The 288358-nt window shown below is 39.0% G+C and overlaps 12 protein-coding genes and 3 long non-coding RNA genes across 38 annotated transcripts; 7 read left to right on the plus strand and 8 right to left on the minus strand.

Annotated features, from left to right (window-relative positions):
* The first annotated feature begins 1358 nt into the window (after window positions 1-1358).
* Window positions 1359-3216, plus strand: LOC103457666 (uncharacterized). The gene is made up of 2 exons (XR_532461.2): window positions 1359-1505; window positions 2871-3216. It is a non-coding gene; the product is annotated as an uncharacterized LOC103457666 (long non-coding RNA).
* An 844-nt stretch (window positions 3217-4060) lies between these two features.
* Window positions 4061-21947, minus strand: LOC145549670 (uncharacterized). The gene is made up of 2 exons (XR_014085509.1): window positions 14403-21947; window positions 4061-4495 (listed from the first exon to the last, which is right to left on the minus strand). It is a non-coding gene; the product is annotated as an uncharacterized LOC145549670 (long non-coding RNA).
* A 1753-nt stretch (window positions 21948-23700) lies between these two features.
* On the minus strand, window positions 23701-28093 carry aldh8a1 (aldehyde dehydrogenase 8 family, member A1). Its single transcript, XM_008397964.3, has 7 exons — window positions 27621-28093; window positions 26495-26642; window positions 25685-25840; window positions 25449-25598; window positions 25101-25357; window positions 24508-24669; window positions 23701-24422 (listed from the first exon to the last, which is right to left on the minus strand). Exons 1-7 carry the CDS (start codon window positions 27765-27767, stop codon window positions 23970-23972), a joined length of 1473 nt encoding a protein of 490 aa, XP_008396186.1. The 5' UTR covers window positions 27768-28093; the 3' UTR covers window positions 23701-23969.
* A 979-nt stretch (window positions 28094-29072) lies between these two features.
* hbs1l (HBS1-like translational GTPase) lies at window positions 29073-54239 on the minus strand. 2 transcript variants are annotated; one of them, XM_017302295.2, is made up of 18 exons: window positions 54071-54226; window positions 53397-53462; window positions 51998-52129; window positions 51629-51880; window positions 39453-39561; window positions 38405-38655; window positions 37631-37796; window positions 36253-36370; window positions 33686-33832; window positions 33082-33156; window positions 32839-32956; window positions 32164-32232; window positions 31953-32057; window positions 31595-31685; window positions 31322-31430; window positions 31027-31127; window positions 30233-30377; window positions 29073-30107 (listed from the first exon to the last, which is right to left on the minus strand). In XM_017302295.2, the coding sequence occupies exons 1-18, from the start codon at window positions 54111-54113 to the stop codon at window positions 30096-30098; spliced, it is 2109 nt and encodes a 702-aa protein (XP_017157784.1). In that variant the 5' UTR covers window positions 54114-54226; the 3' UTR covers window positions 29073-30095. The 2 variants fall into 2 exon arrangements, with proteins under 2 accessions (XP_017157784.1, XP_008396188.1); XM_008397966.2 differs by lacking the exons at window positions 29073-30107; window positions 30233-30377; window positions 31027-31127; ... (9 more) ...; window positions 38405-38655; window positions 39453-39561 and adding an exon at window positions 47681-50040 and having other exon boundaries at window positions 54071-54239.
* Window positions 54240-59850: 5611 nt separating this feature from the next.
* On the plus strand, window positions 59851-69854 carry myb (MYB proto-oncogene, transcription factor). Of its 5 annotated transcripts, none has more exons than XM_081602440.1 (15): window positions 59851-60273; window positions 62090-62207; window positions 62297-62368; window positions 62815-62907; window positions 63493-63713; window positions 64156-64375; window positions 64495-64563; window positions 65481-65585; window positions 65955-66191; window positions 66683-66798; window positions 66885-66987; window positions 67092-67187; window positions 67467-67577; window positions 67681-67764; window positions 68510-69854. In XM_081602440.1, exons 1-15 carry the CDS (start codon window positions 60251-60253, stop codon window positions 68627-68629), a joined length of 1788 nt encoding a protein of 595 aa, XP_081458566.1. In that variant the 5' UTR covers window positions 59851-60250; the 3' UTR covers window positions 68630-69854. The 5 variants fall into 5 exon arrangements, with proteins under 5 accessions (XP_081458566.1, XP_081458567.1, XP_008396190.1 ...); XM_081602441.1 differs by having other exon boundaries at window positions 67467-67565; window positions 68507-69854; XM_008397968.3 differs by having other exon boundaries at window positions 59852-60273; window positions 67467-67565; window positions 68504-69854.
* A 41213-nt stretch (window positions 69855-111067) lies between these two features.
* On the minus strand, window positions 111068-133437 carry LOC103457671 (3',5'-cyclic-AMP phosphodiesterase 7B). Of its 3 annotated transcripts, XM_008397971.3 has the most exons (13): window positions 133111-133437; window positions 129181-129241; window positions 120900-120989; window positions 120534-120697; window positions 120363-120426; window positions 120090-120185; window positions 119342-119442; window positions 118344-118475; window positions 118154-118245; window positions 117515-117659; window positions 117219-117315; window positions 116972-117052; window positions 111068-116902 (listed from the first exon to the last, which is right to left on the minus strand). In XM_008397971.3, the coding sequence occupies exons 1-13, from the start codon at window positions 133129-133131 to the stop codon at window positions 116685-116687; spliced, it is 1362 nt and encodes a 453-aa protein (XP_008396193.1). In that variant the 5' UTR covers window positions 133132-133437; the 3' UTR covers window positions 111068-116684. The 3 variants fall into 3 exon arrangements, with proteins under 3 accessions (XP_008396193.1, XP_008396192.1, XP_008396191.1); XM_008397970.3 differs by lacking the exon at window positions 129181-129241; XM_008397969.3 differs by lacking the exons at window positions 129181-129241; window positions 133111-133437 and adding an exon at window positions 124318-125250.
* A 3264-nt stretch (window positions 133438-136701) lies between these two features.
* On the minus strand, window positions 136702-142529 carry mtfr2 (mitochondrial fission regulator 2). Of its 2 annotated transcripts, XM_008397975.3 has the most exons (8): window positions 142380-142527; window positions 141319-141492; window positions 141083-141187; window positions 140600-140724; window positions 139393-139607; window positions 138610-138925; window positions 137411-137594; window positions 136702-137323 (listed from the first exon to the last, which is right to left on the minus strand). In XM_008397975.3, exons 2-8 carry the CDS (start codon window positions 141388-141390, stop codon window positions 137270-137272), a joined length of 1071 nt encoding a protein of 356 aa, XP_008396197.1. In that variant the 5' UTR covers window positions 141391-141492; window positions 142380-142527; the 3' UTR covers window positions 136702-137269. The 2 variants fall into 2 exon arrangements, with proteins under 2 accessions (XP_008396197.1, XP_008396200.1); XM_008397978.3 differs by lacking the exons at window positions 136702-137323; window positions 137411-137594 and adding an exon at window positions 138407-138470 and having other exon boundaries at window positions 142380-142529.
* Window positions 142530-142563: 34 nt separating this feature from the next.
* armc1l (armadillo repeat containing 1, like) lies at window positions 142564-144920 on the plus strand. Of its 2 annotated transcripts, none has more exons than XM_008397972.2 (7): window positions 142564-142682; window positions 143066-143244; window positions 143516-143607; window positions 143730-143913; window positions 143992-144108; window positions 144221-144295; window positions 144369-144920. In XM_008397972.2, exons 2-7 carry the CDS (start codon window positions 143092-143094, stop codon window positions 144561-144563), a joined length of 816 nt encoding a protein of 271 aa, XP_008396194.1. In that variant the 5' UTR covers window positions 142564-142682; window positions 143066-143091; the 3' UTR covers window positions 144564-144920. The 2 variants fall into 2 exon arrangements, with proteins under 2 accessions (XP_008396194.1, XP_008396196.1); XM_008397974.3 differs by lacking the exon at window positions 142564-142682 and adding an exon at window positions 142710-142793.
* Window positions 144921-146291: 1371 nt separating this feature from the next.
* On the minus strand, window positions 146292-168545 carry map7b (microtubule-associated protein 7b). Of its 11 annotated transcripts, none has more exons than XM_008397984.3 (20): window positions 168377-168545; window positions 156440-156586; window positions 156245-156322; window positions 155626-155789; window positions 154716-154833; window positions 154349-154450; window positions 153936-154046; window positions 153252-153347; window positions 151088-151207; window positions 149458-149630; window positions 148759-148898; window positions 148409-148653; window positions 148181-148331; window positions 147926-148094; window positions 147452-147556; window positions 147319-147369; window positions 147213-147237; window positions 147000-147117; window positions 146732-146919; window positions 146292-146514 (listed from the first exon to the last, which is right to left on the minus strand). In XM_008397984.3, the coding sequence occupies exons 1-20, from the start codon at window positions 168531-168533 to the stop codon at window positions 146504-146506; spliced, it is 2469 nt and encodes an 822-aa protein (XP_008396206.2). In that variant the 5' UTR covers window positions 168534-168545; the 3' UTR covers window positions 146292-146503. The 11 variants fall into 11 exon arrangements, with proteins under 11 accessions (XP_008396206.2, XP_008396207.2, XP_008396208.2 ...); XM_008397985.3 differs by lacking the exon at window positions 168377-168545 and adding an exon at window positions 163739-163916 and having other exon boundaries at window positions 149458-149606; XM_008397986.3 differs by lacking the exon at window positions 168377-168545 and adding an exon at window positions 163739-163916 and having other exon boundaries at window positions 148451-148653.
* A 5829-nt stretch (window positions 168546-174374) lies between these two features.
* On the minus strand, window positions 174375-193931 carry ppp1r14c (protein phosphatase 1, regulatory (inhibitor) subunit 14C). Its single transcript, XM_008397981.3, has 4 exons — window positions 193695-193931; window positions 180011-180094; window positions 178894-178926; window positions 174375-177393 (listed from the first exon to the last, which is right to left on the minus strand). Exons 1-4 carry the CDS (start codon window positions 193929-193931, stop codon window positions 177319-177321), a joined length of 429 nt encoding a protein of 142 aa, XP_008396203.1. The 3' UTR covers window positions 174375-177318.
* Window positions 193932-194042: 111 nt separating this feature from the next.
* iyd (iodotyrosine deiodinase) lies at window positions 194043-197543 on the plus strand. 3 transcript variants are annotated; one of them, XM_008397979.3, is made up of 6 exons: window positions 194043-194402; window positions 195671-196007; window positions 196184-196381; window positions 196516-196675; window positions 196773-196929; window positions 197088-197543. In XM_008397979.3, exons 2-6 carry the CDS (start codon window positions 195815-195817, stop codon window positions 197268-197270), a joined length of 891 nt encoding a protein of 296 aa, XP_008396201.1. In that variant the 5' UTR covers window positions 194043-194402; window positions 195671-195814; the 3' UTR covers window positions 197271-197543. The 3 variants fall into 3 exon arrangements, with proteins under 3 accessions (XP_008396201.1, XP_008396202.1, XP_017157733.1); XM_008397980.3 differs by lacking the exon at window positions 195671-196007; XM_017302244.2 differs by lacking the exon at window positions 194043-194402 and having other exon boundaries at window positions 194409-196007.
* A 1535-nt stretch (window positions 197544-199078) lies between these two features.
* On the plus strand, window positions 199079-212516 carry sec63 (SEC63 homolog, protein translocation regulator). Of its 2 annotated transcripts, none has more exons than XM_008397993.3 (20): window positions 199079-199383; window positions 200023-200122; window positions 202550-202664; window positions 202814-202926; window positions 203030-203091; window positions 203823-203881; window positions 203986-204036; window positions 204133-204241; window positions 204388-204482; window positions 205244-205376; window positions 205743-205835; window positions 205936-206081; window positions 206380-206527; window positions 206666-206748; window positions 206880-206954; window positions 207052-207210; window positions 207302-207484; window positions 207567-207767; window positions 210271-210375; window positions 211442-212516. In XM_008397993.3, the coding sequence occupies exons 1-20, from the start codon at window positions 199260-199262 to the stop codon at window positions 211577-211579; spliced, it is 2292 nt and encodes a 763-aa protein (XP_008396215.1). In that variant the 5' UTR covers window positions 199079-199259; the 3' UTR covers window positions 211580-212516. The 2 variants fall into 2 exon arrangements, with proteins under 2 accessions (XP_008396215.1, XP_008396216.1); XM_008397994.3 differs by having other exon boundaries at window positions 206880-206948.
* A 779-nt stretch (window positions 212517-213295) lies between these two features.
* LOC145549690 (uncharacterized) lies at window positions 213296-229097 on the minus strand. The gene is made up of 3 exons (XR_014085537.1): window positions 229008-229097; window positions 223020-224234; window positions 213296-217387 (listed from the first exon to the last, which is right to left on the minus strand). It is a non-coding gene; the product is annotated as an uncharacterized LOC145549690 (long non-coding RNA).
* Window positions 214791-228278, plus strand: scml4 (Scm polycomb group protein like 4). 2 transcript variants are annotated; one of them, XM_008397998.3, is made up of 7 exons: window positions 214791-214918; window positions 217166-217454; window positions 220564-220766; window positions 223028-223157; window positions 225218-225427; window positions 226047-226192; window positions 227170-228278. In XM_008397998.3, exons 2-7 carry the CDS (start codon window positions 217205-217207, stop codon window positions 227290-227292), a joined length of 1062 nt encoding a protein of 353 aa, XP_008396220.1. In that variant the 5' UTR covers window positions 214791-214918; window positions 217166-217204; the 3' UTR covers window positions 227293-228278. The 2 variants fall into 2 exon arrangements, with proteins under 2 accessions (XP_008396220.1, XP_008396218.2); XM_008397996.3 differs by having other exon boundaries at window positions 225221-225427.
* Window positions 229019-229575, plus strand: LOC103457679 (mitoregulin). The gene is made up of 2 exons (XM_081602294.1): window positions 229019-229247; window positions 229356-229575. Exon 1 carries the CDS (start codon window positions 229074-229076, stop codon window positions 229242-229244), a length of 171 nt encoding a protein of 56 aa, XP_081458420.1. The 5' UTR covers window positions 229019-229073; the 3' UTR covers window positions 229245-229247; window positions 229356-229575.
* Window positions 229576-288358: the final 58783 nt, after the last annotated feature.

Here is a 288358-nt window from a genome sequence, read left to right on the forward strand (position 1 = left end):
ATGTGTAAAGATAAATATAAAATGTTACACATAGAAAGTCAATAAACTAGAATCGAAAGGCAATTTATTTCACTTAATTATATTCATTTAGTGAATAAAGTAAAATGCAAATCAGAACATCTCACAAACTATATAAATATCAGTCAGCAACATGACTTAGGAATTTGATTGGACCCTTTTGGGCAAAACAGATACTGTAAGAACCACCCAGAGATCATTTTTATGGATTAAAGACTCAAACTGTGCTGGGTGTGATACTAAAAATCCACGCTTAGCTGCGAACAGCTAAAGTAGCATAGCCGACATAAACACTAGCTCCCGCTAACAGAAACGGAGGCCAGAGCATCAAAATACCAGACATATAAAATGTAATCTGAAATAATTTATAATTACTCCATGTCTCATTATAATCGGAGAGCAAGTCCTGCAGGTTTAGCTTCTACTTACTTCAGATTGTGACTAGATTAAAACAATACTATAAAAAAGAGCCTGCCAAAATGTCTATAACAATTTAAAAAAATAACTGACCATGTATTATCAGTAGTTTTTCCCAGTGTTAGCAAAATGCCTTATTAGGTTTAAGGGGTAACTATTTTTTAAGTAAAAGGTAAGTTGCTTTAGATCTCCATTTTTCCCTTGAGAAATGGGGGGGAAAAAACTTGTGTATGTGTGTTTTACAAAGTTTTACCGAAATATTTAACTGAGACACAAAAGCATAGATAGATGATATCTGCATTGTAAATTGGCATGATGCTAAAATCTGATATTTGTCTGTTAATGTGAAGTCATGATTAAAAACTGCACCTCTTGATTGAGTTCATTACATTTTTTTTACCTATTAGATGTTGTAAGCAGTCTTCTGAATCTAATCGAATCTCAAACAAACTAATGTGTTGCTAAGTAATGTAAATACACATAAGGTGTGCTGCTGGCCTCTCTGAAGAGGAAAAAGCAACTGAGAACAGAAAAGCAACCTTGCCCAAATTCAGGAAATTGCTTCTCGTTGATCCACAATGTCAGGGAGCAGTGTTCAGTTATCCACCAAGTGTAAGTGAGTAGGGATTATCCCTAATACCTTGAATTTGTCCTGCCTATTAATGTAATCTGCAGTTATAAAGTCTTTCTCCATCACTGCAATGGAGTAGTCAATGAAATACTGTTATTTACATTCTTTGAACTGAGCCATTGTTTGTCATGTTTCACTTATTGGTCATGTATTATAGTTTCATTGGTAGATCAAATCACTGCAGCCTGATATTTTATTGGGGAATCAAATAAAAAAAAAAATAAAAAAAAAACTTTCTGCAAAATTCACCAGCTGCACAATTCTGGTTAGTGTAAAATAAGTAGTATTTCAAAAGAGCAGAAGAAATCTTATGTTTTTTGAACAATAACAATTTTTGTTGCTAATCTGTTGCTAAGAGATGAGTGTGTTTACTGGTAACCAAGTGCCATGAAGCAAACTTGCAAAATATACCAACGGTAAATGTCTTGTATCTAATCAGGTAAGCATTATTTCGAAAGAGCTTATGTTTTATGAACTATATAACCTCTTATTAATTTGGTGTTAAGAGATAAGCGGGCTTTTTCTGGTAACGAACTGCCATAAAGTATAAAGAGATTTTTACTTTTGTGTTGAATGTTTACCACTAATGACAAAAAAATTAATAATTTTCTACAAAATTCACCAACTGCACAATTCTTGTTAGTGTAAAATAAGTAGTATTTCAAAAGAGCAGGAGAAATGTTGTGTTTTTTGAACAATAAGAATTTTTGTTGCTAATCTGTTGCTAAGAGAGGAACGCGATTTCTGGTAACCAAGTTCTACAAAGTAAACAACTGATTTTCACTTTTGCAAAATTTACCAACTGTAAATTTCTTGTGTCTATAAGTAGGTAAGTAGTATTTTGAAAGAGCTTATGCTTTATAAATTATATAACTTATTATTAATTTGGTGTGAAGAGATAAGCGTTTTCTACTGGTAACGAACTGCCACGAAGAATAAATCAAGATTTTTAATTTTGTGTCAAATGTGTGTTTTGATAGTATATTTACCACGAATGACAAAAAAAAAAAAAAACTTTTCTGCAAAATTTACCAGCTGCATAATTCTTGTTGGTGTAAAATAAGTAGTATTTCAAAAGAGCAGAAGAAATCTTATATTTTTTGAACAATAACAATTTTTGTTGCTAATCTGTTGCTAAGAGATGAGTGTGTTTACTGGTAACCAAGTGCCACTAAGTAAACAGAAAGCAGTGCACAAACATGATCACAAACATTGCTAATGTAACTACTGCTCACATTAACGGTAGCCTTTTTCCTAAAATAAGCTTTTTAGCTATTTTGTTTATTTATTAGCTATCTTTAGTACACTGAATGGAGGAAGTCCTTGTAAGACAACAAGCTGATTTTAGCCCACATGCCACTGGCTGCATTTAGGCTAATATTACCATTTTGACTACCAGTAATTTCAGCTTATACACTAATTTTCACATACTGAATGGAGTAAATTCATGTTAGTCAACATGCTTGTGACTCTCCAAATGTTATTGAGTACATTGTAGTTTACTTTAGCATTGAGGCAAATTTTTAGCATCAGATTGCTGGGTTCCAACCGACAGACACACTTTGGCTGGCCCCGTTTAAATTTCTTCAGAAATTTTGTAGTTATAACTAGCTGTACTTGACATATACTGTTACAGAAACTCACAGTTTCAATGTTGGGGTCACATTGTATTTGGGAAATGTTTGCTAGTTGTGCGCATAAGAAAAAAATAATGTAGTTTACTGCAAGGTGAAACACTAGTTAAAATCAAACCTACTCAGAGTAAGTATACATATATAATAATTCCCTTCTCACCCTTCCGCAGATGGACTCCTTCATCCTCTGAGCTCGGGTCTTCTACCAGACGCCTGGGAGCTTCAGGGCTCTGCGGAGTATCTTGGTTGTGCCTAGAAATGCACATTTCTGGACTGAGAGGTCTGATGCTGTTCCTGGAATCTGTTTTAGCCACTGCTCCAGTTTGAGGGTGAGGGCCCCTGCGCACCTCGGCCCTGTAGACGCAGGGTGAATCCTAGCAACCTGCAGCCTCTCTTTGTCGGGAGTACCGGACCCCAGCTGATGGTGTGGACCCGCTGATTTTTGCCAGGATCGGTTTGGTAAATGCCAGGTCGCTGACAAATAAAACTTGTCATTAGAGATTTCTTTTCTCTCAAGCATTGGATGTTTTATTTATAACAGAATCATGAACAAGTGGTTTGGGTGACTCCAGCATTATTAATGAACTTGTACCACGGAACTGTGGCTAATTTAATGCCCCAAGGATGTCGGGCTCCGGTGGAGGTATAGTGACTGTTTTTAAAAGTGGTTATACTTGTAAACAGTTCCCTCTGGCCTTGTTTAGTAGCTTTGAGATTAGCCTATTTGAACTCGGCAGCCCTCACACTGTGCTGTGTGCGGCAGTCTATCAGCCAACAAAGTACAACAAAAACTTTATAAATGACTTTTCTGATTTTTTGGCTGATATCATGCCAAGGTATGACCGAGTTCTCATTGTTGATGATTTTTATATTAGTGTCTGTTGTCCTACTTCACCTATGGCTCAGTCATTTCTTAATGTTATCGATTCAGCCACTTAAGTTATTTGTCGGTGGTACATCCCATGTACCACCGACAAATAACTTCCCATGATGGTACCTCATGCACTTCATTCTCTGTTCCCTTTTGTCTGAGACATTCGCTGAGCACATCGTCCGTTGAGGCTTTGTCCTTGATGTATTTATGGATCTTGGATGTTTCGTCCTGGACAGTGGCTCTCACACTCACTTGTCCTCTGCCTCCTTCCTTGCAGCTCGAGTACAGTCTCAGGGTGCTGGATTTTCGGTGGAACCCTCCATGCATGGTTAGAAGCTTCCAAGTCTTAACATCTGTGGGGTTTATCTCCTCCTTTGGCCAGCTAATTATTTATTTATTTATTTATTTATTTATTTATTTATTTATTTATTTATTTATTGTCACGCCCAGCTCAAAGGCGATGACAAAAATGGGAGACAGACAAGCGGATTTATATAAACAATTTATTTTATGAAAAATTATGCTCTGGGAGATCACCACAGCCAGCCAGAGAGAAGTGTGGGCCAATGCTGCTCATTCCGGCCTGGTCCGGAGGGCAATCAAGCAGACCAGTTACTGGCTAGATATCAGTATTTATCAGCTGCCGGTGTGTTCAATTAACAGCCCATCTACTTGCTTCCTGAAAAGAAAAAAGAAAAAGACGTAGTGGACTAGAGACACCGACTGAACAGGAGGGGATCATCACATTCCCCCCCATAAAAATGGAGTCCCTACAGGAACTCCAAAAAGACACAGCAATTTAAGTGAACAACTAGGTGACATTTACAATACTAACAGACTTTGCAGTCTTACCAAATTCACCAATTCAATCCCCACCTCAACAGTTCAGCCACCCTAGCCACTGGAGAAGCCTATAAGAAACTTGGAGAGAAGGGGAATGAAAATTAAATACATTAGATCTAAACACATGGTGCCCTTGATAAAGCATCTGCTACAATAATATCCAAGCCCCTAATATGGCGTATATTCAGGCAATAGGGCTGTAAAAACAACATCCATCGCATCAATCTGCGATTTGGACACTGCAATGAATGCAAAAATGTTAGGGGGTTGTGATCAGTATGGACCACCAGAGGAACACTGCCAGAATCCAGATATATTTCAAAATGCTGCAAAGCCCAAATTAGTGCCAATGTCTCTTTTTCAATGACAGAATAGTTCACCTGGAAATGGGTGAATTTTTTAGAGTAGAAACTCACAAGTCGATCAACCCCATCATCATCTTGCTGAAATAAGACAGCACCTGCACTACATCACTTGCATCCACATGCAGGTCAAAAGGATGATTCAGTTGTGGAGCTGCAAGAACAGGGGAGGAACAGAGGACAGATTTGACATCATGAAAAGCTTTCTGACAAGAAGCTGACCAGGTGTACTTCACTTTATCCTTCAGTAAATCTGTCAATGGGGAAACCACAGTAAAAAAGTTCTTACAAAAACTGCGGTAGTACCCAACAAGGCCCAGGAACTGCTGGAGTTATTTTTTTGTTGTTGGTACGGGATACTGCAAAATTGCAGTTACTTTGGCTTCCACTGGATGCACCATCCCTTGCCCCACCACCTTACCCAGATAGGTAACAGTGGCCTTAGCAAACTCACACTTGGACAAGTTAATGGTCAGGTGTGCTTCAGCCAGTCGTTCAAACAACTTACATATATGAGCCAGATGTTCCTTCCACGTATCACTAAAGACCACCACATCATCCAAATATACGGCACACCCTTCCAACCCAGACACCACCATGTTCATGAGACGCTGAAAGGTTGCCGGTGCATTTCGCAATCCGAAACTCATTACAGAGTAGGAGAACAGACCAAAGGGAGTTATAAAGGCAGAAATCTCTAGCTCTCTCAGACAATGGCACTTGCCAGTAACCCTTCAATAAGTCAAATTTGCTGACAAACTGAGCTGAACCCACCTGATCAACAGTGTTCCATGCGTGGCATAGGATAAGCATCAGATTTTGTAACCATGTTCACTTTCCGGTAATCAAACACCGCCCAGGAGCAAACAGACAACACTCTGGAGAAGATAAACGCCACCCTGGAGCAGATAAACGACACCCTGGAACAGAAAAACACCACCCTGGAGCAGAAAAAGACCACTCTGGGGCATAAAAACAGGTTGATGCTTAGAAACATCAACCTGGAGCAGAGTATCACCGAAGTGGAGCAGAAATACAAGGTCCCGGAGAAGGAAAAGATCGCCCTGGAGCAGAGAAACACCGCCCTGAAGCAGACAAACATCGCCCAGGAGCAGATAGGCAATGCTCTGGGGAAGGTAAACGCCAACCTGGTCCAGACAAACGACGCTCTGGAGCAGAAACTCACTGAAGTGGAGCAGAAATACATGGCCCTGGAGCAGAGAAACGCTACCCTGGGGCAGAGAAACGCCGTCCTGGAGAAGAGATACGCTGCCCTGAAGCAGAGAAATGCCGTCCTGGAGCAGAGAAATGCCCCCCTGGAGCAGAGAAACACCGTCCTGGAGCAGATAGACGCTGCCCTGAAGAAGGAAAAGACCGAACTGGAGCAGAATTACACCAAACTGGAGGAGGATTACGAAGATCTGCTGGAGAAAACCAATGAGCTGCTAGAGAAACACAACATCCTCAGACAGAAAAACAACATCTTGGAGGAGGAAAACGATGCCCTGAAGGTCAATCGCATCGTTCTCCAGCAGGGAAGCCTCACCTTGCAGCAGCAAAACACTGCCTTGGAGCAGCAAAACACTGCATTGGAGCATATAATGACTGAACTGCAGCTTGAAATGGAACAACTGAACAATAGGCTGAGGGACATAGAGGAGCAGCAGAACCAGCAGCCATCTGAAGAAGAAACCCACGAAGACATCCAGTCGGTTACAGACCAGCCACAGGAGCAGCCATCTGTATTCAGACGAGTGGTCAGGGGCTTCACTAATAAACTTGTGAAAATGTATAAAACAGGCACACTGAGGTATTGGGTTAAACTTTAGTACTTCTAAATAAAGAAGTGTCATGAGAGCCCAAGCTTCATGCTTGATTGCCGGTGGCAGAAAAGCTTGAGGCCCGCAGGACTGCGGTGCTATGGGAACTTCACTCCATCGAACTCAGGTCATTGTGATGATTGAATGAATTATGTTTATGTCCACTAGGTGGAGAGCATGCATTTATGTGAATGCATAATTGTAAAGCATAGAACACAGAAGAAGACAGTTAAATTTTTTGATATTGAAAAAGCATATGACATGCTTTGGAAGGAGGGCTTACTAATTAAGATGGATAAAATGGGAATAAAAGGGAAAATGTTTAATTGGATTAAGGATTTTTTAAAAGAATAGAACGATAGAAGTAAGAGTTGGGGTAAATTGTTCAAATATTTATGCTATACAAAATGGAACTTCAGAAGGTAGTGTATGTAGTCCGTAGCTTTTTAATATAATTATTAATGATATTAGTAAAGCATTATATGCAGATGATGGGGCATTATGGGTGAGAGGAGGCAATATTAGTATTTTAAAAAATAGAATGCAATCAGCAATTAATAAGGTTGAAACAGGGTCACATGAATGGGGGTTTCATTTGTCTGTTGAGAAGACACAAGTAATATGTTTTTCAAAGAAAAGGGTTAATCGTCCATTAGATCTTAGGTTATATGGGCAAAATTTAAAGCAGGTAAATATTGTAAGGTATCTAGGTGTAAGGTTTGATGAAAAGCTTTCATTTAAGATGCATATACAGAAGATTATTGATAAATGTAAAAAAGGTATTAATATATTGAGATGGGGCTGCACAGTGGCGCAGTTGGTAGAGCTGTTGCCTTGCAGCAAGAAGGTTCTGGGTTCGATTCCCGGCCCCGGTCTTTCTGCATGGAGTTTGAATGTTCTCTCTGTGCATGCGTGGGTTTTCTCCGGGTACTCCGGTTTCCTCCCACAGTCCAAAAACATGACCGCCCAGGTTGAGAACCGCTAATTTAGGGCCTTCATATTCTCTTTACTGAATTTGTTTATATTATGCCTCAGATTGTTTTTTTTTTTGTGTTTTGGGAGCTTGTGTGATGTGAGGGGTTAGCTACATTTGCAGGTGCAGGTCAAGTACAAGTTCAATTCATATATCAATCCAGTTTATTTGATGTGTGTGTGCATGTGCGTGTGTGTGCTGTGTCCTGCCTTTTTCGTCCCTATCTGTCCACTGTTTACAGCCCTCTCTGTCTAAATTGTCCCTAGTTGTGAGTGTGTGTGTGCATGGTTGTGTGTCCTGTGGGTCTCTGTGTTGCTCTGCGATAGACTGGCGACCTGTCCAGGGTGACCCTGCCTCTCGCCCGAAACGTCAGCTGGAGATCGGCACCAGCAACCCTCCTGACCCCACTAAGGGGACAAGGGTGTAAAGAAAATGGATGGATGGATGTATTGAGATGTTTGTCAGGCAATGATTGGGGGCATCAAGTACATCTTTAAAGAGAATGAATTAGGTTTTAATTCGCTCTGAATTGGACTATGGAAGTATTGTTTACAAGTCAGCTGCAAATTCATTGTTAGTCGATTTAGATAGAATACAAACTAAAGCGCTCAGAATATGTTGTGGGGCTTTTAGAACATCTCCAATTCCTGCTCTTCAGGTTATTACTGGAGAAATGCCACTGGACTTAAGGCGGATGAAAATGTCAGCAAATTATTGGTTAAATTTACAAGGGCATGAGGAAAGTCACATTACTCAACAGGTATTTAGACAATGTTGGGAGTATGGTCATAACATAAGGAGTTTTGGATGGGATGAAAATATTCATGCACATCATTTGGGGATAAATTATATAGCATGCTGTAAAACTGGAAGTAAATCTAAAATTGCTCCATGGATATTTGAAATGCCAATAGTAAATTTAGAAACCAAAAAAATAGAACAGTCTTGTGGAGGTTTGTATCAAATTATTCAGCAGTATTTAGAAATAATGTATGAAAGTATGACACAAATGTATACAGATGCATCTAAAGAGGAAAATGGTAAAACAGGAGTAGCAGTATATATTCCTAAACAAAAAGTTTTTATACAAAGAAGAACAACAGATAATTTATCAATTTTTTCAGCAGAAATGTTGGCAATTATTTTGGCATTGCAATGGGTGGTGGAGGTAAAGCCCAGAAAGGTATCTGTTCAGATTCAATGTCTTGCCTAACTAGTATTATCAGTGGAAAATCTGAAAGCCGTCAAGATCTTTTAGATCAGTGTTTCTCAACCTTTTTTGGCCCAGCCATACCAGTTTATTCCTCTGTATTTACTTTAGTTTCTTAGTTTATTCTTGCATTTTGTTCTTCATTCATTTCCATTTAGTTTCATTTGATTAGTATTATCCTCTCTTGGTTTATTGCTATGTCCACTTTAGTTTTTTCCTGTTGCTAGATTTATTTTATCTTTTATTGACGCTCATCATCAGTAATCTCATCACCTGCTGCGCCGCCTAATCGTCATGTGTTTCACATGATGTGTTGATTTTTTCACTGTTCAGCGTCGGATTCTCTGTTTTTATACCATAATTCACATCTAGTTTGTCGCTCCGTTTTATGTCCCGCTTCTCCTGTTTCAGAGTTTTGCGCAATATCTGCGTCTTTTTTTTAAGCCCCTAAGGTGCAGGGCGGTCGGGAAGAGTATCGATAGGGAAAAGGCAGACTGATATAAACCTTTTAAAACAACGGAAACAATTTCTGCATTCTGATTATTGAAATTTAAAAGTGCTGTGTTGTTCTATCACCCCCGTTTCATACCGGACCATTTACAGCACCGGTGTTAACACTATAAAATGACGGTTTCACCCATGGAGGGATTTCTTGATTTCTTTATTTAAATGGGTTCATTTTTCAGAGGGATACACAGCAAGGGTATTGTGATTTTAGCTAACAGTAGCAGGAGAAGGGAGCTGCGCCAAGAAGCTAACAGAAGCTAACAAACACTGAATAGAAGAAGAGCTGCCATCGACACAAGCATGGTTTATTGTTGCACAATACAGTTTTACCAAGTTGCTCAAAGTCTAAACTGGCATTGTTGTGCATTTAAGGTGTAAAGTTTACCTTCGGCCAAACGCCCCCCAAAGGCATCCCAGCGCCCCCCTTTTGTAAAAATGTCCGCCAGCGCCCCCTGCCGTCCTCTGAACGCCCCCTGTGGGGCGGTACCATCCACGTTGAGAACCGCTAGTATAAGCAAACTGTCAGGACAGTGGGTTTTTGGGTTTGTTTTGCTTTATTTTGTTCATTAAAATAACATCCACATAAAGTACGTCTACTGCCTGCTGTGTTTGTGTCTGCTGTGTTTGTGTCCACCGCCACACCACATCATGTCAAACCAGATGAAAGAGCCCATCTTTAAACATTTAATGTGTAATTAAATAATAAAGTAATGCCTTGTCACAAGACAAGGCATTTATTTACAGGAGTGTTTGGTTCAGAAATTGACGGTCCCCTATGTGAACCTTAGAGCGCTTGAGGAGGGAGCGGTAGAGAACAGCTGGCTGAAATTAGCGTTCATAAATCGAATCAACCTTGAGCTAATAGCCCCATATTCCACGGATTGCAAATATCCAATATCCAACTTGAAAACAACTTTGCTGCGGTCGGTAACACAAAGAAAACACAGGTGTTCTGACTAGTTTGTTTTGGTCTGTGGCCAACAAAGATGGCGCCGAGCAACTGCGCGTGATGTAGGTTCCAAAGCTCTATTGCAAATGTCCTTTTATCCATACTGTATTCCTGCAGGGTATCTGATTACTGGTAAGGCATAGCTGTTTATCGCACGAATCTTGTTCTTGCCATTGAGCTGGCTTCTCAAGACTTGCCTTATTTGTTGGAGGTATTTGGCTGTGGCTCCTTTCTTTGTGACCTCATCAAGGTTGCTATTTGATTGTGGTATTCCCAGGTACTTGTAACTGTCCTCTATGTCTGCTATTGTTCCTTCTGGGAGTAAGACCCCTTCTTTGAGGATGACCTTCCTCTCTCTTTGTAACCATCCAACCACACTTCTCTGGATCAGTGAGTTGATATCTCGCTCGCTCTTGGCATACAGCTTGATGTCATCCATGTAGAGGAGGGTTAGGGTTACATGAATAGTGACCCCATTCTTGAGTTGGTATCTGTAGCCAGTCTTGTTGATGATTTGGCTGAGGGTGTTCAAATGCAGAACAGCAGTGGACACTTGTGCAAGTGGGTCAACCTTGCACAAGTGTCCATCAAATGTGGCATACCTTGATCAAAAACTCTGGAAAGAATCATAATTCTTTCCACGGGATGCTCTGTCCCCACTGCTGTTCTGCATAGGTCTGAACCCCCTCAGCCAAATCATCAACAAGAGCTGTTGGGTAAAACTAATCATTGTTTTATCATTTTATTTGAGTGTTTTATCTAAATGTGTTAAGTTACCTAACTGGTTCTGACCAGTTATTCTTTAAGGTTCTTTCTTTATCTATGGTGTAATTTCCCACTCAAGGGGTCCATCTGTTCTGTTATCTCAGCACTGTTCCACTGAAGGAGGACATAATAAAAGCCAATTTTCAAGCAGAGTTGAGCAGAGCTCACCAATCTTTGATCCCGGTGGGTTAGAGGTTGTGGATCTGTCCCTTTGCAAAGGAATGCATAAAAACCTCATTGGTTTTGTGTCTGGTTCTTTAAGGGTCTTGAGCTAATTTTAAAAACCCCAACAAGAGCCATCCTGTCCTTCCAAACAGACTCATATGGGATCCTCCTGGTCAGAGCCGTCACACACTCCTCGACACACAGCTAGTGCTGCATGGGGTGAGCCACTGGAAAATAGCAAAAAAAGACTTCACGGAGATGTGGCTCACTGTAGCCACCATCAAAGTCACCATATGGACCTCCAGAAACTTGCTGGTAAGCAGGCGTAGGCAGATGCCCCCGTGGCTGTGATCCGAATGGCAGCAGCAAGAAGAAAAACATACAGAGCTACAGGTGACGCGCCAAGGACACAGCCACAAAGAAGAATCACCTGCGCCTCTTTGGACGAAGGTGTCCCAGCAACGACAGCCTGGCTCTCCAGGTCAGGCAGGCGGGAAAGAGCAAACGGGGTCTGATCCCCCTCTGAGCATCATCGCTGTTTGGAAGAATGGGACAGCTCCGAACTTCAACAAGACTGGCTACGGATACCGACTCAAGAATGGGGCCACCATATGTCACCTCCTCTACATGGATGGCATTGACTTACTGATCCGCACCACCAGGATCTACAGCACTGACAATGGGATGTCATTTGGACTAGAGAAGTGTGGCAGATGGTTACAAAGAGAGGGAAGGACATAAAAACAGAAGGAGTCTCACTCCCACAAGGAGCAATAGTAGACATAGAGGACAGTTGCAAGTACCTGGGAATACCACAAGCAAATGGCAACCTTGATGAGGTCACAAGGAAAGGAGCCCCATTCTTGAATAAGGCAATTCCACAACGAATTGCCTTATTCGTTGTGGAAAGGAACCACAACGAATAAGGCAAGTCCTGAGAAGCCAGCTCTAAGGCAAGAACAAGATCCGTGCAACAAATAGCTACGCCTTACCAGTAATCTGGTACCCTGCAGGAATAATTAGCTGGCCAAAGGAGGAGATGAACACCATGGATATAAAGACACTCGGAAACTACTAACCATGCATGGTTAGTAGTCCCACCCCAAATCCAACACCCTGACTAAACACGACCCGCAAGGAAGGTAAATAAGGCAGGTGATTCATTGAGTTTTGGTTTTCTAAACTGAAGGAACCAAACCTTTAAAGAATCCTAAAGACCTTTATCTGAAATAAAGGCCCCTCTTAGAGGATTAAGAGGCAGAGTGACCACAAAGTTGATTTGTTGGATTCTGTAAAAACGTTTGTAGTCTAAAGAGGATAGGCCACCCAATTCAAGAAGAATGGATCTAAGTGGTTCCAGCACACAATCTCCTCCTCAGGGTGAATTGTTTGGAATAAATGCTGAACATAAATCTTTTGATAAATTACAGGCCTTAATATGTTTAATTTTTCTTTTGTGTGTTTGAATAAATAAAATAATTTATTTCTTAAAAGGATCAATCAATTAATTAATTTTATTTATAAGGGACCCTTTCATACTAAAAGCATCTCTAAGAGCTGGATGAACAATCAGCCCTCAAGTTTCTCTGACAAACTGATCCACAAACAGGAGCCATAATACTGGATAGATAATAAATGACTAAAACTATATGATCACATAAAAGGTTAAAATAAGATTCATAAATATAAATGTATATGTATAGAAAACTACAAGGAAAATGACAAAACAAACACTAATCAATTTCTATTTGCCTTTTCTCTTTCCCTCTGTCTGAGCCTCGCGCGGTACCTCTAACCTCAACTCCTCAAACCTGTCCTCCCATGGACCAGATGATGTCCCTTCTACAAAACCAGCCGATGAAAATGATCGAGAAGAACTGGAGGATCAAGAAGACTGAAAAGACCTCCATCACCTCCAGGGGACAACTGTCAGTCTCCTGTTGGGCATTTGGACTGAAAACTGTGTGAGACTGAGCTTTAACAACCTCCGCTGGTCTGCTGTCCAGTATCAGCGTAGAGGAAGAAAAGCTAAACATGCTTCGGAGCTGTGAGAGAAGACGACTCTGAACTGTTGACGCTTGTTTCATCTGTGAACAACATGGACATTTCCTGAGGGACAATCTGGACAACTCAAAGATCCAACGCCAAAACCAGTTGGACTGACAGGAAGCTGGAGGAAAGAGATGGGGGAGGATTTCGCTGCAGCAATGCCGAGACCGAGTGGGGGAGAGGGGCGAGAAGGAAGGAACAACCTGAATCCACATCAACCACTGTGAAGGACGACCTGTCTGTAATGTCCATCTAAATCACGACTTTAAATCTGAAACAACAGAGCAACAGAGTGAGCAGCAAAACTTCACTCTACCAAGTATCAAATATTTCAACTTTTGACACCAAAGAGGACAATGTCCAGAGCAACAGCTAGTTTAGATGTTTCTGAAAGACTCTCCACTCTAAGAACTATTGCTGGTCCACTGGCGAGTGACCGAAGAGGAGAGTGAAGATTTACACTTTTCTGACAGGATTTAACAAATCCTTCTGAGCAGGCAGATGATCAGTATTCCTTTTCCTGTATTTTAAGAATATGTAATGTCTTAAAATGTATGGGATAATTTTTCGCTTGTCACCATAAAAATTGTAGAAATGTCCTTTTATATAAGACTTATGTCTTAAAGCACAGGTGTCAAACTCCAGTCCTGGAGGGCCGCTGCCCTGCAACTTTTAGATCTGCCTCTGCTGCACCACACCTGAATAGAATAATTAGCAAGGCTCTGGAAAACGTATCTACACAAGAAGGAGGTAATTAAGCCATTTCATTCCGGTGTTTTGTACCTGTGGCACATATAAAAACTGCAGGACAGCGGCCCTTGAGGACTGGAGTTTGACACCCCTGTCTTAAAGCCTGGCAGAACTTTCCATCCAGAACTGCTTCATGATTGATTGTCCTCTGAGTTTTGCACAATTCATAAATAAACCTGATTGAGTGATTTTACCTGAACAGTGCTTGGTAATAGTTTTTTTTCCACAACAATGGACAAAAATATTAAAGGATCTCAAGTAAAAGGCGTGGCAATTTTAGCTAATGTTGGACCTATGAGCCCATGCTAATATTAGCATATTAGCCTGCAAAGACTTATGTGTCATCTTTTTAAAGAAAAATTAACCTGTAACCATATATGCGAGTAGTAAAGGCATACATGACACATGAAAATATACTCAAGACAAATAACTCACCTTTAAAGAAGCTCTGCTTCTTCCAATGTGCAAATCCACAAATGCTCTGGAAGCTTCCCTCACTTTCCTGCGCAGGCGCACTGCTGAGCTGAAGCATTCACTCCAGTAACAAAAATAGTCAAATCCAGTTTACTCAAAATAACGTAGTCTTGTACTTTTCTCAGGCCAAACATGTACATTACTCACATTACTTGAGTTGAATAAACAATTTAGTGAGACTTGAGTACAGCATACAAACCTAATTTACGTAAGAATAGGTATTGTCTTTTAGAGTGTTCTAGGCACAGCCAAGATACAGCGCAGAGCCCTCAAGGTCGCAGGCCTCTGGTAGAAAACCGAGTTCAGAGGAAGAGAGAGAGCATTAAAAGATTTTACGATGATGGTTCTGGAGGACCCAAAAGAAATGCAGAAGTAGAGCAAGTAAAAAAAAAATTAAACAATACAAAAATAAATGTACAAAAACCAATCCCAAATCCCAAAAATGTAAACTGACAATAATGAAACCAATTAAATCTAAAAATAAATCAGAAGCAGTATCAAGCAGCATAGAGCAGAACAGGCGGATGAACTAGTAATGAACAATGGAAACCGGTGACTTTATACTCTTATATTGAGGGGCTTATAGAATGACATTGAATGCAGATGTGTTAATCAGGGGGATTAGGAGAGCAAACTTGCAGACTATGGGAAAGGCGTGGAACAGAAGTTTTCATGCACCGTTTCGTGTACCAAATGTAAATGCTTGTTTATGTAACTTCAGACATCTGATCGCTGGGTATGTGTGGCATGGAATCAGCAGCCAAACTGAGCCATCTGGTCCTACAGACTGGAACTGACCAGTCAGCAGTTAGCAGGCAGTTCTCGACCTCCCAGCCCCGCTCCCCCCTTCTGCACACTCATATCCACCCACGCACTGACAGACAGGCCTCGGCTCTGTGCGGTCTCCGTGGAGCCCTGATGGCCTTTGTGAGGCTGCCATGCTGGAGGCGACAGGCCTAACGTTCTGTTCCACCCTGACATGCTGGCTTCATTATTTCTCCGTTCAGGGGAGGATTTGGCGTTATCTGTCCTCCTGTGCATAGAAAAAAAATGAGCACTATTCCAGTTAGACAACAATGGCATTAAGCATTTTTTTTTTCTTTTTTCTAAAAATTCTCTAAAATTAATAAGGAGTCATGTATACAGCTCTATGTCGCCATGACATCCAGTTTAAGGCTGGATGAGGACGATAGTCTTTTCTGTTTAGAGCTTGTTATTGTTGACCTACTTGATGTGAGTTTTTTTTTATACTTTTAAAAAAGTTAAAATTCACTTAATTTACATACAGTTGTTGCATCAAAAGTCACAAAAAATGTTTCTCATAATTTAGATGTTTGGAGCTAGCTTTTAATAAACCCCAACAAACTGAATAAGGTGAGATTATAAACAACTATCCTTTCTTTATTTCTTACATATTTCAACCAAGTAGAGTTAATGTTGCACATCATCACACCATTCAACACACCAATATTTAGGGCATTAGAATATAATGAAGAATGTTGTTTAGTAGACAAAAACGGTTTTTCTGCAACGTTTGAATGGTTAAAATGGATTAACCGATGCATATAAACAACGTACTCTAACATTAACAACACAAATGCATGGAGTTTTGCACTTAGTGCTCAAATGGTAAAGTTAAACAGGAACAAAAGTTGTATTTGCTGCTCTATCCGTAAAGCAATTTCATTTTGTTTCCTATTTTTACACCTTCTGTGTCCAATGTTTTGTTTTGTTTTTTCCCCATTACTTTTTGTAGTTTATTAGACCATAAATAACCTTCTAAAAACTCTTTCATTTATTTCTTTGCTGACCTAGTTTCATTTAATTATTTGCTCTGCAGTGGCTGACCCAAGCTTTCAACCTCCTCCCTTGGTTACACAACGCTATGTAAACCTCTCTTACAGCATAAGTTGTCATAATGTCAAATCTCCCAACATTGGAAATCAACGAAGAACTATTAGTAGTCAAAACCTCTAGATCAACAGTGGAGGGGAGCACAAAGCGGATTTTGATACATTTATAATATACAATTCACTCCTTAATCAATTGTGCAGCTTTTCAGAGTTAACACCTCGCTTTCATGCAAACTGCAGCTGCTTATCTAGCTTTTATTTATGGTGACAGTTTGAGATGTAGAGACCATATCTTCTGGGGTTGGTGTGAAGAGCTTCAAACACCAACACCAGAAAGATAACGGGGCAAGGAAATGTTTCGAGGATGCAGGAACTAATTATTCAGGCATGAAACACAGCTGCCTGGGGATCTGAAACGCATTGCTTAAGATGCCAAGTGTGAAATCCTTCTCCCATTAAAATGTCTCATGCTTCTTCAAGAATATTGCAATCGGTGAACCTCTTCTGCATCTGTCGTCAATCCAGCACAAATGCAAAACCCTTTCAAAGGGGTTATGACTTTACATTAATTTAAAATTGATTTGTAAGTACAAATTGTTTGAAAAAAAAATCAAACAAAAAAACATTTTTACAATCAGAAAAAACAGCTTTTATCCAGACGTTCATCCATTTTCCGTACTTGCCTAATCTTTAGAGTTTTGTGGCAGGATCAGTGGTCTCTAAAGGAGAAGCAAGCCTTGGGCATGTCACTAGACAGTTACAGTAAATGATCATTTTCAAACAAATGCTGTATTTGATCATCTATAATATGGTTTCCAACACTACAATAGCACAAATAGCATACTTAATAAGCATCTCAATGGCTTATATGTAAGAAGTATCACTCACATCCACCTATATCTGCCTTTAAACCCAGTTCACCTTGATATATACAGCAATACTGGCCATTTTTTGTTGTTTTTTTCAGATCCAGTTATTAATTGGTTGATCATTTATAATTCATATTTTCTTCCTTGTAGTTCTATGTCATTTTGATACTGCCAAAGCAAACACAATAAGATGCATGATTCATGTTTGTCCATATGCATACCTTGCATGTGTTTCTTCACATTTTTGCTCTTTCAGCTGTTAAAAAGTTTTTGTGTGAGAGTTTTGTTTTGTAGTATAACATTGTGTTACTCATGAAAAGTTATATATATATATATATGAATATATAAACGGATTTTGACACATTTATTTTCAGACTGCTGGGTACATTGCACCTTGAAGAGACTGACATCTAGATGAAAACATTTGGGCTACTGTAGCTAAGTAACTCTCTCCGCCCATACTCCTCTCTCTCCCACTGTCTCCTTGCACACTTGGGGTTTTATTGGCTGAGTTTGCTTAACCTGCCTGAACTGCGGTATTTTCTCAGGACTTAGCTTCATCTGGGGGGGGCTTATCTACAGCGAAATCCAGGCTGAAGCGCTGTGGAAAATTCCCCAAACCAAAACGTGACAGAGTTTTTAGAAATGGGAGCATGGTGAGAGAAGCAGTGGGCACTGCTAGTTCAACACATCACTGACGCAGAGTCCAGGAGAAAAGAAAGGGCCCCGAGAAAGCACTCGTGACGTCACGGCCGTGAAGTTTTAATACATCTTATTGTCCTCTAAAGGCCTCGGAGGTTTGTTTGAGAACATTAGAGATCAAAAAGAACTATGAAGAACTAAAACCACAACAAACGGGTCAGAGAGAAAGCTGTGGAGAAGTTTAACTAATGGTTTGCTTATGAAGCAAGATCGCGAGCTTTTAAAGAACTCGCAAAAGTCTTTTATAATCCATCATCCAAAAATGGAATGAGTAAGCAAACCAAACAAAACATGACCATGTTGTCCTAGTACTAACAGACAACTATGGATCACGAATCTGACTTTTGTGGAAGAGTGTCACAAAGAAAGCTATTGACCATTCGCAGTTTGTTGCAAGCTGTGTGAGAAATACATCAAGCATAAAAAAATTTTTTCTGATGAGATCAAAATTTACATGTTTGGTGTTAATGCAGCAAGCAACATGCAGCGAAAAGGCAACATTACCCTTTGAACATTCCAACCTCACTTTAAAAAAATAGTCATGGCTGCTTCATGCTGTGGGATATTTATTTATTTTTTTATCACTTAGAGCAGGGACGTTGGTCAGACTTGACAGGAAAAAGGGTTGATCCGATCACATGGGATCCCCTTTACTTACTTAACGGAACCTTTCTATCTATTTGGCTTTTCACAGTATTTTAGATAAACATTAACAAGCAAACCCAATGATTAAAACACTTTATTGACTTGCTGCTCTGAATTTTGCTCTACAAAGCCCCAAAAAACAGCAGTGACTTTGCAGAAAAAGGGGCCTTTCACATCCCCGCATGAATACAGCTTGTTTACATTGACTACTGGTCCAAATTTTCCTGTTTACCCACGGATATAAAGCGGAAAGATGCGCTATCGTTACTCTTCAGAGAGCGTGCTAATTAAGGGTACGTTTACACGCTCGGTTGGGCTGAAATCACGGCCTCGAAGTCACGTACAGCCGGGCGAGACCTCCTTCAGCGAGGCTTTTCCGTCTCACTTAAAAGGTCCGCGAGAGGGGAGATGTGAGATAAAACCAGAAAAGTCACAGAAATGGAGGAAACCAAAACAACACCGAGGGAATGTGGCCCTGTTCTGTACAGAAAGTGGGTCGGCACACAATAAAACACGTAGCTGACAAAGCTTCTCGGGTTGTATCGATTTTATAACATGCTGTGTTCTAAGAAGGCATATCACTGTGCGTGCGTGTGCAATCAAGCGGCGTGACACAGTACAATACCCATTCCCTAGCCAAAACACAGAGGGTGGGACGCACTCTGGGCTCCGTGGTGAACCTTGCAAAGAGCTCACCAGTGGACGTGATTTTACACACTAGCTTATCAGACGGGGCACTTCCCCTCGGGTGCCCTTTTTTCCTGAAGCAGGCACGTCTGATCTCTAGTGAGGCACAGTACAGTATGTCCCAGTCTGCTTGCAGAAGCAGCCACTGTCCGTCTCAGATGACATGATAGGATCAGATTTATAAAGAACTTACACGATAAAATAACAGGTGCTACAAAAGGGGAGTGCTTATAAAGGATGATGCTGCAAAACAGTCCATGCAGTTGCAGTATTCTTGCGATTTTAAATCTATGCTTTTTATTAAAAACTGCTTCCTTAGTGGATTTCAGAGGCTTACACAGACTTACTGAGAAGCCCTAGGTTAGTGTTTTATTGCATCAAATGCTGTTTTCTGTTAAAGTTTTAATCCAGAAGGTCTACTCTCACCCAATACTTTTTTACATTTAATCTGGAATGTCTTGCAGAAGTATTCAAACCCATGGAACTAATCTAACACTCTGTCACATTGCAATCACAAACGTCAATATTTGCCTTTTTTTTTTTTTTACTTTTAATTCACCAGGAAATCCCACTCAGCCTCTTCTACAAGGGAAACCTGGTCAAGGAATCTGCCAAGTATCAAGTAAATTCAGGGACATTCCTTCTTTGCTACCTGTTTTATAATAATCTTGAATAATTACTTATCGTATATTTTTTTTTAGTCTCCAGAAAATATACTCAAAGCCATAGGAACACTGAAGAACGACCTCTTGCATTTTTTTTCCCAATTGGTAATGTTTAGCAGTGACGTATGTATTGCATACACATTATGAAGCTTCCCGGAAATTCTGTGCGCTGCAAACATCCCAAATGCTGAGTGACACGTGCCGAGCCCAACAAGGCCGCTGTTAATGTTAATTCAATATTTGGAAGAAGGGCCCACATGGACTCAACGACTTTGTTCACCTTCCACCACTATACAATTCTAAAACAAAGTGCAAAAACTCACAACCTCTCCTTCTGGTCCCTGATTGGCCCGGTAAAATTTCAACCACAGAAATAAGAAAAACATTTTCAAAACCACATATCATGCCATTTCATATTTACTGTATGACATTTAGTTGGTTTGTCATTTAAAGTCCTACTAAAATATACTAAATTTTAGAGTTATGACAAAATGTGAACATGTTCAAGGCGTATGAATACTAATACTAAAAAAATCCCTTATATTACACATATAACTCAAACACAAGATAATGCAACTTTAGAGCAACCTTTTATATACACTTACCCTGCAGAGTGAAAAAATATAACTGTTAGAGTTGACTTGCTGAGTTAGAGTCTGACACTAACCGGTCCTGGCTGTTGTTTTTACACTGAAACCGAGGTCACGTCAGATGATATATTACCTCTACAAACAGGAACCTGCTGAGGAAAAGTAGGCAGGAGGGAAGATTTTATTACAAGAAGATTTACAGATTCCATTTAAAGTCAGAGTAGCATGAACCGGTCATGTTTAATTGGATTTTTGGAGTTGATAAGCAACTAGAGGGCCTCATTTCCAGCAGCAAACAGAAACTACCGAATGTCGTAGTTTAGTTTATGTTTTCTTAGCTCTTAAAGAATGAGCTGCACTTAGAACTAAAAGTTCTGAAACGTTGTTGTTGTTGTTGTTGTTTTTTCTCCAAACAATGGCCTAAATCTTACTTACTTACTGGTTTTGGAGCGCTTAGCATCACCTTAGTTCACTTATGATTTGGGCTGGCTCTGCAGGCCAGATGTATAACATTTAAAACTATGCTGAATATATAATTTAGCAGGAAACTTTCACCACTATACTTGATTCATCTCTGACAAACCGCAGTTTTTTTTTTTTTTTTTTGTAGATAGATTGTAAATTTCAGAAAGCCATTTATTAAGTTTATTTCTTATTAGCTGTTGTTCTACCCTTTGGTTCACCCTTCATGCGTCAGCATGTCTGACACGAGGATAAGTCAGTTTGAAACCGTTACTTGTAGGTACATACTGTAAAGTTTGGATGACGCACAAACCCCCACAGACTTTGGCCGTGTATGTCGTCACCTTTGAGAAACTTCCAAGTGGCTGCAACGGTGTGAGTCTTGTTTATTGTTGTCCCAAATTAAAATGTAACATTTCAGTTGGATTAAATAGAAGCTTTACACGTTGAGAATTGTGTTTTGGACACATTCTCTTTGTTTATTATATATCCTTACTGAACCTTTTGCTTGTTTCCATCGCCAGTTTCACACAGACCAGAAGGCTATGACGTTGTTTTTGTTTGTTTTTTTTATCCTCTTCATTGGGCGCTTAGATTTGATTGCTATAACTTCACATATTTCTGTATGTCCACTGCGAACTTTGCATAAACAAAATCAGCAATTTATGGGATCAAGCACTAGGCTTCACATATTTTAATCTGGGATTTTGCTATTTTTGTTGCTCTATAAAAAAGCTTTGAAATAATGAAATGAAACCACAACAGAATATCATGCCTTTCTCTGACGCAAACCTTTTTGTTAAATGTGTTGAACAGCAGCATATGAAAAGAGGTATAAAAAATAACAGCACTGACACTTTGTCGCTCATCTTCTCTGAGTGCTCTTCGGAGTTTTCGTTTTTGTTTCCTGCAAAGTGATGGAGCGTCAGTCTTTCACTTCTCTTAGATGCGCAGAAATGTGTCCTGAAACTCAGAATGTGAGAGTAAATTCTCTTTTCCCATTTGCATTTAACTGGTACACAGGCAGAAGTAAACAAGGAAGTTACGTCGAGCGAGAAAGCGGTTTCCAGCTACCAACAAAATAATCAATGTGAACTATGATCGCCATCATGTGGGGAAAACGTGGAACTACACCCTTTGGAGCCAACGACATTTTTAAATTTAACAGACAGTTGGTTTCTTTTGTTGATCTCTGTCGAAAACCAAGGATAATGCGCCCATTGTAGACAGAAATAAATTTTTAGCAACAAAAGATTTCCACAGAACTACTGAAAATCAGTAGATGATTGAATATTACAGCTCCTGTGTCTGGTCTTTCGTGAAATCCATTTCCTTTTTCTTAAGACGTGAATGTCAAATACTGTTCCTGATGTTGCTACAGGGTTAACATTTCATTTTGTCTTTGTGTTTTTACTTTCTTCATGTTTTAAGAGTTCACGGCACAATGCATCTCGGTCACTCAGGAGCAGAGACGCATAAACATGCACTAGATTATTCTACAATCAAGACTTATTGCTTCTATGATGATAAATGTAATTAAAAAGATTTTGTTGAGATTCTATTTTTGACACTTAAGAGAAACCTAATTCTAACTACCACGATATTTAAAGAATGATTTCAGCACGTGGGTCTGCTTTTGTGCATCAGAATGTAACAAAAAGCCAACAAAACATGTTAAGTTGCATCTGTTTCATAGCCCATTGTGAAAGGCATACTATTGTGCAAGTGTGTGCAAGGCAGCAGCGTGACTCAGCACAATACCCATTATCTAACCATAACACAAAGGGTGGAACACACACCGGCCTTTATGGTAAATCTTACACAGCTCACCACCTCGTGTAATTTTACACACTACGGATGTACCACACGCACACCCACGTGTGTGCCCTGTTTTTATGTATCTGGCACACTGGCCCAAGGAAGATCCAGTACAGCATGTTCCAATCTGTAAGCATAAAGTCTCATGTGACATTACAGGATCACATTTATCACCAAGCAATACAATGAGAAGGTTCCTGGGTTTAAATTTAGCTACAGAGGGCTGTATTATTTTTGGAGAATTGGGAGATCCATGCAACAATTTTACCAACTTTATTCCATCTTAAAAAATAAAATACAAAAATCACAGTGTGTCATCAGACAAACTCCAGCCATCAGCCATTTGAAAATTGCTGACCCAATTATATCTTTGCAAGACACAAACAAAACCAACTCATTTTTATTTTTTCTCCTCATACTATTTACCAAAAGATCCTGGTAGCTCAAAACTTTGCTCTTTTTTAAATCAGATCAAAGCATCTCTCACAGAGCTCTGGGTGATTTAAGCAAGGTTTAAAGGGCTTTTTTTTTCTTTTTTTTGGGACTTGTTAGTCCAGAAAATGAGAAAAATTATTGTTGTCATATGTTGAACACAACCAGTACTAAACTGAACATTCTGCAGCTATTTCAGTGCTGCTGTCTGCCTCTTGGCAGTGTCCATGCTCATTTTCAGTGTACGCAATATCATGGTTTCCTCTAATTAACTGCAGCTTTCACTGTTGCAGCGTATACAAAGAGAGGCAATTGGTACACTTGGTGACACATTTGACTGAAAAATGTTGCGCAAATAGAATCAGATTCAGAATCAACTTTAGTTGCCAAATACGCAAAAAAGGAACTGGCTCAAATATATGACTTTTGTAAAAACCCAAAAGTTTTTACAAAAACACATGCCTACTCTCTGAGATTGGGTAGCTCTCCCACACTTCTGAAAACACCCGGTCCAAAACTTACTTTAAAAAAAAGAGAGAGAGAAAAAATAATAATTAAAATTAAATAAATAAAAAAACTTCTACCTTTTAAAACAAAATTATTTATTTTCTTTTCATTAGACATTAACATGTTACAGTGTACATTTCTGTAGTTTCAACATAAGACCTCAATCTTCAACTGATTTGATCGGATTGAAGGTTCTAGAAAAGAAGCTCACAAAAGCTGATCTACACAAAGAAAAAGAATAAAATATCTCCCTGTTTCTACAAACCACATCTTATGCAAACACCCCATGTATTCTTACTTAGTGTTTGATGGTAATGCTTTTCACCTCTGTGAAGAAGTGATAGGAATCTTTCCCTCCCTCCCTGCCCACACCGGAGTGTTTCATTCCTCCAAATGGCAGATTCAGATCTCTCACCAACCAGCAGTTGGTCCACACTAACCCAGCTTGAAGCCTCTGGGCCAAACGGTGAACTCTTCCCACATCCCTGGACCACACAGTGGCTGACAGGCCATAGCGGACCCCGTTTCCCCTGGCAACAGCCTCATCCTCTGTGTCAAAGGGGCAAACGCAAGTGACGGGGCCGAAGATCTCCTCCTGCATGACCCGGGAGCTGTCAGGGATGCCAGAGATGACCGTAGGAGGCATAAAGTAGCCGGACTTGTTGACTTTGGGAAGGTCTAGGTGATTGACTCCTTCGCCACAGTGGATTACGGCTCCTTCTGATTTGGCAAGTGCCACAAAGCTCCGAACCTTGTGAGCAAAAGAGAAAAAAAAAATGTTTCATAATAAAGCACGCAGACAAAAAAAAAATACAGAAAAGAAATGAACAGCTCACCTTCTCTAGGTGCTCTTTGCTGATGAGAGCTCCGTTGTTGTTGCTTGGGTCAGATGGAGCGCCGGTCTTCCACTTCCTAGCTGCAGCTACAAATTTCTCCAGAAATTCAGAGTAAATGCTCCTCTCTACATAAATTCTACTAGTGCACAAGCAAATTTCTCCCTAGGATTAGAGAATGACAGAGAAAGTGAAGAATTTCATTTTTATCAACCCACAGTATTACTAAATGTGAGCTCTCAAGTTTGGACACTCGTACAGCAAAATAATTACAACCCGTTTTTGGTGTAAACTGCATTTGGTATGAGACAGTAACATTACAATCGGCCAGAGGGTATTTCAGAACAAGCGAGTTCTCGCCTTAAACCAACAGTGATGCAAGATTATTTTTACAGTAATGTTCAGGAATGACTGAAAGCATCAATTATTAGTTTTCCCGAAACAAATGAATTACACTGTTCTGGGATGTTTTCTGAATCCGTATTTTGAACTTGTATAAATCCTCCATACACTTCTAGGTTCAAAGTACATGGAGAACATCGCACAAACAAAAATATTTGAGTGTCTTAAGCCCGTCTTCGTCGTGATTGCCTCACCTGATTGGAGAAGCTGGAGCGAATGGTTGTCTCGACGCACTGCTCCAGGTCTGCGTCAGCGAAAATAATGGCTGGATTTTTGCCCCCCAACTCCAGGGAGATCTTTTTACAGTAGGGGGCGCTCCGCTCTGTGATGCGTTGAGCAGTTGCAGTGGAGCCGGTGAAGGAGATCAGCGGGACATCTGGGTGCCCAACAAGGGCGTCTCCTGCTCTCTGACCGGTGCCAAACACGACGTTGACCACACCTGGAGGGACGCCTGCAGAACAGAAAGCAGAAATAATAATAATAACAACAAAAAAAAAGTATTTTACATGAGAACATCTTAAGTTTATCACGTGCAGTCCTACCAGCTTCCTCCAACAGCTTGCACATCATCCACGCGGTCACAGAGGTCATCTCGCTCGGTTTGGCCACCACCGTGTTGCCCGTGGCGATTGCCGGTGCAATTTTCCACGTCAGGAGGTACAGAGGGAGGTTCCAGGGACTGATCAGGCCAGCTAAGCACACAACAATTACGATCTAATACACCCACGAGTCAAGCTAAAGCTCTGTGAGCTTTGAGGGAAACAAGCCAAACTCTCACCAACTCCAACTGGGCAGCGTATGGTGTAGTTCAGGCAGCCCATGTGGTCCATCTGGCTGCAGTCGGTGGTGTGGTGGAGCACAGACGATGCAAAGAAGCGAAAGTTGTACGCAGACCTGGGTATGTCCACAGTCCGAGCAAATGTCACAGTTTTACCTGCAGAGTTGAAGTAAAACTCATCACCAGTACTCGCTTCCGAACACAAATCGAATCCTGATAACCCAAATTGTGCGAGAAACATCACTATCAGTTTATCCAAAAAACTTAATGTCGCATGCTCAATATTGTATGCTATAATACAGCACTAGATGTTTGAAATAAGTTTCAAACATTCTGTTTACATACGTCATTATTAGTGTAATTTTATATGTTATTCTTGCATCTGGCTCAAGACAAGTATTTTGTCTTTGCTTTAGTTATCAATTATATATATTTTAACCTTTGGCCATACTGTGATCATGTAGTTAGGAGGTGAATGAACAATTTGAAAATAGGGGCTAATATATGCAGTCAATTGCACAAACCTCCTCCACCAGTTGCTCAATAAAGACACCCCAAGCATTATATTGTCAAACTTGCAATTACCATATGCTAAATTATGTAGCACAATCTCAATACATCTGATCTTTAACATGGTGCTGGCTACAGCTGCTCCTGGGAGGATTGGGAATGTGTTCTTGGAAATATGTCATCAATTTTCCTGGAGAGAATTTGATTATAATTAGTTTTAAACATTTAACATATAATGAAGGTTTTAAAATGGTATGACTTGATTCGTGTTGATAAAATGATGACACCACTATAAGTCACCTTGGTCCTTTGACTCGGCTTGAACGAGATCCTCCATGTTGGCTTCGATTAGATCGGCGAGCTTGTTGAGGACGTCTCCTCGCTGCTGTGGACTACGAGCTGACCAATGAGGGAAGGCTTCTTTAGCCGCTGCCACGGCCGCATCTACCTGCAGCCAAAAGACGGGCAGAGAAATGGTTAAAGATTAAAGGTTCCATTATCGGCTGCACATACAGTACAGCAGATTTTCTAGTAGGCTACTTGGTAAAATTAGAGATTGTTAGGATTTTTACTCATATTGCCTGACAAAACTAAAGTGAGTAAGTTAGTTTTTATGGTTCTGAAATCAGGGCTTTGTGTTCTTAAACTTGTTGTAGTTCATTTTGGAGTTTGTGTAGTTTAGTTTATTGTTCATTAAACCTCTTTGGTTTCTAAATGTATCTATAAAGATTTGATACAAAGACATTTTGGACGCTGCTTTCAAAGACTGAGTTGTGTGTGTGTGTGTGTGTGTGTGTGTGTGTGTGTGTGTGTGTGTGTGTGTGTGTGTGTGTGTGTGTGTGTGTTGAAGAGAGACCTAAGAAAACAACTTTCCTGTAGCTCCCTGCTATTGAGAGAGCCCTATTGGATTTTACAGACACTGCAAAAGCAAGTAAGAAAATACCTCAGTTGAATATTTTCTTACTCAAATATGAAAAGCTTTGTTTTCAAAACAGTCGACGAAGCAACAACGGAGAGCACCCTTCAACATTCCCACCCAGGGGGGCAGAAAAGTCAGCGTTTACTGACATGGGTGTTTAATGATTACTTTTGCGTCAACTCTGCAAAGAGCAAAGGTGCATCTTGCACCCTCGTTTTACAATGTCTGACATGTTTTACAGCCGATGTCTGAATTAATCTGCTCTTATGGTCAAAATGGTTCTGTTTAACAAGTTTCAGCTATCTTATTAAATATCATTAGCAACATTTACGATGAGGTCAAATTATTACAATTATAAATATACAAATGATGCTAAAAGAGGAATATTTTTACAGTTATTCATACATGTGGAAAAGAAAAAAAAATAATAGGATATTGCACCTGGAGAACGAAATGCATGTTAGACACACTAAAATACATCATGATCTTTATGTGACACTTTCCTACCTCTTCTTTGCCGCTGTCTGGTACTTTGCAGTAAACCTCACCGGTGGAAGGGTCATAGGAGTCGATGTGATTTCCACAGGACACAAACTTTCCCCCAATGTAGTTCTCCAGAACCAAATAAGAGCGCGGTTCCGAGCTTTTCGGCATGGTTGTCGTCAAAAGAATGCTTCCAAAAGTTAACTGCAAAAATGACAACAGGCTGCAACGGACTGGAGCCTCAGAGGCAAGTTTTACCTGAGCAGGGCATGTGCTGACCCTCCCACAGAGCAGCTTTATCTCTCGCCAGAGAGAGTCGTGTTCGCCAACATGACTAATGATTCTTCAAAGTCAAAACAATGGTGAGCGATTAACAACGAAGCTGCTAGCGCAATACGTAAAAAAATAGGAAAGCTACAGGTTTTTCCAAAACAGATCCATATGAATTAAGAGGCTACTGATGTCGCCTGAATAGAACAGAGTAGAAAACATAAACCCATTTTACAGACTGCCAAGATTCAACCAAATTCAAATTAATGGATGGGCAACTCAATAGAAAGCAATTCTAAACAATTTGGAGTTTTGTTGCAGAAAGAGAGTGACGTTTAACCAGCAGGATTCGAAAAAAATAATAATAATAATCTTAGTTGGCCTCACTGATCTTGACCTTGTGATAACAGAGGAAAACAGCCCCAAACTTTTAGATAATGTTTAGTGTCTGACTAGCAAAGCAAACACTAAACATTAGCTGCAGCCATTGGAGCTGCAGCTGAGAATATATAACAGGAAAAAACACTGAGAATTAAAAATAATTTTTCTGTCTTCTCCTCCAAACATTTAAAGAAAAAAAAAAGTGCTAGCAAATCATGTATGTATTAGGGCATCGTGGCTGCAAAGTGGCACAGTTGGTAGCACTGTTGGCTTGCAGCAAGAAGGTCCTGGGTTCAATTCCCAGCCCAGGTTCTTCCTATGCATGTGTAGGTACTCTGGCTTTCCTCCCACTGTCCAAAAGTAATGACCTTCAGGTTGATTGATGGATCTCTCTAAAGTCTCTGTAGGTGTGTTTCCGTAATTGTTTGTTCTGTTGCTCTATGATGGACTGACCTCTCACCTGTTTACTGCTGGAGATGGGTACCAGCAACCCCACCAGGGATAAGCATGTTAGATAATGGATGGATGAAATACTGCATCACAAGAAATGATACAAAGCACCATCATTTAAATACTACTCTAATTATAGTTTCTTTTATTATAAAGTCCTGGGTTTGGAGTTCTTGCAGCTGAAAGGCCCTGTGAAGACATTCTGGAAGCAATGTACAAAAAAAACAAACAAAAAAACTAATGGATAAGTGATTGACTCTTTAGACAATGTGTAGACCTTTTTTTTATATAATGAAACCAACTTAAATCTTAGTTTTTTATATCTGCATCTGCAGACCAACAGAGAAAAAAAAAACAAGTAGACAGGAATCAAAAAAATTAGACATGTTGAAATTTATTTTACCCTGGAAATACATAAGCCTGTTGAATTTTCTGGACGTTGTTGGTGGTAGCTCTGATGACTGGTTTCCAGTTCAGTGAAGGAAGGCAAGCGGCAAAACCCAGCATATTTCCAAGTGCTGAACATATTTATTCAAATAAGAGTCTGAAACTGACTTTTATGCCTTTTTTTTGTTTGTGACAGCAAAACCTCTGATGCCCTTATTCTGTTGCCATTTCATAGTAGGTTCAGTCTTTAAATCGAAACATTAACCACAAGCAGCTGATGCAGAGTTCATTTCACGTCGTTTCCGACTAAAATAATTTAACCTCCAAAGGTAAAAACGAAAACAAAAAGCCCTTTAAGTTGATGCCTTACTGTTCATTTAAATAAGCATTTGAATTATCGTGTGTCTTCTTCTTTTAGATAACCCTTTTTTCTTTAAATTAAAAACCATTCAAATGCTTGTTCGCCACCCGCACCCCCCTGAGCAAACTTGATATGCAAACAAATTTTTAGCATAAGAAACTGTTGTTTTTTTTGGGTTTTTTCCCCCATCATTTCCAAGATGATGTATTTTGAACCTTGACATTCATTTTTGAATAGAAAAACCTAAAAACAAACAAAAAAAAAAAAAACAGCTGCTGTAAACTGAATTATATTCAAATACGGAGATACTTTTGGACTTGTTCATGAAGCTGCATAAAGGAGAAGACCACATCAGTCAGGGTTAATAATCAGCTGCAGCTCCTTCAGTGTGAATACCTCAAGTCGAATTGGTCTGATTACTTATTACTGTATTAACTTTATTAGAAAGGTGCTTGCTGGGTGAAGTTAGTGTTGATCGCGATGGTCGGGGTCAAGCAGCCGCCGCAGCGATATATATGGGAGCACAGGATGGGTAAAAATGGTTCTCTGACTCAGAGAGTGGCATCTCTTGGAAGAACTGCTCAGTGTCTCTGTTTGCAGCAATGCTGTCGAGCACGATCTGAATGGCTCTTTGTTCGTGGAAACGACCTTCATTCTTTGATCTGTGGTGAAGAGAAAATCCCAACGGAACAGATGAGACTTTGTCTCAAAATGGAAATGATCTGTATGCAATCTGAGGTGTGCAAGACACAAATAAGTTTACGGCGCCAGAATAGCTCCATCTTACCTCTGTGACGACACCTGCAGCGATGGTGGAGCCGACGTATCTCAACATGAAGCGGCCCAGTTCTTTGTAGTCCTTGTACAGCTCCAATGACACCGGCCTCTGGGTCTGAATCTCCACAATCGCATTCATGCCCTTACTCAAACACCTGAGCGAGAAACACGAGCAGGAGACTTTCTAACCTGTTTGGACGTGTGTGTATTTAACATAAAGTTTGACAATATGGGGAAAAAAATAACCACATAACTAAAATTGAAGCCTTTGTTTATGTAAAACGTAATGAAAACTAAGGAGAAGCAAACATTTGTTGCCACTTAAAATGGCTAAAGATCACAACAGGCCTGTTGCAAAGAAGGCGACACCAGCAGATAGGGGCTGGAGTGTCGGATAGAATACACCTTTTTGATTCCCTCTTTTGTTTAATGAATAAAACTAGATTACATCTAATGAAACAAAATTCTTTTCCAGAGATATATGAAAAAAAACACTATTAAACATCAATATGGCAACATTTGTTTAGAAGAACTGAATAATTGATAGATGTCATATTTTTCTGACTATAAATCTAATTCAATGTTTTATACAAAACATAGAATTTACATAATTTAAGAACCAAAATAATATATACCGATGAATTATTTTAACCAATACAAATCAACCTTAACACACGCACTAACGCACACGATTATGTTGTGGTCTTAAATGTACGAGAAGCAGAATCAAAGTAACTCTCAGTGACTGAACTTTACATTAATAAATGTAAAAGAAATGCAGTGACACTCTTCCCAGAAACTCACTTTGGCTTCTTCTTTAGGACTTCACCACTGCTCTTGTGCAGAACGCTGATTAGTTTCTTAATAGTGGCCGGCTCGCTGACTGTCTGGTAATGCAACAGTACCTGTGCAAAAAACACAAAAACAAAACAAAACACAAAAACTCATTTTTAAGATGCTCGCACAAACTGTCATCAATGCCTTCCAGAGAGGAGAAGAACACAATGTCTCTATGAAAACAAAAAACAAAACAAAAAAAAAACCCATACACATTCATCGCCAGATTAAGAATAAGCTGTGAATGTTTTGTGACACTTACTGGAAAGCCTTGTGTGATGGGAACCTCGATATTGAAGAGCAGGATTCTGGCTCTGAATCGAGTACAGACTCGAATCGCCTCCTTGGGGTCACAGAACACACAGCCGACACTGTATGGAAGCAGAACAACAAGCAGGCATAATGCTTCGAGTTAAGAACATACATGTGGCTCTGTAAGGCACCACATACACCCAAAAAGTGATGCTCTGTAGGTGGATTAATCATAAAAATTAAACAACTTTTGTTTAATAAAAAAAATCTTCTGTAGGTTTACTTAATCTTGATGATGTCCATTCCAGTCACTGTGAGGCTGACGTGGTCTCCGGCTACGGCCCAGTCCAGCGCCTCATCGTGAAGAGTGATTCCTGCAGCACAAATACACAGAGCGCAAGTCAGTCGGTGGCCACAGGGTGGCAGTGTTTATCTTCAGAAACTCAGTCGCAAAACAGACAAATGAACAAAATCGAAGCTCAATAAGTCGTGTGAAATTAATTGAATTTCCTGCTTCCAAACAGAAATGTACTTCTAACGTATGAGAAATTTTAAAAAGGACTAACTGATACAGATTCTGAGGGAACACGTTTTGGTTAAATAAACAGAGTTCAAGAGGAAAAATATGACACGGTGCTTACCTTTAACTGTGCAGGTTTCATTGGGAGGCATTGCCAGTATTTTGTCTCCTGTCTGAATAAAACCAGCCTCAATCTTCCCTGTAACACAGAAGCCTGATCCCTGGTCTGCAAATAGATTCACACGTATAAGGACATGCATGTAAAAATATGAAAAGAAAGAGACATCTGCAACATTTTTAACACGCAAAAGTGATATTTTTAATTTTTTTACCTTTGAACACATCTGAGACGCATAGTCTGAAAGGTTTGTCTATTGACCGCTGAGGGGCTTTGAATGCATCTTGAGGGCAAAAACAGCAGACAGAAAAGGAGGAAGTCAAAACCATCAGTAGTAGGAAGAAGACTGGTAAATATTATGAGAAGTCTGATAACATATGGCACTGAATCATTTTCTGTGGTTCCAGACAGAGTCTGAATGGTCAGCACTTTGACGGACACAACTCAGTAAACAAGCACGCAAAACTCGAAAGAAACCAGACTTGATATATCACTAAATTTAGCAATGTGCTCGGACGAAACAGTAGGCTGGTTTCTGTTTACTCAGTTAAAAAAATAATCAAATTTGCTTGCAAATTTGTAGTTTGCGATGTTATTTGACAAAATAGAGATGTATTAAAACCCTTCTAGACCGGAACGTGTCTCTGACGACACGGCCAAATTTGCAGTACCGTAATTCTGCCACACGTAGAATTACAAGAAAATAACTTGCTGGATATTGAAAGTTCCAGTTGTTATGGATACATGGGTAAATATATCATCTCACAGGACATTTAAAGAACTACTTACAATTAAAATAAGGAAGAAATATATAGGTAGACATTTGAAACTTAGGCGTAAAAGGGTTTAAAGTGCCAAACTGCTTTATAAGCCATTGAGTGTGGATTACCAATCTGCTCCAGCAGGCTGTGTCCGCTGTACCAAGACTTCAGCTCTGATACTGTGCTTCTTGCAGTGAGATTTTCTCCTGAGAGGCCGCTGGTGGGGACGAAGAAAACATCGGACTCCTGGAGAAACACAGGTCCGGGATGAAACCAAACAAGGACCGAAAAGCACTTTTTTTCCCAGCTCATTGTTTATAGCAGCATTGGAGCAGTAACACCGGGTGACACAGGTTTGGTTCAAACCCCACCTTGAATCCCGCCTGCTTCAGAAAATGGCCAAGTTTTGAGCTGATTTCTTGGAAACGCTCCTGTTGCCAGTTTACCTAAATCAGAGACACACACAAAGGAAATAAAACAAGAAGAAAGTTTCCCTGTCAGCAAAGCGGTGAAATTGAAATTCGTCAGCAACATACCGGAGATTGTAGGAAACAAAAAAACACAAATGCAGTTTCATAATGCTGCTTTTGCATCGGATAGAAACACGTCAGTGTAAAACTGATTGTGCTGAAACTCAAAAAATATATTTTGTCAACTGCAATTGTAATACAAATGCCAAATTAGATCTTTTGCTACCTTGTGTTTTCTTCCTGCAGAAATAATAATAAAAAAGAATATACAGTAATTACTAGAAAGCCTAAAAATCTAAGTGAAAAAGCATTTTTTTGCTTTGTACAGCTATTGAAATTTCAGCATCCCAAACATCCATCTGTAAATATAAATCAATGTTAGCCTTACAAGAGCAGACGTCTCGCCAGTTTTCACAAACTGTAACATAAAAAAAAAACAAAAAAAAACATAGAACTATTCCATGAACTCGTTCAAATGTAGCTCCGTTAGAGCAGCAGATGTTACCTGGTCCATCTTGTTGACAGCTACGGCCAGCTGAGTGACACCCAGCGAACGCACCAGCAGGGCGTGCTCTCTGGTCTGACCGCCTGCTTCAAAGCCCGCCTCGAACTCTCCTCTGCTGGCGTCCACCACGAGCACCGCGACGTCGGCCTGGAGGAAGAGACGGCGACGGCCATGAGAAACATAAGAGGCTGCAAAACGTGACAGTGTTGCGTTTGGCTTTAACTCCTCAGAGGCCTTTACAAAACAGGTTAAATTACACACACAGGTGGATTCTACTCACTAACAATGTTACCTCTACTTGTTTGTAATTGATTTTTATTTGGGGGTGTCAGACTAAAGACGGCTGAACATAAATGCAGACCATACGTGCAGGCTTTGATTTGTAAGAAATTTGGAAAACCCATGTCTCCTTTTCGTTCCACTTCATAATTATGTGACACTGTGGTGGTATTTGATAAAAAAAAAAAAAATTTAAACTCATGTAAAACATCAAGGGATACAAATACTTTTTACTCTCTCTTAACAAAAAGACAGCACAGATGTGCAATATTAAGTTCAAACCAACAATAAATTCTAATATTTAATTGTAGTGTTTAAAAATGACAGTGGTGATTTTTGATTGTTCTCCAAATTCAATCACAGCCTATGGTTATCAGGATTATTTATCCACCAAATTAAAATAGCTGTGAGAATATGAATGTAAACAGGCATAAAGAACAATAACATCTGTTTGCAGGTGAAAATAATAATAATAATAAAAAACAATAACAACACCTCAAAATTGCATTTTATTATCTGTGCTCTCTATGATTTCCTTGGCATTTGTTTTGGAAGAAGTTCATGTTTTGGTGTCAGATGCCATATTTCGCAGCTGACTTTTTTTATTTCTTGATAACATGAAAAGTGTTGCACGTTTTGCTGCTACACCTCATTCTTTGTGGACGTAGCTTTCGCGCACTCATTTTTTGAGCCATGAGTTGCTGTGATGCATTGTGGGATATGTGCAGTGTGATTGGTGTGACTGCAATCTTAATAACTGGTGGGGGTCATTAAAAAAAAAAAGACTTGAAACTATCTAATGGGTCAGATCATCGTCAGCAGCAGCAGCTTTATTTATAAAGAGCTTTAATAACGGCTTCAGCTGAACAGAGCCAATAGCATGGGAGATCAATATGAGAAAAGGAAACATCAAATAAACCTGTACCAATAAAAGCTGAGTAAAATCAAGTTTCAGTTGGGTTAAAGGCTGATGAATAATATTAAGATGTAGCTTCAGCGTGACTCAGCGTGTAAAACTAAACCATTTCCTGGTACTGGCAAAAAAAACAATTAATATAAAAGCATAGTGAGGCTGCTGCAGAATTTTGGTAGCTGTGTATCAAAGTATTCTGGTGGTTAATGTCGAACAGCTAAAGTTTCCTTTAAACGAGGTCGTGAAGCAGGACGATAATCCCAAACTTGTACGCAAATCTAAACTGGAATGTCTGAAAAAAAAAATAAATGAACAAGGGCGATTACTCACAGTCTGACTTCTGATGTCAACCCAAATAAAATGCTGTGAACTGAAAAGTGTGTGCAAACAAGCTCCAAAAAGCACTCAATGAATAAAGGCCCCGCCGTAGAGAGGTAAAATCCCCAGATAATGTTGTGAAAGACTGATAAGATCTTGCAGAAGTTGATTAGTTCAATGTCATTCAGATGGTTTTATAAGCTACTGAATCATGCGGTCGTGTTTTCCACACACTATTTCTGCATGTAAACACATATCGCAGTTAAAATATATGTTCTCAAAGTAAATTCGTAAATTCAACCCCTATATTGGCTGCAAAAACTGACATTTACCCAAGAATTTATAAACAAACATATAGGACACAATAAACGTCTTCTGAGGCCCACATATCATGGACGTGATCATGACTAAGGAGTTTGTCTGAAACAGAAACCCCTTACTCACTACAGAAAGAGGCTAAACGTGAGGACAGTCATACAGAAAAAAGAGAAATTACACAAATTCTTCACGAAAAGAGACAGGAGACAAGCACACCCATGCCTGCAAAGACACCTGGTGACACAGCAGCAAAAACCGCAGAAATGATGCTGACGGGTGTGGCAAGATGTTGGTGAACGGAGCACATGGGAGGGGCAGAAAAGATTCAAATCAAGAGGCTTGTTGAGATATGAGAGGAGTCATAAAACAAATTCTCTTGTAAAAAAAATATCCCAGGTTATTTAGCTAACAGTTAGTATCCTAAGTAACCCATAAACACCTAAACATTCTAGTAAGACGTTCATGCACTAGAAGCAGACATTTATTGTAAAGACATATGTATAATAGTTGCTAATAATCCAAAATTCATTAAAAATGCTACTAGTGAAATTGACAGAATAATCAAAAAAGAGTAAACTGTTGTATATGCTATTCTTCTGAATGTCTGCTGTCACTATCACAAAAAAAAAAAAAAAAGATTCAATGTTTTTTTTCCCCAGTGTTCTCCAGTAACAGCAGTGAGTTAATGGCTTCATTTATATGTAGCGTGCAGGCTGCTTTGGAGTTTGGCCGGGTGTACCTGTGCAGCGCCTGTGATCATGTTGGGAATGAAGTCTTTGTGTCCCGGAGCGTCCATTAGAGTCACCACCTTAGAGTTTGTCTCAAACTTCGTCATGCCCACATCCATTGTCACCCCTCTGGAGTAAAACGGCAAAAAAAAAAAAACAATGCAGAGGCATTTCAACCATCTGTTCTTATCAGATTAAAAATAAATACATGTACATGCGTATCAGGTGTAAAAAGTGCATAAACAAGGAAATCCTGCTATCAGATTGCTGAGTCGTCCAAAAACCTTTTGATGCAGATTTAAAACTAGGCGTGGCTCTCCGATATTGTGCGTCTACTTCAGATGTTACTGGTGAGTACGGATGTATTCCCACCCATGTCACTTTCTGTTTCTGAAAATATTTCGCTTCTGTTTTGCTCTCATCATAAAAACAGAGACGCCGAGCGAGGACATGCAGCGGCTCACAAAAGTATTCACGCCCCTTGGACCTTTTCGCATTTTGTCAAGTCACAAATGCAAACTTTATTGTACTTTATTTGCATTTCACACGATAAACCTGGTTTTTAACACGTTTTAGAAATAAAAAATAAATTTAAAGCATGACGCGCAGTGGTATTCAAAGTACTCGGCTGCAGAGTCAAAACTTTTAAGAGCCAAATTTTCCTGCAGTTACTTTTGCAGGTTTCTTGGGGTGCACATCAATAGACTATTTGCTTGAGCTGGATGTTTATTTGCTGAATGGAGAGAAAGAGTAATGCATTCATCAACTGTCAAATCAGTCACAGGCTCTGAACTAGGTTCAGGTCAGGGGCATCTTTATGGTCACCTGTTTCCCATCCTCAAAGTCTTTTGCATCAACAAAAAAGCTTTTCTTACAATTACCCTAATATTTAGCTCTCTCCACAGATCTCTTGCAGTGTCACTCGAAAATATCGAAATTATTTCTAGACAAAGAAAGCATTGCTTCTCAGATTTTACAAGTAAGAAAATACGGAATCCCATGCATCTTTTTCTTCCACTTCACAATAATGTGCTGGTCTATCACACCAAATCCCAACTTTATGCAATCAGTTTTGTGACCAACGTGACAAAATGCAAAAACGTTCAGTGGGTATGAAATATTTTGCAAGACATTTTATTTTCATATATTAACTGTTATTACAACATGTTGTCTTTGTAATAATTGTTTTGCTGGGTCTGTTCGATGAACAGGGTGACCCTTTGTCTGCTGTGGATCAAAGAGAAGTTAGACGGCAATATTTTTTACAGCATTGAGTCATGCTGGGCCCTGTTCACGATCATCAAAACTATCTGTGTGCGTCTCAACTTTTTTTTTTTGCAGCTTTTACTCAGCTTTGTTGGGCCGTTTTAACAATCAAACGGTAGCTACCTGTCCCTCTCCTCGCCGGTTTCATCCAGAACCCAGGCGTAGGCAAAGGAGGCCTTTCCAGCCTTTCTCGACTCCTGTTCGTACTTGTGCATGGTGCGCTTGTTGACGTTCCCCAGCAGATAAAGCATGTGGCCCATCAGGGTGCTCTTACCTGCGTCCACATGACCTGCAGAGAAGAGAGACAACAGATGAGGCAAGGTAGTTCTGAAACAAAGCTGAAAATGCTGAGTGGATGCTGAGTGGATGCAGGGCGGTGAGGACAGATAAAGAAAGGAGGAAGAATGTGCTAATAATGATAAGCTAGGTAGCAGAAGGGAGAAGATAAAGCATGGCAAAGAGAAACCACAGGCGGGAGAAGGAAACAGAAGAGTTGTGCAAGTGGAGAGAGGCAGACAGAAATGGGAACAAGGATGGAGGGTGACAGGGGGAGGGGGGCCGTGGTAACACGAATGGTTTCATTCTCTATGGGAAACTAGAATCATCTGCACTTCTGAAACTACCAAGTCACTTTTTCTGGTGTAACTGAGAATGAAAAGATGATTGAGCAACTGTGCTGGTCTGAAGTCAACACATCCATGCACACCAAACATGGGCAAAACTAAAACAGCAACACTGATAATAAAGGTGCAACTAATCTTCCTCGACTTTATTGCTCAGCTTCTTGCACAAAAAACAACTACATCTGTACTAAAGGACTTTTTTTTTTTGTAACTCTTGTGTTTAAAGATATTCGCTCCCAAGTTACTTTTCCAAACAACTGTGCTTTCATCCTACCTATTACTACTAAATTTAACAGAGGTTTGCCCCCTTGTCTCCTCTCCAGCTCTGCCTTGATGTTGATCGCCTGCCGCGTCTTTCCGGAGGAGCGTCCTGGCGTAGCAGCGGCGGAGACTTCGTCTCCATTTGACGCTTTGGATGGAGTCTCGGGTCGTTTGGGTGTGACCTCGGGGACCAGAGTCGCCTTGGTGTTTTCGGGGCTGTCACCTCGCCGTGCTGGGCTGGCGACAACGCCGTTTTCCCCTGAGCTGAGGAGAACATTTCATGTTTTGTCAGTGTAAAACAATGAATAGTCTGATCTGAGTCACAAATATGAGATCACAGCATGTAAAAAAAGAATCTTGTTTAACAAGAATATCATTGAAAAGTTCATGTTTAGTAATTCAGTTCATAAGGTGAGACTCCAGGTATTACATAAAAGGTTTCACAGCAGTCTTGATAGTGTTGCAAAGCAAAGCTCATTCAAGAGTTTGAAGGACATTCACCAGGCAAGGACTTGTTGCTGAAGTTAGTCCTCCAAGAGCTGGATAGTCTTCATGTCCAACTAACTATCTAGGACATGAAAAAATTGTCACATCGCTTTCTAAAGCAAGAATCCAAGATGTGTGAGGTTCATATTATGGTTTGCCAAAGTCACTGATGATTTGGGGAGTGATGTCTTCACCTGGTGTTTGGTCTCCTGGTTTTTGTCAAGTCCAAAATCAGCTCAGCCATCTGCCATCTGGACATTTGTTTATAAAGATGCTGCTTCCTTTGCCAGCAAGACTTGGTATCCGTTCAAGAAGACACCAGGCCTATCCATTTAGGAAAGCTAAAGCCCAGCTATACCAAGCTGGGCTTCTATTACACCTTAACAGAGTGACAGGGTGATCACTTCTTTGCCACGTTGCATTAACGCAGGAATTCAAGCAAATTGAAGCCTAAACATGAACATAGTGAGCAATATGAGTTTTACATTTGGAATAGAATTACTGATCTTAACCTTTTGAGAGTAGTCTGCTTTACTAATTTATACCTGCTTGAGAGGGAAAAGGGTTTAGTATACCTGGGAACATCGAAGCCCATAGTCTGCTTCTTGCCAGAGACGGTCATTCTGGCCACTTTGGGAACCACTTCGGAGTCCAGTTTATCGGGAGCCGCATCTCTGCTTTTAGCTACGAGAGTAACGAGCAAACAGAAGCAACCATGATTTACCTGCAACAAAGAATACAACTGGGAGTAGACTGCAACTGAGAGCGAGCTGCAGTGCATGCTTCTCTCTGTTCACTTTGTCAGTTGAAATCAGTGAGGAATCCATTTGTATGGATTCAGAAAACTGCACACTAACATAACCTAGATAATTTAAGTCAGATGTAAAGCCCTGGGGCTGAGACTTGATAACGTTGATAACTGTACCGGTCACAGTTGCACATAGGCGTGTATGGTAGATATTTGAGAGAAGTGAGAGTGCACCTTGGAACCTGCTGTGCTGTGAATCTCCCGTCTATCAGATTGGAAGCTCATATTGTGCAGCAGAGAGACTCGTTGAGGTCATTGCTTTGTCATCCCAGTCCCGAATGGCCACCGGTCCCACTCATATCAACAGGTTTCTGATTCATTCAGACTGGGTTGCACAGCCAAGCCTACTGCACACTGTGTTCATGTGTGTGACATCCTGGCTCAGAAAGGGTTAATTTCAGAAGTGGCCGTTGCCTCCCGTCTCTACGTAAATAGATCAGCGTGACGCAGCATTTCACAGAATGAATCCTTCTGAAAAGGTGTCACCTCAGCAAGTGCAGAAACGGAGGTGAAAGCATTTTTTTTTTTTTTTACTCACTACTGATTAAAAGACAAATCTAGTCAGTTAGTTTCTATTTTAAAAAGCAGCCAGAAAATATATTTCTCCTTTCATATATTTTTTTCAGTAAAGCCATCAACGGTAAAGAAGCAGCCTTTAGCTGTGACTTGTTATCTTATTCATACTGTAGATTTAATTAAACACACACATCAGTAAAATACCCCTAGGGAAAATAAGAGGAGTGATTCAACAGAATATTAATGGACTTTCTCTAACCAAGCAGTCTCTGAATGACTTGTCCTGAATTAAAGAAAAAGTCCCTTTCTTTCTGAGAGATAGATATGCAACTCGCTGCACTCTGATGAGGACTTTTTTCCCCTTCATAAAGAAGGAGCACATCTATGGCCACAAACTGAACCTTATCAGTATGTAAAAGAAATCATTATTTTGAGCACAAAAGGCTTAAGATATTTTATTTTTAATTATTTTAAATAACACTTTAAGGGTGATGAATGTCACTACATCTCATGTTTCATCTCCCCTCGAATGTGTAACATGACACAGAAAAAAGTTCACTGGGGAATTTCACTACTTCCTGCAGCTGGGTTTTTTTTTCTTGTCCATACAAACTAAAACTTCAGATGTTTCCATAACCTCCAATAAAAAGAACAGTAGCGAGTCCACATGTTCAGTCCTGTGAAAGGTTTTTGTCTAATTTTAGATCAAACTAAGAAAAGGTTTAAGAAAAACTTAGAGTACACACAGCTTACTAAATACTGTAGCTGTATGTGTGGAGTTTGTTCCGAGTTAATCTGGGGTCTCCTGCATGTGTCATTGTTACGCTCTGAGTAAATTTGGTAGACTGGCCACTCCTGGGAAGGTTCTCCAGTCTTCCATGATTTCTACCTGTGACTTGGTGGGGTCCCAAAGCCTCAAAAATTGTTTCGTAACCCTCATCAGTGACTTTGATTCTCATACCTTAGTGATTTTCTTTAGCTAAAACCATAATGTACTGCCACATAGAATCTGTTGGCCCTCTTCTTTTTGTCAGTCAGATTTTATTTAAGAGACTCTAAGTGACATTAACATTTGTTTGGATTTTTTTGAAACATGCATGCATGACAAAATCTGTTAGACAGTAAATACATTTTTACAGCATTTTTACATTTGAAAAATATTGGAAACTATCTGAGGTACAAAGAATTATCAGCTAAAAACTTATTTTTGACAGAACTTAATTTAACATTCTTTCTTGTCCGTCTGATGCCATGCTATCTTCCCCAGTATCTTAAGAAATAAGAAACCTTCTCCATGACCAACGAACATTTTGATCTGTGAAAACGTGATAATGCTTTAGTAAACAATGAAGCACTAAGTTTTTTTTTGTTTGTTTTTTTTTCAGCAGCTTGCCTAAGGGCAACATTAACTGCTCAGTATCTTAAAAAGAAAAAACGCTCGTATACATATCCAACCTTTGACGCTTGGAGCAGGATCTCTTTTCACTGTTTGGACTGTGAAGTAGACATTTGGCATGCTCCCATCCAGGATTTCTTTAGAAAAGGGGACCCTTGCAGTGAGTCATCTGCACACTTGGCCTGAGGGCCAAACTTTAGCAGCATAAAAGGAGTCCGCCCAGGATATGCAAACACTGAGCATCCCTTCCCCCCTCAAATAAACACAAGAGTGCATATAAAAGTTACAAGAGGCAGAAGTAAATTGGTGAGAAAATGTGTAGACACGAAGCTACAGATGTAAAATATGTAAGGAGGGATATATATATATATATATATATATATATGGTGAAAGATATAAAAGTAAGAAATTAACAATATCCTACATTGTATGTTTATGTGCATGTAATACTAAAATCAACTCCATGATGTTCTTAAATTCAACATTTGAACATTTTAAATCTCTTAAGTTTGCTTTCAACTGTATTTTTGTCTTAATAGAAAGGTAGGAGAAAGGAGAATTCAAAAGATGGACTGGGCTTACCACTGGAGGCCGCTAAAGACTTTGTAAGACAGGAACTGATAAAATATGAGTCTTTTCAAAAGGGGAAAACATGTGGGGACAGAAAGGGGGAAAACACCCAAATCAATATGTGTACTGAAAACTTGATGTTTTCACTACATAAGAAAAGTTTATTTTCTTACTTTCCAACCTTTCAAATCACACTAAAACTTTATTGCTGTACAGCAGTTATGATTATCCACAATGTCTGTACTTTCGATCATTTTTATTTGCTTTTTTTCAAAGTCTGAAATGTATTTACACACACCAAGATCCCTATGCCTAACCACAGTTTGGAAAAGCCCAGATGATTACATCATAGTTTTATAAGCTTAATTAAAGAGATGCAGAAGCACAAGTATGGATGTGTTTTCAGGCAACACCCCAAGAATACCAGATCCTGGTGTGACATTATGAAAAATAAATAAATGAATCAGAAATATAAACCTCAACATCTTTAATTCATATCTGATACAATTTACCAGATACCTGAAGGTGCCACATTGATCTGTTCAAACAATTATAAACAAGCATAAACACCACTGGAATGTCCAGGCAGTATGCAGATCAGAGAAACACCGGTTCCATTCCCCAGAGATGAATGTGTTTCAATGCAAAATGTGGGCATCAATTACAGAACAAAAGACCATGTCAAGATACAGGCTGACCCTGGTAAAGGTCATCGTCCAGAGTAAAATGACCTATATGGACATGGGTTGAAAGGCAGCTCAAAGTTAATGAAGCTAGAACTCAAAAAGCAACATGAAATGACAGATTAGTTCTTGGAAGATGTCTGATAGGAACTAAGCTTTAAGAGTTTTACAATAACGATCTTTCTTTTCCCATTTGGAGGAAGAAGAGAAAACTTGCAACCATGAGAACACCAAAAACTAATGGCATCATAAGGAAAGAACATAATTTGGAAATATTGAAGCAATATCTAAACATACCAGCCAGAAGGTGTGGAAGCCTGGGTGCAAATTAGTCTTCCAAATGAACATTTAGCACACTATCACATTGTAAATGAAATGGATTAAGGACAACAAAGTCAATGATTGGGAGTGGCAATCACAAAGCCCTGATCTCAGTCCCTTATGTGGGCAGAGCTGAAAAGGCATGTGCCGGCAAGGCAGTCTATAAACCGGACTCAGTTGTGCAAGTTCTTTCTGTAGGAATGGGCAAAAATTCCAGCAAGATGTTGTGAGAAGCTTAAGATAGGACACTCAAAAAAAAAAACTTGACCAAAGTCAGAGCATATTAGGGGAATACTATCAAATACTCAAGGAATCCATGTAAACTTGGGCACCCTAAGAAATGTATTAAAAGTTCTCTAAAACTCTAAAATATGTACTTGAATCATCTTTGCCATTTAGCAAAATTACATATTTTTGATAATCTCGACGGGGGAAACAAAAAAGATTATATGCCTTTTTATAAAGTCCATGTAAATATCTGGTTTCAGCTGTACAGTAATGAAATTAATCTAATTCCTTGCTTGTTTTGTTGACATCGATGTACTTCTTGAAGCAAAGATATTAGAGAATCTGTGACATCGCCTGGGAATTCAATTTCATTCATACTGAAATACTGAAGGCATGAATGAAAATGATTGCTAAGGAAATGAGACTGGTACCTGAGGAAAAAAGCTTTGACAGGGCCTGTGTGACCCCTTTTCAAAATGAGTCACCCAAAAGACATAACCATCTGTGAACATGTCAGGGGTTATCTTAACATCCCCGGCTCCCACCTACTTGGCACACACTCATCTTTGAGTCATAGCAACTTCTTTAAAACTCACACCTACTGCTTTTAAATGTGTAAATAAAACTTAAATGAAAGTGCTGCTCCAAAACAGCGCTTTCATGTACAATGTCCCCCACCCCAACGTGTACAATGTCAAGGCACAGTTTTATTTATGTTTACAAATAACACAAAAGGCTTTGAACGGGATTCTAATCAGCTACTTTCTGCTATGACCTTTCAACTTTTAGACTACCACAAGTGGAGGCCTATCTCTTTCTGAAGATTTGCAAAAGAAGCTATTTTTTTCCACCTTGGTAAACTCTTTAGCAACGACATCCCAACACTCCCAACAGCATTAGAAAGAAAGAAAAAAAAAACACAAGCATTTATTTTCTGAGCTAGAGAACCAACACTGACCAACACATTTAATCCTTCTTCCATAAAATTTGATTCACGGACAGTTTAATTACAAAGATGACACTTTCCATATTTTCATCCTTCCAAACTCCTCTCTTAACATCTGTCTTACTCATAAGCTGAATTTAGAAGTTCTATTTTAAACAACCAGAAGAACTGATAAACTCTCTTTACCATTTTGATCAGAATTTCTGGTATCGAGTCTGAGTTTATAAACGGCACAAGAGTTCTCCGCTGTGTTCCAAGCGCGATTTATAAAAATTAAATGGCAATGTTAAAACACAGCACAGTAATAAATGTAGTATGTGCAGCCGCTTTTGCTATTGCATTGCTTATCCAACATTTTATTCATAAAAGGTCAGCGTTTTCATCGTAAATTAAGCAACCAATAGGAGAAACTAGTGACACACTATACTTGGAAATAACCCCAGCTGAAGGTGGAGTTCTACACTGGAAAGTCAGATGTTTCCAACCGAGTTCAACCCTTCTTATATCTGTTCCCACTTTTGTGACAAAGAGGACACAACACGACTCCAGAGATTTAAACAACAGGGCAAAAATATTGTAACAGAGCAGAAAAAAAAATCCGCTTTTAACGAGTCTTTGAAACTATTGCTTTGGCACCAATGCTTAGATCCAAGGCGAGCACTGACCCAGCATTGGCACCCTTCTTTCTAATTTATTTTCAGAAAACTCCTCAATAGGAAAGATACTTACTTACTTAGAATAATGCTGTTGAATTCATTTATCTTACGTACTCTCTGTATGACAATGAGAAGTTACAGAAAGTATTTAGTGCCAACAAATCTCTGTTGTTTAAGAGGTCGGCCGGCCTGACATTATTGATGCCAACTAAGGACAGCAAGACAAAATAAAAGAAGTAATTAGGTCTTAATTTTGCATAACTGAGTTGGTTAAGCTGCATTAAAATAGTTGGACAAATCTAACCACAATCTCATATTTTCCATATAGTTTGCGTCGCCATGCTCATTTTCCACTATGATGATTTAAACTGCTCCTTTCACAGTTCTCATATACTAGCATTTCATTTGTGATTTAGACCGTGGCATAAATTATGAATTGAGCTGGAAAGCTAAATACCCCTGCACATCCGCGAGATTTTTTTGATCTAAAAACAGCAACACACAAAAACATAAAAGGTGTCTTGCTAAAGCCTCTAACCTAGAACTACCAGCAGCATCAGTTGAACAGAGAAAGACATCTAATATTTTGTCAAACATGGCTGTGAAAGCTCCTACTGCATAAAATTACTCTTTACACAATAACCCTAGATTTTTTCCTGACAATATATAAGATTTTTGAAGACTATTGGTATTCAAGCATCTCTTTTTCCATGTAAGTCAAAGCCCATGTTTCCCTCTTAGTCAATTTGTCCTTTTGCATCATGCACCACAATAAAGTAGCAGCACTGCTGACATGTAAGCAAAAATGCACCTGCATTCCTTTGACCACTTGCTGAGAGTAAAAATGGTATTTTCCAGTGTTGGCACCACTTCACAAACAGTGTTTGTGCAACAGATACGCCTTGCAGAAATGCAGAGCCTGTAAAGACGCTAAATGATTTGATCTGCCATAGCCTTTGTCAAAGCTGTGAAAGTCGAGAGACATGATCAGATTTTCCTACGTAGGTGGTGTAAAAGAGACACGCACACACATAAAGCAGGCTGATCGGCTGCTGTGCGGAGCCGACGTGCACTCGGGGTGACATTTTCTCCAAGACTGCAGCTTCCTGCACAAACCCACACACCGACTTGCCTTCAGACTAAAGGACAGAGCACTTGCTGGACACACCCACTTATTAATGAGGTACTTGCTCATTTCTAGATTGCCGATGATAAAAATGGTAAAACAGACCCACCCTTACTCACTAAACAGACTTTATCTACCATCAAAATGACTTCTTTCCAAACCTTGACCCCACCACCTCCCTACCCCCTCACATGGTTACACTGTTCTTTGAAAAAAAACCTGTTTGACAAGTCATTTTTGCCCCCATAAACACTTGAATGTGTTTATTTTTTTCCTTGGCCTCACTAGTCTCAGTCTGACATCCTGAGGGTTGATTACACTCAGATTACTTCTCATTCTAAAAAAATAAAAAATTACATACGCTAAAGTACACCTGATCTTCTTTATCCAAATACAGTTTTCTTGGTGCAAGAAAAGTTTGACATTAGCCTCCATCTTCATAGCAGACCAAAGAATAAGGGAGATGGGAATAAAGTGGATAAAGTTGAAACGGTGTTAGATTCACAATCTGAAAAAGAAAAAGTATGGCACAACAGAAAACCTACAAAGTCATGACTATCCACCAAAACTGACCGGAAAGGCAAAGAATGTGTTTACTGGAGAAGAAGCTAAGAGGCCAATAATAACTACAAAGGAGCTTTGGAGAAATACTGCTTAGGTTGGAGAATCAGTTGAAACCACAATGGTTAGTCATGTTCTCCAGAAATCTTAACTATTATGGAAGAATATGTGCCAACGTGTTTGGCAAAAGGTGATCTCTTGAGTCGAGACAAAAATAAAAAAAAAACTTTTTTGTCTCTAAATGTCATGTATAGTATGCTTCACATAATTCTAAACACACCAACCCCACGGTGCTACGTGACAGTACCACTATGCTGCATGAATGCTTTCATTCAACAGAGACAGGAAAGTAGTCAGAGTTGATGGGAGGATGGATGAAGTTAAATACAGGCCAATCCTGGAAGAAAACCTACTAGAGTTGAGACGAGAGAGATTCAGCCTTCAGGTAGAGAATCCCGATTAAAAAAACAACAACAAAAAACAACCAGAGCTATATTATAATAGTTTAGATCAAAGCACATTCAGGTGTTGCAAAAGCCCAAAGTCTAGCCCTAAATCCAATTACAAATGTGTGGCAAATCATAGAAAATCTGGAGGGTTGAGTACAAATGCATGCCACACTTTGAAGCCTTTGTCTTTAAAAAAAAAACCAAAAAAACTTGCACTTAACAATATCTATCACTTTGTGTTGATTTGTCAAATTAAATTCCAACAGAATACACTGAAGTTTGTATTTGTGACAATATGCATTTCTGAAGAGAGAAAATGGTAGTAAAACTTCTGCAAACCCTCGTGTTGGTGCATTATGTTTATTTTAGTAGTCTTGTGTCTTGTTTCAACTGACCGGTACGGCGTGTTTCTATACACTATTTTGTTTATTTCCATTATAAATAGCTTTTTTTTGGTTATGTAGATAAAGATATGTTTTGGCATACTCCAAACTGCAAATACAGAAAGATGTGTGTTAGGCATGAACAAAACTACAAGACATGTCTAGGTAGGCATGTTTAGGCAACATGCAATTCTTGATCTTTATTTCAAAATTGGCATAGTTAATCAAGTGGTAAATGAGAGAACACCCAGTGCACATCACAGTAATTGTCTTTAAAAGGCATCAGTTTTGCTCGACAGTGTCTACATTCCAAATGAAATCCGTCTTTCAAACTAAACACTTAAAGGCATTCGCTTGTCTGTTCCAATATCTGTATGCACGTGTGCTTGAGTGTCTGCGTTCTTGTTTGCTCATGGGAAAATCTCCAGGTGTCCCCTAAACCAAAAAGTCAACCTCATGATCTCGAACGCAGGCAGTAGTAAACCAGCACAATGGTTAACTGATCCATATTCCAATCGCTGCAGCACACCTGCAAACAAAGCCAGCCCCTTCTTTCCCCTTTTCAGAGTTTACGCAGGCTAGAAAAAGGGTTTGTACTAGAAGAGAAAAGCTTTAGTTTTCACTTGCAAGGATTAAACGTTTTGCAGTCCTACAAAAATTAAAAAGCCATATGTCACCAAAAAAAGTATAAAAGTAAGATTTAGCTTTTAAATCACTGAAAAACAAAGGCTGCCATAGGAAAGTACTGAAAACGACTAAAGGTCTTTTAAAAGATGTGGCTACACAAACTTCATGCACAAAAAGCTGCCACCGTTTTCAAATTTAGTTAGCATTTCTGTTCTGTATGCTAATACTATAAAAAATTACATAGTACAATTTTAAGTTTCGTCTGTTCAAATTAAGTTTTTCATCCTTTTGGTCCCAAAGGTGAAACTCTAGCTGCTATGCTTATGCAACATTTTAAAAAAAGTTTGTGAGAGCTAAACTTTGTCTTTTGGTACTTTTTACCATAAAAAAAAAACAGTAATGTTCACCATTAAAAATAGGCTAATTTAGCACCGACTCAAGTCTTTCCATGAGTCTACCGTGTGAAAGCTTTGCTTTGATTAGCTCGAACAATATCGTCAGGTGAAGGAGAATCAAAACGGAAAGGTACAATAGGAAAAAGTGGGGGGCAATGCTCTTTGGACTTGTTTTGTGGTTTGAGAAGGAAGGACTGATAAGCACTTTTTGTCTTCTGGCCTTGTATTTTTCCTTTTATTAGCTTTCTCCTCGTCCTCCTTTGCCTGTAACTCTGAAACGACAAAGCGATCGCAAATACTGAAGGTTTTGCAAAAACAGACAAATCTTGCCCCAAGCCAAAAGTTGGAGTCGGAGACGACGGTGAGGAGAAGTCGCAGTCGAGGTGATGAGGGCTCATTCTGTTGGCCTGCTCCATGAGTCTGCTCAAATCGATAGCTTGACCTGGCTTAGATGGGCTGAAGACCTGCTGGGGTGGTTTGTGGTCAGGCTTGCGCTCAGTTCCACCCTCTTTAGTACTTTGTGCCAACACATCAGCCCTCTCTGGTTTTGCTGGTGACACAAGGGAGCTGAGGGTGCCTAGCGACCCATTTGAGGTGGTTGAGGTTTCGCCTTTATGTTCAGATAGTAAATGTGACGAAGAAAGCAGCTCCGAGAGGCCAGGTGCTTGTTTCAGTGCACTTGCTCGAGATTCAGTGCCGGCGGCCAGAAAGGAGGCAGAGGCACAGTTGGTTTCATGCTGCTGGGCTAGATCTGACAGTGTGACAGTACCACCCAGATGAAACGGGGAAGAGTTCGTGTTTGGTGATCTTCCAGTGCCTTGAGATTCAGAGTGAATCCCTCTTTTTTGATGCTGAAAAGCTAGGTCAGACAAGGAGGGTGCAGCATTCCCCTGGTTAGCAGGGGTGAGCAGTGAGCTTTGCAAAGTTGGACTGCGGTTCGAGTGTTCTTGGATTAAATCGGCCAAAGATGGGCCTCCTTTAGGGTCTACAACTGAGAGCGGACTGTAATTCCTGACAGAACTGAGGCTTCCGAACCCAGGAGGAGGAGCCAGAGTGGAGCTTGCTGTAGACACGTTTGGACTGTTTAGCGACAGATTACCGAGCGAGACAAAAAGGATGGAGGGAGTCGGTTTTTGTGGCGTTGAAGTTGTTTGTAAAGATGTCAGTGTTCCAAGTGAAAAGCCACTCCGACTAGACGCAGTTGTCATTTGGCAATTAGATGCTAATGGTAAAGTGCTCAAAGATGAAACAGCCAACCCTTGCCTTGTATCACTAACTCCTGTTTTACTCTTGTGCTCATGCTCAGACATGAGCTGAGCCAAACTGGTACCACAACTGATGCCTAAACGATCACTTTCAGGGTGAATGTTTTCCTTGACAGAGCTGCTGTTCGCCGGGTCAGGTTTATGTTGCAATAAGACGTTCTGCATATTGACTTCACTTGGTTGTGTAGCTTTGTGTGCCCTGGGTGTGTTGTCTGTGTGAAACAAGCAGGCTCCTTACCTTACAAAAGCCAAGTAGAGAAAGGACAAGAGGGATCACAACGCAGAAGGCATCGACGAGGAGGGAAACAAGAAGAAGGCAATTCGTTAATCAATTGCATGATTTAAATGCATCATCACCTGAGCCTATGCTGACAAGTTTCTAAAAACCACTAAACCAATGATTGTCTGAAAGCTTTTTCTATGCATCTGAATACATTTTAGCCTCTGAAATATCAAAACAAGAAACATATCAATTCACTTTTGTGTATTTAATAATATAATTGATAACAGAAACAGGAAAATTCTTTAGTTACACATAAAAATCTTAACATGCTGCAGCAACATATGAATTAGTAGAGACGTAAGAGATTGACTGGCGGTGAGAAACTGGTGATTTTCAGCTTTACTGCAGACACTCTAATATCTGGTCTCCAGTACAATATACTCATTTCAGAAAGTGAAACTCATATTTTATTCCACACAAAGAGAATATTTTCACGGTGTCCTCTGCTGAGGTTTTATATAAATGTTGATTTCATTTGCAAAAACTGTACCAAAAGCTCTCCTACAATGACCAAAGTGTTACTGTGCTTAACTGGCCAGCAAATCGGCCTGAGTGCAACCCAGTACAGAGTATTATCAAAAGGAAGATGAGAGACCAGACTCAATAATGCACATGACCTGAAGGCTGCCATCAAAGCAACCTGGGCTTCTTACACAGAACCACTGGTTGATTGCCCCCATGCAGTAATTCACCCAAAACCAAGTACTGAGTGCACAGAAATTAATATAATTTTAAGAAGCTGATGTTTTTGTTTAAAACATTATTTTTTATTGATATTATGTAATATTATACATTTCTTAGACACTGAATTTTGGGCTTTCATTATGTATAATGAACATCACTTTCTGAAAATAGTTTAACTTTTTCACAATATTCTAATTTTGGGAGCTGCATTATAATTAAGAGCTACCAGGTCACACTAAGCATAGTCCTTAGCCTGAAAGAAATAATAGTAGAAGTGAACACATTTTGCTATTTTCAGAAGACATGTGAAGAGAGATGAAACACATTAGCTATAAGCAGCTTTTTCCTGAGAAAACTATTTTTCACTGTATTTTCTCAGGAGGCTATTCAGACTGCAAAAAATCGACAGCCAACATAGACTGGTACTGATCATTTTGATTTTTTTTAACATTTTTAACAACTATTGGGTATGATGAATATGCCAAGGGACATAAATTCATATCCGACCTGAGGGATGTTTTCACAGATTAACAATGGGGTGACTTCAGAACACACCAAACAGGCCAATCAAGTTGCTCTGTTTTTATTCCTCTGAGCTCTCTAGTAACCGTCTTCCATCTAGCACACTGGATTTGGAAGCCCTGACAGCTTTTCAAAAATACCAGATTTATTGTAAGGATCTGCAATCCCTGTGGAACACTCACAGAAACCGATGTGGCTGCAGTTTGTAATGTTAAGCAACGAGTACTAATCACTAACATAAGATGCTAATTTATCAACTTCAAATAATTTTGTGTTCGTAACAGTCATATTTTGAACACAGAATTTCAGATTTTGATCCAGTACCGGCGTACCTTTCTCAGCGACGGCCTCCTGCTTGGTTCTCTGTGGAAGAGGCGTCTGCTCTTGTGCAACTCGGCCCACCGGCGTCATGTCTTCAGCTGCACTTCTGGTAACCGGTGCTGTTTTACTGTCTTCAGACAGCACTGCGTCCAGAGCCCTCTGTGGATCAAATCCGTGTTTCATGGCAGCCTGGGTCAGGACGGAGTCGGGCACTGCATCTCCCAGTACTGCTCGCATGTGGTCCAGACAGGAGAACAGCTTCGCTAAGAAACGAGGGAGACGAGACAAATGTAGAAAAAAATAACAGTATAAAGATTATGACAATATAATTCATTTATGTCAATAATAGTTGGCTACAGGTTATTTTTTTTTATGAATACCTTGATTAAGAGGGTCAAGGTTGAAGTCAACACAAGGGGACATGGGAACATCCTCATCTTCAAATTCTTCCTCCTCCAGAGGCTCCTCTTTAGGTGCTTGAAGCTCTCGGCGTGAATAGATGAACTGATTGGCTAAATAAACAGAATAAACAGAAATACCTTCACTTAAAGGCTGATATACCTTTTTTACGGTACACGACAATCAATCATCAATGATTCAATGGAAATCTCTCTCCACTGTTGGACATACTGTGAACTGGACTTGTTTTATAAAACGACTTTAGGTGACATTTTTATACTGAATATATATTAGCAATTCTTCAAATACAGTCAGAAAATTAAAACAGCTGTAAAATATGAAACAAACAATGCAAACAACGTCATTACTTTCTTTGCTTTGTATTTGAAACATCAAAATAAGAAACCTGAAAGTACAAGGTGCAAGTCAGAAAACAGTGAAACTTGGTAAAAGGATGTCAAAGAAAAAGTAGGATGATTGGAAAGTCCCTGCAATGAATCACAAACAGCTTAAATCCATCACTTTCATTAATGTAACTCTTTTTTTGTTTTTTGTTAGTAGAGCTGGGAAGCCAAGTGTGTTATTGCTGTAAGTAGGCTGATTGCAAGATGGCAACCCCAGCACCTGGTCCAGCTTAGGTGTTGAACTCCCAGAGCACAATGACAAAAATGAATATTCTGTGCCACGTTTCCATAAAACTGTTAACAATTCAACTGAAGTGTGTTCTACATTTTTCATATCTTCTACCACTAAACATTTGTTTTTAAAAAAAATCACTTGCAACTAAAGTATGATTGAAACTGAAGCAGAATTTAATACTTGAATTTCCAAAGTAACTTCAACTGAAATTCATTGGAAAATCAATGTGATGAGTAGTTTAAACAGTGACTGTTAGCACACTCAGTTGTGTTCTCTCACTTGCTCAATATGCAAAGATGTCTCAAACTCAAAACACCAAAGAAATGTCATTAATTATTATTATTATTATTATTATTATTATTATTATTATCATCATCATTATTATTACTAGTGTTTCAGCAGCTATAATAGACATTGATTATCTGTTTAAAATACAAGTGAAATTATCATGTTTCCATGTTTCATTTTAAATCTGTGTGTACATATCATGGTCCTTTGAAAATGTAGCATTTTTATACTCAAGTTTATCACACTAAGAGAATCGTACCAGTTTATGACAACTTTACAACTAGTAATCTTTAAAATATTTTACCAGAATAATAGATTTCTAAAAGTCTTCTCATCTTGAAAGTAACAAGCAGTTTTTGTTTTTCTACATAGCTCTTTGCTTCTACATGTGAATAGATGATGTGGCTTATACAAATATTGCGTATAAAATCCCCCTGATTATTTAAAACCAACCTGTTGCTGGTGAAATGCAGTAGTCATCCTCCACAGACTGTCCATACACGTCGTCATCTTCAAAGTCTAGACACATAAAAAAAAAATACAGTTAAAAATTGTTTTGTTTTTTTATCATTTTAATTTTGCTTCACAATATACTTGTTTATTGACAAAAGCTGTTGTCTTATCTGACAGCTGTCACTGCTTTGTCAGCAGTTCTTAAAAATCCTCAACATACTGTAGCCCAGGATTATGGATGTTTACTTTCATCAGCCATAATAGCCACATATTGGTTTCAGCCAACATACTCAGAAGATTTCTAACCTAAAAGACGAATCTACACAACAATAAATAAGTGAATCCAGGCGTCTTTTACAAAATATTCAATAGTTAGCAGCTGTTAGCAGCGTTTGCAGTGTTATCATTTGTTGAGTCCTCATGATTGCAGGTTTTATGATACCTTAGTTTTAAACCATCTTTATAATTTGGTGGAAAAGCATATTCTAAATGAGCTGCATTTCCTACCAGGTAACACGACAGCAACAATATTTTGGCAGCTGCATAAGCTAGTGTTAGCTGTTAGCAACGCAATTGTAAACAGTAAAGTTTAGCTTAGCGGCTAGCATGCTTAGCATGACGAGGCCCGGCATTTAGCTTAAAATATGAACCATTTCTGTGTGAAAGGTCTCTACCTTCATCGTAGTTGTAACCTCGAACATTTCTGTGGCGAGACATTTTGCCTGTGAGTCCCCCCTATCTGCCCCGGAGTGAAAGTTATTCAGCTCGAAGACATGTGCATCACCGCACCGACTGCCATTGGAGGTCCTTTCAGTGCAGCAAAATATATCGGTCTTAATTTGGCAACTTTAAAAGTAAAGAAATTATACATAAAACTCCTATTTATTTTACAACATTAACACATTTAAAGTTTTCTTATCAGGTAAAATAGCTTATTTTTATTTTAAAAAGTAAAATTTTATTTTTATTTTTTATTTTTTTCAATTACTGACGTAACTTCCTCTTACAGCGACGTGGCCTGGAATCAGTTTTAGTTGAACAGCTTCACAATAATCCATACAGTTTATGGCGTTTTTCATACTGATCTCCAGTCAGAATCTGTTTTGCAGAGCCTAAGTATAAACTAAGATAAATAAAGAAACATCAAATATATAGGAGAGGGATGTAATAATTCCAAATATACCATACATAAGTATGCAATATCCTTCATTTGTATGTACAAGAAATAAATAATAACTAAATAAATAAATACTATTTTAATTTTTGAAAACGGTTTCAACAATGCTCTGTTATATATCTACAGTACGGAATATTGTTATATAATCCAACATTTATTTACCCTTCTCTGCAGCTCTACTCTTGACTAATCTGGAGTATTCTTTGGTCACTATGATGGTGTTTAATAATGTTCTCCAACAAACATCTGAGGCCCTTCAAAGGTCATTGTCACAATACACTCATTTGCTAATTAATGATTCGTGAAGACATTGAAGACACTGGCTTTCCTTCAAGTGTAAGGAAGACTGTATACATGCAAAACCAACACTTTTCAGATTTTCCTTTATAGATCTCATTGAAATCAGCCTCTTTCATCCACTTCATGGTTATGCACTACTTTGTGCTAATCTCTATAACAATTCTTAAACTGTTATAGAGTTGAATTGAATTGTATAGTTGTAATGTGAGAAAGTTCTATCTGTATGAATGCTTTTGCAAGGTGCTAGAAACACTGCCAGTTCAAGAGGTCATGAGTGCTGAAACAAGTTGAGAAACACCACCTGCATGCAACACTCTTATTAAGCCACTACGATTTTGGGGTGTGAATGTCTCAACCATTTTGCCAAAGGTTATGCCCTCTGGTTAGAGACCAGCCCATCTGAGCTCACTCTACACCTTGTACACAAACAAGTCAGAGTGACATCATTTTTTTTCAGCTATCTTTGCACTAAAAGAAACATAAAGCCTGCTTACCACAAAAGGAAGAAAATGGGCTGATAGTATAGTAAGATAATTGCATGCACTTGTTTCACTACTATTCTAGCATTTTACAGTCACAATTTATTGGAACAGAGATGGATGTGTAATTAGAGAAATTAAAATGTATTTATCCGCAGTAGCTTACATGTGGTGATAAATCAAGTAGAAAACGTCATAGAATAACATGATATGATCAGTGCTGCAGGTGAGATATGCTCCTGCACATCTGCACTGTGACATGGAATATGAAGCTTGGCGTGTCTCCCTAAACTAAAAATAGAGCACAAAGAAAAGAAGGCAGGCTTTTAGTGAGATAACTGTGAATAACCTCACAATCTACAGCTTTTGTCTGAAAGGTTCGGATGGCAGCTTGACAAACGGCACATTTGACCGACTTAGTTCACCAGGAGGTAACTATTATAGGAGGATCATTCATACCAAGAGAGGCCGCTGGCTGAGGTGTTTACTATGTGTTGTGCACAGTTCACCTTTGGTTAAGAGAGCATGTGCGCGTGCGTGATCACCCTCTAGGTGGGTGGAGGTTTCCCCTCTCAAAATTCCACTTCCTGCTCTTTTGAAGATGCACATCTACATGTGAAAATAAACAACTGCTCTTGCATATATGGAGCACATGCATACAATTAAATCAGACACCAGCCTTGCTCACTTTACAGGGTCACACAGGTGACACGACGGGGAGAAGTCTTCCTTGTGCATAAGCAAAATGTTTCTGGGGCATTTCAAAACACCAACTGCATGAGAGAGAACTTCATAGGATATGGAACATATTTCCATATATATAAAAAAATGTAAACACTGAATTTATAGAGCTGTTTGTAGCTTTAATCTCAAGTTGTGTTGTAAAAATCACAATTGAGCAAACAAAACCCAACAAAAAGCACAAGGCAGGATGAAAAATATGTCCATTTTATTTAAATGCTTTCGGGATTACTTTGAAGTCTCTTATGGGACGATAAATGAAAACATGCAATGATTTTGTACGCCGTGCGCTGCAACGAGGCAGAGGTGTGATTTTTCACACCTACGTTCATCTGAACATTTGTTTCCCTTTGAACAGTTCTGAAACGGTATCTGGTCAAATCTGTGCTGCAGACGTGGCCACAGAGTTCAGGGAAAGCCTTATCAATGAATCAGTGGTAGGAGAAGAAGAATTCCTGAAAAAAAACAATAATGCGATGATGAATTGGATTAAACAGATGGAACAACAGCTTGCTAGAAGAATGAGCGGATCAGTGGCATATTCCAGTGTATTGTTTCACTTGTAGAAACGTTTCTAAGCTGGCTGTTTAAGTGGCACACCAACAATTTTATTTTCCCATGAATTTTAGAGGTATTTTTTTAGGGGTACAATTATTATCAACAGAATCAAGTGAAAGCAGAAGAAAATGCAAATCCGTCCACAACAGCATGTAAATTTGATCATGCATTAATCCTGTTGCACTAGCAGAAAACAAAGCTACTGTGCATGCAGTGGGTGAGGGGTAAAGTCTGTCTAAAGAGCTAGCACTGGATATGAGATAATGTTTTACATAATTTGCAAGGGGCAGCAGGCATTATGGGAAGTCTTTGACAGGAACTCACCCAAAGGAAAATGCAAAACAAGCTCTACTGGTAGTCAGGTTCTGACAACTATTCATTGAAGGAAAAAAATATGAGGCACTCAAGGTTGCAAGTAATAAAATTAAATGCATAATCATGTACTTTGAAAAGAATCCTCATAAGCTTTCAACTTTTCCATGTTTTGTGAAGACTTCACCAAAAAGGTGAGGAATAAAATTGTGTAGAAGTTTAAAGCGTTAGTTGTAAAACAATACTGCAAAATTAAAAGGAGCTCTGGGTATACGGCCACACATTGAAAGAAGATGAAACTTTTGCAAATCTACCAGGAGATAGCTGCCCACCTAAACCGACTGGCCAGCCAAGTGGAGTAAATTAGAAAACTAGCCAGCCATAGTATCTCAGAAAAACCTGCAGAGAGTAACAACTCAGGTAGGACACTCTATATAGAAATCTTGGTCATGGACTCCACAGCGGCTGATGTTTTTGAAAGAGTTGCAAGAAGAAAGCCAAGTAGTATTCACAGTTTGCTACGGGCCATTTATGGAACATGGCAAACATATGAAAGAAGGTGATTTTATGGGTAAAGATCTAAATTCTACTTTTTGATCTGCATGAAAAATGCTTGCGCTTGATATCTTCCTGAACACACCATCATCATTGTAAAACATGGTGGTGGTAGCATAATGCTTTGGGGTTGCATTTTTTTTTACTATAAGCACAGAGAGGAAGCAGGTTTATGTGGGATAAATACAACAAAATTCGCACAGCTGTTTTCAGGTTTTTTTTGGGACAAAATTTGAAAACAGTGGACTTCTCTCCTTTCATTTCCTGTTTTTGAACTGGCTTGCTTGTCTGTCATCTAAAATCCTGACACAGTACATTATAGTTTTTGTGGCAATAACAACAAAATGTGGAAAACATTTGGAGGTTATGATCACTTTTGGAAGGCACTGTAAACAATTAAAGTTATGATATTTGTATGCGTTATGTTTTTGCAAAAAGCTATTTGGCCTAATAATAGTGGGGATGATGTTAGCTGCTGAGAACTAATAAACATCTAATCTATTAGTAGTCTTTCATTAACACTTATCAGACAGAAAGTTGATCTTTTTAACCTCACAACGACGCACAATCACATCTACCAGCTGTTTGACTTGGAACGAGCCTTCTTTCAGTGCCCTATTTCACGTACACATACAGGTAAGCATATGGCATAAACGCAACCAACAAGGAGTATGTTTTGCTGTCCCAGCTCTGGATTTCAAAGCTAGATGGGATGATATCTCCGGAGGCAAGGAGTTGTCATTAAAATCATTCAAATGAGCCAACCTGTGCACACAAGGCTTTGCAAAGTGGTCAGCCATTATAATGCCTGCCATCAACCTGTCCAATCGCGCCTATGCAAATGTCCCAGGCTGAAACTTCAATGGGTCTGAGGGCTTCCTGTTTGACCTACTACGAGCAATTTGCATAGCCTCGTTCTCTTGTCTCAATTTGGTTTCAGATAACTATGTGCAGTTTGAAAATATTACCCTCGAGGGAAAGGTAGTATTATGTGAATATGGGGGTTTGTTCAAATTTATAGAGATAGTCACGTGAGTCAATTAAAAACAGGATTAAAAGTTGGTAAAAGTGGGATTTAACTAATTTTGACCTTACATGCTGAACCACTTTATCAGACCCACTTTATTTTATATGTGGGGAATTTTGCATTGCGATCTCACATACCTACTAATAAGGAATTTGAATGCAATAGAAATACCACCTCCTCGAGGCACAGGTGGTAATGCATGCACACACAGGTGTGCATAGGAATTGAAACCTAGAAGTGATTGCATCTAGGCAACAGTGATGCATTACATCATGGATCTGTGATGATAATCATTGGAAATAAAAATCTGAGCCAAACCTTTAGAGAGCAACTGTGGATTAGTAAGCACATTTTATGTCTTTAATTTGTAAGTAATAACTTGGCGTAATAATTTGACTGAGTTTATTACAAGTACAGTGTTTGTTGTTGTGCGTAAAAGTGAGACTTTCTATCCATGGCAACATGTACAAGTGCATGTGTGTACCCCATTGTCAGCCCCCTATTATAATAGTTTATCCTGGGACAATAGACTGTTCTGGGGTGATGGTAATTACAAGTGACCAGGACAATACGGTCGCGTATGGAGGAACTAATACAATGAGAAGACACATTTATACAAATAAAGCATTAAGCCCCCTCCTTCCTGCAATGAATGCTTGAGTAAGGACAGTTTTGGCACATGGAGAATTCAAAAACAACACAAAAATAATCAGAACAAAAAACGAGCCTTGCTCTGGAAAAAAAGAGAGAGAGGAAAAAAATACAAGTTATGCAAGATCATTATTTTCTTACTCATCCTCTTGAGAATAGCTGCAGAAAAACAGGCTGAACTTGCTCCGTTTTGTTATATGGGTCATATGCAATATTTGAGAAAGAAGAACTCAAAAAGAAACTGTAGGAATAGCTCAGGGAACATGAAAGCACCAGAGCTATGAATTACACGAGCAATAAATTTCCACAAATAGTTTTAGTGCTACTGGATTTCTTTAACTTTGTTTGTGTAGGCGGGTTTTGTCGCGGCATGATAAGACAAGGTTTTGTTGCGAGTTTTATCACAGGAAAACATCTGCAACAACACCAGCGGGGGCACTCCGCTGAGCAGGTGGCTGAACGCTGGAAATACTCTCAACTTAATTTTCCTGGAGTGCAAACCTATTCTTGTTGGTCCAAAGACTTCTTTTCCCCTCTTTTTTTCTTTTTTTTTTTTACGGGAAAAGAAGAAGCAAGTAAATTCGCACAAAAAAAGTTTAGCGCTGATGATAAGACAGAGAGCGCCTGAAACAAGGCTGTAGCGTAATGAGCACTTCAGTAACACTTTGTAAATATGAAAATATCTACTTTTCGTGCATTAAAACTACAAGTTAAAACACAAAATGTAACTGCGAAGATATATATAATTTTTATTAGAGCCAAATAAACATTTTAAAACAATAAAATTGTATGTCTTATGCGTATTTAAAGTCAGTCGGAAAATAGTCTGACTGCAAGTGAAGTGTACATCATTGTGAACATGCGCAGTGGAGCGAAAGCGCCGAGGAGCGCCAAATTGACCGGGATGAGAAAGGGAGGGGAGGAGCCCCCCTGCGAGTCCGCAGCAGTTTAAATTAATGTCAGCCTGCCTGATCGCAGTGAGAACAAACACGGGGTAGATAGCGAAAGTACACGCTCGGCGCAACCTGCTGCAAGCCCCTGGCTACACTTTACCATGACTCGGCGGCCGAAAAACAGGTAAAAAGCAGATAAACTATTACGAACTCTCGCTTCTACTCACAATTTTCCTTGTTATGTGCAAGTTGTTCTCCTCCATTTATTGCTGTTATTTCTGTGTGAAACCAGAGCGTTTAAAGCGGCATCTTTTCTACAGCGCTCACATGGCTTTTTTTTTTTTAAAGCTAAATTATCTGCTTTTTGTGCGACTTATGTGTGAAAGCCTCTGTGTTTTCTTGGCATTTGTTGATGGTGAGGTTGTCGCGCTCGCGCCAATGACAGGTGGTGGTCATCTGGCATGTGCGCTCCTCACTGCTGTCAGTGACACACACACACGCTCGCGAGTTAACGCCACGCTGTGAGCGAGATGGTGCGTGGACACCGGTGGAGCTGCGCTGAATAATCGCCTAATACACTTAATTAAAACAGCCTGCTTGTCAATATGTCATTATTTGAACGGCAGAAGCCCCTTTCGGATCTCATGTTTAATTAAAAGAAAAAGTTTTGAAGTGCAGTCATTGTTAAGCGCCTCACGGTCTGCTGGGCACTGGTCAGCGGTTTTACGAAAACTGTTACTTTCGTTTTTATGTTTTTCTTTCTGTAAATTACATTAGTATCTACATAAGATGGCATTTCTAAACCCGGTTTGATTCAGTTTGCAAGTATTACGCAGCATCTCTGAATGTGTGGAGCGCACTCAGCTATTTTGGAAACTGCGCTTTCACAGCGTCCTCTGCAGTACCTGCGCTACTTTTTTTTCACGTATTACCCTATTCTATTTATAGATAAATCATTTTTCATAAATTGAATTGAATAGTTGTATAGAGTTTTCCCACATATTTATGCTGATTAACGTATGTTACACTTGCATATGGAGAGTTTTTGTTCTGTTTTACAAGGTTCTTTGGTTTAGAATATTAACGTGAAAGCTGCATAGTTTAATTTAAACGGAATTGCAAAGATCGATTTTTTTTTTATCAGCTTTACTCATTCTATTGTGAATTGTCAACTAGCTCTATTATGCAATGCTCTTAAATGACACAGAAGTTTGTATTTATTGCTTCAAACAAAATCATAAACTGTAGTTAATCTTTAGGGTTTATTTGTGTACTTCTCAATAATGTTAATGCTGTATTGACAAGCATTCAGTCACACCTTATACATTATGAAAAAAAAGAAGTGGAACGAGGAAGATAATGCACAATAAATACCCCCCTCTCTCTCTTTCTCTCTCTCTCTCGCGCACACACACACACACACAGTGGGATGTCTGTTCACCTGTTGCTCTTTTCCAAGCACCCTACCTGACTTCCACGTTAACACTGTTCATCAATCTGATTGGCTAACCAGTTCCTTGTGAGTGAGTGAGTGTGTGCGCGCGTGTGTGTGCATGCGTGCAAGATTGTGATGTACAATGCCGCACAGGTCTGAACATGTTGGGGTCACAAAATGATGATCACACATGCCAATCCCAGTATCTGTGGAAACCAAAAACACTGGAACCTGTTCATCCTTCTCCGTTTCTCATTCCCTCCCTTTCTCCCTCCCTCCCTTCAGCTTACTGTTCTTCCCTCTTTCTTTTTTTTTTCTTTCTTTGCTTGTGAGTGTCTTGGCACAAAGCCTGCACCCAAACCTTCAAGAATGACTGGTTCTCTGTTTTTGACACCTGATGAATACAGACTGGGTTTTCCTTTTTCTTTTTATTAACTCTCCAACGTGATGATTAGAGAGAGGCATGTTCATTCTTCCAGTATTTGCCTAATCTAATTTCTTACACGAATGCTTTTTACACTGATTAAACTGGGTTACATTTTTTTTTCTGTGTGTACATTCACAGTGTTTACAGTAGTGAGGAAGATGAGGAGGAGACAGATGTTTACGAACATGACTACGACGGAACTCTTGCCAAAGTAGGGAAACGCCACCTCGGAAAAACGCGCTGGACTCGAGAAGAGGTATGCAAAAAAAAGTTTAAAATTCCTATTTTTAGACAAAACTAGTGTCTGATTATTGCAGTGACAATCATATTTTGCCTTTTATTCAGGATGAGAAGCTGAAGAAACTGGTTGAACTTCACGGATCAGAAGATTGGAAACTAATTGCAAGTCTATTAGCTGTAAGTTATAGATTGGGATGGAGGGCGGTAGAGGGCATGCACAGGTAAAACATTTAAAGAAAAGACGTCTAAATAAGAAGAGTCAGCATAGATCGGCCCTAACCTTGAGTAAAAATAGTATTACAATTACTACAGTGATTTTCACCTAACTGGTTACCAGTTATCAGCAACAAGTGGGGGAGGGGCCATGGTGCTATGTCCTCAATACATCTAAGGAAAATCCGGTCATGCCGACAATCTCCCATTTATCTAATTTTAGGGCTTTAATTGGATAAATTAAAGCTTTTGTTGGGGGAAAAAAAAAAAGAATGATTCTTGACTAATTTTAGTTGAGTGTTGGTAAAACGACATTTTTCTTCAATACTCGGCTTGATTTGATTAACATGTGCAAGTTACCCTATTGCAACAGTAAAATGATGATGGCATTTTCTCTCCAAAATTCCCAGAATCGAACAGATGTGCAGTGCCAACACCGATGGCAGAAGGTTCTCAACCCAGAACTGATTAAGGGGCCCTGGACCAAAGAAGAGGACCAGAGGGTAAGAAAACACAGCATTTTATGAGACGTATTTAGCATTAAGGTCTGTTTGAAGTGAACAGTTTTTTACTCACAGGAAACGCGCTGTAAGAATCAAAAACAATTACTTTATGTTCCTGAGTGATTATAGCAACTACTCTGAAGCAATTCAGCCATCTGCTGTTGCACGTTTAAAAGGTGCTATTACACAACAAATAACTTGGTTGGTCTTAATCGGTGGCATGTATCAAAGGAGTTATATATCCACCCACATGCTGTCAGGGTGATGATTAGCAGACAAGCTAAAGTTCCACTGGAAAATCCCTCACTGCTCAACAGCAGGTGCTCCCAGTCACCCCCACTGGTTAAATAGAAACAATGAATTGTTTACTTTCAAAGAGTTAAAGTAATTTCTCCTTTTTGTGTTTTCTCCCTCCCTCTGCCTATCATATCTTTACCTTTACTTCTCCCTCTGTTCCCTGTGGTTACTCCATCCTTCCCCTTTCCCCATGCCCATCCTCTACTATTGACTTCCTTTTCACGTTGTTCCTCCTCCTCTTGTTGGCTTTGCACTCTTTCTTTTTTTTTTCTCCCTCAAACACCAAAGGTGATCGAGCTGGTCCAGAAGTACGGAGCCAAGCGCTGGTCGGTGATCGCCAAGCACCTGAAGGGACGCATCGGCAAGCAGTGCCGCGAGCGCTGGCACAACCACCTGAACCCAGAGGTCAAGAAGACCTCGTGGACCGAGGAGGAGGACAGAATCATCTACCAAGCCCACGAGAAGCTGGGAAACCGCTGGGCAGAAATCGCCAAGCTGCTTCCTGGCAGGTGAGGCGGAGAACGAAGAAGGCTTTGGGGGAGCGGGAGGAAAAAGAGAAGCTGGATGAATCACGGAGCCCTTGCTGGTTAGCTGCGCAACGCTGCGGTTAGGAGGCCGAAATAGGATACTTGAGAAGGCAACGCAAAATGAGAAATAGGCATTGACTGTAGGGTAGGTTGACTTTTATTGAAACAAATGTGTAGAAAAGAATATCAACAGATAAAGAGAAAGCTCTAAGATTATTGTAATTGCTGTGCTCTGATAACTTTATCAACTACACGCATGGGCTTGTGTGTTTGACTGAGACTTTGCTTATCTGTGTCAGCCCGCATGTGTCTGTGTTGATAATATGTTTGGAGCACAACTCTTTCGGACACGGGTCTCAGTAGGTCATGGGTGTGTTGAATAAAACATCTCTCATTTAATCTGTGTTTTCCTTGCAACCTGCAGGACTGACAACGCCATAAAGAACCACTGGAACTCCACGATGAGGCGAAAGGTTGAACAAGAGGGCTACCTTCAGAACACATCGAAGAACAGCAACTCCTCGCTGTCCATGAGCCACGGCTACATCAAGACCACCAATCACGTCATGAGCTTCCCCCACCACTCACCGAGCCATGCACAGCTGCCTCCTGTGACCTACAACTACATATCTGAAACACACAGAGTGAGTAAACTTAAAATCTTGGAGCAAATATATATCAAACGGCCAAAAAAACAAAAAAAAAAACGAAAGTGACATCCTGAAATAAAATAATAACGTAATGTCTTTCCTTGATTCAACAGCTGCCGTTCCCGATGGCTCTGCATTTAAACATCCTGAACATTCCCCAGCACGGGACTGCTGCTATACAAGTAAGAACTTTAAACAACCTATGATAACAATTTTCATTAATATCTTAAAGCAACATGTCTCATATGGTGGTCATTTTCTCATTAAGTTGCCTGTATAAAATAAAATCTACGATTTTATATAAAGATTAAAAAAAAAATTAAATCTTTGAAATTGTTTGAAGCATCTAAATCTGTAAAAGGTTTGCCTTAATAGCCGAAAAGTGTAACAGTCTTCTTTCAGCCAGTCGACTGGCATTGCCCAGCAACATGGCTGTTCTAGTCTGCGGAGAAAACACAAGTCACGCCAGAACATTTGCAGGCATCTCATTAGAAGCACATAAGGTGTAAAATTCAGCCGTTTTGAAACTTTAACTCCTTTAAACCAGTCCATGTTTATCTGCCAGTCCTCTTGCAGTTTAGTTCAATTTGATTCAATTAATTTCATTTATAAAACCCCTATTTTATGGTCATCTACACTCCAAGACAAACTAGTCAACTTCAATAGTATCAGATATTATAGAACCCAAGTGAATCCAAATTCACAAAATATTCACCTAAATATTTTGTCTCATGTAATCCAATTAAACACAACAATTATACTAGTAAAATTAGGTCATGTTTTTCACATTAAAATAGTGCTATATTACCTAACAGTATAAAAAACTGTTTTAATAATGTGTTTTTGTTGTTCATCTGATTGAAATGTGAAGAAAATAATATCAAATTAACTCCCTGCTGCTGTGTATGTCCCATTAAAAAAAAAAACAACATCTGCAGCACTTCATCTGTGTCTGATGCGTATTTGTCACATTTCCACATAAGCAAAAGACCTGGGAATTTGTAACTTACACATGCCACCAGCGTGTTCGCTTACTATCACTGCAGTCTGAAATATAGGAATGTTCTAATTTGCTCCCCCAATGCCAACTTCTTTCTAGAGACACTATGGTGACGAGGATCCTGAGAAAGAGCAGAGAGTAAAAGAGATCGAACGGCTGCTCATGGCGACGGAGAATGAGCTGAAAATCCAGCCGTCCCTATCAGTAAGTCAAGACGTCTGTCTGGGTGTGAAATTGTGACAGCACGATTTATGCGTGTGTATTTTTGACCCTGTCTTTGAGGACAGTGGTCGGACGTGTGTATTTGCGTGAATAAGGAGGAGGAAACATCTGGGGGGTCTGTTTCTGCAAAAGTGACGAAACAGGACCTTATCACCATTTCTCTACTGTGTGTGTGACCCCTTGTGCAACCTTCTTCTGCTCAACACTTCTGTTGCTTTTTAATTTAAAGTTCCCTTTCTTCTTCTCTTTTTTTCCCCTTATTTGTTAAGCACTTATTCACATTTGATTTCCATGCATTTTTTTATCCCTCAACATCACATTTTATTTATTTATTTTTTTCCACTTCTCCAGATGAATTTGAGTTTTCCGTCTTGGGCCACCCAGAGCTCTTTGACCAGCAGCTCGGATGGTGCTGCCACGTCTTTATCACACTTCCAGACCGCTGCCCCGGCACTGCCTCTTGACCAGAGCTGCCTACCTGAAGAAAGTGCCTCAGCAACACGGGCCAGCAGCACCGCTGGCAGCCATCACAGCAGCCCGACATTCACAAACGCAATCCCCGACTTCATGGAATCCGTCATTGATTCTGTAAGTTTCTGCATCACAATTAAAGAAACATACATGTTCCTGCATAGAACTGTTTCCATAGGAAAGGCAAGGCGTGACAATTTGCTGTGAAGATTTTCTCAGTCTCGGGTCTTGACCCATATTTCACTGCCCTGTTTCCAGAGCCTCCCCTTAAAGGGCGAAGGCGCTACCAGTCGCTTCTTGGATCTGAAAACAGGCAGGGTTATCTGCTCAACTCCAAAGTCCTTTCCAGTCAAAAATCTGCCCTTTTCTCCCACGCAGGTAGTTAAAATAGTTGAAAGCGATCAGAATCCGTCTAATCACCACCCTCCTTCCCACAATAGCACAAATCATTTAGATCTAGTGTTTCTCACCTTGATCCGCCTCCAGTAGTGTCACCACTTTTTTTTTTTTTTCCTTAGCAGTCATTTTTTAATTCAAGTTCCTTCCACCCTCAAGGACAAACTATTTTAAGACTTTGACTAACTCGTTTTCCCTCGTCTGTTTCACAGTTTCTCAGCCAGTCAATGAGTCCAGAACACTCCGATGACAGTCTACGAATGAGCATGGCTGTAGACACCAAACCTCTCGTCGACCACTCTATCAGGCCACAGAAAGAGAATGAAATGTAAGTGCAGTTGAACTTTCATCGTTTTAATGTACAGGTTTGACCACGCGTCTCTTTTCAAGCACCGTTTATGTTTTCCTTCTCAGATTCCGAACTCCAAACATCCGTCGATCGATCCTGGAGTCGAACCCTCGTACACCCACTCCTTTCAGATCAAATTTGGGCCTTCATGGATCTCTCAAACTACAGGTGAGGCAAAATAAAACCAGTGTGTGCGTTGTCACTTTAAGTACTTTCGCACAAGCAGTTTTGAACGAAAAGATTTAATCGACATAGTGGTCTTTTTCTTGTAGAGTCCAACTTTGGAGCAGCAAATGGTTGAGTCTATCAAACAAGAACCGATGGAGTGCGCCATTGACCAGCCTCCACTTAAGAAGATAAAACAAGAGGTACTTTCCACACATCCTGATCACGTACACGCCTACAACAACAGAAAATAAATAAACTAAAGACAAAAGTAGCAGGTTAAGTGTGTATGTTTTGAAAACATGTTAAGAATGTTGTTTTGGTTTTCTCCTGTTGCCTTTAATGCAAATACGTGTAAACAGTTTGCATGGAGTCTGTTTTCTTGCTTGCAAGCATTTGTGATCAGCACATACGTCGGTCGCACTGTTTTGTGGTTGCATGATCATGTGCGCTGTATGACATGGATGTGTTTCGGTGCAAAGGTGGAGTCCCCGTGTGAGAGGAGCCCCTGCATGCAGTGGGAGGGACAAGAACTCAACACACAGCTTTTCTCCCCCAACGCCTCTGCACAGGAAGTACCTGTAAGTCCACATGTGAGTTTACGACACTGAAACCTTGCAACTTTGATTACTCAAATGTTACCTGTAACCTCCATAAGAATTTTCGTACTGATTTTGTTTCTTAACTTTTTGTCAGGATCTACTTACCAGCTCACTACTAAGTGAGGATGGACACAAGCCCTACCATCTTCCTCACAGAGACATGAACAGCCCACTACAGGTATGTAAATTAAGCTCATCTAGTAAATAAATGATACTCTCTTAAATAAAATAGGGAATTTATTATGCACAAAAGCAGTTTCTATACAAACATGAAATAATAAAAATCAAGTCTACGTCACTGGCTGCACTCTGAAAAATTTGTTCTAACATTTTTCCTATTGATTAAGTGGATGAAAACTTAGAACTCCTTGACTTTTAAGTTTCACAAACACATCAGATAATAATATTTACTGAAGTGCTTTTATGAAAATGAAAGATGGGGATAATCCTTTTGTATTTGAGTTGGATAACAGAACTGCTGTCAAAGCAGCCGCAGCATATTTCTTCTTTTATATGTTGAAGCGTTCAGAATAAAATTTAGAATCTATCAAGACCGATGAGAAAAACAAACATTGGCATTGAGGAGAAAAAGCCTGATCGGTGCATCTCTAACATGCAGCCTACAAAGCTATCTTTTTTTTTTTTTAACCTCTGTCTATGCGATGATTTTGTAAATTTGATTATTTGTGACAAAAAAGGGGCATATGAAGTTTTATTAATCAGTCTCTTCTAAACATTTCACAGTTGAACCACAACAGAATAATGTCTGAAAACGAAATTATTCTATTATAACTTTTATAACTTCTGTATGCACACATTTAACTCATTCATAATAAATAATGTAAGCACAAAAAATATGAATACGAGTTCTTATAAAGATACTCACCAGTGCCATTTTTTTCCCTTTTCTTCCACAGCAGCAGCAGCAGCAGCTCAGTCCTTGGGAACCAGCAACCTGTGGGAAAACGGAGGAACACATTCTGGCCTCTGAGCAGAACCACAAGTACATCAACACTTACCCCACGAGGACACTGGTGATGTAGACAATGGAGAGAGGCGCAATACAAATGGGGAGGGGGGGAACAAAAAAAAAACGCTGATCTGGAAACGTCAACACTCCCTGCGCTGGACTCAGCGTCGCAGGTTTTTTAAAATATTTGTTGTGGTACAACAGTTGGGAGAGGCCTTTACGCCATTTGTGTTTTTACACTCAAACTTGTTGGATTTCAACCAACCAAAGACTAAACACGTTTTTTTTTTTTGCCTTTTAAGTAGAATTAGATTTTTTTAATATATGTATATATATAAAATTGTCCATCCTTTTTTGTCTGCTCTATGTTTTTATAACTGTTGTATTATAAATGGGAAAAGGTTTGCGTTGGGCTGTATTATTGGTTACAAATTTTTGATATTAATATAAAGAACAAGTTAATTTATTTGTTTGTTTGTTCCTGTTTGTTTTTTTTTTTTGTCCCGGATTATGACTATGTAATTGTTTTACAATCCACCAATTGAGCAGTGTTGTAATTTTAAGTATTTAAGCCCTGTTAGCATTATCATATATCCAAAAGGCATAATAAGAATTTCCGAACTGACCTCTGAATTTTACTCTTGAAATTATTTCACGTTTTTCTAACGGGTATGTGGGTCTGCTGAAAATTTCAAGTGTTTGGTCACATAAACGCTTAAGAACCGTTACGTCTGTTCTTATACAATGGTTCAAATCTGGCCAGCTGTAGTATTACCACATTGCGATCTTTATTTCACCAGGAAATACGTTTTCATTTCAAATTACGATGCATTTCTGGCTTTTAAATTAGGACAAATGTATGAACAAATGAATATGTTTATGGAAAGAGGTTAAGAGAGACTACACTATGCATTTCAAAATCTGAAATGAGCTTCACCGAGTAAGAGTAAAAACCAAGCTGCTCTTGACTTTCTGTAAAACAGAAGAATTAAACACTGATGTTTTTATATCCTACTACAAACAAAAGCCCTCTTGAAACTTTTGTATCAGTTCAAAAGAAAACTTTTGATAGTTTTGTATTGTTTTTTTGTAAAGTGTACTTCATCAGCATTTTGTTTTCTTTCAGAGATTCAAGGTAGCCCTTGTCAAACACTTAAACAGACGTTTTTTTTTTATACTTATGCCTTTTTTGATACTAGCTTTGGACTTTTTTATGAAAGCATTTATAGATGCCAAGTTTTCATGTTTTTATACTTTTGTATACCGCCAAGCAAATAAAGTGTGCTGTTTTTATTAAATATTTGTGTTATCGAGTGTTATTTGTTTGAAGTTATGCATTAGTGCTTAAGATAAAAATAAACAATTCAACATATTTCCCAACATATTTCCATATGTTGGGAAATATTGTAAAAGTCCCGTAATTGTCTAAAGTAAATGAATGATTCCTGATCTTGTGTTTCCAAAGTGCGACCTGATCTGTAGTATTCAAATTTCTGCCAGCTTTGTAGTATTCAAATACCTTCTCCACCCTTTCCCCTCATACGGTCTTGTCAATACAAAGGTTTGTTGTCATAAAACTGTGTAGTGCATATCATAAAACTTTTCTTCCTTCTACTGTTCACTAAAAGTTTGGACCGTTTATCAAGCAGAAAATAGGCAAATATTCTCAACCGTTGCCTTTTTTTTTTAAAGAAAAAAAAATGAGGATAAGAGGACACCGCGTGTGTATGCAAAAGCAGATGTTTAGCATATTCTCATCTCCCTCACGTAGAGGCCGCCAACACGTGCGGCCATGACCAGAAGAAATGCGAAAAAGTATAAAACACACACGCTCAAACCTATGAGCTCCACATTCAGTCTCTTGAGGGGACTGTCCTTCCTGTGAGGGCTAGCAACCTAAGGGGCCCTGACTCAGTCCAGTAGCTATATTTACACCCCCTCCCCTCCGCGCTCCCTCCAGCCATCTGCACACCCACCTCGCCCTGATCCACCACACTGCCCTCAAATATAGATTCCTATCTCGAGTTGAACTCTCGGAGGGACACATAAACAGAAATGACATTCATGAAGACGGACACTTGTGGCAGGAACTGTACGTGATATTTAAGGAAGGCACCAGACAAAATTGTTTTATCATGAGTGTAATAACCATTGTTGACATTTATCTGTCATTCAGAATTGAACTTACTGTAACAACAGCGCAAACGGACAGCGACAAAAAAAATACGCTATATCTTCCAAAAGTGTTACCGTTTGACTCTTTCCAAATCTTGTCACATTACAACAAAACTTACTTACAGTAATATCAAATATCAAAAATACATGGTAAGAGCTCATCCATACCCTAAGAAGCGTACTAGGATAATATACAAAATGTTCAAACTATACTTTTGCATATCTGTGCAAAGACAAGATTATGACCAAGAATATGTAAACCTGTGCAAATAACAGCAGGGGTGTAAACATTATTAGGTTAGTTGGGAGCTGTGATGGTTATGCCGGGTTCCAGATACTGGGAGGAACAACCTATAATGATGCCATTTTGTGTATTTAGGATGTAGCAGTCAGCCACTTCAGAGCCTCCAGTTATACAGCGGTATCAAAGATGGGGTGGAAAATATGGTCCTTTTTTTTTTCTTCCTCTTTTGTTAAAGTTCTACCTTCTCCCACTACTTCCACTGAGTTGAAGGAACATAAATACTATGACGGAGCCGGCTTTCCCTATGAAGTCATCTAACTGTTTACTTTGTTGATAAGCTCCTGCTCCAGCAGACAACACCACAAAGACGACTGATTCCATCACAGAGTCCCCTTTGCACTCATGAGACCTCAATCATTGTTCAATTTTGTAAGTTTCTTTCAAGTCAACACCTTCAAGAACTACTTTTTACTGAAATTACAGCTGCAAAACCTTTGCAGCCAAAGCTTCTGCCTGCTTTGGTCGTCTGGCTGAAAACGTCATTGTTTTTTTTGTTTAGTTTTTTTTTTTTTCTCCAGAGCAGATCAATCTTTAGTTAGAGATAATCTGAACATCATTTTTTTGAGAATTGCTACAGATTTAGATTTTTTTTTTCTTAAGTCCTGCTGGGCTACTTAACTCTTGAGCATATCTTTTCAACCATTTCATTTTAGCTCTGTCTGTATGTTTATGGGTGTTGTCCTGCTGCAAAGTGAACCTTTGTCCCAGTCCAATGTCTTTCACAGCGTCTAGCCGGTTTTCTTCAAAACATTTTTATGTATTTAGCTCTATCTTCACATCAGGTCTGACCAGCTTTCCTTTCTCTCATGAAAAAGAAAGCATATCCAAACCAACATGTTTCAGAGTTTTAGATTTTCTGCCACACAACGTTTTGCATGTGGGTCAAAAAAGTTCAATTTAATCATCATCTGACAAAATGATTTTCTTCTGCAGGTTTGTGTGTTCTGATGACTTTATTTCAAAACTTTATTCTCTTCTGCTGCTAACCTTTATACTGATACTAAAATCTGACTGAACCATATTAAAATTTGTGGTTCATATGTGACAAAATGCGCAAAAGTTTCACAAGGTACTCAGAAGGTTAAGTTGGATCAGTTTTGGCTCAATTTGATAGCTTTGAAATCTTCTGTCACTGAATGTGGTTTTGTGTCTGACTGCGTGTGTGTGTGTTTGCGTGTGTGTGTGTTGTAGTAAGAGGAAAGAGCAAGAAGCAGACTTTCACATTGGGAATTTCACCATCTTCTGCTTCACCCCCCTCCCCTAAAAAAAAAAAAAAAAGACCCCAAACCTCATGAGATTCACAAACACCTGCTTCCACTCTCTGAGCTGACAGCTGCCTCTGTGTGTGAGCGTGTGTTGAGAAGATGGTGGTGTATTGACAAAAACAATATAAAATTATAACAATCCACTAACATCATAGTGGATTGGGAAATGTTTTTCAAAGATAACTTGTGGGAAAAAAAAAAAAAAGCTTAAACCTCCCAGACGATTACTACAGGTAATGCGGTAAAAGCTTAAGAAAATTCAAGATTTTTGTTAAACAAACAGCCCCTCATAACTGTCACTTTTCGAAAAGGTTCGGATGATGACGCAAAACATCGTGACCTTGGCCACGGGTCGCCAATGTGGCAGAAAGTAATCTCACATTTCAGTTGTTCAGGTGTTTCTCAATTAAATGGACTCAAGTCAAAGCAGAAGTTCGCTTTCACTACTATTGCTTTTCATTCCATCCTCCTTTCCCTTTTCAAATCAAACATGTCTGTCGCAAGCAGATTGGCTCATAAATTCAGTTTGCGTGTCACAATAGATTTATAGTCGGATGTTGCAGAAATGGCAGGCTCCTGGGCACAAAAAAAAAAAAAAAAACAAATAAAAAAACACACTTGTGCCATGTATTCACAAGGTAGGGCTGTAGTGCCCCCCGTTCCTGCAGAGCAGACTCTGGGCTGATTTCTTCCTTCCCTGGCTAATGTTGTGGTCGCAGATATTCAGGCGAGGGCAGCCGCTCCCTGCTGGCAGCGGTCAAGTAGGAGGGCCGGGCAGGAGCTGGCCAAGCCTGATAACTATATGCGCTCTTCCATGTCTCAGAGACGGGGAGAAAAAACACAAAGAGGTCAAAGCACAAAAACTAGATGAAAAGGACCAAAACAAAAAGAAACAAAATGGATGGTCAGTTGGTTTTTCTGTACTTTTATTCTTTGAACATTTGCGTGAAAATTATGCCCTTCATATTAGTGAAATCTTCCACTGAACATCAATTAGATGTTTTTTGGGAAACTTTGCAGTGAAATACATAAAACATCTGGACATCCAATTGTTGCAACTGTTGAGTGTGAGATTTTTTATTTTTTATTTTTTTAAACGTGCACAAAATGTAATTCTCCATCAACACCTTAATTCTTGATCATAATCCATAAAAAACCAAAAGTTTTAAGACTTTTTTTTAAAAGAGTTAGACGTATACATCGTTTTGCTAGATTTAAAATTGACTGCTGTTTGTTTTTTTTACTTAAATATGCTTAATTAGAGGAGAAACAGAGATCCAAACTTTTCACTTCTTGAAAAAAAAAAATCATGAAGTTTTGTATGCGAGGATTATGATGTCTGGCTCTGTCTCTCTGCAGCCGTTCAACATATGGTTTCAAAACCCGTGATCATGTGAGTGTTGTTAAAATATTTAAGAGATACTTGACATTTTTCATAGAAAATGTCAAGCCTATTGTGAAGTCCTTTTAAGTCTTAGAAAGATGACATCAATGTAATAGCTGTCGTAGCTCATTTCAAGCGCTGCAATTTCCGAGATCCTCAAATTGAACCAAATTCAATCATGGACTGCTTCATTTAATGAGCTGTTGAGTAATTGCAAAATATTTTCGCAACTTTCCAGAGAACTAAACAAACGAGAGATTTTCAGGCATAGTTTCAACATTTGTAAGGCAGGGTGCGTGAGGCACACATAGGAGAACAGAAACCTTCAGCAGTTAGTTTGCTTTCCTTAATTTTAAAATGCTGGAAACCTGACTTTTGGGTTGGTTTGTACTGTTTCTAATGTCTGTTTAACATTAGAAACAGTCTAATGTTTCATGCATTCTGTGAAAAGTGATCAGTTCTTGTGAAACAAATGAGCTTTTAGCGGATCCACACAAATGCCAATTTTGCATGATTTTGTAAATAATGCCAATTTAATGCAAATTTGGGATTTTTAATGGACTTTTAGTGCAACTTTGCATTAAAAGTGTCATTATTTACCGAATGGCACTTCATTACAATTGTCATAAACATTCATAAGGACTCCTTCATGTTCATAACAGGTGTTATGTCATGTTTATGACAGTGTCATGTCAGTCTTAGGCACACGCCTTCAAATAAAGTGTTACCCTCTATTTTTTAATAGATGAGAGTATTTTTTTTTACTTTTCCAGACTGCTGGCAAATAAACAAGTACTAGCACACATGATTTTATGAATCCATATAGAATCATACAGTAATCTATGTATTTGAATAAAAAAATATAAATCAAGTTGCAAAAAAAAAAAAAAAAGCAAGAAGCACAAATCTGTCTCCTAAAATTCCCCAAACTTTGTGCCAGATTTAAAGAAGAACCAGAGGTTTTGATTTGTTGGCTGTGATGATGATGATGATGATGATGATGATGATGATGATGATCAAATTTGCTACATTTCAAATTCCAGGTAAAGTAAAACAAGAAAGTAAAACAAATATACAGTAAATAAAGAAAAAAACAAACATGAATAATGAAAGGTTTGGTGAGCATGAACATATTTTACTTATATTTGAAGTAGGACAATATAAGAAACTACGTTTGGGTAAAGAAAGTGTTTCAGGCAAGATGATGAAGATGATACAACGTCCCTGTTTGATTGCAACCATTGCACACGGATAGTGCATACTGTAATTTAATTCCAATCATACAGTCCACATGCATGCACTCTCACACACACACCACTTTATTGCACAGATATGCACTGTAACGTGGATTGAGAGTGACTAAGGGGGGAGGTTATAAGCACACACACACATACAGAAAGGAAGAAAAGGAGATACACACATGCACTGATGTAAACATGTACACACAGTGAGTGGTGCTGAGGAGATTAGACTGCTGCGTAACAGTTTGGTCCGCTCAGATTTGGCTGCCTTTCGTTTGGCCGTTTGTTTGTTGTTCTTTCAGGAGCAAAAAAAATGGCTAGATCAGTGTGCCTGCTGCAGATAACTCAAAAACAACTGCAAACATTTCAGAAAGTGGGTCAGGGCTGTCCAAGGGGTGCCAACAGTGTCAAAGAGCAAAGAAGAGATGTTGGGGTTGACTTAAATCGGTGGATGCACACCAATAGTAGGTTTGTTTACATTTACGTCTGTTAAGATTAAGAAAGTCACTGAAAGTGAATGGTACATTTAAATCACGACAATATTTCACAGATACACTTTAATGTCAAAAGTATTTACTTGTATGCCTTCACACACACACAGACACACGTATATAAACTTAAAATATGTGACTAATAATCGTTCATATTTTACTTTGATGTTGCTCCACATCTTCTTAAATTTGATCAATTTTCCCCTCATTTTTCGATCCAAAAACTTGTCAAAAAGTCTGAAATGTTACGCTACGCTGAGGCAGTAGGATTTTTGGTACTTATGTCAGTATGGAAAATAAAATCAGCGTCTGTAGAATTTCCTGGTAGATGATTGTATCAACTGCAGACTTCAGAGAAAACAGTGGATGATCACCATGAGATGACAGAGCATCTTAGACGACCTCTTACTGTGAAGACATCAGATCGGACTTCTACTCACCTTTCTGGGAATATTAGTGAGTAGAGAACTCTGCGAACAACCAGATTCTTTAGTAATCACCTTTTGTGTTTTAACCCTCTTTGTTGACAGTGTCGTGACTGTCTTCTGGACCGCTGTCTAGTCAGCAGACTTTTGCGTGATTGTGCAACCTACTGATCTGGACTGAGAGATTGTCTAAAGGCTTAGAAAGTTTTGTGTTTATTGGCCAGTTAGGATTTGACATCACAAGTTTCTGATTTCTAGCTTTTTCCACAATATTCCAGTTTCCTAAGAGACTTGATTCTTGGTTTTCACTAATATACAAGCCACAGTCATCAAAATGACAGGAAATAAAGACGTGAAACATTTCACTCTATGCAAATTAATTACCGAAGATTCGAGAGGAAACGAACACAAACTCCTGCTGTCACATTACACAACTGCAACCTGTTGTGTTCAAAAGTGGAAGGTGTTCAGTGCTTTGAGACAGTTGGGTAAAATCAAACAACCACCAAACAGGACACATAACTTAAAACATCAAGACCAGGTCAAAAAAAAAAACAATAACTCAAGACAGATTTTTTTTTTTTTTTAAGTTGTAATAAGGGATAAGATGAGAAAGATTTCTCCTTGGCCAGATGGATGGCATTGTGGCACAACAGTACTCAAATGCCAGCAGGATAAAGATGAGACACTTAAATAATTAAACGATTAGATCAAGTCTTGACCCATGTGTTTACACTTGATTTTTATATAGGGGTGTTAGAGTCAAAGGGAGTTGGATACAAATGCATGGCGCACATTAAAAGTTTTCAAATAAAAAAATACTGACAACCATTGCATGCATCATTTTCCATCCACTTCCCTGTAATGCAATACATGTTCACATAACGCACAAAATCCCCAAGCGTATACACAAAACTACATGGCTTTAACATGACAAAGTAAAAAAAAATGTATAATGTATATTTTCAGAGGCGCGCTCATTTGTTTCAACACCTTCTGCATCATCTGGTTGTAACCAGCGAGTGCCCATGTAGTTCTTGTAACGCAGAGCGTGATGTCTATGGTCTTGAATCCCACTGTGTCGTGAGCTAAAAAGAGTTTTGATGAAGAACCACAAACAGAATTGAACACACATCCTAGCCCTCTGGTGTTGAATGTGCGGTTGAGTTTCTCAGCTAGGTTTCTGTTTTTCCCAGTACGGCCCTTAAAAAAAAAAAAAAAACCCAACATACATGCACACTTGTGGCAGACACTTCCCCCTAAACCTCATTCTGTCTGCTTTCGCACTGGTTAAGGTTCCATCATTTACACTCAAAAAAAAAAAAAAAAAAAGAGAAGTTTTTTTATTTTTTTTTATAAAATTTTGGAAACTTCTCAGCAGAAAGTGCACAATCTAGTAGATGATGCGTACTATAGGGTATAAGTGTTTGGTCATGCATGCATGCGGTTGTGGGTGTCGATTCGCAGCAAGTTTGTTTGGGTTTTGGATTGAGGGACAATCGTGTGGTGACGTTTTTTATCTTAAGGTTTTTTTTTGTTTTTTTTTGTTTAGACAGACTCACAAGTGTGCACACGTTTATTTTACACAAATTGACATGTTTTCCCGCTTAGGCTTGGTCCAGCTTCCCCATTCACCTGGGTAAATAGAGCAGAAGGAAGAGCCTTTCAATGGAGCCCACCACACATAGACACACACACGCACGCGCGCGCAGTCAAGCAAACCCCCCCCACCCCTCTGACCACCACTTCCCACCTCTGCAGCAGTGCACCAATAGACACTTAAATTCCTCGTCATTTTTTTACATCCAAACACACACATCTACTCTCCTTTCCTTTCTTCTGTCCACTTTATTGTTGCCTCTAAGTGATTCTGACATGTTAATTCACGGGGCATGATCATGCCCGATTGCCTCAATTTATAACACAGAAACCCCCATCCCTAAGTAAATCGGCTCTCCATCCCCCTCCTCCGCAGCCCCTCCTGCCCTTGGAGGCAATAGAGTGAAAGTTGTGCATTTGACCATGTTTAGTGGGCAGCAGTGGGCATAAATTGTGCCAACAAGATGACAATAGGCAGACCTCAGGCCTGTTTGTGGTCTGCGGTCCAAAGAGAAGCACCGGCTGGAAAAGCGGACTCACGTCTATGAGCACGCCAAGAGGCACGCACGCTTTCCCCTTTGTGTGTGAAGACACCTGTTACGAAACAAACGTGACGGAGGCATCGCTGCCACGTTCTGACATCATCCTCAGTTCAAACTTAGACAGCTGAAGCAGGCAAATGTTCTGCTGTGGGGTCAAGTCCATGTTTGTGTGATACAACTGCCAGAGAAGACATATGGGCAGGAAGGAAAGCTCCCGATGGACAAAAAAACAAAACAACAACAAAAAACAATTCAGCTGCTGATGGCAGGATGCAGTTTCTGCAACACAGTAATTGTGGAAAAACAATCTGACAATTATTTCTAAATTGACTAGGTGTTTGGCCAGTGAAATGTCAAAAATACTTTACTGCAACTTCAGTGGTCTTTACTTCTCTACCCTGTTCTGTTTTGGCCTGAGGCTTTTTTCATTCCGTCATCTCTGGTGCATTTCACCAACAATCAGGGAAGGGTGCTGAAGTCCAACAAAATTTATTTTGTCACAACTTCCATAATTTAAGAAAACTTTCTCTGTTCATTAAAGCTTTCTCCCCCTTCCCCAATGTTGACATCTTGATGCCACTGGCAACTAAATCAAATGACTTATTGCTTGGGCCCTTGGGGGTTTTAAAAATTAATTTCTAAATAATCAGATTTGACCTTTCCCTTACAAAAATGACTGAGACACCTCCAGCCTGTCACAAATGACAAACAGCACATTCTGTCATGCGGAAACCACAAACATCAATATATTTTATTGGGATTTTATGTGATAGATAGACCAACACATAGTTGTGAATTGGAGATATAAAGACCAAGGAACACACAAGACAGGTCAGTTATAAAGTTGTAGGTTACTCTTAACGAGGGTTTTAACATAAAGCAATATCCCAGAGCTTTGTTCAGTCCATTATCTGAAAATGGAAATAATGTGGTACAGCTGCCAGGACTTGGTTACCTAGCTGAAAGGAGAGGCCAGAAGAACTGAATCTTTACCAGAGAAGCTACCAAGACATGATGATGTAGCACTCATCATGTAGTGAGAAGGTTGAAATTATGCACTGCTATGGGGGTCGGGGCTGATGGTAAAAAGCTATTTACCAGTAGGAATCTCAAATTTGTGTTGTTTTACAGATTTTGCTTCTGGGAAAGCATTGTTTACAACCTGCTTTCCACCTACTTCCTTATTATTCACATTCTTCTGTCGTCTTTCTTTTGACAAACACAACACCTGTTCACACATGTACAAATATTTTTCTACCTCCACACGTACATAAGTGCCTCAAGCAGATTTATTTTGGAATGTGACGGAGCTTGATTTGTTCTTAAACTCCACTATTGCTTAGTAAAACCTTCTCTTTTTTCACCAGGCAAAACATTAAGAACAGCCTCTTATGTAGAACATTAGCATGAACGCGCTAATGCACTTCAAAAGGGAGAGAGAGGAAGACGACAACTACATTTACTAACATACAACGAGCTATGTATTCAATCAGCAAAACAATGACAAAAATCCTTAAAAAGATCCTTTAGTTTGTGCTTAACATAATAATAAAAAAAACAAATTAAAAAAAAGACCATGTTTTGAGATGTAGCGTATTTTGATAAATGTTCCAATAATTTTCTGGACCAAAACAGAAAGCCATAAGGATAGAAGAAGGCTCTGGTTTAGTGACTTTAAATTGAATAAGTTGGAAGGAAAGAGTAGTGTAAAGCTGTTGAAAAATAATATTTTACAAACTGTGTATTCTATAGCTCTCTCTGTCTCTCTCTCCAAAACCGTGACAATGCGATTTCCTACGAGCCCCTAAGGGGACATGGAGAAAAAAAAAAGGAAAGAAATCCCGACTTATTCTCTCGAGATCCCGACTTATTATCTCGAGATCCCGACTTTCGAGATAATAAGTCGGAATTTCTTTCCTTTTTTTTTTTCTCCATGTCCCCTTAGGGGCTCCGTAGTTTCCAACCATCGCGCCGCGAAATTCAACAATCCGTATTTCTCCCCAAACCCTCTGCTAGCACTTAACAACAATTCATAGGCGGAAGTAACAGCGCTGCCCACCGCAAATAATGATCCGGGCAGAACACGGTGCACTACATAATTAAACATAATTTAACGAAGCTTCGAGGCAGACACATTTTCCTCGAGGAAGAGGAATTTTAATAATCAAGGTACTCTAATTATGCAAGGAATCGTTTCAGCTCTAGAGTAATGCACACTTGCTGAATGGTCATTTGGATTTCAGATGACCATTAATACTGCTTAGGCTTAAACACAAATTAAAAAAAAAAAATTCTATCTTGTTCAAACTTTATATAAAAATTAGACATTTAGCTTTTTTCAGACCTTTTTTATTGACTGCAGTTACTTATCAGAAGTTAAATAATTTCCCAAACTTCAGACCTACATGATGTAACTGTATATATATATATATATATATATATATATTTATTTATTTATTTATTTATATATTTTTTTGGGAGAATTTGTTGATTTCTCAAACCCCTAGCTGTTTGCGGAAGATGGTCCCTCGTACTGAGCAACGCCATGCTGGAGTTTTTCCTCTCCACTGTTGCAACGTGCTTGCTTGGTATGAGGGATTGATGTAAGGTCAAAGACACAAAGTAGCCATTGTCTACTGTCACTACATGCAATCTGCCAGGTTTTCTTAGACATGAAACATTTTAATGTAATTTGAATAATCAAGCTTGGATCAATTGTAGTGTATGTGTACTTGAATTGACGTTACTCATTTTGTGTGTATAGACCAAACTTGAATTGAAAATACTATTATTTAAGAGCAACAATGCAGACAATGCTCCTGCTGTGTGTGATTAATGCTCCTTTAACTCTTTTCTCTCAGATTTTACCGTATGTCTTCAATATCTGAGAATTTTTCAAACTTCCATTGATTATGAAGTGATTATAATTCAGTTGCACAGTGTAAATGCTGTGAAAAGATCACAATTGAAAGAGTGGACCAACCTGATTTAATCCTGACCAGAGATGCATCTCCTCTTCTCTCTGTTGTTGAGCCAAAATGATGAAACTCAGAAGCTTAACAAATCAGCCTGCCCTGCTTAGATCTAGCAATAAAAAAATAAAAGTCAGAATGAAACTATTTATGTGTGTGTATGCATATATGAATGCGCTTTGACAGTCTGATGATTAATAATCAGAACTCCGTCATTAATCTCATGTTTGTGAGCTGTCATGGTCTTCTGAAAAAGGACACGTTATATAGCACTTTTAAGACCAACGTTAAACGGGAAAAAAATATATTAAAGTCATAGAAAGTTTGCTCTCATGAAAAAATGCAATTCCAAGAGCATCGGAGCTTAAGTTCACAGACTGATGGCTGGACATTCAGAACTCTCTGCTGGAGAAAACTCTTGGTCCCACACATTAAGGCAGAACTCCAGGTCACCACACCATCACCACAATGCTTCACTTTTACTATTGACATACTTCATGTAAGGCGAGGCGATTGTTTTTGCATTAATAAATAAAATCATGATCTGAAAAAGTTTAATAAGTCTTTAGTATTTTTGTTCTATTAACCTAAAACTGTAACCAAAAAGAAAAGCAAAAATAAGATTTTTCTCAGGAATGGTATTTATTTTCTTAACTCTAATTCTTGCATCAGTATTGGCAATCAGCTGATTTTAAACATCTCAGGGATAGAAATCAAAGTCTGTGGATATTTTTTCCAGTTGCCTCTTGCTTCAAACTGAAATTGATATAGATTTAACAACAACTTAACGTGCTCCAATACTACTATGGGTAAGACCGCACTAGAGTTCTTGTTACAAGTAAGCGAATGTGCATATGCAGCAGCCCCTTGATGTACAGAGGTCATAGTGCAGGGTGACGCTGAGTAAAACTCTCACGCAATACGTTCATCACTTGAATCATCTTGAATTTAGTTCTAACAGTAACATGTAGCAATTTCATGTGCTCTGCCAGGATGTGATCTGGATTTCTTTTAAAGCACTGCAGATTTCCTTGTATTATGAGACTCTGTGTTAGGTAATAGTACATGCCAAAAATGAATTCTTACAATGAATGCTGATATAATTTACTTTCTTCCTCTCATTTCTTCTGTGGAAGCTGACAGGAAGGCAAGAAAATGCTGACAAAGTACATTCAAAAACCCAGCGCATGAGTGTGCATGGCTCGTGTGTAGTCTCAATGTGAGAATGCGTTCCGAGTGTGTACAAACGTGCCGATAGTGCTGCCTTTGCATCTCGAGTGTTAAAAGGTTGTAAACGGCCTGTAGGCTCAACAGTCACTGTTACGGACAAGGTATATTTGCAAACAAAAGACGAGAAAGACTGAGAGCTACCAGCGAAATGTGCTGGTCTTAAGAAATAATAAAAGAGCTTAGGTGTCAAAAACCCATCCGACAAAAACTACTGGACATAAATGCAATTAAAAAGGGAAAGAAAGAAAAAGGTTTCCGAACCAAAGGAAATGCCATCTAGCAACAGATGGTTGTCAACATTACAACATCTCAAGCCTTACTTCCTGCGTGGCTTATCCATACGTCTCAACTGGCAGCAAAGAATTTTTTTTTCTTCCCTTTTTATCTATGGCGGGAAGACGTAAGCAAATAATTGTATGCGTAGGTTTGCCATGTGTAATACAAAATTAAGTCAGCAATGCAGCCAGTAGGTTTTGAGACACCTGTCACCTTAAGATAAGAGCAACAGACATCAGAGAGATGAGAAAGGTGCGATTCAGGGCCCTTATCTGGGATAACAGGTCTTAAACAAGGACCAACATCAGAGGTGGAGATCCTTTATCTCCCAGCACATTTTTTCAGCATGAAGTAAAATCTATTTATCTATGCTCAGTAGCTAAGTAGGTAAAGTATTTATTTATTTATTTTTAGCCAATTACATCTGACATTTTATTACAAATGTAAAAATGTTCTTTTTATTTTTCAACATCATAAATGTACTCCACTGGCACATTAAGGTTGCTTAATGATGGAAAACAATGCCACTTTTATTTTGGTCAATATTAAAATCGTTATGTAGTACAATTTCTCGTTGAGCTTTGAGACACTGGATTTATGGCAGTTTCAAAAAAAAAAAAAGGAAGACAGCAGTTATGTTTTTTTGTTTACCAAACATTCGGATGCAATCTCACAGATTTCATTAGCTGCATGATGGTTTCATGTACAATAATACTCTGAGGCATCAAAATCAAGTCAATATCTTATATGCAGCACACGATTCTATCAATGATCTCAATCTGGCAAATTTTAGAGTTCAAATTTTCAGGACGGCTCCCTTCTGGTGGATTGATTAGGTTGCCACTAAAATGGGTAAACCCCAAGCCCTTTTGTAAGAGAGACCCTGCTTCAACGCTTAGCACACAGAAATGACCTTTTACTGCACATCACTCTCCCCACTTCCTGTCCTTTTCACTATCTAGTACAGTGCACCCTCATTCTAAGCGTTCATCTTTCTAAAGGAAATGGATAATCAGCAACATCAATGAACAGACATCAAAGTTTCATCAAATGACGAAGTTAAACTCCAAATTGGAGCGTAAGCAATAATGTGGAGCGGTTAACAGCTTCCCGTCTGCAGGACTGTGTCGTAAAAGCAATTTACCTGAATTTTTCCCACATTTTATTTATGTTATAGCAATGAATACATAAGTTTGTGTGTGTGACGTGGATGCGTTCAACTTTAACCTAAGTTGCTCATTACCTTCTTTCATTCATGTCTTTCTTCTTTCCAGTCTTTTCTAAAGTCAGACAGATCGAGTCACACCCGAGTTGTGGATCTCTGCTGCTCCCATAGAGTACCCATTTCCCCATTGGCTACTTCTCTAAAGCCAAGCATCAAGATTTGCCAAAACGGAAATGAATAAATTTTCCAAGTTGGAACATTCCATGTTTGTGGAAACTGAAGAAAAGACTGTATATAATTTGTGGCACATTGTACGATTTGGCAATGTTGACACGGAAAGCAAATGTGACCCAAATCCAGTTTTAGCCCACAAGCGACACATATCCGACTTTTTCACAATAATCAGAATGGCCCATTTCCAATCTTTTCACCTAATAATAATAATAATAATAATAATAATAATAAATAAATAAATAAATAGGATTTGTGCCACTTCTTAGCCTGGTAAAAACCACCCTCTCGCCCTACACTATTGCTCCGTACAGAGGGTCTGGACTCTCAGTGATTGAGAAACAATATATCGATTACTTTCTGGAGGCGTAGTGTGGTCTGTGCTGAGGTTTTAAATTCTACACATTTGCTGACGGTTGCCCGTGACATACGTAATGCGACAATTTGACGCTATAAAGCTCAACGGAAATTGCCTACGCAATGGAGAGAAGTGCCACTCCAAACGAGGCCGCTGTCAATGTTAATTCAGCGTTTGGAAGTATAGCGAATGTGGGCTGAACAACTTCGTTCACTTCTTCTGCTGCCATTGCTAAAACTACACAGACAATTGTAACATAGCACAGAAAAAAAAACATCATTGTTCACAACTTCTCCTTCCGTTCAGTGATTAGCCTGGTAGAAAATATGAGTGAATTAAAGGGAAGTAGAAAAACCCAGACTGTGGCATGAGTGAGATTTTATTCGAGCGGAATTGCACAGGAAGGCAATGGATAGTTTTCAAAGTGTCTGCAGTTTGAACGGTCATGTTGCGTTTTAACCAACTTTCCTGTCATTGTTGCGAGACATTCATCACATTGCTGCACCAGCAGAAGCCAGACGCAGAAAATCTGGGTGCAAGCGATTGCTGAAAACTGTAATTCTGAATTTACGAAAGAAAACTGCGACTGAAACGCATCACCTCACCATCCCACCACTCCTGGGTTTCTCTACACATCCAAACAGCCTTCTCTACCGTAAACAGTGCGTTGTTGTGTGATGTCAACGCTCTTCTTTTGCGCATGTGGGTTGCTTTGAGGTTGTAAACCATTGACAGAAAAATCAGTTTGCGGTCACATTTAATTTGTTGTAAGAAAGATAACAAAAAGAAAAAAAGAAATTTCAGCAAAAGTTTGGAATCCGAGTGTCTATTTGGTGTGGAAATTCTATGGTGATGCTGCATAGAAAAAAAAAAAAAGCATTTTTAGAACTTTTATATGTGCAAACACCGCTCAGTTTTATTGAAAAAAATTACATTACAGATAATATCCTCCCTCCAATTACAGGATTTGATTCGGTTGTGAGCCCTTTCATTCAGAGGCATCACATGAAAGAGGAATAAATGCAAGCAAAACAATTTTCAGCAAAATTGTAAACTCCTAATGTAACTTCCACCTCAAAGTTATATGGCAACACCTTTTGACAGGTCGCATTAAATTCAAATAATATGGTAACATGACAAAATGAAAAAAAAATAAAAATCTGAAAAGGTGATGGCTTGTATAGAAGGAGAAAGCGTGATAGAGTTTAAATATGTATTCTTCAACCACAGAACAAAAGGAGAGGTGTCACACACACACACCCCTTTCAAATTTGGCTAACACTCACATGCACATCCATGTTAAAAGACAAAAACCACAGGGCTTCACAGTGTAGCTATCTGGATGCTACACTGGGGCTGTGTGACCAAGCAGAGGCGCCTGAGCCCATCAGCAGAATGGTGGGGGGAAGTGTGTCTTCTGGGAGGGGTGTGGGGAGGCTGAGGTGTGTGTGAGGATGTGTGTGTGTTTGTGTGTCTGATGGGGTTGGGGGGCAGGAGTCAGGGTGGTGGGAGCACAGGCGTGCAGAGAGAGAGATAAGAAGTTGTGGGATTTCTGAGTTGAGAAGTGGAGGAGGGGGGGGGGGAAGAAAAAAAAAACAGATGGATGTGTAGACTTTGTTCAAATGTATGAAAAAAATGAATCGGATACAAATAAAAATGACAAACTTATTTTATTTTTGAACACTGTGCAGGTAATTATCCGTAAATAACCCAAACATTTCAATTTAATCGGGTTTCCAAAAAATAAAAAATAAATAAAAATGTTTACAGTCAACATTACACACACACAAAAAAAAAAGATTTGTTGTTGCGTAAACAGCAGCGAAACTATGGAAGATTCCAGTATCGTTTTGTCTGCTTACACAGTTTTAAATGTTTAATTCATATCCAGAATTTAACAAAGTTATGCTTTTCTAATGAGTGTTTCAAGCCTCTATTATTCAGCCAAGTGTAACATCTGCCATGTTCAGCCCTTATCCACTCACCACACACCATCTGCTGGGTGCAGCTCTCTACCTTACTTTTATCAAGGAAGCCGTTAGCTGGGGATTCCCGATTCCTCCCAGAGTCTTATTCCTACTACTTAGGGATGGTTAATCCAGTAAAAAGAAGAAAAAAGAAAAAGCTCACAGGTGAAAGGCCAGACATGGACGATGTTCCTCAAGGAAGACTTATGTGAACGGAACAGAATCTAGACAAGGTCTGCAAGATGCTGTCCAAATACGCAGCAGGCATTCTTGTCCGGGCAGCGCATGCGTATTATTGTTCCCACACAGAAGTGGACGCACACATTAGAAGGGGACACCAATTCACACCAACTTCCTGCATGCGTACTTTCACACAAGCAAAGAGGCAGATGAGACCTACGCTTGCCTTTCATCTAGGCTGATGCACTAAAACTAAGAAGGTGAGAAACAGCCCTGCAAAAAAAAAAAAAAAAAAGCCACACTTACAGCGCTTACCAAGCTTCATGCCCGGTTTCTCTGAGCGGACACTCACACCACATATGCCTGAAGCACAGCTCTCGACTGAGGTAAGCACATTTTCCTGGCGTTGCTGAAACCAGCTATCCTCACTTTCACACACGTCAACGATACCTGTGCTTTTCCTGCCTTCACTAATCCTAAATTGACTTTGAGAGGTACGACAGACGTACACGGTCGTCTGCAGTGGACATTACAGCAGCGGTGACTGAATGCAAGAGGAAAAGAGAAGCGTGGGTTATGCAAAAAGCCTTAACATGACACAGTCATCTCGTCACTACACAAATGAATGCAAAATGACTTATAAAATTTAAAAGAAATCCATGGAACCCTGCGATTGCTCACATCTGCGAGTGGAACAGAGCACCCAAAAGTTGTCGTAATGTTTGAAGAACCATAACAAAAAAAAATGTCTCCTCACATTTTCCTGTGACTGTATGTAGTATACCTTTCACACAAAAGTGACAGTACATTCGATTAAAATCGCATTCTGAGAATTTGCCCACATCAAATGCATATGCATTAGACACACACATACACACACACACACACACACACGCACACACACACACACACACACACCCCGACAAAAACAAAGGGTCCTGTGGGAGGAAGTGTGTGTGAGGGAAAGTACCTTGTAAAAGACAACAACAACAGCAGAAGTGCAGGGAGTGACAGCTGTGCACTGAGACTGATATGAGGGATCACCTATGCACAACAACAAATCTACCGCTGCACAGCACGACTGCCTCTGTTCTCTGTATAGCACATCTGATGACGCTCTGGCATTAAGATGGTGTCTAAAATCTATTACTAAAATGCAACTTCTAATAAAACAAAAATAAATAAAAAAAAGCCATTGAAATCTACAGTGACGTCATGAGTGATTGCCCCCGGGCTTTTCTGTGACGAGTCCAGCTTTGGTGACATCAGAGTATCGTTTTCAGCAACACGACACAAGTCGGAACTGCCTTTCATCTAGGATCTCTCTAAATGCAGCAGCATTTAGAGAGATCCTCATGCTGGTGAGGACGGGTTAACTCGTCTCGGACGAATCTTCCTGAGATTGCATCACTGAATGAGGGAACAGCGTTTACGAAATGTCCCAAGTACACGCAGTACATGAAGTCTCCCATTTATTACATTATCTGCACAGATCAGCTGGGAAAAGAGGCACTGAAACTCAATCTAGTCATGGATGCAAAGCTTGGCAATGGTGGAGAGTCAAACTGAAGACTTATTTATGCTCTGATGGCTCTCAGGCAAAAGAGCGGAAACTTCAACTTAGCAAGTTGTCTCTGAGCTGATCCAAGTTAAATATCAGATATGGCTGCCACAATTCATAAGCAGTGAAGGTTGCAGATGTTAGGGTGATTTATACATCTGGTTAGCAACCAAGATAACATGTTGTGTTAGCTAAAAAGTTAACAAGTCCAAGTTTTTCCAACTTGAACCTGCCCAACCCTGGTGGGATGAGTTTCTGAGATCCCAGTTCTAAGACTGAATGCAACAACAAGCTAGCAAAACAAACTGGTTAGCAAAACCGGTCTGTTAATAAAGTAATAAAGTACTTAAAGTGTTTTAACTTTAAGTACCGGATCCTACCAGATGCTCATAAACTTAGTCCTATAGAAGCTTCTCATGGTGTTTAGACTGAGAAAAATGTTACAGTTTTGCAGCATTTGTGGTGAAATTAATCTCTTATTTTAACAGAAAAGCAACAATTAAGTTCCAGAATATTTGCCGTTTGTTGTTACGAAAACTCCAGGAAAGGTTTTGCAACCCCTCAAATATTCAGTTGTAGATTTCACTTAAACTTGCACCGTTTTACTATTCAGCAGTAACTAGAGTCTTGCCAGCTGACATTAGGTGGCCAGGCTATCTGCAGCTCGCCAGTCTGGAGTTAGCTGCTCAACAGACATGCAGTTCATAGCTTACCAAGTGAAATTTCAAGACAGGTTTACTTTAAAAAAGAAAAAAAAGTGATGGCTGCTCTTAGTTACAACACCACCATGACTGTATTTTTGAAGCAGAAATTTTTCTGCAAAATTTGCTTGTCTTGTAAACAAACAACAACAACAAAAAAAAGGATTGGAATATGCAGGGAATGTCTCAAAGAAAACATGAAATGGTATTGGTTGGTAAAAACTTCAGTTTGAAAATTTGATTTTAACCTAACTTATACAAAACCAGTCAATACAAATCTTTAATTTCACATAAAACAGAATAAAATTGGGGGTGGGAGAGAAGGGCCACTGGGATTTGCTACAGGGAAGATTACTTATTGTTTTAGCTAAAAACAAACCTGAAAAAAAACAAAAAAACAAGATGTTTTTATTTATTTATTATGTGTGACCAGAGCAGCACAACCTGCAGGGGATTAAAAGGTTTAAATGTTAAGTTCTGTTAGTACTGCTTCAATTGGGTTTTTTATTGCTGCAGTAAAGACCTGCTTCCTATTTTTAAAGGTCTAATGTTATGTATTTTTCTAGCTCGGAGTACAATTTTTATTGTACAGTTAAGCAACTATATTACCGTCAGTTGTTTAAAAAATGACGCATAGATCAAAAATAACTTCACAAACATTTGACTTTGTATCATAGCTATGCATGCCTTGAAATCGGCCTCCGTCTCTTTAAGAACCTCTTACCCTTTAATCGCGTCATCGCAGCAATTCTTCTCCATTGCCGTTTCTACTTGACCACTGGGTCAGTCAGTTAGAATGTGATCCTTTTAATCACATTTGACTCCAATTAAACATATCCTCAAAATATAACCAAGACCAAGTCTTGGGACCCAAAACTGGGATGACCCTGCCGTTACATAATAGAGCAACCAGAATAATTAGTGGGAAACTTTACTGAATATGTTAGTTTGCTGTAGTGGGAATCCCATGCTTGTTTTCTGGATGCACGAATAGCTTCTGTCATCATTTTCTTTTTTTTTTTGTTATACATGTAAATGAACCCAGAATCTCTCTGTGTCAGATTCCCTTTTATACACTCATGTATGCAATCAAGAGCACACCTGCCTGCAGCTAAAGCCCTTCAACAAGCATTTGATGTCAGTGTGGCAATGTATTGCTGCAATAAAAAAAAACCTAAAAAAAACCAAGCACTGTTGCTTGTAAGTTTGGTGTGACGTATTGGTATTTGTACATTGTCTTAAGTGTCATTATCTGGCACGTTGGCCAGATAAGTTGTAAAGTGCAGGTGCACAGCCCCGTGGACAGATAATTGGAGGGTGAGGAGTTTTTCATATGCAAACACATACACACTCACTCACACTTGTACAGGTGCGTCCCGGTTGATAACCCTGTGTCATGCAATGTCACACAATGCTTCACACCTGCAAAGTAAAAAAGGTAACCAGACCCAACATCCAATTACAAAAGCTCTTTCTTAAAAGTTTTGCATGCAGGGGACAAACACGACCTAGAACAGGAAAAAGGATAAGCTAGAAAACTGAAAACAGTCAAAAAAAAAAAAAAAAAACACCCAGAAGAAGTGGTTCCAACATGCAGTTCAGTGGTGGACATGCAAATTGTTAGATTTGCAAAGAGCTGACAGGTCTGCTTTGGTCACCAGAGGGCATGAGTTGAGAAGCTTTCAATGACCAGTCAACTCAGCGAGTGACAGTATAATCAGATTGAGAGGATTCTTCCTAGATGCATTAGACTACACCCTCAGCACTAGAGAGTTTGACAGGAGTCACTTTGTGGGTTTGAAAGACGTCTGGTAGTTGCGTCAAAATGCCCTGCATCTCGACACAACTAGGGAAAACAGGAGTCACTGTGACCCAGTGCTGGAAGCAATGGGAAACACTACACATTATGAAGACGGCCCAAAAATAGGGAGGACTGTTTTCCGAACCCAAGATATATTCTAGATGTTGGACACTTCATAAAATAGTATAAGCAATTCTTAAGTTTTACATTTAATTATTATCTCAGTTTTAGGGTTTGAAACATGCTAAAAATATATATACTGTAGAGAACTACTGAAATAAATTCCTTATTGATTTGTACACTCAGTGCAAGACATGTATGGTAGAGTATAGAGGTTGGGCCCAACAACACCAACCTAAAAACATTACCACATGCCTGTCAAGACCAATGTGACGGCTAAAATGAAAGGAGGCCCTGCCCTCCAGATATTTAGTGGCTGCACATTCTCATTCTCCTAATTCTTTCACACTTCACCTTGCTATCCTGACTCACAGCCACCTTCTATGTTTGTGACTCAACAGTTTTCTACTAGCGCTTTACTGGACGCCTGCTAGTTTTGCATTCTAACAAGTATTTCTCTCTTCCATGTTTAGGACAGCCGACCTACGCCACAATTGTTCAGCCTATGTAATAATTGGCTCAGTAACTGGCAAAGAACTGAGACTAAAAAGATTCTTCCACTGTGGCCTCAGAGAAAAGAAGGAAGATCCAACATTCCTGGCGTTTCTGGCAAATCTATCAAGACGGCAGCTATTGCTCGTGCACATGCCCGAGCATTTGTGGAAACTGAGACAACTTTGCAACACTTGCATGTTGCATACAGTCTCCCCAACTCAGACCCGTGTGATTTATTGCAGCCAATTAAAAATCATCTGTGGAAAGGCAAATTATGTTTCACATGAGACCTTGTGCTCTTTCAGAGCATGCTGCTGGGATTGTGGCACCAAAGGGGTGTGGCTTAAAAAAAAAATCATCATAGCATTTGTGGGTAAGGCATGTGTTGGCGGATGTCCTCCACAGGACTGAACTGTGTGCTGCTCTTCATACACTGTAACTTGCTCAAATAAATGTAGAGATTAAAAACATGTTCACCTTCCTCACGCTTTTATCTGCATTAAATTGTGTTGATCAGTGAAATCTAAGTGTAAATGGGTTTCTTCCATGAAAAAAAAAATAAATAAAAATGTACTGTACAAAAACCACAGCAGTCTGGTGAAAACCATTCCTCAACCAGCATTTGTTGCAAGTCATGCAAGTCAGCAAATGGGGCTGGTGTCGGTCACCGACTGCAGATTCCTCCATCCTGTGAACTCCCAAACTCCAGTGAGCAAGATTAACTTTCGTCAGATTTTTCATAATTTATGTAGACCTTAAATTTTACTGCTTAAGGTATTTAAAAAAAAAAAAAAAAAACGTCTTCATAAAATCCTGAGAATATGCGGGCGTCTTTGTTATTGATTTAAACTCTGTTGCAAAATGCTTACACACACTACCCGGGCAAAAAGAAATAATTAGCACATAGAAAAATGAATGTCTTGAACAAACAGAGAGAGAAAGCAAAAACTGAAGTCATTTGAAAATGCATTTTTTTTAATGTCAAATAGAATTTGTTAGCTTAGCCAGCTAGCTTCACCTGATATCTTGCTAGCATTTTAGAACAGCAAAACAAAAAGGCCTTATGCAAAGATAGTATTTATCTTTATGACAGATTCAATTGTCAGAACAGTGTGAGTGTTTAATACCTTAAAAAAATATTTCAGACAGTATTAAAATTTATTAGGTTTTAAGTTGTTTTTGACATATTCTATGTCAGACATAGAATAGTTGTAGGATGTTGCTTTTTGGCAAAGTCAGTCTGAAGTACCAACAAGTTTGTTAGTTTTTAATTCTTCTATTGCTGGTCCAACCTTTCTGATCTCAGCCATTTAGTTTTGAGTTCACCTTTTTTCTTGAACAAAGCAGAATGAGACAAAGTACACACACCGTTCATCTGTAATTATGAGTGTTTATGACATCAGCTTTCTCTCGTGTGTTTCTTTGTGGGTTTTTGTTCACCGTTAGGTGAAGTTAATTATGGTTGGGAAGATCATGTTCTTAAACAAACAAATGACAAACAATAAAGCACAGTTAGTGTAAGCAAAGCATGAATAAATACACCTCAGGGCTGAGTGCCCTCTTTAAGGGGGGCATAAAACAAGCTGTTCCTGAATCAGCCAGGGCCAGGCGTTGTCTGGGAGGCTGCGGTAAGGCCATGGGGAGGATTGCAAAACAGGAAACGCAGGGTCTTGATAGCTCTTACAAGGGTACAAACAAATGGTGTGCGGGGCATTCAGAGATGGGTTAGATTGAAAAAGAGTGTGTGAAGGTGTCGCAGCAACAGGGCCCCATCTGATGCTTTCCACTACTCCCTTCAGTAAGTACAGAATGTATGCATGTGTGTGTGTGAGAACGAGAGAGTTGGAAAGATGGAGATGTGTTTAGAGCTGGTCTGATCTGTGTAGACTTCTAGCTGACTTATGTGATCCACAGGGCTAACTGGTAAACTTCATGAACCGAATCAGAAAGACTGAATATCAGTACACACGCATATAAAAAAAAAAAAAAAAGTGGGGGGCAACTAACCTTAACGAGTTTCTACTCAGGGTTTCCTCTGTGTGCATATTTCTATGCAATACGCACACATTGACGTGATGCATTTTCCGTAAATCCTGAACAAGTCTGCACATGTAAAATCGGCCCATGATCAGATCCCAACACGGTACACGCACGTGTTGAACCGGTCAAACTACACTCGGTACATTAGAAGATTTCATTAGAAACACGATAGGGTTCAGTCACGAGGGGGGCAGGTGCTCCGCTTCACAAAACACCTCCTGGAAGTTGTTGCGGCAGCATTTAGAAGATCCTGTTATCCGCCATCAAATGTGAAAATGCTTTCGTTTTTCCATCTTTACCTTTTCTGTGGTTGAAAGCATGCAGATGAGTTACTCAAGACACAACCACTACTGGCAACTTTGAAAACAGAAACAAAAAGCTTTGTCTGTTTAATTAAAATGCCTTTGTTTCCAGGTGAATACTCTGGTTAATGTCTAATTTTGTCATATATTTTGTGTTTTAGTTATATAGTTGACTCCATTATTGTCTTTTTAAATTTTCTTATTTTTTATTTTAATTTGTTTGTTTGTTGTTTTTTACTAACAAGCAAATACAGGATTAGGGGAAGAGAAGTTTTATAGATGGATTAATTTCTTGTCAAACAATCAACCACACCTCATTTGAGGAGGATGTAGATGCTGCTTTAAATGGGAGCTAATGCAACGTCTGGCCTGATCGGTGGAATGAAAGCTCAAAATTAATGAAAATAATTTTTAAAGATTAGCTGTTTAAATGGAGTTTCAATATGCGACATATGGCAAGATAAAATTACATGCAGAAATAGGAAAACGTAATTTTCAGAAAAAGATGCCAGTTTTTTGTTTTTTTTTGAGTTGGCAAGAGCTCAATTGGTGTGCTTTGTGTGTGCAGAAAATCCCTAAAATTATTAGGAATTATTAGATAAATTACTACTTATAGTGAATCACAATTCTACTTAAAGTAAAACATGCAATATTGAAAGACTGCAAATCTTGGTAGTATATGTGTCATGCTCTGCACAACTACAATCTGGCCAATTAAATACATCCCAACTCTCTTAAAGCCCACAACATGGGTATTTCTTAAATGCCCGAGATGCTAGGCCTCTAACGGAGCGATGGGCAGGTTGTGTGATGGTAAAGAACAGAGTTTGTAAAATGAGAGTTAATCATAACTGATATCATTACTGACATTTTCAGCATTAGCATTATAATTAAATATTTACTGAAATTGTGCAGCTAATGTGAATATAAGTGGTAAGCCAAAAATAATAACTGAAAGTAAAGTTGCTAATAAATCTACTGAGAAATCAGTCCTTTGATGTCTGGGACCAGTAGTGGAACTACTGGTCACTACTCAAGGACAAGCTGTTGCAAGGGTCTCTTCATCAAGTCCCCTGCGGTTCAGACAATTTAAAATCCAGCAAGTGCTGCCGACTACTTGGGCTCTGCTGCAAAATAAACAAACAGAGGCCATTTTGTTCTTCTGTAAGTTTCATACGTATAACTCGACAGTTTCTTGGTCATTCTTAATCATTGACAAATACATTCCCTGAAAAAGAAGGGGGAAAAAACAGTGTCACTATGTCCCTATGCCCTATTAAATTAGCTGGAACAGGAAAGAGCAATTACGATAAGATGCTGTAATGATAGTACGTCTGATAAATGAGACATATTTTAATAGAAAAAGTTTAACATTTTGAAGAAAAAAACCGGGTGCATTTTCATCACAGTTCCTGAATTAACATGTTCAGACATAAGTTTCTTACCTGTTTCTTACCTTAATGAGGCATAATAACATAGTTTTAGCTCACTTTGGTTAATCTGCAGCATGAGTAAAGTTGTCTACAAAAACCGCAGACAGAAGCCTAATAGCAAGGATAACGGATAAACCTGCAGGTGAAGGATCCAACCTCTAACAATGGAAAACCAGAGAGCTTGTAGAGGAAAGGGTGGAGAATGATGAGGACCAGGTGAGCTTAATCGGGGGAGAATGTGGAACAGCTGTGAGAGAATCGCTGTGCAGAAAAACACAAGGAATTACAAGAGGGACACTAACGTAAGAGAACCCCACTCTTGAATGATTTATATTGTAGGTGCACTTCTGGGTGACCCTAAGGTAACTTTTAAATATAAATAAGTCACAACCACTTTCTTAGAGATGAGTGTGTTGCTTAAACTTCCTGTCAATGATGTGATGAATTTCAAGTCTTCTGAGAAATTTAAGTGTCCTAGTCATGCTGAGCTGGACCTAACAGGGGTCCATGAAGATTATCTTTGCGCTGTCACCTCTGGAATGTTTGACGTGTGACACCGGAGGCTGAATGGCTTCGATTGCAGTGGTACACGTATTAGAAACTAGATGCTAAATAGGCAGCAGCTTAAATTGGATTTATCCAGTGTGCAAACATTTATCTCCCGAATCAAATTGAAATATTTAGCTTTTGCAACCACAATGTAGAAGTTGGAACTCACTGTGCTGGAGAACCCTGAACCCTCACACAATGTTGGATTGTCCAGTATTGCTTAAGAGAAACACAATGCAAAAGTGAAGCTTTAATTTTTTTCCCATTATGAGGAACTGTCCTGGCTGTGGTGTGGGAGGATTTGCGTGCATGTGTGTGTGTGTGTGTGTGTGTGTGTGTGTGTGTGTGTGTGTGTGTGCGTGTGTGTGTGTGTGTGTGTGTGTGTGTGTGTGTGTATTTGGGGGGAGGAGGGAGGGGGTTCTCTTGAACAGGATGTAGCTGTGCAAACGCCTAAAAGCTTCTTTTACTTGTGTTTGCACAAGAGATGAAGCAGTGAAAACCTGCATATCCTTTACTGTAAGCCTCAGGTCCGCAGTCCGCCTGTGGCTGGGACTGTTGACCTATCAGTCAAAAGGAATTAAAATAGACACACAAATCTCAGTTCAGGATCTACTTTCTCGTATCTCAGACTTTTAGAAGAAAAAAAATACTAAATTGCTAAATATTTCACAAATGGATATCCAGCTGAAAGGATAAATTTCCACCAGCACACTTGAATGCAAATTATATGCAAACATGCAAATATAATGCAAACAGTGAGTTGGTGGAAAATTTCTGTTTGGCTCTGGCACCACTGTGAATAAGACCTGGAACATCTCAAATCTTTTATTGAGCCATATCTTTATCAGCAATCCAATGGGAATCAGATTTGTTTAGTCGCCTTCCTGGAGATGATTTTCAAACAGTGAGTGTTGGCATTACATCTTTAAAACTATGTAATAGTTTAAAGATTACACAGTTTATGTAATATTTTCCATCATTTACAATTAATTGTTAAGACAAAAAAAAAAGAACTATTCATGTGGAAAATGAAAATCTATAAGCAGTGGCATGAATTGCTAATTGGTCCCTTTCAATACAAAACCCCTAAGCAAATATACGTGGAACAAAAAGCCTTCAGAAGCCGCTGAAGTAATATTTCAGCAGAAATTCCCAAATACTTTCAGCAGGATTTCTGCTTTTTGTATTTCCGCAGAAATTATTCTCAGGTATCAAGTGGTTTGCTAATCACTCCACAAATTATACATTTATAGCGAAAGCACATTAATTGTTAAAGCATTAATTGGCAACGTTTTAATCCCACTTGGTTTTTCAGAAGCTTAAACATCTTAACAGCGGTGTGGCCCACTCGTATTTAGACAAGTTACACAATTAATAACTCTCTTCTATGGAAAAGTTTCTACACATGCATCCCCCTGGCCCCCTTTTGTCACACACTAAGATACAACAAGATAAAACACGACTGAGAAACATTCAGCTGCACAAAGCGTTTCGGTCCATCCGTGGTGTTGAATATTGTACTTCAGCCGCTGAAACTAAGCACAAGAAAGGCCAGTATGTGCAAAGCTGGCAGAGATGCTACCCAAAGACTTTTTACAAAGTGTTCATAGAAAAGGGCTGGAAACAAATGCACACCACACTTTTAAGATTTATTATTTGTAAAAATAAATAAATAAATAAATAAATAAAAAAAAATAGTTTGAGGCCGTAGGATGTCAAATCTTAAAAGTAGCTTATAAAAGGGGTGAATAAGCACAAACTTGAACTTGCATCTCCACATCTCCACCTTGTCAGCAGATGACACCAGTTTCTTTGCTTTGTTTCTAAGACACGTAGAGAAAACCGTGGTAACCCTGGGGTGACTATGCATCCTGTGCACAAAGTGCTGATCGATTCACCTATTTATTAAGTGTTTGCTTAAGATCAAACGGCTGCGTCTGAGTTTATTTCAGCCGGACCTTCTAGCCAAACGGGCTCAGCAGGCAGCTGGTGAAGTGAACGGTGACAAACGAATAACCACTCCTTTGGGCATCTATTATTACTCAGGGAAACAATGGTGTTAATTATCATGTTGTATGCATGTGAGAAATTAATTATGCATTTGTTTGTTCAGAAAATTCTCACCATCTTTCCTCACAATGTGTCGCTTGAAAGATTTTGCAAAAATAAAATAACCCCAACCATAGTGCAGTTGTTGACCCTGACCCCTTCGGTCCAGACTTCTTTTTTTAGTCTCTTATTCATGCACTTAGTTACTCATACACAAACAGAGGCAATGGCAGCCATTACTGCTTATTCTATTTGATCAGTGGTAGATTCATATTTTCAACCCCTGTTTCATATTGTTCTCTTATTTTCGTTTGTTTTATTTTATTTTTGATGGGTTCAATAATGTCTTATCTTCAGAACTATTTCCACACTATTTCTTTAATGATAATATTTCTCAGTACTCTTGTCTGTTCCCAGGGACCCGTTTAAAAAAACCCAAAAAACTATTCCTTTTAGCAGCAATTTAGTTGTCAATACTAAACAGAGAGCATCTTAAAAAGGGTGTTTCATTGCTTTGCTGTGCAGACTTTAGCTAATCTATGACTTCGCAAGGAGAATCTCTGAAAGTGAGTCAGCGACGCCGATTCTTTTGAACATTTTCTAAACAATATTAAGTTCCAGGCGTGGCTGTGTCTGAGTCTGTCCTGAGTTGAACTTGTCATACAATAAAAAACAATGGCAGAAAAGCCCATATTAAGGCGCAGACTGTCAGGTGACTGAATCTAACTTTAAGCCTTGGGGACTTTATTTACTGTACTATGTAAAAGACAGAAGGTGACAATGTAGTTAGTTCTGGCAGTAGTCATTTTTGATGTTTTATTCAGAAAAAGCTATAGGATTTGGAGTTTTTGACAAAGAGCATGTAGTCAAAACGGTGTTAATAATACAAAAAATATCATCAACTAATATTTCAAGAAAAAATATCTTGAGAAAAAAAAAACTGCTGAATGTTTTCAGCTGCTTCTTAAATGAATGAATGAATGAATGAATGAATGAATGAATGAATGAATGAATGAATATACTTCACTAATCCCAGAGGGAAATTCACAAATGAGTCCAGAATCTGAAGACAAGATAAAAACGAAGGTAGCTCGTTCCACAGTTAAGGTGTAACAATCTCCAGAGAGCAAAAGCCTTGAATTTTTATTTTTTTTACCTGGTTCAGGTAGATTTAGGTTTAAGAACCCAAGGGCTCAAGCTGGAGTGTGCCACTTTAACATTTTAGTAACACTGGAAAGGTGCTGGATTATGCATCATTTAACTTTGTAAAAAGTTCAATTCGAGATTTTAAAATGGATTCTAAAGCAAAAACAGGAGTGGTGTGAGCTTCTCTGTTGATTACCAGTTAAAAGGACCTTCTGCATCGTTTTGGATCGTCTGAATGTGATCAAAACTGTCTAGACGGGAGGAAATAAAAGCATAAATAACTACCTCAAGTTCCTGTTTTGACTCCCGTTTCTTATTCTAGAGGCATTTTTTAAATGCTAAAAAAAATAAAACTGTTTCAGACAAGGCTTCCTTGAGTGATCTTTAACAAACACTGGCAGGTTGAAAACAATACATGAATTACTAAGTATCGGCTTGATGGTCAAGTTCAAAAGTCCAATCTGTTGCCTGATCAGAGGAACCACGTTCTCCGGACTTTGAGGAGTTTAGTTGAAGGGAGTTTTTTTTCCTTTAGCCAGTTTGTAATTTCTTGAAGCCTCTCAAGAAAGCTGGCGTAAAAAGAAGTGGGGGCAAAACTGAGACTCAAGGTGGCTCGTTAGAGTGGTAGAATAATCCATGATTAAATTTAAACGGGTCTATTTCAATCAACCATCTATCTTCTTTATCTAACTGAGCAGAGTTAGATATTGGAGATTGATGATTGGTAATTAGATTTAGAGCTACAAATTAGCTCTAAATCTTGTTATATTGTGCAGGGAACTCTTGATTTTGAAGTATGCAGCTGCAAAATTTAAAACAACACTGCTTTGGTTGTCCTGCAGGCAGGGCAAAGGTTAGATACAGTTTGGGACCTTGCTTGAGGGGTGTGGGTGGGTGGGATCTCAAACGAGCAGGTGCTCTTTACCTTCACTTTAAAGTCTTTTTTTTTTTTTTTTGCTTTTTCTCTCACCTGCCTTTCTGAAATGGTTCACACAATAAGCGCAGAGATTAAACCCCACATCGCAGCACATACGCCTTTACTTAGCTCGTAATTGTTCCACGTGCGTTCCTTAATAGAGCAGGAAGAAACGATGAATGAAAAGCAATCCCTTCGCATCCAGCTGATAAAAGAGCAAGAACCGGTCCGACGACTATGACTAAATGATTTCGACACAGACGCCGATGGATGGATGCAGGCAGTGGGAGAAAGAAAGGAAGAAAAGACGAGAAAGAAAGGGAGCAGCATCACAGGCGGTTCCAGGTACATGACATGACAGACGAGAAGTGCCACACCCCCACTTTTCCACTGTATGAACGTGCGTGTGTCTGTGTGTGTGTGTGTGTGTGTGTAAACAAGTGGAAAAGGATAAACAAGAACAAGCGGATCGGGCCAGAAATGTTATCCTTTTTAGTCACTCTCACTTACATCCAAATAAAACCAACAGGCGTAGGTTGCTTGTCTCTGAACATAACTCCCCAGACAGTTATGAAAACTTTGCGGTCCGGCGCTGGCCAGCTGATGCCTATCTAGTGGTTTTCTCATGAATTTCACATTTAATCCATGTGGGTGTCTGCCAGCAGGTTTCTGAATGGGGTTTCAGACCCCCAGCTATTCCAACTATAGAAAAAATAAATAAAAATAATACCCTCAATCCTATATCCCCCCCCCCACCCCTGCGACTTCATGTAGTATGTATCTATAGCTCGTTCACCTTGCTAAGTTCTCTTCCCCCGGCCTTTTACCTGGACCGAAAAACGCCTGGGGTTTTTCTCGTGGGAAAGTCTGGGAGAGGTATGCTGCTCCGTGAGCAAGCAATGAGAGAGGAATCCCGTTTTTCCGGGCCCAGTCTCACTCCCCTGTTCCTTGATCCTATCCGGGGCTCGCCGTCACGACTGGCATCGTGTTCGGACTCGCAGCCCGAGTTGGGATACTCTCGCCTGTTCCTGCTCAGCCGGATCCAGTGGTTTTGGTTGTGCATGCAACGCTGAGGCTTTATTTCACTTTGACTTTATTTTTCCTTTGCTCGTGTTTTTTTTTGGACCAACTTTGAATGATATGCCATGTTTTATTTTTTGTTTGTTTGTTTTTTTCTTATAGTTATGCTCACATTAGGCAATTTTAGTCCAAACTGCACCAATAAAAACAACATTTTATGATGAATGCAGGTTAAGTCACAAAATTTCTATCAATCCTGGATTTCTTTTTAGGCTCTGTTTTATAGAAGTAAAACACATTCACGACGAAGAGATTCACCTCGCACCTGTTGATGGATCCGATGACAGTCCCCACTTGTAGAACTCCCCATTCAGGTCAGGTGAATGACTTCTGAAGAAGTCACATGATTTTCAATAAGTGCCTTATTGAGGAAGAGGGAATGGGATGAGGGGGGGGGGGGGGGGAGTGGAAATATTTTGTTTTTCCAGCTCCAACATGAATAAGGATGCTTTGAAACTCATTTATGTTGGTTATGATTGAAAAGGTTGATCATTTGGATAGACATTTTTGCATAACAGTTTTAAGTTGAAGGGTTTTCTAGCCTGCTTAAGCTTACACCCACAGCATCTCATCTGGACTTATGTCCAGACTTTGACTAGGTGTGTTTCCGGTGTGTTTTTGGAGGATTGTTCTGCTGCAAAATTCAAGTGTGTCTCAGCGTGGAAACTATAAGTTTCATTTACAACAATATCCTGTTCAGGACTTGAAGAAGAAGAAGAAAACAAAAAAAGCAGCACTGGGCGATCACACTATCACTTACATGTTTGACTGTCAGTGTGATGTTCCTTTTATGAAATTCTGTGTTAGTTTTACACAAAAATCAACAAGGTGTTCCACAAAATAGCTTTTTTCAGAGTCTTGAGGATCATTAAGATGGATTTCAGCAAATAAAATATGAAAATGGGATTTTTTTTTATGCTTGCAGCTGTTTCTTATTGTTCAATCATTAAAACTGAACAAGCAAGTCAGGCCTTCGGAGCTTTAGATACTATTATGGGTCCTGGACGTCCTGCGTGACTTGTCAATAAACTCTGAATCATTTTTGCAGGTCGACCGCTCTTGGAAAAGTTCACCATCGCTCCATGTTATATCTATTTGTACATAAAAGTTCTTACTGGAGTCGCAAAGTCTAAGGCCTGACCCATATGGGAACATTTGTAAACATCAGAACATTTTTATGCCCTGCTTCCATATTTTTTAGGGAACCCTAAGCTCTTTTTTTTTTCCAGATTCCCGGTTGAAAGTGTCTTTGAAAGCATCTCTTTTGTGAAAATGCTAATGTACTAGTCCGACTCTTGACCGGAGCTATAACCCCAAGTGCATCAGTACTATACATAATAACAACAACGGCAAATGGCGTGTTCATTTTGTAGTTTATTAGTCCCAGAATCCAATGAGACACGGAGAAGAAGCCCAATTTTGTCATGAAAAGACTGCACTCACGCTGTGTTGTTCCCCATTCTCGTTTACTCCACGTTTAGCGCCACTTACAGGTATGAGGAAGTAAAAAAAAAACTGCATATTGGGCTGTTCTCTGCGCTTCCATGTGGATGAAAATATTTCCGGAAACAGTCGCGTGTGTGGACACAAGTCTTTCTGAAACAGAAGACCTGTTTTAGAAAAAAACGTTTCCATGTGGCAGGGGCCTTAAAAAAATGCTTTTTTTCTTTAAAACTCTTTCCTGACTGATGGAGGGAACACCTTCTTATTTTTCTTCACATATAGCATAATGTATTGCTATTTGTGGTCTCTTAGCCTACTTTGTGTTGTCAAACAGGTTCTCGTATTCTTGATTCTACATGCCTGGTATTTGTCAGGCCTTTGTCATGTGTGAACGAGAAGACTTTTTTGGGGTAATTACAGAAAATGCATTATTTGAGAAGAGGAGAGAACATATTTTCACATGGGGATTTTCCAGTGAAAATTATGTGATTATCTAAAACACTTAAGAGTGAACCTAAAAAATAAGCCTGTAGAAAAAAATAGGGAGCTATAACATTTTACATACCACTGTATAGGGAATTGCTATTTAACAGCAGCTAAGTAGCATTTCTAACCCTTTAGTATGGATTTATTCACCTCCATTCTTTTCAGACAAGATGTTGCATCTTAAGGAATAATACTCGGTGCTCTGAATTACAATGATTGTTTTACATTTGTTTACACCTGTATTAATGAGAATTTAAAAAATTAGTTTTCAGAACAAAAATCAAAAATAGTTAGACATTACTTTTCTTGACTAAAAGTGCAAAAATTCTTAACATATTTGACTTTCAATTGGACATTTGTGATTCTCATTTCTAAGACAGTGAAACTGAAACAAAACAAGCTTGGAAAACAGGAAGAATCCTCATCAAACACCCAGGCGTAATGCGTTCATTGCGATGCATTATCTGCACACCCTTTACCGTGACAAGTAAGTCCTACATGAGTCACAGTATTTGATCCATATTTCCAGCATTAACAGGCTGTGCTTGTAAAAATGTGATAACCTAAAACTATCCGCAAGCAGAAGGAAGCAGTTTCTTCCAGAATGTCTGTTTTTCAGGGCGAAACATGCCTTCAGAGAGGTAGAAAAATCTCACATCCTTGTCCTTCTTCCTAAATAAAGTAGTACACCTTTAGACGTCGTGTTGTTTAAAAATCAACCATCCCGGCCGGCATGCGAGCAGAGAGCTAGAATGGCACGCGCACGGAGAGGTGTGGTGTCCAAACTTCTGGGCATTTGAAGCAAGAGAATGAGTAAAGCAGACTGCAGAGCACTCACACCGAGCTGACAGAACAGCCAGCGTCCTTCCTCGGCTGCACAGACAGTCTCTGAACAGACACAGAAGAAGACAGCAGGAAGTGAGCTTTATTAGAGAGTAATATTAGTGAGATACCAGCGAATCATCCAGGCTAGCTGAATCCATGCGCATTCGAGGACTGAAGCAAACGATGCAAGTGACGCCCTTGTGATCTAACTCTTGTCTTTGTAAGTCATTTTTCTTTTAGTTGAAATTTTGCACATTTTTAAAAGATCTGGCGCGGCGTCCACAGCGGAGCACGTTATCTGATCGCCGATTTAAGTAAGGAAGATCAGCAGAGGTCACGCCTGGACTTCAGGAAGTATAAAACAATCAAATGATTAACTTTCACTGGCAAGCAGTTTCTTTCTTTATTGCACGCTTTAACAACATCCCGGAGAACTTCTCTTGAGGAAGTCGGATTCAGGAGGAACAACGGCAAACGTAAATATGAAGTCATGTTTTTTGTGCATCGTTTGTGTGCAGAGCGGCAGGTGTAGCCCAGTGTGTGCAACACACGCAGCCGTCCTCTGAAGAAGTGCACACAGAAACAACCATGGCACATTCACAGAAGAAAAAAAAAAAAAAAAGAAAAAAAAAAAAGAGGAAACTCTCTTTCAATGAGGTGAACAATACTCGGCATATCTTGTCATATTTTTACTACACGCTTCCTCTCGCTGTGACAACTTCCCCACAGTTTTCACTACTATACTACGGGGCTGCATATGAATGAAGGGAGATGCACAACACCGAGACAAACACACACGCGGAAGCAGAGGCAACGACAAGCAGGGCTGTTTTGCAACTAGAAAGAGGAAGGTACATGTGTCACACATGCTCTTGTGATGCAATGTGAACACTCTCGCACACTTTCACACAGTCTTATCCAATCTCACATGCAAAATATCACGCTTATCTGCAGCGTAAATTTTCATCACACACACACACACACGCACACGCAGACAAAAAAAAGCTAATGTCAGACATGAGATAATGAGGGATTTGACAGATCCTGAAAGCATCTCCCTCCCCCTCCTGCTCTCGGTTTACCCCTAAAACACACACACACACACAGACACGTTTTTGAACTGACCGGCCCTCCTGTGCACAGCATGTCTCCCAACTCTTGGTGGGTCCTCCTCTCCAGCACAGTAGATTTGCATTGGATTTGCCTGTCAAATGAGATGCATGGGAAAATAGGAGTGGATCTCTGGAGAACAAACTCCTTCAGAATTCCCCTTTCCTGGTAGATTCCCGAACCCCATCCAACAATAGAGAGAAAAAAAAAAAAGCCAAGCAGGATAAGGGCCGATAAAATAGTTGGACATTAATCTCCTTTTATTCATACATCTGTTGTTGTTCAAACAAAGTCTTCAACTATGGTTGATGCGGTCAACTGGCACAAAGGGAGATTCCTGAAATCCCCGAACATTTTTATTTATTTTTTTTCACTGTCTTTTGGTCGTCCTGGATTTTATACTGTCAAATATCGAGTGCTAGCTGCCACAGACTATGCCACTAACAACATAAGGCCACAGCATCATCTTTCAACTACATTAATTCCAATTATTTCACTGAGCTTTCCCCCCCCGCCCTCCCCTTCTTCATTAAGCAGTTCAAAATCAGCCAGGTTCGATGGAGAACAACAGAGAACATTATTTCTCAAGTCTTGCCACAGATTCTCAATTGAACTTAGGGCCATGTTATTTTTCCTGCTACACTTCATTTTGCATCACAAAAGAAAAGAAAATAAGTTACTTTCTGGTCTCGTCTGACTAGAACACCTTCTTCCACATGCTTTGTGTGCCTCCTACATGACTTGCAGCAAAATATTAATTGGGTCTGTCTTCTTGCCGCTCTCCTATTCAAACCAGTGTCGTGGAGAGCATGACTAGTAATTATCTTGTCGACATTTTCTCTCCCACCTGATTTGTGGATCTTTGAATCTCCTCCAGAGCTTAGGCCTCTTGGCTGCTTCTGTGTCTATCAAATGAAATCCTACTAAAACATGTACATGGCAAATGTACATTTACACAGCAAATTATAGAACAGTATAATAGTAGTATCAATAACACAGAAATGTACTATAATACACTTAATTCTTGCAGGTTTGTGATGGGGTTTTCCGTTTTCAGTGGTAAATGGGTGAAAGGTGGGGTATACACACCACAGACAGGTCACCACTCCATCATAGGGCAACACAAAGACAGACGAGATAAACATATGCATGCAAACAGTTACACGTAAAGAAGGCAAGGGGCAAGTTACATAAGGAAGCCAACAAATAAACATGCTTAAACTTGCTTCAATTAATCATAGCATATTTTACGGCTGTTCTGGAATGCTGACTTTGAGTTCTTAAGCAGGAGTTTCAAATCTACGAGTAGGAAATTCTTAAAACGTCCAACAATGTAAATAAAAAGAGGGAGTCGCTGAACTTCTGGCAATTTGTCCCTTAATATACTACTGACACAAACAAAACAAATTAGATGAAACTGTTATTTGCTAAAAGCTTTCTTTTCTTTTCAGTTTTTTTTTACTTTGTTGTCAGATTTTATTTTTTTTTTAAAAAAAGCAAACTTTCATTTGGAAGGTCATGGAATGGACCAAACGAATAAGGTCTTTAGAAGAAACAGAACGTTTTAGCTTTTCAAAAAGCTATCGAATTAGCTATCTTTTAAACATTTTGACACAAAATGTCAAGATAATGCTCAAAAAACTGTGAATCTGAATAAGTCAACACAACACTTCAGGCATGTTTTGATGAGGAAATAATATCATAAGATAATATGAAGCTGAAAGAAAGTGGATTTTACATAATACTCCCCTTTAACGTATTTTACGTCAGTGCTAGATTGCTAGCTAAGGTAGTGGCTACCCGAAGTTTTTTTTGCTAGCTGAGCAACTTTATTCAAATTTTTGACATTTATGCTGCTATGTAACAAGCTGAGATACCTTTGTTACCTTCAAACCAATACATTTTTATGACGACATGTAAACTTAAGCACATTGGAGCTTTGTGTAATCACTGTGCAGTATTTTTTTATATATATAATAAATCTTTTCTTCATGGTTGTACTTGGAATTCAATACTATTAAATGTAACTTTTTGGTGTGTCCTCTCTTAAATTGCTGCTGTTTTGTTTATCTGGGATTTCCTTTCAGATGAAAAGATAAACTATGATCTATTTCTAGCAGCACACACAACATTTGTGATGTTTATATGTGTGTGTGTGTATATATATATATATATATATATATATATCATTACTTTTGTGCAAACGGCTGTCTGCTAAAACACATAGCATCTATAGTGTGACCTGAAAAAAAGTGATTTTTTGTTTTTGTTTTTTTGTTTTCAGGTGATGTGTTAGAGGTTCACAAACCGCAAAAAAAGGAATCCCACCATAAAACCCTGCAGTGCAAACCACAAACAAACATTACACATGCTACCCCCCCCCCCCACCCAATCTAGACAAAATAAACACTGTCACAGATGGATAAGTCTACACCTAAAACGTGTGTTTACAGGAGCAACAGTATGACTGAATCCCTGTAATGGTGATAGCAATATGGTTTCTGACTAATGATGCCGAGCTGGAGGAACAGGCCAAGCAGGTTGAGCTGCACTTGATACAACAAGAGAGCACACGATTTACAGGAAGCTACTCGTGTTTCCTCAGTGAACCAGGGAGGGAATACTGATTAGAAATGGAAAAACACTAAAGAGAAGTCCAAAACAATGTTTGTTTCTGCAGAGACAAACTCGAAATAACAAAAGAACATACTGTTTGAGCTCACTAGTACGACCACTTTTCCAATTAGCTTTTTGAAGGTATTTACTTTTAGTAGAAGAAATGAACAAGTGATTGCAAAAGGTGCACCTAAGGACTCCTTGATGTAGGTGTAGGCTATACTGCAAAGGTTCAAAGTTCAAACCATGGCATAGATCTGATCAGAACTCGTCAGAAATCGACAGGAAACCATAAACATCCTACCTAAACCATTACGGGTTTTTTTTTGTAAAACAAATCAGAAAGAAACTTTCACTGTGTACAGACTTCAGCAGCAGCTTCAGTGACAAAATAAAAGAAAAAAAAAGCAAGACCTGTGTTAGGTGTTCATTTACCAAACAAAGGTCAATATGTGCCCTCTATCTTGCTCTCATCTGCCCACAAAGTCTTGCACATATTTTGGAAGATGCAAATTGTCAAAAGCAGTCAACAAATCTGTCAGTAAGCATGTGCTTCCACCAAGTTAAAACAAAAATAACTGCGGTTGCATGAGACCCAGAGAGCACTCCGCATGCCGGCCATGATTCCCACACACTGAAGGTGAACAGGTGAACTCAGGTGTGTCTCTTCGATGTTGTTTATCATCCCATAAGCAGCAACAAAAAAAAAAAAACTAAACATCACTTTAGGGCCACAAAATATACCCCCCACTTTTTGTTACTGGAATCACTTTAGCAGAATAATAATATTCATACTTAGATATGTACATAATGTGAACTTGTACTCTTGACGTGTGGGTGTTGATGCTGAAGATCTTAATACCGCATGAGAAATTAACCCTTTCCTCCCCCTCAGCGTTCACTTTAGTCATTTGATGACGCGACCAATGTGCTGCATGGAAACCACCTTCTGCAAAGATGCTCAAAAAGAAGAGATGCTGTTTAAGAAGCAATCAGGATGAGAGCACGCTTTAGTTAATGTGAGCATGAATCACATACGCAGCTGCAAGATTAGCAATAGCTTCTGCCATTTTATGTTTTATGCGCTGTTCCCCCCCCATCAAACCAGATATTTACATACTTTATAAAAAAGATTTGGCTAAGAGTAAATATGACTGTGTTTTTCCTGATTTGAGTCAGTCAGGATTACCAGAATTATTTCCATCTCTTTAATGACAAAACAACAAGAGTGAATATTTTTTTTTATACATTTCCTATGAGAAAAAAAAAGTAAGTTAAGAAGTTCACAGAGATTTGCAGAAACTTGACAGAACTGGTGTAAGGGAGTCAGGCTTGAGCACACAGACGTTTTAGCTGGTTCCATAAATTGATCACCAATTTGTAAAGGCCACAGAAAAACATTGACTTTGTTGTCCACAAGCTTTAATTTCCCAGCTTCGTCATTTAGCTGATGTCCCTTTTCCCTCAGAATTTTACAACAGTCATTGTGGCCACTCACTTAAATTGTTTGTACGACAGTGCATTTACAAAGTGAAACATTTAACTCCGATGTTGTCGGCTAACATGTCAGAATCGTACAAAGCCATGTCGCCATCACCGTCGCCGATTTCCCAAATTGTTGAAAGATATAGCAATCTTAGTGTATGTAAACTTCTGAATTTGATTAAAAGCATTGGACAAATCCACAAAAGACTGTCTCAAAATATACTTGACTATTTATGCATAAACTGACAAATATTTATAAAGGAAATTGAGGTAGGGAGCTGTGCGCCACCAATGGTCTTCCTGTTAGAAACACATTCCGAGAACAGAACCAGAGGTGTTTTCTTGAAACCAATGCAGTGCAAAAATGTATAAAACACTCTTCATTTAAATTAACAATTGAAATAAACATTTTTATTCTTTTTTTTTTTTTACACCACTCTACATGCTGTGTACTTGGTACATCTGCAGCACAGGAAGGTCATTGGTGGTGCATTAACTTCTACTTATGTTTCCTGTGTAAATTTTCACACCATGCAAATTATGTAATTAAAGGTCGTAAAGGCTCATAATACAGCCTTTGCCTAAACTACTACGACTTGTTTTCAGACAGTTACAAGTCTTGGCCTCTCTCTGACAAGATGTTGAATTTAGAAATGAGATTAGTTTCTTTTTGTCTGGGAAATGGCTTGGACACATTTTCATAGAAGACATAAATGGTGGCTCTAGTGCACAATAATTTGTCAAGAGCTGAAACATTTCCACAGTTTTGATGGGCTGTCAGGGATATTCAGGCAAACAGAAAGCTCAACAATAGAGCTCAGAAGAGTTACATGAAGTTGGTTTGAGGAAAACAGGTTCATTAATCTGGTCCACAAATTGATATGCAGTTCTTTGAGGATGTGCTTGAGGGAAATTCAAAGTGGAAACTTTATCCCATTCTGTTATTAATTTATTTATTTATATGTCTGTTAAACTAAGAGCTACTGGCAGATGAGCAAACACTGTTCTAACAACTGTTGCCATGGTGTTGATAACTGAATTAAGATCCCACTAAATCTTAGTTATTCAAAGCAGGAGATTAAGTGTCAGACAATGGGCAAAGCAAAAAATACAGAAAAGAGGATGCTGACTAACAAGAGGAGATTAACCCTTTCGGTGCACAGCGCAGAAGCCAGACATGCGAACTGAGACAGAAGCTCTACATCAATGCCACAAGTTTCATTTTTCACTTTCTGCACTTTCTGCACATGGCCCTCTTTATCTGTGAGCTCCAGGGCCAAGACAGATTACAGTTGACATTTCTTTCTTCTTTTTTTTTTTTTTGTAGGTTAAAAAATGTACATCTATAAAGTCGGGTGTGAATCCCACGCACTGTCTCGCAGCTATAGATGATGGCAGGGTTACATTAGGAGGTTGATGTTTATCTGTGCAGTGGTCTGATAGCGAGCGTGTTTTTACCAAGGGAGCGTTTAAATGAGTGTAATTTAAGGGGCTAAAGAGGGGGCTTTGTTTGCACTGTCAATATTTATAGTGACACATGCTGGATGAATGCTGACTGACTCTACTTAAATTGTATGGGCGTGTGTTTGTGTGTGTGTGTGTGTGGTTTGGGGGGGGAGGGTAGTGGAGTAGTGGAACATGGAGCATGAATAGGCACCTGATGACATGCCCCAGTGAGACAACTAAGGTCATAATCATAACTTTGGTATCTTAAAATTAATAAAACAATGTAAGTTATATTGCCTAAAGTCCTTGCGGTTGCAAGTAACTGTTAGTCTCTAGTCATGAGTGATAGATTAAAAAAAAAAAAAGTCCCAGAGAACAGAGAAAGTCTTGTTGGAGTATCTAATACAGGCTTCTGGTTGAAACTCTGAACAAGATAAAGTTTAGAAAAGTCAGCCACCACTGTGTAATGTGATTTATTAGCGGACCCCAGATCTTACACAATCTACAAGCCTGATTTGCATTGCAAATCAACGGCATGCAAATGAGGGAAACACAGGCTGGCTGCAGCACTTATCTGCACAGAACACCACCCTACATTCTTTCGCTTGTGTATATATATAAAAAAAAGAAAGTATTTTAACTCTTGCTCTTTATTTAAAAGGCACTTATGTTTTTCTGAAGGTCTTACAAGAGAAGTTCGGTTTGTATTAGCGGTTAGAGAGCATCTTAATTTCTAGAGTCAACACTGACTCATTCATCCTCATCCTCTCTGTTGTTTGGCCTGTAAACTACAACCGATCACAACTTTGCCTCCAAAGTTTCTTGTTGACACATAAACTTTACAGCCCCAAGCTACTACGGTTACATCAGAGAAATCATCACTTTGATTCATACGTGTCCTAACTATTATTTATACTGTAAACAGGGCCCTGTGGAGAGCACCCGCCTCTCCCCCCTTCCGGTACGGGATGGTGGGTCTCCGTTTTGTGTCGGCCTCTTACAGTCACCAGAATTGCTTTGTTGCCATCTAGTGGTCATTTGAATTTTAACAACTTCCTAAAACTTTTGGTGGTAAACACAAACGAGTCCATACAAATCTTAATTACCTCAAAAACAAAAAAAACTTTATTGTTTTATTCACAGTGCCCAAATGTATACAGAGACATCAGGTGAGCCATCCTGACATATTTTTACAGTCATTTTTGACACAAAGGGCTTCTATTTAAAGATTACACGCTGCACAAAATGTTAGTCCAGAAAGTAGACACTTGAAATCCTAAAAAATGAAACCAATCAATGTCCTTCTACTGCAGATATCCCAAGGTTTATAAAAAACGTTTAAAACTTTGTGTATTTTTAACATGAAAACGGTCCAAAAAAAAATGAAGAAAATCAAACTTTGAGTTGCATTATTTTAAAGAATTCGGTCAAAATCTTAGAAATGAACAATGTATAAAATGCACAGTGCCTTGCAACAGTATTCATACCCATTGAATTTTGCATTTTGTCACATTGCAACCACAAATTTGAATGTATTTTATTGGGATTCTATGTGATTTGTCAAGAAAGAGTAGTGAATAAAACTGAAGTGGAAGGGAAACTATGGTTTTTAACATTATTTTAGATAAAACAGACAAAAAAAAAGGTGTGCAATTGTAATCAGCCCCCCTTAAATCTGATACCCTTAGAGATAATCCAGTGCAACCAATTGGCCTTGAGAGGACACCCACCTAATGCTAAAGAGCGGGAAGCAGAAGGCCACTGTTGAAAGCACAATTTCCTGTTTGAAGTCTGCTGAACACCGTGGGGGAGACAGCATAAATATGGAAGAAGGTGCTCTGGTTAGATAAGACCAAATTAGATTTTTAACTAAACATTGCAAATACCTCTCCACACACCATCCCTATGGTGGGGGCAGCATGATTTTGTGGGAAAAGCTTCAGTAGTCACAGGAAAACTAGTCAGGGCTGATGAGAAGCTGAATGGAGATAATGGAGAATGGCGATCCTGGAAGAAAACTTGTGATCGGCATGGGACTATGCTCCTATTTCACGAGGATAATCATCATAAACATGCAACCAGAGCTACAAAGGAACGGCTTACATCGAAACACTTCCAGGTGTTAAAATGACCCAGTCAAAGTCTTAAATCCCAAGTCCAGTTAAGAACTTATGGAAATAATGCTCGCGGAATCTGAACTAGAGCAATTTTGCCAAATAATGAGCAAGCATTTCAGTCTCCAGTTGTGCACAGCTGGTACAGAGATACCTCATGAGGCTAATAACGAGATACATTTCTGTTAATAAAAATATTGGCTGATGGGGCCAAATACAAATGCACACCACACACCACAGTTTTTAAATCTGTATTTGTAAAAAAAAAAACAAACAAAAAAAAAAAACATTAAAGAAAACATTATTTCCTTTTTATCTCACTCACAATCATTTTGAGGTTCGTCTTGATTTATAACAAAAAAAACTCCCATTAAGTATATTACAGTTAGTAGTTGTAGCATTACACTATGTTTAAGTTAGGATATATGGATACTTTTGCAAAGCTTTTTTTTATTTTTTTGGATAGAGTGAAATACAAGAACTTAACAGAAATAAATGTATCTGAATATCTCATGGCACCAAATAGCAAATTTGTTACAGCTTCACACTAAACTTGCACCTTTTACTGGTATACATTAAGATGCTGATTTTAGTAAAGCTGATATTAATCCTGTATGTAAACACACAGTACATATTAGTCCTGCTGAATAAAACCAGTATGGCTCAGTTACCCTGTAACAGTGTTCATTCTGAGAGGTATTCAAAAACAAGGCAGCCTGATGCTTGTTGCCTGGACCAGGTCTGCACTGACAGTAAATATGTGACTCATAGCGAACAATCTGGAACGCTTGCTGGGTAGCGTATTCAGAAACCGATGTGTCACTTTGTTCCCGGCTCATAGCTGCTTTCGGGTTTGGAAGCTTTAAAAAAAAAAATCAAAACAGGACTGAAACAGTGTTTTCAAGAGCCAACTGTGCTCTTTGATCAACTTAACCCCGTCGAGTGTTTACAGAGGCCTTTTTGTCTGTGTGCTTCCCCCGGTTGCACCAGTGCTGCTCGAACAAAGTGGAAATCTTAGCACAGCAAGCAGAGTGCCACTGTAAAGACATATATAGTTATATAACCGACATAAGCATACAAGCCAGAACTGTACACAGGAGTTTAACGTTATTGCACTGCACCTCTTAATTGGGGCAGATATTGCGGCTTGTACAACTTTAACCAAGCATTTCTCGTCAAGCTCGTAATTTTATGCCATATTTTGCTGGCAACAAATCTTAAATTCAACAACCTCTGGTATACAATATTTAAAGCAGGGAGGCAAACGTACATATATTCTATACTTGTATTTACAAATACTGGATGACCTGCTCTCAAAAGCCTCATCTTCACGTGGCTCAGTGCATCCATGGACGTTACACATATATTGCCCATAAATATCTTTTTAGCCAATGTTTATAGTAACAGGTAGTATATACTTTAACATGAAGTGAAGCAAATAAATACAGTTGCTCATAGGAATTGGCCAGTGACCAGATCTAGATAATATTTAGCTTGAACAGTGATAGACTTCTGAAAACTCAACAGTCTGATAGTTTCCCACTGAGTGAACAGACCAAAGCTGTTGCTGTTTGATTTATCCCATAGGTTTTAAATAAGATGGCAAAATAATGTCTAAATGGACTTGGATATTTTAGCTGCATGTCTGAAAACCAGTGGGATTTGAAAATTTGCTTTGCAGAGCCAACTACTAGAAGCAGTACTTTCCGATAACACATTTCTCATCTTTTTTATGCTTTCAGTCATTAAAAGGTAACACGTTTACAAATAGAGGTTACACATTTCTATTTATATCACTAATACACAACTTATATTAGTGATATGAGTGATGGTAGATACCAACCATCAGAAGTACTAAAAACAGTGTGTCCCAACAACTTTAACTATGTTTTTTTTTATGCAAAAGAGCCTTATTTGATTTTTTAGCTCAATTACTTTAAAGAGATCTCTGATTTTCCAAGTTGGAATTCAAATTTCAGGTGGTGCTTTTGTTGTATTTTCAATCGGGACCTTGGAAAATCTGACTTTGGAGTTTAAACGGAATAAGAGCACAGCACAAACGCTATCGTGTTTGGATTCACACTTTGGTGTGGAATATGTTACTTATTAAAAAAAGAGTGATAGTTAGCCATGTGCAGTAACACTGAGACGTCCCAAACAATATCAGAGAAAGCACAAGAGGCGTAGGAAGCATTAAAAAAATGTTTTTTTGTTTTCTGTAAGGATAAGTATGCAAACAGCGATTGTTTGGGCAGAAGGGAAGAAGATATTACAGCAAAGTTGAACATGCTTAACTTGGAAATGTTGGCAGCCCTTTGTAAATATCAGAGTGCAAATAATGGGCTACATTGTTCTCTAGAGCAATGGTTCTCAAACTGGAGTAAGAGTACCTCTGGAGTCAAGATGTAAATCTGGGAAACCAACTGAGACATGTTCCAGTTCCAGCCTATTATAATTTATTGTTAATGGGGGAAAAAATATTGCAGTATGAAATGTGATTTATGAACTGGTGCCGTCTGCAAACACTCCCAACCCAATCCAAACATGATAGGGATTGCTATTCTTAAACTATTAACTAGTATCAGTGTTTTAAAATATGAATTATTATGATTCTTCCATGCTGTTTAGCGGCACTGCTTAATTGTAGACGGTGTAGCTAGTGAAAGGCCTTTAATGTTGTTGCGATACATATGGTGTTACAATATGGTGGATTCTGAAGTCAAGGTATGTGAGAAACTCCAAACTTCAATTGGCATTTTTGTTCATTTTCTCCAAGCAAAAAGCTTGGAAATTTTGCCTGTTTTGCATTGTATTATTTACCAGAGCTAGCTGATTAATCATTTTTGTTTTGATGATTTAACACAAAAAACCTAAAGTCCAACTACTGTAGTAATACAGTTTTAAAATGTAGATAAAGATGGAGGTACTTGGAAAACAGAACATTCACAGAAGAGTTAAAGTTTGAGAAGCACTGCTCTAGGCCTAGCTATGAATGCTAACTATTGTAGCTGCTAATATAGGGTGCTAAAGACAGCTTAAAATATGAACTCTAAAATAATTTTCTTTTTGCACTAAAATAAATGTAAACCCTGTTTAATAGCAACTCGTGCTTTTTACACAAGGTAGAAGGCTAAAAAATACTTAGAATACTTTTACATTCTAATTAAATGAGAAATGGAAACTAGCTAAAAGCAGAATGGTGTACAGCACCGGCTATGTCAGAGCTGCACAAAAACAAAAATTGGAATTTGGACACAAAATCTAAATCAGTACATCCCTAGATAATGTATATTAAGTAAAGACATCAGTGTTTCTCAATCAACCTAAGAAATACAGCATACAGGACCTGCTCAAAGTGTAAGAAGATGGAAGCATTATTAGAACAAAAACCTTACATAGCAGAGCTAATGTGTTATAAAAGTACACCAACACCTTGGCGATACTTCACAGTTCTGAGACGCCAAATCTGACCCTGATACTGAGTGAAAAACCAACCAGGAACAAGATGCTACAGTACTGAGTCTGTGTTTCAGTGCTGATATGGCTGAAGAACAAGAGGCAGAAACTTTAATATGAAACATATTGTTCAGAAAACCCTATTATTATTATTTTTCTTTTTTTTTTTACTGACAGACCAAGCGGCTGTTAAGGCTTTGTTGTGTATGAGCTTGTAAAGTGAGGCTGTGATTAAATCCAGTTGGCTTCTAGAGAAAAGTGAGAAGAGTTACATTTTCAAGTGACTTACAGAGTACAGAGATAAAAAGGTTTTGGCATGTGAAGTGTTCAGGTTATCCATCACAGTATATACAGTTTATACAACTTATAATATGAAGATAAACATTTTTTTTTATCATTTGGCTCTTCAAGTTGGTGATTCAGCTCAACAATGAAACATCAAGCCGGCAACACTGACCTAAGCCACTTTTAGTGTGAGTCATTATTTAAATGATGATCTGAGTCAGTCTTACACCGAGAACATGCTGGATGTTAAAGTGTACAGTACCTCGACATAACGACTCAAAGCTTAGAGTTAAAAACGCACTTCAGTGAAAGGTAGACAAGTGAGATAAAGACATGAAAAAACATTGTACAAGAGTGCAAGCATTTTTAAATTTTAAAAACAATGAAGGATGTGAAGAGATTGTTATTCATATTTTTTTTGTCAGCAAAGTCCAGCTGGCTTTTATATACGTCTCATTTTTATTGTTCTTATCACTATTATGCCAACTAAACCCATGTTAAAATCCACATGTGAACATGTGAACCCTCAGTTAACACATGTTAACTAGTTAACCTTTTAGTTCTATTTGAGCGCAAAGTTACAAACAAAAGCATGTCCACATTTGATTTTCTTACTAAGATCATTCTGCTCCTCAGTGAATCCACTTCCATTTCTTTTTCTCCTGCAATGCTACATTCAACCACAGCTCCACCAGGGGGAGCTATACTTCTTGTTTCCTGGCCACGCTGCCTTCCAGTGCTCCCACTGTAAGGGCAACCAGCTGTGGAAACAAACGTGCTGGAGAATAAACATGGATTTGGATTAAAACGTATCCCCTCCATGTATGCTGGAGATTCAAAACCATCAGAGCAACAAGAGAGACATTATGGGATGTCCTCTGCCTCCTCTTGTCCTCCTTCAGGCTCAGGCTCTTCGGCATGGGGGTGAGTTTTTGTTTCTGCAAGTGTGTGTACGTATCTGAGTCGGCTCCAGCAAGCTTTGTTCTTGTGCAGGTGCCCCATCATTATTTGGCTGAGCATGCTGGGCTCAGTGAAGCGCTGCCACTCCTCAAACAGAGGCTCCACGATGTAGGAGATAAAACCTGAAAGATGTGAAACTCCTTAATAAGGGCTATTTAATGAGAACGCCTTGATAATTAAACAGGATTTACCAATCTGGATGGCTGGCACAGAGTCTGCCTGTTGGTCACACAAAGGACTGATCTCCAAGTCAAATTTCCTTTCCAGGTCACCTTCCAGGTCAACAAAGACAGAATTGATTAAAAAGAAAAAAACAGTTGCAACAAGAACAAACAGTGAAATAAAGTGCATAGAGTTGGCATTTTAAAATACACATCTTCTTCAGCACACCTTAATACTAACTCTAGTTTGAAATCTGATATGTAAAAGTTTACTCACCCTGCCTATAAAATTCCTCACACACTCTCTCACTCCACTGCCTGCTCAGCTCCCACTCCCGACATGGGTTACACACATCAGCGCATTTCAGGGCAATCTAGAAGAAAAGGAGAGAAATGAATACAAACGTGCCACAACGATATGGAGGTCTACTATTATAAAGCTGTGTGAGAAAATTATCATTTGGATACCATACAGTTGAAACTACATGCTTGACATTAAGAGTGTCTTACGTGTCTTTTAATCTGTAACTATCTCGTTTCAATAGTTCATTTGAAGGGGGATAGGCAGTGTACCTGGAGTATGAAATGCCTGTGTGTGGCCAGCTGAAGGTCCATATCCTGGTTGTCCAGATGCTCTCGGAGAGTTATCAGGAATTCGTTTTGTCTGTTGATGTCTGTGGCCAAGATGAGAGAGCCCAGCTGCTGCTCTATGTCCTGCCTGTAGAAGCAAGACAAACCAATGAGCTTCACCCGCTACAAGCTTCACACACCCTTTAACAGCTAAATGATGTTATTTTTTTCTAGTCAACGACATTCATGTGAAGACTAAAAGTAAAGACACATGATATACTTTTATTACTTTATCCAGTGAAAATTTCTATTGAGTTCTAATTTCATGCTAAACGTATTTATATGAAAAGAAAACCAACAGCTACAAAGAAAATAATAAGAAAAATCCAACTTTTAAATTTAGTCTATTTCAATGAGAGAGACTAAATATTTATCAGATACTTAGTAAGAGGAAAAAAATACTCCCTCACATTAAAACTCCCCAAAAGGGATCATCTTAACTTCATGGGTGTCCAAGGTTTCTAGTGTACTGTGTTTGCTGAAATTAGATTTGCAATGTGCAACTAACTATCAAATAAAGGCAACTAGAGCCAATAAAACCTTAAAAAAAAAAATCAGACGAAGTAAGACGTGTGTTCTTACGACATGTCGGCCGGCAGGTGGCTCAGCAGACCAGACTCTCGCAGCATGCCCACGGTGGATCTCCAGTGGTGGCTCTCCAGCACAGAGGTGTTCTGTACAACAGGAATGTCATTCAGTATCCGCTCCTCCGACACGAAACACACCACAGGTAAACCCAGATGCTGACACCCGTCCACCTGCTTGTGCTTACCTGGTAGAGGGATGCCAGGTGGTGTCTGGTTTTAATGAGAAAAGGCTGGTTGACTCCAGGGTGATCCACGTCATGAGCTGCTGCTGCCATCAGACCCAGGAACACATCCAGAGGAGTCAGCTGCTCTGCCAGCTGCAAAACACAAATGTTCTGAGAATCTCCAAGAGAGATCCTTGTGAAAAACCTAATTGAGGAGTCACTGCTAATCTAATTTTTTTTGCGTCTATTTTGTTAAACGTTCAATTTCTGGTTAATGTAAAGTTTAGCAAAACCTTTAAACAAAACAAGTCAAATTTGAAGGATACTACAAACAAGATTCTTTGGGACAATTAGGAAGCAAGATTTGATTGGGCCCTTGTCCCACCTTGCTTGTCACGGTTACAGTAACAGTAAGATTTTCATAATTGCTCTGACTTTACATTTGGGTAAGTTTAGGTAAGAAGCAATCCTATTTCTTGACAAGTGGAAATCAACACACACCTGCCTTCAGTTCAATGTCCAATTTTCTTGGATTTCCCATTCCCATCTTATCTACATCTCCTAATTTGGTTTACTTCCAAATTTATCTCAAAAATACAAAACTGACATTGTTACAGGTGGCCAAAGATCCAGCCTCATTATGCTAGAGGACAATAGAGCACATTGATTAGTGAAAATGCAGACTCGCTTTTTCTCAGAGAGTGTTTGTTATCTTCAACATACAGGTTAGCGTGCCGTATTGAATTTCATTTAGCGCTTTTAACAAAACAGATTAATCACAAAGTGCCTCTTGGAGCAACAAAAGCAATTACTGAATAAGGGGAAAGATGCAGAGACGTTTAATCTGGTCAGAGGGCTTCAGAAAAATCTTTGAGCTCTAGATGGATGTGTCACTGAGTTCAAGTGAGCGGGAGACGTCCCTCTGGGAGCCTGGCTAATAGATTATGTCAAGGAGAAGCTCAGGCCTGGTGAGGCTTTACAGTGTGGGCATGACAGGAAAAGAGTGTGTGTATGTTTACCTTGGTCTCTTTTATGTAGCAGTACATGGCTTGAGTAACATCAGCAGCATGAACAGCATTATGATATGGATTGTGGGAATGGTAATCTTCCTGCACCATTCCTGCAAAACATTGTAAATGATCAATAAGCACTGATTGTAATAAAACAAATCTACAAGGTCTCTGTGTTTATTCTGGTTAGTTGAAACATATGAAGTACAATGCAGGCGTTAGTCTCACAGAATTTTATTGGGAAACAGGTGAGGTATTTGGTATTAAAAAAAAACATACCCACACTAAAAAGACCAAAAACATAGCAACTCTTTCAGAGAATTTTAAAAGGGTCACATTATTGCCAAAAGGGTTCAGTAAAAAAAAAAAAGTAAGAATTTGGTCATAAGTATTTTTTCTTTTAGACATTTACGGCTCCACTTCTGGATTATTTATCACAATTATTTTTATTAATTATAATTGTTATTTATCTGGTTATGTTTTATTGGTTGTTGTAATCAATATTTTACTGAATAAATTTTGGTTGATTTTATATTTAGTGAAGCACTTTGGGGCCAGCTATTTAAATGTGCTATAAATACAGTCTCCCTGTGAATGAGACTCTATATAAATGGTTTTAAAGCCGTCAATTAGCAATCATGTCAATTTAAACGTTAACTAGTGTAAACCAGGAAGTTGAAATGATAAAGACATTATTTTAGCTTTCATTGCTGGAAGAGCAAACAAAAATTACAGCAAAAGTCTTCTGCTAGCTTACCAAGAAACCTGTGTAGTTTAACCATGTCCAGCTGGAAGTGGTGAATCAGTCCACAAACATTGAAGAGATGGCACATCAGAGTCACAAGACTGTTACCTGCACAGATAAATTGTAAACAATAATTGTATCTTCATCAGACTATACAGACATAATCATCCCCAAATATAAAAAAGGCATATAGACTGGGATCATGATAAAAACATAACAGAATATAGATTTAGGACATTGTTAAACTGACGGACGAGGAGTCATGTCAGATTAAAATAATCTCACCATTTGTAAGACGATCGAAGAGGAAAATGTCAAAGTTCCATGTGTCTACTTTTGAGAGCATGTGCTGTGAAGAAAGGCATTTATAAGAGTTGATTTGTTATTCGCAAACAATCTTCAAAAAAATTGTATGCGCGTCTTCGTTTGCGTGGTGATGCGTTTTTGTGCCCTCACAGCTGCCTGTCCCAAGTAGTCATCATCCAGCAAGTGCAGGGACCCGGGAGTGTGAGGCATTAATCCCCTCAGCAACCTGGAGGCATGACAGTATCTCTGGAAGCTTAACAGGCGCTTCAGCTTTCTCCTTGTGCCGGACTGGACCTCCCCGGGCTGTGAATTTGCTATATAAAAAAAAAAATAAAAAAAAATAAAGCATTTAATTTTTTTTTTGCAAAAGTTAAACCATCTTCATTGATGCATCATAATGTCCTTCATCGATCTATATATTTATCTATAAAATTATCAATACTTAAATAGTGGACAATTTAAACCATGGCCTCATGGATGTCAACATAAAATATTTGAGTCAATGAGGAATCGTACTTTTCAGGATCTGCAGATCGATCGGCGGGTAAGAACCTCGTCTCTCAGCCAGCAAGACACCAGCATGACCGGCGTTCAGCCTGCCATCAGCTATCAGACAGAAAGAGAAGAGCCAGATAAAAAAAACAAAACAAAACAGCAAGAGTAAATACAAAGATAAAACGGTAAAACAATAAGTGAAGCGTCAGTGGTGTTTTAGTAGTGCTAGAAATCATTTATTTTTTTAATTATTCAAAAATATCTCCAGACCTTTACTTGCTGGGAAGCTCTAGAATTAGGAACAAACAAACAAACAAAACAAAAAAAAAAAAAAAACAGAGAATGCTGAAGAAAATATGAGCAATTCACACACCCAGAGGCCAGCGACAAACAAGATAATACAGAATGAGGTCTCAAGTCATGGAACACACACACACACACACGCACACACACAATCTTCACTCGGAACAGTCTGAAAACTATGGGGATAATGAATAATTTATAGATCAGCAGTTAGGAACTGGAGCGTAGTTTATGCCTAAGGTTGCCAGTTCACATCACTTCAGTGACTGCCGTTAGAAGCAGCTGACAATGGCTTTGCTGTCACTGTGGCAACTGTCGGGACGTGCCAGATCCCGCCTTCAAAGTGCAGCCTCACAAAGCATTCAGCATGGTGGAAGCCAAGGCATCACTTTTGTCAACTTTGGAGAAAACTGGTACAACTTCCTACTTTGGCATGCACAGCAGCATGAACAAATACACAGAAAAGTGACTCATCGTTGTCAAGTGGCCTACTTTGGGCAATGAAAGAGGCAAAGGGGGAAGAACATGTTCTTTTTTTAATTTAATCCAGAGCGTTGGCAGAGAAGGCGAGGACAAAATACATCTTCTGGTAAACAGGCCAGAAACAGATCACACCTCCAGATTACAGACAACCGCATTCATTCACACAATCAGCCTCCCCCGGCTCTCTGTGGCACTTGATTCTTCTCCTTTCTCTGCTCCGTTCCCCCCCCCCCCCAATTCTTCTTTTAGTTCTGGTTCCTGTGTTTACATCCTCCTCCTTCCATCTGATCCAATCCTTCCGTCTCGCCAGCCGCCTCTCTCCTCTGTCCCTTTCTCTTCCCTTAGCTTGGCAGTAACTAGGTCATTGTTTTCATGCGGCACAAAACTGGGTCATTTACGATGAAAATGCGAGTCAATCAGAAAGTGTGCTTTAGGAAGCGCCAACGTGCCCAAACATTAACGCTCATTTGGTATGTGTACACACACTTACAAATGAGGCTAAATCCCAGTTTGAGAAGCAAAAACACGAGTGTACATTTGGCACGCATACTGACACGTGGAGCCGATCGAAATATTCGGGCTTCACTGTGTCTGTGGGTGTTAGTGGCACAGACACTGTTTTTACTTTTTTTAAATGATGCCATACTGAGTGATGCTTAAACTCAAATCTACATGCTGTGAATACATGGAAGCAGATGATGTTTTCTTCTGCCTGCAGCTGTGCCTGCTTTATTTTTACAGGCATGTGATGCATCTATACTGCCATATGTTAATAATAAACTATAAAAATCTGTAAAAAAATAATTTTGTAAAATATTGCTGAACCTGAGATTTATACACTTACATTGACATTAACTCAGACATAAACTTTCTTCAATCTTTTTGAGGTCAGCGAAGGTGGATAAATTATATTCCTGGAATATTAAGTTGTTTCTCCACCATTAGCACATTGAACAACATTGATTGACAGCACTAAGATCCTCTTCCTGGCTCTGATTGGTTGTTTTTGTTAAGGTAAAATTTGAAGTGATCTTTTTTTAAAAAACTTTGTTCTATTTTTCAGTCCATGGCTATCACACTATGATATTGCTTGTGCATATTATTATACTCATCCTACAAATCTGGATTTTCCCAAATAATTAGTGTTTGCCTTGTACAATTACTGTTTTGGCTGCTGCAGTCTCCAGTCCACATGTGAATCGTGAGTTCAGCTGAAACACCATCATTAAATCACAGGTGATTTGCAAGAAATCGCTAGGTAGGAAGCAGAACAACTTTTGCTTCACGTTTTGTCCAAACGCAACCAACTGCAACAAAACATGTTGAGAAAATAATTTGTCAGTGCTTCATATCAAAACAGACAGTAAACATGCCAGTGTTAGCCTGGCAGATCACCAAACTGCCTCACATGAAAATATCATCAGCTGGCCAAAATGTGAGTTCATAGAAGATTCCAGCTTTATGTGTAAAATCGGATATGGAAACAAATTGTAGAGTATCCTTATGAAACTTGCTGTTGCTGTCAAGAAAACAACTGCACTCACAGAAGGCTAATGACGACCAGGCGATACTGATCAAATGTAGTCTAAAGGGTGGATAATAAAATTGCCTGGGTTCTTTTTTTTTGACGACTTGTTTAAAGAAAAACAAATCACTCCGAATTTACATCTAAGATCTGCATTTGACATGAAGACGTTTTCTTTTATGTAAAAAAAGAGACAAAAAAAATATTTTTCAGTTGATTTTTTTCCCTCCAAAACCTGAACTTTGGGTCTCCTTAGTCATTAATTATCCTGACAATAATAAATATTCCAGTGACCATCACTGCACATCTGATTAAATCTCGCAGTACCTAGAAACAATAGGCCTACAATATCAAAAGCCTTTCACCCCTTTAAAAGAAATAATCGCATGAGGTTATTACAGTTCAAGGGAAAAGTCTGTAGATAATTCTCCGTCCCCCACCTTATGAGTCACTGCAGGGACTTTCCCACAGAATTAATCATAATTTCAGCATAACATTTCCTGTGATTGACAGATTACTTGCAATACCGCCAGCAGAGCTAGTAAGTGTCAAGACTAATGTGTCAAAGTTTACCATTTTCCTTTTTAAAACCTATATTCCTGACTGAATCTGCGTCAGTGTCATGGGGACAACTGCAGCTCAGCAGATGGTACCACAGCTTCGTTTATTGGAAACTCCGGCTCCAATTGCCCCAAATCCCTCGTTTCTCTGTCTCATCTACTCAGCTGTCTTAACGCCTCCGAGCGTCCACCTACGTCACTCGTAAACATACGGCCAGAGGCATGCTTGTCAGAGTTAATCTGTCACACACGCACCTATGGACTTGTCAAATCTGCAAACATGAACACAAGCAGGACAAAAGAGGGAGATCTACTTTTAAGTTCTGCGTGAAACCAAACGAAAACCTGGAGATTAAGTTGTGAATCTTAAAAATGAGCTGCAAAAATGTCATTGAATTGCTATGAGGGAGAGAGATCTTTAACACTGTTAAGAATTTGAATAGGTCACAAACCTTAAGCTGTTATTGTCCTGTCTGAGGCAGCATGAACTGCTGCTTACTTAAACTTAACCAGACATGTTTATATTCCATGAGCTTAACTCTGTTATGAATTGTTATGGATTCTTTACCTTCCAGGTGTGTATTGCTGTTCCCTGTGACCTGCTTGATCTCTTTGACCTCGTCAGCCTCCTCCTGCTCTTCTTCCACCCAACTGTTGCCTTCACTCCTCTCCGGCCCCCGAGGGTCTCCCCTGCGAGCTCTCCAGGCCGCCCTGAGCTGCCGGATCAGAGCGGGAAGTTCCAGGGCCAGCGACAGGCCAGCACAAGGAGGAGTCCACACTCGTGAGCCAGGAGGCTCGTCGGGACAGACCCCGACACCGAGACCAGAGTCCTGCATCCTGAGATCTGGACCCCAGAGCCTCTCCAATACTGGCATTGTAATACCACAAAGAAATGAACGGTGCAGAGACGAGAGGATGACGGTGACAAGGAGACATTGAAGAAGGAACGGCCCACCATCAGATTAGAATGACAGATAATATGGAGGGGCTAACTAAGACTGAAAAAAACTCTGGAATCAGCGCATCAAAGACCGCCTGGAGAGATGGGATCAGCAGCATAGGGACAGATTTAAAGGAAGTAAAGCAATCCAAACAGAAGAGAAGAAGAGAAAAGTCCAAAAGGCAAGAGAATAATCTGTCGGTATCCTTCTCTCTCTCTCCTTCTCTCTCAGAATCCAGAACTGATATTCTGCTCCCTCCTTCTGCCGCATACCTACTCATCTCCACGGTCCCACTCCGTCTGTGCTGTTGAGTCTAAAAGCCCCTCCTTTCTCAGCTCTGAGCTCACTTACACGCTCTCAACCAATACGCTGCTACTCAAACATGCTGCCAGCCCGACTAGTACCATGCACACAAATGAATGCTTTCCCCACACATTTGCCTTCCTTGCAATAATTTATATAGCATCAATCAGACAATTAAAATCGAACAAACGATTAAGCCTACCTTTTTACAAAAATATTTGATCAAAAATATAGAAATGCAAACACCAGGATGTGCATTAAAATGTAAATGTCACTCCCTCCCCAAACCTGCTTTGCTAAACTCAAATTGAAAAAAATAAAAAATTATATATATATATCCATCCATCCATTTTCTTTCACCCTTGTCCCTCAGTGGGGTCGGGAGGGTTGCTGGTGCCCATCTCCAGCTAGCGTGCCGGGCGAGGGGCGGGGTACACCCTGAGCAGGTCGCCAGTCTGTCACAGGGCAACACAGAGACACACAGGACACACAACCATGCACACACACACTCACACCTAGGGGCAATTTAGACAGACCAATTAACCTGACAGTCATGTTTTTGGACTGTGGGAGGAAACCGGAGTACCCGGAGAAAACCCACGCATGCACAGGGAGAACATGCAAACTCCATGCAGAAAGACCGGGGCCGGGAATTGAACCCAGAACCTTCTTGCTGCAAGGCAACAGCTCTACCAACTGCGCCACTGTGCAGCCCACTACTTTATATATATATATAAAAATTTCAACTGCAGGGTTTCACTAAATATAAGGGAATTAAACTGCACAGAAGTACAAAGCTGATGCTATTTCAAATGTATTTGGGTTGATGACATCACAAAAGGCACAATAGTTGAGGGAATGAGCAGAAGTAAGCACACACTGTTGACTTCTGAAAGGTTATGGAAGAGATTCTGAAGCATTTGAGTTATAAGGGCTTCAACCTAAGGCAGGCTTACGTCAAACATTGCTCTCCTTCTGTGTGTTTGATAGTTAGCCAAATTTTTTTCTGAAGTACAGATCTCAAATATTGCTTATATATGTTGCCTCAGGAAGAGAGACGTGTTCAAAGAAAGGAAATTGAGAATACAGATGAAAACTAACAACATATGAACCTGCTCAAAATAACTCTAATCAGTGGTTTTATGCTTTATGTGGTGAGGGTATGTTTCATCTTGATTAAATTATAAATTACATCAAAATTAAAATAAATAGAAAAAAAACTGACAATTACATGATGTTCAACTGTAAGCAATATCTAAAGTTAGTAAGTTAGACACTCAGGGGATGATTAAATGGAATAAATGGAGTGAAATTCATGAATTAAAAAAACCCAACCGTAATATTCAGCGAGATTGTTATAACTGCACGAAAATAATTAGTTTTTTTTGGGTTTTTTTGTTTTGTTTTTTATTTAAATCAGCAGACCTGCTCCACAGTATGAACCACAGTGCAAATGACGGTCAAGTGCAGACAAATGTGCTGGCACACTCACTGACGTACACACTCAGTCATCCACATGGCCTTGTACATCACATATCAGATGCAAGAAGCCAGCAACAAGAAATGATTCTAGTAAAAGCTATAAGACAAAGAAACAGCCTGGGAAAAATGGAAAAGGGAGCAGGGAGATCATCTAAAACACAAAAGCACCATGGCAACATATAGTCGTTTGTAATTGATTGCTCACAACTCTTACGAGTAAAATATGGAATTTGTTGCTTTCTGTGCAATCAAGTAATCTAGTCAAACAAGATTTTCCATATCATGCCTGTGACTTGGTGTTTTTGTCCTCGCACTCATTTCAACTCAGTACTTAAATAATAATGTTCAAGATGATTAAAGACAGACACATACAAATATACAATAGATTTCACACCTATTTGGCAAAGTAAAGAAGATATATTGTCCATAAACAGCATAAATTCAATGTAGTTGAAAAATGCTAACTGCAAAGAAAGAAAGAGAGAAAGAAAGCAGATAACGAGGTCGGTGGAAGTCTTGCTTAATAAACTCAGGCGGGGAGAGGACTGCTGGCTCCAAAGCTATTTTTGCAAATCCTTCCTTCAAAGACTAAACATGACCGTAATAGTTGCTAAAGACAGAGAAGCTTACACAGATGGGACGGTGTGTTGATTCATTTGTTTTTGGTCCACGTTTAAACCTGAATTGGTCACACTTCTTGACAGGTCAGGGCAACAAATTCAGCCTTTAAAAACTATGTTAATGTGTTCTTGCAAGAATGTGCACTTTTTAAAACTTAGGTGATATACAGGTTTTATCTTCCAGTATTTTTCGGGCTTTACATCAATAACATTCTTAACCCACACTTTGGATATTGGTTAAAAACTTTCAAAAAACTCATGTCTGTTTATGCAGATTACATATTTAGGAGTTTGCTGAATGAATTAAGCCTTTGGGAACCGAACTCTGCGTTTTTCCAAATGGAAAACTGTCCTCATCACTTCCTGTCCTCCAGAACGGTTCGGACAGTTCTGGGCCTCCAGGGGCCAGTGTCCTGCATGTTTTAGATGTTGCTCGGCTCATAATTTAAATAAAGATGCTACAGCAGGCTCTTGCTGAACTTGGTGACATGCCAAAGAGATAATTCAACTATCTGATTCTGGTGTGGTGGAGCAGAAACACAGCCAAACTATAGCTGGGAGAAACTGAATGAGCTTTTACTGGAGCTTTTTTGTCATGAGCGTTTGCTGGATTTACTTGATGTTTATTTTTCAACTCTCCTCCTTTAAAATACTTTGTAAGCCACTAATACAGGAGTTTTTCTGCCTCATACATGTTCCCTTCTGTCAGTGTAACGCCACAGGAAGATATATATTCATCATGCGTACGATCTCCATTGGCAGAAGATATATCAGTGAGTGATGTAACTCAATTTGGCTATTTAATAGATTGAATGAACTTTAAAATAATTAGTTATGAATTGCTTAAAATCCTTAAGAGAAACCAAAATACCCTCATACGATGCATGTATGTTAAATTTCAAAGGATCTCTTTATTAGCAGAAACCAGTTTTATTCATGATTTTATCCACAGTTTTCTAGCACCATTTCATTCTGCATCCTGCTGTGAAGGTGAAGATGTTGTTGGAGGTCATCTTTGAATTGTGCTTAAAAGCAACTTTTAAGTTTAAACACGTCATTTGAGGTAACACAGTTGTTGTTCTCGCTGTTTAGTTTGATGTGACTCTTCGTTGTTTATGTCACAGGAAACCATTTTTGGTGAACAAGTAGAGCTTTGCAGCCATAAGAAAAACATGCTGACATCTTTTTTTCTCCCTCTCTTTTTAGATAAATCAGACCTTCAGCAGAGGGTCTTTTGAAATACTAATATTTTGTGAACATTTCCACATTTTGACACATTACAACCACAAAATGAGCAAAGTAAATGACCAAAGTGTGGTGGGCATTTATATTCAGCCATCCAGAGTCAAACTATATTTTTCTGCAATTATGTGTCACTCATATGGGTTGTGGCAAGAGGCAAACAAGACCTCCTAAGCCAAGGGTCAGCAACTTTAACAACTCTACAAGCCATTTTTGCCTTTGGTCCAATATGTTTAGTGCGACAAAAGCTATATAAATCTTCAAAACAAAATTGCTTGTTTTTAAAAATATCTGGAATAGCAACTTTCTTTAGATTTTTGAATAAAAGAAAAACAATCTCATTTTGTTTTTAGGTCTTAAAATAAAGAATATCAAAACTTTTACATGGTTTTGTTTGTCCTCACGATGATGCATCACAAACACAAATCATACAGTTTGTGTTTGTAATGCAAAATAATCTGGAAATGTCTGCCCTCTCTCGCAGAGGGCAGACATAGATCTTAATAGATCTTAATTTAAAGATCTATTAAAAATTTTGCAAACTAAATCCACAAGATCCAAGTCTGTGGTTTGGAGTTACAGCTACCGTATTAGTCTACTGACCTAAGTTCTGGCACATTGCAAAATGTACTCAAAGACAAAGTACATGCAAAACATGTGCACACTGCCTGGGCATTATATGAGTATATACAGAGATTGTGAGTGTATGTTTCGTTTCTATGTTTCACCTAGATATAACGTTGGGTAAAAAGGTAAGTGAATCCACACCAAACTACAGTGTGTGGCACACAGTGTGTCTTTCACTTTTGCACAGACCTGCTCCAGGGCATCAAAAGTTCTTACCCAGCATGCGAACCTGTATGACATTCTGCTCCAACCATTTAAATGCGACACCTTCACACCTCTGTGGCAAAGAGAAAGATGGAAGAAGACAGAAAAAAAGAAGAAGAGAGGCCTACATTAGTATTGGTTTTGCTAAATGCCTTCAGAGTCCAACAGTGACCCTATGAACAAATAAACTGTGTGTTAAAAGTCATTAGAGAGCTTTCTTACACTCATGTGATGCCTGGAAAGCAGGGGCATCTTAACCCAAGAACTGCTATATTTATTTTTTTTAGAGTAGTATTACATTAAACCAAATTTTTAATGTGTAAAACATCAATAATTTTAGGTATTTAACCAACTTTTACTTATGACCTTCTTTAATTAGGTCAAAATCTATAGTTTTACTGCAGCATGATCCAATTCTGAGTGCACACAATCAAATGTAATGTTTTAAATTGCTAAACTAATTACTTTAATTTAAAATATCCATATCATTCGTCATGACTGCAGGGATTACTAAAAATCGAGCGAAGAGCTGCACTTAGTGACCCTGGCATCTGCTGTTCCTGTATCAACACGCCTGTGTTTGGGCCAATGACACTGGCAAAAGTGGGTCAAGCGGCACAGTGCCATACACTGCCAATGATCTGCACATTAATCACATGCTTCCACATGGCTCAGCCTCTTGGACACTGGGCTTTTTTTAGTGATTCAAAGGTGTGTTTGTAATCAATTCAGGTCACAAGATAATTATGGTTTTATACTTCCTGTAGCAAATTCTGATAACAGAATACAGAAAGCAAAGACAACAGGACACAGGTTACAACATCTTATTCAGTTCACTACAAGACAATATATGAATATCTATAACACTGCTATAGAAAAAGACTGTGAATCAAAGTGACGTTTTCTCCAAAATGCGCTTTGAATTTAAGCTTTGAAAACATGCTAACGTTTGACCAGTGTTATAACAAAGTCTATTTAATTTCGACCTTAATTTTATAAACCTTCCACAGCTGAAACTAGAACTTCATGATGTTACTGTTTGACAGAAAACGTGTAAAGTCCTGTAGAATAGAGAAATGCTTATTTCTTGTGAACAAGGGTTTGCTTGTCTTTGAGTTATGATGTTGCTCACAGTATCCTGAATAAGATCAGATTATTATGGATCAAGTTCTGTCTTGCACTATAAGGAGACTCGGCTTGTAAAAGTAGTCATTCTCCTTCAACTTTTCCATTTTATGTCCCTCTGCAATCTCAAAATAAAATTTTCTTATTCACAAACAAACTTAAAATAATGTGTGTGTTTTTCACTCATTATACCCTTTACACTAAAACCCTAAAAGAGAATCCAGTTCAATCAATGGGCTTCAAAAGTCACCTTGTTAGTTAATACAGTAGAGCATTCATCTGAAAAGCAGCCAAAAGGCCCATGGTAACTGGGGATACTGCAGAAAACCACAGTCCAAGTGGGAGAACCTGCTAGATGGAAAATTATTATGGTAGTTGTGACTTCCACATAACTGGATGTTATGGGAAAGTGGTGAGAAGAAACCATTAACACTAGAAACCAAAACGAAATCAAATTTGCATTTTGACACAATCTATTTAGGAGACATGGCTAGTATGTGGCAAAATGTGTTCTGGTAAGATGACACTAAATTGGTAATTTTTTATGCAAAGCACTATGTAAAGCTGCAAACAAACACTGCACACGACCCTGAGAGCAATATCCCCACCATGCAATGTGGTGGTGGCAGTAGCATGTACTGGAAAGCTGCAGAGATGATGAGAAAATTGGTGGCGCTAAATACGGGGCAGTCATCTTCCAGAAACACAATAAATAATTCAGCCAATTGAGGATCAGTGACTTGAAAACTGATGTTCAGAGATGCTCCCCATCTAAAACAGCTAAAGCTGCCTTGCAAAGCAAGATTTCAGTTTGTCGATGAGTGAAGCTAGTAGACGCCCCTCGATAAGTTGGTTGTCAACACTATCTCGAGGGACCAGAACACAAATGCATGTCATATTTTATGGACTTTTTATTGTAAAATGTTTATACATGCCATCAGAGGCGGTCACCCCCCATCCCAACAGGTTCTCAATACCACCCTTAATATTAGAGTGTAATGCATTTGGAGGTGTCTAACAGGGGAAGCTATTGTGAGGACCAGTGAAAAATTTCAATTCATCATAGGTCATGTAAAATAACAGCTAGTAATGGCTGCCATGACTAAAACATTTTGTGCATGTGAATAGTGGATGAAGGTGAAAGAGGACTGAGTGCACTGAGCTGTGGTATTTTAGCCACATGAGGGCAGACATGCACACACATTGGTATTTTGACTGTAGGCTGATAAACTCACTGGGCCGATGAACATCCAACAAATCATCCGTTATCCGCTAGTGTTCAGTCTCAGCCCTCCAGAGGAAGACCAGTGTACCTTGAGCAGGAGGATCTACATGTGAGCTAGCACACACTGTTTACTGGCAGGCAGGAAGTGGGCGGATGGAGGAAACCCAGACGCAGTGACTGATCACTCATCCTCCCCACGTGGTTATGGCATGTTTACAGGACAGCAGCCTGGGGTTTTTTCCTCTCTATTCGGATGCAGTGTTATTCATATCAACCTACCACCAGAACTCTCTACCTGCGCTTTTGTGTGCTTTTGTTATACAGAGTCATTCAAACTATAGTTATGTCCTCAAAAATGTTCATGAAACATTTTCTCATGTAAAATATGAAGCTCTAACCCAATCACTTTACCTTCGTAAGTTTAAATGATCCTACTAATATAGCATCTTTATACTTTTAGATTAATATAAGGAAACAGGTTATTTCGTAAGTGAACATTTTTGACACAACTCTGATTCCTTAAATGTCTCACAACTAAAGGCTAGCTGTTCAGGCATAGTAAAATCTGCTACTTCTGCACCTTTGGTCAGCCGGCTAATAAAAAAAAAACTACAACTTTTACTTTTGACGCACTTAAAATTAGGACAAATTTGCTTGTTTGAAATATTTATCAGAGTTTTAAACTACAGTTTGCAAGCTACAAGCTGCCTGGTGAGCTTTTCAAATAAAAGTACACATATTTTTGTTAGATCTTTGTGATTATAGTGGAATCATAACAGTTTCATGCAAGAATATCATGACAATCTGATAAGACAGTTGTGTAATGAGTTTAATGGAAAATGATAGTGTTTAAAAGTCATCATGTGGAAATGCATGTCTTCTGGATAGAAGTAGGAAAAATTGGCAGCTAATATTTAACAATTAATAATTTATCAAGATTGTATTTAAGAAGAAATTTGAATGAATTTCTGAAAAAGAGGTAGTTTTTCATTGAAATGCCATACATACCCTAAATTACAGAATCACACATACAATCCTTACATATCCTTTCTTAGACATAAAAATGTCTATTTTGACATTAGCTGATGTTTGTACCAAGTACTGTCACATAAATAAACACAAAGAGCAAATCTGTCTTGTTTTATATAAAGTGCCTGCCCTCTGTTTGCATGTTTTCTGCAGCATCTACGCTGCAGGTAGACTGCTGTAAAGCTGTCAATACACTGACGTGACCCATTGCAATAATAATAAACAAGGCCTGCTTTACCCTGTTAGAAAATGAAGCAAATTAAATAAAAATATTAACTTGCCATATATAACCTTAGCAAAAAGGTCATAATGGATGTGAAGCATGCTGCTGTAAAATACATAAGCTTATAAATACGATAATATCATAACGCTTTATAATATAAGAGCAAGGATGTAACTTGCTGAGAGCATTATAGATTTAAGTTACCTCGTACCATTGTACAGACTTTCACAGGTCATTAAAGTGTAACAGTTATTGTCTATGGGTCTCAGCAGTACCTTCACAATAACACAACACTGTTACTTGATTCCAGGCACAGCTGTAAATTGGCAGTTTCACATACCTCGACCATTAAACAGGACATTTAACCATCCCGACTGCTCGCAGAGAACAAGTGAAGGCGACGGAATCTGGCGGCGTGTTTTCATGTCAGGAGAAACGCAGGAGAGCTCCGCATTCAGCAGGAGGAGAGCTGACGGAGCCCTATCTGACACCTGTTTATTATAAAGCCAGCTGTTTCATGCTCCTCTCGTTAGTGACCTTGTTCACCCTGTGAGGGAGCAACAGGAGGCTGTTTAAAGAAAAACCTAGCGGTGTTTTCTCCCGCAGCGCCTGTCCGCGTGCTCTACGTGTGTATTTGATCATGAGCTGAACCGCAGAGAGCGGAGAGGGGAGGGGCTGGTTGTAGCACCAGGGGGGCGGGACTTAAGACGGAGTGAACCAATCAGAGATCGGCAATGTCACAGCTTTCATTAAGATTGGTTGGTTAGAAATGTAGGTAAACAACATGGTTTGTATTATGATTACTACACTGATAAGATTTACTCAAGGTTTATTACCTTAATTAATTACAATTGAAAAGTAAAAGAAGCAAAAACAAAACATTGGAAGAATAGTACAAAAATGTAGCCATCACGTAAAAACAAAGATTGAAGACAAGTTAAAAATGATCTGATAAATGAATGTTTTACCTTTAAGGTGAAGAATTGTAAAAGTTTCAGGAAGTTGATTTTAGAGCTGTGAAAGAGAAATTAAATGATACCTCAGTGTACAGATCTCTGGTGCCCAAAGTGGTCTTCATGGTTCATTTTTGACATATGAACCGTAACCATAAACTTTTCATTCAAAACCAAGATGGCCTACTGCCTTACACCAATGATTACCAAACATCTCATTTTAAACCATCTATTTCCTGATGTTTTTCAGTACTCTGATAGGAGCATTTTGGATTAGCAGCAGCTGCCTGAATGACTTAATGTCATTTAGGACAGAGTCCATGACGATGCCTCTTAGTCTTGTTTTTTAGCCTCGTTGAGTCTAGTTGTATAAAACGGCAATAAGTTCACCAAGACCAACCCAAATTGCTAAAACTTAAAAAAAAAAAAAAACCTGAAACTTAATTTTTCCATAAAAACAAAAAGATAGATCTTTAATTTTTTTTAAATGTTATTGAGCTGAAAATCATCCTTGACCTCCCAACTAACTGGATAAATAGACGGAATTATAGATGGGTTAGGTGTAATAAAGAGCAATAACACAAAAAATAAGTATTGAATGTGCTCATTAATAAGTTTGACATTACAGTTTCGACAAATTAGTACAGGAAGGTTAGTTCTTCCGTGGTTTCTATGCGATTCTCATTGTGGACAAATTACTGATGCTCAGATTTTAATCTGCATTTGGAGGCCAGGTCAACATCTCAGGCTGCTTGTGCCTTGAGGATTGGAAGTACTAAAATAGAGGACAGACACACTTCTCTGAGGTTTTTAAAAGTCTCCATAATAAATCTTTCACAGTTTTCAGTGAATACTCAGACTGTTAATAAAGATCTTATTGTTTAGAAATCTATTCTCTGAGGCACAACAACATCACATGGATATCACCAACTAAACCATATCCAGAAGCAAGTTTTGAACAGTTGGGTTTTATTTAAGGTGTGAATTATGAAACTGATTATATCAAGGCTTTATGACACAATAAAAGTTATTCTTCAGTGTCATGGGTGTATATTTATGTTGTGCTACTAATGTTTATATTTTAAAGAATCAGACTTTTTTTTTCATTGCCTAGACCAGGGGTCTATAACCTTTACAATTCAAAGAGCAATATTTGCTGTCATACCAGCTAAATAAAACTCATTTAAAGACGCAAAAGCAACATGACGTTTTGAAAGGAGAAAACTCTTATCTCCTATTGCACAGGAGATAAAATAAATGCTTCATCAATTTTAAAGAACAACCACTTCATCTACTTTTTTGGTTCCAAAATCAAAGAACAGGATGGATACATTTTCTTCCATAGGACATGGATATTTGTGGAAAAAGATGTAAATATTCAATGACAAAAAAGTCTAAAACAATATCACATAGAAAAAATAAATAAAAAAAAACTAAATACCTGTTATGGGCTGCATTTGTTTTAATTGTATATTTTTAATTATATCCAAAAACAGTGGGCTCCTTATCATTTTAGTTAAGGTTATTAAGTGCCATTATTTTATCTGAAGCAAGTTTTGAATTTTTTTTTGTCTGTTTAAATATCTATGCACTTTACTTTCTATGCCATGTGGCCTAGGTAAGTGACAGACAATTCCCTGGACAGTTTAGGACCCAGTCAGCCCGTTCGTCTGCCAGAGGAGGTCACTGTGGTCAGACAGTGTTACGACCTTGACAGGCAATGCCTGGTCTGCAACAGTGTTTGCAACACACACCGTGCTTTGTAACATTGTGTGCATGAGGCAGTACTTGGAATTCCCTTCACATGCCTTAAAAGCTATATCAACTGTGAGATGTTACTCTCTTTACTTACAGAATGTCTGCCTTCTCACGGTCCTGAGGGTCTGGTCTGAACTGGGGAAAAGATCTTTTCAGTAGGTGGCCTTTCTCTGCCTGGAACCAGTTGCTGAATCTCTCAGGTGTCCAGGAGCTGGTGTCTCTGAACACTTAGAAATGTAGACATCACCTGGAAATAATGCTCCAGATGCTTTTGAAATGCATACTCACTTTTATTGTATGAATTAATGTTTGAAAATAGTGTCTAAAATTACACGTGTTGCTGTGTTTTCAAGGATCCTCACGCAAAGATATTTTTAACCTCAATGTTTCCTGATTAATCAAATCTGAAAGGAAATAATGATGGTACTTATGAAAATAACACAAACAGAAATACAGTTTTCTAAAGCCCAACAGCATTGTAGTCATCAGCGTTAACCGTGTTACGTAACTTGTCTACAAACACATGCATATTGAACATTCTTTGGACAAACAGGTTGTAAAATAATTAAGAGGACATTTGTAGATAATGGCAACATTTTATATGCATTACGATCTGTAAAGCAAAATTGTTGAGTTGATTGGTGCAAGAAAAAGAAACCCATATTTGCTTAGTGCTCATTGGATGATAATGTGGACAAATACAGTGGGTTGGATGTTTGTGCATTTAGTGCTGCCACCTAGTGGAAATGAAGAGTGTTCCTTTCTTTTCTTTTTGTTTTTTTTTAAACCAAAACGCCCTTAGTCTAATCAGTTTTGTTTTATTTTTTCTTGAGGACTTTTTAGTTACGTGTAACCTTTATCAGTAATAAATAGCATGTTGTGTCTGCCTGGGCATGACTGGGGTTTGCTTCTCTCTCTAAAAAGTACGGAGGCCAAACATGGCTTGAACAATAGCAGTTTGTGAAACCTTTTGCCGTCTTCATTTATATATTAAAAACTCTTCAAATAAAAAGCAAAAGATAATAATGGCCCTGAGAAGTTTCAGAAATGTCTTTGCAGAAAGATCGCATGATGGGAGGCATTAAAAGATCCTCTTTTACATATACTAAACAGAAAAGAAGGGAACAGAAAATTGCCTCTTGTGCCATGTTGTAAGATTTTGTCTTCTCCGAAAGGGATGACACACGACAACAACAGAGTAAAAATAATATTATATAGAATGCTTTTGCAGAAAAAAAGAAGGTTTTTATTAAAGACAATAGATCAAAGTTTCTCTGGAACAACCTGCTGCTATGTACAAAATTTACAGATTTTAACTGTATTTAGGGAAAAACAAACAAAGGGAAACATTTGATGTAAAACAGTGCAAATGTACTTAAACAAAAACAACTTTAAAAATTGCATAGAACAGACTTCTGAATATTAATCTAAGCAATTATCCTCAAAGATTTCTGCAAGTATGAAGGTAGGTAGACAAAAGTCTGGCTGCTTCAGTGTTTGATCACATTATTATTATTTTTTTTTTTTTACAAACAATAAAATATTCATGTACAAAAATAGAAGCATTATTTGAACCTGTTTAAAGTAAGTTTTGAAAAGGTTCTCAATCCCAACATATACCAACAACAACAAAAAAAAAAAGACATATTGAGATTATCAGAACAGTTATCAGAACTCCCCTTAAAAAAAAAGACAAGTTAAAAAGACGTACTCAGTAGTTTCTGCAGAAATCTGTTAAGAGGCTTGTTCATTCTTATTGATGGTCACATGATGTGACGTGGCATGAGTTTAACTAGTTAATAAATGGCGACGACCCTGACTGCGTCTGGCGTGATGGGAAACCTGCAACAGAAGAACGGGGTTAGTATTTCTGAGGCCCGGCGTCTGCCTGAGGAAAATGGAGTTTGGGTTGTAACTGCGGAAACATACGGGAGGCGCATCTGGGCTGCCGAACGGAGAGAGTTCCAGTGAATTCTCCTTGTCTGAGGAAGTGTTGTGACGGTGCTGAGCAAACTTTGTCTTTAGTGCCCGAGCAATCAGAGCGGCGGGGTCATTTAGCAAAGCAGTATCGCACTTACTGCTTCTCCTCCTGACTGGAGTGCCTCCTGGTGATCTGTAGAGAAAACGGGCTCCAATGTTTACCACAGAGCAAGTTTTCTGCAGCAGTTAAACAAGGAGTGAAGCGCACGCAAATACTTCAGATTGGAACTTTCAAATTCAAGAAATGCTTTTCTCAAAGTTCTTTTAAAATACCTTTGGTGGAACATCAACTCAACTTTTCTCTGGTATCTAAAGAAGGTGTTGTGGGGAAATAATGCAATTTATTATATTTTTATAATTGATTTTTTACTTGGTTATTGCAAGTTCTGACCGGCTAAACATGCCCCCATAACAACTCCTGCCTCTCGCTGCTGCGTGAGACAGCTTCTGATACTCAGCAAAAAGAGAGACGGAATCCACCAAAAAAACTTCTTTAAAAAGGCAAGAAGATTTCTGGTGACGTAAGAAAGATGGTTCTGAACCTCTGTTCCAATTCCCTCTTAAGGTTTACTCACAGATTAAACAAAATTCAAAATTAGTTCATGAATCCCTTTCTTTAGTTTATTTGAAACTTTCAGAAAGATTAGATCTTCAAAAAATTGATTTATTATTTTGCACATTCATTCTCTTAGTTAAAAATGTCCTAATTCAATTAGGTGTTTAGAGCAGAATTAGCTTATCTGTTTTTTCCACCTTTTTTTATTATTAGATTTTTCACTAATCTAGTCATTAGTGATTAGATCTTTGTATAATGAAAATGACATTTAATTCCTTAAATCAATTACTATTGTTCCCCCCCCGGCCCCCCTCAAAATCAAATTTGAATTGCAAATAGTTTTTATTCACAAGTCAACAGATCTTAATTCTGAAAATTTTAAACAAAAATTGCCTTTATTCTTTTCAGACACTGCCAAATTGAAAGGTCAAAAATTCATCCATCACTCTGCTTCTGAAATGGAACACAAAATAATATACTGTAATAAAGTTTTACCTAGCTCAATCATGCCACAAGAAAAACCTAGAAAACAAAACTCATTAAATTGTAATAAACATCAAAAGCTCTCCTTGAGAACTGACCAAACTCTTACCTCTGAACTGAGCGCAGTTTGACTTGATTTAAATCCCTCAGAACGTCCAGCATTGAAGGAATCAGTTTGTTTTCCATGTTTTTGCTGAGCCCTGAGTGCTGGGCCTGAAGCTGACCCTTATTAGAGTTGTTGTTCCTGCGCTCTTTGATCAGATCCATCACAGATGATTTCTCGCTGAAGGAGCTTTGGCAAGGAGGCGGCGGTGGAGGAGGTGGTGGAGGAGGGGGAGGAGCATGACGAGGTGTGGAGGTGAGAGCCGGGAGTGGAGCAGGGGACATCAGAGGTGAAAATGGAGTATTCTGGGTCTCAGTCAGAGCTGTAAGAGTAAGGAGAGGTTCATTAAGATCATTATTATTATTTTTTAGAGTGTTTGGTGTGCAGAAAGAGCTGCACAGTGGCGCAGTTGGTAGAGCTGTTGCCTTGCAGCAAGAAGGTTCTGGGTTCGATTCCCTGGTCTTTCTGCATGGAGTTTGCATGTTCTCCCTGTGCATGCGTGGGTTTTCTCCGGGTACTCCGGTTTCCTCCCACAGTCCAAAAACATGACTGTCAGGTTAATTGGCCTCTCCAAATTGTCCCTAGGTGTGAGTGTGTGGGGGCATGATTGTGTGTTCTGTATGTCTCTGTGTTGCCCTGCGACAGACTGGCGACCTGTCCAGGGTGACCCCGCCTCTCGCCCGGCACGCTAGCTGGAGATGGGCACCAGCAAACCTCCTGGCCCCACTGAGGGACAAGGGTGTAAGAAAACGGATGGATGGATGGTTTGCAGAAAAATCTCAAATGTACCTGAGGATGGAGCTGCAGTAACAATCATGGCGATCTGAGCCCGAAGCTTGAGCAGCTCACTCTCCAGCTGGGTGATCTTCTGCAGGGCTTCAGGATCAACCCTCTGTCGCACACACCCTCCTCCTCCTCTTCCCTCAGCTTGATTCTGAGGCAGCCTGGGAAATCTCATCAAGTCTTGACTAAAAATGCCATCTTTCTTTGGAGGTAAATGGTTCCTTAAAAATCACACACATCCTGGTATTAAAATATGTTTCAATGTGTGCATGTGTGTGTTTACATTGTGCAAACATGTGGCCACTCTTCATAAAGCTTTAATTATAATTGATAACTATTAAATTTAAAAAGCTTAAAGTTAGTATTTCCTTTGTGAAATATTTAACAAACCTTGTTTTAAGACTATAGCAGATAACTGAAACATAATTTGAAACTTTCGGATAACTTCCTCTACCTTTATAAATGACAAATCCTGAATAATTAATCTGTAAAACAAATCTCTCACATGAGAATGCAAAAAATAAATGCAAAAGCTGATACAACCTTGCTGCATAACTCTGCACACCCTCTGTGTTTTTTTTTTTTTTGACTGGCATTTTGAAGTGTGCAGTAAAATCTAGGAATGCATCATATCTCTGCATCTATATCACTTTCTACTGATGTTAGTCATGTTTTAGGTCGTTGTATTGGTCCGATAAGGAAAAGTGGATCAACATTAAGGACTGATGTTTGTTTACATTTTGTTGCACTGCACTCCTTGTGCAGGATTATGGGCGTTTAAACCAGACAAGCAACATAGGCAAACTGGTCGCTTTTGAAAGTCTGGGAAAATATACATATAATATCAGTTATTGGCCATAACTGCAATATTGATATTGGACATCAACCCAAATTTTCAATCGGTGCATGCTTGCAAAAATTCTAGCAAACAATTAGCCCTAAAATTTATGATTATATACCTATTATCATAAATAATTCAAAAGATTAATGAAAGCTTTTAAAGTTAGATTTATAACCAACTGCAGTCATAGAAATGACTGAACTTTGCAGCTCATAAAATTAGTTTATTTTTTACAGGTTATCACTAAATAAGTTTCTAGTTTAACTTGTGTTTCCTAATATCTATCTATCTATATATTATATATAAAAACAATTATAGATTTAAAAAAAAAAAACATTTTGATCTTCTGATGCATCATCATTCATTGTGTACCTGGTTCTGGCAAAGCTCTCACCCTCGTAGTCAAACACCCACACGACATCTGCAAATGTCGGTATGGCGGGTGCATCAGCTTCTACTTCAATGAATCCATGATGCTTATAAGTAACCAGGGGAATCTGAGATAAATAAAAAAAAAGTTACATAAGATCCTGATAGGAAATAATTATTATATGTTTTTATCCAACTCTAAATATTTTAAGTGTGATTTTTGTGTCAGTAAATGTCAGAAAATGGTAGGAATCTACATAACTTGACTTTGTAAGGTTACAGAAAACATTTCTTGTGTCCAAAAGGATTCTTAATTAATTAAAACAGAAACCCATTAATGTGCAATAAGAAATACATGAACAAGCACCTCAGCTCTACAGCGCTGTGTGTGAAAACTAATTACTGGATCAATTAAGAAAAGCTACTATGAAAAACAAAAGATTGCGTAACTATCTCGAGATAAACACAACTTTATGTTCCAATTACCTGAAAATGGACACGTGGAGCGGGCTTCAGAGGGAGATTCGTGCCGATCATTCGTACAATGCTGCGATACTGACCGCACAGCTGAGAGTCCCACACAGGAACAAGCTGCAGTCAGGATGAAAGATAAGCAAGAAACAAACTTAACACAAGTTAAATGTGACGCAGCGGTGAGGAGAGCGATAACGAATATTACAGTGATTGAGCTGCAAACAGGGCTGCAGCGTCAGCAGGCTTACCATTTCTGGAGGTACACCAAAATAGTCCAGGACCAAGCGCAGCACATCCAGAATATCCTCTACTAAAGACATGGCAAGGACTTTTTCCTGCAGCAGCTGATGACTGCAAAGCTTCTGTTTCTGCTGACGGATTAAGCGTGGGGCCACCACAAAGAGAAGTCACATACCTTACACCTGAAATGACCACATAACACACTCAGCTAAGATTTGATGACATAAAATTCCAGAACGCAAAGACAGACATTTTAATGTAGAATAAGCTCACTTTTTTTTTTTTTTTTTTACAAAATAGATCAATCCAAATCATTTATCCAACGAATTCAGTCAGTGCATGGTCTATTTAAAAGGTTAAAAACATGTATATCATATATTAGCACACACACACATATAGGGGCATGAAAAAACCAATCCAACACAAAATGTCCATAAAATTATTTGGAGAGGTTACAAAAACAACAATAATAATGTGAATGGGCAGCTGCATAAATTCAGAAAGAACGTCAAGCTTCAACGTTTTTAAGCTGATTGATATGTGTGTGTGTGTCTGTGCGTGTGTGTAATCAGTATTATGCAAGGAGGACAGGACTCTCTTCAATGTTCTAATGTTCTCTTCTCTGTTTTAAGATGAGGACATCTTAAAACGGAACTACATGAGAGACAACAAAGCAGATTTAAATTAAAACTGAACAGAAGGCAAATATTTCACCTGCAGCGCTGATAATGCAAACCCTTTTAAGCTGGTGCCATTTTAATCCAAAACATGGTCACAATCAACCTCATTTATTGTTAATGCACAATTTTCACCTGAATGCATCACATACTGATACTCAGGAAGTCTTTCAGATCTTTAATCGTCTTCTTTTAAATTAGTTCAGCTGCAAATCCTGATATTTTCATGTATCGGAACTAGAAGATAACTTAAAGGGAAAAGAAGTACTGTCCTGACTGAGCACTGCAGTCCCGCAATGCATGGGGGAAAGCTGCAGAGGTCATCAAAAGTAAGTACCTGAGAACGCCGCAGAGTAAAAGAGGTTTCAAAAGTATAAAACATAACAACTTACCGTCAACTCTTCTTATAGTCAGAGAAGCCACATGTTAATAGCCAGGCATCTCCTCAATCCTTTACCCGAAATTGAAATTAAGCCAATTTGTTTCCTCACGCGTCTAAGCAGCACATCCGTAAAGTCAAATAATGCCGCAGTAACAAAACCCTTCCTGATTGGCTGCAGATTCAGGAGTGGGACGAATATCCAATAAGAGAGGGCGACTTACAAACGCTTGGCACCGTGTGACAACCAATAGCACGTCGCGAGAGGAAACCCACCAAATTTGTATTTTTCTGCACGAGCTACTTCTTCTCTTTGGTAAGGAAACGTATTTAAACTCCATTTAATAACGTCTGTTTCATTTTGGGGACCTTTATTGAATATAATTAGCGAAGACTCATTGTTTAAAGATTGAATAATCAATTAAATGTAAGTCGCATAGTTTCTTAACGGTGTGATAAGATAGTAGTTAACGTCGTTAGCTTGCCATAATGGAACGCAGAGGATCGGATCGTTTATGTATATTTTACAGATAACCCTTTTCCCAAACATAAGTGTTAAACTTTACTATCTGATTATATTTATCTATTGTCTCTTTTAAGACAAGCCGCATTCTTGAGGTCTAAGCGCTTCAAGACAACCCTTACCATTCGGTCTTTGGCGTCAAAAATGGCCGGATTGTCATTGAATGTATCTTCCAGATTCAGGTTTGGCCAGATTTTCAGACATGATGGATGCACTGTCGGTGGTGTGTCAGCTGCGGGACCTGGCGTCTGAACCACAGAACCGAGCTGTGATTGTCCAGGACCAAGGTTGTCTTCCGGGACTGGTTCTGTTCTTGGACCACAAGAATCCAGAAGTGTTGTTTGCAACCCTGCAGGTACAGAAATGTTGCAAAAGTGTTGATTTCCCCTTAATTTTTTTTTAGATAATCAAGGTATTTCATTCGATTTTCTAATTGTAAAGTAGAAGAAATTTTTCTCAAAATAAGTTCTTATATAGTCTGTCCTCCTGAGATCTGAACCACAAGAATTAATATTCGTTTTCACCAGTCAGTCATATTGAACAACTCAGTCTTTCTTGTCTAAGAAATAAAAAAATGTACAATCCATAATCTTTTTTTTAAATTAATTTTATTTATTTCTACTCAGACTCTTCGTTATCTGGCTGAATTGACTCTCAATGTACCCATTATGAAGAATGAGCTGGGTATGATGGTGAGCTTGGAAACTCTTATCAGAAGGTAAGAAAATTTAACAATGTTAACATTTTCATCAAGATGAGACATTTATGCTGGAAAATATGGCATAACCCATTGTAGATTATTAATACAGTATATGCAAGTGATGTTTTTTCCCCACACAGGGAGGGCCTGTCTCTTGATATCACAGCTCTGGCTAAAGAGATTTATGGCATTCTGAGAGCACCTGCTAATCCAACACCACGCACACCAGAGAGGGAGAAGAGAAGGAAGCCCCAGTTCTTTATCAATTCCACCAACAAGAAGGCCAAGTCTGTCACATTACACATCCAGGGGTTGGACAGCACTGTAAGTTTACCAACTTATTTTTACAATCTGATTTATACTTCATCTCGTTTACTCGTGCGTTTTCTTGCTGCGTTCAAGCAACAAAGAGGCTTATGTGAAGAGGCTCTTCTGAAAGTCAAAGGGGTGATCAGCTTCACGTTTCAAATGGCCTCAAAGAGGTGTACAGTCCGCATCCGTTCAGACCTCCCCACCGAGGTAAAGAGAAGGCATTCAACATTATCTTGTTCTGGTTTACGCCTGAAAGTGCGTCAAATCCTACCAGGAAAAAAGTGGTGCATTTTGTCTGAACTTGTGCATTTTCTGCCAGAGTCTGGCCACAGCCATCGCTTCCACTAAGGTGTTGTCGGCTCAGCAAGTGGTGAAAAACGATGCCGGAGAGGAGGTGAACGACATTCCGATAGAATTTCTGCTTATCCCGACTGAGAGTTTAAAATATCTCATATCTCTGCATTCAGGTTTACGTCCCTCTGAACTCTTGTGGCGCTCAGGTGCCACAAAACGCGAACATCCCAGACTACCTCCCAGAGGAAGAGGAGAGCCCAGAGAGGGAGGTTGACAAAGCAATTTCCCGCACTGCAGCTAAAGAAGATTCCAGTGGGAGCTGGCTGAATGCTGCTGCTAGTTTCCTCACGAAAACCTTCTACTGGTGAAGCTCTGATTTTTGTCCTTAAAGTGTCCAGATAGACTCCCTCCTCTCACTGCTGAGACGGAGTCCTCATATAATGATCGCTGATACAAGGGTTTTTGTTGAGTCTTTCATTCAACAAGCAACTACAAAGTCATTGCTATGTACATGTACAGATTTTGTCTAAAAATCTTTCAAGCTAAATGAAAGTCTATACTTGTGTACGTCTTTTTTTATGTTCCGTTTATGTGGATTTTTGTTTCTGTTTTTGCCTTTTCTAGGCATCGTTTACCTCCCAACATGTCATTCATGTTAATCTTACTGTCCTGCTGTTTGTAACTACTTGAACTGGTTTATGCTGAAATAAATGTACAAAAATAAATGCCTGTGTTGTTTGTGTGCATTGCCTGCTTTGGTCTAAGAAGTAAAAGAAAGTCCGTCCAGGAAAACCAAAGTGAATATTTAGTCAGGTCCAAAATGTTTAATTTGCCAACAAATGGAGGTGTAATAATTTTACACTTCAGTAATACAATGGTTCAAAAAAATTCTTCCCACCCACTGTCCTTAAAGGTTTTGTTTGCTTTCAAAGCTTTGTGGTCTTTCAGAAAATTTCCACTTGGTAATATTTACAAATGTAGGTAGTCACCATGATAACAGTCCAGCTGGTAGAAACCTTCTGCTCACAACTAGTACGTATTGATGCTACGCTTTACAAAAGCTGAGTGAAAAATGTATGAGAAGCTGCTTTCAGTGGGGACCAGAGCATTTAATCTGGCTTCAGATGTTTGCATCGAAAGGAAGACATGGGAGAGTTTGGCTGCAAATGCCAAAGCTCAGGAATGCAGATTCACCTTCAACTCAGTGTGGAAACAACGTCGCCCTACACAGCAAGACAACACAACTTCACAATTCGCAGCATCCATTCATGAAAATTATTCATTTGTTTGATTCAGTATCAGATGTAAATTATTTCAAGTCATTTTGAGCCGAACAAAATTCAGCTTCTAACACAGCCCAGCTAAAAGAAAAAGTAAAACTCTTCCAGTACTCTGGGGCAAGTTGTAGGATACAGCTTTGACTGAGTTTTAACTAGAAAAAAGGGGTAAACAAAATGGCTTCAACCCAAAGCAAATTTCTGAAGAGAAAAACACAAAAAGGACGCAGGCAACTAGAAGAATCACATTTTATCTGTACAGCAATTAAATAAAGCTAAACGGAAACCAGGAGTTTATGCCCCATTTCTCTGTTGCCTGATAAAAACAGAATCTTCTTTTAATAATTACTGAAACTAAAGTTTGTAATACTCAATCACCCTGGCCTCAATCTTACAACCCCTAGTTTTAAACACTGTAGACAGATTACATTGCATTACGTGACATTTCTAGGTAGTCTCTATATAACTTAGTGCCATCATACCATCTCTTCTGTACTGATTCAACCAAAAATGTCGAAACTACACGGAAACTGCATCAGAGCCTTCTTTTTTTTTTCCTTTCGCATTGCAGACGCTGAAAATTAGATTAAAGAACATCTACAACAAAAACGCTTCAAGTATCATAGTTGGAAACTGAAAAGGTAATCTCAGTTTACAAAATTAATAAATTTTTCTTCACTCAATCTCAGGAGTTGAAGTTGTCTTGTGATTTTGGGGCGTCGGAGAACTGGGCAGGAACAAGAAGATAAGACCAACTGTCACCGAGAAAATGAACTCTGCCTGAGTTTCCTAAAGGAAAAGACACTTCTCTTGGAAAGATTGTCTTTTTTTTTTTTTTTTTTGGCGTTCTTTGGAGACACCGGTTTCGGGACATGCCAATGGCGTTTTTTGTCCACAGGAGAAAGAGAATATAAATATGGTGCTGCTAATATCTCCTTTGGTTCAGTCTTCATAGCTCCATGGTTCTCTGCCTCCTTCCGAGGGCTTCTCCCGTCTCCATGGCTGTGGAGTCGTCACGTTCCAAAGCGGCTTCAGGCTACATCTGAATTTCAAAAAAGAAAAGGCAAAGGAATAAGAGCAAATAAATAAATGCAATATAACTCACTGACCTAAACATATGAAGGAATAAAGTACATTTTTTTCTGAAGGAACGAGTGTTTCCTGTACACACACATCTACAATTGAACATATAACATGACGCATATCCAACTCTAGGTAGTATAATAAGACAATAGATAAGCGATATAAGTCTTACTGACCTGGTCCCTGCTGGGCTGATAGGTCTTCAACTGCACTCAGAGGCTTTAGAAGACCGTTCTCCATGAAGGCTACGACAGAAACTTTACTCTCCTCTTCCTCTGTCTCCTGCTGCTCCTCCTCTCCTTCAGGAGGAGACAACCTGGAATGTGAAGGCAGCGAGATCACCTCTTCGAACTCACCGTTCTCCCTGTCAAAAATAGAGTGGAAGTTTTTTGTAATAAACAGGATAGAAACTGTGGGGTGTAATTTGCTTGCACTGTACACCACCTCTGGTCAGGGCGGCTCAGAGGAGCGGCGCTGGGTTGTGGGCTGAGGTCAGGTTGGTGACTGTTGCTGTTTGTCTGAGGCACGGTGGCTGCAGGTGCTGCAGGAGAACCAGGGCTCACTGACGGAACAAGAACAGTAACTATCAGTGGCGTCCTTCACTGGAACAACAGAGGAGAGGTGTTTTTTGGGAGAAGAGAGGTGTGTTCATGTTACCTGCGCTGTCTCCGGTCCTGACTTTCTGGAGATGAGGGAAATGAGAATAAACATTTTGAAAGTGTGTTAGACGTGTTTTCGGTTATTAACCAATATGTGCTTTTACCTTATCTGATGTATCTGAGCGTCTGGTTCTCTTCATGATCTCCTCGAGACGCTGCAGGAGTTAAAGACAGGAGAACGTTTAATAACATAGAGGATTTTTGGATGGGTTATTTATTAATGTTTAAGGACGTCACCTTTTTTCTCTCCAATCGTTCTGCTTCTTCCTTCTGAAAGTGCTTCTCCCTCTCCTGCCTCAGTCGCTCTGCCTCCTCTCTCAATCGAGACTCCTCCTCCTCTTTCTAGTCCAAACACAGAGACGAGCATTGAGACAGAGCTCAGCTAAATTCGGCACCAACAGGTAAATCTCACTGAATCAGAATAATAATAGAAATACTCAGATGATGATATTATTGAATATTAAAGCTATTCTCTCCTCACTTGTCTTTTTTATTTTTGCTTGAAATTGTGACTTTTAATATTTTGGGGAAAATTCCGGTTTCCCAATTACTATCTAGGTCATGACATAACATTTCTGCTTGAAATATATTCTTAATTGATCATAAGAAATATATATATATTTTTTTATAAACTAAATGTGTTTTCATACATATAAAAGTACTTATAATCATGGAACCAAAACAAAAAAAAAAGGTTGCTGTGCCTTTGACCTGTTTCTGGAGTCTCTCTGCCTCTTCTCTCTCCCTCTGAAGCTTCTCCTCCTCAGCCTTTCTCTCCTCCTCCTCCTGCTTTCTTCTCTCCTCTGCCAGACGCTGGGCCTCCTCTTCTCTCTTCGCTCGCTCTTCCGCTTTACGGCGGGCCATCTCCTCCTTTGCAGATCTGAGTGGAGAGAAACAAATGACATTGATGCAAGTCAACCTGCAGCGTTGGCGACACCGCCAGATGTCCTCGGAGGGCCTCTGTACCTCGCCTGCTCCTCTTGTTGCCTCCGCTCCTCCTCCTCTCTCTCCCTCTGCTCCCGGGCCAGCCGCCGTTTTTCGGCCAGGATCCGACTGGCCTCCTCTGGATCTGTGGTGCCAGCTGAAGGTTTCTGAGTTGGGGGACTGCTTGTAGTCTCTGGAAAACATCATAAAAGAATCGTTGAAGAAATTTGTCCTCCTAGCATGATTTACTTCTGTGTCTTTATGACCGACCGTTGACTTCAGCTGGTGCCTCACTCGGGGGATTGTTCTCACCCAGTGGCTGAGGTCTGGGTTGAGGAGGACTGAAAATCTTTCCTTCTTCCTCTTCTCCTTCTACCTTCGGAGCTGCTGTTGGCGTTGAGGGTTTGGAGTGCTCAGGCGTGATCCTGACAGGACGAAGGTTTCCGGGATCATCTGAAACGGGAGATTTAAGCAGCTTGGGAGTTGGGGGACGTCCCAGTGTCTTCTGTGGAGGTCTGTGATCAAACGAGAATAAAAATGTTATATTAGAAGATAAGGCCAAAACAAGAACTTTTCTTAAGCTTCATATTCATTTTGGAGAGAGCAATAGATTAATCTACCTGCCAGCAGAGGGCGGTGTTGCCTTGTTTGACTTTTTGCTTGAAGAAATGGAGGACTTATTGGGAGGTAACGTCAGAACAGGAGCCAGTGGAAGGGACAGATTGCTCCAAGACTTCCTGACACCGTCACGGTCCTTATGCTTACACAGATGCAATGATAAAACAATATTTGCTTTTCGTTCGCTCATCATCTAAGCAAATTGTTACAATCCCATGCTAAAGTAATTATGTCTTACACAGCATGAAATGAAAAGTTTGTTGTGGTTAAATACCAAATGAAAATGTTGCGACAAACATTGTGAGTCAGAAGAAAATCACGCATGGTTTTCAAGTTTTCCCACAAATATGAAATTGAAGTCTGTGACATAGATATTTATTCAACCTCCTTATCTCTGATACCCTCAAATAAAATGGATCTACCCATCTAAATGGACAGGTGAGAAAAGGAAGGATTAAAGAAGCGTTCAAGATGTCTTACACATCCCTGTGATGAAGCAAGATGGTGGCAACATTATACTGGCAAGATGCTTTTTTTTTTTTTTCCCCAGAAACCCAAACTGTACAAAGCAACAATCAAATAATTTATATCAAAACCTTCCCATGTGTTATGCCAGACCAGTCAAAACCCAGAGCTGATTCCAGACTGAGACTCTGTGACCGTTTGAAAAACATTTGTGCTAGGAAATATTCCTTCCATACCTGCACAGTCCCTGTGGTCCTCCTCCGAGCGGTGGCGGAGGCCGGCGAAGCTTTCTCTCTGCTCAGATTCCTGTCCTGGCTGCGACAGTGAGGGAGCACTTGGGCCTGCAGGGTCTTGAATGACACGGCGCTCATGGGGTGGCAGGAAACTGAGCGAGGACACACAGGCATGGCTACCGTGACGATGCACAAGGCGGGCGGGGAGGTTTGGAGTGTTTTGGAGCAGGTATGATTTTGAACAGTGTGGGAATTTGTGGGACATCAGAAAAGATTGGGCAAAAAGGACGCATAAAAATAAAGTTCAGAAGGAAAGATGGAAGTGCAAAGGAAGTTAGGTGAATGGTATGAATAAAGCCATGCATTTAGGGAGGTCAAACATGGGGGAACAGGAATGAAAAGGTGATGTTTTGGTAGTAAGAAAGCAGGAGAGAAAGAAGCTGTTAGTGCTACAGATTAGTAGAAGCGCAACATATATACAGACATTACCTAACAACAAGAAACACCCCGAAGAGGGAAACATATTTAGTTTATTATTCAATCAGGACAAGCTAGTCAGTATTACACATAACACCCAACACCAAATAGTGGACATATGCACAAACTACAACATGAACATAAAGCTAAAGTGCACATTTTACACATTGTTTCTAATGTCAGGCCAAAGAGCAACGTGACAAATAGACGGAATGAACTTTGTTTAAACCTACAGGTGAACGTAGGTGAAGGCTTTAGCACATTACTTCCAAACATATTTTCCTTAGTAGCTCCTTTCTTATGAAAACAAGGAACTTTACCACATGCATATGGAGAACCCAGAGCATGTAGTAGTTATATGTGTACTCTTATGAATGCACCTTTCTAACTGATCTCACTATTGGATATTTCCTATTAAAGTTGGTACAATGCACATACATAAATTTGTAAAAAAGAAAAAAAAAAGACATATTTGGCTATGTAAGATGTTCCTCACCAAAAAAATAAATAAATACAAATCTATATTGTTTTCTGGTAAAAAAAAAACTCATCCATGGTGACTGTTTGGTGGCTAATGCACAATCCTTTTCGAACTTGCTTTGTTCTGAAATGCAAGGCTTTTGAGAAAACTACCCACCAATGTTTCATAATTCTTTATGAAATTTGTAGTTCTCAACATAAAAAAAACACTTACATATTAAAAATAATATATGATTATTGTATAATGCAAAGTTGTACAAAGTTCACACAGTAACCTTGCAAACATTTTGCTACGGAGACAGGAGCAGCCAGCCCTGTCAATGGGTAAATACTTCCTAAACAGCTTAGACACCAGGATCTTGCGGTCTGCTTCAGTGCGTGTTTATATGTGTGTGTGTGTGTGTGTGCGTGCGTGCGTGTGTGTGGTGACCAACAGTGAGCTTCGGGTGCCCTGATACAGGCTGGTAAAGGCAGTTTGGGACAGTGTAATGCTTTAAATCCACTCAAATCTTATTAACATTGAAAACCCTCGAGGTCAAGACACTCTGTTGAAATATTATGACTTGTTTCTACTGTACAGGTGGAGATTTATGAGTGATTGCAGAAAGTCTTGCATCAAATTTAGGATAACTAAATGCCACAGAGTGAAAGAAGCGTGGACCGGACTGTGTGTTACCTGACTGCTCTCCAGACAAGCTCATGGCGCTGCGGCTCCGGGCCAGGTATGAGTGTGTTGGCTGCTGTAGACGGTTCACCATGCTGCTCTCCCATGGCGTCAGCGGAAGTCGGCGGAGTCCTGAACACAGACGCATGCAACACCTCAGCTTTGATAACAGCTAAAAGTATTACCTACCCTCTTATCAGCCCAAGCAGTCAGTCAAAGCAGATTATAAACCATCCGCAGGCCCAGCACAACTTCTCTTTACTTATCCAAAGTGAAAGGTGAACAGAAGTCAAGTTGACACCCCATTGCATGCATTTAACTGGTAAGTATCAGAGGAAGCAAACACCTTGAAGTGAACTGCACACAAAACGCAAGATGCAGGTAGGAGAGCAATAACAGAAGGCTGCAGCATAAAAAATATCACAATGCAGCATCAGATTTCAAAACCAGACTTCCCAGGATTTTATACAAGCAGTTTAAATATCTGACCATAACTCCCCCAGTTGCTCACTGGGAACACACGTATGAATAATGTTCATGATAATCCGTTTACCCACTTTAACACAACATCAGGCAAAGCATGCAGTGCGGCAGGGCTGGGTTGTTGGACCTTTTTCAATGCTCTGAAAAAGTACTTTCACCCCAGAGTTCTTTTGGTTTTCCTTGCTTTGGCACACTTCAATAGATCAAACACATTTCAACGTCAGACAAAGATAACCTGAGTAAAGGCAAACATCAGTTTTTAGAACATAATTCCATTTATTAAGGAACAAAATAAGACAAATTTAAATTTGTACTCAGAGTGAACACCTGAAGAGAACTCAAATTTTAAGGACAAAAACAAATCTATGCAAACCAACCTGCCCCTATGTGAAAAAGAAATTGACCGCTATCATGTCTCTGCCCACCTTGGAGGCAAAAACCGTCATTGAGTGTTGGTAATAAATGGAGGAATTTTGAGCCACTGTCTTCTGAATTGTAAGAACCTGTTTAACATTTCGCCACAGCGTCTCAACAGGATTAAATCTGAAGTGTATCTAAGCCACTTCAAAATCTTAACACTGGACTTGCTGATGCTCCCGATCGCCATCTTGTTCCATCAGTCCATGGACTATTTGTCCAAAAAGTTATTTGGGAAGTTAATTTTGTGAACTTTGAGTTATTTGGGCATAATTGGTTTTCATCTTCTCCAAAGGTTCTATTTTCGCCTAATTTCTTTCTTCTTGGGAAGTCATAGTCACTTTCTCAAACTGAAACAAGATGGGCTTGCAGATGTTTTAATTTCTTTTATGACCTCCAAGATAAGTCAATGATGTGCTCTTGGAACAATCTTGGTAGTCCGGCCACCTCTTGGTTTTTGCTATTATTCTCTTTTTAGACAGATAGATATAAAGGTATATCAATCTTTAAATTTATTTAGATTGGGGCATAACATGTCCCTTAGATCTTATTGACCTGTTGTATATTTAAGTAATTTCTTGACTCTATATGTCAGGCAGGTTGGTTAAGATAACTTTTGTCCTTAATAAATTAATTACGACATAAAAAACAGATTTTTATATTTGCTCAGTTTATCTTTGATTGACATTAAAATTTATTGGCTATATGAAATATGCAAAAAAGAAGTAATGTAATGGGGTGAATACTTTTCATAAGTATGCAAGTAAAAGATAACAAGCTGAAAACTGAAGGAATGAATGCTCAACGCATGGTATTGCTAAACAATTTATAGTATATGTATAATTTTTAATTATGCCTAATTATTGGGGTTTTTTTGGTATAGAAATTGAGGTATTGAAGAAGGTTTTAAATGGAATTAACTGGTAAACAAGCTTGATAATATAGAACATGGCATTTTTTTAGCCATGATGCATACTGTATATAGCATTCCCATAAAAAAACAGGATTATCCTACAGAGGATTATAGAAAGGAGTTACGTTGGAGCCCAATCCTAGTGATTAAATACTCAAGTGGAAGCATGTGCTGATTCATAGCACAGTGAACAGTTGTGAGTTGTAATTTAAACCTAATCTGCAATCAGAATGCGGACGTCCATCGTTTAAATTTAAAGGAACCATCTTCTTTTTTTTTTACTTTCATTCACAGTTTTCAGCCCATGATCTTTTCTGCTCTGTGCATCATAACATAAGAAGTCAAAAGTGCCCTTGATGAAACCTGTGTTTTTGTGCTGCGTGGTCTTCCCCTGATGTAGGCGGGGTTTGGACTGAGCTTTGCTTATTACAGGGGTGGAAGCTGTTCTCATCTGTAAGCCTGTCAGCAACATATAAACATCAGAGGATACATGATGTTTTAAACTTTGCACGAGAAAATATACTTCAAAAATAATAAACAGTATAAGAAACACCACCAAGAGTTAGACGACATGGTCAATATTCCCCAACCTGTCCAATAAGTATGATGCTACTGTAAACATTCTACATACTTCCCTCAACACAATTCCCAATCGTCATCGTCTTGTGTGTTAACTTTACATTCCAATACACTGTTACCGATCCCATGTGTACAATATTATTTTTGAAAACAATGTGGAAGAGATATTTATTTTTTTATATAGATCCGTGTGTGTACATGGCCTGACATAAATGAAAAAAATTATAAATTTAAAAAAAAAAAAATAAAATTGAAAAAACTTTGTGCTAAATGAATCTACAAAGTAACAATCAATAAATTCCAATTATCATAATTTCTGTAGACTAACACCAAGTCAAATATTCTTATTAACCTTCACAACAAAGATTTAGCACAATCCAACTGTCAGCTAAAAGTCTTATGGAACATCCCATAAAAAGGATACGAAAATATTAGGAAGTGACATGTGCATGTCATGACTTTCATTACCTCTGTCTGGCGAGTTCAGCAGTGTGGCAGATGAGGAGGAGAGGCGCTTGGTAATGATGGGATCCGTGTGTTTGGATAAATTCACGGTGGACACTGACCTTCTGTCAGCATCTACAGTCAAAATGAGAAAAATAAATTAATGATGGCAAACAAAAGGAAGTGAGATCTGACCCAGCAGACTTTAACTTCCTATGCATTCGTTAATTTAGGTTAGAACTGGAAAACTACCAACTCCTAAAAAAATAAATGAATTAGTGCTAAATGGAAATATTGTGTCTTTGCGATATGACTTTGGGGTAACATGGTGCGCTGCTAACCAAATACTAACGATGTCACCCACATCGGTCTACATGTGTACTACTGCTAGTGCTCTAAAACCAGCCAGCTAACTGACACAGAGCTATAATATTCACAGTGGGACGTCAATCCGTATCTGCGGTAGAAACTGAAAGCACTTTGCATGTGCTCCAGTCCAGCAAGGTCGAGTGGACAGAGGAAAGCAGACTCCACAAAACCTGAACCGAGAAAGAGCAAAGACGAGATAGAGGAGGGAATGAGTCAGACAGAAGTTGAACATGAGAATGAAAGAGAGAAAGACAGGGAAGGCAGAGAAGGGTGTGAGTAAGCAGTAATAACAGAAGGCAGTGAGCTTGAAAAGTGCAAAAATAAACATGGCAGAACTATTCTGACAAGCTGAGGCGGCTGGAAAAGTTTGTGATTTCTGTGGCGGACTCGATGTGTTTGTACAGGGCCTTTGCGGGTATGAATGTGTTTCAGTACCAGCTGGTATGCTTGGAGTGTTGGTGTGCAGCGCTCCTCCCCAGGACCAGCGGTTTTGCTTCGGTCTGGTTTTCTGGCTCCGCTCCAGCGTGCGGCGTATCACTGCCTCATGACGCACCTTCAGTCAGAACAACAAAAGAGAAATTCCTCGATGTGGCAACTTCTTAGGCTTTGAACAAGCTCAATATAATCTCTTCAGTCTCTGTGGTAGTGAAGAAAGTGTTTTTGTACACTAGTTTTATGGCTGTGTGACATACGCCAAATAAATTAGGAGAAAAATCATCCAAATAATACTTGTATCGCAAACAAATAGAAATGGGAGTGAAGGAGCAATGAAAAAAAGTACCAAAGTTACCACTTCACTTACAGATCAAATTTAGTGTAACTGAACCAGGGTGAGTGTGAGTAATAAAAGCCCCCGTGAAAAGTGTTAGTTTAAATTTCAGCTTCCACGTGTATGTGAAGCATTGTTGAAACATAAAAAAACTTGAAGCCAAGTCTATACAGTTGAAACCAGAAGATTAAATACACCAAATAAAAAGATACAAACATATTCTTTCTCATACTCGTCTTGTTTTTAGGTCAGTTAGAATAGCCAAAATTATTGCCAGAAAAACTTAGCCAGGACAATTTTTAGAGATTTTTATTCTAACTATATTTGAATCCCCCACTATAATCCTACAAAGACAAGCAAGTATACACAATTAATTGATTAACGTATATCATTTGATGAACTTATTTTATCCAAACAGATCGGATGTGATGTCAAAAAATATTCATATCATTGCAGTTTTTTTATAACTTATGAGCAATCCGTAATGGTTGCCACTCTTATTTATCTTTTATTAACTTTCTTTTATACATTTTTTTTAGGCTTGTCAAGCATAAATAAATCCAAACGGATGTATACCCTGTCCTCATCTTGCTTTTGCCTTCGCTTCTCATCCACAGCGGTCCGTCTTTTCTCCTCTTTGATCCGCTGCTCTTCCAGTTTTTTCTTCCTCTCCTCCAACTGTTTCTCATAGTGCTGCCTCGCTCTCTCCTCGCGCGCCTGCCACTGGGCCTCCTTGGCAGCTGCATGCATGTACGCACAGACAAGTTGGAATTTGACTCGCATAATTAAATTCACACGCATACACACGCACACAAACATCAACAAGAAGGGTCAACTGCACTTCCCATGAGAATGCTGTAACTTCCAGCACAAAGTAAATCCTTATATGAAGTCAGATCTTTGACTTATGTAAAACATGATCAGCATGTGTAACAAACAGCTTTTGACTTTTCGGTCTTCCTAAGACCTGCCTGATTCACTGCCGTATTATGTAAGGTAGAATCCATGGCAACTGGATGCCTGGGTTCACCCTGGATTTTATGTAACTTCCAGGGAAACCGACACTTCACAGCTGCCAACCAAGTTCAGCCACAAAATGTCAGGAGAGAATAAAGAAGAACAGCCACAGATTCACTTTAAAACATCAATTTCCCTCTGAATGACTGTCAAACACATGAAGATAAAGGGTGCTTACCATTCTGTTTTTCCCGCTCCTCCCTGCGCTCACGGGCCAGCCTCTGTCTCTCATCAATCTTGTTAAAGAGCAACGAGTCTGCAGCACAGTTTACTAGTACTATTAGCAAGTTTTCCCTTTAGAGGGGAAAAAAAACAAACAGGAGAAACTAGCAGGGTTTTTTTCAGTAAAATGCATTTGTTCTAAATGAGTTACCTGTTTTGGTAGCAGCATAACTACTTGTGTTTTTGCTGGTGGTCCGGTTAGGAATGGGAGGGGGTATAGGTGTCCCAGTGGGGGAGTAGGTCTGCCCAGAGGCTGAAGACCCTCGACCATCCTCAGATCTATACTGGGAGTAAGATGCTGAGAAAAAAAAACAGATTGGCATCAAACACTGAGCAAAGAAACTGAGATGGGGCGGGGGAAAGGATACATCAGAGCCATGAAAACATTAAGTCACAAGTGGAGATTAATTGGTCCAACATGAAAAAATGAAAAATCACCCCCCAGCCACAAAAGTTTTACCTCCAAATTACAGTCAGCATTATTCCCACAGGGTGATGTTTTTCCTCAGACCCTAAATTTAAGATTCATTACAACAAAGCCTGCATCCCTGCCGTGTGTAGGTTCGGAAGTGATTTAATTAGATTTCAATAAAGTTTTTACATTTGAAAGGACCAGAATGACAGGATATTCTGGTTCATCACACTATTTAGTTAGGAACAGCTGAAACACTGGGTGCCTTTAAATCTCAACTTAAAACCCACCTGTTTAGAGTTGCTTATGGCTAAATTAGGGTTAGAGTGCATGTTACCGATAGAGTGCATAGGGTCCATGTTTTTATGTCTTTAATGTTTTTCATTTCTTTTTATTTCTTTTCTACGTTTTAATGAATGTTTTTATCTGTTTTTTTTAAATCTCTTCCTCTTTCTCACTGTTTATTTAATGTCACAAGCTGTTTTTATTTTAATTATGTAAAGCACTTTGAAATGCCTTGCTGCTGAAATGTGCTATACAAATAAAATTTGATTGATTGATTGATTGATTGATTGATTGATTGATTGATTGATTGATTGAATGAATGAGTGTTTCCTGTGTAATGATTCTCACTAAACAAACATCGAAATATCTGATCTAAAGTGTCCACTTAAAAATTATCTACTCTTTACACAACTGTTAAATTACTTAAATTGTAAAAAACAAAAAGGGGAAAAAAAGATTTTCTCTAAATAATGTTTTATTCTACAAAATATTTAAAACCATACCATAATAACTTCCACAAGTCCCAGAACTTTCTTTTTACTGTGCCTAGTAGTAGTATTATTAGTATTATTATTTACGTGTCAGAAGTCAAAGCTCATTTCCGTAATTTTACTATCAAGGTAGTGGACTTGTCCAAATGCGACTGCTTAACTAATCATTAATAGGAATTATTGACAATCTTTATTATTGATCATGAGTTGTGAATTATCATAGTACAATGGTGGAGACTTACATGTCATAATCCTGAATACTAAGGTTAAAAATCTCAATAAAATATCTGTACTTAGCTTTTCTTGGACAATTTCTCATTCTCACTGAGGTCTGACCAACTAATTCCAATTGTTAATGTATATCACAGAATGAAAAAAAACCCTTCATGTTCATCATGAGATGTGCATACTTTTGAAACCAAAATAAAAAGAAAGAAAGGTCCTGCATTCAAATTCCCATGTGGGGTTTTTCTGCATGGAGTTTACATGAGTGCATGCAAACTCCATGCAGGCTGCATTCTGATAAACTTAAGCCATACTGTAGCTGCATTATAGTGCAAAGGTGAAAATATGTTTATATGTCTGGAAAATGCTTGCAGCAATAAATCTAAGATTTGTAAAAACAAGCACTTCTTATGAGCTGTGTGAATAAATTCAGACCAAGAGTGTCCCTGTGGTTTCTATTACATGGTTGCCTCTCCTGATAGAAAAAAAAACATTGTTCAATATTCATATTATTTTGTTATCACCAAAGTTCACTTCTTATAGAGTTGAGCTTGATCATTGGTTCTATTGGCTCCAGGGTGACTCAGCTCTTAATTTTAGCCATTTGGAAACAAAGTTTTATTTAAGATGTGATAGAAAAGCACTAAAACAACCCTATGAGTTGTAATATTAGTGCCACTAGCAAGTCAAGAAGACAAAAACAGGGTTATATACAAATATAACTTGAATAATGAAACAGAAATTTGTGTGGAAGAGGCAAATGTCACAATTCATTCAATTCCTCCAAGTCCAACTAAAATAATACACTTCCAACACTCATGTGGGCTTCCTATCTTTTCAGCAACATCACAGCATGTCTAGTAATTACCCACAACAAGGCAAAAGAAGAGCAAAATATAGATTTCATATCTGACTCCACCGGTGTTTAAAGTGTCTATTTAAAACTCCTGATTCTCAATTTCTTGTGTACTTCCTTTCGTGTGCCTGACTTCGCCGACTCCACCCACCGCAGGCTTAACAGTTTTACACGAACTGACAAAAAGAGTAGAGAAAAGACAATCAGGTCATAGTTGACTGGGTATTGTGTGTAACCGTGTATGGGGCAGCTGCAGAGGTGTGTACACACGCATTCACAGGTCTGCATTGCCTCAGGTAGATGTGGTCATAATGACTATTGTTACAACAAGAAAGGCAGCACCAGGACTTTGTTCGCGCCTGAAAATCCATTTCCTCATATAAAAGATCGGCTCAAAAAGGAAAGGATCATTTCCCGCATCTCAATATTTAACTTAATATTTGTCTAGAAACTCATTATGAGCTTGGCATGACATTAGAAAAAAAATATTTGCACTTCGGAGGTCAACATCAAGTAGGGGGGGCAACACGCCACCACAACTGGCAACTTGTTTTGATTCACAAAGCTTTGAATAAACCTCGTTCAATGTCCCATTCAAATATGTTCCCTCATAGCCAACTTTGCCCAGCTCTTTATTCCCACAACTCATCCAGAAAAGGTCAGATTCAGATGAGATAAAACCTGCTCATTTCATTTTAGAGTCTGCCCTAAAAGGCCGTCTAATAGTGAGAAACTTATGAAATGTATATCTAGAGAGTTAAACAGGAATCCTTACAAGATGTCCAAAAACATGTCTATTATATAGAGTAACTTATGAGAGAGCAAAACATTAATCTCATCTGAACTAACTGATTGGGTCCTTTCTTATTGACAATGTCTAGTTTCCTTTTGAGCTACCTATTCTGATGATAAAACATCAAATGGAAAAAATATGCTACAGGTTCTTTGGTAGATGTCACAGTTTTGAGTCTAGCACAAATGAAGGCATTGCATTATCTCAAACGATCCATCAAAGCATATATTTGAGATGTAGCAGCTGATGTTTGGGCACAGAGTTCTAGCCTCTGACCGCCTGATTGGTGCATTCCTACTTAGAGTATCTCAAAGTGATTGGAAAACACCAACACCAAATATAGTGGAGTTTATGGGAATGGATTCACCAAGAAGTGAAAGCTTAAATCAACTGTATTTTGAGTGCAGCATGCAGAACAGGGTGCTCAGTAGTGTGAGGTGCTTTCTGCCCCACTTATCTTGGTACAGCCCCACTCTGCTGTTCTTAAAACAAATGCACAAAGCAGTGCGCATCGCCCAAAAGAAAGCTACACAGAGGCGATCAAATATATATGTGAACAAGCACTTGCTCAAAACATGAGACTGTGTTGAGGTAAATACATATTTAATGAGATACAAAAGTGTCTTCTTCATACTAACTCGGTGTAGGATTTTGATGTGACATCCTAGTCCCATTAATTCAGCTATTACGCACCAACCGCACATATTTTAGCCCGTTGAAATAATTCACTGCTCTAAATGTGCAAACATGATTTTGTCACCAATTGGTTAAAGTTCGTAGATTGATTATAGATTGGAAAGAAAGTAAAGAGGAGATACAGAAACAATCATACAGCGTGTTCCCACAATGTACTCCTGAGAAAATGTCATACTTTTACAGAAGATACTTAAGTTCTTAATGCAATCTTTATGTGAAAATACAAAATAAATTAAGTGAATTTACTGCAAAGTTAGGCTTTAAGCACAAAGTCTGGAAAACAAAAGATCAGATGGACGAATGAATGGATATTTCATACAAAGATAGAAACAAGAGTGTAGAAATGCTACTTTTCTGGTCTCTAGTTTATTTTTCCATGTGTTTTCTATACTGCAGTGATTTGAGATTGTCATTGCAATATTAAGCAATATAATTTTCCAATTTATCCCCACAAAATGAAGCAATATTGTCCATTAAAATAAAAGATTTAAACATCAATCCAAACATTGCCTTACATTTCTGCTTCAAACATGAACGTTTACTTGGAGTTTATGGAACCCATGCAGTAAAAACCCAATAACCTAAAAGCGCTAGAGTATTTCATGCCAGAGTAGCGACGGACACCTCATGCCAAGTAAGTGATAATAATAACAAGTGTAAAATCAAGCTGTTGGTACAAATAGCATATCTTAAAAAACAATCAGTTGCAATAACCTCTCCACTGATCCGATATACTTTCAGCGTAGCTGTGTCCTTCCTGTGCATCTCACAGGCATCCATCTGTTGCAGAGGTCACTGAATCAACAAACCTCCGATAGCCCAAAGTGTATTTGCTCGTGCACACTCGCCTGCTGTTTAACACCATTCGCAAACACATTAAACCTTCTATGCGGTGTAACTGAACCTGCTCACAGTAGAGGCTTCCTGTCACCAGGTCCACCTGTCACGCTGCTCTTAAGCTTCCAACATTGTTTTTTTTAAAGATTCAACTATGTGGGTTAAGTAATGAACTACATTAAAAAGCATAAAAAGGGAGGCGGGGCTTCTCAGAAACTGGAAGATGGTGGTTTGTGTTTGAAGATGTTTAAACCGACAATTTAAGTGGTGAAAAGGACATTTTTGCTGTGCATCTCCAATTTTACTTTTGTTTTCTCGTGAAAATCAACTGTATTTATCGCCCTTCATATCTGTCTGTGGTTTCGGTGATAAAAATCAGCTGAAAATAACTAAGATAGCACATGACTTTAGCCAGACAGCATTCGTGTACATGTAGAAGATTTGTTCATTTCATTTAAGAGTTCAATTTTTGGAGATAAAAGTTTTTTGCTTTTTTCCCCCCTGCCAAAATATAATATTGTACAGAATATAAGTACAAAAATCTCCAGATGGTAATGAGATTTTGGTGAACTAAAAGCATAAAGCACAGTAAAAGATGCAGTCAATGTACCTTCTTTGACTTCTGACCATAATAAAACCCAATCTTATGCACTTTCACTCCTCTTTCCCACAGTTCTTAGCTTCACCTATTGATTGATCAAAATATAATAAAGTTGTATTTAATACAGATCCTCCAGTTGGCCAAAGCACAAGGTTTTACCTGAGTTGTTCATAATGTCAGATGTATTAATCCAAACGTGGGACATCTGACCCTGCCTGGTCTGTCCACTTCAGCTAGATCAATCACGGGACCGGCAGCAAGGTTCCTACTTCCTGAAAACATTCTTCCTGACAGAATCTGAGCTCAAACACAAAGTCCACAGTCCAGGTAGAAACCAAAAGCAAAACTCCTCCATCCGGCTTTTTCTAAATTAGATTTAGAAAATGAGCGAGGTCAGTCGGTGTCACCGCTGCTGACACGCCAGTCCCCATCCTTTTGTCTGCGTGTGCATGTGTGTTTATGCCGTTTTGCATGAATATGTGTTACACAGAGTGAGATATAAGAGAGAGTGTGACTGTTTAATCTGCCCCTCCCTCCTCCTACGCTCGTTGTCTGTCTGTCTGCACACCCTCCCCACCCCCAGTCTATCTGCATTCATCGCCGGTCAGATTAAATGGTCAGAGTTGGCGATTAATGCTCTGCCGTCCAGGCCAGTGGGTAACAGGCAGGCACAGTGTGTAGCTCCTTCCTTCCCTGCAGCCTGAGAGGATTAGCTGCTGCTAATGCTAAGCCAAACTGTAACCTCCAAACACCGGAGCGGCAAAGGGGGCAGGGTTGAGAGTATTCCTTTACAGCTCTGGACGAAAGGTGCAACAACAGTGCGTTTTATAATTTTGTGGTCCGAGCTGCATTGTCTTCAGCCTCAAACCTAAGAATGTCTGCTAGGTACTCACAAAGAGCAATTTTTAGGCAAAAACAAAAATCAGACTGAAAGTTTGCCATCTTACTTTTGTCAAGACATTTCTCAGAAGCCACATTATTATACTTTTGAATTGTCCACAAAGTTTGTGATTCGAGTAAAAGACGATATTACTTCATCTGATAATTTTCTGGGAAAATATTTGCAAAGCAATTTAAACAGTCAAAATACAGTGAAGCAAAAAAAATTTCAGCTGTTCCTTCCAGTTAAAACACATAGCATGTATCAAAAATGTTTAAACCCTTTGTATTTTTACACATTTATGTCATTTTTCACCCTCAAACTGACAGTGTATTTTATTGGGAAAGCAAAGTCGTTCATAGTTGCAACATGGAAAGACTTCTGCTGAGACTTTTCCCCATTTTAGTTGCAAAATAGGTCAGCTCAGTCAAAGGATGGAGTCAGTGAAAAACAAGCAAAAAAGTTTTGCTGTATATTCTTAACCAAATGTAGGTCTGGGCACCTCAATACTCAAATTTGTTAAGATCTAAAATTTGCCATTGTAGCTCTGGCTATAGATTGAGGGTCATCCTGATGGAGTGTGAACCACAGCGTCAGCTGCAGTCTCTAACAGGTTTTTCTTCCAATGTTGATGTGCATTTAGTTCAGTTCAAGATGTGCCATTAAAAAAAAGCCTGTTTGTCAGTTCTAATATCATGTTCAGGGTGATGCGTCAGTTTTCGGCCACTACTGTTGTCGGTTATGGTATCTTCTGACCAAAAACAGGTAAAAGCTATAATTCCAGCCTCTTCTTAAAGTATTACCAGAAATATTTAACTTTTGAAGACCTGCCAATTTTAAGAGAAAGTCCCAGCACTGCACATTTCTTACTGCTGCGACTGCAGTCGTATGCTGGGGTGTTGACAGGACCTCTTTGCTTACAAACGCATTGCCATCACATACACGTGTAAAGCACACTGCACCTCCGCTCTCATCTCTGCTGTCCTTGTCTTGACCTAATCTTGCAGCCTCAGCTAATTTTCTTTCTTGCACAAACAAAAGTGTCCATCATCACAGACCCTGCACACCAACGATGTCTGCGAAGCGCATTCTAATCCAAACCCCATAAAGGAAAGTGCAGCAAGAGATTTTACTTTTGAGTATAAATATATAATGAGCCATGCAGTAAAAAGAAAAAAAAAAAAGTCCACAAATCTTTGGTGCGTCACATTTTCAGAGCATCTGCAGCTCCGACTCTCTGGAGAATGCTCAAAGTTTCCTCAGTTCAATTATAAACTCTTTGCCCCAGATAATGCCCTTAATTTAGATACGTTAACGCACACTCAAACTTGCACGGTCACAGTGGACACCCAGTCAGTCTACTTTCCTTCATACCTCGTTTCTTCTTCCTGCCAGCCTCCCTCCGTCTCTGTACCTCCTCTTCCTCAGTGATGGTACAGAGCGGTTGAATCGTCAGCCGGCTGCCTCTCTTCCTCAGCTTCCACTTGTCTCTGGGTGATCCACTTCCTCCACCTCCTCCTGCTTTCCTATCCGGCATCGCCTGCCCTGTTGCAACCGCTCAAGCCCCCAGGCTAACTTACCCGAGCCCTGCCCATCCCACCCCACCCAAAGGAGATAGGGAACTGTTCCGGAGGACTTTGGAGGTCAGGGTCACCCCTAACAGCGCTCTTCTTCAGGAAGATGCAGGTGTCTTACAGATAAATACCCGCAGCCATGTTAAACGAGCTACTTTAAAGCTAAAAAGGTTTGCAGATGATACAAAAATAAAGTAATTTTGAGGACAGCCAAAGAAAGGCAAAAAAAAAATGATGAGTCAAGAATAAACCCAGTGCAGTGCAGAGGAAGGAAAGGGATGCAGACAAACACAGCAGCTCAGAGGACCAGCGAGCAGCGAGAGTGAGGATGAGGGTGAGCTCTGGTGGAGTGGCTTAGAAAAGAAGACTTAATCCACAAGAGTGGCTCCGCAGAGGTCTGTAAGAACCGCACAAGTGACTCCTGCGCTCCTCAGGAGGATGCTGCATCTGCTGTCTCCACACACACCCCCCCACCTCCCGTCTTTATAGTCCCCCCACTAGATCTCATCTGCAAATCTGCCAGGAGAATTACATCACATAGCATTTCCTTCTACTGTACGAGGATATGCGCACACAGGGACAAGGAGGATGAAAAGAGGTTAGGAGAGTCGATAAAATATTCAGTGCAGCTCCAGTAGTGGAAGGTGAGCTGGTACAACGTAATGGGTTTCCCTGACAACAGCAGCACATGGACCAGTGACACAGTGCAAGAGTAGGAGTTTGACAGGTGGACGTCAGAGCAACAAAGCACAGTTGCTGGATGCTACCACTCCAAGTCAAATAATGCAGTACTGGAGCCATTGCTTTTGGAAGGAGTCCAGAGAGCACATGGTTTATGGCTCCACCCACCGTCTCCACTTAAAGAGAAATCATATTATTTTTATATGGGCCAGTTTCTGGTAGCAAGTTATGCTCGATTGATGCGTGTATATTCAACCTGTTCTTTTATGTTCCCATAAGACTCAGCGTACCAACCGCTTATGGCATATTCTCCCACACCCAAACAAACAAACAAACAAACAAACAAACAAACAAATAAGCAAACAAACAAATAAGCAAGCGAACTTAAAAATAAAAAAATAATCCAGATAGTTTTAAGAAGCATTAACTCTGGGTTCCCCAGTGTACATGTATTTTTTATTTCAGTTTTTTATTCATTATTTTTAAAAAAACAACAAAAAACGTTGCTTTTCTTTCTACTTCACAGTGAAGCACTAGTTTGCTGCTACTCACATACAATCTTAATATACAAAACTAACATTTATAGCAATAACAAGGCAAAATGCGAAAAGTTGTAAGGACTGTAAATATACTTTATACATTTGTGAAGTCAAAATGCTTAATCAGTAGTATGTCATTGGGGCTATTTATTAAATATCTCTATTAAAATAACTTTTTCCCAATAATAATAATATAAAGGAATTCAGGCCAATAGTTGCAGCCTCATCTCCTCAGAGAGCATGTGCTGCACAAACACAATCATGGACGAGCAATCTGATCTTTGTCCCCACAGGACACAGCAGTGCTGTAAGCCTACACCTGACTTTAACGTGATAGGCTCTGCAACACGCCCTTCTCACTCATATTCAGTGTGGCAATAAGGCAAAAGAACAAATAGGATTTTTACATGAAAAAGGTACATGAAGTTCATAATTGAGTGTGGATGTATTGATACTGGGATATTATAGTTAACACAAATTTACATTTAATATTCCTACAGTGAATATGTCATAAGTAGGCAACCAGAAACTGAAAGACAGGAAGGAATAAATGGAAGAAAGAGGAAAGCGGGTTAACACAATGAAATAAGGGGACTGAAAAAGACAGAAAGGAGGAAGTGAGTTAGGACACAAGGAAGGAAGGGAAGAAGGAAGGGCTTGAATGAGTAAAATGAGGAGGACAAGGGTACAGAAAAACTTTGGCAAAGAGGAAATGCAGCAAAGAAAGGAAAGAATGAAGCTACAGCACAAGTAAGATGGAATAAGACAAATGAAGAATGAAGGGAAGGATGGCTACAAAGACGGAGTAGGGCACAGAGAAGGACAACAAAAGAAACATAAGATGAAAAGAAGAATATATTGAAGAAAGGAAAAGGAGTCGGGGGGACAAAGCAGCTGGGCAAGGCACCAGGAAGGAAGGAAATAAGGAAGGACAAAAGGGAAGTAGGTGTGAACGGAGGAAAGGGAGAATGGAGAGATGCATAGTGAAAACAAATATTTTCTCATGCACCATGTCCCTTTTCCACGCGGAGGCTATAGACCTCGACGGGGCCATCCTGATTTTAACTCCCATCCTCAATGCCTTTGCTGCATGTCTTTCCCCACTTCTCTCTGCCTCTCTGTCTGATTACTGTCAAATAAAAGCCAATAGTACGCCAAAAAATAATTTAAAGACAAAACAACAGAAAACAAACACAGAAATTAAATTCTACCTCGCAACTTTTAAATCCTCTCCAACACATCTGAGTCAGTTGGCTGAATTTTCTCATCAGAACATCACTCAGGTTCACATGCAATCTTAATCATATTAATGGACGGAAATGAGGCCATTAATATGACTCAGGTGTGCTGGAGAAAGGAAAGTGTAGTGGAGAAACTACACTACACTGGCATTAGTGTACAGACAAATACAAATAAAACTAATCATGCTTAAGCCAACACTGAATGCCCATTCATAGCATCGGGGCGTAGGCTTTGGGGCTGTATTCAGAGTAAAAACTTGTTGTTGCTGCAGGTCAGTGGGTATCGGGCAGTCTTAAGTTTTCCCGGTACAATGATTGAGTAAAAATACCACAGCTGTATGGAATCATCATATTTACAAATGCAACTAGTCCTAATCCAATTCATTTATTTTAAACCAGAGAAGAAGCACATATTGCACGTTCTGCTAAAGTAGCAAAGCATAAATTATCTTTTTTTTTAATAATATGCACACATTTTATTATTCTAATACTAGACAACAATCAAACAAGCAAGCTGCTCTTGGCTTTTTCAATTACTGCTTTAAAATAATGTCACCTTAGTTAGAGTGATTGGTGACATCTCCACAGCATGATGCTGCCACCTGCATGTTTGAGTTTGTTTACATAGCATCACTATCAGGGCATCGGGGTCTTTGCAGCCAAAAGTATTGATTTTTTTTCTTCTTTCTTGTATGCAAACACAAATTAAAGGGACCACTGTGTTGTGAGAAGTTTAGTAATCCAGGAATCATAAGTTTTTAAAACCTGTTATTCCTCGATACAGGAAACCAGCACATGCCTACTTGATTGGACATTATTTGTAATAAAACAGCAAATAATTTTATTCACAAACAGATTAAAACTTTCTGTGAATAAAAGGTTTGGAATACAAGTAACAGCTATGCTTTCACATAAACTTAAGATCATACTAGCAAGCATACAAACCCAACAGCAAAATTTACAAAAGAAAAGATAAGGCTCTGATTTATTACCCATTATTCGTTTTAACTTCTCATAAGTACAATTCATATTTTTGACTTGTTTATTTTTGTTGCCAAAATCCTGTAGCTAAAAATAGATGAGTGATTATAAAAATAAGTGATTTACACTGTAAAACAACACGCTAATCTTCATTTGTAAATCCCTCCAAACAGAAAACGTTCAGTCATGAGACACCACACTACGGAAGACAAAACAATGACAAATCCCAGTCATGGAGTCACAGCAGGTTAGTACACTAACAATAGATAAAAAAGCACCTGCTCAATCCCTATTAGACTGGAGGGGTGTGGCTACATGTGGGGGGGGAAAGTTTCTCTTTTATTTTCTTTCAAGTAATAAGAGATAAACATTCAACAGAACTTCTTTCCAATACACTAAAATCCACTCACACAAGCAATTAGTTCTACTTTGATTAATGCTACTAATAGATGCTAAAAGAAAAATAGTTACACCGGTCTAAGGAACAATTTCATTTCATTGGTGGTGAGTTTATCAATAAACCAAATTTAAAGGAGTTTTTTTTTTTTTTTTTTACACCAAGTCCCCAGAATAACAAACCTCGGTTTATCCATTAATCCACCTGTCACACATCGAGGGAGGAAGCTCTGACGGAGACCAGCTGACAAAATGTCAGCAACAGGTGTTCGTCAGGAGGAGCTCACAATGTCGTTCAACAGCAAAGACAAATGAACAACTAAAGAGGCTCGAGTGGTGTGAAGGAGAGCGGCTCGAGTTAAAAAGTCAAGCACAAATAAAGTAAAGCAACCGGTTGGTTGAGTTGGTTGACAGATAATCCCATTCCCGTGACCGACCGGTGGGGAACCCGAGTTTGTTTATAATTTAGAGTTTAAAACAACGAGAGGGGGGGGGAAACGACCAGAGGGGCTCAGGTGAGCTGAGCTGTGGCTCAGACGGAATGTCTGTAAGTTAAAATCATTTATAGGAGTTAAGAGTCGCCTCGGCATTAGAGCTCACCTTGGGACTCCGGAGGAGAGGTGTCGCTGCCATCCTGCTCCGCCATTTCTCCTGACGTCAGCTGAGAGGGATCAGCAGCAGGAACCAGAGGGACCTGATCCCTGCACAGGGCTGCGGTGACTGGGGCTCCTCCCACGGACAGGTATGGGCTCATCATTCCAACTCTACCCCACCAAGAAAAAAAAGTGCTACTTAGAAATAATACATAAAATCCATTAGAATTTTGCTTTCTGCAGAGAAAAAAAAATATTTGAAATGATTTATGTTATTCGCTTTCTGACACTCGGATTGGTCAGACACGATTTACTTTAAATGAAGAAAAGTCTAAGGGGCATCATCTTTACCCAGGGGGTTTGCAGACATTTTTATAAGAGGAAGGGCCAGGTGAGATAGTTCTGGATTAAACGCACAATGTATAAGAGCGCCATCTGGTGACTAGTAGAAGTGATTTCGGAAAACGATGCGAATTTAACATGGGAAAACCATGTTAAATTTCAGTTTGTTTCAGTTGTGATTCATACAGATGATAACCAACAAACCACATTCACGGATTCAGAGGGCGAAAGCAGCCATGTTGTCAACACACCTTACCGGCGTGCTTCTTGATATGGACTGTGGGAAGAGTTTGAGCCCACGTCGCATGAGTTCCTAACAAAATACACAACATACTGTTTGTGGTCGTAACTTTACAAAATAAGGAAAAGTTTCCTGTGATGGTAAACCTCAATAATCCATGTTGCAAGTGTTTTCAATAGAAGTTCGCGATAGTACCAGCAGAGGGAGCCCTGTTCTCAATTTAGAAACCTTCCATTCATCAAAACAACATTCAGTGTCTTTTGTTGCTTTGGTATCTTTGTTATTTTGGTTCTTTCATAAATTCAATCCGTACAGTACAGGAGGCAGGTGGTACAGATTTTGTTTAGATATGAAAAATGCTTGAGACCATTACAATCCAAAACATGTCAGAGACATAACAAAAGGACATTGCAATTCGACACAATGAGGCCCAAATATCACATGTCTGTTAATTTATTCTGCAATATTGGCAAAATGTTTTGCTGTTCCTGGATAATCGCTCTTAATATCCCTGCTTTTTAACCAGACTGTGCTGGTGTAGCCCCTTCTCTTTTACCCTGAGCAAAACAGGATTTGATTGGTGCACAGAAATCTGGAGCCATGGCAACCAGCTGTTTGGCGATTTCTCAGATGGAGGCGGTGGAAGGAGGAGATTGGCCTGTAGGTATATACTCGGATACTGGCAGACAGATAAACATGTTGTCTGACGGGGTGGGAGATGCAGAGAGCAAACGAGTGGGAATGAGAAAAAGAACAGTACTCATTCAGCTCCCCTGTGTTTTTATTTAAAGGGGGTTTGATCTGAGACTGTCAACCCCACCCAGCTGTTGTTTCACACAGATCCCCTCCAGACGAAGACGTCCCATTTCTTTCAGCTCCTCAGGCTTTGTGTACGGTCTAATTTTTTCCCCCCTATTTTATATTTGTTTAAATTGCCTGTCTCAGAATCCCAGAACAGGACTAGCTCGGTGGGCTGGTTAAGCACACAAGGTGAGATCAAGGTTCTATGAATCTGGCTGTATTCAAATGTTTTGATGAAAGGCTGATTGACCTGTCATTAATTGGAGAACAAAAATATAGCAAAAGACCCCGAACAGATAAATCTTGACATTTATCGCCCACAGAATGCTTGTTTTACTTTTATTCCATATACTAAATGGGAAGACCCTTAAACAAAACATATATACATATATTTCTTTGACTTGTGTTAGAGTTGGACTGCTGGCCAGACATTTCCCTGATTAATTCTAGGGTTCTTCATTGAAGGCTGCACTCAGCTGAGGGTGGGGGGTGGTCTGTCAGGGAATAAGCCGATTGAAGAACTGATTGATTTCTAGAGCGAGTCTCTTCACAGGGTCACTTGGATTAGCTTCTATTTTGTTCACTAGGAAATCAACAAGCTTTTAGGCCTTTGAACATCAGGATATAGAGATTCAATATGTTTCAAGAATCCAGAGAAAAGATTGTCTGTTTTTTACAGATACGACTCCTGCAACATGGGTAAAAGCATATAAAATTAAATACAGTCTACAACACTAATAAAATAAGTCTTTTTTTTTATCAAGACTTATGTAGGTAACAGTATTCTGTAAATTATCTCTGCAATTGGTAAAATATTCTTCTGCATGTGCACCAAAGATGTTCTCTGTTTTGATATGTGTGGTAAAAATATCCTCTTTAATTATCTAAATAATTTGCTGGAAACAGATGGCATTGAAGAGAATGATCTGAGCAGACAAAGATCGCCCAGCAGGATTTTTCCCATGTTGTCTAAACAGACTTACCCTTCCTGTGCACAAAGTCACATTCACAAAAACACGCACACACACGTACACCCACACACACGTAAAGCAGTCTCTACATAGTGCACAGGGGTAAAACCAATCTCGTTCTTTTGTGTTTGCCAACAAAACTCCAATCACAATGAAGTAAATGTCTCAAAAACAAGTAGCTCATGCTCAAAACAGGTCAACAAGCAGATCGCTCTGTGCTTGTAATGGTGTCATTAATTGTAAATCCCCGATTTAATCCTTTTTCCGGCTGCAGAGGTATTCTAGGCAATGTTTTTAGTGTGAGATCTACCAACGTATTGTTTTGATAATAAGCAAAGAGGCTATTTCAACTATAAACCACTACATAACAACTACATAAACATCTAAGTCACCACAGCCCATTGCAAGAGTACATCACCGAATGTTTGGGTTGCCAGTCACTCAAAACTGTTGCCATTTTCCGACAACTTTCGTGCCATGTCAGGTGTTTCTGCAGCTGTGGCTGATTCTCCCGTTCATCAGTTCGTACCCATTCATTTCATCCCAGTCTGTTTACAAACCATTTCATAGCTGTTTGCTTTGGTTATGTATTTCGATATTTACTGCGTTAGCGATACAAAAATCTCATGTATTATTTTATATACATCTTATTTCCGTTGACAGATGGTTCATGTCCGTGTTGGGTTTGATCGACTCTTGTAAAATGCGAAAGATTATGAACCCTACTCTAACCAAAGTAACTCTGAGCAAACTCCTGCTAGTTGACATTGTTTTTATCTTGCAATTCCTTACACTACACTTAAGTGGATTGTAAGCTCTTGTGAGTCATTAGGCAGGTAGGAACTGAAGCATGATTTTAAAGTGTCCTGCAGGCAAAGTTCCTTTTTCATACCCGAAAAAAGATTAAGTAACGTTCAAATGGAAGGGTGCAAAATGACTGGGGAAAAATTTGGACACACTGACTTGACTTTTAGTTCTTTAAAAATCTTGATCCTTTCTTCTTTTTTTTTCTAACTGGACAAATATCTACAAATGGCGAGTACAGTTTGCAGTTCTTGTAAGCAAACGAAAACATTAGCTATCAAGCACAACATTCTCATAGTTAGGAATCAGAATGGATCATGCTCCTCTTGCTGTTTGCCACTGAATAAAATGTTTTGAGATACTCAAGAAAAGAAGACAGTCTCGTAAATATTCTAAGGGGAAGTTTTGCAAGCACCTGGACATTTCAGGCTTGGAGTGATTTAAATCTCAGTGGAAACATGCAAAAAAGTCTGCATGCAAATCTAAACACATCTTGATTTCAGGGCCTGGAGTCTATTAAAATATTTTACAGGCCTATTATCACTTGTCTATCTCATTAAAACCTTTGGTCAGACAAAAAGCTTAGAATTTAATCAGATTCGACGTGAACATATATGAGGCGGGTTTGGATTCATTATTTCATTCATTTACCATGAAAATATGCTCCAAGTGCATTTTTATGGCTACAACGTTAATGCGAAGTGAAACTTCATTGATTTTCATGATTACTTTACAATACATCCCCTGTTTCTGTGCTGTTCATAAAGTATCTCATTCGTTCCACCATAAAATCATGAATCTACTTTAACCCGCTTTTACCAAAGTGGCTTTAAATCGGTTCTAAACACAGCAGCTGTACTAGTAAAGGTACAGCAGAAGATACTTTAGCGGACTGTGTGATGTTGAACACGCTTACATCTTTTCATGCTTGGAGTTGGAACATTTATGTGTAGAGTAAAAAATAGAATGGGTTCATTGTAGTGAAATTAAAAGGATTTCCCTTGAGATTTCAACCAACGCCCCCTGGCCCCCACCAACACATACACAGGGTCTGTAGAAGTAGAACACGTGTATGTAATATTTATAATGTAGAGGAAAGAGGACGTTGTTTTAAGTGGTTTGCTGGAGTAAACGTCACGGTCGAGTAGAAATAGAGTAGTAGTAAGTAAGTATCCAGATCTCATAATGCTGCTGGAAACCACAACTTCCTATTTCCTGCTACTTGGCGTTGATCTATCCTTTAAAATGGAGTTAAAACACATCAAACTGTGAGGTTGTAATGGGACAAAATACATAAAGGTTGAAGGTTATTGGTTAATTTCCAAGGCACTGTATCACAGTGTGCAGCTTAAATGCATAGAATGTCTCATAGGTAATAGACAGTGAATTGCCTGTCATGTGAATGATGAAGCAGGCCCACAGCGGCATGAAGCATCGCCTCATTTATGTGCTGTTGAGAGAGAGAGCGCCACAGTGGTGGACATGAACGGTTTGTCCTTCAACTGGGGACCGTTTGGAGATGTTGTCAGTGCCACTCTCCATCTCCCGCTGTTTGTCAACTCTCTCTGCGCTCCCCCTGTCAAAAAGCATCTTTTTAATCTTCATCCCCACCGCTTCTCTGTTTCTGTCTCCGTACAGTACTGTCATGATGGATCACCTTATCTGCGAGGGAGATGATGGGGGGGAAAACAGCAAAGTAATCTGTAGTAGTAGTAGAAAATGTAGTATTGAGACTGTAAACTGGAGGAAGGGAAAGGAATATATGCAAAAAATTATACTGAGTTGATTTGGGATATTTTGCTTGGGGATGTATCCGTTTCTGTTTCGTTCCCAAGAAATGCTCAGCTCTGACAGTACAGTCTGCCAGCAGCCATCAATAAGGGCACATTTGTCTTTTCACATTATGTCATGGACCCAGACAGGCTCCAATCTTCTGCCAAACAGCTATCATCTTTTCACATCGGCTTTACCCCCACTCAAGCACCATGACCGAGTGCGCTGGTCCAAAGCTCGCTGGTGCGCAGCCCTCCGAGTGGCGAGGGAGGCTCCTGTCCTTAGCTATTCTCCTCACATTCACCTTGCAGTCCCAATTATTCAAGGCGGCACGCATGCATGAGCGCTGCCTGCCAGGCCCAGCTGTGAAAAGTGGGTCATGAAATTTAAAGGCACAAGCAGCCCCGTTTCAGCGCTTGATTGTGACGGCACCAGTCTTGCACCGGTCTGTGACTGCATCGGTCTCACCGCCCCAGTAACATTCAGCGGTGTGTTTGTGTGCAGGTGTGAGGCCCCATCGGTTTCGCAGAAGGTTTCCTTCTCAAAGAATAAATCGGTAAAGATGGAAAACCACCACTTTCACGTTCTCTTGCTGGGGAATTAAGGGGCCACATTTTAATGTTCTCTAAACTGATCCATATCCACTATAAACAATACTTATGTTTTGGTCTCTCTTTGAACATAAGACGTCAATGAACATTTCTCCCCAGCAACAGGGTACAGTAGGCCAGTAGGCTAGCCCATATGGGGGGTAGACATCTCACTGAGGAAAGGTACTCATGCACACACTGAGCAATAATGTCATACCCGGATGAGCTCTTTATAGAACCAGACAGCGTATGGGGGTGTCCTACTAATCTACTGTAGGACATAAAGATGTAATATGCTCCTTGTGCTACAACACACTCATGTGGAAGAACATCCCATTCCTAAAGCTGCAAATGGATGCATTATGAGTATTCATGAGCACAGTAGTCTGACATTTATACCCTTTAGTATAACAGGCCAGAATCACATTCCTCTGCAAGAAAATTGCACACACAGAAAAAAAAAAATTTCAAACAATACACAAGTATTCTGCATTTTTTTATTTATTTTCTTTATCAGCAAAAAACAAACCACACACCACATTACATTTTATAAACAGGAATACTCATTGTGGATGTACGAAGTAAAAGTTCAGCTTAAAACCTGAATAGGTTATTCCTAGCATCAGTGATAAAAGCAATAGCATTAATCATTGTAAATGTATAAAAAGGAAAGTGTTTAAATTTATGAAATAAAAAAAAAACAAAACACAACTTTGGGCAAAAAAAATGTTTCCCCCTCGACATGCTACTTTAAAAATTCATGCAAATGTAAAGCTTTCTAAAACAGTCACTTTCAAAACACTCTCCACATGAAATCCAATAACTTATAAAATATCAGCCTCTTGTCCCTGAACTGATCCTTGAGAGAAAATAGTTTAGATGACCTCAGCAAAAATGTATCCCAGTTTCCATTAATGGCTTCATCTGGCAAACATGCGATCTTTGTTACACGTTATACCCTTAACTGGGCCAGTACCCACTGAGGGAAAAAAAAAAAAAAGATAAAATCCGGTTTTAAACAGACATGTTTCTTTCAAACACATTTCTCTGGCATCATTCAACAGTGAAAACGCTTTTTTTATACACAACTAAATTCTGGGAAGAACATCAAAAACAGCACCATTTAAATTTTTCCTGGATTCTTTCCAACGTGACACTCACGTTGACTCCACAGTAATTGATCTACAAAGTCATACATCTTAGGCAAGTCAAAAAAAGATGGTTTTTTGCTTAAATATAAGATTATATTATACTCTCTATGAATCTCTGTTGTTAGCATGCAAATGGGTGTCTCTCTTATGTTTTAAACCAACATTGTTCTGCTTTTTTTCTTTAGAAGTTGATGGATCCAGTGGCAGGTGTTAGTCTGCCCCGATCTAACTGGTACATCTACTTTGAAAATTACTGAGCCCAAAGCCATAATGCGTGATTGTATCAGAGTCTACAGGTTTGTTGGTGTTGTTGGTGTAATTAAAGGCCACCATCATTAATTGATACCTTCATCTTCATCCTTTTAAACCTGGTTATATGCAGTTGCAGCATCCTCTGCAAAATGCACAGGTTTAAACGCCTTAAAGTTTGTATTCTCTTAGTTATAACCTAAAAAACAGTCTGTTTTAAAATTCAGCATGAAAATTATGACTCAGGACACATGACATTTTGCACACACTCAGTTACAGAACATGACTGATTGGAGTGTTGCCTTTCAAATGGATCTAAAAAGTTACCACACCCCTGTTTGAATGGGAGATTTTAGTGATGCTGAAACATTTCCACCTTTAATGTGACCTTTAAGCATCTCGATCAAAAGGAAAAAAAAAAAACATTTTGCATTTTAGGGAAATTTTGGTGTTAATCAAAGTGCCTCTGATTAACACTAAATACAATTCAACAATTGTGGCAGGTTTTTCCATGTCACAGAGAAAGCCGTGGTTTGCGTAGAGCTTTTAAATCATCAGCAGGATCTCGACGTCAAAAAGTGTCAATCGCAAGAACACGGAAGACAACTTCACAATTTTAAAGGGCAGTCGGGAAACTTTGCGTGGTCTTGATGCATGAGGGCGGTGTGACAATAAAACCCAAAGCAGCTGCGACAAAGCATTTTCTTGTGTATGTGCAACCACATTATTGTTTCATTACCCCAAAAGATTTCAATATTTAAAAAAAATTTTGTTGCGCGTGTTATCGGACACATTAAAGGTGGAAAACACTCTAAAATCACTTATCTTAGCGAATTTTTTTTACATCACATAACTCTGGTGTTTTAATAGGAGTGTGTGAACTCTTTACAACCAATGTACTGCATGTTTGACCTCACGACATTTACCCTTCAGCTGTCTGTCGGTAGCTGAGGCTTGAGGAACTCATCCTGAATGTCCTTAAAGGCAACATTGTCCGTTATCAGAAAAAAACATGTTGGCGGAAGTAAATGAAGCCAATGAGAATAACCTCCAACGTCGGAGCATAAATGGTCACATCAGCCCTCGGACGGAGCACGAAGAACACGATCAATGAAAGGCTGCCAATCATACAGGTTTTTGTAGTCTCGAAACGGAGAACTGCAACACCCATCATGCCTTGCTGAGATGAAAAGTACAACATTTAATAACTAGCAAAAATATTGGTAGTGTTTCGTTAAATATGTCGCCACTCCAGTCAGAGGTTTTACATTAAAACAATGGACCGAACAGATTAATTATGTATAATTATAACGCTCTGTGCTTAAAAATCAAAAGAACAGCTCTCCTTCGCATCTCATAGCACTGATGTGATGTGGACAAAAAGGTTGACGAGAAAAAATGGCTGTCAAACCACTTTTGACTCACGTGAACAAGAAATGACCACATATGTTTTTTTTTGTTTTGTTTTTTCTTGTGACGTAACAGCAGACACTCCAGTAAAAGAAGAAAAAACTTAATTATGAAGAATTGTGTTTGTATAGAGCTACAGCTAATTGTGCACCTACAGTAACTTTTTTTAAACCACCTCCTTTGATTAATGTCTTTCTTGTTTTGTCTTAAAGTTTTTTTTTTGTTTTTTTTTTTCCCCAATTCTTTTGGTCTTAAAAAAGTGTGAATTGAACATCTAGATTTAGGTGGTGATATTCTTGTTATAAACATACGGGCACATTCCTGGGCTGGACATTTTATCCATCACTCAAAACACACAGTTTCTTTTCTTTCTTTTCTTTTTTTTGCGCAAGTAATTGTCAACAGTCTTATGTTATCATGACTTGTAATCCTCTGTGCTTTAAAATGAATGACGGGTGCCAGATTATGGATATCGTGGTGCATGTTGGCAGATTGCGGGGTGTTTCCTAGAGTTTTGATAAACAATTCTGCATTATGACAGTTCATGTTGGGTGAGTAAAGTAGGTGAAGCTGTAGTGATGTAGTTTATGGTTGGTTGATACTGGACAAGTAAGCCATTATAGGCCCTTCTTGGTCGGAGCGCTGAGTTTCCTCATCCCCCTTATCCTGCACAGCAACTCACTGACAAAGTTCTGAAGAAGAAAAGTAAAACAAAGTTAGTCTGTTCAGAGATGCAAATTAAATTCAGTGAGGTGACTAAGGAGTCATTTGAATGTTTCCAGGAAAATTAAGTCTTTGGAGTTGCTGGTTGGATTTTGCAAAGCAGACAATTCCTCATTTCGATTAGTAGATAGCTGCCAAAAATTCCCAAAATAAGGAGCTTAAAGTCATTTTCAGATGCACAAGAATCAACATAATCTATGTATTTTAATGGCTTACAAGGGTAGACGAGCTAACTGAGCTAAAATTATTTCAGATTAAACACACACACTAGTACATTTAATTATTTAATGTAATTAAATAAATTAAAACATCAACTTATTATTAAATATTAAAACATTTTTCTCAACAGATAAAAAAAAATATATCAATGCAGAAGTAATCAAAACACCAATACATTTTTTGTTTTCGTGGTTATTTTGTAGCTGGTGTTTCAGAACGTATAGGAGCGTGTAAGTCTAGATTTGAAACCCTGTGAGTGTTTGATGAAATTAGCTTTTTCTGAAGTGCATAATTTTGTAAGAAACGAGGCAAAACTAAAGTCTATTGCGACATTCACTCTCAGAATCAAGCAAGAGGTTATATCAAGGTCTGGTGTTGGTTATTAACTACCTTATTATATGGGACGGTGCTCATGATCCAATTCCAGATGTCTCCCCCTTCCTACCTGCATTCATCTTTTACCCAGCAGGTGTTTTTTCATTTAACCCAAACAACCCTCTCTGCCTCATCACCCCCCCTCTCACCTCTTGTCTTTAATCTCCTGTTATCTTCCCCACTCTGCCTTCCTTCAAGAAGCAATCTGAAAGTCCTTTCACCTTTCGTTCGCATTCATCTTGTATATCAATTATCCCCGGTCTTTCACTTCTTATTTCCATTTGACTGAGGGGGAAGATGTAAGGGTAGCTGTGCGCACCATTTTTAATCCTGAGAGTGGGTAGGTACAGCCTAAATGTTTACGGAAAACACATTTAAATAAAGTCCAAATGGGTACAGAATCGTTTTGAGCGTGAAACATTGGTTTTAGGGTTCGTTGTAGATTACAGTAAAGCTAAATATAATTAATGGGTATTTAAAAATTAGTACTCTTATGGAGGCATGTAGTTGAAGGTGTATAAGTTGCATATCTCAACCTATACAGCTGTAGCTAAACAGCAATGACCTTGTAATAAAATCACACAGTGATGATGACAGATGGGGGGGGGGGGATTCACCATGTGTGGAATTAATGTGATTGGTTTTTAAAAGCTTTAATCATGCAAATAGCCTAATACAACCTCATCTAAACCCAGACTCTTATCTCTCTGAACACGTCAGTGTGAATACTGCAGGTAATGAATATTATGAAGTCCCGTATCAGGTAGCTTATTTGTGATTGTGAGCGCATAGTTAATTAGGTACTCATTAGAATACTAGAACATGGTGGGTGCAGGCTTTGGCTCTAATGGTTTTTGTGCTCCAAAGAAGCTCACCTCTGTGGGTTTGTAGCAGTCTGTTAGGGATTCCTGTGGAAAGAAGAGGGGGTGGGGGGAACGGTTGTTAGGAGATTAGAAATGATTTACAGATGTTTTTAAAACCTCAGCAGATTCTGCACTTTTGACTTTTCTTAACAGACATTCATATTCTCCATTGGTTGTTGGAGTCTAGCCTCTCTTTATTCATATGAACATATGTGTATGTAAATAAATTACCAAAAGGTTCTGAGATTTTAAGAATAAATTGCTAATTAGCAAACTTGGGGAATGTTCACAAGTCATGTCTCTCAAGTTAAGTCTCAAGCCTTTAGGGACCGAAGGAAGCATGCTCTCATCAAATGCATGGCATCTAATCTGCCAATAACATGGTACATATAGCATAATTAGGCCCAAACTACTATTCCTACATGGTTCTTCTGATTGGAAGTAATGTTATTGTTTTGGAGTGACTCAGCTGATAGGAAATCTGTGAAGAGGACAAAACGAGGAACTAATCTCTAAAGAGAAATCATGCAAATCCCAGTAGAAACAAAAAAAACCGTCATTAATTAATGAAGGGTTTGATTGTTGTTGTTATCTTTTGAGGGATTCATGTCTCATTAGCTACCAGAAACAAACTCTCTGTCAACATCTATATTTTGAGAAAATGTACATCCTGTAAGGATTCTGTTTTGATTTAACACAGAGATTCATCAGTGATCTTCTATAAACCAGACAAAATCACCTCGAAAACATCAAATATTCTGCACAGAAGGCACTTTTGCTTTAAAACTGATACGTGTTTCAAGCATCTATTTTACTTCTTTTTTTTTTGTCGATGAACAGAAATAGTTTATTATACTATTCTTGTCTAAGCAAAATGTCAAACTTTGCCATATGAAATACACAAAGTCTTACACAGCAACTCTTGAAACAAACTAATGATATCCACTTTTTATTTATGGGTATTTAATTTATTACAACATGTTTATTTTTACCAATAGCCTTTATATTCACATGGTTTTAACAGTTATATCTATACTGAATATCCAGACTGCCATCCCTACAAAGGATTCCTCATTCGCTCTGTGACCAATCATCTCTGCTAAAGACTTGCATACATACACACATTTACCTGTAGTTTGCTGGCTCTCTCATCATCACTGTTGACCTCCAACAAGTCATCAATGTCAATCTCCACCTCTGGCATCTCGTCCTCCTGAAACACAAGAGAACCCTTTGTTAGAAAACAGTTGGAAAGGCTTTATGTGGGCAAACAAGATAACAAAGTAGAACATTTAATAAAAAAACAAATGCAACTGGAATATTTGCGTTGGCAAGAGGCTTATAAACACCCAAACCACTGTGTGTGCCTGCCTGCATACGTCGTTTGGAAATGTCATTGTGCCGGGGTTGGGCCGTTTAGCGGCTCAGCGGTTGCAGGCTGCCTTCAGCTCAACACCACATCAAAGCCCCAATGGTTCGTTTTATTTCGCCACAAGGTTTTTACAGAGGAAGCAAGCAGGGAGGATAAACCTTTCCCTCCCAGACACCGCATGATGTGTTCTACAAATGCTGTCCTTTTGGGAAGCGTCGAGCTAAGGCTCTTAAAAGGAACTGAGCCTGAGAATCCAGTTCTTTTTCCACCTCTGTTTGCTTGACATTTACAACAAACACTTAAGCATCTGCTGCTGTCAAACAAGTCAACGGAGATATTTGATCACCTTCCACTATCTTCCAAGTGGGTGGTCAGGTTTTTGTGAGCAACTCGGGCAAAACTCTCTGGGTTTTTTTTGCTCATTGTTCTCTTCATTACTTTGAAACAGAACCTCTGTGCTGAGAATATGCTCAACTTACTGAAAGCACTATTTATCTGTCATGCATTACCTCACTGAAGACTTACTAAACTGATTGTTTGTAATAATAGTTTGTAAATGCTCATTTGTTTTCTTTAAATTTGATGAGAACATGTTCATTTATATATATATATATATATATATATATATATATATATATTTTTTTTATTCTGCCATTTGACATTTAAATCCATTTGCCAAAAAAAATTTTTTTAAGCTATAAGGCCATATTTCCATCTTTGTTTCACAGAGATTAAAATGAACCTCCTTACTGAAGCCCAGGAGGTTCAATCTAACGTACAGCGGGACGGAAATGTTGCTCACAGCTACTTACTAACCATAATTTCATAACAATGCCCATGAGATAATTTCTCATCTCTACTGCTAACACAGCAACAGGGATGTTATCCACGGCTTATGTGTATGTGTGTGTGTGTCTATCATATAGCCAGGAGCACAGCATGGTATTAAGACAAAGAGCATTAAAGCAGGGATGATATTAGCTCCCAGAATTGTAGTCAGTCGGCTTCGGTCTGTGTGGGCAGGGTAATAAGAACACACTGGAATCACTGCAAAACATAACCATTCAAGTAACAATGTAAAACAACATGCATTCTTAAAGTCTAATGCTAAAATCTCGCAAATGCAAGATTTTAGATTTTAGACAGAACTATGGACGAGAAAGAAGCAAGCCTGTGGAGCAAATCTCAATAAAACTTGGGTTTAATGCTTTAATGCTTAATAGTAATGCTTCAAGTATCAGTTGAAACCAGATTTTTGCGTACACTGCATTTTCTTTTTTTGTCACTGTCTGACATAAAATTCCCTGCTTTGCCCTAAGTTTTGTCTAGAAATATTTGTTTGCTAAAGGCCAGATTAATAAGTGTATAGTTTTTTTTTTTTTGTATTTTTATATGTTTTAACCTTTATATTCTGAAGTTTACTTATGTTTTCTTAGTACTTGGTAGATTTACCTTTTAAAACATGTTGGATATCCTTTGGGAAGCTTTTCACAGTAGTTTTCTGGAACGTTGGCCCATTCCTCCAGGTGAGCTGCTGTAACCGAGTCGGGTTTTGGACCCCACCTTCCTCACAACTTTTCAGCTCTGACACAAAAGGGGGCTTTTTGCCACAACAAAATATTGACTTTATTGTCCTTACGTCATTTTGTAACTATTCTGACTACTATGGTCATTGTACATTTGGAAACTTATTTAGACCCAAGTTCTTGTCTGATGTTTTTTCCATATTTCCAAATAATATTTCCGAAGTTGCACATTTGTAACCATGTGTACTATTTACACCAAAACAGCAGCTATTGGTGTTAAATGACTTATAACTCAGTCTAGACAATCAAAGCAAAGATATGTAATGTAGAAATAAAAAGGTCTGATCTTTAGTCTGGACATTTAGGTTAAACTATTTCCATTCATGGTTCAGGCCTTTGAGAAACAATCAGGAAAATGTTGAGTCTTCTCATAGGTTTTAATTGAATTAAGCTTTGGACTTCTATTGGTTCAATTTCTTGCCAGAAGGTGAACCTTTACCCTGGTCTAAAGTGTCCTGCAGCTCCAACAGGTTTCTTTCCAGGTTTGCCCTCCCGCTATCTGTCAACTCGGACCATTATCTAAATCCGACAGATGATCTAAAGTCAGCTGACTCCACAAAGTTTCTCCCTTGGAGTTTGAGGACAGGAAGCAAAGGTCAGTCCCCTCAATCTTTCTCTCTATCAGTCTGTTGGGGTCATCACTCACTCACTGACCTCTGTGAGAGTCCGATTGTTTCACTCGTCAGCAGGCAGTCCATCACCCTACATCCCTGTGATTGGTGATGACAACACACATGGCTGGAGTGTGAAGCATGACCGTGGGCAATTGCCAGGCTACATAAAATAAAATAAAAAATCTTGATATTCAAAGAGGCTGTTGCAGGAAGACACTGCACATATTTAGTCCTTCACAGTGGAGTGTGAGTAATTATAATAGCATGAACCCATACAACTACTCCCAAGTAGATCATTTTTAGTGCCTGCAGCAAGTAAAGTTAATAGTGACTACAGACAACACAAGTAAATCAGCTATTCAAACATTTTAAAATGAAGAAGCGATTGATAAAAGTGCACTTCAATCCTTATTTGCTACACGTAGAAGTAGCAGTTGGTTATTTTTTTGCATTTGCATATGCAAATGAGATAAATAATGATGAAAGACATGGTGTGTTTAGAGGACATGTGCACAAGGAGCAGTGTTTTTTTTTTTTTTTCTAATCAAGGCAACTTTGTGAAGACTGTGTGCGAAAACCAGCAAAGAACTGAAAGCCCGACAGAGAAACACAAAGCTGGACTGTCAGCCCGTGAGCCTGGCAATGTGTGCAGACAGCTGAGAGCGCATCTGTGTCAGGCTTGTTTTCACCGTCGGCTCAGCAGCCGGCAGCGTTTTCAGTCTGGTTCATCTGCGGTGAAGTGATTCTAAGCTAATGCACGCGGCCCAACCCTGTGAGTCACCACAAACTCTATTTAGACTTTATTCAAACAGTATCTATGAACAAAGGTGTGAGCAATTGCTTTACTTGAATGAGTGATTCACCGACATCCCTATTCATAACCCTTTTACGTGAACCGGACCGGCTGGTTTCATATAATTGCAGTTCCAAAGTAGATGATCATCCGCAAGCTAATGCAGTCGTGTTGATGGTTTCAGTCCATAAATATCCCCAGGTCAAATGGACTTTTTTTATTTCATCAGCTTATTAAAAAAAATATGTTTGGATCCAGGTGTTAACAGATACGCAAATCTTCAGTGACGTAGTTGTTATTGTATGCGCAAATGTTGTTTGTCACTGTGATTCTGTTTTTCCTCTTTCTGCAGGTGTAGAAGCAGACTTCCAGAGTGTCATCTTGTCTTCTCTTTCTGCTTCTTTACATTTTCACTTTTAACCCAACCTCACTCCCTTTCTTCTGCTGAAAGTGGTTGCTCTATCACATACACTCCCAGGAAAAAAAAATATAGAGGTTTGTGGCTCTGACTTTACAAATATGAACAAATTTCAAGAGGCATGAATACTTTTTCACCTCACTGAAGGTAAAAGGCAAGGAAAAAAGGAAGAGATCGTGGATCTCTGTCCAAAAGAAGCAAATATATGGAATCTAATATTAAATCCTAAAATCATGATTGGTACAAAGCAAAACAGTCGGTAAAAGCTAAAGGATTAACTAGAATAAGAAAGACGTACAACTCGGATACAGTGAGATGAAGCGAGCACCGATAAGTGGGTCATTGTGATGATGATGAGGCGAAGGAAGAGGAGGATTGTGCAACGCTGTAAAATCTCCCAGCTCAGCTTTCTTCCTCTATATTCTGCCACACTGTGTCACATCAAAGTGCCGGGGAGCTCAAGGTGGGCTGAAATCATCCCCTGAAATTAAGTTACTAAGGGTGGAGGAAGTGAAAACAGAGAATGGACAGTGTGTCATGGGAACATTACTCTGAAGATTAAAGATGAGGGAAACAGACAAACACTACAAGCAGTTCGGAAGACGAGGGAGACTTTGCCAAGGTTACTGTTCAGGCCCTCGTGGATTACGTGCCTCTTGGCCCTCCCCCCACTTTCAAACACCTCCCTGTTGTCGTTTGGTGCAGCCACTTGCTGAAACCGTAGAGCACGAACGATGTGACTTTACTGGGTGATGCTAGCAGCTGCAGCCACAGCTCTTTCTCACGCTGATTCAGCGACTCCAGAGGACACACTACATCATAGGAGAACTGCTGGAAAACAGAGGATTGGGGGAGAAAAATCCTAAAGTCAACGTTGAAAATATAATTAATTAGCATGACAGTGACCCTCTAAACTTCTGTATGCATAAAATTCAAAGATTTTCCCCCCCAACTGTGAACTATTAGTGCAGTAATACCACTTTTTTCAAGTGGATCTCTAATATTAGCTTTTACATAAAGCATTTCTGTTTTGTGTGCTGTTGCCACTGACGTAAATACACACTATATCATAAAGTTCCTACTGTCTGACATCAAGTTAGACTGCTTAGTCAGTCAGTCACCGGTTGAGATAATGCTGCCAACAATTAAACCTTTTCCCTCTCCTACTTTTTACTTTTTATTAGAATAGAAATTACTCCTATGTCAGTTCTTTTGTTTCAAACTTCCAGTCAGTTGAGGCAGGTTCTTCCTGTTTATGGGGAGTTTTTACTACCCACTGTCGCTTCGTGCTTGCTCAGTATGATTGAATTATATAAAGTCTGTGATTCAATGCAAGTGATTGTTTTCTGTCATTCCGTGTTGAATGACAGTAATTTCAATAATTAACTGAATGTAATGAACTTTGATAACTAGGTCCGTTTGGAATGTACGCGTTTTTGAATTGAAATTACTTTTTTTTTTTTTTTTGCAATGTGCCTTGACACGGCATGTTGTGAATTGGCGCTATATAAATAAACTAAATTAAAATTGAACTAAACATTTTCTGTTTTAGGCCAGCAAGAATCATCAAAAATATTTTGATGGGAGAAGTTCCAGAATGAGATTTTAGTGATTCTCTAATCCACCATAGTATCCCATCATTATTTTCTTCACTGTATTAGCTGGGTAAAGGTACAGGCCTTGTAGTCTACAGCAAATGGACTGTTCTTCCATCACTCAGTGTGCAGCAGATATAAAACCAGGCTACACATGTTGAAATCGTGCATATTCTAACCAGACTCTACTGTCAAGCTGATCACATTACAGTCATAACTCGAGTAAACACAGCATGCACTCCACTAAGCTTTTATTAAACTTTTTTCTGTATGAGCTCAGAGGCAGTTTGATGGATGTTTTACAATCTACAGTTAATTATTCTTAGTGTCTCCAATGTTGTAACTAATCCCCCTCTCAGAGCTCTTCATAAACAGCTTCCATCAGCAGCCTCACCAACAGCTCACATTTACACACAGTGACATGTTGTTGCTAGACAGAATCACCTCTGGTTAAAATCCTTGGATATACTTAAGAGTAAAATATTCCTATTTCATTCTCAGTCAGGAATATATCAGACCTGGACATGTAAGGCAGATAGATACAATATTACTGTACTCGAATCCCAGACAGTTCTTCCTCGAGGCAAATCAATCGACAGCTGAAGCCAATGCAGACCTTTGCCCTCAACACAAAGCGAACGCTCGGCATGAAAACATAGATAGCATTGAGCCAGCCATCCAGCAAACGGAACAAGGTCAGAGTGCTGAAGAATGTATTCAAATGAAAAGGTTTCTCCGTTTTATGAAATCTGTAATGTAAGTGAGAATAAACCAAACTAGCTGGAAATAAGACCCAGATTTATTTGAAAAATCAAACAAATCAAATTGCATGGGTTCCTTACTGAACCCATGCAATTTAGCTTTTTGCATGAGTCATTTTGCACATGCAAAGGTGGATAAACAACAAATGCACTCTTAAATAGGAGCTCATCCGTCTGGCTTTTGAGAGTCAAAACTACCGTCGGCCTCTTTCTCTTTGCTGCAAATGCAGATGCTGTTTTGCATCTCCTCCTCCAAGCTCGGAGCGCACAGAGTGCGAGTCAATGTTTTTATACGGCCTGTTTATACCCCTCCTGACAGAGAAACCAGTAATTAACCAGTAGGGATGAGGATAAAACGACTGAGAAATGAACTGATTTTAAAAGCGAGTTATCGATCAACCAATCAAGTTTATAGTGCATTTCACCAACAAAGCAGTTCAAAGTGCTTAACATCATAAAAACACAAAGTCAACAATAAAAACAGGCAATTTGTGTGTAGACAGTGAGAGGAGGACAGAAAAATTTAGCACAAGCAAAACCGAGCGGCCAATAAACGCACCATAACCTTTGTGCTCAGTGTTGATTTTTGAAATTGACACTCGGTGCTGCCAGTGTGTCTCAGCAGCTGGTGGATTTCTGCTGGCTGAGAGGCCTCCTTGTCAACACCTCTGATTTGTTTAGCAGCAGATGCACGTGTGTAGGTCTGTGTGTGTGTGTGTAAGTGAAATGTGTGGACGTGTGCTCAGACACAGACGCTCGGTGAGTGTCTATTTTTATCCATCATATCTAAATTTCCAAGGATGGATATTGTAAACAGAAGACTGACCTTTCTTCATTTCTCAGTCCGTGGGTCAGTCAGTGCAGCAGTAATCATTTAATTAATGACTCCAATTCTGTGGGCTGCTTTTCTGGTTGAAAAAAACGTGGCAGCCACTTTCAATTTTGGATAAATTAACTGTACATCATGCAAAATGTTCAAAGCTTGAGATGTTGTTTAATAATTACATATTTTCTTCTTTGGGGTTGCAACGTCACAAAGTGAGAAAAATCTCGAGGAGTATGAATGTTTTGCAAGGCACTGAGCTTGCTTGTTTGTTGTGTGTGCTCATAGCATGATGCATTAAGTAACTCTGTATGTAAAGTAATACTCCTGTCAATGAGTGCCGATGTGTGTTTTCCCAGGCAGCCTATTGAACCGATCTAATGACTTGGGCTTGAATTCTACTCCTCTGGTTCTATGTGAGGCTCACGTGGTCGCTCTTGTTCCTCGGCAAAAATAAAGCACCTGACAGGCACAGGAGGGGAAAAAATCTTCCCATCTGACTCATGATAGGAAGCAGTGAGAGACAGACAGATGAAAGACATTTCATCTGGAAAGGCAGAAATCTTAGACTTGAAGTGATGCTTGAAGGTTAGAAATCAGCAACAAAATACACATTTCTCTGTTCCGTACACATATTCATAAACACAAAAATCACCTGAAGGCATTTTTTTTTTTTTACACAAAATGCAGTTTCGAAATTAACCTGCACACCTCATATAATCCATGGACAACAGGGATGGCAGTCAGAAGCAATGGTATCAACCACAAGAAGATGCTTCAACTCAGGAGATTGTTTTTGCTCCATTTGGTCTGACCATGTACACTGACCTGTCAGATCACTGTCATGCTCATCACTTTATGAAAAGTCACCACTGCGCCTCTGTTAAAGAGTAGCCCAGCATCTTCAGACTAAAAAAAAAAAAAAAAAAAAAGCCACATGGCCTCATACAAACCCACAGACAGTAAAAGCCTGAGGGCAGAAACCTTGTATACCAACAGACCCTGAGCTGACAGAGCCACTGAAAAGTAGGGCATTTCTTCCACTCATTTACATCTCGAAGGCATACACATGACACAACATGCAGAATGCAAGTGTATAATGGATTTGCTGCTGTCCAGTAAGGGTTTATGTCTCGCATTATCTTCATTGATTGCTCTTAGAGAGACAGATCCATCAGTCCGCTGACACATTCTGCCTTTTAATCACCTAAACAGGACCTCAGCATGAGCAGGCACTCCATTAGAGTTCGCCTCATCTATTAAAGAAGAGAAGGAGTGTGGTGGTGGGTCGGTAGTCACAAACTGACAAGGACTTTTGTCTTCTTTTGTTGAATTAGTATAAACAGTTAACGCATAGGGGCTGATAGAGAATGCATATGTGAGAAAAAAAAACGTATTTGTTCAGAGAAAAAACTGCAATGCAAAGACAAAGCAGATTTAATGTCCATCTTCTAGGTAACATAGGGGGCCCTCAGGGTTTTTCTTGCTTTCATGAAATTCTGTGAACAGCTTTGAGCAGTGACCTTCGGCGTGCACTGGACTGGTCCGCAGCCGAGTGACAAGCAGACAGAACCGGGGCTTTGCTCTCGAAAAGAAAGAGCAAAACTCACGCTTTATAGGCCCTTCTCTGATCGAACCCTCACCTTCCACACATGTGGTCATGTGTGGGGAAAAAAATCCCATTCTGGACACAGGAGTAAGTCAAAATGAGCTGTAGACCAAGGGGTGCCCAAGTCCAGTCCCTGAAATCTACCGATATCCTGCAACTGTAAGATGCCTTCCTTCTCCTACACACCTGAATCAAGCGACTCATCAACAGCTTTTAGTACCGGAGAACCCAGCTGAAAGGGCCGGAATAATTTGATTGAGGCGCGTAGAAGCAGGAGTGAATCTAAAAGCTGCAGATAAAAGATCTTGAGGGCTGGATTGCTTTGTGCTACTTGAATATTGATTAAACAAGCAAGATGATGTCAATATTTTCAAAGGTCTTAAAAGGCGTGACACGTTCTGAACCGCAAATTGCATTACTGATGGAATCCGTTTAGCTTATTTTATCACATTTCTGCCTCAACGAACAACCTGACTTCACTAACAAACTCAAGCCCCTACATCGTAGTCCCCAATGTACTATCGGGTTTTCTTATGAAACTGATACAGTGGATGACCTTTCAGCAAGAACAGCATAGTCACCTCTACATGTATCTAACACACACGTGCTTAAAGAACACCACCGAAGCCAATTTGGGTTTCAAAATAGGGGTATTTACAACAGTGTTTGGAATGTGACGTCCTGCTTACAGTCATGTAAATAAAGATCACTAGTATGTAATAACAACCACCTGCTCAAACACTAGAGGAGGTGATAGACAGCCTTAACAATGCACTGAAAGTACAACATGTCGACATCGTCAGGGACTTGCTTTCACTATCGGCTTTTATTGAAATCCTTCCACGTCCTGGTTCAGCTCAGGCTCAGGCTAATAACACTCTAGTTATCGGAGACCGGTTGGAGAGCCGGAGGGGGATCATCATGGGATATTATCTTATTGGCTAAGTGAATAAATATGAAGAGATGTCCTGATGGTGTGTGGATGTGCACACTATATGGAAAGAGGTCAAATGGACAGGATTATCATGCAAGAGAAAAAAATATGGAAATATTTTTGGCTCCTAATTAATCTAAAATTCAATTTGCATTAACTACATCCTTTGCTGATGGAAGTCCGACATGCAGCCAAGAACTCGGTAAGCTTTGAACTGTTCAGCCATTTGCAGTTGGAAACAAGGCTACAGCTTATTTTAGCTCGAATAAGAACCACACCAGAGAAATAAGCAGGGCTATAAAGAGAGGGAGAAGCTCGCAAACAAGATGACAGACATGAAACGGCATCGGTCTGTGCTAGAGGGCTCCTGAAAATGCAACACTTATGGCATTTTCAGCATGAGGGAGGTAGAAATTCGGAGCTTCACACACACGCAGAGTTTATTAACCTCACGTGTGGAAAAATATTTGCATTGCAATGCTCTCTCTCTCTATTATTGCAGAAGGGAAGGTATCAAAACCTGTTCTGGCAGTTAGTGCCGTTCTGTGATTTTTGCCTGAAACTTATTTTCAGTACACAATGGACAAATCACTTGATATTTTGGCACGCAATCTCTAAAGGATTGTATTGGGAGTGTTTCTGATGGATCAAAATAAAACTCAGCACAATGGCCAAGTGAAAGAAAAAATATATTTGATTTTCTTTTCAAATAAAAATGTAAAAAGTGTCACGTGCGTTACTATTCAGTCCTTTGGGGCATGTCTCTACCTGTAAACCATTCTGACGTGAATATGCTTTGATTCGACTCATTCCAGTAGCTTTGGATTATGTTGAGCAGTGGTGGAGAAAGTACTCAAAAAATTTACTTAAGTAAAAGTACAAATACACAGACAAAAATGTACTTAAGTAAAAGTCAAAGTACCACATTAACATTTTACTTAAGTAAAAGTAAAAAAGTCCTGGCTTTTAAAAATACTTAAGTATTAAAAGTACTTGCTGAATGCATTGCCTAATCACTAATATCATTAAGTGTACCAATCGTATTTAATTTTAGTACATCAGAAATGTGCCATTTTAATGAACAATGCCACAGATAAAGCATGTTTTTATTGAGTTTACTCTGTAACATAGTTTAGACTTAGATATATGATTCTATGCATCATAATTTCAGGGATGGAAACATCTCGTCTCCTGTCCTAACATAACATGAACTTCACTTTTTTTGCCACACATTTGTTTTGAAAGAAATCCAACTGGCAGAGGAGGACATGGAACCAAGGAGCCTCGTAGCAGAGTTGTAGTCTAGACCACCGAACCCAAGACCAAATCAAAACCAGCACCCCATGCTGCATGACAATAAAATTTAGTGCACCTATCAAAATTGCTTCTCAAATTGATCTGAAAGATTCACTTTCCCATAAAAACACCTAGATATTAAATACTTAGAGCTGAAATAAATTTAACCAGTGACAATTCAAACTCTTCTTCATTCTGTTTTGCTTTCATCTCTGTGCCACAATACATAGAGGTCTCCTGCCATCCCTAAAAAAATAACACCCTGGGCGGTTGCCCATATTGCCAATGTCAGAAATAATAATTGTCTGCACCATTAAACATAGCAATTAACAACGCTCAACTATGAACACTGTCCAAGGCCCAATAAGCAAGAAGTAACCAAGCAGGAGGAGCACCGTGACTGTTCTCATCCTCCCTCCTGCTGCAACGTCTGCCACCATGACAGGTGACGAAAACAAAGAGCAATGAGCATGCTCTGTGTTCCTACGTTCTTGTTTTATTTATTCGCCAATTAAATATAAAATAAAATAGCTACTGCAGTGTACGCAGAGCATTACAAGAACAAAGAACGGCTCTCAGTGAGGCTTCAGCACTATATGACTTGGTCAAGATCTGTCCAGAAGAATCGGATCGTCCATGAATGTCATATTACTATATTGCACTTTGGTCACAGCGTTGTCCCATATCTGCAACACCTCAGTCAACACCTCCACACAGTAATTCAGTGCATGAGTGACAACTTTTTTTCATCGCAGATGCAACATGTGTCTCAGTACAGCTAGCTTTGCTAGCATCACGTCCACGGAGCTTACCTTTCTTTAAGCTTTCCTTCCAAGTGACGCTAAAAGTTGGACGAAGTCCCACCGTCTGTGAAAGCGAAGCGCTTCTGATTTTACATGTCGCCATATCTTATGATTTATGCAGCACTATTATATTACTGACGCTCAGAGGAAACCACTGCGCATGTCTGGAGCTCCGCGTGTGAGTAAAGGTGGAGGCGATGGGTGACAACAGACACTAAGTCACGTTATTGCTCGGATTTTACGGCGCCACCTTAAATCCCTGAACTTCACATTTTAACGGAAAAAAAGAGCAACGCGACTTGGATGTAACGAGTAACGAGACAGTTTTGTAGAAATGTAGTGAAGTAGAAAGTACAGATACTTACTGTAAAATGTAGTGGAGTAAAAGTAGAAAGTATCCATTATTAAATCTACTTAAGTAAAGTACAGATACACGAAAATTGTACTTAAGTACAGTAACGAAGTACTTGTACTTCGTTACTTCCCACCACTGATGTTGAGTCATTGTTCAACTGGAAGGTGAACTGGAGTCTCATCTGTTTTGCAGCCTTTGACGGCTTGTCTTCCAGGATTTGCCATGTTTTCGGCAACATCCGTCTTCCAATAAAAAATATTACCACAGCTTCACGTGTCTACAGAAGAAAAGCCTCCCCACAGACTTCAGTGATATAGTTAGTGTTAGTTCTTCTCTACATTATTATGGCTAACTATTAATCCCTTAAATGGCTCCTGTGCTCCTAGGCTTTTGTGATGCTTTTTACTAGTTCGTGTTTTTTTTTTTTTTAAACCTGTGAAGCTTTTGAAGAAAACCTTCACTGAGTAAACAGGTGATTTCTAAAGGCAACGGGTTTGCACTGGTTCACATTTCACAGTATCAAACGCAACATTTTCTTTTCAATTCACCATTAAGCTCTAATTCATGTTCCTCCGTCACATAAAACCCCAATAACTCAAGGTGTGTGTACCCTGCTCCACCCTGTTCTTTTTATAATCTCTCAGTGGTGTAATCTCTTTGTGGATTAAACCATTGATAGATGGAGTGATCCACGCATATATAAATATATGCCTGACTTGAAGTGACAGACGTATTGTGTGCGAACATGTGCGTTTGTGCAGACCCTTGGCATTAGGGAGGGGGTTGTGAGCCAGAAGAGGCGATTGGCTGGCGAGGAGAGTCACAGCATCAGCACATCCTTTAACCCAGTGCCCTTCTTTCCATCTTCTCAACACCCCCACATGGCAGCACAGTGTATGTGGCAAACAGGAGAGTTTATTGGGAGGGGGATTTGCTGCTCTTCGGACTCCCCCCCCCCCCCCCACACTCTCTCTCTCTCTCTCTCTCTCTCTCTCTCTCTCCCTCCCTCTCTCTCTTTCTTTCTCCACATGCGCACACAAGGCCTCCCCTCCCCCTTTTTAAAGTGTTAAAGAATGCGACGTGCAGACGTGCGAGCGCACAGTAATTGGGGTGGCCAATACAAGGCGCAGGGACAGATGCACCGCAAAAAGTGCATATAGGTTAAAAGGGCTAAAACCGTCGCCACATAAACGTCAAACGACTGAACTGAGACGCACGCGCCATCTCATAAACCTTCAATAAACCGAGCAGCTAGGGGGGCGGGGGGGGGGGGGGGGGTTGCTTTAAAGGATATTTGATGAAAGGGCTGTTATTCGGGTCATTTACGAGAAATTATACGGTCTATGTAAATGGATGCACACAGTATTCCTTTTTCACAGCTGCAAGCTTCCGTGGAGGTGAGAGGGGAGGGGAGGGGGGCGACCGGTGCGTAAATGGACAACCATGCGGTTTCTCTGCTGCTGCTTTTCCTCCCCGGCCCTGAGAAATCAGCCATGCATCCTGTCATTGAGCAAAATAAAGCTCCGAGAGTTTTATTTGAACAAATAAAACTCTCGGAGCTACAAAAGGCATTTGCCAGGGTACTGAGGTTTTATGTCCGAAAACCTCAGTATCTATGACGGAAGGAAAACGACAAAGTCAAGCCCCTTGGATGTGAAAAGTTGATGTGTCATATTGTTGTGATTTTGAGTTTCCGAGTGAAAAACAGATGACGTGCAGCTCTGATTGAATGACACAAAAAATGACACAAAAAAAAAACCACGCATAAAGTAACCTGCATTATTTATGTCTGTCTCCTTGTGCATTTGAAGGCCCCCCCCCCCACTGACAGAGGGTGACCCGTCCTTTACTCACCTCACAGTCATACAACTTGCTGAGCTCGTCGATGATCCATTCCTCCAGCACGAGTCTCTTCCGCAGCTCCTTCCTGTCGTACTTGACCGTCACTTTCCCCTGCTTCTTCTGCACCGGGTCCTCACCGTTGATGGGGCCGGAGCTCACGCAGCCCACACCGGGGGGCGCACCTTGGAAGAAGACGCGGCCGCCTGCGGTGGGCAGAGGGGCACTGGTTTCGGTGCTGGCGGCCGACATAGCGGGATGAGAGGGCTTGTTGCTTGGATATATGTGTTAATGAAGTGGATAGGAAGTGGGGAGGGAGAGAAAGACTGCGGAGCTGCACGGCAGACAGGAGAATGTGCAGCAGCTTTTAAACAGTTGCTATTTAAAGCGCAGCGCCGTGGAAAGCCGAGAGGGCGGAGCGAGCGCTGCAAGAAATGCTGGATGGCAGACGCTGGGTTTGAGGTGAAATAAAAAAATAATAATGACTCCAAATAAAAAAATAAATAGTGGAATATGGAGACGACAATGGGACAGAAACGCAAAGGAGTTTGATTAACCACAGGGACGTCGTATTGGCAGGTGTCCGTGTTTAAAAACGAACATATTCAAAAATAAATAAATAATTAACAGACATAAATCATTTTTTGCAGTGAATCTGTCGATTTCCCTCAATGGTTTTTATTAGCGCGCCAGCGTTGAAGACAGTTGCGCCATCAAGAGGGGGTAAGGAGAACAATTTGCTTCCCATTTCAGACGATCCCTTTATTTACTGGTGCATATATCAACGAACACCGACAAGTTGATTTATTCCAACAATTTAGTTCAAAATCTGAAACTCGGATCTGTTACACAAAGTGATCTATAATACAATTTTTTAGCTTGCAGCTCATAAAAACTCGAAAGCATAATACAATTCAAGACATTCTATTTTATATGTTGCCGCCCCAGAGACTATTAGTGCCAAAATAAATTGTTAAAGTGTTCTTGTTTGTAGCTACAAACAAAATCTCAGTGTCCTTATTAACATTCTTCTCAGAAAAACTTGGCTAAAGAATTTTTGCGCCATCTATTGTCTGAATTGATCCATAACGCTATGATAGATCAGGTTTTATTACTGTTTGAATTGTTCGTCACTGAGAGATCTTTCATTAAGTTTTCCTCAATTAAATCAAATCTCCTGGCTCGAAATAGATACACTCCTCATTTTTGGAACCGAACGTAAAACAAATGTTGTTAACATTCAGGAATGGCATAAATCTGGTCAACAAGTAAAAGGTGATGGACCCTTGGAATTTTTACAGATGGACTTTCAAGAAAGATGGAGATAAATAAAAAAAAATCTTAAAATACATAATGTAGGTACAACACAGTATTTATCTATCATCAACCATATTTCTAAATCTTTTGTTTTCATTTTGTTCTAAAGACCACAAACCTTTTCTCAAAACCAGACTTTGCGTTCAATAAACTACACTTATTCAAATTGTGTTGTTCAAAAAACTTGATTTTTTTTCCCAGTACAATTTACTTTATTTATATACTACCAATTCACAATAAATATCTCGAGGCCCTTTTACAACAAAAAAAAAAAAAAGAAAAAAGAGCCAAATCAATTAGATTCAATTCAATCAAACTGACAGATTCAAAGGCAGCTGCATTAGAATTTGAACACACCTCTTTCTTAGAAGCTTCTGAGATTTCCAAATCTGTTTGTTTCAAAACCGGTCAATAAAACATAACAGAAAAATTGTTTATATCCCCAAACACTTTTATTTTATTTGCTCCAAGAAAATATTTTATTTAAGGGTTTTGTTAAGCCTTTCAATTTGCTTGTACCATTCAGCTTATAGCACAGGGAGAGCAAAGTGGAATATTAACCTCGGAACAGGACTTTGAAACTTAAACTTGCAGACTTTTATGTTGTTTTTTCTTTCTTTTTTTTTTTTTGCATGACCTGGTGAACCTTGGAAATGTTTTTTCTACTTCAACAGAGTGCCAAGCTCATGTGCCTTTTCCAATGTTCTGACTCAGCATAAAGGCCCACTTCAGATAACAGAGCAGTGTTTTATAACACAAGATTTGCACTCAGCACAAGTACAGTGGTTCCACTCCCACTGGCAGCTGCTCAGTCAGTCATGGCTCTCCTGTCTGTACTCACACCCGTCCTCGCTCTGGTCCTGTGCATGGTTGCCGGCTTTTTGTTTCTGAAATCTCGGGCACCAGAGACCAGTCCGGGAGTAGCAGGGCAGACCAAGGGGCCCACAAAAAAGGAGTTCAGACCCTGGGTGGATCAGGACTTGCAGGATGACACAGAAATAACAAGAGGAGGTAAATTCCAGTGTCCTTTTTACTAGTCAACGAAAAATAGGATTTTTATGTTATGCGCTTGCACCGGATGCAAAAAGGCTTTACATAAAATAAAGTAAAAAGTTGTTTATTTAGATTTCCTGAATAACAAATGAATGTCATAGGCATCACGTTTCATGTCTTTGACATCATTTCAGATGACGACGAATGGGTGGAGAACAACGAAGAGGAAGACCTCGCACATGTTCCCTATTCACCACAGCGCTACCCGGAGGAGGCCATGCTGCAGAGGTCCAAGGATTTTTACTCCTTGATGAGCCAGAGGAGATCTGTCAGATTCATCAGCCCCGAGCCAGTCCCACGAGAAGTCATCGATAAGGTCATCCTCACTGCAGGCATGGAACATATCAGTTTGGCTTTTTTTTTTTTGCTGCATTTGAGGATCAACAAGGGCCTTCATAACTGGGATGTTTAAATCCCACCGGTTTATTTTTAAATGTGCTCATCAGCTTGTTCCATCTCTATTTAGGAACAGCGCCAAGTGGTGCTCACACGGAGCCCTGGACGTTTGTTGTGGTGTCAGACCTGGACACAAAGCACAAGATCAGACTTATTGTGGAAGAAGAGGAGGAGGTGAACTACCGCCAGAGGATGGGAGATAAGTGGGTCCATGATTTGGCCAGGCTAAGGTGAACATATTTACTTACTCTGCATCTTTTTAGCATTATGATTATGATTAAAAGGACAAGATATGCCACATAAATCACACTTGTTTCTGCCATACAGGACAAACTGGATTAAGGAATATTTAGATGTTGCGCCATACCTGATTCTCATTTTTAAACAGACTTATGGGATTCTACCAAATGGCAAGAAAAAGACTCATTATTACAATGAAATCAGTGTCTCTATATCTTGTGGAATCTTCCTTGCTGCTTTGCAGGTTAGAAATACAAAATATTCTATGAAATACAAATGATGCTAAATGAAATGAAAACCTGTACTTAATTATTTTTCCAAATGCACAATTATGTCCTCTGAACATTTTTCCAAAAACACAGTATAATCTCAGACAAAGAATCTGATTTTTCTGTCTGTCAGAACGTGGGCCTAGTAACCGTCACATCGACGCCCCTAAACTGTGGCCCTCAGCTCAGGCTCCTCCTCAAACGGCCGGCCAACGAGAAGCTGCTGATGCTGCTTCCTGTGGGTTATCCTGCAGCTGACGCCACCGTGCCAGATTTGAAACGGAAGAATCTGGAGGAGATCATGGTGGCCATCTGAACCAGTCAGAGAATATAAAATGTGGAAAAGTGTTTAAATGTCTTTTGAACAACAAAATACTTTTAAAATTCTAAAACCACTTATGGCAGCAAAGAAAAAAATTTAATTGGTTTAAGTTAGTGTTTTTTGTATCCGTAGCAGTTTAAATGGCACAAACAAATTGTATTAATGTTGATTTATATTCTCCACTAATTAATACTCTCAGTCATCTATGTAGAAAACTGTATGGTATTGCTCTCCTATTTTTTTTTTTAATAAACCAGTAAGTAAGAAGTGTGAATGCTGATATTTTTGTTCTATTTACAATTTTTGCTCATTAAAATTGTCTTTAAAACTATAATGCAATTATATGTTCAGTAGGTGTAACACTTAACCCTGTGATTCTTAAAACATCTGATAGCGGTTCTGTTTTCTAAACCACTATTGTTTGCTCATTTGAAACACTACATGTCAAGGCAATACTGTGGTAAAATGAAATACATGTTTAATGCTGCTGCCAAAGACTACCAAAGAGTGGGCTGAAAATATAAATTGGTATCGGCTCACTAAACATGTAATATTTGGGTTGATATAAATAATTATTTCCCATCCATTTTTTTTTGTACCTTAACTCTTTAAAGATCACAGGCAAGGAGCACATGTCTGCATCAATTAGAAGGTGAGAAGTGGGGAACACCCTCAACATGTTAATACTTAATTCTGATTTGTTGCTAAGATCCAACTTGTTGTGATATAACTGACATTGTTTAGATGTGACCACTATTAGATTTTTTGTACAGTCTACAGCCCTGAAGTGAAACGCCTGCACAGAAGATGATACGGTGTCACATGCAACACATCGTTTGCAGAAGGTGTATACTTCTTTTGCACCTTGTTTTTGCTCTTGTCACATTTCAGTGTGGCTAAGTTGGATGAAATGCAACATGATGGTTCAGACTTAGGCTGCGTTGAAAAACATTGGATCTGAATTACATATGAAAAAACTGGATTTGTATTGGTGTGTATATTATGTGTGTTCATACTATCCAAAAAATATTGCCAAAAATGTCAGATTTGGTCTACTTTTCCCTGTTATATAAATGTAGCAATACAAATACACACACTCAAGGAACATTTAATGAGGGTTATCAAACTTACATACATGCTTTTGGATTGGGAGATGAGTGTCCAAGAAAGAACATATAAAGAACATCAAAACTAAGTCCAAAAAGGCAAAAGCTGGACCAAAAAAAGCCATTAAAACCCTATGTCTATTAGCAATTTAATAGAGTTGAATTTGGATAACAAAACTCTACACTGAATGAAATATTATATTTCTGTGCATTTGGTCACAGTGTGAAAGTGAAGCAACAATTCACCAATACTAGCTCTAAAGCATATTTTTAGATTCAAAAAGTGAAGCAAACCTTTTTTTGTACTGTAAATTTAAGATCACAATCCATAAACAGTAACCTTATTACTTGTCATGATCTAGCCACCTAACTGTGTTGTTGCCTATTTAAAATCTATTTCAAGCTGTGCATAAAATGTTATTTTACTGTTTGTACTTAAACCAGACTGAAATAATATATATATATATATATATATATATATATATATATATATATATATATATATATATATATATATATATATATATATATATAAAATTGTTTTTTTTTTTATATATCGAACTAAAATATAGGACAGAAAAAAAATGTGTTTTTTTTTTGTGGGTTTTTTTTTTAACACATATGGACAGCGCCCAACATTTAAACAGGGACCTGTGAGGGGTACCAATGCGCTGTCGTTGTGTGTGTCCTGCCCTTACTGAAGAGACGAAGAAGAGAAGCCACATTGCGCAGGCGTACACCACGTACACCGAGGCATCGAGCTCTCTCGGCTGGATGCTAGCGGGCTAGTCAACCTAAAGTCTGTTACATTTTGGGGCTCTGAGGGGGACAAACACGCAACGGTGGGGAACAAGGGCGACCCCAGCGCCGCTTCGAAATGGCCGGACAACAGTTCCAGTACGATGACAGCGGCAATACGTTTTTCTATTTTCTCACGTCCTTCGTCGGACTTATTGTGATCCCGGCCACATATTACCTGTGGCCCCGGGATCAGAACGCTGGTAAGGCCCGGTGGTTGGCTCTCTGTTATCTTATATCGCTCATTAACCCAGTAACCCTGCCTGGACGAATACTAGATGCTATGGAAACATATCAACTTGTAAAAAAAAAAAAAAACATTAATTGAGATTTTCTTATTTTTACAGCCTGGAAATATACCATTGTGCAAAACAGAAGCTAACAAACGTCATAAATATGATGCACATGTCTTTTTTTTTCTGTCTGTTTTGGCATCCAAACACCAGACTTTATAGCCCGTGTTTGGATGTAATCATGAAGATAATTCAATGCAAAGCTGCAATTTAGTAGTAGTGTTAATTTCTCAGGATCTCAAGTTTGTCTTTTTGAAAGTCTTATTGTGGAGTATTCTTATCTTACCCCTGCTATCTGTCTGTGAACAACAGAGACGTTCTGACGTAACCAAATCTGACAAAGTTCACCAGTTTGTTGCCGAGTTGCAGTCCTTGTATATTGATGCCTAAAATGATCCATTCTGTTAAATGAAATCTCACCTGAAAAGGAACATATACCTCTGTGTTTAACATTTCACCTCTTTTTGTTATCTGATGTAGGTCAGGCAGTGTTATCATTCAGATTGTGCTGATGTGTCCATAATCGCTGCCTCTCCATCTCCCTTTCAGAACAACTGCGTCTGAAGAGCTTGAGGAGGGTACATGGCCGGTGCCTGTGGTATCGGCTCAGGCTGATGAAGTCTCAGCAGAGCATCATCCCGACACTAAAGTGAGTGCAGAGAGCTGGGTTTGACCGTTTTTTAAAGATGAGCTAACAGCCTGACGCGCTGCAGGACGCCTTTTCTGATTGGTTTATGGAGGCATTTTGTAGCACTATGGCCACATTTTGGGGCATTTGGCTCTTCAGATCATTTTACTTGCTTTTGCTGTGAACGTCAGTCACATGCGACAGTAACTAATGTGGGGAGGAAAGTTCTCGTACATGAAAATCCAAGCAACTCTTACAGGAGGGGAATCTCTGTCTTACATTTGGATCAAACGTATTCAGTTCTGGAGTGCTTAATATTTTGTATCTCCACCTTAGAAACCTCATCACCCAAGCGCCGTAATAAAAATTTTAAGAGTGTCCTTTATCTCTTGTCTGTTTAACATCAGATGTTTTTCAGTCAGTTGTAATTTTTTTCTATTTACTTCTAAGCGATGATTTGTTGATATGAAGTCCCCAGTGTAAAATATCCTTTCTTGGACCTTGGTGTTGTCTTTTTTTTTTTTTTTTCTAAAGACCTGCATGTGATCGGATGAAGTGTGTGTTTTTCTATTAATGTGCAGTTCAGCCACCAAAAGATGAAAAGCCAAGTTCTGAAAATGCATTTTTGCTCTTTTAAGAAACCATTCCCTCTTATCACGGCCGAGTCCGACCACCCGCTGGAGAGTTTTTCTTTCTTTTTTTTTTTTTTGTGCTAAGTGTATTTTCTCCACAGCTGGTGACATTTTGCTAAATACCCTTTCTATGACTTTTACACTCCATAATTATACAAATATCCTCTAATAACGAGTGTGTGTGAATGTTGTTCTTTGGTGCTGTTCGCTCAGCGTGTCAATATTTTGGTGATGCGTGTTAAAAGGTCAGGCGTTGCACGGCGTAGGCCGCTCGCTGAGGGGGAATTATATGAATGACCTTTTATTTTATTTAAATCTCTCTGATGTTCGCTGTCTCTCTAAACATGTTTTGTTTCCCCGACATGTCCATTGATGCTCTTCTCCCCCTGTCTTCTCAGAGCTGTTTATGTTTAATCTCTGTGAGCTTTTATAGCAGCTTCTCAACAGTTTGTCTTCTGCCGCCCACATTCAACTTTTCCTCTGTCATTACATTCGCATCCTGTTTACCCTCTAAGATCTAATATTTGGTTTTTAGGATTCGGCCTGCATGTTTCCAAGTGGCTTCTCGTTACAGTATCACTAGATACAAAATTAATTGAACTGTTGTAGCCGACTGTTGTGATCACAGTGTTAAAGTTGAACTCTGCATGCCAGTAACGTATGTGGCCTTTTGGATGAAGTCACATTCTCCCATATGATGGCTTCCAATGTGGTCACAGAGAGTTGGAGACATCAGAAGACACGAGAACAACACGACCAATATCATCACCGTTACTACGTTAAGCAGCAATATTGCTATTGTGCATTGTTCATGAGTGCCGATGAAGATTCACGGTGTGCTCGTCCGTTTCTTCGAATTGAACAGTCGCCTCACTTCTCTGCTCACCACTGCTTCACAATCTTTATAGGAAAACGTTCTGCGTATTTGTGCCGTCACCCATCTGAGCTGGTGTAAACTAGTGATCCATTGTTATGGTAACAGATTCTGGGCATATATTTTCTTACTTTTGCCATTGTCATGGTAACGAGTTCAACATCTATCTGTAAATGACAAAACAATAAGGATGCCAGAACTTTTGTGACCTTCTGCTCAGTAGAGATGAATCGATTGTAATTAGTTTTCCATTTCTATCTCCTGATGACGGGTTTCCTCTCTGATGGGGAAAATTGCTGCTAGGGATCTTAAGGAGTGACTTTGAGTCGAGAATCACATTTTTGTAGGAGATTTGTTGAGCACATACATGTGCTCATTTTGTTTTCTTTGTCACTCTTCAATTTATTATTTGTTAAAATGTGCCTTTATACGTTTAGAGCAGCTACTCAGTTTGGTCTCAAGACTGTTTGTTAGCGTTGATCCAGAATGGATCAGTTTACTCCATTAATATTTGGACCAGTGAGTGAAAAGGAAAGAGACTGTGAGATCCTTATTTTCCTATTTTCTCAGAAGACGAGAGCACATCTCTTGTGACCAGATTACATTTGTATCATCCGGAGAGACGAAAGACCCGTTGGGGATTTGCGGTGATCTGTAGGATTCTTTCGGTCACCAGTGGAGATTCAGTTATTAATTCCAGTGATGACAGGGTGAACAATTTAGTGACAAATAAAATGCCGTACAGCTGGACTAAAACTGTAAGATTTAAAAATTCTCACCTTTTTCAGCATTTCACCACTCTAGTTTCCATCCCTCTATCCCGACAGCATGAAATTGGTCAAATAACCAAAAAATATAACCATGCTTATTCTTTCTAGGAATAAAAAAGGCTTTGATGAGTGACTTGTGTTTGATCCTTTTTTTTTTTTCTTTTTTTTGTAGAAAAGTGGCCTTGCTTTTTGGGTGGGCTGTGTTCCTCCTGCTAGCCTACAAGGTGTCCAAGCTGGACAGGGATTACCAGGAGTACAACCCTTATGAAGTCCTCAACTTGGAGCCGGTAAATTCCATCCCAACAATTAGTTTGTCTTTTTAACAATTACTTTAGTGATTAGAGAGATATGCAGCTTCCAGAAAATCAAACCTAGGTCTGTCTTGAGAAGTGAACATCTCGACGTGAACTCGGTGTGATTGTGTTCTCGGCTCCAGGGTGCGACGGTGCAAGCAATTAAGAAGCAGTATCATCTACTGTCACTCAAGTACCACCCTGACAAAGGTGGCGATGACGTCATGTTTATGAGAATTGCCAAAGCCTATGCTGCGTAAGTGGATTTTTAAAAAATTTATTTAATCACTCGGTGATTTAGTCAAATCAACATTGTCAGTGTTTTGTATTTGTTGAACATATTCTGTTTGTTTCTGCAGTTTAACCAATGAACAGTCGCGACAGAACTGGGAACTGTACGGTAACCCAGATGGTCCAGGAGGTAAGTTAAAGCCACCTGGGTCGACCCCAACCTTTGCGTTGCTCTGCCGATACCCACTACGTTAGAAAACTCCTGGTTGCTGCATTTCTTCCAGAAGCTTAATTTATTTATAACCCGTTTTATTTTATGCCATACCACAAAATGTGCAGCGAAAATAGCCAGCTTTTTAAAACTGAAAACATGGATTAACTCCATCCTCCAGCATGACAAAAATAAAGGGCAGCTCTTGGCATCAAGTCATTTACTACAAAAACTTTTAATAATAATTGCATAATGTTACATATGAGGTTGAACTGTAAATAAATGAACTCTGGCCGTAATTTGATCATTAGTGAAATCCTCAAATAATAGACTGTAACATTTCCATGCCAATTAACAAGTACTTATTTATTAACTATATGCATTATGGTTTCAGTGTGCTATTGATTCACTTGGATAGTAACATAATTTTCACAATTTGATTAAATTAAAATAGTATAAAGTGAAATGGGAATGGCTGACTGTCCAAAATTTGCACATTAACAAAAACAAGCCTGATATGTAACCATATCAGGCTTAAATATTGAGTTATGTTTTTCCATTAACAATAATTCCATGAAAAATGTACAAGACAGACTACAGCTTTAACTTCATAGAGTGTTTTTTAAAATAAACCTGCCAGGAGGTGTAAAAAAAAAAAACTAAAAAAATTTTTTTTTCTGCTTTGGTCCATTTTCTTTCTCCTCTCCCAGCCACCAGCTTTGGTATCGCGTTGCCTGCCTGGATTGTGGACCAGAAGAACTCCATGCTGGTATGAATTTAGAGCTAGAAATAATGATTTTTTTTCTTCTTCTTCTTCTTTATTCCATTCAACCGAATGTCACACAATAACAGAGACTCTTTTTTTGTCTCCAGGTGTTGTTGGTCTACGGTCTTGCCTTCATGGTCATCCTTCCTGTAGTTGTGGTAAGCTTTAAGCACAATTTCTTTTTAAGTCAGGTTTTGTACCAACTATGATGTTCTTCTAAATCAGTTTGCTTCATTTTTGCCTGCTTGCTTTAGGGCACATGGTGGTACCGCTCGATCCGATACAGTGGAGACCAGATCCTCATCAGCACCACACAGCTTTTTATGCATTTTATATACAAAACGCCAAACATGAACATGAAACGTGAGTTTAATCTCGACTTTCACATACATTGTTTTTTTTTTTTTTTACATTTTTGAGGCTCTAGTACTCTGTTGGTAGATTTTTTTACATTTAACTGTAGCTGTGTCACGTAACAGCATGTTTGTGAAACATGTGCTGTCATCCAGGGTTAACCATGGTCCTGACTGCAGCCTGTGAATTTGACCCTCGCAGCAATAAAGAGGCAACCATAAGACCCACAGACAACGTCGAAGTGCCGCAGGTAGAAACGCATCTTTTCTGGAGATTCAAACACAGTCAGGAAAAGTTTTTGGTCTCTGGGCAGAACATTAGTGTTATTTGTTTGTTTTAGCTATGTGCAGAAGAAATAAACTTTTACTTGCTTTGGCACTTCCTCATGCCTGTTACAATACATGGAGCAACATAAAAAGATGTCCTGTCATCTTTTTATGTGCTACTGGTTCCCGTTTAAATATTCTCCTTCCTGCCCATGTTCATGCAATGAACTGCCAAATTACCAAATTGCATATGGAAACAAGAAAGAAAATTATCTAATCATGACTACAACACAGTTTCAGTGTTGGATAACCTGAAAAAGAAAATGGACAAAAAAACTTCAAACTGTAATTTTTAGGGTTAGAAACTGGAAAGATCTGTGGATTTTTGTTTATGATGAGGATTGAAGATTGTAATGTGATTTATTAAAAAGGAATATTGGAAAACGTGTATTGATCCCGATAGTTCTATGGTAATCCATAAAGAATAATGTGAAAGTCTGTTGCTCTGAATTTTTGTTTTTCCTGTAACCATGCAATAACACCAACATAAACATCATGTTTGCTTGTTTTGTAATCACTAAAATGATCAATTAAGGGGTTAAGAATTGATAATTAAATCTTTATGTATAGTGACACCCTCAGAATCTTTTCCCACATTTTAGCTAAGCAAGTCTCTACACTTTTATTATTTACCTCAAATAATTTACCTAGGATTCAGCGTTTTGTGCCTGTGCATTTGTTGCAGTTGATCCGTGAATTAGGGAATATCAACGTGAAGAAGAAAGAGCCTCCGTTCTGCTATCCATACAGCTTCAAGGCCAGGGTGTTGGTGCTCTCACATCTGGCCCGCATGGAGGTGTCGGAGAATTTAGAGGAAGGTAGGACTGATCAGCTGAATTACATTTTAAATCTTCAGTACGTCCTTGTTCTTGTTGTTCTTTTAAATTCAAACACTCGTAAAGCTTCTTGTTGCGGTGTTGTAGTTTTGAAAATCAAATTTTGGGTATTGCAAGCATTTGTTTGCAATACCCAAAGCAGCAGAGGTGTTTGAGAATGACTTCTTGAGGGTTCCAGGAACTAAAACAGCCCCACAAGCTGCTGAGCGTTTGATAAACTGGAGGAAATTCAAACGCATGGAAAGAAAAGTCATTAAAAATCCAAGACACGGAGAAATAAGTTGCTCACGTGTGATATATTGTAAAAGTGGTTTACACTTAAAAAGATTCTGTGTATTTCTTCACCAGATCAAAGATTTGTGGTGAGGAAGAGTCCAGCTCTTCTTCAGGAGATGATCAACGTCGGCTGTCAGCTCACCATGATGGCCAACAGCAGAGGAGGTACACACAGCGACGGCCGGCGCCCGTACTCGGCGTGACGGTGCCTCCGTTTCCTTTCTTTCTAGAAATAATCCGCTCACACACGATTATTCGTCCCCAGGTTTCCCCGCTCCCAGACTGGTGACCATTGAGAATTGCATGAAGCTGACCCAAATGATCGTTCAGGGCCTGCAGGAGACCAAGTCGCCGTTGCTGCAGCTGCCTCATTTCGAAGAGGAGCACCTTCGCTACTGCATTTCTAAAAAGGTCGGCTCTAACACAGGAAAGGACAAGTTGCGCAAATCTGAGTCATGGGTTGCTTTATTACTTTTTTTTTTTTCTTTTTAAGATTATTTATGATGACGGTAAACAAAATTAGAAGTGATTTTTAGCCTTGAAGTACAAAACCAAAAGGATTAAATATGATTACTTCAACAACAACAAAAAATATTGTCTGTTTATGGCTTATTTTGTAGTTTACTAATTTAGTGTATTTGAGTAATTTATTTTGTATGAATCCTTAAGGAATTGTTCTCTTCCTGTCCTCTGATGCGTGCCTGTGCAGTATAAGGTGCGGACGCTGCAGGACCTGGTGAGTCTGAAGGACTCGGACAGACGCAGCATGCTGCGTTTCCTTGGGGAGGAGAAGTACGACGAGGTCATGGGTGTGCTGGGCAGCTTCCCTCATATCACCATGGGCATCAAGCTCCAGGGTTAGTCCGGACAGTATTTCACCTACATTTACTTCATGGGAACTTGTCTTCAAAGTGCTTCTGGGTGGAAAATGTGACATTTTAAGTGTAGATTGGTTAAGTTTAGCAGCTGCTCTTCTCATTCTTTATGTTTGCTAGTCCTTGATGATGAGGACAGCAGTAACATCACCGCGGGCTCAATCGTCACAGTAACAGTCACCCTAACCAGGAAGCGTATGGCAGTAAGTATTTCTTAATAGAAATAAATGTTTTTTGTGGTTTGTATGCCACTTCTGGTCACCAGTAGAGGGTGCAGTTTGCTTTACTTAAGGCTTTAAAAGTGTCATGCCGTCCTACCGTTCATTGTTTGCAGGATATGTTTGAGAAGGAGCAGGAAGCATCAATATGTCAGGGAGAGGAGACAGCCAACACAGAGGAAGCAGTAAGGGTAACCCGCCATCTTTGATCTGCAGAAGGAAAACGTCAGCGTTTGTTAAAATCCCACCATGAATAAATGACAACTTTTAATCTCGTCTTCAATTCAGAATCAGGGAGACACGAATAAAGCCAAAACTAAAGTTTGGCAGAGCAAGAACAAAGGGGCCAAGAAGACAGCCAAGTCCAAGAAGAAGAAATTAACCAAGAAGAAAGCGTTGCCCGCTCCCGTTAAAGGCAAGCAGGCTAATGGCAACGTGGCAGGAAATGTAAGCATCCTAAAATCTCGGCTGAATGCGACTCTTTGTAACAATGACGACTGTCTGGTGTCAGTTTATTGAAACGTTTACAATCTCTCAGGAAATGGCAGTCACAACATCAGCTGCAGCATCCGCGGCGAAGGAAGAAGACGACGAAGCTTCAGATAAAGGCAGCGAGTCGGATGAAGGCGAAACCAACAAGGATTCTCCCAGCGAAAGAGACGACGAGAGCGACAAACAAAGCGACACCGAAGTCGACGAGGGGGGCGGAGACGACGAGGAGGTCGGCGTGATGCTTTCGTCGACGCTAAAAGAGGGAACGTGAGCTCGCCTTCAACTAAATGTCGTTTCATTCAACCTTCCAGGAGTGGGAGGCGCTGCAGCAGAGCATCCAGCGGCGAGAGCGGGCGCTGCTGGAAACCAAGTCGAAGGTGACACACCCCGTCTACAGCCTTTACTTCCCAGAGGAGAAGCAGGAGTGGTGGTGGCTGTACATCGCCGACCGCAGAGATCAGACACTCGTCTCCATGCCCTACCACGTCTGCACACTAAAAGACTCAGAGGAGGTGAGACCGTGCTTCTGGAAAGGTGTTGTGGAAAGTCGCCGCATTTTCCTCTCACTACTTTTTTTCAGTATTAGTGAGGTGTTTTCAAAATGAAGTTGGGGGAAGCTCAAATTATTAGTGTCTTATGTTGCGGAGAGAGCAAATATGCTAATCACATACTGTTGTTCTTAATGTTAAGCTCACATATTTGGTTTGAAAATCATTATTTATGGCTGCAACTAATTATTATTTTAGTTATCGATTAATTTATCAACAATTCTGATGATTAATCGGATTACAAAATTGGCACATTTTGCAGATTTTTCATTTGAACCTTTGTTGTACAGTAATAGAATTGCATAAAAGATGCAGGTAAACAATTCATTTCTTTTGTTAAATAAGAAAATAATTTTGTCTAAAGTGCATTAACATATTCCTTTAGTGAACTCTTGATCATTTGTCACAAACGATGCCGCTGCAGAAAAACAATATTTCTAACATTAACATGTGAAAAGCTCAACTTTTTCAGCTTGACTTAACGTCAGCATAGTGTGGGCTAACCTGTTTGCTTTTTTTAATTAACCGATTAATAATTGGGTAACAAAAGGTGCCTAATAAGACTTTTTTTTTTTTTTTTTTTTTTTTTACTTTTAAACAAAATTTTAACCGAGTGAAGCAAAAACTTAAGGAGTTTGGGGTAGAACATATTAAAGATTTTTTTTCTTTTTTTTATCTTAAATGTAAAATGTATGTTCTTTTTGCACACCTCTCTTTGCAAATGGCCTTTTTTTAGATTACAAAATTGCTGACGATCATCACGGGTTTTTTTTTTTTCGTTTTTAATTTGCTCAAACTTTCTGATCAGTGCATCTCTAGTTTCTGTTGCACCCATCTTCACATCCTCATGTCGTGTTGCTAGGCCGGCCTCTGCACTCAGCATCGCTCCCTCCGAGGAGTTTGTGCATGTTTATCCTGAACAGTTTTTTCCAACAACAGCCCAGACTGACAGGAAGGTAAAAGCTCAATGAGGGCTCCGTGTAACGCTGCGCGGCCAGCTGTCGCTACTGGAGCTGCCCCCCCCCCCCTTTCATGCATGACGGGTCGCTGGGTACCAATCTATTAGTCTGTCATCTCGATAGTTTCTTCTGTGTTTGCATTGTGGGATTTGAGGCTCTGCGTATTTGGCAGGTGCGTTTCCGGCAGTCCAGACTGGCTGCTTCCCTCCTCCCCCCCCGAAGCAGACAGGGTTGTTTACAGCAGCCATGTTCAACTCACTCACGATGACTAATAAAAAGCTTCATTGTGCTGATAATTAGATGTTTACTGTATGTATTTGCACAAGTTGCTAATCACAGCCTGATGTAGAATTGGTAATATTTATAGTCACGCCCAGTCATCACCACGAGTTGGTTAATTTGTAACTACGCACGCCGCTGCCCCCTCCTTTTAGAAGACCAACGGAGCCATCTTTGTGATAGCAATGCAGTGGTTTTATGGAAACTCCATTTAAAAACTGTTCAGCTTCAGATTGCTGCAGCCTTGTGCAGAACCACCTTTAATCCTTTAATGGTAAATTGCAAAATTCAAAATAGGAACTCGGCTGGAAACGCACCGACTCTAAGTACAGTTGCCAACAACCTGCGGGTTATAAGTCCTCTGTATATTTTCTTAATGGAAAGGATTAGAAGAAGCGGCTGGATAATATGGAGCTTTAAACAGGAAAAACGGCAAACACTGACGTTGTTGCTGACCTGATTTTACACCTAAGTAGTCCAGATTAGCCTAGCCTAGTTAATCCGACACCGGTAACAGATCACTGGATTAACTACAGGTTTATCAACAGATAATGGAGAGGAAGAGCCCAGTAAAGAGATGAAAGGAGTGTCCTGGACCAAATTTGGCTCCATCACCTGCCAACAAGTTGGATTTGCATCCTCTTTAGACTGTGACCAGTAGTTAAAGGAACTTAACATGTTAACTGCCCAGTTATAAAAGCAGAGGTTAACAGTGTTGGTTAGCCTCGCTTCAGGTAGTCTCACCAGTGTAGATTTGAAATTACAACAGCAAGGCGGCGAGTTATGGATGACTCGCTGCCTAAATATTGGATTAATATCTAAATATTGGATTATTTTCGCACTTAATCTGAGGTTATGTGTTTATCTTGAAGTGCCCTACTTAACCTATAACTTAGTTTTTTGTTTTTTTTAATTATGTGACAAATTTAAGTTGAATGAGTTTTTGTTTTGTTTTGGTAAATAACATTTTGGACATTTGAAATGAAGATTGATTTATTTTAAAGAGTTAAGATCAGAATTTAAGAATCCATTTAGTCAATGATCACGCCTGTTTTAAATGACCTTTTTAGGCATTTGATGCTTACTGCTTAAACACGGTTCTTCACTAACATGTCTTTAGACTCGTATCTCTGCTTTGGGTGAGCAATAGTTATTTGAAAATTGACCAGGATTCAGTTCAATTAAATGTGTTTGAACCTTTGTTTGTTCTTTTTGGTTTTGTTTTTCAGGTGGAGCTAAAGTTTCCAGCCCCATCCAAAGCAGGCAACTACCAGTACTCAGTCATCCTCCGTTCTGATTCCTACCTGGGTTTGGACCAGTTCAAACCACTCAAGGTGATGAGATATTTATTCATATGTTGGTAGTGTGTGTATTTATTTTTTTCTTGCTGTTTTTTTACAGCAAATCTACATCATCTTTTCAGTTTATATTTTTTCTTTGTCATTTTAAAACAGGCAAGAATTAAAACAAAAACTACAGCATTTTCTGGTTTTGAATATTGTCCAAAAAAAAAAAGTTAAAAAAACTAGTAATTCTTTGCAATTCTAAAAAAAAATGATGGTGGAATTTGCCACTAGATTTCTGTTTAAATGAAGTATTATAATAATTGGGTCATGTATGTAAATTTAAACACCAAAGAACATTGTAACTCGATCATAAAATATGTGTTGGTTATTGTTTTACACGTTAGTATCAAGCACATTACAGTTACTGCCTTTAAAAAAAGTTACCTAAATTTTTTCCACATCTGTTATATGTAATATTACTTTATTATGTATTATTAATATTTTAGTGGCATGTTTATTGAACAAACTGACTTGCAACTTGCAGGAAAAGCTAACGGGGGTATGAAAAAATAAACGGGACATATATTATAAGCATAAAAAAAAAAAGAATAATAGATTTAATCTTTTTTTTCCCAATCAAATAATTTATGATACACCAAGAAATCTATCAAAAGTACAATATTTTTCCCAGTAAGAAGTAAAAAGCTTTCTAAAATAAGAGTAATTAGCAAGAATCCATATTTTTGTCTTTCATTTGTGCTCCCAAAAATACCGACCCCATTCTGTCAAAGTTGTACTTTAAGGCAAGCGCTGCCTACGAGTAAAGCAGCTAATTACCAAATTATAATTAATCAAAAAATACCAACAAATTACAACTTTGTCAGTATTTGAATATTACTGGCTGTTCAGATTATTTGGATTCTGGCTGGACGAGCAAACAAACTAGAACTAGTTTACCCACCCCAGGGCTCATGTTTCTCTTTATCGTCTCAGCAACATCAGTAAATTTATTGTTGAACTATTTCTTAACGCCTAAGAAAGCATCTTTTTTTTTTTGGTATTTTATTTTAAAAGCATGTCTTTTTTTTTTTTTCTGTGTGTGTTTAATCTTTAGCTGGAGGTTCACGAGGCCAAGGCCATGGTGGACAACCACCCGCAGTGGGACATCCCCGACACGGAGGAGGAGGACGAGGAGCAGGAGGACAGTGACGGCATCGAGGAGAGCGACGACGAAGACGAGGACAACGACTGACGGGGCGGACGTGAACGCGTCGGGGGTAGGGGTGAGGGCGTCCCCCGGAGCGACCGCCCAATCCACTCGTGACGAGGAGAAGCCGTGCCTGCCATAAACAAAAACACACGAATGAATAAATCACTGAGGAGAATTTCTACACTCAGAAGCCGCAACCATTTTACTTTTACAATGTCATAAACTGTGACCCCTCTTCCCCGGGGGTCCTGCTCCCATCTCCCCCCCTTTCTATAGAGACTTTGTGTTTCATCGTCCGCTGCAGGCGGACGTTTCTGTGAATACTAACAGGCCTGAGCGTGTGAGTAAGTGAGTGTGTGTGCTGTGTAAAGTGTATGTGTTTGTACAGGTATGAGAGACAAAAAAAGAAAAAAACAAACAAACTTTGGACTAAAGGACCTATTATTATTAAATGGGTTCTTTTCCTCGAGGCAGATAAATAACAGCTGCATCCATTTGCAAAACTAACAGAAACAAACAAACTCTGTAAGGACGCTGTCTCCACTCTCGCTCTCTTTCTCGGTTTTAAAAGCGCCGATATTTTCCACACATCTATGAAACTTTCTGTTGTACACTTCATCTGCAGAGGCGTATATTAAAGAAGCATTTTCTCTTTTGAGTGCAGGGGTTGCACAAGTTTTTATTTTTTTTGCTGTTTTCCTTTCTTTCCAGCATCACAACTGTATTTCATTTGTACTTTTGTCTTTTTTTTTTCCTATGAATTTGTATGTTGGTTCTAAACGAGTCAAATGACATAACCTGCAGTGTTAAAAGAGACCTATATTTTTCTCCATTTGCCACAAGAGGAAGTAGAAATGCTCCAGTCAAGCAGTCAGGGTAAAGTCTGACTCTCTCCCCTCTATTATTAAGTGCGTCAAAGCAAAGATTTTACATTCATGTTGCACTTTTTGTTTGACTGCAATAAAAATCTGAAAGTTTAGAGTGAAATGGTTTGCAAAAATGGGGAAAATCTTGGAATTCTTGTGTCTGTAAGCTTCGAAACTACTACCTCTATCAAAGTACTTTTTTTTTTTTCTCTCTTATTGGTATGAAAACCGTGATCGGTGCATGAAAAAAATGAGTGGTTTCAGCCATTTGAATTGACTAAAATAGTGATCTTTACTCCTTTCTTTTTGGAGTTAGGCATTACTTTGATTTCCTCTTGTTTTCTTTCCACAGTTGTAGCACATTCCAGTGTAAGTCATTGTCCTATAAAGGCCTTACGAATACATCTGCTGAATCGCAGCGTACACGTCCTCTGGTGGTTCCCGGGAGCAGATCGGATTTATTTTCCCTGTAAAAAACAAAACATCTTTATTGTTTATTTCGAGTAAAATATAGCTCCACATTGTTGGGGTTGCATATCACTCACCTTGTCGTGAGGAGTTGGTTCTTTTCCTTTTTTTGTGTGTGAAATATTTAGAGGTTTGAATGTGATGTTTCTGCCACACACACACACAACTAAACAAATTTTTGTTGGAATTTAATTTACTTTCGCACTAAATGTTTTTCTTACCATAAAGCAGAACCGGCTTTACTTTTGACTCTTGTTTTTAGACCTGAGGAGTGCAAAGCAAATGGAGCTGTCTTTCATTTAAAGTTTTCTCCTTTTTTTATTTTGGAGCTACAGCATGTATTCAGTCTCGTTTTGTTGTGTTTTCATCTTTATTTGTAGACGTTTTAAGGAAAATCAGAGCTGCTTAGCACAGCTCTGTAAACTGTAACTGCAGTTTTAGTTCTTACAGTCTTTCACTAAGAAAATCTGTACATTTGTTTTTTTTTTTGTTTAGTTTTTTTTCTCCAGAGTGCATTTTGGTTTTGTTATGTTAAGCGTGGGAGATCTGAATTTCTGAATATTCAAAGGTCATGCTCCGTCACTAGAGCACAGGCGCTTAGACAATTCCCCATTTTGTTACAGGTCAGAGCAGGTGTAAACCAAATGATACTCTTCCCTCTGCAACAGAATGTAGCATCGGTGAATTGTGCTGCATGGGGGGGAAATCTAAACAAAACGCTGCATTGAGGCTCCACCGTTCCTCCCACAACCAACCGCATCCAGGTGACTGGCCCGCAGGCCGCTTCAGTTTGGACAAGCGACTACCCAAATGACTATTGATCTGCCACTTTTGTTTACAAAGAAGCTGTCATTGTAAATGGGAAAAAAAATGAAATATATATATATATATGATTTGTATTTAAAATCATTTCAAATAAAAACTTTTAAACGAGTTCACTTGTGATCTGGTCTTTACAATTGTTCCTCGTGCAAGAAAATATCCCTTGTGCTGTCAAACTACCGGACTTGTCATGGCGTACAGTTGGAGATTAGGTTTAAAATATCACGACAGGATTACCAAATGTTGATTAAAACAAAACTCTTCCCTGATTCAATCCTTAAAACAACTGAGTGTTCCAGTCATCCTTTTTCCTTCCACTCAACATTCCACCAACATGCACTCTGTCAGCTACTTTAGGAATGAGGAGAGTGACAATGTATTTCTGAATGGATGCTGTCCAGGCAGTATTTTGATTACCTAATACTCATAACTCTAGAAAGACAGAAATTTAATTAACTATATTCCATAATCCACAATCAAACCTAAAATAAAGGCTCAATCTCTCTGTGTCTAATAATTTAGATTCACTTTTATGGTTGATACCTTATTTTAATTCATTATGTCTCGCATGTGAGGAAATAAGTTGGGGACTCAACGGCTTCGCAGGTGTGGGAATTCCCTCTCGGTACGTTTTGCAAATGTATACGAGAGTTTTTCCAAGATAAAACAATTTGGTTGACATATCCTTTTTAGATAACAACTCGGTGTCTGTCCAAGAAGGGCATTCTGTAACGATAAAATGGAAGTTATGCTGCCCCTGACCCATATTAACCACATAATTCAGCCACTTTAAACTCTGAAGCACTTCAATTACACAGCATTGTTTTCTGGGAAGGTGAAAACGACGATGCAGCTTTTGAGCAAGATAGGAAAATCAGCCACGCCAAAATCCCCCCCATAAACGATCGTTTTGCACTTATCAACCTGCGTCCAGGTGAGACCAACTCTGGTCAACGCTTTCGCATTGCGTGTTTTCTTAATTTGTAGAAAGGTGACACTGCGGTTCGTTTCCCGCCCACACAGAGTCCGAACACCGGCTTTCAGCAGCTTCCCTGCCGCATCTGCAGAGGACGAGAACCCGCGCTCATCCAGCCAGGCGGACCGGGAGCCCTGCGCTCTTTTTGCGGCTCCTGCTGCTCCATGCTCCGGCTAACAGCCCCTCACCCAACCGGCCTGCGGTGCGCTGCCTCGGAAGCCTCGACCATAATCAACCACATGGAGAAAGGTGAATAAAAATAGCATAGTGGAACCAAAGCCATGATGCATTTTTGTTTACATCGACGGACACGCTGCATTATTTACATTAAGAAAATAAATTAATTACATTAAGAAACATGTAAGGGAGAAATAACTTTGCAATCTTTTTTTAATTGACGTGTGCATTTGTTAGACTGACTGAAGTCAGAGTTTTCAATCATCCGTGCTTCTGATTAATGTATGAACTGCAACGTGTAAAGTAATTTAAATATCAACGCAATACTATATTTTTTAAATGAAGCCATTTGATTTTCTAAGTATGCGAACAATGATCATTTTATTAAGTTGTAGATATGTCACATGCAGTGATATTAAAATACTTATGGACATAATTGGCTTTTTCTGCTTTAAGTCCATTCATTAGAAATGCAAAGACTTTTTTTTTTTTCAAATTACAATTTGACGTTTGCATAATCTCAATAGCACCCTCCCACAATCACAGCAAAGATCAGAGGGAGAGGAAGCTCATTCTAATAAATATTTTAAATTACAACATTATTTTACCAGTGAATATTGGTAAAATATATGTAAATCTAATGATTTCTAATGACCAATAAATAATTAGATTTCTTGGTGTGAGTGATTGAACCTTTCAGCTTCTGACTGACAAGAAACATGATTATACTATATATGCACACTTGTTTTCAACTGATATGTGGTTATTAAGCTCATTTGTCAAATTAACAACCTTTAAGACGCATAAACAATTTCCAACAAGCCCACATTCCTGAATTCAGTTTTATTGTAATATTCTAGTCTTAAATGTTATGTTTTCATTAGCAGACAGTGATGCACGTAATGATTAGGTGATTGAACAGCGAACCTTCCTTAGCAAAAAGTAGGAAACTGTGCATGTGAAGCCCTTCAATGCACAGCAATGATGATCACTGTGCTTGTTTTCTAAGAGTAGCTGCAGAAGTAGAGTGACTTCAAGTGGCACTTTAAAAAGCCCCTCCACTCAAAAGCCAGCAGTCTGCTTTCTTAATTTAGTCAAAATGATTAAATTCAATTCCATTTAGTTTATTCATTTATGAATTCTCAACAAATGTCATCTTGAGGCACTTTACGAAAAAAGTCATTTCAATTCAACTACACATACATTCCATTTGGTCTTAGTTGTCAAATGGGTGCATTAAGATCACTATTCAAATTAGTTTAAGAATGTTTCTATCCAAGGAATCCCAGCAGAGCGCATTGAGTCATTGACTTCCAGCATCCACTCCACCTGGACAAGCATGTCGTGACATTAGACAATCACTTACACTCAAATGAAACAGAAGAGTTGAGTATTTTCTGTCTTAATACAAATTACAAATTACAACCATAAGAAAAGTTAAGAAAAACCGTACTTTCAGTGTCAAAATGTTAAGCTAACGTCGTTAAGCTAACCTTAGCATTCCAAATTTGGTAGCAAAATCTAGCAGAGCAGCAGAGTGGAGCACAATTAAATTAAAACTCATTGTTACATTGTTAGAAAACTGTGGTTAAATGGAAATGTGTTTATTCAGAAAACATAATTACACTATTATCTCTGACTGCTATTTAAATCAGCTAATTCCACAAAAATATTTTTTCCATGATAATATAGCTTCCCATTCTCTCTTATCAAATTTTATTTGGTGATAATGTCTGACGCTTTTGTGTTAATGCGTATATAGAAGTTCTATGTAATTATGCCCTGTGATTAAACAAGTTAGAGCTCTTTGAACATTTCAACAAGAATAATGACAGAAATCCAATTTAACCCTGAAGAAAGACAGAAAAGGCTAAAATTGCAAAGGATTATCCTCAGTAAAATAAATAATAATTAGCAGAAAATAAGATTTGCTTACAGCATGGGATTTTGGCTTCATATTTTCCCCGATCTCCTCCTTCCCACATCTGCTTGGCTTTTGTTCTGTCATACAAAAAGGAGAATAAAGCTTTGCTTGTTAATTTTAACCAGCTCCCTGGACGCCAAATTCCATTTCCTTTTTTTTGTCCTAAACACACATTGTTTCCAACACTTTGTCTACCATTAGCCTCCTGTTTGTTTGTGACCTCTGAACAACTTCTTCCCCATCTTTCATTCTCATTGTTCTTATTTGTTCATGTTCTGTCCTTCACCGTTTTATTTGACGTTAAACTAATTAAAACACAAAGGGGTGAAACGATTTCAAATTAATTTGTAGAAGCCTTAATGAATTGTTATTATTTCCTCCCGTCATTTATTCAGTGTGATGAGCGTCGTCCTTCCCCGGTGGACTGTGAGGGCATGAGACTGCGCGGTGGCCGTGATTTCACTACCGCCGACTCCAACCGGGAACTGGCTGCTCCGCCTCCTTCACCTCCCGTGACCTGGCTGCCTCCCGGCGTCCTCGGCAAGGGGGGTGTTCGTTTGCGTCTGCGTCTAGATCACCATGACCACCGGGGGCGGGGCTGCTGGCACCTAGTCGACCTGGAGGCAGAGTCAGAGACGCTCGAGAAGAGACTGAGAAGCCCAGACCCGGAGGCCTGCATACAAAGTAAGGAGATTGCATCAATACAGTATCAACTTAGTATACCTAAAAAAAAACATTTTTATTTCTTATAACTTCACTTTGAATTAATTAAATGCATGTTCGTTCCTGTTTATGCGTGTACTTATTCACACCTTCTTGAGTGACTTTTGGAGCAGGGTCTTATTTAATCGACTGCTGTCATAGCAACGCCCTGCCTTTGCTGTAAATAAAATTCAGAGGGGGGCAATGGGAGTCTGCTCATATATTACGCTGATTAGAAAGCACAAACCCCCCCCCCCCAAAAAAAACCTAAAAAAATAGTTTTGTATTCATCTCAGAGCGGGAATTTGAGAGTTGAAATTCAGCTACATAAATTATATGCTTTTATAATAGGCCTACATATGAGCATGTAACTTTAGTTACATATGCGTGAGAGTGTGTGAAATTCAGTGAACCATTTGCATGTGCTGTTTCCTTTTCCTGCATATAGGTGCAGAAAGACGCTGATCTCTTTTCCCTGAAGCCAGTGATTAAGTTATGCTAATAACTGTTGGTGCATTGCTGTGACTGTGACACCAGCAGCTCCCTGACATCTCTTGCAATTCTCCCCTTTGCAAAAACAAACCAATGTCCTTTAATTGTGAAAATAAAAGATTAAAGGTTCGCCGATCTCTTTAATTGGCTAATTAACCACAAACAAATTAGTCTTTGGTCCCGTGATGCATTGTGCAAGGTTGCAGCTCAGAGATTTTTTTTGTTTGTTTGTTTTTTTCAAAAGCACCGCTGTTGTTGCTCATCGTTAATGAGCTCTCTCCTCTCATATTAGCCCATTTTTAACTAGGAGATGATTATCTGCTCTCGCCCAGCCTGCCTCCATGTGACGTGCTGGAATGGGGCAGGACTGATTGAGGATTGATGTTAGGATCTCAGCGTGTAATTACTATCCTGATTAATGGATGTCATCGCTGTGCACACACACACACACACACACTCACGGGCCTCCTACGGTATCAGTCAGCGGAGAATTGGCATGCAGGCCATTTTCCTGTAAAGACAGTCAGGAATTTAAGTCTCTAAACCACGTGTTTTATTGTCATCAATTTTGGTGGTAGAGCAGCTTAAGAGCTGGAGTGTTTTTAGTATGAATGATGCAGTGGGTACTCATCACCAAATATACACATACACACACATTGATCAACTTTGATAGATATTTAGACATTTTCAGAAACTGATTATTAAAATGAAGTTTTCCTGTGTCTCACGCAGTGTTTAAAGAAGCCCTGTTTAATAGAGTAGACATACATACTCTATGGCATAGAGTAGACATGGAAAAGTTTGCCTGAATTATTCAGAATTTAACCTCAGCTTTTATTGAAAATTTACATTTAAATGTAAACAACATCATCAGTTAGAAAGAAGAGCCTGACATTTGTAACCTGTAAGACAAAATAACAATTGTGGAGCCTGTTTTCTTCTCTGCAGGGGAACTACAGAGCCTTGCCTGAGGGGTTATTTTCCCCTTTGTGATTCTTTGCTTGTTTTTTTTTTTTAAATTATAAATACAACAATATCAGCATGCGGTAGTTAAAACAAAAGCAGAAGAAGCCTGCAAACAAAAGGAAGAATGTGAGCTGTGATGGCAGAGGGATTTTTTTTATTTTTTTTATCGAAAGCAGCGCAATCCTGAGAGGTTTCTGTTGTAATCATTTGATGTTTACAGGGAAAACTGACCTTTAACCTGACCTCTCCAAAAATAGCTTTAACATGTTAGCTAAGACTCCAAAAAAACTCTCTATTAAAAAAAGGATTTCATTCTTTGTGAATAAAGCTGAGATTTCAGTTTGCAACCCAAACGCCTTGCAGCACACAACACGGCGCGGTTTCAATCCCTTGTAAAGGCAAGAAACACCCCTGCAGCAACTGTAATTACATTATAGCTACACACACACACACACGCACAGGCGCACGCAAACACACACCCGTCACTTTGAGCTTAGCACGTCTGCCGGCTGCCACGGGATGTTAGAGGCGTGTTGCTATGACTACTGAAAGGGGACACACAGGAAGAGGGGGTTAGAGGAGAGGTGAAGAAAAAGAAGGGGTGGGGGCATTTGGGGTGGAGAGGGCGGAGATAGTGGTGGGGGGGAGTAGTCCGAGAGAGAGAAAAAGAAAGAGAGAAGGGTTTGTGGAGTTGCCGGTGTCTTGACAGCAGTGAGTGAGCGAGCGAGCAGCTGGGAACAAGCCGAGCTGTCAGGGGAGTATCCGGAAACCTGCAGCTGGTGGGAAGCGTCACTCGGAGTCAGGAATTACTAGACAGCTGTGCGCGTGCTAGGTAAGGCTCAGGATGATTCAGGGTCAGCTTCAAGCGTTTGTTTTTGTCTGTTTCAGTCAGGGGAAAAGAAAAGCGAAAACAATTTGGCACCACCTAACGTGGTCCGTCTGTTTCTGTCACTCCCTGTCTGTTTATGCAGTGACAAACGATGTGCGTGTTTCACGTTTTGTTTGCGGTGGAATCTAGATAGCTTTGGCATTTATGCAGAAACAAACACACGCACACACACAAACACAAAAAATGCATTTTTTTCTTTCTTTTTTTTTGCCTCAATGGAGCCAGAGTTGAAATTAAGAGAATATTTCAGATTATTCATCAGGTTTCATGAATACAGCAGAGGTGCTGCAATCTAACAGAAATAACCACTGAAATGAATGGCACTGAGACAAACACTCAAATCTACTGACAGCACACTTCATTGATTGGTAAATTGTGTGGGTGCTGTGGGTGTATGTGCTTCGCTTTTATTTCCTGTGTTTGTGTAAGACTCTTCTGTATCTGCGTGCGTGTGTGCGTGTGCGTGTGTGTGTTTATGTGTGCACGGCTTTGTCTGTCTCTTGCAGAGCAGTAATGATATTTATTGCAATCTTTGCAGCTGGAGAGGGGGAGGGGTGTGGTTGAGTACAAAGCTTTATGTGGCTTTGTTTCTACTATTTCCTATCATTTCTCTTTGCGTGTTTATGAAAGCGTGTGTGTGTGTGTGTGTGTGCGTGGAGGTTCAAGTCGCATGTCTAGGTGCGATTAACAGGCTCTCACTCGCTACTTTCAGTTTGTGCTAAGGAGCATCTCGCTCTTTCCCAGGTCGGATGAGTACCCTGTCTGCCGGCTTGGAGATGCAAACTTCAACCCTGGAAGCCCAGTTCATAGTGGCACCCCAGGCTAAAGTAACTGGCCGGAAGAGAGGACGGCCTCCTATCCGGAAGCTGGACTTCCAGAGCCACTATGTGGATTCTTTATCGCCCTTGAAGGTCCCAAAGAAGAGAGGAAGGAAACCCGGCTTTAAGGTGAATTAACGGCATGTTTGTTTAAATTACAGCTGTTGGAATTATCATTTTTCTTTCTTTGAGAGTTAAACAATTGTTTCTCAAGCTGTGGGGAAATACCACTGCGGTTATTAATGTATCTGCACAGGATGTAACTATGTAAAGAATCTGTGTTTTTCACTGCGCAAAGGCTATCGCTCTCAGAGGCTGCACGAGAAATGACTGAACATTAAGGAACTGTAGAGCAATGTGAAATCCCTGAAAGATTGATCTACAAATATCTCGAAATATACTGAAATTAATTATTTCTGAATGCAGCTAGCAAAAGTCCCAGATTCGTTCTCTCAGAACAAAAGAATGTGACATAAACAAATTAAAACATGTTTTGGCCATTTTGTGGCCTGCATAATCATTGCCAGCTGTCAGGTAGTCAGTGACATGCTCCACAATGGAGGTAAGCCACAAAACGTCAATGCTGGGTGTTCATGGAGTGCTGTATGCGAGCATGTTAATGGAAAGTTTAGTGGAAGGAAGCATTCAGTTGAAATATCTGTCACTTTTGTTTGTGTTAAAGTCTTTATGAAGTAAAAAGTATTGCCTACATTTTCATATATGAAACTTTTAGGTCAGGCTTGCGCATTTTGCACAATTCGCCTGTGATTATAAAGCATGTAGAAGTGCAATGTTGGTACAGTAGAGAAGAACTGAGGAGGAAGCCCTTCTGCACAAAATACTTCCTCTTCATTTAGCAACAGTATTAAATAAGATCATGATCAAATTAATTTGTAATCACAGCACAGCCATATCAGTACATTACATCAGACTTTCACGCTCAGAGCAATTTCTGGGTCATGTAAACCGGATTAATCAAAAATGTAAATATATTTTCTACCCTGTGCCCCACTTTTCCACTTGTTTTTTTTTTAATCTAAAATCAAATACATATATATTTTTGTACTTCTGAGTCTTAAGTAGAAAATGTAATAACTTTTTGGTATCAAATTCACAAAAAAAGGAACTTTTCTGCGATTGATTTCCATTTGTTAACTTTTGTGAAAAATAAGGAACTGACTTGGAGACTTGACTTGAATATGGAGATAATTTTAGAGCATAGTTCTCAACCACTAGTAGCATTATATTTATGCTACTTTTTGACTAGAAAACATAAATTAAATAATAATTGCTACATACTAGTCCCACCGTCCTTTAACTTTGGGTCGGTCCATCTCTTTTTATCCTATGAGCCACAATGTGATTTGTTTTTGAAAGTTTCTTTGTCATCATAAAAGCTCTTCTGTCAGCCTATTTCATTAAGAGTTTATTACAGAGCTCCATCTTTTCTATTTTTTGGGAATTAGAACACAGTAGTAAACCTGGCACAAAATCAAGTCATTTTTTTATTTTATTTTTTACATATTTGAGTTCCTGCAGGCTGTTCTTCCTGTCATCAACTTGCAGCAGTGACATGAAAACACATGCAGACACTGATTAGACTGTCTGTAAAAATGAAGCTTCCTTAAGCAGAATTCTTAGGGAGTATTTTTGTGGCTAAATCTACTGATAAACTCAGAATAGGTTAAGTAGTGTTAGCAAAGATTAGCATGAGAATACAAGAAAAATAACATCTTATCTGGAGATTGGATTCGCAGGTTTTTTTAATGCCTTAATAAGGAGCAAGTATTTATGAGAATGGAAAGCATTCAGTTCCTTGGATTGCATACCTCTTATGACCTGAACTCATTAAAGACCTGATCAGTGGGACAGTGAAACTGCCCCAGTGGGTAAACTAAAACAAACATTTTCCTAACAAGCAATCTCAATAGTCATTTCCAGAGCTGTGGGCGAGAATGTTTCGCTGTACTGCATTTCAGTGCAGAAATCCAGCTGCAGACAAGATAGACAAGAGGGCCCAGAAGAAAAAAAGTGATGTTGGGGATCCTCTGGTCAGAGGCTCGGCATTTTGAGCTGCTGCCATAAACCAACATGTATGGCAACATCAAAAGAAGGATTAAGTCTTAGTGGATTGTGGAGCCAACAGACAAAGTGCAAAAACTAGATTACATTTTGAAACAGCATCTGCTTCATCCTTAGAGGCTAGTTTTGAGGTGTTGCTACATTATACCCTAGGTGTTTGTACATTGCTATGTGTTCTGTGTAGAAGTAAAGACAGTCATTTTCATTCATCCCGTCTGCTCTGTTTTGTTCTTAAGAGAACCATAGGATCTATAGAAAAGCAGAATTCATTTCCAAACGTGTACATGTTACGTGTCTTACCTGTGCAGCTGAAGCCCAGGATGGCGATGCCCTCACTCGCCAGCTCTCCTCCCAACAGCACGCCAGAGCCTGAGATGGGGTCCATCCCACAAGACGCTGCTATCGTCCCCCACTCTGCCACACCACAGGTCCTAACAGGTACACACACACACACTCTCATATACAAATATAAGCTTTTCAGTATAAACAGGTCTGACCTACTTTTTTTTTTTTTCGTTACATTTTTTATACACATGGAGCTCTCAATCCTTTTTCGTTCCTTCATCTTTTCCCTCTGCTGATAGGAGCTCTAATTGGGATAAATGCATCCATCTTTTATGCAAACGTCATCTGTCTGCTTTGATCTGTGAAGGCACGAGTGCCAGGCTGTCTGATTACAAATAAATTCAAATGCACCCATGTTCTTGTTGGCATAATTTAATTTAAAAACAACCTTCAAACACAAGCATGTATTCTGCTTTTCCATTAAGTCATTTAAAGTAGAGTTGAGTTGGGTTTTTTTTCTTCCCAATTATAACTGACAAACAGGAAATTCAAATTTTATAAATCCATCTGTGTTTTTATGTCCCATTTTATAAAAAAAAATCAAAAAACTATTTGAATATTGCCTTGGGTATATTTGACATTGGAGGAGGAATCGCATGTTTTGAAGACTGGCCTTTGGCTCTTCGTGTTTGATGTCAGACTGTAGACTTCCTGAGAAAAAGCACACATGTGCAAAAAGGCTCATGCATGAATCAGTGAGCTCTCTGCGGTGCCACCCAGATACATATGTAAATCATGTGTGTGGTTAAATAGAGAAGCTCTTTAAAACATGTCCTGTACTTCCAGCTGCAATTTGTAGAACACAGGCAATTGTGAATTGTTCGTCCTGTAATAAATAAGGATTTTGACTTTTTTTTTTTTCTGTTTCATTAAAGTATTTAGCAATTGCCAGCAAATAAAGACGCCAGTTCTGTTCTTTGTGTGTACAGTATAAATACGAGAAGTGTGCGTGCGTTAGTACATAATCTTCCATATTCATTCTCACAGATCTTATCTCATAATTGATTTTTCTGAATACAATAAAATACGTTTGACCTTTGCAGAAGCACGCTGTTGAGGTAATCCAGAGGCGTCTCTGTGGAGTGTTTCCCGTCTTATAAATCCGCCGTCTGGCAAATCCATAACCGCCTCGCTCGGGCAAAACCAGAAGGCATCTGCATTATCGACAAGCTGAAAATTGGTCGACACAAAGGAAACAAATACAGAGGATTTACTGTCTGTGGCTCTTCCATTTTATATCCACACAAAGAATGGGCTGTGATAGCTGCCCTGAAGATTAGCTCTTTATTTTTATATTTGCAAATTAAAGTGGTTTGTATGGGGGAACAAAAAAAAAACCCAAAATAGTGCTGTCTGATGCTGTAGAAAGGAAAGTAAGATAATCATATTTTAGACAGAGACGAAACTCCGTACAAAAGTGCATATGGCAAAGCAATATTCAAAGATGTTTGAGATAAAGAAATAGACTGATTTCTGTATAAAAAAGCCATAAAATAAATGTATTTGGTCATGCATATTCATACACAGAGGAAATTACAAAAACACAATTTTAGTATCTTTTTCTGTTCCCCAGAACTATCACTACCCCACAAAATTGAATCAACTCTGATATTTAATTGAATTAAAAAAAACAACAACAAAAAAAAAACAACTTGTAGGAAGGCTTCTCTGTTCTGATTTTTCACATCCCGTTGGGAACTTCAACCAGTTGCTGTTCAGAATAACGGTCCAGCTCATCAGTCTGTTGAAGGAGTCTTTATTCTTCTTTATTAATTTTTATTATTATATAAACCAAACATGACCATGTGTTAAAAAATATCTGTCTAGCTTTTTCAATTTCTAGGAGACAATTGACACATATATAGTTACTCAGTAGTAACCTTTGCAACACTTGAGAATGAGATTTGTTCTGAGATGTGAGCACAGATCAAGGTCAGTAACCCAAATTGGTGATTTGGTTCAATTTATTATTTGTTTGTTTCCCCAGTTGACTTACTTACGCACATAGGAATTTAAATTAAGTTTCTCCTGTTAAGTTTTTTTCTTCCATCTTCCAGGTTAGTTCATTTTAAACCAGCTAAATGACAACACTACTAAAGAAGTAAAATGTTGATTCTAAATAAGTTTGCAACTTCCTGTTTTCCTTCTCTCAGCAGACACACCCCTGCCTGATGATTTCATCTGTGACCCGCCTGCAGACAAGCGCTACACCATAGATCTGAGTGACTCTGCGTTCAACATCATGGCATCGCAGTACCAAACCAAGCCCTCTTATATTTACCGTAGCAACAGCGGCTCCACTAGAATAGGGTTATGCAGACAGCTTTCCAGTCCGGCGACTTTTCAGGATGGAAATAGAACCGGTGAGACAACTTAGGCTGTTAATGGGTTTTTAAAAACTCATTATGAGTTTTTTATTTTTTTACTCTTTTAGTGTTGTTTTGAAGAAATAATAAATAATTATTGTTTTACTTAAGGTTTTCCAGACTCATTACTAAACAATTTGTGCATCATTTTTAAAGTCTGTACCTGTATTTCTATTTTGAATTCTCTGGCAGTGTTGCTCTATGCCTTGAGATGTCACTTTTTTTTATTTCAAAAGGTGAAATGCAAAACAGAACCAACTCTCATTAGTGCATGTGAAATAGCTTTTGCCTTTCTTTATTCCTCTATTTAAACACGTGACACATTGCAGGTGTCTTTCACTTCTGTCTAGCTCTTGAAGTGTATTAAATCACAGTTCGACTTCCTTCCTGTCACTTGCAGTCAAAGCTGCTTCCTTTGTTCAAAATGTGCTTCGTTTTAGATTTTCTTATTTATGTTAAAGATTATTTAAAAGAAAATCTGAGCAATTTTAAGACTCACATTTGACTAGAATGTACTTTGTTTATTTTCTCCAAAAAAAAAAAAAGGTGTCTTTAGTGTTTTCATGATACTTAGGCCCATAATTTTTGCTTTTTTTGTGTCCTCCATGTTTAACAGCCCTCACTCCCTTGCCAGACGTTGGAGAGGGCAAGCGTCTTGCTGGGAAGGACCCGTCCAACTGGGGTGTAGAGGACGTAGTGTGGTTCATCAAAGAAGCTGACCCTCAAGCCCTGGCACCCCATGCCGAGGCTTTCAGGAAACATGTGAGTTCAGACCTTTAGTTTTTGGTTTTCCGGTTTTAGTAATGAGGTGTTTTTACAAAGAAACCTCCATATATGTTTCATAAACTGTCGGATTGAGAATTACTTTTAATCGGCAATCACAAAAGTTCAGTTTATTCACTACCTGATTATTTGCGATTAAAGGAATAGTTCAGGATTTTTTATGTAACCTTTTGTTATAAGGTAATAGACGGTTAATATAATAGCTTCCAAAAATAATGCTTCTAGCATCTTAGTTTAGTTAAGACCAAACAAGATTTACTCTTTCAAACTGACTTAAAACTCCAAAAGATCCAAAATTATTTTTGGATAAACTACTTAATAAACCTTTAAACTGTTTTCTGGGCAGCTTCAGTTTTTTTACACAGGACTCAATAATTATTTACACAGGGAATGGAGGTAGGAGACCATGTGTCTCTAATAATCTTACCGTGTAAAAAGTACTGACAGTGAAAACATGTCAAGCGTTCCCAGTCCGACATAAAAGTAAGATTGTGTTAAAAGCAAACATATTATAGCATGTTCAGCTAACATTATTTCATAGATTTTAACAATGTCTGGAACCCCTTTAGATGTTCTGTTCTCAGTAGGTGCGTCAAACAGGAAAGCCATTGTTGCCATGCAGTGTCCTACATCCATTTCCTGTGTAAAAAAAAACAACAAAGGCCATCACAAATGTAGCAACTGTTTAAAAGTTTGCAAAATAGCTGTGCCATAAACCAGAGATCGGAGGGTTTTTAAGATGGTAGAAATCCACGTTGGTTTTAGTCTCTTTCAGCCTGGCTGTGAGCTTCAGCCTAAAGATCCAGTAAATCTGGAACATGATTATCTTCTTAAGATGAGATGTTAACTGTGGGTAACCTTTTAACAAGACCTTACTTCAGAATTTATGAACCATCTCTTTAAAGTGTTAAAGAAGCATTGATTTTAATCCGTCTGGTATGTGGTTTGTGTTTCAGGAAATAGATGGAGACGCACTCTTATTGCTGAAAAGCGAGATGATGATGAAGTACCTGGGACTGAAACTGGGACCTGCGCTCAAACTCTGTTACCACATCGACAGGCTCAGACAGAATCGCTAGTAATTTCCTGTAAGAGAACTGAAGGCTGAAAAAAAAAACATCACCTCAATATCCTGAATATGAGGTGAAATTGAAACCTTGGTGCTTTCAGTGCATCTGAACCACTTTTTGTTGACTGAACATTTTATATGTACTTACTGGGACTATTTGCAACTTTGTTTACTTACCAGCAATACTTGAGTGGCTTTGAATTGCAGTTTTGCTACATACAAATGTTAGCTAACATAAACCATAAGCAGCATTAATTTAAGCAAATTATAATCATAATCATAGAGTGCTCCACTAAAGATCTACAAAGAAAACAACTTATCACGATGTTTTACCTCATTATCATTTTTAAACTCAGCAGTATTGCTTAGTTGTTCAGCTGCTTGTTTTACTTTTTTTTCAATTGTATTTTTTTTCCCCAGGTTGGAATTGTACAAATATATTTTTAAATTTTTGATTTTGAAATTGTCTGGCAGGGAACAGCTGCTGGTGTATTATCCAGGTTTTCCTGTTGTCTGACAAGTTAGCCAACAAGTGATGATAGACAAAGAAAATGATCTGTGAACATTTTATCTCCACAAACTACTGTATAGCACAATGGATCAGTGGTACTGTATTTCTCAAATAAGAACTCCCTTTAAAATTTGAAAGAAAAAAAAAATATAAGCTCATGTAACTTGGTGCTGCCACTACATCTACACTCAACATAACTAAATCATATCTTGTATTAATGTCTAATTCTAACTTAATAGCTTGCCATTCTTGTTACACAGTACCTCATTTGATGCAATTCCGAGCATAAATGCCTCCGCTGAAGCAGTAATTGGTCGTAAAATTAAAAAAGAGACTAAGTAGCATTGAGAGTTTTCTCATGTGATGCTGTAAGACAAACTTCTGGTTAAACTTAATCTTATGCTGTGCAAGACAAACTTGTGACATATGTGTAAAACTTAAAGTTAACTTTTGATTAAACATGTTTTTCTTGTTTTGTTTTTTTACCTTGCTATATGGTTCTGGTTATTTGTATTTAGACAAGGTACAGGATGGGTAACTAGGACTTCTCAATGTTTTTGTTCTCCACTTTCCCAACAAATCATATCAAGCTTACTACATAGATCTGTTGTAAAACAAAGAGGTCCTGCATTCTGGGGTGGTGGATATTTTATAACCTAATCCTACCTTAGCTTTATTTCTGACCTATCTGGTGTGTTGCTTGGTTTTCATAATGCTTGTTCACTATTGTTCTTTACCAAAACTCTGTTCTTATTAGAACATCTGTATTTATATCGAGAACTAAGTGCACACAGGTGAACTTCATTAACGAAGTAGGTGAGGTCATGAAAGGAACTGGGTTCACCAGATTGTATTTAAGGGCATAACGGTAAAGAGAGGCTGAATTAAAAAAAGACTATGACATACATTTGTATTTGTAAAAAAAAAAAAAAAAAAAAAAAGAGTGTAAACGCCTTTCTTTCCCTTTCACTTTGACTGTTTCTGATCATTACATAAAATATCAATAAAATTCATTGACGTTAGTTGTAATGTGACAAAATTGTTAAGTGTTCAGATTCAATTAAATTTTTTATAAAATGGCAGTTTAACTAATAACTTATAATTCCAAATACTAGTACAAAAGTATTTTTTTTACCCCCAATTTTGTCAGTGACTTTTGAGTAAAGCCAAAAATAATAGCTGTAAAATCACTTTTATTTTGAAAAGAAGCTTACGTTGTGTTGCGTAGAAAGCCGTTGTTTCCGGTATCCTGCACGCACAGCTAGCTGCCAGAGGTGAACATGGGAGACGTGTCGGAGAGGACCTTGCAGTGTGCGGTGGTGTTTTCTTTTGCCGTGGGCTTCTTGACGGGCTGGCAGGCCAACAGAATGAGGAGGAGGTTCCTGGACTGGAGGAAGAAGCGGCTGCAGGATAAACTGTCGGAGACGCAGAAGAAGCTGGACTTGGCTTAAATGGTAATATGACTTCAGAGTTCAGCTTATGTCTTTCCAATTACCAATTGGAAGCATATACTAGTGAGGTATTTTTCCCATTTAATTACATATTTTTTTCTTATTTGGCAGGTCGGCTGTGTGCTCCGTGAAGCCGGTTCATCCCGGTTGTCCTTCATTTTTGGTCTTACCACACCCTGCACAAGTTTAATCATGATACCTGCCAAGCTCTCTTGAAGACTTCTATCAAAAGAAACATATCATGTGGACATGTAATATATAGAAGTTTGTCATTTGTCTTTATAGCAGTGTGACTTTTTCATATACAATGCTAATAAATTATTATATTTTTCTCCTGCTTTCGTTACTTTTAGAAGGATAGTATGTCGCCTATCCTTGGGTTACGCACAGTGATGTGTGACTAATAGTTAAATGTTTCCTGATTTACCTCTTACTGAACGGTGTAGTTTGCGAGATTTTAACAAATTTGTGGTAGCAACTCGTCACCGTGAAAAACCCAATAATACATGTTTCTGGTGTGATTGTGCCATCTGCTGGATAGAAAAGGACATTACAGCCAATTATGATTAATCATCCAGCCATCAATATATCTGGTATCAGAGCAAAATGTTAGAGACTGACAATGACAACAACTTAGCCATGCAGTGGTAAAATCTGAGAGCGAGGTCAGCAGATGCTGAAGAGCAAAGTGTACGAGACTGGCAACTTTGCTAAATTAATAGGTATGATCTATATTTTTATAAGAATAATTAAGAACATTCAAGGCAGTAAGGTTTTTCCAATTAACTCATTGTTGGTGTTTATAAGCTGTGAGAAGAAAACTGGAATATGGAAAACCCACAAAGGGAAATCTCCAGAGAGAAAGATTAATTGAGGTGTTGAAGTGACTAAATGTCCACTATGCAACTCAGCAAAGCCCTGCTCTTAAATTTTCTGGAAAAAATAAAATATTTCGGCATCGCAGTGAGACCTTGCTCTTCTTCCTGCATAATTTATGAGAATGAAACATCAAAACAATTTTGGATGTGCAATGCAGTGAAAATTCTGCAGCATTTTAAGGATAACACACTTTAACACATTAGAAACAGCATATACACGACTAATACTTTGTCAAAATTTCTCTGAAATTTCTTGTTGATTGATAGAGATGGCGTACATCTCTGTCGGTTGCGTGGTCGGAAAAGGCCCAATGTGTTAGTCGTCTAATGTAAAAACAATCCTGCAGCTCAGGAGATGGCTGCAGGCTGCTCTTTGCAACTGCTTTGCTACTATCGCCATCTCAAACTCCATTTGGGTCAATACCTAACACCGTCTTCAATTAAACATCAGTTAAATTTAAAGTGCTGTACACAGATACAACGTTATATGATTTACTTCAAATGTCAAAGTACAGACCAAGGGAAATGAGAGAAAAACTTTAATGCAATATAAAAATAATCTCAGTATTTTCACAAGTCATGATTCAAATTATAGCAAAGTCATGTGACGTTCTGGGTCACATTTAGCCTTACAACTTGTCCTTAGAAAAACATTTAAAAGGCCTGGGAAGTTGGTGATCTACTCATGTTTTAAAGTAATTCTGTCTGTTTTGAAGAAAGTAGATTTTGATTTATGATTTTTTTAAAAAATTAACAGCCATAGATAGGGCAGTGGTTGTTGAACTGGTGAGCCTGATTTAAATTCTCTCCTGTAAATGTGGCTCGCTCTGAGCCTGCCTGTAGGGGGAGCTGGTGCTCTTTAACAATCTATGCTTAAGATTTGCCTGCAGCATTCCGAGCTTTGACTCTGAAATTAGATCTTTTGAGCAGATCTCTCTTTTTCATCATCACCAGATGAGCAGCCCTATTACTATGTCTCAACAAGCTTTTGACACAACCTTAAAACGTCCTTTTTTTTTCTTTTTTTTCCTGTTGCACTACATCAGCGATTTGAGAGGCAAGTGAAGAGGGGTTATCAGCAGAGGAGATGGAGCTTAACTCCTCCAAGAACATGCATATATATATGTTTCAATTTATATACATATATTTTCCATGGTGCCCTGTATTTTCAGGGACTAAAAGTGGCATAAAAATGATTTTTTTGAGGAGATTTTAGGAGATGATCCAGCACGTCCTATAAGGGAAGAAAAAAGCACAAATTTCTGAGGGTGACTTTTAATTAACTCAAATGGTTTAATTAAAGCCTAACACCTAGATGCAGTATGGGGTATATTCTGCTAAGGTAATGTGAATATTTCACATAAAATTGTGTGAAGACGTTGTAGACAGCCAGTAGGACTGTTCCCCTGTGAACTCTTTTTGGCATTTTCAGCATAGAAAACTTGCATTGTCCTCAGAGTTGCCTGCTGCAAAAAAAAAAAAAATCTTGTTGTAAAAGGGCTATTGCAAAAAGAAAAACATTTAAAAAACCCTTCTGCCTTGCAGCTATACTTAATATTATATGCGGGGTAAAACTAACACTGAAAATTACACGTGGCGAAGGATGGTGGTGGCATCTTTAACGGACAATGTAAAGGTTACAGATCATAGAGTGGTTTCAATCAAAACATATCATAGTGTTAAAAGGCCCAGTCAAAGTCCAGACCTAAATCTAATACAGAATCGGTACTGAAAATTGAAAACTGATGTTTGCAGACGCTCTTTTTCCAGTCTGACTGTGATTGACTTGCTTCAGAAAGAATAACGAACAGAAGGTCTGATATTGAGATTTTTGCTAAGCTCGTGGAGAAATGTGAAACTTTTTTTTGTTTTGTTTTTTGTTTCTGTCTTGGATTCTAGACAGGGTTTTATTGTCCCTCAGTGTCTAATGCTGCTACTAAATTGTGATGAATAGCTTTCTGGAGTGCAGTGCGAGCGCATGCATGTGTGTCGACGCCAACTGTCTCTTCCTTGTTTATTTTGAGACAAGCTGTACATTATTGTGTGCAACAGGCAGTGCTGGTGCGTGGGGCTCAGATGCGTTTTCAAAGCGAGGCGAGGCGGCTTAGTGACTCGAGGAGATAATGCGCGGCAGTAAGGGTTCACATTGACTGCTGTGATTGATCTGATTTTCCTAATTGGCACAAAGACCTTAGAGCGTGTGTCCTTCGTCTATATTGAGTGTGCTCAGGGAGTGTCATGTTTAATAAGCTCCTTGATTGGCTTTCTGGTTGTGTGATTGTGCCCTCTGGCCATCGGGGGGGAGGGGGGGGGGTGGAAGGGAGCAGAGGAGAGCAGAGCAGAGGAGACGAGAGAGGAGAAAAGGAGATTTTTACAATCCAAATGTCAAAGGAAGCAGATAAATAATGAAAGGCTTCTGCTGTGGTAGCAATAAATAGGTGTTATATGAGATGGGAGGAGGTGGAGAGAAAAAAGATTGTAATGTGATGACATCTACCAGTCCCGTTGTGCTACTGCTTCTGAAAATAATGGGTAGTAGTGAAGATTTTTAAGCAGTTAATACACACAGTCGCACACACACGCACGCACGCACGCACGCACGCGTGCCTGTAAACAATTTGGAAAGCCTAGATGAGGATTTCATGGCTTTGTAAGCCTCTTTGTGAGGAATGCTTTGCCCTGATTGCGTTCAGAAAGGAGGCAGGTTCTGTGTCTCGGAGATGAACGCGTCTGTGTGAATTGTGTGTATCAGCCTAAGAACAGCAGCATAACCCTTGTGAAGAGTCTGGCTGAACATTATAAGAGAGTGGTATTAACCACAGTGAAACAAGTCCTGCACGTACATGGGTTGGAAGGTCATTCAATGACGCAGAAGCCATTACTCTATAAGAAACATAAAAACTTTCTTATAGAGTATAGCTGTGTGCATTTAGTTTGTAAATGCACACAGCTAGAAAAAAAGAAGATACATTTTTAAGATATACTTTCTGACCTGATAAAAAGTAATGACCATTTGAAGCTATTGGGCAGGGATGACCTGAGGTTGTTTGGGGCTTTTGTTAGGATCTTGGGTTGTTTCAAGGTTTGTTTATTACTCTGTGTTCCTTCGTCTCTCTCTTTGATTTGATTGCTCTGGTCTCTGTTTTATTTTAGTTCAGTCCTTCTTGGTGATTCTAGTTTATTTCTTGTTCCTTGTTACTCTAGTTTGATTGCGTTCCTTATGTCTACTCGTTCTTTATTTCCCGGTACTCTCTGCGTACTCTCCCTCGCCCCCTGTGCCACTTTCTCTCCCACTTTCTGCTCTCTCCTCTCACACCTGCAACCAGTTAGCCAGTCAGCCCAGGTCCATTGGTCCACATTCCCTCTCCCAGTACTTATAAACACTTCTGCTCCTCTCAGTTTACTTCTGTTAATTTCTGTTTAATCCCTGGTCATGCTCATTTTGCTTTTGTTTGTTCCTGATATTTTTTTTTCTCGTTTTCCTCTGGCTCCCTGTGCTTCCATGTCTTACAATTAAATCTTCAAATCAACTTGCCGCCTCAGATTTTCTGTATGTGGCTTCACTCAACAAACACACACCATGACAGAATTAAGCAGAATTTGGTGTAGTGCCCCCCTGATCCTATGAAGGTCATCTCAGCCACTAATAGCATTTCAACATATATTTAGTGGAATATGAGGCTAGGGATCAAGTTTAATTGATTGATCTTAAAGGCAATGATAGGTAATCAGTTATTATTTGATGAGATGTACTTTTGAAAAAAAACAATGCTCAAACGCAAATAAATACCACACCACAATAATCAAACTATGAAGATTTTGTTTACACTTTCATAACATAGACTTACCCATTCTTTTGCATCTTAAGTTTACATGACAAAAATTGTTGAAATCTTTTACTTTACCTATGCTGAAACAGTCAAATAAATACAATGTAAAACTATTATCGGTTAACAAATACTACAATATGGTCTGTGCTAAAATTCAAGCATATATGGGAGGCCCCTCAAGGGCTGCTTAATTCACTTTGCCTTGGGATGACTTTGCATTAGGAGGAAAAAAAAAGAGGACACTTCAAGCCTAAGAACACCATCAGAACAATGAACTATGTGTGTAGCAGTATCTCGTGAGATTGCACTGTTGCAGAAGACGTTGGTGTACTTCACAAAAATATATGTCATCATCACGAAAGACCATTATGTGGAAATATTGTAGCAACATCTCAAGACATCTGCCAGGAAGTTGGGCACAAATGGGCCTTCCAAATGGGCAAAGAGCACAACCATACCGAGAAATTACCCTCATACAAAATTTGTGTTTAGAGCTGATAAAAATGCGTGTGAGAAAGCCGGCCTGCAAACCTGACTCAGTTACATCAGTCCTGTCAGGAGGAATGGACCAGAATTACAGAAAAAAAGCCTATAGAAGAATATCCAGATGGTTTTCCCTTGATACAGATTAAAATTAATTCAGTCAAATATTAAGAATATGTATACACTTATTATTTTGAAGACAGTTTGACATATTCTTTCTCATCATTCTGATATTTTGTGGATAAAAATAGTTTAGGTAACATTATCTGTTCTTAACAGAGATAATTTATTCAAAGTAAATATTAGTGTTGAAAAAAATGTTATGTGTTGTTTCATCTGTAAATATCAGTGTTTCCACATGTGCCAATGACTACAGGGCTACATCTCAGATACAAATGCAAAAATCGTCGATTGCAATATGCTGCCAAAATTTGCACTTGAATTGTGATGTGATTTTTGTCTCTATTATTTATGATCTAGGGTTGTTTGAAAAGCACCATTTCCAGAAAGCTTTTATGTAAACATAAAGTTACAACTCCTTTGACCTGTATGACTGCTGAAAAATAGCTGAGATACTCTATTAACAAAATGCAATTCCTACAAATTATTTTAGACAATGACCACCAACATTATAGATATCACTAATAAATTTGCACCTGCTCTTATTCTTTTGTCTTATTATCCAACCTGACAACACGAAACACACTTTTAATATTGATTTTACTAACCTATTATGCCCAAAAGCCGAAGAAAGAGGGAAAAAAAAGCTAATATTTGTAACACTTTCTGGCACTGATACAAATGGGTCTTAGAAATAGACAAAAACTCTTATGACAATGATAATTACCCCCTTAGAAATCATTGTTTTTGCAACCCTCATACAACTGCTTTGACTGCTGGACCTTTTGCAGTACCAGGCCTATTGATATCACTCATAAACCTAGCTCTGGCTGTGGGTGGAAGCCCATCTGAGGTGTTGTCTTGCAGGTGGAGATGTGAGAGAACTCTGCATTCTGAACAAGCTCGTGTTTTCCCAAATCCGGTAATGTTGCGTCCTCAATGTTCTACTTCTAAAATTTACATATCCTTCCTTGCTGAGAACAGTAAGTAAAAAAAACAGGTTGAACATGAGGCCTATGTTTTTGATTGACTGTAGTCTATCTCTCCTACCATCCAAACCTAATGATATACACATAATGTGTTCCATCACAGGATGGAGAAATGGTGTTTTAACATGTAGAAACAGTGTCATAATAAATGGTCCCCAATGTGGAAACTACTGATTAATTCACACCCATCTCATTCCACTTTAACAATCTTTGGTCTCCGCGTTCCATTCCACCTGCTGTATTCTCTAATATAATGTGAAGTGTGGTCATGAGAGAGAAACCGGTGTGTTCCACCCAGCTTACCGTCTGAGAGTGTCTAAATCGAAGCTCGTGCTCTGAGTAAATGCACCAAAATAAATGACAACCATGACATGAAGCTGTTTGAAGTAAAGCGGGCTGTAAACTGAGGTTATGCTCTCTCGTCTTTATATTTTTCATTTTTAGACACTTTCAAAGGAGCATTCACTGTTTCAGTTAAAAGGTTAAACCCTTTCCTTTGTGATGCTTTTACTGGCCTTTGAAGAGCCACTAAAATAAGTTCCTACACATGGTGTTCCTAAATTGTACTATAACAAACATGATCACCAGAAAACAGACATTGTTTCTCGACTTTTTCCACCACTGGGTCTACTCAAGAGCAGGTAAGCTAAATAATCCATTATGTATTTTAATTTGTAGTCATCAACTTCTAGGTGGATATTTAAAACACAGAGTATGAAGACCATTTAAATGAGTTGTTTTCCCAGCATGGAATTTGCTTTAAACCACAGTATAGATTTTTAAAATAGTTGCTGTTCCCACCGTTCTAGTTGTCTGTTTTAGCCTTTATAAAATCAATTTTGATGTGTGTTTGGCATCATTGCTCTGTATCTTCCAATTTGGTCTGAGTCTCTAGCTGCTAGCTGTTAATTTGTAGTGGTGGTCTTGGAACATTTTGATTTCTAAAGATTTCTAATAAACTTTTCTTCTCTGAGAGGTTTGAAGGAAACGTGCTTGCACCATTCATCATTTTGTATGCTGCTTTATTTTTATCGGAAATAACCGATACCAAAATGTCACTAGAGTCCGAGAGCCGTGGTTCTAACTCAAAGCTGGAGATAGGCACCAGCAACCCATCCAGACACCAGTGGGATAAGGATGTAAGAAAATAGATGGATGGATGAATGGATAGGTTCTAACTCTTTCATCTGAGGGTGAAGCCTGGGGATAATCGGGTCACAAACACACATAGGAACTGGTTTTAGAATGGGTAAAACACAGTGCAGTTATTCAGCCCTGGCCTCAACTCCATTTATGGTCTATGCTTAAAAGCCAAGTCTGTGCCAGGAAACCAATTGAAGACACTCTCTGAGTTCTGAGAAAAGGAAGGGTCAAATATCCAGCCAGAACCAAGCCAGACCTTACCCATGACAATAAAAAGGCTTACTGCTATTTTCTAAGAGACATCTCCCCACACATTACTGGGGTTGTGTGTGTATTTTTGAACAATATGTACAATTTTGATTTTCTGTTTATTGAATATGCATTTCATCCTGGAAAAAGAACAGATAAAATGTGTATTTAATGCCAACTTTAATAAGACAATCAGGATGAAAGCATGAAAGCTCACCATGGACATTATAGCCTGAAACCATTTTACTATAGATGCAAGTGCCACTGAATGGTATGTTCTGCAATTTCCAGGGCAGACCTGGAAATTCAGGACACCTTCTGTAAAGCTCGCTCTATAAAGAGAGTGTTAAAATATTCCTGTGAGCATAACAAAAGCCAAACCAGTTTAATAATGGAAAAGTGTCTGAGGCCCTGAATCAGACAGGTAGATACACCTTGGGCTGCGGATGTGTAGCTCTGAACTGAATGAGGTAATTATGCACGAACCACTTTGAAGACCCAGCTTGGAAATATCTGAGATTCCTCACTACACTGCTCCAAATATTATTTGACAGAAGCCAAAGAAAGCAAAGCAAAGTAAAAAAAAACAACAAAAAACTAATGGAAGATAAGCAGGAGGGAGCAGTACGTACCTCGCTATATGTGTGAATGTCTCTGCAGAGCTGCTCACGACGTAAGTATCCTCAGTTCACCTCGTGTTTCATTAGTTTAGAGTTGTATGACACAGCCCTATTTGTGACTGTACAAGCAGATCTGATAGGACGACAGGTTGACAACAGCAGGCAGTGTCCTTATGCAAGCACAGCTGGACAGAAACAGAAAAAAAAGGCATATTGTCCAACTACAGTTTCCTGCCAGAGAATGTAGCAAAACCCAAAAGCCCTGACATTTCCCAAAGGGGAATCAATCACATACGCTGTTTTAAATTTTAATAGTGTGTTGCATTGCAGTGTGGTACATTGCACATTTTCCGACTCTTTTATTAAAAAGTTCATTTCTGACGCAGACTGTGACTTTGCTGTAATTCCCCTGGGCCATAAAATTAACCTTTTAATGTGGGAAAGCAAGATGCCAAGTGTGACAGCTTGTGTTTGTGCTTTTTACGATGGAAACGCTTCACAATCACAATGCAAACACACGCAAACACGCACACACACCCACAGTTCAAGCTAGGATAGTATGCGTACACATACACAAAGTTAGCTCATCTGTGGAAACTGCTTATTCCAGCTGACGGAGTGTATAATTTCAGCATTGGAATAATAATGACAGCATTGTAATTCAGACGGATAGAGGATAAATTAGATTCTGGGGGGTTTTGCATATTGTCATTATTGAGCTCTTCGTGAAAGTGAAATGAATTAAGAGATGAGATGGTTTATATGACTAACTTGCTGAAGTTACCCACAAGTCTCAGTTTCTAGTAATTCTGTTTGTTTAAAATAAATCTTAAGTTCAATTGTGCTGTGTTTTCAGTAACAACATACACACTTTCATGCATGTGCTTAGAAATGCAGTCTGTAAAAATGAAAAAAAGTTATTAGATCTACTCTTATTATGTGCAACAGAAATAACAGAACACTTATTACTTTTCATCATTTCTCAGAAGATTTATGACTTCTAAAATAGTTAGACATGGAAATCTCACAGCAAAGTCACTATTTTGTTCTTTTGCACACAATTCCTGTCCCTTCAGCTGGTCAGAGTTGAAAGTGAATGGAGCACTTCAGCAGGCCACCTATGGTGAAGAGTCAAAGTGACATTAGGAAGCTTCAGATCAAAGCATATTTATGTCTGAGAATAATGCGACCAAAGCCGAGACATGAATCAAATTGATAATTAGTGGCAGTGGTTGAAAATGAATGTTGACTGTTGCTCTCCATTCACTCTTCCAACTTAACTGTCCAAAGTATTTAATAAGGGGCACTTAATAAAAAGTTTCACTAAATTTTTCAGAGTTTTATTTATTTAAAGCATTACATCAGTTCATCAATATCCTTCCATTTCAAAAGTATGGAAAACTTAACCCCCAGTAAGCTGCTGCTAATGGCGGCTCTTTCCAGGTTCAGTAGATTTTTGCAGGTTCCGGTCGGACATAATTCGTGAACATTTGAATCCACCTATTCTAGTCTAGCCTGGTTTTCTTCCCGATTGTGTTCCGTGAGTTGTTTGTTTCTGAATAACTCAGAAAACTCGGGGTTCTTTTCAGCTGTGGAGAACATGAGCAAGCCCTTTTGAAAACATATGTGTTTTAAAACACTTTATTTGAAGGGGTGTGCATACAGTAAGACTGACATGACACCTGAGATGTCATAAACATTCAGGAAGAGGTCTTCCTGAATGTTTAATGACTATTGTAATTGAGGTATCATTATGTAATTAATGACACTTTTAATCCAAAGTTTGATTAAAAGAGTCATTATTTACAGCACAACACTTCACGACGATAAACATTCATAAACATTCATGAAAACTAAACCTAATTGAACACATAACCATGAGTCAGCTTACTTTGACTTCTTTGAGTTATGTGCATAATATGTTTCCTGTTAAATTACAATATACACCAGAACAGCAAAACAAATTTAAAAAACAAAAAAATCTGATATTTAGTTTTATAGAGGAAAAACTCTATTTTATGTGAGATTGATGAAGGTAGATCGACTTGCCTGAGAATCTAATAAGTGGAGGTGAGTTAACTTTTATTAACACTCTGCTTGTGTAAGTGATGTTCTCATCAGGTCATAGCTGCAGCATTTGTATTGCATTTACACCAATGCTGCTGAAGTAGCGCTTTATAAATAGGGTTTCAACGTTGTGACATTCTTACCATGGACACTTTTTTGTCATGACTATATGAACTTGGCAGCATGACTTAGATGAAGATCAAACTATACTACAGAACTATTTACTTACAGCTGTGCATCCACACATACCACAGAAAAACAAGCTAGTTACTCAATATAATTACAGCTGTCCTTTGTTGCCAGGATGGTTTCATGGCCTAGATAGTTTAATCCCAGAGAGACACTTTTGAGCATAAAGCAACAAAGGTTTGTCCTTCAGTTTATAGGAGCTGCATTGAGCCACATTCGTTTCAAGTTCGTTGGGTAAAAAAAAAAGAAAACCATAAGTTTAAAGTTCTCAGAAAATATTAATGCCTCTCGTGAATGTGCTCTTTTGAAAGCGCTCGTGCACAACACTGATCCATCACTGATGTGCCTTCAGGCAAATAATAAAACGGCTAAACTGCTGTGTATGTGTGCAGTGGGAGATGGTGCATGAAGCTCAAAGATGATAGCTTCGGCAGCTCAGGGAGCGATACCTGCTCCTTACAGCTATCAGAACAGAATTTTGAAGTCTGCTTGAACTACCAAAGGGCGACAGGGGCAGATGCGCAAGGACGAATTTAAAAATGTATAAAGAAAAGCCAACGTTTAAAAAAAAGATTTATTTTAAGTCCACTATTGTGACTTCTTTCTCTTGAGAAAGCAGTACTACCTACTGTGAGAGGTTCCTTGCAAGAGAAATTTGTAGGATGAATCTATAAAGTTATCATAAGCAGCTCGTCTCTCTTTGTGTATTTTTGTGTTCTGTGGCACAGAGAAGAATTAAACAGTTAGGCCACTGCAGTATAAGGAATTTTATTTGGTCTACCTAAAAAAATCAGAGTCCTTGCGCTGTTCAGCAATTACCTGAAAACAAAATTGCGCAACTGACATCTACACATAAACTGACAGGCCTTTCAGAAGGACACTGAACCCTGAAAGTATAGAGCTACAGTGCATTAGTTTAAATTCAAATTCAAAATTACTTTATTGATCCCAAAGGGAAATTAAGTGTTGTTAAATAAAGCATACTCATCATGTAACTCAATCAAAGTCCAATTAAACAAAATACGAAATATGGCTCATAGATGAAAGAAGCAGATTGTGCTATAAAATGGTATGGGTCTGAAAAGTGCACAGTACTGCCCCTTTAAATTTTTTCCTTAAATTTGATCACATCTCCAAATGCAACTACCCTGCTTTTTCTTTGCACTTTTGTTTACTTGGGTCAGTCGTGCATGAACAAGGGGAACACAGTATTAAGGAATCATTTGGTAAATAAGTAGATTTTCTGACTTTCTGTTCACAGCAGTTTTTGTAGTTTAATCAGTTTTTCTTCTAAATGTTTAATTGGTCTTTTAAAACCTATTTTTGCTCACATTTTTCTCAGAAAACCTTCAATTTGTAATAAAGAAAAAAACTCTGCTTTCATTGAAGGTTTTTTTTTTTTTAGCAAGAATAGATTTGAGAAAAAAATAATCAAAAAGGCCAAACAAAGTGCCTACTGGACCATATTGAATCATCTGTTTTTCTAACTTACTTAGTCATCCGCTGGAACATTCAGGCTCTTGTAAGAAATAGCAAACAAGAAAGTCTTTCGTCATCATGGCCCTTTGTAAAGCCAATTTTTCCTTATCTATATCCTGGACCTTAAAGTGATAAAAGGTTGCCCATAATCAAAGTCGCACATTTATCCTCAAATGTGTCAGAGCTGCAGTTCAATCAGACGTCCAATTAGGCTTTCACAGTGCCCAACACTGCACCCACCACATCTATGTAAATGGATGGTTGTGGCACTTTTTGCCTGGATATGGGGGACCATCAAGCAAAAAAAAAAAAAAAAATTGACAACATTTCCTTTTGCACGCAATAACAGAAAGCCAGGCTGAAAACTCCCTCATTTCAGCCTGATTGTCCTCTTTCATCTTCTGGCTCTTCTTTCTTTACCTTTGATCTTACATTTCTGACTCTACAATTGTGTCCTGCTACGGCACTTACACTTGTACACAAAGAAAAGAAGACAGGGAAGTGTTAGGCTTTTAGTGAAAAACTGTATACGCATGTACGCGGCACATCCAGAGAAAACACTACGCACGCTGAGAAGAGCGCTATCATCTGTGGAACATCTGCTCGCCATCAAAACGAGGCATCAAAGGCTGCTTGTTACTTGGATTGCATTAGCTTCGTGATGTTTTGGCTTTGATACGGCCCAGAATCACTTCGGCAAACAAGACGTGCTACCGCTGCAGCGCACTGACTGTCCTCAGCCTTGGAATAAAGCAACTCTCTTTCTAGCTGTCTGAATAATCAAATGAAGACAGATAATGTACAAGAACCCCCTGCAAAGATTGTCTCTCAAATAGATCCCCTGAAGTGTTTAGGCTGTATCACCATGTCTAATACGGCAAGCTATTACGGCTTTCTCTTGATTTTTGTAAGGGAGAAGGTGAGCTCATGCAGGCTTATCGATACTGACACTCGAGCGACAGACATTTTGTTTATGTCTCTTAAGGAGTTTAAAGGTGTTGGTGTGAGATAAGCTGAGCGGGATTTTTGTTTTCTCCAGGGAATGTTAAATGCGTCAATTGCTGTTCTTCCCCGGTCACAGTTATCAGAGTAATTTGGTTGTATGAATTCTAGACAAAAATTGGTGACTTATGTCTCTGTCATTATTTTGAATGGCAAATTTTTGTTGGTCTTTCATAAGCAACATGAACATGGGATCATTTATATACAAGCTATTTTGGAACATTTTGTCATCTTTCTCCAGTCTTTCTTTGGTTTTACTGAAAGACAGCTGTCACATCATCCTGCTAATATAAATTATTGCATCCAGGAAGGCAACTGTTTCATCAAATATGCTAAAAGACCTGTAAGGTTGAAATCTAGTGAAAGCCCAAAATTATTGAATGCTAAAATAGTTTCTAATGCTAGCTCTGATTCATATAAACTATAAAGGTTAGACAAATAAGGAACAAACAAAAAAAAAAGAATAGCAAGGCTTAATAACTTTCTGCATCAGACAAACATCTCATAAAAGTCATGTTTTAAGAAGGTACAACAAAGACCAAACCCAAGATCTATTAAATACTGTATCTATTTTTTTCTTTCTCTGTTTTGCATGCCAAGATGTCCTCAAATTTTTACTGGATTAGGATCTTGTGACTGTTTTCACTGCAAACTTATTGTCGTCATCAAGAAATCAGTCTGAAATAACCTAAGTGCATTGTCCTTCTGGAAGCTGAAGACTGTGCAAATTCATTTCACAGCACTTTTTATGTACCATAACTTTTTTTCTTTTAAATCATAAAAGAAGAAAAAAAAGTTTCCATTCTTGTCCACTGAACTTTTAGAAAGGTTTTTGGTAATTCAAGATTTTCCCTCAAACAAATTACGAAACAGAATTATGAAACAGAACAAAATAAATGTATTCACCTTCACACATCAAACACTTTTTTTTTTCATACTTTAAGTTTGGGACACTGTTACTTGCGAAATCAAGCACCTGAGAGACACCCAAAAGAGACAGACCGAAACAAAGATAATGAATGTCATGCACAAATTAAGATATAATTCCCCCCTCCCCTCCAGCATGCACTTTGTTTTGCTTAATTAAGTTGCTTAGGTTCGGGTAGTTTGATCAAATTAAGTTAGATGTCTGGTACACAGGAAATAAGTATATAAAGAGGGATAACGATGGGCAGGCTGCAGTGTTGTGGACTTCCTGTGTTTTCTTTTTTTAATCTGAGGACAATTTTGTGTAGCAGACTATATTAATCCATTTCTCAAGCTTTGTGCCCGTCTACATTTACAGGCCTGTTGGTATGGTAACCACTTAGATAAATGTAAGCTAACTGTTAATGTGTACACCTATGATAACATTTACATGTATGCAAAATAAGTTCATATTAAAACATCCTCAAAGTGTTCTTTAGCAAGAAGGGATTTAACCTAATAGAGGATTTTTCATTTGGCACTGAATGATGAGATCACTTGTCGGAGACCAGGAGACTTTCCTGTCCTAAGATGATGACTGGCTTATAAACCATTTAAAGTTTCCAAGGGTAAGCCTGTTTGGGTCTTTCAATAACCTTTTGTGATATTTTCTTGAGCTAAGAGTAGTTAAATGTTCGGTAGAAAGTCCATATGAGCCACATGCAAAGCCGCCAATTCGATTAAAGCAACAAACATGTCTGGAGGGAGAAGGTATAGGCCTGTTTCTAAACTAGCTATTTCCAACTTTTGTAAACGGCGCTGTCTACGAGCCCCAACTCTGAGAGCTACTTCCAGGGACAAATTAGCTTGACTTGAACAACTAAGAAGTCATGGCCATGTTGGCAAAATCAATTTGGGAAAACAATTACAGTCGCTCCATTCAATACTCCTGTCACGGGCTTCTGACGTCTGTCATGGCACCTCAACAAGGTTGACGGAGTTGCAAAGGTTCAGCAAGCTTTATATCAAAAGAGTCATAAGTAATTAATTTCAGCCATTTAACTGATTCAGTGTGTCAAGTGGTCTCTTCAGCTTGTAGCAGGTTTTCAGAAACTAAAAATGCACAATCCATGTAAAGTTTTTTTTAATTTCCCCTCCATTATGTACTGCTTAAAACACAGTATTTGAACTTTGATCTTTTTCTTAAGTGAACATCACAAAAACGGTTTTGAAAACTTTTGAAATTATACAAGCTTTAATTAAAAGATCAAATTCAATCAAATTCCTGAGCTGGTGCTATTGTAGTATTTTTCAGAACTCAAGCAGTCTAGTAAAAAATTAAAATAAATAAAAAATAAAATACACACATTTGTAGCAAGAATTAAACATTATTATGAAGAAGATGCAATAACCCGGTTGTATAAGTGTAGAGAGGATTACAGTAAACAACCAGGAGTGAGAGAGATCTCTAAGCTTTGCTCGAAGAGTTAAAGAGCAACATAGTGAGAGACGTAACATCAATATTAATCACCAAAATAAAAAAAAAACTCTACATCCATTGAAATGAGCATGATATAACCAAGTGAAAAAAAAATTCTAAGAGACAAAATCCAATTAATTAACAGTCTTACAATTAGAGTTGCATCCTCTGTACTCTTTAGCAGATGTCTATTACTCAGTAACAAGATAAAGTTCCAGCGCAGAACAGGATGTATGCATTTATGGGTGGCGGGAGGGGAGGGTGTGGGGGGGGGATTGTGTAAAAGCTGACATCACACAGAGAGAAATCTGATTGTTAATTAGCTAGTGGTGCTGCTATGCACATCTGTGCAGGAAGCTGCAAGCTGCCTTTGTTAAATGGTTGCTAAAAGAACCACATGAAGCACTGTAGCACTTTAGAAAATGTTTCTATACACCAGGCTTATTGTTATGATACTACAACATATTCCTGTCTTTGTTCTAACATCTTGCACATACAGTATTAATTTCCAAATGTCTACATTAGAAGAAGATTGTGGGATTTTAAAGCCTCTTGACATGGTTTTATCAGGTGCCAGTGGGGGGGGGAAAAAAAACGTAGCTCTTTGATTTTAGATTCACTTCACTGCCGCACTTTAATAATCCAAAGCAGTTCCATTTAATTTGATAAGTTCACTTTTTTTTTTCAGCGTGACGGGAGGTGAGGAAGCGCTCTTATATGAGGAATATGTTCGCAGATCTTTGCTCAGCACGTATTAAGAGTAGCACAGGTGTAACATTAGCAATTGATTCTCATCAAACGTCCTAGAAAGCTTTGACAATGCAGCGGCGAATCTGAGTCACAAGCCCGAAGATGGAGGCTGTGAAATTAAATCCAGCCATTGTGAATTTGATCGTTTCCTACTTTTAATGACATATTTCTTCTGATTGAGAGTAAAATTAAAGCATATAAGTGGACCAGCCAGAGGTTTTCAGATTGAAAATATATCTAGGAGCTAACAATAAGACTGAATTAGGGGAAAGTAAGTCCACCGGCTTCAAAGACATTATCAAACATACCAATGCAGAAATCACATAAATCTTAGCATATGCCTGTGTCATTTCTTATCAGAAATTAATTTCTTAATTAAACAAAATTCATTTTAAATGCAAACACAAGCAATTGTGTGCTCTAAAATGGTACACTGTGCCTGAAAAATACATAATACAGCCATTTTAACTTAAGACAGAGAAGGTGAAAAAAAGGGTATATGTCTTTTTATTCAGCATGTCTGAACTTCTGGTTTCAACAGAAGGTTATATCCTTCCATCTGTATTGCCAAACAACAAAAATATACATGATGTGTTTAAATTATAGTGAAATATCATGCTGATTTCTGCATGTATTTCTCTACCCTGGAGGAGCTCCTTCCTGGAGAACTCAATACATTTGGTCACCTTCCAAAATACACAACTGAAATCCTACCATCACTTCATTGCAGATAATGGTGAGACTCATAATGTAGCCCGTTCTTCTCTTCTGTGGAAATCTGCCAAACATATATTAACTTGCTAAAACAGGTCAGTGAATTTCTTTTTATTTGCAGCTGCATCCATGTAAAACACACTTAAACACATTTTGGGGGAAAAATAAATAAATAAAAAAGCTCCCTTACAGTTCACAAGTTAATATTGAAAGTTGTTATGGCAAAATTGCCACCTGCTTTCGATAAACGTGTAAACACTTGTGCTTACACATGTGCCAGTATCCCAAAAACTCCACCTCGTGTTAAGTCCTTGTTTATCCACCTCTCCTCTCCTCTCCTCTCTTTGCCTTCTCCTTTCCCTCTTGCTCTTTCCGACTGAATTGCACCGGCTATTGATTCTCCCGCAGGGGATGATTAGCCCTAACCTGTGTCAGAGCGCCAAGTCAGGGCAGTGATAATGCCTTCACTCAATGCACAACAACAACTCAGGTGCCCCCAGGAGCAAGTGCTAGCTTCTGGGCACAGGCTAGCATGCTAATTTGGAGAGTCCTGTGATAAATGCATGCTGTCAGTCCCCTTGAACTAAGTCAGGCTCTCAGCACTGCCGCAGTAACGCCAATTCAATAACCTACATCCAGAAAATAGGAGAGAGTGCAGTTGTTTTTGTGCTGCATCTGTGCTGTACAGGCTGTGAGACAGGCCATAACACTCGTTCAGGAATACACATTAAGGTAAATCCAGTCACTTGCAAACAAAGCAGAGCAAACTTTATATTGCCACATATTTCATCTAAACACCCGATGCAAAGACTTAAAGACTGCAAGGTAATTCAAACACAATGGTCAAATGCAATGTGTGGATCTCTGCAGAATGCCACACACACAATAGAGCAGGCACGTTGGCAGCTTTGTCACTCAGAATCGCAACAGAAGAGACGGGGGACGCTTTTGAAAGGAATCTCTGATCCCTTTTTTTTTTCTTTTTACGAACCACCACAAATTCTCACACAAACATGCACAGACGGCCGGATACGCAAGGGTTTTTATTTGCGCAAGCTGAATGCCACACAAGCACCCAAAGCTGAAATGACTCTCAGCCTGTTGTGTCTTGCAAACGTCAACGCATACATGGGGAAGTACAGATAGACACATCCCTAATCAGGGATCCTTTCTCGGAGCGGCTTAAGCGTGTAAACGAGACAAAGAGTAAAAAGAGGTGGAAGACGACATGAAAGCAGATTTACAAGGCCTGCTCCTGCACCCGTCAGCAGCTTCATTCTTTCCGGTAGCTGTAGCAGTGATGCATACATGCCCGCGCACATATGGACATTATTTTTGCGCAGCAGACACGCAAGCGTTTTGATGGATTTCCTTCAGATGCAAGGACACAATGCACATGGGTCTGTTGCAGAGGAGTTCTCCCTACCTCAAACGTATCGGGCGACAAGGACAGTTTAAATGTTTCCGCAGGAAAACGCTCCAAAGAAGTGATTTTTTATTTTATTTTTTTATGCTTGGCCATTATTCAAATGTGCTTACAGAGCTTGAAAGCACAATATGAGGACAATTTAGGAGCAACTTCTGCAACAAACCGTACAAGTTGTTTCATGCTGAGCTACTTTGATGATTTTTGCATGTTGACCTTTACTGCTTTACTCAGCATGCAGGACAGCAAAATGCATTTTTAATTCACCTCACTGATTACCCCCCAGCTGTAGCACAATCATTTGAGCAAAGTTATTTTTCAATGCAGCTCTTTAAAGAAAGCCAGAGGGCACCCATTCATCTTCCAGATTCAAAGATAAAACAAAAACGCAATTTGTTTCTCATCCTTCGTGTCTCAGACCAAGTGTCTGAGATTATGCGGTGCTTTCGTAGCTTTGAGTTTGTTTGCGAGTTCTTCACTGTGGTTTTCCGACAAAGGATTACAAGTCCCATTAGAGATGAGTGGCTGGCTCACTTTCTGTGAAGTAGATTTACACAGCACCCTACTCAAGGGTCAAAGATACGTTTCTGGCGACATGCATGAATAAATAATAAATATTTGTAGCAGCACGGCTGTATGTAATATTTATCTAGCAGGTAAAAGTAAAAGTTTTCTGAGCAAATATTTAATTCAGTATTTTTCAAAGAGTACGGGACCTAATTGCTCAAGAAATGCAAAACAAGAACAACAACTTAAAAATGGAACCTGATTAAGAAAACAAAGAAATGATCAAAAACAAAACAAGGAAAGATCTAAACACTCAGGTGATAAATTCTTTGCTAACACCTTAATAACACCTGAGTTACAAGAAATCTAGAAAATTAATGAGGATCTGCAGGTGAAGTCTTCTGCTGTCGACAGTTTCTTGACTACCACGGCAACATGTCCATGAGGTGGAGGTAGAGTTAACATGCGTGGCTTGGTTGTTAGAGAATTTAAAGCACGAGTGGTGGTGGAGATTTCATGCTAAGGCTACAACTTAATCACAAGCGTCGTAGATCCTGTTGCTACTCTGGTTTCATCCTGAAGAACCTCACCAAGTAGCTGGAATGAACAATTCACGCTCTCCGTGGAGATAATTGTAGTGTATTGCTCAGAGTCCTGGTGGTACACCATAATTAGCATGCGATTCCTAGATAGAAGGGCGAGCACCTTCAAATTTACAACCCTTCTTGTTTTCTGCAACCTGAAGATGTTTTGAGGTCCTATGCTGATTAACTGACAGTGATCGGAAAAAAAACATGAGGAAATCAGTATGTGCGTACGTGATTCCTCATGCCTGCCAGAGCATTAGTTAAAATATTGTGAAAGAATAGCATGTTGAGCACATTACATCTACCTCGACAGATAAAACCTTTCAATTATTTTACCTTATGCTATTACCTGCATGGTGAAATCTAACGTTGTTTCCTCCATCACAGAGAAGCTAAATGTGAAGGCGGATGCTCAAAAAGCTTTCCAGAAAAAAAAAAAGAAAATACATTTGGGCTTTTTTTTTGTCACCAAAAAATTATATATAAAAAAAAAAAAAACGCAGCAGGATTTTCTAATTGTTTTGAGTGAACTGCTCCCGACTTTAAAGATGGAGTTCCACCACCCGACTTCTCAATGTAAACAACTACCAGCAAGGGGGTGACGCAGATTCTTAAAGATGATAAAATGAACACTGGAGAGGTGTTATGGTTGAGCAGAACCCTGAACCACAACCATAATCACAACAGTCAAATTCAAAGTCTTGCTTAATGTTCAAGTTAATATGACAAAATTTTGGAAAAAATTTTAAATAAACGAAATGAACCTGGATGCCCTGGTGGCTTTAATTGTCTAAAACCCATGATGGTATTTTAGTCTGCAGCCTTATTAGGGGAGAGTAAATATAATTGCCATCATCTCCAGCAGCTCTCAATCTCTGGCTTGTTCCGTGTTTCTCCTCGCTTTTCTTCAGCTCGTTTGGACTGTAGTTGTTGCAGGCTTGCGTCAGTGAATAGCTCCCCGCCTCGTCAATAAAGCAATCATTAGTAGCTGATTGAGTTTGTGCTTGTGTACCGACAGAGCATTGGACTGGGTGAATGGAGGAAAGGAGCAAGGAAGAGAGAGGATGGCGATGGTGAGATTCGATATTTTGACGCGTGTTGGCTGTGTCTGTCTCAACCAATTTAAGTGACTGCAACCACTCAAATTGTATTTTTTTGTTTTTGTTTTTTTTTTGTGCATAGTGAAGCTGATGAGATCCAGATGGTTATGACCATAGCTGTGTATTTATACCTCACCATGAAAAGTATCTGCCTCACTTGCAGATTTGGTCTGTTTTTGATTCTTTTAAGCTAAGAAAATGCAAAAAACAAAACCGTTTTTAAATAATGATTTCATTTATTAAGGGAAATGCATATCTGAACCAATCTGGTCCATTTGCAAAATGAATCAACATCTAATCCTAGTAATAGTCTTATGCTTGGTGCTAACAACAGCCAATAGACAAGTAATAACTGGCAAAGATATTTTTAGCTTTAATGTGGAAGTAGGAAGAAATTTGGCCCACTCTTCAGAATTGTTCTAACTCATTAATTTTGGGCAGTTTTTATATCTGATCTGTACATATTAATTAGAAAACTGCTTTTTGTATTCTTTCAGGCTAGCTTTAACATATATAAAATAAAATAAAAATTCCCTTCTCACCCTCCGTGGGTGGTCTCTTTCATCCTCTGAGCTCGGGTCCTCTGGTAGAGGACCCGAGCTCCATTTTTGTGTAGAAACTACACAAAAATGCTTTGTAGAATATTGTGTTTTACAGTGTTTATGATGTCTCTGACATTATTGTTCCTATTGAAAGTAAAATGTAAAGTTTCAGTGATTGTTTATGCTTTCTGTCTTCCTCACAGTGAATCTGGTTCTTCTTAATAATTGTTCATATATATGCATATATATATATATATATATATATATATATATATATATATATATATATATATATATATATATATATATATATATATATACACACACACAGATACAGAGACACAGAAACCCTGCTGGGTTTCCCCCATTGTATTATAAGCCTGGCGGGCCTTCAGGCTTATAATACACTCCCTGTTCAGTGCATCAACTAGAAAAACTACAAACCCAGCTGTCTTTAAGGAGTAATTCTGTCCTGTCAGTAAAATGTTCACCACAATTTCACAACAGAAAAAAAGCTTTGTATTCCTGCTAATTTAAAAATAAAATAAAATAAAAATTATATATTATATATAACATGACGACTCCAAACAACTTTGGAAGTCAATTTCAGTTGCTCAGTTCAACACTCCCATTCCTCACTTCCGACGTCCGTCATGGCGCCTCGAATGATTAAGTGACGCCGTTGCAAAGGGTCAACAGTTTGGGTCATGTAGAACTGATCAGATCGTTTCCATAGCAACAAGCAGAAGCAAGACATTCCCCCGGAACTACAGTGAGCTCATTGTAGCTGTGACCTCATCTATGACATGCAGTTCTAGATCAAAGAACGCTTGAGGTTATGAATGCTTGTGTTTCAAAACATCAGTTCATATCAACCCGCTCTTCGAACCCCATCACTGTTTTATCGCAAAGATTTTCAGTATGGCAGATTTGTTGGTAGGTGTGTTTTTTCCCCTGACTTTCAGCGTTGGATATTTGGTTACAACTGAAATGAAGAAGGTTTGTAACAAATTGTTTCCTGGTGACGAAGTAGACGAAAGTGGCTCCCAGGACAAGATTACTTCTACTGGTAACAACTCTGGTATCGACTCTGGTATCGACTCTGGGTACGACATTTTTGACTCTTTTCTTTTCAATCCTTCCTCGGCTGAGAAGCAAACTTCCCCGGCTGGGGAGGTTTGCTTCTCTGGCAATGACTGTGGTAACGACTCTGGGTACGACATTTTTGATTCTTTTCTTTTTGATCTTTCCTCGGCTAAGAAGCAAACTTCCCCGGCTGGGGAAGTTTGCTTCTCTGGCAATGACTGTGGTAACGACTCTGGGTACGACACTTTTGACTCTTTTCTTTTCGATCTTTCCTCGGCTAAGAAGCAAACTTCCCCGGCTGGGGAGGTTTGCTTCTCTGGCAATGACTCTGGTAACGACTCTGGGTATGACATTTTTGATTCTTTTCTTTTTGATCTTTCCTCGGCTAAGAAGCAAACTTCCCCGGCTGGGGAGGTTTGCTTCTCTGGCAATGACTCTGGTAACGACTCTGGGTATGACATTTTTGACTCTTTTCTTTTCAATCCTTCCCCGACTGAGAAGCAAACTTCCCCGGCTGGGGAGGTTTGCTTCTCTGGTAACGACTCTGGCAAAGACATTTTTGATACTTTTCTTTTTGGTACTTCCTCGGCTGAGAAGCAAACTTCTCCAGCTGGGGAAGTTTGCTGTAAAAAGCAGACCGTTGAGTCTGAAAGCTCAACTGAAGAAGACAGCAGCCACAAAGACAGATTTGAAGACAGCAGCCACAAAGAAAGCTCTGTCTTAGAAGATCAGAATTTCTCTGATCTTCCCGAAGAGCAAACCTCCCCAGCTGGGGAAGTTTGCTCCGAGACAGTTGAGTTTGAAAACTCAACTCCAGCTGGGGAAGTTTGCACCGAGACAGTTGAGTTTGAAAACTCAACTCCAGCTGAAGAAGTTTGCACCGAGACAGTTGAGTTTTCAAACTCAACTCCAGCTGAAGAAGTTTGCACCGAGACAGTTGAGTTTGAAAACTCAACTCCAGCTGAAGAAGTTTGCACCGAGACAGTTGAGTTTTCAAACTCAACTCCAGCTGAAGAAGTTTGCTCCGAGACAGTTGAGTTTTCAAACTCAACTCCAGCTGAAGAAGTTTGCTCCGAGACAGTTGAGTTTTCAAACTCAGAAACAGAAACAGAAACAGAAACGTTTTTTGAGGCTGTGGAAATAATTGTGAAGGACACAGAATATGTGTTTTCTGAACAAAAAAATAACATATGGGAATCATTGTTGTTAGTATTTTTTAGTTTGTGCTTATTTTGCATTATTATTTACTCTGGTGGATTTTACATGTATTTTTTTTTGATATATTTTCTCTTTGGTCTTGCTTATTTGAAGGATCACCTAACCAAGCATTGAGAACTGTTTTAAATTTAAATTCAACTTGTAAAACGTGTTTACCACATGTAATAAAATTTTCTGTTTCAGTTTAAATTTTAAAATACTTGAATCCCAAAGAAAATGAAATGTTGCAGCTCATCAATATTTTTCAAAGAGCCATTGAAGATGGCGATGGCTGTCGACAGGAAAGATCTCCTGAAGCGGTCTGTGTCACACTGAACCTGAAGAAGCCTCTGACTGAAGATGGATGCTCTTCCCTCCCAAGACAGTCTCGTGAAGAAGATGGTCAGGATTGTCAATTATTTTGTTGATCCTATGAAGAATCCTTCTCTGCATTACCATCTCCAGAGGTTCCACAGATGTCCCCAGAACAGAACCAGCCTTCTTTATCAGCCATTATAGGTCCCTGGGTCTGGTGCTGCCCCAACAGATGATGCTCTCAACATCAGACTTCCTCCAGAAGTCCAGTCTGCTCTGTCCCTTCCTATAGACGCTTCACTGTTGCGTCTCCAGTCCAGTCGGTGTCCAGATGAACACTGAGGTGTTTATATTCCTCAACTTCTTCTGCCGTGATGGAAACAGGCTTTGATCTAATCCTGTTCCTCCTTAAATCAACAATCATCTCCTTTAGTTGGTTGTTTGTTTCAGGTTCTCTCTGGTGTTCCAGCTTCTTCCACCAGTTTGCTCTAATAATTTAGAGCAAATTAAATAACAAATTGATAATAAAAGAAAATTTAAACTTGTTTATAATAGTAATAATAATATTAGTATTAATACATTAATATTATTAGTGTATTAATACTAATAACATATCACTATATATATATATATATATATATATATATATATATATATATATATATATATATATATATATATGAAATTAATTACATATAATATGGTGATATGTATATATCACTATATATCATATATATATGAAATTGATTACATATAATATGGTGATATGTATATATCACTATATATCATATATATATGAAATTAATTACATATAATATGGTGATATGTATATATCACTATATATCATATATATATGAAATTAATTACATATAATATGGTGATATATATATATATATATATATATACAAATCTAGACCCCCTGCATGTTATTGTTTACGTAAAGAAATTTCGCGCATGCGTACAATGCTGGAGGGCAAAACGACTATTCTTTAACATGTGCTTAGCTGCGCCGTTATCTCAATCAAACTTGGACATGTAGATATTGCTAATTTCGTGCTGTGCTTAACAGCAAAGGGAGAAACCGTTAAAGTACAACTCAAAACCATGTCTTTCTCGCTCTCTGTATCAGCGCAGCTTCTGTATGGCTAGATTGCTGTTACTGTCTCTTACTCTGCAGTTGTGGAGTCACAATGTCTGGGATCATGAGCGCCCCCAGCGATGAGGCAGCTGCCTGCCTCACCTCGAATCTGTTCTCTGCCGTTTCTGATCGCTTCTCAGCACACGAAGCACGATACACACACAGTTGGTGACAATAAAAAGACAGTACATTAAATACATAAGCTAAATTATGGAAAACCTGTTTACACATTAAATGCTTTTAACCATTTTATTGGCGACGTACAGACAGGAGGAGCATGCTCTCATAGAATGGCAACCTGTGCAGCAGTGGTGGGAAGTAACGAAGTACAAGTACTTCGTTACTGTACTTAAGTACAGTTTTCGTGTATCTGTACTTTACTTAAGTAGATTTAATAATGGGGACTTTCTACTTTTACTCCACTACATTTTACAGTAAGTATCTGTACTTTCTACTTCACTACATTTCTACAAAAGTGTCGCGTTACTCGTTACATCCAAGTCGCGTTGCTCTTTTCTTCCGTTAAAATGTGAAGTTCAGGGATTTAAGGTGGCGCCGTAAAATCCGAGCAATAACGTGACTTAGTGTCTGTTGTCACCCATCGGCTCCACCTTTACTCGCACTCGGAGCTCCAGACATGCGCAGTGGTTTCCTCTGAGCGGGAGGAGATGTTTGTCTATAATATAATAGCGCTGCATAAATTGATATGGCGACATGTAAAATCAGCAGCGCTTCGCTTTCACAGACGGTGGGGACTTCGTCCAACTTTTAGCGTCACTTGGAAGGAAAGCTTAAAGAAAGGTCAGATCTGTGCTAGCAAAGCTAGCTGTACTGAGACACATGTTGCATCTGATGAAAAAAAGTTGTCACTCATGCGCTGAATTATTGTGTGGAGGTGTTGACTGAGGTGTCGCATATATGGGACAACGCTGTGACCAAAGTCTGCAATATAGATATGACATTCAGGAACGATCCGATTCTTCTGGACGGATCTTTACTAAGTCCTAAGGACTGAAGCCTCACTGAGAGCCGTTCTTTGTTCTTGTGTACACTGCGGTAGCTATATATATATATATATATATATATATATATATATATATATATATATATATATATATATAGACAGACATTCATTTAATCACTGAATAAGTAAAAGTTGAACGTATGAACACAGAGCATGCTCATTGCTCATTTGATTGATTTCGTCTCCTGTCATGGTGGCAAACATTGCAGTGGGAGGGAGGATGAAAACAGTCACGGTGCTCATTCTGCTTAGTTACTTGTTGCGCCGTTGGACAGTGTTCATAGTTGAACGTTATTTACCGTTAATTGCGATGTTTCAGTTGTGGTTTCTGACATATGCAATATGGGCAACCGCCCAGGGCGTTATTTTTCTAGGAATAGCAGGAGACCTCTGCGGATTGTAGCACAGCGATGAAAGCAAAACAGAATGAAGTGAGTTTTAATTGATACTGGTTAAATATATTTCAGCTCTAAGTATTTAATATATAGGGGTCTTTATGGGAATGTGGATCTTTCAGATCAATCTGAAAACCAATTTTGATAGGTAAACTTAATGTTATTGTGTCATTTAGCGCGGGGCGCTGGTCTTGGTCTCGGGTTCGGTGGTCTTGACTACAACTCTGCTACATGGCTCCTTGGTTGCATGTCCTCCACCCCGCCCGCACCTTCTTTACATCCCCTTTCAGTTAGATTTCTTTCTAAATAAATGTGACTAATGAAGTTCATGCTATGTTAGGACAGGAGACAAAATGTTTCCATCCCTGAAATTATGATTTATAGAATCACATATCTAAGTCTAAACTGTTACAGAGAATAAACACAATAAGAACATGTTTAATCTGTGGTAGTGTTAATTAAAATGGCACATTTCTGATGTATTAAAATTAAATGCGATCGGAACACTTAATGATATTAGCGATTAGGTAATGCATTCAGCGAGTACTTTTACTTTTAATACTTAAGTATTTTTAAAAACCAGGACTTTTTTACATTTACTTAAGTAAAATGTTAATGTGGTACTTTGACTTTTACTTAAGTACATTTTTGACTGTGTATTTGTACTTTTACTTAAGTAAATTTTTTGAGTACTTTCTCCACCACTGCTGTGCAGTTAGCGAGAGGTTGAACAATCCCAGGTGAAGCTCAGGTCGCTGCTGCCTCACCGGCTTCGCTTCTAACCATTTGAATGGGAAATTCGAAAATTCAGCGATTTTGAAGAAAAATAACATCTGATTTGGTTAAATTAAATGAAAAATATATATATAAAATTCCCTTCTCACCCTCCGCGGGTGGTCTGTTTCATCCTCTGAGCTCAGGTCCTCTACCAGAGGCCTGGGAGCTTGAGGGTTCTGCGCAGTATCTTGGCTGTGCCTAGAACTGCACATTTCTGGACTGAGATGTCTGATGTTGTTCCTGGGATCTGTTTGAGCCACTGCTCCAGTTTGGGGGTGACTGCCCCGAGTGCCCCGATGACCACAGGGACCACTGTGGTCTTCACCTTCCAGGTCTTTTCCAGTTCCTCCCTGAGGCCCTGGTATTTCTCCAATTTCTCATGCTCCTTTTTCCTGATGTTGTAGTCACTTGGTATTGCTACATCCACCACAACGGCTTTCCTCTGTTCTTTATCCACCACCACAATGTCCGGTTGGTTCGCCATTACCATCTTGTCTGTCTGGATCTGGAAGTCCCACAGGATCTTAGCTAGGTCATTCTCCACCACTTTTGGGGGTGTTCCCCACTTTGATCTCGGGGCTTCCAGTCCATATTCTGCACAGATGTTCCTGTACACTATGCCCGCCACTTGGTTATGTCGTTCCTTGTACGCTTTCCCTGCCAGCATCTTGCACCCTGCTATTATGTGCTGGACTGTCTCAGGGGCCTCCTTGCACAACCTACACTTTGGGTCTTGTCTGGTGTGGTAGATCTGAGCCTCTATTGCTCTGGTGTTTAGGGCCTGTTCCTGGGCGGCCAGGATGAGTGCCTCTGTGCTGTCCTTGAGTCCAGCTTTCTCCAGCCATTGGTAGGTTTTCCTGACATCAGCCACTTCAGTTATTTGTCGGTGGTACATCCCATGGAGGAGCTTGTCCTCCCATGATGGCACCTCCAGCACCTCATCCTCTGTTCCCCATTGTCTGAGACATTCGCTGAGCATATCATCTGTTGAGGCTTTGTCCTTGATGTATCTATGGATCTTGGATGTTTCATCTTGGACAGTGGTTCTCACACTCAGTAGTCCTCTGCCTCCTTCCTTACGGCTCGTGTACAGTCTCAGTGTGCTGGATTTGGGAAGGAACCCTCCATGCATGGTTAGTAGCCTCCAAGTCTTAACATCCGTGGTCTTTATCTCCTCCATTGGCCATCTAATTATTCCTGCAGGGTATCTGATTACTGGTAAGGCATAGCTGTTTTTTGCACAGATCTTGTTCTTGCCATTGAGCTGGCTTCTCAGGACTTGCCTTATTCGTTGGAGGTATTTGGCTGTGGCTCCTTTCATTGTGACCTCATTGAGGTTGCCATTTGCTTGTGGTATTCCCAGGTACTTGTAATTGTCCTCAATGTCTGCTATTGCTCCTTCTGGGAGTGAGACCCCTTCTGTGTGGACGACCTTCCCTCTCTTTGTAACCATCCGACCACACTTCTCTAGTCTGAATGACATCCCAATGTCAGTGCTGTAGATCCTGGTGGTGTGGATCAGTGAGTCGATGTCTCGCTCGCTCTTGGTGTACAGCTTGATGTCATCCACGGGTGGTTTTCCATTGCCCCATCGAGTTTGCAATGAAGGTTCTTAGGGTCCTATTGATGTTGTACATCTCTAAGCATTCAATGATCCAAGTGTGTGGCATTGAGTCATAGGCTTTCTTGTAATCAATCCAAGCCGTGCACAGGTTGGTGTGTTGAGTTTTGCAGCCTCGGGCGACTGTGTGGTCTACAAGGAGCTCAAAGGGTCTTGCCTAAGGATCCACACTGGATAGCTTAATGTCACTGTTGTATGTTTTTGTGTTTGCCCCAGCCACCCGGGTCTTCCAGGTGAAAGACTGGTGACTTACCCAGACTTTATATATATATATATATATATATATATATATATATATATATATATATATATATATATATATATATATATAATTTTTTTTATTTTTTATTTCTGCTCCCTTTTTTCCTCCCCTACATAATAGCAGTTAGCCATACTTTTAACAAAGTCGGGTCAAACCAGACTCATCAACCTCACAGTTTTCTCTCCTCATCTAGTTGAGAAGTGACTCAGTGGTCAGTACTTGAAATGTAATCAGTCTCTACTGCTCTCAGCTTCCCATGTTATTCAAACGTGAGCCGGTGAATCCCATTTAAAGATCAGCAGACCTCACAGAGACTACGCTCAGGAGGAGAGTTTGTAAGGGTCGAACAGCCCTCGTGCTTTACTGATACCTGCCGAGCAATCATATTCATTACAAACCCGTAGAATTACTTATTTAATCGTTTCTTATTTCCTGACTGTGCATTTAACAGTTAGCCGCTCCGTTATTGGAGAAGCTCAACATGGTGTTCAACTATTAGCCTGCTCAGACGAGGGTTTACTGTGTTCAGGCAAAGGATGGAAGATGTAATTTGTTTCTAAGTCCAGTGTGCAATTTGTTTTAGCTTGGTAATGGTTTCAATCAAGTTTTTATTCAACTCCTCTGCAGTTACATTTCCCATCATTTTTTTTTTTTGTGTGTGCGTGTGTGTGTGTGTGTGTGTGTGTGGGCAGACAGTGTAATTTCACTTGACCTTTTGCTGAAACCAACACTAATAAAAGTAGTCGCACTTAATCAAAATCCTGCAGGTACTGAAGCCATAACAATGAGCTTAGGAACGCTTTGAGGCCACCTCCAGCGAAGGCAAAACTTTTAACTCCATTTCGTTTGTTGTTAATATAAAAACATTGAGTACTGTAGAGACCGAGTTTAACAATGCAGCCGAGAGAAATGTAAGGCAATCATCACTGGAGCATAAAATACCCAGAGAAATGCATTGTGGCTGTATTGAAATGATTAATATTATAGAGTGAGGTGGAATACAATGGGCCATTTAAACGAGCATCCTAAGGTATTTAGCCTATCTCGGTTCATAATACAGATAGCGATTTATTCACTTAAGCAGATGAATAAGAAAATCTTTTTGACACTTCAGTCTTAGGCACACACCATTAAAACTTGAGCTTAAAATATATCATACAAAAAAATGCCTGTCTTTTTTTTAAACTAATAAATATTCCTTTCATGGATCCTGTGGTGTTTTTAAGGCAAAATGCATCAACTGTGACTGATTCTGTTTCACTTTACTCAGTGCCTCAGGTAGACTTTTGCATCACATTGTTTATTTTTTTTACAACCTGTTTTGCTTTTTATGATGTAAACTCAAGCTATCTATAGACGGAAATTATTAGAGATATGAAAATCTTTCTGTCTAGCTCAGTAAAGCTGCATCTTCTCTTGTAAAATACAACACAGAACGCCAAAATGAATTAGTGATTTTCAAAGTACTGGGACTTTTTTTGGCAGTTATCTAGTTAAATCTACACATTTTAATGTATTTTTTATGGTAAAACATTGTGGGGACAGAAAATGGAAACTAGTCAGTATTTAAACGGAGGAGGGATGTAGCCAAATACAGGGAAATTGTAAAAGAAAAGCTGTTAGTGCAGGCAAAAGACTTTAGATTGGGTCAGAGGTTCACCACATTTGTCATAACATTTACTCTACCAAACCATTAATTTATTTCTATAGTTATTGTCAATTTTGGCAGGGTCAGTTCTCCATACTTTTCCAGATCAAACTTATGTGCAAGAAAGCACATTGGAATTTGTGGCTGAAATGTAACAAATGTGAAAAAGTTCAAGAGGTGTTCCTCTTACTGAAAGTTAGATCAGCATCTGGACTTACAGCATTTATTTGCTGTTCCTCTTTCATATCTTCCATTTAACACAAATCCAATTTTCAAAATGCAGTTATCCTGTGTAGGTGAATAATGTGTGGTCTCAAATTAAATGTCCTACCAACAGAAGGGCTCATGTGTAATGACATCCAGTGAAATCCTTTTTTGAATATATTAAGCCTCATGTTGTCTGAGCTGCAGACTGAGCACTGAAACTCATTTGTGCCCCTAAGAATTGATCACCAATAAGAGGCTTCACTGCCTTATTTGTGTGCTACTCGAAGTCTTATGAATTCATGATTCACTAGTGGTGTGTGTCAAATATTTCCTTTTTTTAAAAAAAAAAATACAAATTGTGAATAATCAATAAAGTTAGCAAGTAAATGATTTGAAATTAATTAAAATAAAAAGGGTTTAAAAGCAGAGATATAAATTGTCTTCAAAAAATGTCATAAAACATATTTATCTATTTCTACAGAATATTTATAGTTCTTTTGAAGACATAATGCATTCTAGAGTAGAGTTAATTCACATTTTATCAATCTCTTTCATAAGATGTCCAGCCTTTTTGGTACGTATCAGCAAGACTATATGGGAAACCCTGTTTTTTCATTCACCAGTGAATCTAAAAACGCTGACGAAAAGAGCGCTTTCATTCATTTTCCTTTACCACGTCAGGCCATTTCTTTCACAATATTTCATTAAGATAAACCCAAGTGTGCCAATAACAAGCCCAGTTTATACGCTGCGGTGCTTCAGAAACAGAACCCCGTTCAGTATTCACACACGCAGCCGTCCACTTTGACTTACAGCCCGATCACACAAAACTCAATCATTTCTGAAGCCACTATTGGTCTCGACAACAGGCTAATTGGATGGCTGACCCTCCTGATTGAAACAGCCCACTCAGCAGTTTGAAAAGCAAATTCTATCAGCGAGTATAAAGCTTAACTAAGAGCTGTCATTTGTCAGTGATTTACAGACGGGTGACATTCGTAATAAAAGGAAAACAAGATCCAGAGCTTCTTGGCACAGATTAGCCAATAATCGGGACCAGCAACGGAGAGAAAACAGGCCAATGAATCTAACTTCGCTATTTATAAAACTTTAAAGCAAACACTGAGACATTCATTTGCGAAAATAAACAAAGCAAAAATCATTACCTAATGAAGACATTGTTCTTTAAATGAAGCAAATGTGGCAGTAATGTTATGGTAAGATGACAACTTGGGTAAATACAAAAATCTATTTTCATATGATGTAATGATAGTAATCAAAACCAACCTACCTCAGCTCGGGAAAGTAACTGCTCCTTAATTATATATATATATAAAAAAAATTGTTTGTACCAGTGTCATCAAGTGCTTTGATATGAGACTTTTACTCTGCTTTGTTTTGTCCACTCTGTTTTGATGAATTGTTTTAATTCAGCCAAATTTTGTCAAACGTGAACTGGACCCCAGTGCTATTTTAGATCAGCAATGGTTCTCACTTTGGGACTCATTTTGAACTTCATTTTGTTTCTTTAGGCCATGGTATGTCACTTTTTGACATGTTTCAGTCTACTTTATGTTATCAGACAGATTCTATGTAAGTGCTTTGTTTTTGTTCTGATGGCCTGGAAATAATCAGTCCAGGTTGTGGCTACAGAAACCAAACTGACCTTCCAAAACATTATTTCAGCTATTTCATTATTTATTCAGTGAGGGGAAGGGTACTTTTCTCAGGTAAGTTTGGATTGGATTTCTCCCCTAATCAAATTAAATAACAATTGTTTGATTTCAAATTTTGTGTGATGATCCTTAACATGTAAAAAAAAAAAAAAAAACTAAAGTAAATATATCAGAGGAAAATACTTTTTTCTCAACTTTGTACCTGCAACAGGAAGTTATAAAAATAGCTGTTTAAAACTCCAAGGTGTTTGTTAAAATGTTATTAGACCCATTAATGGGGGAACATCATATTTTTATGACTTTGTTTGTTTGTTTTACCCCATTGCTACTTAATGGGAAAACAAATGCAGCACGTAATGTGTTTAGTAGCTTTATGTTGCTTTATGATTATTGTTTTCCAAAATCAAAGTTCTTATAATAAATAAATGAATTCTGCCATATATGTGTGATGCTGTGTAAAGCAAAACAAAAGTAATTCTTTGGCTGTGTTATGTAAAGGAACGGCTTTCTGCTGAACCCCTTTGGGAGAGTTGTCTTTGCTTACACCTGAGTTTGTCAGCCATCTGCCCACTCTTGCTGTGTTTCCAGGCTAAAAACCTCTTTCATTTATTTGTTCTTTTTCCCTATCCAGTCTGACTTTACTTCTCAGTTTACATAATATTCTGATAGGCACAAAACCATAAAAGACATGGGTAAATATTAAGTCTGCTTGATGTGATTTTATCCCTGGAAACTACAGTCAAAACGGTAAGACGTGTTTATCTAAGGTTGGGATCAGACTTACTTATTAAAATTAAGCAGACGTAGCTTTACCATCACACTGGTTTAAACTATAAATATATATATACTGCTCAAAAAAAATAAAGGGAACACTTCAGTGTTCACTTAAATGTTAAAGTGTTCCCTTTATTTTTTTAAGCAGTGTATAAAAATATTTATAATAAATAATGCACACTTCTCATTTTAACTTTTAACTTATATTTGAGGTTTGAGGCTGAACTATGTCTCGGGTTTAAAAAAAAAATAAAGTTGGCTTTTGCGTCGCTGTGTGTTTCTCTAATCCTCACACCACACTCCTAAAATCCCCTCCATCCTTGACCAAGATTTAGTTCAAGGGGACTGACGCTCAGCACATGTTATGAGTATTTCCATTTCACTTTTGAAATGATGCTTGTATGTCAAATGGTAACTATTTGATGCACTTTTAACTTACAGTGCCTCTTTTCCCAACCTAAAATCTATTTTTAAAACTTGCACAGTGAAGGATGTGAAGACAGCGATGGGTTAAGCCCTGTTTGTTGCACCTTCACAGGAACCAGCTCTTTAAAGCTGTTACCGGACTCGGTGTTCTTTCTGAAGACCTCAGGCAGATATAACCACGGTGTCCAGCAGTCAGGAGCACAACAGACTAAATGTTTAAACAGGGCAAATTATTTAAAAGGTAGATATTCAATGTGTGTGTTCCTCTATAAGTGGGGATAAATGTTATGGATGTCCTTATTTATTCCTTAGCAGAAATAAGATATTTTGTTTTAGATTTTTTGTAGATACTTTACTATTTTTCTAACTGTATGACTGTTTTTTGTTTTTTTCCCTGTAATTGAGTTGGAGCCTATTGACCTTTGTCAGGCTCCTCATTAATGCTACTTTGGAAGCACCTACTTTAGGTGTTGCCTCACCAGTCGTCATTAAAATAACTGGTAAGTTGCGATTTGTTTTTTCTAGCTTTGTTCTGTAGTCTAATTATTTCTTGCGTTGCTGCTGTTCTCACTTCAGAGCCGAGGTGTTGTTGTCACAGTGTTGTGTAGTTGATGGGTTTGAATTCCCAGCACTGTGTCAGCTTGACTGAGTGAAAGGAAACAAATAAAGTGCCAAGTTGTCCTCATTTAACTTCTTAGAGAGAGTGTAGGGTCTGCACAGACACAAGCTGTTCAGTTTAAAGAATAAGGACTCAACATAAAAAATTCAAATTGTGAAACCTTACCAGCTCATTAAACACAAGACGATTATAAAATAGCAAATTTATTAGATGAAGCAAATGTGAAAATAAAAAAAGTAGCAACCTGATTTTGTAAGTGCGCACATCTTTAGAAAAATATGTTGAAACTTCTTTTGATGCAGCTTCACGATAAAGTCAGATTTAGTTCACACCTACCATCTGTTAAAGTGAATTTGATTAACGGCAGAAATTTCTACAACAGTGAAAATTTCTATGTTCTGGAATGAAACGGCAAAAAATAAGTATTTTGGTAAAAGTTTCTCAGAATTTGTTACAACGTCTTGGCCTGCAGGCATACTATGTGCAACTGAAAAACCAGATATCACCCTGGGAACACCATTCCTACGATGAAACACGATAGTGGCGACATCAGTGCTGTCGAATAGCTTTTCCTCAGCCGGAACAGGGAATATAGCATTTCCACTTCAAAACTGGAAACTAATTTAGGTCTATTCATGTTCCACCAAACACATTAAGGTACTTGCTTGAAACCTGAAATCTCATCTGAATGCTTTTGTAAGATACTGTAAGCATCATCAGCAGCTATAAGAGCATTAGCTTCCATCCATTACTGTCTGAAAGACATCAGTCCCCTTTGGGTTTGGAATTGAGGACGTAATATCAGAGGAAAACACGCGTTATTTTATCACAGGGGGATAAAAAAAATTAAAGTGTGATTTACACTGTTGATGTATTAAGAGTTTCCAATAAAAATATGAACAAATGTGCAAACTTTCTAGGGGATAAAAATTGAGCAAACTACATTATTCACATGTTTTTTTGAGTGAGTTAAATTCAAAATATATACTTACATCTACTGGTATCATTCACATTATGTTTGGTGAATATAAGGATTTAATAATTAATGACCGTTTTAAAAAAAAGACTCTCAACCGATTGTCATGCTACTGATTCAAAATGATTCTACCAACAAGCTGACAGCTTATCTTAGATGTTTGTACGCTTTTGAGGCTCACAGCATTCAATATTGAATAAAGCCTCATTAAAAAAAGAGCAGATTCCCTTTATCTCCTTTTAAGGACTTTTGAAAATATTTTAGGCCAAGCATTAAGGGTATTAGAAAGTCTTCGGGGTTTTAAGAGTTTCAACTTTTACATCTGCATACAATTTTAAATATGTTTGCTCACTTTCGAGCAGTTGAAAGGACTCTCGTGTGGAGCTGATATGTGCGCATAATTTGGGGAAATTTTTAATTGATCCTTATACTTTCCTCAATGACTTTTAAGTAGCACCTACTTGAAACAGACCTTCATTGCAAAGCATCATCAAATTTAAGTCAGAAATAAAACAGTTCATTTCACTGGGAGATTATCCACTTGTTTCAAGCACAGCTGCTTTGAAACCCTCTGTTAAAACATGGCACAGAAACTGCACACACACACACACACACACACACACACAGTAATTGCTCAAGTAACTCACCGAAGGGTATTTTGGCTCTTGACATGTCTAAATAGCTCAGCAATTTTCCTTAACGATCACTCAAAGTCTACCATGCAGAGGCTGATTAGCGCTGCAGTGTCTTTTTTTTTTTGGGTGGTTCACATGAAGTAAGTATTTGAGAAAATAACAGAAAGATAAATTCCTTAAAAATAAATAGAGATGGCACAGACAGCAGAGTGGTCTGGTCAGGCATCAGCAAACCCTAGAAAATCCATCAAATTATCCAAAACAGGTTGAATACAACAATTTTGTGACTTCTGCAAAAGATTCATCTGGAGTTTTTAAAGGCGGACGAGCAATACAAATAATTACAGCAATTAGTCTTATCAATAAGAACCCTAGAAAAACTATTGACAGACCAACCTAAAGTAGCACAGAACTGTGGAGTGGAAGAAAAAGAATAATTGGCTCTCAATTATTTTTACACTTAAAAATGTAAAGATGCGTGATTGTGCAGTCAATCCTGCAATTAGTGCCCTAAATTAAATCTGATGCCGCTAATTGTCTTTGAAGTCATCTATTGGTGAACAGAGTCAAATTCCCATCGCAGTAAAAAATCTGGCTGTTACATGAAGGCCAGAGAGGTTTGTTAAGAGAAAACTAATGAACAAGCAGAATCATGAAAAGCAAAGAAGGTCAGTGATAGAGTTGAAGAAAAGTTTTAAATATATGTTATATCAATAAACAGGCCATCTGGATTTGTTTTGGTTTTATGGTCGTGCAATCATAAAAAAATTTAAAAAAAGTGCAGTGATTCCTTTCTTTCCCCTCCTACGATCCTCAGGTGAAAGAATTTGTAAACACTTAATCCCTTAATGCTCCGTCTTGGAAAAAACGGAATGAAATAATCAGAAAAGCAGTCAAGAGGCCCGACTGTGGAGCACCTGCAGACATTCACAGCTCAGGTGGAAGAATGCACAACTTTTCACTGCACCTTCCAAAGCAAACCATCTCATATGGCTCCGATTAGGCGAGGTCAAAATGAAACTTTTTGGCCAAACACGCACAAAATGAACAAATAAGATCCTCCCCTCGATGAAAGATGGCGGTGGGAGCATTATGGTGTGGGGAGGGTTTCTGTCATAGGCTCTGCATTTTTTTTCGTAGCACTATATATATAATAAAGCGAAGCATTACGTATAAAAATCAATTGCAATCACTCATCTTTAAAAGCCTTCTTTCATTAATGGGTGTACTTTGTACCTGTTTTATGCATTAACCATTGAAGCTCAACTAAGAAAAGGCTTATTGAGGTGTACATTTTGAAATATGACTTTATTAGTAATAATAAAAGAAAAGAAACGGGTATAGATGTGGAGGAAAAAAAAAGCTGGAGTAAATTGATGGGCTGCTTTCGAGGAGGATTTGCACTGAACTGGTCTGTCAAGCCTTTGATCTCTTTGATTTTATGCCTCTTCATTTAGCCAGGTTCCATTATTTAATTAGGAGCATTGAAGAGATAGTTCATCTTGTAGCTCAGAGTGTTTCTCTTCTTTTCAAACTCTCCTGCTTCTTTTGCACTGCATGTCAGCCAACCCTGCCATGCTCAATAAGCATTAGCTCAACAGCGTTAAAAAAACAAAACAAAAAAAAAAAACAACCAAGCCATCATTAACTCTGTGAGGCACATCGAGGGCAAAGTTAGTGGAGCATTTCTGAGTCAGATGCTCAGTGGATTGACTCTTTTGATCTTGAAAATGAAAGCAAATCTTAGAGTTTGATATATATTTTTTTCCAGGCACAGTATTTCAAGAGATGAGCATAGATTACTGATTTTACATGTCATCTTGCACACTTTCTCAATATATACCCATAAGGGAATGTTTTCTAAGTGCTCTGAATGAGAATGTGGCTGCCTATAGCAACACCCATCATTTACAGAGGCCATTTCTGGGTCTGTTATTGTCACTCAAATGTCCTAATCTCCTTCGGGTGCAATGACCTGTGGAGCTAATAGAGCAGTCTGGGACTGAGAAGTGGATGGGCAGATGGATGGATGTGCACAAGGATGCATGAAAGAAGGTGCCCTGAAAATTGATTTTTTTTTTCCCCCCTTGCATCTACTTATTAGACAAGAGAGGCAAACACAAATCAGAGAAGAGTTAAAATAGATTAAAAAAAAACTGAGAGTGAGTCTGGGTAAGAGAGTAAGAGGAGATGAAGGTTATCGCTGGGAGCTCTGTCTCAGAAAGCATTGAATTGTGGAGTTGTTCTGTTCCCCCCCCGCAAAAACTCCACACCCCATTACCCCTGGCCACAGAGTTAGATGGTGGGCTTCGGGTGGTGAGGTGGGCGGGGGCGGGCAAAAGACGATGATACATGCAAGGCGCACCCAAAAACACGCTGTCTTGAGGCGAGCTGTAATGGAGAGGCAGGAGGGTCGGGATGAGGTCCTGGTCCGCTGGCTGCGGGATGCAGACGTAGCTGCTCAACTGATGCAGAGGAGGAGAACATGATGGAGGGAGGAGGAAGAGAAGCGGGGAGGGAGGAGGGGTACACAACTCATGATAAACACATCTATCCTCATTATTGAAATAACCCGCCTGCTACGCACCAGTGCAGCCACTCTCTAGCTCCGTCAGCCTCTACCTTTGTCATTCACCATCAGTCGCTTTTCCTCTTTCACTCACACATACACACACACACATACATGCATATTTCGAATAGATGTATTGCTGCAGAAAAAAAACCAAAAACTTCAATTCAAATTCAATTTTATTCACATCTGTTCTTCTGTGATCCAGTCAGACAAATGGTAAGATCTTAGGAGTGCAGATCAGAATCACTTTCAGGTGTAATTTTATCAGTCAGGAGAGGAAGCACTGCGAGCTCATCACCCATTCCTGTTCTGTCCACGGACCATGAGAAAAGCTGAGGGAAGCACTGGTTGGATTAGCATGCTGGCCGTAGGGCTTAAGGCAGGAAAAACGCACACTGACATACACATCTTCCTGTTATTTCAACATGCTCTTTGCTCTTCTCTGACTTATTTGGAAAACTTTTGCCCAGTGCATGTGCGATTTCTCCTGTGTACTGTAGTGTTAATGTTATCATGACACAGTATGCACAGCCTGTCATAAAATGCGCTTGTAGGTGGTGAGGTAGACGCAGTGGACCCAGGTTGTTGAGTGAATAACGAAGTTTAATGATGAGCAACAGAGAGCAGAGAAATCCAGGCAGCGCAGGTGAGCGTTCAGGCAAGGAACTCCAACATCGGTAGCAACTGGAATCAAACTAGGCAGCGATTAGATAATGGACGGAATAGACAAGAACCCGACGAGGAAAGACGGACACAGGTGGGACTAAATACACAAGGGAGTAATCCTGGAAACAGGGCGCAGCTGGGGTCAATCAGAGGGCAGACAGGACAACACGGAGACTCAACCGAACACAGAAACCTAAATAAACACACAAAAAACCCAAATCCTCACACAGCCTCTACTTTCCCTAGGCCTCTGTTAATTTTTCTTGATAATAAAGGTCAAATAAAAGCTTTTAAAGATTTTGTAAGTCAAGTCATGGAGCCCAGATTCTGAATGGTTGAGGTAGAGCTTTTTTGTATGAATTGAATTACACACCGGCGCATAGAAAACAATAAGATCTTAATAGCATTTTGTTTGTACTCCACTACACAATTATGCATTACTTTGTATTTAAAGAAAATAAAATCCAAATAAAATGTTTTTCACATGACAAAATGTGAAAAACTACCAGGGGTTATACGTATGAGCAGTGGTTTTCTTACATCAGTAGTGTTCAGCATAATAGGTACCTTTTACCTGCTAAGTAACTTAGATTATGTTTAAAAATGTCAAATAACATCATAAAATAAAATTAAAATAGAATCAAAATCAAATTCTGTACAAGCATATTTTCCTACAACACAGAGTAGCACATTCCCTGCTCACTGGTCTTAGTTAATTTCTTTCCCTCAACAGTTTTCTCCAGTCCATGGCGCCCTGGGTGGTGAACCATATTACCCATGCAGAAGAATCACCATGTTGGTAAAAAAACAAACAAAAAATACTTGATTGAGAGATGTATGAAATCAATGCTCAGGAAGAAAACTAAAACAAATTTAGACACAATGCTTCGTAAAGATCAGGTCAGCTTAATTATCTCAACTGATATCTTGTCATATTCAAATTCAATTCCCAATTAGCAAGATAAGGTGCGGTCAGCAAGCAGACAAAAGTTTCCATCCTGACATTTCATTACTTTAGACCTGATGTGCACAAGACACTCTGGGAGCCTACAAGTCATCAGAGGTTCTAATTATCTTTCGTTTGAGTCACCACACCACTTGCCTATTTGTCAAAACAAAGTTGCAAGGGTTTCTAAGAGGCCTCATGAACATTGGATGTGCCATTAAAAGAAGAACAGGGTTGTCATTAGAGCCAATGCAGCTGTAAAACTGGGCTGGTTAGAAAGACGAGTTATTTGTAGATTATTTTTTTAGTTTATGACATAGCAAGCTTTGAAATGACCAGAATATGTGCAGAAATGTAGCTTCACAAAACTTGCTGTAAATAGCTATGGCTGCGGTGACTAATATTGATCAGGACACCTGGCGACACTGAAAACGACCATGTTAAAATTCATTCATTTAATAGCTGTCTACCAGCGAACCGATGGCATCTCTAAATCTGGAAATGTATAAAAATATACAGCCCCCCCACTAACTTCTTAATAAGGCTCAGTTTGTACCCGTATGCACAACAATTTGTCCCTATTTGTTTATTAAAATTCTGTTGTCAGATTTTCAGTAAATTCCCCTCTCTAAGTCAGTACAGCAGATGTGCTGTTTCACCAAGCAGAGAACAGCTGAAGGGTAAATTCACAAAGCAGTGCAATCCTGTCTTCTTCATTTTATTTGGAACCCATTTTCCCAAACTTCTTTATTTGATACCGCATATTTTGAAATGAGCGACATGTTTTTTTTTTTTTTTCCTTTTTCTTCTGTTTTACGGACATTACTACCACATTTATCTCAGATTTCACCAGTTGTGTTCCAGCTCCATCAATGCGTAGACGTGTAGATTTTAATCTATCTGAGCATTGACAATATATTTGTGTTTTGGGCTGCACTGGATGCTTTGTTGGAGAACAATAAAGTTGACAAATCCAAACAAAACAGATGGGGGTTGCCTGGTCCACAAGGTGTGGTTTTGTCTCTGCAGAGTTGTGTTTATACACAACATGATCATTTAGCAAAATGATAATCCATAACACAATACGAACACAATATGAAAGGAGTTTTTAAATGTGAACACATTTTGTTTCTTCCCACTTGTCACTTCATTTCCCCTTGACCAAAACCAGTGATCCGTCTCAGCAGTTATTCTCCATATGTCAAGACAACACTGAGTTATTCTGACCTGATTTAATTCCCCCAAAAGCATTTCCTTTCACGGTGTAACCACAGAACACTGGTCGTGCACAATGGTCAGCCCTCTATCGACTAAAATGCAAGGTATGCTCAACTGCAACTGTTAGCCACAGAAAAAAGTGCAGTAGTAAGCAACATATATTTGATCCTGTTATTTGAAATCAGCACTTTGTTGGTGTCCACAGAGGAATAAGAAAACAATGCCGGCAAAGTAAAAAAAAAAAAAAAAAAAGTTAGACGTGTTTTTGTGTCTGATAAAGCTTAAGAATTCATATGCACCATCACCTGCTCAAAGCAACAGTTCAAGGCGTTGGTTCGGACTCTGTTGGGGGTAGCTGTCAGTCTGACAGCTGGTACAGATCTAATCTCGCCTCACTCCATCTGCCAGCTTCAGTAATTGTTCATATACAAGCAGCCCTGCCCAGCTGGAATAAGGTGCGTGTGTGTGCTGGTGTGTATTGGTGGAGGAGTCCTTTGGATGCTTGCGTGCAGCTCGAGCCAGCGGGGCGGTTGCCCTCTGATTTCAGCAGATGCCAGGTGTTGGATATCACCTGCTGCTTTGTGCACATATTCTCAAACTCAGACAAAGCTTGGATGCCATAAGATCTGTGCCAAAAGGAGGATTATACTGTCAGTGATTTGCAGCAAAAAAAAAGAAAAAGAAACTTTTTAGAAGGCTTTTTTTGTGTGTGTGATTTTTGTTATAAAACTTTATTTTGAAAGTAAAATGGAGACAACTTCAAAACAAAAGATTAACAATCCTTCAGAGCAATGCCATATATAGACGTGGGTTACGTGCGCGCACCTTTTATTGTTGGCAGTCTGCTTTGGAAATGAATGGAATGCGATAGCTGCGAAAGTGATCATGGATCAGTACCATTGCAGTCACAATAAATACATTCAATGTTAAACAGTTTGGGTTCTTTTCTTGCTATGCTGAGGTAGGCGAAGCTCAGAGTTTGTAGGAAATTGAGCCTTTTATTGTTTAAGTTGGCATCTACACAAAGTTCCTGCTACAGCCATTCCAACGACTCGGCTGGACCGTCTACAATTTAAGAGGACATACGCATTTATCAGTCTTTACATGTTGGCCCTACAAAATGAATAATTGAGTGACGAGGGGTTATCACTCAATTACACCGCTTTCTTCCATTTTCCTTTTCTTCAAGCAATTGCCATTCCTTGAAGAAAATGGTCGAATCATTCTGCAGTCACTGCTTGAAGCAGAAACACCCTAAGCATAAATTGTCTCATAAAGTTTAAAGTAATGTGTCATTTCACCTGTGAATGCCAGTGTGTTTTCACACTTAGTGGGTGCAATCAAGGCGTAAAGATATCTGTGGCGATATCACACGCATGGTGTCTACTGCGAATAAAATATATGTATGTAGATCAGAGGTGCCCAAAGTCAGTCCTTGAGGGCCGGCGTCCTGCATGTTTTAGTTCTCTCCTTGGTTTAACGCACCTGGATCAAATGATGGCTCGTTAAAAGCCCTAAGAGGAACATTGACAAGCTGAAAAGGTTGTTGCTACAACCAGGGAGAGAACTAAAACGTGCAGGATGCCGGCCCTCGAGGACCGACTTTGGACACCCCTGATGTAGATAGACACATAAAACACTCATTCCATGAGAAAATATTGTTCCCTATAGATATTTGTAGCAATCACTTTAACCAGTGGCAACAATTTAACCAGTCGTGACCTTTTGTGTGAGAGTGAAAATGAAGTGTGAGTAAAATGATATCTTTTTTTTCAGCCTAAGTGAGGTCTAACAGAAGATTGTTTCTGAGCTGCTCCAATAGAAGCAAGAATGGAGAAATATTGATCCCACTGGTTGCTGAAATATCTCTCCCTACTCTGCCGTCCTCTCATCTTCTCCTCATTGCTTTTCTATCTTATTTCACCCTCGTCGTCATCCTTGCGTGCTCATGAGTGTGTGCAGATTTTCCAACATCCACCTTATAACAGTAGCTGTGTAGGCTCGATATTGCGAAGAGAAGATAATTTCATTCCTTGAAGAAAAGAGACGTTTTAGGGCTTCTGGGTAATCAACCTGCATTTCGGGAGGGAAATCGATTTATACATTTTTAACCAGACAGGGATGAAAAAAACTAAACAAAAAGAAAACAATATCTATGATTTTAGAGTGTGGTCATTGACGCACCCCATCATTACCCATCCCACTGGGTGCGTGTGCATGTGCGCGCACTGTATAATAAAGAGTAATAGCTTTGCCTGTGCCGAATTGGTCTAGCTGTCGCAGAATGATGACAAATGAATCCCCATGTCCCCTGATGATGATGATGACACTAATGCATTCACAGCTCGTTTCCCTCACTCTAATCTCCGCATGAAGAAATGAAGGAAATGTAGCCATGATGTGAACTGTGTGTATTGTGTGAGGCTGCACATGAAAACAAAAAGGAGATGGAGCGCAAATAGAGTGAGAGGTCAGCGAGAGTCAGCCGTTAGCATCTAAACACCAGCGTCATCCACGTGTCTCCCCTTTTTTTCCCAACTTTTAATCTCTCTTTCTCTAATTTTCAAAGCAATGTTAACTAAACTCAGCTCACACTTTCTCCTTTGATGGAGGAGGTTAGTAGTCATTAGCCAAAACCATGGCACATCTGCTCCAACATTTTAATCGAGCGAAAGCTATGCTTCATCATATTAACCCTATCTATTGATATCCAAAGGATGCCAGCAGAAAACCGCATATTGATAAACTTGCATAGCCATTAGGGTACATTACCTGGGAGGCCATGTTGATTGACAGATATTTACAGACAAAAACTATATATATATATATATATATATATATATATATATATATATATATATATATGATATATATATATATGACATATATATATGACATAAAAACTATATTCAATAATTATAAAAAATTTTGAAATTGTGTTCAATTATATTCAATCTGGTCACAAAAAAGCAGTTAATAATTATCAACTCATAATTAATTAAGTAATTACTAATATAGACAGAAAATATCTAACAACATGTAAACAAATGTGAAGTCAAACTACTTAAGGGGAAATATTAAAATGTTTGATTAGCCAACCACGTAGCTATATGTTTGTGAATTAAATTCCTGAAATATCAAATTTTTTCATTCCCTATTCCAAAAAATCCGTGCAATCCAAAAATCTGTTCACTTTGAAACAGTCCCAGACTAGAATGCTTCTTCCAACATAACTTGTAGAGTTTATATTATTATTATTATATTTTTTGTCAACATACTTCTGGCAATGTCAGCCAAACATTCTTTGGTTTTTATGGCATAAGCTGGATAAGCTGCCATAAAAACATAAGTGACAGAATAACACGTCTTGACATTCATATTTATAACGAAAGAGCCATATATGTCTGACAAGACATGTTGCAAGAACAAACTCATTTGCTCCCCCTCTGATACACTGACATTTGTTTCTTGATATTTATACCACGTCTCTCAGTGCATTATGATGCATTCGGAGCCAGAGCTGCAGTTGTGTGTGTGTGTGTGTATGTCAGAAGTCTATTTAACGGCATCCATGCTTCCGGAAGGGAGCTCTATCTCCTGCCAGGGCTCCAGTACCTCTCTGAACACCACAGATAAGGCCCGCTCAATGCTTCAGCCTCTACCAGAAGCCAGCACACGCGCAGCGGCCTAAGCAACACCCACATGCATATTCAGAACACACTGAGGAAAAAAAAAAAAAACTTGCAACATACTGCTGGATGTTTATGAAGGGTAGCCGGTCTACACAGACGCTTTAACAAGTGCGTAAATGTAGCTACGGGTTGTGACTCACACATTTAAAGTAATACATGCAGAAAAATTCACTCCTACTGCTGTGTTTCAACATGCATTAGCTAAAGCTTTTGAATAGCCTTATCCTACTCTAAAGTGGAAACCAAAGCGTGGGTGTGGGAGAAACCAGAAAAACTAGATGGCAAATTTGTGTGGTGATGCCTGTTTGTGCAAACGTGTCTTACTTTGAAATGTAAATTACTCGAGCGGGTATGTTGCCAGGTACATTGACAGAGTGCAAGGTGGGGGAAGCGGGCCCATTTTTACTGTGTGCGATGAGCCACTTAAGTGGGTCTCTGTACAAACAAGCATTTGCATTTTAAAGACACCTTTAGACTAAAAGAGTAACCTGCCAAAAGCCGAGCTGCACACGCTTTGAGTTTTCAGCGTTTGAGGGTCACAATTTGCTTCAAAAGAGGCGGAAAATGTTTGTTAGATTGGATGACTGGCTGTCCTTTTTTTGTATGAGTCACGCAAAACTATGAAGAATTTTACATATTCAGTTATGTGGCAGCAAATAAATGGAATCGTCCAACATACTGTTTATCGGTGCAAAGACTTAATAATCTAATCGAACTCCTGCTAGTTGCAAGATGAATCTTTCTATTAAAAGAAGCAAACGCTGGGAAATACTCTATAACCATTAGACAAACCCCTCAGAGATGTGATGATGTGTACAATAAACATACATAACTATATTTTTGGGAACAATAAGAATCCAAAATGTGCTCGTTAAATCATCTGCATTCAGTGTTGAATTATCCAATTCAGGTTTAAATTATGCATACTACAGAAATTCCAAGGTGATTCTACGCTTTCTTGGGACCAACCTAAAGCCATGTCATATATTGGACATTTTAAACCTGCTGATGTGTCGGCCTGCCTATTATTGTACTTTAATTTGCATGAGAAAATAAAATACTTTTTCTTTTCTAAATTCATGCCTGGATTGCTTCTGCTTTGAACCTGAAGTTTCCATGTCACCTGAAATTTGGCAAAAAGAAGCAAAGTGATCATCATGTTTTCTCGTATAACAGTGATTTTTTTTTTCCCAAACAAATTTAAACGAAGTGATACCTTCCCTGTAACAGCAATAATCCCTAGAAGTGACTTAATATTTCATCTTTTCTTTCCACTGTGCTCACTAAGTAGGTTAACTCTCAACCATTCTCACTTAAGGGAGCACTGATTCACCCCAAGAGTGTTTTCTTCCCACATCTGAACTCCATCTGCATAGACAGCCCCAGTTCTGTGTGAGAGAAAGAGCAAAACCCGAGTTGTGGTGGGTATTGTATGGAAGTGGGTCAAAATGGCCAACTTTTTTGGCCAGGGATGAGGGTGTGAGTCAATGCGTGCTTGAGTTGGAAAGGGGAATCACGGGATGTAGTGAATTTCAGATTTTAAATTCGAAGGAGAGTGTGAAATGGGAAGGGATAAAAGAAGGATGAAAAACATGTTTAAATTTAAAGACTGTTTGTGCTCAGCAAGAACATGATAAACAAGAGAAGGACTGAAGTGACTCAAAAAGCTCAATTATTTCAATAGAGGGGAAAGAACATAGAACCAAGAGTCTCACTGGGTGTTTCCAATACTTTTTCAGTCTTTTGGTTTTCAATTTACTGAAGTTTTAAGCTGATATAAGCCTTTTTTTTGTTTTTTATTCAGTTCTGGGCTTTCTGTCCCTTTGGAGAAAATAATGATGCTGAAAAAGGACCCTCAAAGTAAATCCACACAAAACCTTTTCTGAAACCATCCCATGGCTGTTTTTTCAAGATAAGGGCCAAGACAAACCACTTTGAATAATAATACCGCCATACGCTCTGTCTTTGCATGTCTATGTATTGCAATGAAGTTTTCACAGCACGCATACGTGCGTCTATGTACCAGAGATGAAAATATCGCAAATATTGCACTGATAAAGTGCAGTGTGAGGATTATTTTGTTCCACTCATCTCAATATCTAGCTGAGACCAAAATAGTATTTTATTGTAATTTCCACAAAGAAAAAAAACCCAACAAAACTGCCCTCCAAGGGCTGTGTGTATCATATTAATTTAATTAAACAGCAAGTGTAAGTACCTCTTTTAAGACAGAAGCTCTTGGAAGTTTGCAAATCTAGATGATTTAGTTCTTTTGTAATGCCGTGCTAAGAAGATAAGACAACTAAATGATACCCAGTGCTCACAATAATTACAGGAACTGAAACCCACTCATAGCATCAGAATAATTTCAGATAAGCGTTCAGAAATCCAAAAATCACCCTTGCAAAACGTTTATTCTTATAACTCTTCTTACACAAATACCTAAGACGCTTACTAAGTCTGATTGCTTTACTAAAAATGCTCTTAGCATCAGTTTAGCCTTATACATATTTGTGTTATTTCCACATTGTTCAATGCAGCCGACTTAAAAGACCCCATTGAAACGGCTGCATGTGAATCTTGAAGGAAAAAGCTCCCATTGTACAATTAAAGGGCGAAAGATACAGTATGCTTCTGTTCAAAAGCATCCGATGCCCTGGAAGTGCAGGTTCATGACTCAGATTGACTTATGTTAGAGTTAAATGTGCAAAACAATAGACTGTCTCAGACTGAATCAGACATGAAAAAAAACAACATAGTCTGTTGATAAAATAAAAAGGTAGATCACCTATAAAATACTAACCTATAACACCTGTTTTCAAAAATGAACAACATTATTTCAGGTAACTGTGAAGTTTGGCCTCAGACATTCCTGTCCTGCTCATGCAAACTCCAAAGGTAATAAAACGCTCTCCTCTCCTGAAATTCAGACTGCCTCAAGGAGCCGCCATCACAGCCAAGGGGCCCTATTTGCGTGGGCTGCAAGAGCCTCGTCTCTTAAGTTCTGCACGGGGACAAACACACTTCGCTCAAATTTTGATGATTGGAGTGTTCTCCAGGCACAATAGCTTGGTTAGAAAATACACGCTGTCCATAACGCTCAGTCTAAATTTGAATTATTTCAAATTAGACCCAAAGCCTTTTTTTGTGAAGCATGAGATTACAGACTGGCCTGCTGTAATTTTCCTGCTATTCTACCAGAGAGCAGAGAGCAGCTCAGCTGTGGAGTGTGATTGTTTTTTTTTTTGTGTTTTTTTTTGTTTTGTTTTCCAGAAGATGCAATCAGCTTGCGTGCACGTGACTACATCTGCGTGTGTACGGATGGTTTATCATCCGAAATGATCCTAATCAAGTCAGAGCAGAGTGACCTGGGACCCTGTTTGGTCCCATTCTCACCGTGATTACTGTGAGCTGTTGAAGGGGATGATAAAGGGTTACTTAGCAGGTGATGACTGACTCATATGTATAGAGTATAGGAACACACACTAAAGCACATTTCTCCCACACGCATTCACATCCACATTTTGCCATTGCTCCTTTCTCCATTCCAAGGCAGATATTGCACATGCTTTTATAGCTTTATTCCCTCTCCAACCACAATATGGTGCCATTACCTCCACTAATCTCCAGCTGCTTAACCAAAGACACACACGCACGCACACGCACGCAGTCTCACACTCCACACCCTTCCTTGTCTAAATTAGAGGTGAGCAAAAAGGTGCAGTTTCAGGAAAACCTGCACCATGAGAACAAGAGCTGGATGTCAATATCTCTCAGTGCATCTGCTCACCTTGTTTGTGTCTGGATGTGTGTGCTGAGATGCACCTTTATTTTTTATTCATTTCCCCAGCTTCCCAATCCGGTATGCTATAGAGAGAAGACAGGACATGTGAATGTGAAACAACACGCACAAACACACACCCATCCTAGCCCATAGGCATGGATAATCACACACAAAGACACACTTGTCCAACTCTAATGGCCCAGGGCGAGGACGTGTCATTTCTTATGAGTGACTAGAGGCTGCGAGGACAAAAAAAAAAAAGCTGTGAAGAGAACAGAAATGGAGGATGGAAAAGAGTGACAGACACTGTCTTTAGGGTGTAAAATAACTGAGATGGGAAGGGTGAGCAGACTTGGAGGAACAGAGAGACGGGGGCTCAATAATGCAGCTAATTAAGGCTTGCTAATAAAAGAGAGGGAAGAAGGCAAAAAAGAAAATCTCTGGACAACGTGCAGAGGAAGATGCTATTAAATCATAGCCAGTGGTGAGGTAGACCAAAAACGAAAAAAAAAAGAAAAAAGAGAAGCATTAATGCGCACATTCAAAGCAGAGCCTAGGGCCTATTGGCTAGAGTTATATTTAAAAAGTAACTAATATGAAAAATTAATTAGGAATGCACTGTAGGAGGGGTGTCTCTCTTTTAGTCTCTCTCTCTTTCTCCATCTCTCTCTCTCTCTCTCTCTCTCTCTCTCTCTCTCTCTCTCTCTCTCTCTATGTCTCCCTCTCTTTTTTTCCTCTGTCCATTTGAAAAAAGAAACCTGCAGGTGACCCACATGACAAATAGAGAAATTATCATGGAGGAACTCTAAAGAAAAAAGAAAATCTGTGTGTGACCTGCCTGAATTAAAAAAAATAACAAAAACATAGTGAATCATCATGCAGCACATTTAAAGATTGCTGTCACAAATATTTGAACCCTGTCTTTATATTAACCATTGTGAAAAAAAAAACATTCATACTTCTTGAACTTCTTCAAATTCTGTCATGCTACAACCACATATTTCCATGTATTTTCTCTCATGTGACTACTACCACAAACTGGTGCCCAATTGTGAAATGGAGACAAAATAATGAGTTGGTCTCTGTTTTCTTTTTTTTTTTAATAAACAAATATTTCAGAAGAAAGGTAAGCATTTGAGTATCCTGCCACTTTTACTCAAACACCCCTACGCAAAACCATGCAACAGATTGCCATAGTCACATAATTCACCCATAGAGGCCAACTATGATTTAATCTCAATATGAATCCACAGCGGATCTTTAAAGGCCTCAGAGGTATTTTTAGAAAACATCATTGGTGGGTCGTTCGGCCACATTAATATGCTTTGATTTGTAGCTCTGACTGTTCTAGAGTCATTGTCCAGTTGTCTACTTGGCTTTATTTAAGGGTGTCAGAGTAAAAAAGCACACACTTTCCATTCACATCACAATCATGAACTGATTTGTTCTGGTGTATCAAAAAAAGAAAAAAGAAAGAAAATCCTGAAAATGAAGAAAAAATGTTAAGGGTATCAATATTTTAAACGGCAAAACCTTCAAACATAAACTGCAAGTACAAAGGTTGTTTTTGTTGCTGAAATATTCAGTGTAGAAATCATTTACACTGGACTTTTCTTTCTTCTCATTTAAAGCATAAACACAAAGACCTCTGAGAGAATAAGTCAATAAATTGCTTCTCAGAATCAAAGGAGCTCCCATAGATTCCATGAATGCTCTCACTCAGAAACAAAAGAACAAAGCCCAGGAAGCAATATTAGCTCTCTGTTGCATCTGAAGGGTAAGCGTAAGAGTGGTGGGAAAAAAAAAAAAAAAAAAAACGTCTTTCCACTCATTCTCTCATCTCGGGGTCTTAGCGCCACAGAGACTCATGATCCAACAAGCTGCACAAGTATGCCGGGATTAGCCGTGCCGCTTGGATCTGTCGCCATGCGAGGGAGAAGGAAAGTGGGGATACAGGGGGAGCTGGTGCTGGTGAGCAGCCAATAAAGAAGGATCTAACACTTATCAAAAACCACACGATCCTTGATCAGGAAACCTGTACACCACATCATACACTCTGATGACTTGCTGATGATTCACTCCCAGTACACCTCAGAGTGTGATTCCAGACGATGTGAAAATGGGAAAAGCTCTTGCATCTGTAATAGAATCTTCCATTTTCTGCTTTTTTTCATTGAATTCCTCCACACAAAGCTTTTCCCTGTGCTTTTACCTATTTGTCGCCACCTTTACACTTACTGAATTATCTGTTGCTCGGAGCCATATTTCAGTGATATGTTGTTTGCTAGGACATCTTGCCTTACTGACTGGTTCTCAAGATAATAGAAAATAGTGTACTCATATACCATGAAAAAAAACTTTCAACTGTTTGAGTACCAGTGATTAAGGTAGCTGTAGGCATTAATTTTGTCTATTCATTCATCAAGTTATTGTCAATTTGTTCATTTCGTCTTAAATAAAGCAAAAAAAAAAAAGAAAAAAAAAAGTATATAAATCTTGATTCTCCTGTTCTTTTTGATCTCAAATCAGTATTTCAATTTGGACAAATTCTCAATAAAGCAGCTCTCAGTTACACTTTTGTTGCTCCTTTAAACTTGAGACCAATAAATGAAAGTTTGACTGACTATCATTGTAACTGCCTCCAGTTTTACAGCTCCGCAAAACCTTCACTCTTCTTAAGCACATTAGCTGACGCAGAATCATCTATCACGAAAAGCAAAGAGAACATCTGAGCTGTTAGTCAAGAAACGTGAGAGGTAACAGAGTAAACCTGGGAGCAGACACTCATATCTATCAGCACTGATGGCTGAGCATGAGCCTTCAATTTATTGTGTCGAGTTAAAAACTGATGACAAAGATGTGAGAAATTTGTAAAGGATTGTGACCTTTTGGGAGTCTCTGTTGTTGTCTCTGCACCAGCCTTCAGGTTTTGTGACTTCAACCCTACATATGGATTCATAATTTCTGTTATTTTTAATATGGTATTATGAACAATGTTATTGGGTTTTCAGGTCCCCCTCATGTGCACTCAAGATATTAATCAACAGGCATGTACCGCTCATTAGGTATTTGCCAATTGCTACAAACCTCCCACCACACCTTTGCCCGTTGACCCACTGACATCCACCCATCCATGCGACAACCACCTGGCAAGCACTACTGAAATGTGTAAAAACCCAATTTTATTTCCCTCCTACCTCTTGAAATGTTACTGAAATTTATACCTCAAAATTGATCTTGCCGTTGACAAAAATCAGGCTAGTAATTGAAACAAAAATTGTGCAAACTAAGGCAACAAAAATATTTGTATTTTTCCAGAATAAAATCAGATAAAAAATTTTGCAGAAAAGGAGAACAAAAATATGAATCAACAATTGAAAAAATGAATAAATATATATATATATATTTTTTTTTCATATATAAAAAAAAAATATATATATATATATATATATATATATATATATATATATATATATATATATATATCTGCATCTGAACGTTTGAAAGTCAGTAAGTGTCCATTCTGTCGAAGTGACTCATCTTTGTGTTGTCGGACCTGCTGACATTTTGTGGACCACAGCATCTGAGGTTCTGTTGTTTGGAGAGGGAAGGACATGCAGATTTGATCTTGATACAGTAATTACTGGTTAAGAACATTGACATTTTTTTTTAAATATTTTTTTGGCTCTAGTGGCCTTTATTTGATAGATAATTGACAGGAAAGTGGGTAATGAGAGAAGGGGGAAGACATGCAGCAAAGGTCGCCAAGGCTGGGAATCGAACCTGCAACAGTTGCGTCGAGGACTAAGGCCTCCATATGTGGGATGTGCTTAACCCCCTGCAGCACATCCAAGAATATTGTTTTTATCCTGGAATAAACCAAAACACCAGCCAATCTTTAATACCTGGGGGGGGGAATACAGTTATACTGTATCATTGTCTTCTGGGAAAACCTCCAGGAAGGCGATGATACAGTATCTCTGGTTCTCATTCATTCTGTTATTGCTGGTGTCCCCCGCTCACCCAATCATTGGAACATAAAAACACTAACGGAAAGAGATGAACGACCCTAAACGGTCAGCAAAGAGTTCCTGTAAGCCTTTAGAGCATGCAGCAGTTCACTGCTTTGTTGTTAGTGTAAATGTAGTGCTTATCACTGCATAATGTGTCAAATAGCAATTTCAATATCAATTTGTGTGAGAATGCAATTGCAAAGGCCTGATTTAATGCAAAATTTGGAGGTTAATATAGTTTAATGGCCTTTCCTGTGGATTGATTTAATCTGACTTTGATGTTCAAATCTGATTTGAACATCAAATCAGATTTGACATCTAGTGGCCACTAGATGTCCTGTGGCCACTAGATGTCCGCCACAGGACATCTAGTGGCGGTTTCTGAAATGGGAGACATAGGCAACCGCCCAGGGTGGCACTGCTGAGGGGAGTGGCATGAGCAACCTTTCCTGCTCAAAAACACATGATGCAGCAAATAAATCCTCATTGCCTCAAGAAGCCTGTACATGTTGGTAAGGCCCTAAAGGTACAGTCATGACCAAAAGTTTTGAGAATGATTCAAATGTTAATATTTACAAAGTCTACTGCTTCAGTTTTTATAATGGCAAATACTCCAGAATGTTATAAAGAGTGATCAGCTGAACAGCAATTAATTGCAAAATCACTATTTGCCTAGAAAATGAACCTTATCCCCCAAAACACATTTCAACTTCATTGCAGCCCTGCCTTAAAAGGACCAGCTAACATCGTTTCAGTGATTGCTCCATTAACACAGGTGTGGGTGTTGCTGAGGACAGGGCTGGAGATCAATCTGTCATGATTATGTAAGAATGACACCACTGGACACTTTAAAAAGAGGCTGGTGCTTGGCATCATTGTTTTTCTTCTGTGAACCATGGTTACCTCTAAAGAAACACATGCAGTCATCATTGCACTGCACAAAAATGGCCTAGCAGGGAAGAGTATCACAGCTAGAAAGATTGCACCTCAGTCTATCGCATCATCAAGAACTTCAAGGAGAGAAGTTCCATTGTTGCCAAAAAGACTGCAGGGCGCCCAAGAAAGACCAGCAAGCGCCAAGACCGTCTCTTAAAAGTGTTTCAGCTGAGGGATCGGGCTACCAGCAGGGCAGAGCTTGCTCAGGAATGGCAGCAGGCAGGCAGGTGTGAGTGCATCTGCACGCACTGTGAGGTGGAGACTCTTGGAGCAAGGCCTGGTCTCAAGGAGGGCAGCAAAGAAGCCACTTCTCTCCAGGAAGAACATCAGGGACAGACTGATATTCTACAAAAGGTACAGGGAGTGGACTGCTGAGGACTGGGGGAAAGTCATTTTCTCTGATGAATCTTCTTTCCGATTGTTTGGGACATCTGGAAAACAGCTTGTTCGGAGAAGACGAGGTGAGCGCTACCACCAGTCTTGTCTCATGCCAACTGTAAAACATCCTGAAACCATTCATGTGTGGGGTTGCTTCTCAGCCAAGGGAGTCGGCTCTCTCACAGTCTGGCCTAAAAACATAGCCATGAATAAAGAATGGTACCAGAATGTCCTCCGAGAGCAACTTCTCCCAACCGTCCAAGAGCAGTTTGGTGATGAACAATGCCTTTTCCAGCATGATGGAGCACCTTGCCATAAAGCAAAGGCGATAACCAACTGGCTCAGGGAACAAAACATAGAGATTTTGGATCCATGGCCTGAAAACTCCCCAGATCGTAATCCCATTGAAAACTTGTGGCCAATCATCAAGAGACGGGTGGACAAACAAAAACATAGGAATTCTGACAAAATGCAAGCATTGATTGTGCAAGAATGGACTGCTATCAGTCAGGATTTGGTCCAGAAGTTGATTGAGAGCATGCCAGGGAGAATTGCAGAGGTCCTGAAGAACAGGGGTCAACACTGCAAATATTGATTTGCTGCATTAACTCATTCTAACTGCCAATAAAAGCTTTTGTTACTCATAATATGATTGCAATTGTATTTCTGTATGTGATGAAAACATCTGACATACACACATGAAAACCAGAGGGCAGCAGATCATGTGAAAATATAATATTTGTGTCATTCTCAAAACTTTTGGCCCATGACTGTACATATAAACAAATGTGAATGAAATAATGTTATTTCAACAATTTTTTAAAAATAATCCAAAGGATGATCTGTAAAAGAGGTGAATGGGAGAACTGCCTGGAAATTGCTGATATCCACACATACTTGGGCCCCCTTCTAAAAAAAATGATAACTGCATATCTCAAAAGTTCAAACACAAAATATACCTTGACATGAATTAATGCACAGAGTGAAAACTGTCTTAGGAAACATCTAGCATCTATAGCCAATCAGTGCCAAGGAAAATTAATGCCGCTCCTCGATTGGCAGCTTTGAAAATGCCATCCAATAGCATGTCAATTATCATTGGGCCTATATGTATTTAAGCTTCACAGGACGTGTTTGCTTTTGAGTATTTTAGATATGCTCTACAGAAAAAAAAATACACATACACTGGACTGTGAATTGACAGGACTCCACAGTACTGCAGTTACTCGTGAAGCCTTTAAAAAATGCTGCCTCCTCTCTCACTTGTTGCCGTTTCTAGTTTTGTGTTTTTTATTCAAACTCACTACGCAGTTCGTAAGTTTTGAGTTGGCCTATTTCGCAATGTAACTGATAAAGATTTTGGACACAGAACAAAACTTCACTTCCTAAGTGAATTTGGGATGCTCTTTTATAACCATCGCTATTTCATGCCTGTCTCCGCCTTATAAAAATCCTCAACTCACGTCCTATTTCTTCGACGAGCCTGGATTCCTACCTTATAAGGATTAGGCTTTGGTTTATCTTGAGGATTACTGCTTATCAAAGCAAAGAAAAAAAAAACATAAACCTAAAAATGTTCCAGAGACAAAAGTGGGTAGTAAAGAGTCATACACAAACCAGTAAAGCAGGCAAAAAAACTTTTCATGCATGGGAAGCAGTCAGGGTGACCAACCACAAGGAAAATAGCATTAAAATGGGGCCCAGTGAAAAAGAAAGTTGAACAATGTGTCACCTGCTTTCCCACAGACTGCTGGCTATAAGTCAGGGGTTCTGTTTCCACTTGGATGGTTAAAATAAGGCTTTGGTTTAACTGAAAGCACTTCCCAGATTTAGTCGGAGGGAAAAATCTTCCCTCCGACTAAAGTCCCATCAAACTCTGCAGCACACACACACACGCGCACACACACACACACACATGCAGGCAAACACAGAGAAGAGTCCTCTGTTAATGTAACGCTTCAGTAGGATGAGCATCAGGAGCTCAGGGCACGACCGACAAACAGGCTGCGGGGTTTTTTCTGCTGCAAAGGAAGAAGGGAAAGGGGAAGAAAGAAATATTACTTGACACAGAAAGAAGAAAGGTGAGGGCACTGTGGTGACACCAATCCTCCTCTCAGTCAGTCTTTATGCCCTTCCTGCCTTTCTAATCCTCATTTTAATTTCCATCCCCCTGGATGTAGCTGCCACCTCTGTAACCTTTTTTCTCTCGCATCTGACTATTTCTCCCCTCTTCTTTTTCAATCTCGGCGAACATATCTGTATTATCTTCATCGTGCCATCCTCCGCGCATTCCTCTATCTCCTCATCAGCAACTTGCTGTTGTATTTCTCTTGGAGCCCCTGCGATTTTGGGGTGAGTACGTGAAGCTTTTCAGTTTTCTATGGGATGGGGGGTGGGGGTGGAGGGGTGCTTTTGTAGGAATCTTCAAACAACCATTTCACATGCGTCTTGGTTTCAAGTATCATTTATAAAAGCCTGAAATCCTGCATGGGAAGCAAACTGGGAATGACTGGGGGTTTTCAGATAGGGTTATGATGTATATGTACTCAGTATAGAAATGTGTGCTGCACATAAACACACCACTGTATCTCTCCAGGCAAGAGTTGTTTTTCCTCCAACCTCAGCCTTCAGTTTATCGATATCTACAACACATAGCGCACAACATCAGCCGGGCTTTTTCCCACCGACTCTCCATTTATTAATAGTATACATAGTGTACAGCTCAGTGCTTTGTTCTGTATGATGGCCTCTCAGGAGAGTGTAAATCAAATACAAAGGGAGTGGGAACAATTCATAAAAAGAGATATTTCTCCCCCCCCTCCGTGTTGTCCGCTATACAAAATATGGATGGCGGTGTTTGTGTGCGCAACACAACACCGAAGCTTTTCATCTTTCCAAGAAATCTGAATGTCACTTATCTTAGAGAGAAACTTGTTTGTGGTATGTTTACCTATGGATGCCATATAGCTTTAGGACTTGCTCGTCATCGTCTTTCTCAGTCTGCTTTATCATTTTACTTTTCTTTGTTACAGGGTTCTGACAAGAAGTTATCAGCAGCCGACATCTTACCTGCATTAGAGCTCTCTGAAGGACTTTTAGAGTGAGGTGAGTGACTGCATCGCATTTTATTCTTCCTTTCCTTATCCCAACCGATGAAACAATATCCTGCATTTTAAATGAGCTGAAGCAGCATGAGAGTCGTCTATAGACAGTTGGTGTCTATCCAATGAAGTTTGTTGGATTAGCAAAGTGGGTAACACTTAATTTGAAGGAGTGTGCATAAGACTGACATGACACTGTCATAAACATGACATAACACCTGTTATGAACCTCAACGAGTCTTTATGAATGTGTATGACTGTTGTCATGAAGTGTCATTCGGTAAATAATAACACTTTTAATGCAAAGTTGCTCTAAAAGTTGCATTAAAAGTCCATTAAAAGTGCCAACGTTGCATTAAATTGTCATTATTTACAAAATCATGCAAAGTTGGCACTTTTAATGGACTTTTAATGCAACTCTTAGTGCAACTTTGCATTAAGTGTCATTAAAAACCGAATGACACTTCATGACAACTGTCATAGACATTCATAAAGACTCGTTCATGTTCATGACAGATGTTATGTGATGTTTATGACAGTGTCATGTCAGTCTTATGCACAACCTTTCAAATATAGTGTTACCGCAAATTGACCCCATGTGAACTACAATGCAATTAACTGTGTGAAATACCATATATGATTTAATCCAGTTGTATGTTAAGGAATATTTTTTTAATACACAATTTTTTCATTTATTTTTGCTTTATTTTAACCATTTTCTTACAGTATCAGTACACCAGCAGACACTCTACTTTTACTTTTTAAAATGACTTTCAATGCTAAAGGAAGGAATGAATTGTTGGCCAAATTAATGCAAGGCGAACATGACATACCCCGTGACCAACACTCATCATAACATAACCAGAAAGAGGAAATATTGTAGCTGCCTGAAAATCAGATCTAAATTAAAGTTAAGTGCAAGTTCAGGTATACTTGTAAGATTTTTTTAGATTGGTTTTACAGGAGACCACGGTCTCAAGCAAAATATGTAGAGAGTAATAAGTCAGATGACAATTTATATTCAGTATGAAACATTATGGGGATTCAGAGCAAGATTTTACATTTAAGTCAGGGCTCTTTTGGTGTCTCCTGTGGAGCAAAACTGTATGAGGAAATGGATGAAGTTATCATTAAGAATGTTGATGATCCAGTTATGCAGAAAGTAGAAGCAGTTTTATGCACGTAGATTTTTTTTTTTTGCATGAAATTGTTTTGTTATATTTGTTTATAAATAATTTAATTAAAGTCCAGTAAACCAGACAGCTTAAAAACTTTAGTTCTTCTAATTGAAGTAAAAACAAACAGGAATACTGATTGAAGTGTATATGGCCACCACATAAAAATAAATGTAGAATAGATATTTGTTGTTTTGTCAGATGTAGTGAAACATCAATAGCGGGTGGTTGCATCAAAGCTGATACCTCTATTTGTGAAAAAAAATCTTAAAATTATCATAGAAGATTATTCAATCAGCCCTATTTTCTTATATCCGCCAAGTTTTATTTTGGCAAATATACTTGGTTTCTAATATTTGATAACATATTTTTCTGTTTATGTATTCATTTTTTGTTTCCAATATTACAGACTCATCTCACTTGTATTTCTCATTATCACAATTTGCACTTCAATAAGGAAATTTTATATCAAAATCTGACCTACTATTTGCAAAGGTGGCCTATTCTATTTGACAGTAGTGGTAGTGGACTGTAATGTTTGTAGTAGTTAGAAAAGGTTTGCATGTCGTGTTTGCATGTGTGTTTACTCTGGATATGGTTTCAAACTGATGGTTTTGTCTCTTTTAGTTACATATTTTGCAGCTTGCAGATTTCCATATGCTTTCTTTAGTTTCAATGCGCTGAGCACTGTTGATTTGTGGTAGACTGACCGTGAAACAGAGCTGTGTGATGTGTCATTTATTTTTCAAGTGTACTCCATTGATTTTTATTATTTTTGATACTTTGTCCTTTTTTA

This window comes from Poecilia reticulata, chromosome 21 (assembly GCF_904066995.2).
Source record: "Poecilia reticulata chromosome 21, P_reticulata-male-v2, whole genome shotgun sequence".
Taxonomy (NCBI): Eukaryota; Metazoa; Chordata; class Actinopteri; order Cyprinodontiformes; family Poeciliidae; genus Poecilia; species Poecilia reticulata.

Excerpts from the sequence above, each read along its gene's own strand:
- mtfr2 (XM_008397975.3), bottom strand. The coding sequence starts at position 141,390 with ATGTCTTTAGTAGAGGATATTCTGGATGTGCTGCGCTTGGTCCTGGAC. Across the intron at positions 140,725-141,082 it reads CTCCACGTGTCCATTTTCAG|ATTCCCCTGGTTACTTATAA; the intron begins GTAATTGGAACA and ends TATTTATCTCAG. Across the intron at positions 137,595-138,609 it reads AAACTGCGCTCAGTTCAGAG|ATCACCAGGAGGCACTCCAG; the intron begins GTAAGAGTTTGG and ends TTTTCTCTACAG.
- myb (XM_008397967.3), top strand. The coding sequence starts at position 60,251 with ATGACTCGGCGGCCGAAAAACAG. Across the intron at positions 65,586-65,954 it reads AAATCCAGCCGTCCCTATCA|ATGAATTTGAGTTTTCCGTC; the intron begins GTAAGTCAAGAC and ends CCACTTCTCCAG. Across the intron at positions 67,578-67,680 it reads AAGTACCTGTAAGTCCACAT|GATCTACTTACCAGCTCACT; the intron begins GTGAGTTTACGA and ends ACTTTTTGTCAG.
- armc1l (XM_008397972.2), top strand. The coding sequence starts at position 143,092 with ATGATGGATGCACTGTCGGTGGTGTGTCAGCTGCGGGACCTGGCGTCT. Across the intron at positions 143,245-143,515 it reads TGTTGTTTGCAACCCTGCAG|ACTCTTCGTTATCTGGCTGA; the intron begins GTACAGAAATGT and ends ATTTCTACTCAG. Across the intron at positions 143,914-143,991 it reads TCCAGGGGTTGGACAGCACT|CAACAAAGAGGCTTATGTGA; the intron begins GTAAGTTTACCA and ends GCTGCGTTCAAG.
- LOC103457679 (XM_081602294.1), top strand. The coding sequence starts at position 229,074 with ATGGGAGACGTGTCGGAGAGGACCTTGCAGTGTGCGGTGGTGTTTTCT.
- ppp1r14c (XM_008397981.3), bottom strand. The coding sequence starts at position 193,931 with ATGTCGGCCGCCAGCACCGAAACCAGTGCCCCTCTGCCCACCGCAGGC. Across the intron at positions 180,095-193,694 it reads GCAAGTTGTATGACTGTGAG|GAGGACGAGATGCCAGAGGT; the intron begins GTGAGTAAAGGA and ends CTTGTGTTTCAG. Across the intron at positions 178,927-180,010 it reads AGAGAGCCAGCAAACTACAG|GAATCCCTAACAGACTGCTA; the intron begins GTAAATGTGTGT and ends TTCTTTCCACAG.
- LOC103457671 (XM_008397969.3), bottom strand. The coding sequence starts at position 124,624 with ATGCCAGTATTGGAGAGGCTCTGGGGTCCAGATCTCAGGATGCAGGAC. Across the intron at positions 120,186-120,362 it reads CTTCGATCGTCTTACAAATG|GTAACAGTCTTGTGACTCTG; the intron begins GTGAGATTATTT and ends TTATCTGTGCAG. Across the intron at positions 118,476-119,341 it reads GCTACATAAAAGAGACCAAG|CTGGCAGAGCAGCTGACTCC; the intron begins GTAAACATACAC and ends TGTGTTTTGCAG.
- scml4 (XM_008397998.3), top strand. The coding sequence starts at position 217,205 with ATGAGACTGCGCGGTGGCCGTGATTTCACTACCGCCGACTCCAACCGG. Across the intron at positions 217,455-220,563 it reads CCCGGAGGCCTGCATACAAA|GTCGGATGAGTACCCTGTCT; the intron begins GTAAGGAGATTG and ends GCTCTTTCCCAG. Across the intron at positions 223,158-225,217 it reads CACACCACAGGTCCTAACAG|CAGACACACCCCTGCCTGAT; the intron begins GTACACACACAC and ends TCCTTCTCTCAG.
- sec63 (XM_008397993.3), top strand. The coding sequence starts at position 199,260 with ATGGCCGGACAACAGTTCCAGTACGATGACAGCGGCAATACGTTTTTC. Across the intron at positions 202,927-203,029 it reads ATTGCCAAAGCCTATGCTGC|TTTAACCAATGAACAGTCGC; the intron begins GTAAGTGGATTT and ends TTGTTTCTGCAG. Across the intron at positions 206,528-206,665 it reads CATGGGCATCAAGCTCCAGG|TCCTTGATGATGAGGACAGC; the intron begins GTTAGTCCGGAC and ends TATGTTTGCTAG.
- map7b (XM_008397983.3), bottom strand. The coding sequence starts at position 163,901 with ATGCCGGATAGGAAAGCAGGAGGAGGTGGAGGAAGTGGATCACCCAGA. Across the intron at positions 147,370-147,451 it reads AACGATTGGAGAGAAAAAAG|CGTCTCGAGGAGATCATGAA; the intron begins GTGACGTCCTTA and ends TAACTCCTGCAG. Across the intron at positions 146,920-146,999 it reads CTGAGCCGCCCTGACCAGAG|GGAGAACGGTGAGTTCGAAG; the intron begins GTGGTGTACAGT and ends TATTTTTGACAG.
- aldh8a1 (XM_008397964.3), bottom strand. The coding sequence starts at position 27,767 with ATGCCGAAAAGCTCGGAACCGCGCTCTTATTTGGTTCTGGAGAACTAC. Across the intron at positions 25,841-26,494 it reads AGCCGAGTCAAAGGACCAAG|GTAAAACTGTGACATTTGCT; the intron begins GTGACTTATAGT and ends TCAACTCTGCAG. Across the intron at positions 24,423-24,507 it reads GCAAAGAGCACCTAGAGAAG|GTTCGGAGCTTTGTGGCACT; the intron begins GTGAGCTGTTCA and ends TTTGCTCACAAG.
- iyd (XM_008397979.3), top strand. The coding sequence starts at position 195,815 with ATGGCTCTCCTGTCTGTACTCACACCCGTCCTCGCTCTGGTCCTGTGC. Across the intron at positions 196,008-196,183 it reads CACAGAAATAACAAGAGGAG|ATGACGACGAATGGGTGGAG; the intron begins GTAAATTCCAGT and ends ACATCATTTCAG. Across the intron at positions 196,676-196,772 it reads CATGATTTGGCCAGGCTAAG|GACAAACTGGATTAAGGAAT; the intron begins GTGAACATATTT and ends TCTGCCATACAG.
- hbs1l (XM_017302295.2), bottom strand. The coding sequence starts at position 54,113 with ATGTCTCGCCACAGAAATGTTCGAGGTTACAACTACGATGAAG. Across the intron at positions 32,058-32,163 it reads CGTCTCAGATGTGTTCAAAG|ACCAGGGATCAGGCTTCTGT; the intron begins GTAAAAAAATTA and ends ATCTATTTGCAG. Across the intron at positions 31,431-31,594 it reads ATGGACATCATCAAGATTAA|TGTCGGCTGTGTGTTCTGTG; the intron begins GTAAACCTACAG and ends GCTTCCATACAG.